The 288,358-nt window shown below is 43.8% G+C and overlaps 1 protein-coding gene across 1 annotated transcript; it reads left to right on the forward strand.

Moving 5' to 3' along the window:
- Positions 1–68,814: 68,814 nt before the first annotated feature.
- CCDC85A (coiled-coil domain containing 85A) lies at positions 68,815–205,130 on the forward strand. The gene is made up of 5 exons (XM_056853282.1): positions 68,815–69,063; positions 78,129–79,053; positions 172,609–172,685; positions 195,542–195,664; positions 204,926–205,130. The coding sequence occupies exons 1-5, from the start codon at positions 68,815–68,817 to the stop codon at positions 205,013–205,015; spliced, it is 1,464 nt and encodes a 487-aa protein (XP_056709260.1). The 3' UTR covers positions 205,016–205,130.
- The last annotated feature ends 83,228 nt before the right edge of the window (positions 205,131–288,358 follow it).

Here is a 288,358-nt window from a genome sequence, read left to right on the forward strand (position 1 = left end):
TGTTTTATCCCTAAGCATGGACTATTCACAGCAGCTGTGATCCTGAGCCTTCATTACAAATTCAGATAAACAAATGGCTTAACCACAGAATAGTGGATCCCCCAGCTCTTGTCTTGCCCCTCTGCCCCTACCCAAGTAAAAAGCTGATGTAAACTTAGGTAGTCTAAATCCAGTTCCCAACATTGTGTCACATTCTAGCATGACCATGAACCACATGAAGCTATGCTGATATAGCGGTGGGAGTATGCAGATAGGAATGATAGACACTGAGATAACTAGGAGCAAGGAACAGGTTTGGCATGTATCCAAATGGAATCTCCAACTGAATCCCTTAAAGTTTTCCCCCCCTCATGTAAGTGAGTGGCTGCCATTCACTGCTAGGGAAAAAATTAAAGCGCCACACTTGGAGACATGACATTGATGAAGTCAAGGCAAGACTTGATCTGTCAATGGTGGGGACCTTACAGAGGGTACACTGTGTTTCAGTGCATAGACTGCAGAGCTGTCCTGTACTCTCCAGAGGGTCCTTGCAGTTTACAAGCCTGCCCTTCACCTGTCATGACAAACACTTCGAGTCAGGTGAGGAACGGGGAAAGTAAAACTCCTTAAGTCACAGGATACTGCATGAAACAACATCAGTGTCCATTTAGATAATGGACCATTGCACTATTGCTAATTAGAAAAAAATGTGTGAAAATCAGGCAAGATACAGACATAGAAATGAGAAATTGAGAGGTTGGTGATCAGACAGTGATATAGATGGAAGCCCGAGAAGAGATGAAACTAGGAATCTCAAGTCTGAGACCAGCAAGTCACGTGAAACGTTCTGGACTAGAAATAGGCAATGATTTTCTAAGAGAGTTGAAAGTGGTACAATAGCATCATTGTTATGTACACGCAGTCTTTTGTCTCATTCTTGTTTATAGTCTAACAGGCTTTGCAGGTGTTTAAGTATTAACCCTCCCCACCCTGAACAAAACTGCTTGTTCAGAGAGCCCAGAAGAATGATCTTCAAATCCCATCTTCAGCCTTAATAATTCACTAATTGCCCAAGACACCTCATTTCTCCCTGTGAACTCATCTCAGATAGGAGAAGACTGCCAAGGACAGGCTAGGACTCTGGTCTTGTAGCAAGAAGGTGCAACAAGCAGAAGGTAAACTTTAATATTTATAACACATGCTGGCCAGTCCAGAGACTTCATGCTGCTTGCCAGTCATATGGACTGATGTTGAATAGTGCTATTTTCCCTGACACGCAGAGTCATAGTATGCTAAAGAGAAATGGTACTTTAAGTATGGCAGTGTAGACTGCCATCAAGTTGCAGCTGGCTTTTGGCAACCTCCCAAGGGTTTTCAAGGCAAGAGACGTGCAGTGGTTGCCTGCCTCTGGGTCTCCCATCCATATACTAACCAGGGCCAACCCCACTCTAAGATCTGACAAGATAGGGCCAGCCTGTGCCATAGTAAGGGCTAATTTGTTGGTCTTGTACGTACTATTTGCTCCAATAGACTAGCACAGCTATCCCTCTGGAATACGTAGACCATAACATACATTTAGGGGAGGGGCCGTGGCTCAGTGGTAGAGCTTCTGCTTGGCATGCAGAAGGTCCCGGGTTCAATCCCCGGCATCTCCAGTTAAAGGGACTATACAAATAGGTGATGTGAAAGACCTCTGCCTGAGACCCTGGAGAGCCGCTGCCAGTATGAGTAGACAATACTGACTTTGATGGACCATGGGTCTGATTCAGTATAAGGCAGCTTCATGTGATCATGTGATTTAAGGAGTTCAAAAGACAAAATATACCCCCACTAACCTTATACAGAGCATAGCTAAATATATCCAGGTCTACAATACAGCATGGATATGAAGTTGCTTTAAAAAAGCCTATCCTTGTACACAGATATTTCTAAATATTCTGATTAAATCTCTTCTGAATAAATGCAGACAGAAGGCTGGTCCGGTGATCCATTTTGGATGAGCCTTATTTATGAGAATTAGATCAGCAAGAAAAAGAACAGCTAGTTGCTCCATTGTATAAATCAATGACAACGTTCCACGTGTACTGAACCTTTAAACAGGAACTATCCTTGTAAACATTAATAACAGAAATCTTTATTAATTTATATATTTTATGATACTGCTAATTTCTGCTGGGTACAGACTGGCATCACAGCTTTCAAAGGATGGAGCTGCAGCATGTATTCCTGAGATTATTTTATTCCAAGGGTGGTTTTTAACAGAATGCAACTGCAGGGGCTGGGATCTAAAGAGGGGGTCTGACTTGGTGGGCAAGGAGCATGAGAGGAAAGTTAACTAGCCCCCTCCAGCTCTGCTGGATTTTGTCTTTAAATTGCGGGGGGTGGGGCTGCCCTCACAACTGCATTCTGCAAAAAAAAAATGTTGCTTGGAAAAATCTGGCGCTCCCTCAGAGACTCTAAATGGATCATATGTGGGGCAGTTCTGGAACATTTCAAAGAACCCTGGAAACATGCATGCGCTGATAATAACGAATTCCATAGTTTACTAAACTAAGCAATGAAGGCAGATAATTAGGCTAACATGCCTCACGTGGGCTATATCACACCCCCGGCTGCACGTTTTAAGGGTGCTTTATCATACAAACTTTGAAACAATAAACTGGCAAAGACAGATGAGCGTCAGCTTGTGAAGAGCTGAGACATCCTCTGTTTAGAGGATCAGATACAAGGAAAGAGATAGTCATTTGTGTTCTGTCCTAAAGATATTTCCACCTCCTGGGTCTCTCATTACACAGTGCACCCCAAATGGTTGTGGTGTACCTGTATGGACAAGTTCAGATGTGGACTGATACATTTTTTGTTTCATATGGCATTAGTGTGCATGTTGGTGGATACTGCTGTAGCCATCAAAATGTCACAAGGCGCTGCTTTCTTGTATCATGAAAAACCACGTGGTGAAATTCCTTTTTCTATGCAACTGTTAAAGATACAAGATTCCTCTCTGGGTTTTTTCCCATGTGACCAGACAAGGCTAGGAACCTTTAATGTGATGCTAAGAGCATGTTAATCCCTACCACCTCTGGTAGCAACTCTGGGGTAATTTTCTATCTGGGAAAGAGTATGGGAAGATTCATCTTTCTCCTTCAGTACTGGTGACCTGATCCAAATCATATTCTCCCCTCTCCCGCACTAGTTCCATGCCTGCTTCTTAATATTAATGACCATGTTTGGAGATCTGATTACCAGTCTCCCACATACTCTGTAGTGTGGCACCAAGTCACCCTTAAACACTGTGTGTAGGAGGGGTGGAGGTGGGGGGGAGAAGGAAGGAGAAGATCAGGAGTCAGATATGTCAGTGAGGACAGAATATCTCCTCAGAGATGCAATCAGCTCTCTCTATTTCCTCTTTCCAAACTGGCTCCCAGGAAACTGGTTGGCTCTTACGTTTTGCAAAGAAGTGTACACCTTGGGACAGAATATTACCAGGAAGGATGAGTGAGCATGAGGGCCAAATTGTCTGTGATGGGAGTATCCTTTTATTCATGTGTGCACCTGTTCAGGTGTGGGGCTGAGTCAGACAATGGAACATGCAGGTTTGGGGAGCCAAACCCTGACCCATCCTCAGCCTGACTACATGGTGCTCCATTACAATAAAGCATTTTTCCAGCCTAGGAGAAAAACACTTCAGACAAGTGTGCAGTAAGGTAAAACAGGGGAGGGAGCAGGTTTTCCTCCCCTTACCACATATTCCATATCCTGTCAAAGACACATGTTGATCCCTGACTTTCTAGGGGAAAGATTGGCATGTAAATAAATACAGGGGCTGTGTTCTTTGGCCCTCAGATCATTTTAACATTCTGCCTTGGTCACCAGAGTGCTGAAGGCCAACCCTGCTTTGAAGATAAAAGTTTCTAAGTAGTCACTGGCAGCCTATCAACAGGATGTGTATATAGCAGATGGTTTAACGGAGAGACAAGGCCAAAAAGCTGATAATTCTGTCCTGCGCGTGGCCCTTTGCCCACCACCTTTCGTGATGGGGAAAATGGCAGGGAGGTTACTCGATAATTTACATGCAACACTCTATATATCCCATTATATAAGTGATACATTATTCTTCCATCCAGAGCAAGCGAAATTGATTGTATACTACATCTTCCATTTGCTGCCTTTATCAGTATTTATAACTTCTGCTGAGTCCAGGGATCTGTTGAACTGAGCAGCCCGTCTGTCAGGGTGCTGAATTGTGGTTTTCTGATATGTAAAAACTACTTCAGCAGCTATCATTTGACCTTTACCTGACCTGCACTCTTTGGCCAACCCCATGGTTGTAAATATGAATTAGGAGCTGTAACCACAGCACAGTCATAGACAATCCATTGGGTCTCTGGGTGGCTCACCATCTGAATGATCGTGTGTATTACGAATAAAAGTGCTTGAGGGGAGGATTCAGCTGGTGTTTGATTGCAGTGTTTGAAAATCAGTGCCCGTATCTGTCAGGGACTTCAGGTCTTGAGTCAGGAATAGGGTTGCCAGGCAGGTGGTGGGCAGGAGGGCAGGCATAGTGGGAGGAAGGGCAGCGGTGACTCCAGTGGTTCCAGTTCCCCTCCATCTCTCCCCATGCAGTGCTGGCTCTGGCTCCCTCCTTCTCCCTGCTTGTGGTGGGAGCGGCTAATGTGGTGGGAGTGCCTGCTCCCTTCTCTCTTCACTCATGAGGAAGTGGCTCCAGTGCCTCCCTCCTCCCACTCTGCAGAAGAATATCCCCTCTGTCTGAACTTAGCCCCTTTCTTTGGGTTTTTCTATCTGCATGAGCGCCAACTTCAGATAGGGGATATACTTTTACAGTCTTGAGGGACCATCCCATCCACCCCCACTTACCCAATGAGCCCAGGTGCAGCTCCCTGTCTCCCCTTCTCCCCACCCAATGTGGCTCCAGGCCTCTGCAGCCGCCTCTGGGCCTGGCCATAGTAGCGTCCGGAGCAGCTCCCAGATTCTGCCACTGGGCCTGGAGGAGATCCCAAACTCTGCTGTGGCTTGGCCCAAAGTGGCTCCTGTACTCCTCTAGGACATAGGAGGTATGTTCAGGGGTAATTGTCTGTGCATATGCAAACCAGCCCTCTTTATTTGGGGGGAGGGATTTAAATCCCTCAATGCATTTTTTTAAAGGTTCTAAATGTTTCTGCGAACCTGGGAGGTCCCCCAACTTTGCAGAAATATCAGTTTTATGTTAATGTTGTTAATGTTGCCCTGATCCAAGGATTTAAGTATCTGCAGATTAGGCCACAAAATGAGTCAGCACCGCCAACAAAATGGGACATTCAATAATCAATATATTAGGATTTTAGAAGTCTGGAACCCCCAGAAACAACTGAAGCAGAGCATAAGTATTAACATGACACATTCATCGGTACAAAAATTACATAATGGGATTCTACTTACAGTAAACTATACACAGCAGTAAAGGCCACAATCCCTAATCATTCATCCACATAAGCTGGTGAATCATTTTGTACAGTGCAACCCTATTACATGTGCAGAAAAGCCCTCCTGAATCATTCACGTCAGGAGAGAGGGAACTTTCCTGACCTCCTCAGGCAGGCCATTCCCTAAGGCAAGAGCCACAACTGAGAAAGCACGCATACGGGGCCGTTGTTTGCAGGTTGCCACCCGCACAAACTCCTGCAGACATGAGCAAAGTTGTGGTGGAGCACAGGGGGAGAGGCAGCCTCATAAATAAGTGGGGCCAAGGCCATAAAGAGCTTTGTATGCAATAGCTAATACCTTAAACTGAGCCCGGTAACAAATAATTAAATGCAAAAAAGCAATGGAAAGATGATAGGGTTGCCAGGTCCTTCTTTGTCACTGGTGTGAGGTTTTAGGGGCAGAGCCTGAGAAGGGCGGGGTTTGGAGAGAGGAGGGACTTCAATGCCATAGAGTCCAATTGCCAAAGCGGCCATTTTTTCCAGGTGAACTAATCTCTATCGGCTGGAGATCAGTTGTAATAGCAGGAGATCTCCAGCTAGTACCTGGTGGTTGGCAACTCTAAAAGATGATCACCTGTGAAATTTTTGCTTGCCAGGAGCTGTATCAGAAAAAAGAGTCTGTGTCCCCTTTGGACAGATCTTGCTTCTTCTGTCCTTGAAGCTTCTGTCCTTAAAGCTGCTCATGCTGGGCGGGGTGGGGGGAACCTTGAGCTTTGGGAGTTCCATGATATGATTCACACACAGTGAAAAACTGCAGTTTGTCGTCAGTGTGAGCAAGCCTGTGGGATTCTCAGTCTAGTATGTTTAATATTGTTTTGGAGGGAAGAGAACACATCTTAGTTTGTGATTCAGATATAATGACAAACGATGGTTTACTGTGGATGCAGAAGTGTTTCATTATCGAGCTGCATGTGTGGGGATGAGGAAGTGGGTTAGGGTGCTTGTAAACTCGAAGTTTCCCTGGGTTTATTCATATAGCAACAAATCATGGTCTGCAATTATATATGAAGCCTATGACTACCGGATTAACAATATAAATAAGCATGAAAAGAATTCAATCGAAAAATTCCAAAACTTAGTTTCCCCCCCTCCCCGTATTTAATTGCACTTCAACCTTTTCCAGCTAGGATTCACCCGATTGATTTTTTTTCTTTGTAGATTAGGTAAAGAGATGATTGCATATTGAAAAAGTGCACCGCAGCTGATTTACCTTGCATATAGATTGCCACGCTCTTTATCCCTTCCACCACACTTATTGCTATTTGCTCTTCTTAAAAGAAAGGAAGACTGAACGTAAAAAAAGAAAGAAAAGAAAAGCTGAAGGTCATCCATACAGTTGTCCCAATCGCAATCTGTGCGACTTTAACCCTGTGGAGGAAAGTAATTACCCTTTGGCTTCTGGTGACCTCAACTAACCTTTGTTGAAGGACCAGGGAAAATAAAAGGCTGACCAATTGCCTGCCCTTTGCTGCCCCACAGTTAACCCTCTCCCCGAGTGAAACCCCCTACAACAATAGAATGTAGAAATGTTGCCATGGAAATATCGTTCAAAAAAGAAACAAAAATCCATTACAATTAATAGTGGTTTATTGGGTGACGCCTGTACAACCGTTTAATCCATAAAAGTTGCTTTATCTTTCATATCAGGAGAGGGAAGGGGGGAGGAGAAAAATATCGGAGGGAGGGAGGGAAAGGAAAAGGGGCCCTCTTCAAAAAAAATGATTGGACTATTGTGTTGACAGAGCGGGAATGGTTTGCCTCAGATAAACAGCCTAGGAGCACTTTGCCGGCCTCTAACAAAGCAGACAACTACAGACTACCTGCAACTGCAGGAAACCTAAGTGATCACTATTAACTGCTTTTTATGATTTAGGAAAGAAAAGTGGATTGAAATGGTTAGTTTTGACAAACACTCTTTTCCTCCTCACACACCTAACTCTGCATTTAAGTGGATAAGTGAATCCTAAGCCAGCGGGAGGGGAAAGGGAGAACATGGAACTTTACCAGGGCCCAGAGTAGGGTTGCCAACCTCCAGGTGGTAGCTAGAGATTTCCTGCTATTACAACTGATCTCCAGCCGATAGAGATCGGTTCACCTGGAGAAAATGGACGCTTTGGCAATTGGACTCTATGGCATTGGAGTCCCTCCCCTCCCTAAACCCCGCCCTCCTCAGGTTCCGTCCCAAAAATCTCCCGCTGGTGGTGAAGAGGGACCTGGCAACCCTAGCTCAGACTCTAGACAATGGAGATCAGTCCCCCTGGAGGAAATGGCAGCTGAGGAGGACAGACCCTATGCATCATATCCCCGCTTAACTGCCTCTTCTCCTCAAACTTTGTCTTCAGGCACATTCCCAAATCTTCAGTCATTTCCCAAACCAAAGTTGGCAAACTTGTCCAATAGCATATTCTTTAATGAGCGCAACTTCTGAGTAATAAAAATACCCTTAGCTACTCCTCAATTCCCAGCATGGTACCAAGTTTTGTTCCCTCCTAGAAGCAGAACATGGACTAGGAAGAGCACCAGAAATGAAACTGTAAGCAAAGCTACACAGAGAAAAATCCTCTGAGATAAATGCTTAAAAACAAACAAAAAAATCCTGCAGCCGGTCTTTTTGCAGTCTTTTCCTGGGTCTACTAGGGGATGCACAATTTACTCTGTGGTAGCCAGCAAACTAGTGATAGCTCACAAGATAACTTTTTGGAGATTCCTAACCTACAGCCACCAAGGCTGAACAAAGATATGAATCAGGTATTAGTAAACTAATTGTATTTATTTATATTAATCCTTTGAAATGCAAATTATGATAATGTTTCTGACGTCCCCATTAAACAACCAAAAAACCTAGGCATGCCAGGAGCAGAACACATCTCTCCTTCTCTAGCAGGCAGCAGAAACAAGAGATTTATCACATACATGAGCAGCCAAGACATGGTTGGTGGAATATGTTTGGTTAAGGTGGTCACTAGTTGAGCAGGCCTTGCCTAGGCCCAAGACTAAATGCTATTTGGTATAAAGGAATCTAATGGTGGATCACACCAATTAAGGTTGCCAGCCTCTGGGTGGGGCCTGGAGATCTCCATAAATTACAACTGATCTCCATGCTACAGTGATGAGGTTCTCTGGAGAAAATGGTTGCTTTAGGGGGTGGATTTTATGGCATTATACCCACTGAGGTCTCTCCCCTCCCCAAGCCCCACTATCCCCAGGCTGTACCCCGAAATCTCCAGGAATTTCCCAATCTGGAGTTGGCAACTCTACATAACTTACCTGCATTGGTAGTGTGGTCCAAGATGATTTCATTTACCGTGGGGCAGCCTTGTTTTCATGCTTGGTTTCGGGATTGGACTGTGGGTCTCAGGTTTCTTGTTTTTATCTGCTACATATATATCCATGGGCCAAGTAAATAGATGTTTGCTTGGAGCTTGAAACTGAAGACTATTTTTCAAGGTGCTAGATTTTCGTTTTTCCATTTTATATCCATGGGCCAAGTAAATAGACGTATGCTTGGAGCTTGAAACTGAAGACTATTTTTTCAAGGTGCTAGATTTTTGTTTTTCGAATATCTGCATATTTGAAGAAGAAACAATAGAAAGGACAAATAAATATTATTTGTCTAATTTATTGATAAACAGGGTTGCTAACTCTTGAAATGAAAAAAAAATGCAAAAGGACGGGCCTTGGAAGTGGAGTTCTACGGTGTGAGGGATTCAGAATGGGTAAGGGAGGCAGGTGGAGGTCAGTAGTTTGTTGGTGAGTCCAAGAAAAAAGCCAGGCATTTCTAGATGGGTCAGGGAGTGGAGGCCAGCAGTTTTTGGCAGGCAGGAGGTGAGGGTGGAGCCCAGCAACTTTTAGTGAATCCTGGTGCAGAGCCCAGCACAAAATCTATCCATTCACCTATGGGGTATATTTTGACTCAGTGAGTTGTAGTGGCTAGGGACCAAATCCTCACTGTGCCAGGAAGCTCACTGGGTGACCTTGGGCCGAGGGCTCTTTTTTCCAGCCTAATCTACGAGATGGGGTCATTGTGAAGATAAAATGGGAGAGGCGAGAACCATGTATGCTACTCTGAGCTCCTCTGAGGAAAAAAAAAGAGTGAGAAATTGTAATTTTGGAAGAAAAAAACAGGTGAGAAAACAACAGCCTTGCCTCTTGCTTTTTCTGTCTCCTGGTCCCATAAGAAAAATCTGTCCAGAACATTTCCCCCCTGGTTGGTGTGCAACTGTAATGGTACAGTGGGCATTTTATTCTGCTCTCTGTTGCAGATAAATAATGTGAAGGAACCTGGACTTTGCCACAGTCCTCTGTATATATTTTGTACAGTTTACTATTTGATTAACAGTGTTTATCTGCACTACACTGGGGTATATGGTTATTTTGCCATATGGTTAAAAAATGTGGTGTGAGAGTACATTTAATGGAGGAAAAAAAACGATTAGCAGTGAAGTTTTCGCATTTGTAACAATAACATCAATTTAGCCACCGCAGGAATATTAACACAAGCTAGACTGGAGTCCAGTAGCACCTTATAGACCAACAAGATTTTTGGGGTATGAGCTTTTGAGAGCCAAAACTTCCTTTTTCAGATACCCTTGACTCTTAAAAGCTCATACCCCGAAAATGTTGCTGGTCTCTGAGGAGCTACTGGACTAGATCTAGCTCCTCTACTGCAGACCAACACAACTACCCTCTGATACTAATAACAAGTAACCGATTAATACCTTTGTGAGTGTGGAGCAATATGTATAGCAATTTTATTATTTAATTTTCTTCTTCTTCTCAAAGTGTCACCCGGGGAATACATGTCAAGAAGTGTAACACAAAGTATGTACACTAGAAGTGATTTGTAATATCTATATATCTAATTCCCAACTGTGCCCCTATCTGCGGATACTTAAATCTGCAGATAGGAGACACACTTATCCTAAATAGATGTTTCTTCAAACTTGGGATACTCCCCAAGTTTGCAGAAAAATTTGAAAACTAAAAAACAGACAAACTGAGGGTTTTGGGATACTCCCCAAGCTTGCAGAAAAATTTGAAAACTAAAAAACAGACAAACTGAGGGTTTAAATCCCCCCCGAATAAAAAAATGTTCTCTGTGCATGTGTAGAGAATATATTTACCTTTCACAGCTGCCTCCAACCCCCAGCCTGTCACATACGGGATGCACAGCTGCAGTGCTTGGGCAGCGGGCTCCAGGAGCTGCTCCGGGCCTCTCTGCAGCAGCACCCGGGAGCTACTCTGAGCTGATCCATGGTGGCAGCAGAGCCCGGGAGCTGCTCTGGGCCATCTGTGGTGATGGCAGAGCCCCGGAGCCACTGGCAGGCCCATCTGCACCAGTGGAACCCTGCTGCAACCAGGCTGGAAGGTGAGCAGGTGGGGAGGGGGAAATGGGATCCCCCCGTGAGTTTCGCAAGCCCCCACTTGTAACCGTCCTAATTTAGAAGTTCATAAAAGTAGCTGTACTCCTAGAGGTCTTCTCTGTTATGCTTCCCCCTTTAATAGAGACTGTTATTATCACTACTATTTGGTATAGTTGAAATGCGATGATATATAAATGCTTTGCATTATATGTAGCAGGCGTGTTGCTGTATACAGTAGGATTGCCAAGCCCAGTCTGGCAACCAGTGGGAGATGAGGGGGGGCATAGGGGGCAGCCAACAGTGATGGTTTCCCCCGGAAGTGATGCCAGTCCTCTCTACAAATCACCAAAAACTCTATGGCTTTACCTACATTTTTTAAAAGAAGTGTGAGGTTTTCCCCAGAAGTGACTTAACACTATAAACCTGATGACCTTTACTTTTGTTTCTTTCTTGCCACATCTTGGAGCAGTGGTGAGGGGGAAAAAGTGGTGAGGGGGAAACAAGAGGCAGGGGCAGGGGATCTCCACCTCCATCAGACAATCGGCAACCCTAAGTATCACGAAAACGAGTTTTTCACTCAGTCTCACCCAGTTCCCCTCCTCACACTTAAGCCTCCATCACACATGGCTTTTGTCCATGCGGGTCCTACAATCCCTAGAAAAGTCTGTTTTACCAGTCAAAGGGCACCCCTCCTTTCCTTTTCATTAGCAGAAAAGCTGATTGGATCCAATCCACTGTTACATGAAGGAAGGTGTGAAGCTGAAAGCACCTGGTATTTAACAAAGGTCAGTGTGACCGGAAAAGACAGTGTCTGCACTGGGCCCTCTTCTCACAAGAAAGCAGCAGCTTTTTGCTGTGTTTGCAAAATTCCAGTTGGGGGAAATGAGAGAAAAACTACCCTGACAAGGTGGGCTGGCGTACTAAGGACAGCAGCAGCCCAGTGATGAGTATCCAGTACAGAAACAGTTTCCAAACATATATTGCTGCTTGCCTGATCAGGCCGTCATTCTTAGTTCAATAGCTTGCAGCCAAAAGGTGGTAAGACGTAGTGGCTAAAAGTGAGGAAGTTTGTGGTTCATATAAACATATAAAGTTGTCTTATACCAAGTCAGGCAAGTGATCTGCCTAAGTCCATATTTGTCTGCTCTGACTGACAGCTGCTCTCCGGGGTCTCCTGCGGGGAAGGATCTTTGCCTTTAACTGGAGATGCTGAGCACTGAACCTGGGACCTTCTGCGGGTGTTCTAGCACTGAGCCACAGCTCTTCTGGTCAAATGCCACTTCCAATATCAACTAAGCTCATTAGGCTATTGCTCCTGACGAGTACATAATTAACTTTTAGGATTTTATTCTAAAATACAGCATATTAATTTCATGATGTGGGAATTCTCCAGTTCAAATCCCACTTCAGCCAAGGTGGCTGTAAGCAAGCCACTGTTCTCCATCCTCAGCACCCCCACCCCCCAGTTATGAGTTTTATTAACAGCTCTGGTACAAGAATAAGAATACGGGTGCAATTTAATATGGGCTATTACTGTGGAGAAATCTTTGGAGCACTTGAAATGTGATATATAAACAGTAAGCGTTATGTATCCCAAACATATTGCTTTATGTAATATCACCCAAACATGTAATTGTATGAAAGAGGGCAAGAGGGCAAAAGCATTGCCTACAAAGCGTAGACTTTATAGCTTAAAGTTTTAAAGATGCACAGACATTCTTCAATAGACTATGGGTATGGACATTGCATAGAGTATAGTCATGACTGTTGAGAAGTTTTATGGGCGTACGTTTTTAGAAGACGACGGACAAAATGATTCTACACGTGGACTTGAGCAAGACTGTGATAGACTTGATGTGTAGCGATGCAGCTATGATTAATGGAGCTCCTTATGTTAATTTGTTTTCCAATGATGGAAAGTAAATGGAATACATTATGACCCAAAAGAAAGTGAACCAGGAAGTGTGAACATACGAGCAAACGGGAATAATCCGATCCAGCAATGATACTCAACTCTTTGGCCTGTCCAGCAGGAAACAATACGGCTCAAAAGGCATTTTCCTCTTTAAATCATATTTCATGTTTGGGCAGCATTTTCAGATAGTTAACGAGTCTGTTCCCATTTGGATACGGAAATAGCTAATTATTGATATCGTTCATATAGTGTAATAGAATTTCATAGCTGAAATCCACCATTTTATTACTGTTTCGAGGTGTCGGTTTTTGTCACAGTCTCAAATGAGATGTACAATACAAACGAGACTCAGTTGTGCTCCATCTCTGGCCTTTCCCATTGTTCTGTGGTATCTTTCTCAACAGTCCCAATTGATTGTAGCAGTGTTTAAGGAATGATAGACACTACCTGCTTCTTAATATTATAGCAACGTTTGAGAGAGTAGAAAAAGGTATTTCTGGGAATACTTGTCTGCAAATGCATGAATGTCACCCTGGGCTTCACTCTGTGGCAAAAGATATGAAAAGATTTCCTGAATATTCAAATTTCAAGGCTGTTTATACGAATGAGGCACTACTGAAAAATAGGGTTGTGTTAACTAAATTATGAGTAATGACAGAACAAGAAATTTTGGCATATCAAATGCACTTATACATTGCCATCTTATGAAGTGAGTCACTGCCCCAGTTCAAAGTCTTGGGCACTGATGGTAAGTAGACTTCCTTGGAAGTAAGTTCTGTTGCAGGACTTACTCCCAAGCAAATGTGCTCTCCCAGTTAGTAGCAAACAGAAAAACAGAATAACTAGATGACTACATCTTAACTAATCTTTCCCTCTGTTCCCCCACCCCAACTGACCATAACACCCCCTTGCTTCAAAGTTACGATAGTCATTAAATAATATTTCAAGATTGTTGCCTTCCCTGGTAATCCAGTTCATAAAACTATCTTTCTAGCAGGAAACACCTCTTAGCATGCAATAGTTTTTGCTCCTAAGCCCCTTTCCTGCTTTTTCATGTAATGTTGAAATGATACATTTTAAAAAAAATCAGTTGATAATTTGAGCTTCTTTAATCTTAGTCATGCAGAACCTGCCGGGTAGGGCAGACATTACGGTGGACATACCTGGGAGGCCAAAAGGACTCTGGAGCGCATCGCTGTCTTCTTTTCTGAACTGTACCTATAGTCTGAGACATATCGTCATCCGGTGTCCAGGCAAGAAAAGCTGATCCCAGCTACATTCCACACGTTGCTGATCTTTTGCCTGCGTCCCGCAGTGCTCGAGAAAAGGGGTTATTGCTGCAGGAAAAAAAAACACAAGCTGGCCATATAGTAGGAATAATCACTGCAGTCCGGTTCACCCCCACCTCTCTCTCTCTCTGCTCTCTCTCTTCTCTCTCTGTACAAGGCCCCAGATGATTCTGACTGCATCCTTCCATCCATAAATCATTCCCCTTATTCTATTGGTTACATGCTACATGGCAAGTATTGATTTTTTCCGTTGCCTCATCACTGGAGAACCCATGGTTTTTGTGAGCTTGTGTGTGTGTGTATATATATATGTGTGTGTGTGTGTGTGCGTGTATGTATATGTGTGTGTATAAATAAGAACACACACATAAATCTATATTTATTATTACACACACACACATATATTGTGTGAAAGAGCATTCATGCATCTGTGCAATGTGCATACATGCACAAATCCAGCACATGTATGGGTATATTATTAAAATCTTCTCAGTTAAAAACAAGACAATGTAAAAGTGCAATCTATGTCTCACACATTTCTGAATGGCGAAGTGCAAAGAAATGACTGAGTTCACAGACAAGCGCTGCGTGATCACACAGTTTCCAAAATACAAAGCGGAAAGAAGTGGCACGGACCGATTCAGATGGCATGGCAAGCATGGAAAACTGAAGTCTGGGATCCTTCTGATGGGAACAGCAAAGGAGGGATTCTGTGGTAGAGCTTTTGCTTTGGGTGGAACTAGAAGTGAGGTTGCCAGTGAAAATGGCAGACTTGTGGCTAGATTTCTCTGTCTCTTATAACATTTCAAGCCACTCACCACATACGGAGAAGTTATCTTTTTGTGAGTTCCTCGGTCCGGGCAGCCATTGACAATGAAGTTTACTTTGGGCAGAAAAACCCATTGTTTGGACATCCAGTAAGTTTCATTAGATATTACAGGGGATGAGGAGAAGTAAACACGGGGATTCCATTTTTACAGCACTCTTTAACTTCTAGTGCTGCTTCTGTCTAAAATCTTGGACTTTTCCAACTGAATGATCTGAGCTAGCAAAGGAAGACCTCTGCCTGTGATTTTGGCTACCTGATGCCAGTTAAAATAGTATGGGGCTAGATGGGCAAGTGATTTGGCTTAGCATAAGGCTTCTTCATATTGATTTCACTGAACTGAAATATAGCAATTTCAGATGATACCTGAAATACTTCTGATTTCCTTATTTGTCAAAACATTGAAATCAGCTCTCAGAGAAATCACACATTATTGTAGAGAGACAGGGCAGCAAACAAGAAGTAAATAATCAGTTAAGGGGGGGGGGAAACTCGGGGGAGGGAGGGGTAGAGCTTTCACCAGCTGCCTAAATCTCAACAAGATTGCCTCCAGGCAAACAAGCTATGGGAAGGACATTCCAGAGCTGAGGCACCACCACTGAGAAGGCCCTGTCTCTGATAGCCATCTACCTAGCTACTGAAGCTGGGGCCACACAGGATATGGCTCTGTAGACAATCTTAACTGAAGGGCAGACTCATATATGAGCAACCAATCCTTCCACTACCCTGGTTGCAGGCTATTTAAGCTTTTCAAAGAAATAACTGGCACTTTTAGTGGTGCCTGGAAGTGAAAGTGACAGATCAGCGTTGTTCACAATGGCAACACATAGCACTAGTGTGACTAAAGCACAAAGAGAAAAAATGGTTTCCACCTAGAAAAGCACCCAAATACTGTAGTGATTAAGTGCTTAGTGATTGCCTGTAGTGATTAAGGAAGGTGAAAAGGGCCAATTCTGCACATGCTCACTATTTTCTTAGTAGTGAAATTAGGCTGGGGTGATAGAAACCTGCCCAAAGCACAACCAGGATAGGGGCAGAAAACTAACAGTATGGCCCCTGTGATATATTAGCAGTTACCAGTAATCAATAATGTAACTAGAACGAAAACAAATGTTTTCTGCCTCCAGTTCTCTTTAAATTCATCTTTGATTTTTAAGGTTGAATATTCTTCAGATATTCTTTTGACATCTTACGTGTAATAGTACTTTAGCATTTGACTATTTTTGAAAGAAGACATGAAATGGTATAGTATCCAACAGCTGTTTTTGACATTTTTCATATTGATGCCTGCCAAATTAGTCAAGAGGCGACAACAGCATAAGGAACACAAATTTTGAAGTTAAATGTTGCATTTAAAATGTGCATTTGAATGTGAAATTCCTTACTCAGAATTTGTGGCATCCTAAGCCAAGATACATCCTTCTAATAACATTGACTTCGATGGACCTAGAAGAGTGCAACTATGCACCGGACAGCACTTTCAATGACTGAAAACAGCTGTCTCTTTGCCATCAGCATCTGGTATGCAGAGGTATACTGCTTCTGTGCATGAAGGTTCCATTTAGCTGTCATGGCTGATAGCTGCAGTTAGACCTATTTAGCATGAAATTGTCTGATCTTTTCTTGAAGTAGTTTAACCTAGTGGCCTCCTCCACATTTTATGAATGCTGTTGATGAGTGATGAAATCACTGAGGAGCATGCTGAGTGCATACCCATAATAGCAGTATCTGATGCTGTGAATCCTTTTGAAAAATGGAGTGTTAGACCTATTGCTAGGTATGTGCCACACTTCTAAGAGATTTTGATTTAGTGTTGTTATGGGGAGGAGAATTTCTTTTTCAGAAATTCACTTTTTAAACTATAGCCATTGGTTCCTCTTATTATTTTTTCCCCTTTTAACAGAAGGATTTCTCTATAATTTCTCTTGTAGAAATTAATTTCTCTTGTAGAGAAATTAAAGCATGCATTTGTAATTTCAGCCCTTGGCAGTTATGTTTCACATCACAAGACGGTGCTCTATTAGGAGGATAGGAAGATTTGGGAAGACGTTTCCTGCCTCTGAGCATCTACAGAGTGAAATTTTGGACGCTTGCAGACCTTCCCTTCCTGCCCCTTGTCTCTTCAAATTTGTTCTTGATCAAAACAGAATTGATTAGAAACTACCTCCAAATTCAAATTAAAAAAGAAATAGATTGTTGAATTTCAGGGAGAAACTGCGTAAAGAGGAATTAAGAGAATTGATCTTAATAACACTGTTTTATTCCATTTTGCCCTATTGTCATAGATTGTCCTATTTTAGCCAACATACAAATCTGTCCAGCCACTTTCTCTTAGCTTAACCTTAGGATTGTTGTTGTGAAGATAAAATGGCAAACAATGCTGTAAGCTGCTTTGGGTCCCAATTTGGGAGAAAAGTGGGGTATAAACATCTACGGTAACAATAAAAAGTTGGATGTTTTCAGTGGATTTTCCTCATATTCTGTTCTTTGCACATTAGTACAAAACCAGAAGAACAAGCGCCTAAAAATAAGGTATAATATTTCAGGAGGAAGGTTATACATTAAGAATGTAACTTTTAAAAAATAACCTTGCTTTAAATTTATTTTCCACTCTCATCTATTTCAATATGGAAAACATTTCTGGCTGTGACTCCTCTCCCACATCAATTGGGATAAATTTATCAGGAATTGTACCTTCCTCCAAGGAATCCTCCCTGCCAAATTTCAGACAGATAGGAGAAAGCATTCCTGCCTTTTGTAGCAAATTAAAATTCTTGCTTGCAGAGCAAACACCAGGAAGAGTTCAGCAACCCAAATAAGTTGGTAGAGTGGCAAAGTGAGCCCAAACAATATAGAAGTAATAAATAAAATACCATTGGGCACCCCCATTTAGAAGAAACATTCTGTATGCTGGGTACACGGAGATTGGGTGAAGGTATAGAACCATCACCAAAGCCTTCTGCTAAGAGTTTTCGCTTCTCTAAACAGACAGCCAGGCACCAGAGTAGCAAACAGCTCTAGAACTTTCCCAATCTGTCATTTTTTGTTCAATTTGGAATAGTTATAATAATTATACTAATAAACAGGGCATATTTAATTAATGTTTTGATAATTTGGCTTCTGAATGTACATTCCGAACATGAACCTCTCTTCCTCCTTGACATGAACTGAGACATTTATACTGACTCACTAACATTGTTCTGCTCCAAACTATCAGAGGTTTGAGATGGGCTGTGAATGGATGCAGTAAGGTTGCAAAAATTGGATGCGTTAAGCCAGCATGATCAAATCACCCACAAATATGAGATGTGCTTCAAACTTCCATCTTTGAGAGAGGTGGGCACCTGAGGACAGTGTGTCTTGAAACCTCAGGAACTAAGAACTTGTCATCTCTTATGTTTTCTGATCTCCAAAGTTGGGCTGCGAGAAAGGAAATCAGACAAATGACAGAGCCAGGCCTCAAAGATGAAAAGCATTGTCTAAAATATCAATGGAATGGATCCTAGGGAAGTACAATGATTGAGAAAAACAAAGCATTGCTCCACTGATGTCTGGCAATGAGATGAAACTCAGAGGATAAGAGTACAGATTGTCAGCAAGAAGAAGAGTAGGTTTTTATATGCAGACTTTCTCTACCACTTAAGGAAGAATCAAACTGGCTTACAATCACCTTCCCTTCCCCTCTCTACAACAGACACCCTGTGAGGTAGGTGGGGCTCAGAGAGCTCTAAGAGAACTGTGATTAGCCCAAGGTCACCCAGCTAGCTTCTTGTGTAGGAGTGGGGAAACCAACCTGGTTCACCAGATTAGAGTCATGTGGAGGAGTGGGGAATCAAACCCAGTTCTCCAGATTAGAGTTCACTGCTCTTAACCACTACACCATGCTGGCTCTCTGTAAATGGGACTTGTTTGGTTCTTGATCTCCTGACCTAGTCAATTCATGCATTGTGTGTGTGTGTGTGTGTGTGTGTGTGTGTGTGTGTGGCGGGGGGGGGGGAGATGTCCAAGATGACTTTGCACGTCCTCTGGTAATGTTCCATGCCTCAGTAGGGTGGCTTGCCTCTCATACTGAGAACAGTTGTTCTGAACACCTAAAGGTCAGAACCCATTCAATCAAGTCATGAAATGGTGCAGTCAGGGGTGCTGATAACCATCAAGGGCCCCCAGGCAAAGCTTCCCTCTAGGCCCCCCCTCACACCATCAGCCTAGATGTCATTCTAAAACAAATCACATGACTTGCTCATTTCCCTAGCCCCTCCCCGGATGACCATGTCCTTTGGTATTTTGCTCCCCCCCGTCTCCCCATCTCTGTGGTCCTGTGTGCAATAACTCAACAGCTGAATCCACACATCATTGAGTATTGCACATCATTGAGCCACAACATCAGCTTCATGCCTGAGCAGAGATTTGCATCAAAGCCTTCTTTGTCCAAGAAGCCCAATATTATAGCAACCATAGCAAAAATGGCTGAGCAGTCACTTATAGATAGGATCCTGTAGATTGGCAATTTTATTTGGCTCTTGTTGTGGCTTAAGTAATTTACCAAATCTTAAGTAATTTACGGAGTAAAAATTTGGGCCCATCAAAGTTGGTTGAATAGTGTCAGGTTGCTAACAGATTCCAAATTAAGATAATTTCAGATAAATGTAAAAATAGTTGCAATAGGTTGAGTTAGTTTTTGTTCTTTTACTCATGTGACTACTCTAAATTGTTTTGTAATCATTTATCAGCAATGCAAATTGCTAAAATATAGTTACTGTCCCCCTTGCCGGTTAGGATTCGCTTCTCAAGCTCTGCTTTCTGAGCCTCTGATAGTAGATATAAGGTGGACGGTGACCCAAGACAGGGCTTTTTCAGTGGTGGCACCTTGCCCTTGGAATAGCCTCTTAAGGCTTATCTAGCTCCTAAGTCATTGTCCTTTACATGCCAGGCCAAAACATTTATTTTAACCCAGGCTTTTAAACTTGAGGGGTTCCATCTCTTTTTATGGTCTGTTTCTGTCCTCAGAAGTGTTTTATGAATGGCATTATCGGCTTGTGAATGTTGTTTTATGTTGTTTTTGTGACCCTGACTTGTTTTTACAGCTTACTATTCATAACTCTCATGCTGATGTTTGTACAGCTTTACTGTGTTTTTGATTTTTGAGTTGTGTCAAGCGCTGTAGACGTTTTCTGAATAAATAAAATAATAACGTTAGTGGACACTTTTTCTCAGGAAAAAAAACCTAGTTTCTGAGACATGGAGCTGTCCTGTACTTTAGCATTACCTTTATCTTCTGTGTGTAGCATCTCCCATATATAAATGTGCTTGTCTGCATGCAATGCTATGCTTGAGTTCATTTGCTGTCTCTGTCTGGCTTGACGGTTTTTGATCATTCACAAGGACTCAATTTGTGCAGCAAAATGCTCCTCCAGGCCAAAGGTGAGAGCAGGATCCAGAGTTCTAAATATATGTTTTCTCTCTCTCTCTGTGTGTGTGTGTGTGTGTGCAGGGGGGGGGGGGTGGCTGAAGGATAGAGAGTTCATAGCTGTGGCAGTGTGACCTCTGAAAAACTCTCAAGGTCTAAAAGAGCTTAGTAAGCAGCTATCTCCAAAGGCATCAGAGACATCTCTAAGTTCTGATTTTTCCCTGGGCTTGAACAGTAGAGCAGGAACAAACCTCTCCATGGAGATGAGTGATTCTGCCTGCTTCATCATACTCCCCAGGTTGATTCCACTTCCTTTCTATTCTGGTGCCTTCCACAGATGAACTTCTCTGTTTATGAAGAATCCTTGATCTGCAATGAGTGGTTGAAGCTTTTCATGCCATGGAGGTAAATAACGTCATCTGGCATTTGCTGCAGATTAAACTGGTATTCCTGACCTGGATGGCCCAGGCTAGCCTGATCTCGTCAGATCTCAAAAGCTAAGCAGGGTCAGCCCTGGTTAGTATTTGGATGGGAGACCACCAAGGAATACCAGGGTTGCTGTGCAGAGGAAGGCACTGGCAAACCACCTCTGTTAGTCTCTTGCCATGAAAACCCCAAAAGGGGTCGCCATAAGTCAGCTGCGACTTGACAGCACTTTACACACACACAAACTGGTATTAAAGGGATGGCTAAAGGGACCAGATTAAAAGTTGGCAACCCTCGTTGTTTTAGATGCTACGTTGGATGTTGCTTAGAGTGTTCCTGGATGAGTTAGAAATGCAGCTCAAGCAAACCAAGCAGCCTACAATCCATGGGTGGGGAACCCTCATGTGGTTGTGGAACCCCACCTCCTGGGCCATGATCCTGTATAGAGCTGCCATTTTTAGAAGGACCCACTGCATGTGTAAAGAGCTGGGGCTCCGTGCCTCCTGCCTGTCATTGAACACATTGAGAGAAGCAGCAGGATGGCAAGGCAAGGTTACTCAGCAATTGCTTTCCTTTTTTCAACCCAGGCAGGCTCAGAGTCTCTGGCTGGTCTTCTTCCTGTCATATGACTAAGAAGTCATGTGACTTTTGGCCAGGTGTTTCCCGCTCTGTGAATCCCATACTGCCATATGGAGTTCTAGCTGGGTCCCAGGTCCAGAAAGATTGAAGCCACTGATCTGGAGACCCAGTGATCTAGACATCTGGGTCATTTGCATAGCAAACTGCTTCAGAGCACAGACTGCCAGTTTGGAGCATAGGAGCTTCAGAGTGATTCTCACACCTGTGTTTACTTACATTTAATAATTTAGATATTTATATCCTGCTTTTCTCCCCAGAGCTCCCCAAAGCAGCTCACAATATTGTTCTCCCCTTCTCCATTTTGTCCTCACAACAACAACCCTGTGAAGTAGGTTAGGCTGAGAGAGAATGAGTGACTGGCCCAAGGTCACCCAGTTAGCTTCTGGTGCAAAGTAGGGATTCAAACTTGGGTCACCCAGAACCTAATCTGACCACTACCCCCATCATGCAAAGCAGCAACAGCAGGGCAGAATTACAGGGGAGAAGCAGGAGGCTGGCGGGGTGCATGGACATTTCTCTCTCATTGTCATGTCACCTCTGCAGCTCTTCCTCCTCAACATCTTCCCATCTGGACTGGAAAAGTTCTCCCCAAAACCTGGCTGCCAGGAGGGGAGGGTTGCAGGGGAGAAACATTGAGTGGGGGAAGGCTTGAGCACATACCTTGCCCCTCCTCACGGCTGCCTCAGCTGCAAATGTGGAATTGGTCGGCTGCTTCGTATGTAGTCCTGCCAGAGGGTAGCAAAGATCTCACAAAGTTGTTTTTTACTGCCTCTTAAAATTCTTTCTGAGTACGGGAAAAGAATATCCTAGAGCCGTGCTACTGGAGTCGATACTTGCACTGAGATTGAGGAGGCTATTTTACCTGAATTTATCACTTAGCAACCAAGATTTCTACCTCTGAAGGATAGCGAGTCTCTGGGTTACCAAGGAACGGTGACAATGGCTAAACAGCTGCCCCTCTAATCTACATAGCCTTTAACCCCAGGCAGCCGAAGGATGGGCCCGTGACAGTCAACAAACAATAGAAACACACCCTAATATTTTATTTAAGAGCTCGGGCAAGCTGCAGCTGCAGAGATGATCCAACCAGCTGGATTGAACTGTTTTGACTCAAGCCTCTTTGCTTTCAAGAACTGGTCCTTAGTATGGCTGGAGACAACTGTGATAAATCACTGCAGAGTTCCTGATATTTTCCCCCCAGTCTTCCTCCCAGCTTTGCATGGCCTGATTAAATGCAACCCATCGGAAGACGGTGCAGCACATGGCTGCATTTTAAAACTGGGATGCAAAGCATCTCTCTGCGAGAGAGCAGATGACTTGCATAAAAAAGCAATGAAGGCTGGTGTGGAAGACGTGGAATTTGCCCTCTTGATTTCTAGAACATTGGAGCCCTTTCTCTCTGATTTCAATCTCTCTGTTTCAGAGAAATGATTGAAATGGCAAAGTGGCCAGGAGGAGTCAGGAATTAGCCCTAGCGATAAAAAAGGATGAAAAGCGCAGGAAATGGGGAAAGAGGCACTATAATACCATAGGATGCATGAGGCTGTGGCCGGGCAATGCCTTATGCACAGCATAGGGTTGTCAACCACCAAGTACTAGCTGGAGATCTCCTGTTACTGCAACTGATCTCCAGCCGATAGAGATCAGTTCACCTGGAGAAAAGGGCCACTTTGGACATTGGGCTCTGTGGCATTGAAGTCCCTCCCCTCCCCAAGCCCCACCCTCCTCAGACTCTGCCCAAAAAACTTCCTGCCAGTGGTGAAGAGGCACCTGGCAACCCTAGGACAGCAGCAGCAGAAGCCTTCATTGGAAGCAGAGATGGTGCAAAGCAACATAACCTGGAAGGTCAGGAACAAGTGTCACCTAGTGGTGTTGACAAAAGGGACTGGAAATTTATGCAGAGAGATAAGCCCCGGCCTTTGTGGAGAGGACATGCTATGCATGATCCTTTTGGTACCCATGATCACAATCCGGTGGGAAATGTGCATGTTTTCCAGCCCTGCTTTGATCTACCTGAAACTTGGATTTTTAAGGGTATGAATTTGTACTCACCAAAGCTGCAAAAAATCCATGTTTGCTCTTTTCACACAACATGGCAATAGAGTGTACCAAAAGGATCATGCATATGAAATTCTCCCAGTATGTGCAAATAGTGATGCATGAAAGAAGCTATAGAAGAAGTGAAATCTATGCACAAAGCCCCCCACCCCCCCATTCCAAAACTTGTTTAGCAGTGAGCCAAACCTCGAGCCTGTCCTTGGAGACTTTCAAGAAGATCGAAGAGCAGCTGTACTGGATCAGACCGTTGGTTGACAAACATTGAACAAGCCTCAGCATGAGGGGGCTGTAGGCAGTCTATTTTGTTCTTTCCCATGTTATCCATACCCCATTAATGACCTCCGGCCATCCGTGAGAAAGGCTGACAAGACTAATGGAGATGGGGGTCAAATAAAGCTGAAAGGGGGGTCTGTACTGTTACTGGTTAAAGAACCTTGAGCTGTGGTCAGAAATGCCTTCCCATCCCTCCACTTGCTGCACCCCCAAACTCTCAAAACACCCTCAATATTATCTCTACTTGCAAAGCGTCTCCTCGTAGCTGAGGCGAGTATGCAGATACTGTGAAGTTTGGCATGTGAGGGTGTCTGGGTGCCTGCCACCGACTTTCCACCCGAAGAGGAGGGAAATAAGGGGATGCATTGATAAAAGCCAGTATTACAGCAGCATTAACATTTTTGCTCTTGCACCCATATGTTTCATGGTGTGATACGAATGTGTAACAGACCCACCCCACCCCAAGTCCATCCGTATAATCAATTGAGTCATGAAAGGAAAAAAAGAAACTTATTTTGTTTGTGAAATAGAAGGTGTCATGATAATGGGCTATCAGTTTGGGCCAGCCCCATGACCTGTAGGCCCCACAGGGCTGTTCAGCACCCCAAAACAAAGATTTCCCCTGCTATCTCATACACAATCTATACTGAACCCAAAGAAACACCATACATTTTTGCCCCATCCTCTTCCTCACCTTTATATCCCACATTTGTTACAAGGAGCAGTGGGCACTATATTTTTTTTGGGTAAATTTTGAGTTTGGGGTTTTTTTGGGTAAATTTTGGGTTTGGGTTTTTGTGAGCCACGGCGCTGGGTATCAAAGCAAAGCAACCTGGGTAACAGCCTTTTCTAGTGCTTACATGTGATGGCCATGTTAGGCCAGCCCTTCATGGAAACATAGGCACCTCTCATTTAACTTGTGATGTGGTGTAGTGGTTAAGAGCAGCAGACTCTAATCTGGTGAACCGGATTGGTTTTCCCACTCCTACACGTGAAGTCAGCTGTGTGATCTTGGGCTAGTCAAAGTTCTTTCTGAACTCTCTCAGCCCCACCTCTTTCACAAGGGGTGCTTTCACACATGCTGAATAATGCATTTTCAACCCACCTTCAATCCACTTTGCAGCTGGATTTTACTGTGTGAAATGGCAAAATCCGCTTGCAAACAACAGTTAAAGTGCATTGCAAGTGGATTGAAAGTGCATTATTCAGTATGTGTGAAAGTGCCCAAGGTGTCTGCTGTGGGGATAGGAAGGGAAGGAGATTGTAAGCCGGTTTGAGTCTCCTTAAAAAGGTAGAGAAAAATGGCATATAAAAACCAACTCTTCTACTTATTTTCACATACATAGGCCTTACAGCAATCCTGTAAGGTTGTTCAGAATTATGATCCCAGTAGTGCACATTGAGGATTGCGACATACTGGTTTGCTTGAGGTTGCCAAATGAATTCACTACCAAGTTTCAATTTGAACCAAAGAATTCTTGGCTCAGATCTTACACACTCAGCCCTTGATGCTACACCTGCTGTCACCACACCGGGAGAACTATTGAGCAAAGCTGAACTCAGTCATTCGAGGAGAATGTAAATTTTGGCAGAAATCGTGGCAGTTAGGACCTCGGCAACCTGACAGCTGGTGTTCAGGCAGCAAAGTTTTGCTGCAAATGGGTGTAGACCCCCCCCCATTTTGTTTGAAAAAGCTTTCAAGGATTCAGCTGCCATTCAGGCAATGACATTTATTTGAGTCTCAAGGTAATAACTGCAGAAGCACCTTATATAGATTCTCTCAAGATGACCTTATATTCTCCAGGTCCTATGTTTATTATTGCTAGAATTCTCAAAGCTGCTCTGGTACCCTGTGGAGAAGGGAAGCAATAAATAAATGAATAAACAAAAGCATTCAGCCAAGTGGAGACTCTGCTTTTAATCTTCCTGTCTTCTTTGCCCTACCTTATCGAGAAAACAGAATATTTTGCAAGAATTTGGCAGTATTTTTATTGTACCCAATACACTCACACAATGACACAGCCCTAGTTTCTCTACTTGAATTATGAAACCGTAATTCAAAAGTGAGATATTTATTACAGCTGATATTCAATCTGTAAATAGATGGACATATATTTATGGCCTATCGCTCCATGTATGGGAAACCTTTCTACAACTCTTTTTTTTAAAGAGGATAAAGGCCTCAGTTATATTTATTTAGACATTTTTACCCAACTTTTCTCCCCAACTGGGACCCCAAAACAGCTTATGACATCACTCTCCCCTTCTCCAGTTTATTCTTACAATAACGACAACTCTGTGAAGAAGGTGAGGCTGCATGAGAGAGTACCTGGCCAGGACTGTTCAGTTTGCTTCCATAGTACAGTGGGGATTCGAACCTGGGTTTCTCAGATCCTAGTCTGACACTCTAACCACTTCCCCATGCCAGTTCTCTACATAGGGTTGTCAACTCTGGGTTAGGAAATTCCTGGAGATTTGGGGGAGGGGGAATGGAGCATTGGAGGGTGGGGTTTGGGTAGGGAAGTGACCTCAGTGGGATATAATGCTATAAAGTCTATCCCTTGAAGCTGACAATTACTCCAGGGGAACTGATTTGTGTAGTCTGGAGATATTTGTAATACGAGGAGATCTGCAGGCCCACCTAGAGATTGGCAACCATTCTACAACATCCATAAATGGCATGGTGTAGTGGTTGAGAGCAGTGGACTCTAATCTGGTGAACTGGGTCTGATTCCCCACTCCTCCACATGAAGCCTGCTGGGTGACCTTGGGCCTGTCACAGCTCTCTCAGAACTCTCTCAGCCTAGGGTTGCCAGTTCCCCCTGGCCATCGGTGGTGGTGGTGAGGCTCTTACCAGGCTTAAAATGAGCCCTAGGCCTCGACATCTCCTGCATGATGATGTCACTTGTGGAAGTGACATCATCGCATTAATGACAATGAGGTAAACACTCTGGTATTTGGGCAAAAACTCTATGGTAGGAGCTCTTTTTATCAGAGAGTTTTGCCCAAATACCATAGCGTCTCTCCCTGTCATCGCCTGTTGATGATGTCACTTCTGGAAGTAAGCTCAGCTTGCCACACTGTATGTAAAGATACCTAGAGAACGTGGAGGGAAGGGGCCTTGGCTCTTCTGGCACCTGGAGTGGGGCGGGGACAGATAGAGGTGAGCAAGGTGGTGGCAGCCTCAGGTAGCAACCCCTTTTTAGCTGCCACTGTTCAGGACCTACTTTGGTTTCAAGTCTTGATCCCCTCTGGTTTCTATGCTGACAGTTTCTCTTGCTGAAACTGCCATTTCATTTGCTCTGGAAAATGTTCTCAGTGAGATTTGAGTGATATCATAAAAAATGGCCACTTCAGATCATGGTGAACATGCCAAGAGGAACCCAAGGATCGACTATGAAGAGAAATTGCCTTGGCTATGTGTTGCTAATCCGGTAAAAGAACCTTGTGTATGCATTTCCTTGCATACATATTCCCCCTGTACACTTCTATGGATACCCCATAATATCTATAATAAGGCTATTATACTCCACACAGTAGAAAAGAGCAAGAGTCCAGTAGCACCTTAAAGCCCAACAAAATTTCTGGCAGGGTATGAGCTTTTGTGAGTCACAGTTCACTTCTTCAGATACCTTCAGAAAGCTCACGAAAGCCCTGCCAGAAATTGTGTTAGGTCATTTATGCATGGGTGCTTGGAATCACATTTGCCTCCTGTCTGACTCAGTTGTTCCTTGGAGTTCTTCATGAGTTTTCTGTCTATTAGCAATGACCTCACTTCCAGCCCTTGCAATGTACGGGTCTTCCCATTCCTCTGTTAACCCGACTCTTCTCTCTCCCCTGAGCTCAGCCTGGGTGAAATCCCCATGCATAAGGCAAAGCATGGAACACAGAAGCTTGGTTTCTGTCACTGAAAGCATGCAGCCAATTACAAAGCAGCGTGTAAAAAGGCGAGGATTCAAATGCTTCCTGCTTCTTCGGAGCTCTTTCTGAGCAAAAGAAAAGCTTTTTAAAATCAAGCCTTGGATTTCTCCCCTCCCTTTCTTTCAGATTGCTCGGTTTTTTGTTTTTTGTTCTTAAAATGCTTTTTTATGCTGTAATTGGGTTGGGGGGGAATTTTCTCCCACAGTGATCATTGTGAAGTAAGCCAATTAAAAGCAGCATTTAAAGGGGCGGGACTTAATTTGAACTTGGAGACTGCTGGTGCAGGGATTCCCAACTGGAAAGTGTGGGTCCAGCAAGCAACAAACCTCAGGTAAAACTCCCATGCATGAATTGCCTTAGTCTTTAAGGTGCTACTGGACTCTTGCTCTTTTCTACTACTATAGACAGATGAACACAGCTACCCATTGTGATCACACTCCCTAGTGTACAAGAAAGATTTCTCTGATTTTTTTCCACATTACCCCCAAATGAAATACAGACAGAAACAATCCCCTCATATTAAGTTTTCTGGCATTGTTAATTAAACTGTTGTGACTTTGTGAGTATAGCTATGTATATTTGCATGCAGAGTAACTGCTTTTTTCAGGCTGTGTGGCCACTGACAACCTGGATCGTATTTTCATCTTTGATATTTTAACTCCTCCATTACTTAGCTTTTTGGAGGTAATTAATGTCTATGCGTCACCCTGGCTAAATGAGACAGCCTTTGATAAGAGGCTTGATTTCCGCATCCTATTCAAATCTCATTCTCTGTACTTAATAACATTTATCTCCAGCTCTCTTCTTTATGAAACGATAAATATCTTCTCATAAAATCATGCTCAGTTTACAATGACAAATTCATGATTCACAAAGCAAGAAATAAGTAAATGGAGAGAACTGCATATATTACAGAGGAGCCACTGTATTTTTTTAAAAAGAGAAACTTATCTGAACATGGGCAAAAAAACACCCTGTCACGTTTTTGGTAACCGGAGACGAGGTGACCAATTAACTCAACAAACTTTAGTGGTTGAATATACAAATGCATTTTAAACTGATTGCCCTAAATTCATAAATTCGCATAGGATAAGTTGATTTAAATTGTTAATATTTGTTTCCAACCAAATTTCAGCAGCAGCCGTGGAGTCAGCAGTAAGGAAAAAAACTACTGAAAGCAGCACAGTAACCTCACCATCTGCTCCCCAGCTTTGGGTTTTGTTCCTGGAGTTCAACTTGAAATGAATTACTGGAAAATAAAGGACTAAGTCGCTGAAATTAGTGAGAACCCCTGCCGTCTTAATCCATAGGAACAGGGCAATGCTTTCTGGGCTTCCCAACTTTGATTAGTTGTAGTGTAATTAAAGAAATTACTGAGGAAGTCTTCTGCTTCAACCTGATTAACCCAGCCTGAATCCATACCTACCATCTCTTCAGAATCCAGTCCCATAACATTGCCAGGATCAGTTTGCGTTGATTAATAAAGGAGACAAACTGAGAATGTGAGGAGGGTTGGTAAGCGCAGGTGTGATTCATGACCAACAGCCGGTATTCTGTCTTTCGCTCTGCCAGGGAGTGTGCTGGGCCTAATCATTTATAACAATGTCTGCTTTTTAATTAAACACAGCAAATGGGATTTACGTAAACCAAAGACCACCTTTCAGGAAATAAATGAAACGGGGGGTAATGGGAAGATGATTGGGGAAGGCAATGGCAAACCACCCCACAAACAAAGTCTGCCTAGAAAACGTCGGGATGTGAAGGCACCCCATGGGTCAGGAATGACCCGGTGCTTGCACAGGGGGACCTTTACCTTTTTTAAAGAGAATGGAAGCTCAACAATGCTTGCTATTTATATAATGCTTTTGGGAAATATACTGAAAGCCTTTCCAATGAGTTATTTATTGGTCAGAAGTGAAACCTTCGTCCACAGATCTTTGGGTGTGTTTGGTTTCGTCCTCATAGCAACCCTGTGAAGTGGGGTAGGCTGAGAGATAGTGACAAATGGGCTAAGGTTATACGCAGTAAACGTTATGCTTCTGTAAGTACAGGGGTAGTTTTAGACTCTGGACTTAATGATCTTATTGCCCCCCTATATACTTCAAATGGACATTCAACAAGTTTGTCTCAGCCAATCTCACCACCTCAACTGACAAACATACATTATACAACCTGATATGGTGTGTATTTACTCAGACTTAAGCCCCACTGCACTCAATGCGCGTTGTAGCTACAGCTTGCATTTGGGGCCCTCCCTGTTGAGCCTATGATAGGGGGCTCTAGACTTCTGCCCAAAATCCAGTCCCAATGACACCACCGAGTAGGGATACAGCCTCCAGGCAGGACCTGGGGATCCCCCAGAATTACAGCTCAGATAATGGAGATCAGTTCCCCTGCACAAAATGGATTCTTTGAAGGGTAGACTCTATGGCATTGTACCTCACTGAGGTCACTGTCCTCCCCAGGCTCCATCCCCAGATCACTAGGTTATTTCCCAACCTGGATCTGGCAACCCTATCCCCCCATCCCTCACCAGTGGCCAGGAGGGGACCTTGCAACCCTATCACTGAGTAAGGGTTGAAACACAATCCCATGTGCCACATTGGTGCTCACTAACCTTTGCAGCAACCTTGTAAGGTGGGCCAGTATTATTTCCCTCATTTTTACAGATGAAAGGGATAGGAACTACAATTTACCAATGGCCACTAAGTGAAGTCATGCAGTGGCTGCAGGGGTTAATTGATTAGTGGCTCCCTTTGGAGCATGGAAGCAAAGTTTCTTCACAAACAATTAATTTTTTTCTTTGTCCCCTGATACAGGGTTAATTCAAAATGTGTTGAGGTCTACATACCGAAATACCTGTATTTTTCTAAAGTGAAATTAGAACCAGGGATGTCTGAATAGACAGCTCATTCAGTTACGGGTACAGCTCAACCAAAATGGAACTTAATCTTGAGTAGAGAGCAGAGCGGTCAGCTGCAGTACTGCAGTTAAAAGCTCTGCTCACGACCTGAGTTCGATCCCGAACTAGGCTAGTTTCAGGTACACATGAACACATGAAGCTGCCTTATACTGAATCAGACCCTTGGTCCATCAAAGTCAGTATTGTCTACTCAGACCGGCAGCGGCTCTCCAGGGTCTCAGGCAGAGGTTTTTCACATCACCTACTTAGAACATAAGAACATAAGAAAGGCCCTGCTGGATGAGACCAAGGCCCATCAAGTCCATCAGTCTGTTCACACAGTGGCCAACCAGGTGCCTCTAGGAAGCCGCAAACAAGACGAGTGCAGCAGCACCATCCTGCCTGTGTTCCACCGCACCCAAAATAATAGGCATGCTCCTCTGATACTAGAGAGAATAGGTATGCAGCATGACCAGTATCCATTCTAACTAATAACCATGAATACCCCTCTCCTCCATGAATATGTCCACTGCCCTCTTAAAGCCCTCCAAACTGGCAGCCATCACCACATCCTGGGGCAGGGAGTTCCACAATTTAACTATGCGTTGTGTGAAAAAATATTTCCTTTTATCTGTTTTGAATCTCTCGCTCTCCAGCTTTAGCAGATGACCCCGTGTTCTAGTATTATGGAAGAGGGAGAAAAACATCTCCCTGTCCACTCTCTCCAAACCATGCATAATTTTATAGACCTCTATCATGTCTCCCCTTAGCCGCCTACTTGCCTAGTCCCTTTAACTGGAGATGCCGGGGATTGAACCTGGGATCTTCTGCATGCCAAGCGGATGCTCAACCACTGAGCCATGCCCCCTCCCCTAAAGTAGCCTTGAGGTAGCTGGTTCAAAGTTGACTCAGTCTCTCCCATCCTTCTGAGGTTAGTAAAACGAGTACCCAGCTTGCTGAGGGTAAAGTGTAAACAACTGGGGAAGGCAATGGCAAACCACTCCGTAAACATAGTTTGCCTAGTAAATGTTGTGATATGATGTCACCCCATGGGTCAGTAATGACCTGATGCTTGCACAGTGGACTACCTTTACCTTTAGAGAGCAATGAGAGGTGGGTGAATCCTTTGCAATCATTGAAGGGAGCAAGGAAAGAACTGTCAGGAATTAGTACAAATAGAAATTAGTGGGGTGTGGAAAAAAAAGTACATTTGCCGCAAGGTTATATATTTATTTTATTTAGAAAAAAATTATTCTGCCTCTCCAGGAACCTGCCCAAAATGGCTTACAAAAAAAAATATAACAAAAAAATCTAATTAAAGATATTAATTAAAACCCACCATTGGCTGAATCATATCAAAGACTTCCTGATTATGGAAAAAATATCAGAAAAAGTATAGGAAAACCCCAACCACAAGTCACTCTTCTTAGAAACATGGCTTCCAATCCTAGAAAAAATGGATGATGTTGGCTTTTCCCGATTTTAAATGCCTGTTTTAACTACTCAATACGTTCCAATGGGTAAAGGTTTAATCTATTATTCTTAAATCATTACCTCTTGATCCAATTCATCATAATGTGTGATGTTAAATAGTTACGAATTGTATTTGTTTGTATGTGCAAGTTAAAAAAATAAAAAATTATAAATTAAAAACAACAACAACCCACTATTACAAATCCAGCCCACTGGCAGCTTAAAATAACAATTTCCAACTAAAATACAGGCAAAAGACTAAAAGCTTCCGTGAACAGATGTGTTTTAGCATGGCGCCTGAAAGAAAGCAACACAGGCACCAAGTGAGCCTCAAGGGGAAGGGCATTTCATAAACAAGGCACCATCATTGAAAACCCCCGTCTCTAGTTGCCACCAGCCTCAACACGGAAAGCAGGGGCACAGAAAGCAAGACTTGTGAGGCTGAACTGAGCTGGCAGGCTGGACAATATGGGAGAAGGTGGTCCTTCAAGTACTCTGCCCCCAAGCCATTTAGAGCATTAAAGGTAACAACCAGCACTTTGAATTTTGCCTGAAAACAAATGAGAAGTTGATGCAGATCTTTCAGCACTGGAATAGTTTCAGCACTGAGTAGACAATACTGACTTTGATGGACCAAGGGTCTGATTCAGTATAAGGCAGCTTCATGTGGAATGATAGGATCCCTTTGTAGTAGCAATCTTTATCCTCCTGTATGTGATGTCCCTTCATGTATCTGTCAAGCCCGGTCATGACTCCTCTCAGTCCTCTCCAAGCTAAACATACCCAGTTGCTTTCTTCATAGGACCTGTTTTCCACATCTCCAACCATCTCTCTTGCCTGATGGCTTCACATCCCTGTCATCTGTATTCAGCAGAATGTCTTCAGAGAGTCCCATAAAAAGGTATGCACATAGGCTGTGTGTGTATATGACTGGAATCCTGATTTGGAGTTGCTAGTCACATGAAAAACCGATATACCTATTGTATGGTTGTAAGATTCTCTATAGACATTTGTCGAATGTGTGAACATCTGAGGGCAGGATCTGTAAGTATCTGTAGGATTGGTAAAAGTAGTGGTGACTGTCAGTGAGAAAATGCCAGAGCAGGAACAGATTATTCTGCTCTAGTCTCCTTCTTCATATGAATGCATAGACATAGAAATCTGCCTTATACTGAATCCAACCATTAGTCCATCAATATATTGTCTTCTCAGACTGGCAGAAGCTCTCCACGGTCTCAGATAGAGGTCTTTCACATCACCTCCCATCTGTTCCTTTTTAATTGAAATGCTGGGGAATGAACATGGTAATTTCTGAATGCTAAGAAGATGCTCTACCACTGAACCATGGCCCATCCCCAGAATGAGCTTTCTGACTGAGCAGAAATTTGAACCTAGGCATCTCCAAGGTCGTTGCTCCAGTCATTCTTTCACCACACTGACACTACTTAAAAACTCAATGCAACAATGAATGAACACACAAGGACACACATAATAATATGCTGGCTGTGTATGTTTATTTTTGTACGTTTATAATCAAATTAAAATATTAAAAAAGAACACACATGAAGCAGCTTTTTACTGAATCAGGCCATCAGGCCATCAAGGTCAGTATGGTCTATTCAGACTGGCAGAGGCTGTCTGGGGTCTCAGGCAAAGGCCTTTCACATATTTTTAACTGGACATGCCAGGGATTGAACCTGGATCCTTCTGCATCCAAAGTAGAGGCTCTTCCACTGAGCCACAGCCCCTCCCCAATGGAAATTTAACATTGCAAATCTGCCATACAAACCATTTCAAGGCTTTACTTTTTTTTTTTACAAGTCACATCTGACTCGGTGGGGTTTTCAAGGCAAGAGACATTCAGAGGTGGTTTGCCATTGCCTACCTCTGCATCACAGCCCTGGTATTCCTTGGAGGTCTCCTATCCAAATACCTGTTAGGTCGACCCTGTTTAGCTTCTGAGATCTGATGAGATCATCAGGCTAGCCTGGGCTATCCAGGTCAGGGCGGTTTTATTTTAGCAAATATATAAAGTGAATTGTTTCAGTATTGACTCTTGGCTTTCTGTGTTGACCACATAAGAAACAGAAAACAATTAGTGGTTGCTGGTTAATTGCACTGAGACCTGATAATGCTCCTTGATGCAAAAATTATTTCTAAAAGAGATTTTACATCCATATGGAGGAACAAAACAATAACTCCTTAGTATAACAGCTAATGCTACAGTGCCAAAGTTTGGTAAAGGGATATTAAACCCTCTGGTTGGAGATTAAGATGATCTCTAAGTATCAGAGATTAGGATGAAAGAATTGTGGAGGCTGACGATCCCACATCTGTCCCCTGCAGAATTTCTAAGTCTTCTTCCAAAGCACTGGAGGGTGGCCTCAGTCAGAGGAAGAATATATGATCTGGTCTGACACATGATGATGGTACTTGAGATATAATTCAGTGAGTAAATAAAATCATAGAGTTCTAGAGCTGAAAGGTATCAGGAAGCAATTCGGTCTGCAATATATGTCTGGTCTACCAACCCACACAATCTCATTAGGGCCAGATTTTTGTAATCCTCCTGAAGCTCTGTGATAAAGATGGAATATAAATGAATTAAGTAAATACATTAATCCAGAAAAGATGAAAATTGGCCATGAGATGTAGAAACTCTGGATGGTGGGCTGAAAGTGCATGCCTAGGGCTACCATATTGTGTGTAAAGCAGCCTTGAGAGAGGATTTTCAACACCAACCAGTAGGGTTGCCACCTCTGGATTGGGAAATACCTGCAGATTTTGGGGGTGGAGCCTGAGGAAGGAAGGGTTTGGGGAGGGAAGGGACTTCAGTGGGGTATAATGTCATAGAGTTCACCTTCTGTAGCAGCCATTTTTTACAGGTGAACTGATCACTGTCACTTGGAGATCAGTTGTAATAGTGGGAGATCTCCAGCCACTAGCTGGAGGTCAACAACCCTACCAACCAGTGAGGTAGGACTATTCCTTTCTTCAGTGACCAAGAAACCCATCTGTTCTGATCTGAGTAAAGTAACCTCAGATTATACATCTTTTGACTCCATAAAAAGACTTCATTGTTATTATTTTCCATGGAAGATGGGAAAAGAAGTATACAAATATCTTAAAAAGAAATACGTAGTGGTGGTTGTTACTATCATTATGCCATCAGTGTACAAGATGCTTTACAAATACCTAGGGTTATCAACTTACAGAGATCACTTCCACTGGAGAAAATGGCAGCTTCAAAGGACATACTCTATAGCATCAGATCCCTGCTGAGTTTCCTCCCCTGGCACCACCCTCAAATCTCCAGAAATGTTCCAAGCTGGAGTTGGTAACCCTACAAATAGCACAAAGATAAAGAAAAGGTATCTGTCCCAATGGCGCTTATAATTTAAATTTGGATAGTAGTGAGAAGAAGGGGGAGACAGACAAGGAAGGGGGAGAGAGAGGGAAAGGCAAAAACAACAAGGGAAGACCAGGAACAAATGTACTTAAATTTAATTTCAGTCAGGGACAAGGAATTAAGCAAAGGCTTCACAGAATAAGTAGTCTTTGAGGGTGAGTTGGAAGGAAGTGAAAGAGAAGTGACACCATGTAAGCGTTGTAAGGAAGAGTTCCAGCTATAAGGGGCCTCAAGCCTAATGAACTCCAGTTCCTCTCAGCTCAGCGTCCTTCAAGCTTGATGAAATACCCAGGTCAAAGGCCAAGAGAGGTCAAAGGGCAATGGAAATGAAACGTATGCATAGAAACTATCAGCTCTCCCCCTGGGTGTCACAAAGACAAATGGCATTAAAAAAAAAAAACTCCCCCCCTCCAAATGAAGCCACATTATTTTTTTGAGATCTGCTGGCCTGCTGCTTCTTAATGAGCTGAAGGCCTCATTGCCTCTAAGCCCGATAGTTTGAAACTAGCCCTGATCATCAGTGCAAGAGGGTGCGAAAATAGATTGACTTCCAAAGTGAGTGGACATGAGGAAATGGAGGAGGCTCTTTTTATGTATTAATACCACTAGGGACTGCCCTGATGGAACAGGGGATTTCTGGTAGAAAAGCTTAGTGAAAAGGGATACCGCAGAATGGAAATGGGAATTACCAGGAAGAGGCTGAAAAGTAACCAAAAACAGGAATGGTGATCCGCTGTTTGGGCTAGTCTGTCAATTGGTGTGCCAAATAATTGCTTTTGTGCTCAGTTCTTTAGTTTGCACACGGGACTCTTTCTGGCGTGGAATTCAAAACTCTTTTGAAGCAATGGGTCTAAAGTTGTCTGGGGGGGGGGGAGGTTGCGCCTGTACACCAAATTCTTGTTGTCGCAGAAAGGGAACTCACAAACTACAGGAAAGTCCACAAATGGGGCAAACTGGGGTGCATCTCTGAGTTAGGTATCAGGTGTCCATTCTCCAGCAACTCAGTTGGACAAGCCAAAGATCCTAAACTCACCCCTAGGAATAGGGGCATGTAAGCTTTGGAAGTAAAGATTAGCTAGCAACTACCCTTTGGGTTCTTTGTCTAGTATTCTGCCTTAAGTCTACCTGCTTGTAGATTGTGCTCAATTATCTAGAATACATGCATAGTTGATAAAACCCCGATCTCTGGCGGTTTGGGACTGTACCGAGAACTCAGTCACTCACAAGCTGGTTCAGTTACATGCTTGCCAGGGAACCAGTGCTGAACTGGACAGCTCCAATGTAGAGAAAGGGAGGGAGGGGAAAGGGTGAACCTTCCTCAGTCTAACCGGCCGCACACACATTTGCAACAAAAGGTTAGCAGGCTGATCAGAGGGAGCCTGGGGAAGGGGCAGTCCTGACAGGCAGTGGCCAGGTCCAAAAGATCCCTCTGGTGGTGGCAGACCTACCTAAGGGGAAAGGAGAAAGGTTTTAAAAAACAGACCTTGCACCTCGCAGCCTTGATGCACAGAGCTGAGAGCCCAAGATGGATGGGGAGGGGTGGGGGGAGTTAGCTGCTGAGAAAGTCAGGGGCCAGAGTCTGTCACGGTGAACACCCTTTGTGTCTTTCTATTGTTATTTCCTGTGACCACTGCAGAAGATTGCCACACCCATTTCATGCTGTGAGTCAACAGACAGTTGCCATCCGTTTACCTCCATGCTTTGAGGCTTGCCTAGTGCTTCCCATACGGGCTCTAAGATGCCAGGCCAACACAGGTCTTTTTACCCAGGTTTTTAATGAAGGGGTTTTCTCTTTTTAGCTGTTTTGTGGTCAGCTTCTGATCTGAGGCCTGCTTTATGGATATTTTTAGAGTTCTCATTGTTTATTTATTTGCTGTTTTTAATGGCTTGCTTTGTTTTTTTATAGTGATAATTTTTGATGCCCTGTGATTTTATAGTATTGCTTTTTACTCGTCAGCTGCCTCAAGCAGGACTTTGGAAAGGTGGCATATTAATCCCCTAAACAAACAAACAAACAAACAAACAAACAAACAAACAGTCGCCTAGGTGCCTGCTTCATGAAATGAAGGGTTGTTTATGCTCTATACCAATCTGTTTCATAGGAGGGAAGGGGGTAGAGAGGAAGTGAGCTGTGCATGAATTCATTTCCAAAAGAAGGAAAAGAGGGCCAGCATTCTGACTGAACCGAAACACATTTGATCGGAAGTGGCTGCACATTAGCGGCATGTAAAGTTGTGGAAGGGAGCCATCTGCTGGCCCTGTGCAGCTGTTGATGTGGAGAAGGCTTGTCCTTAAAAGTGACCTTTTTACAAGGGAAGGCTGGCCATTTCACTTATTGGGAAATTGCCCAGTGGGCGGCTGCCTCGGGGGGGGGGGGCTGCTGGTGGCCAGGGGAAGCACAGCCAAGCCCCAGCAACTGTTTGCCTCAGACCCCTCATCAGCAGTGGCTGTTGGCACCAGCTCTACATATGTCTTCTTCTATAATGCTTCCAGTTTGGGGGATGATGCAATGAGTGAGCAAATGCTCATTTTCAGCCCTACTGAGGTGTCAGTCATTTATTAATACGGCACGTGGCCAGCCACATACAAAAGAATAAAATCGTCAACAGTTGGCTAAAATCCCATTGATATTAAAAGCAGAAATCCCTACTGAGGTGAGTGGCCCCGGGGGCCACTTAGCTTGACTTGTGCCAGGGCTGTTTCCACTTCCCTGTCTGCTCCTGGCCATTACGTTGGAGCAGTAGAAAGCCAACAAGTGTGAGAACCACATGCATTAACTCAAAGTACAAGCTATCCTGGACTCCTGAGGGGTGACAACTCCTCTGCCTAGCCGAACCACAGCACTTTGCACATATATGTGCTGATGTGCACAAAGCACTATTTAGAAGCTCTGTGTCAGAAGAGCAGAAAAACAATCGGAACGATGCTGTAAAATCACAAAAGTCAAAATGTAGCTCAAACCCTACCATTATTTTAGTAACTATTGGGGATTATATATGGCTATACCTGAAAGAACAGATAACAATGGCCCCAATTCAACAGGAAGCAATGTGCATGGGAGATGAAGTAAACTGGTGGATGGTCAGGCATGAGTATTTGTTATGGCAGCCGTCAAGTGACCAACAGTAAACATACATGTGTGAATTCATTCTCAGAACTGAAACTCCATCCTAACGGCGAAGCTATTCTTAAGAAGCCACACAATAGAAGTGACATAAGAAGGGGAAAGCAATTGAAATGATGCAGAGAAATGTTTGCTGTCTCCTTCATTGTCTAGAGGTCCCTCGTTGAGCACTTGTTCTCATCTCAAGCAGTCTATCAAAGGGCAAAGGGAAAAAAGTCCTTACAAGATGTTCATGTGGGGTTGTTGACATCTGCTCATAGTGGAGGACAAGGAAAAGCTGGGACATAAAGTCCCAACCCATAAATATGCAGAAGAAAATCCATTGTACTTTGCATAATTCTTCTAAAACAGGTGGGCCCAGCAGAAGGAGGGCAATATGCAACTCCCAGCAGGCTCAGCATGTGTAAATAAAACAAATACTCAATTGGAAAAAAAAAGGTGAAGGCTCAGAAATGGTGAGCAAGAAGTTTTGTCCTAGCCTATAATAAAAGAGATATACAGTGCAATCCTATGTAAAGTTATCCTCTTCTAAACCAATTGATTTTAATGGACTATGGACATAACTCTGCCCAGGGCTGCACTGATAGGTATCCCTGTACCAACAAACAGATGCTTGACTGCAGTCATTTTCATGTGCACTCAGCTGGAATTGCCAACACAGGAACTGTGGCCCTGTGATCCGAAGTGCAGAACACATGGTTTGCATGCGGATAGCCCCAGTGAACCTGACCCCTGGCATCTCCCACTGAAAGGACAGAAGGACTGAGAATGACCTCTGCTTGAGGCCTTGGAAAGAACAATACTAGATAGGGGGTCCAACCACCTGGCTCAGTGTAAGACAGCTTTATGTGATTATATAGCGATCCCTCAGTATACATTGATGAAAATGAATGCAGATCACTGGGATCTGTGCTGTTTTAACCAAATGGAAGCATGACCCTAATAAAAGCTGGGTCACTAGGTACTCTGAAAGAGTACTCTGAACACAAGTCATTAATACTCTGTAGGGAGGTGTCATATCACAAATTTTAGGTGTGATCTCTAGACAAATAGCTCATCCTATGGTCAAAGTGTTGTTGAACTGAACCAGATGTGTTTGTGACAAATTTATATATTCTAAAGATAAGAGTGCTGTCAAGGAGGTGATATCATGGTCCTAGGAATCCAGTGACCAGAGGCAGCAGTTTGTAGGACTGCAGCAATATATGGTGAAAAAAGAGGCAACTGGACTGCGGGGCAGGATTGCTACTGTAGTTTCTATCAAAGTTCCAGAATGGGGTTGTTCCTTGCTGGCTTTTTCCCCATTTGAAGGGATATCAGTGCAACGCTTGAAGGAGAATTGGATAGGTGGGAATTGGGAGTTTAGGGAAAAAACAATGGAGGCAGGAAACTGGGGTAAACAGCTCTGGGCAGGAACAAGACAGCTCAGCTCAAAGGCAAGGGGAACTTGACATATTCCCACACAAAAGTAGAAGAAGAGTTGGTTTTTATATGCTGACTTTCTCTACCACTTAAGGAAGAATCAAACCGGCTTACAATCACCTTCTCTTCCCCTCACCACAACAGATACCTTGTGAAGTAGGTGGGGCTGAGAGAGTTCAGAGACAACTGTGACTAGCCCAAGGTCACCCAGCTAGCTTCCTGTGTAGGAGTGGGGAAACCAACCTGGTTCACCAGATTAGCGTCTGCTGCTCACGTGGAGGAGTGGGATTCAAACCCTGTTCTCCAGATCAGAGTCCACCGCTCCAAACCACTGCTCTTAACCACTACACCACACTGGCTCCTTGATCCAATGAGGAAAGCATGGCTCACTTCAGGAGAGTAAGGAAGATATAAGCACGCTATCTGGAACTGGGGCACTGCAAACGACTGAAGGTACTTTTTGTCATTCCTAATGAAGCTTCCTTGGTTGGAGGAGCAGCTGGTGACAATACCCATGAAAAACCAGGGTGGATGGTATGTTTCATCACAATTCAAGATGGGACTGCAAATCAAGTTACTTACTGACCTTTCTTCATTTGCATCTTCTGACCTTGCTGACTATTGAATTTGACAATGAGCAAAAGCCCATGGAGGACTGCTTCTCTAATCTAACATTCATATTCTTTTTTTGAGAAGACTATTCAGAAGTATTGGGGGAGACCGATGGATGTGAATTATTTGGTCTGGCCTTGTTATGATGCAGCAATATGCAAAACTAGGAATATTTCCAGATCTCTGAGAGGTTGGTCTGTGAAGCACAATAAAAAAGTGACCCTGGAAAGATCATGACGTGGAATATGAACATTGCTCAGGATTCTGCCAATTATAATTTCCTGGACTGGTGTGCTTTCAAAACTTGATTTCAGATTAAAACCAGAAAATAACTGCTTAGCCTCTGAGAGCAATCAGCTTTGGGAAATTCTGGGTAGGTTTGATGATACTAGGCTGGCAACTTTGTCTATCACAGCCTATTGTTGAGGCTATGTATTTGGAGAACTCATCACTGATATTTCAACAGTGAGCAATTTAATATATCTGTGCAAATGACCAACCATTTTGTTCAGAAAAGGCCTGATTCATACATGTAGGACAATAAGATGGGAACACAGTATTTCATGCTTTGTTTATGTTGTAAGCCATCTTGAGCAGGACTTTGGAGAGGGGGCATATAAATTTCCTGAATAAACAAATGAGTAACATGTTGAGATGATAAAATTTTATTTATTTACTTCATTTATACCCTGCCTTTCTCTCAAAAGGTGACCCAAAGTAGCTTACATAGCTCCCCAAAGGATTTCACCACTACATATAGCAGGTGGAGGCTCACATTTTGGACTCTCCGCTTTGGAATGGCTCCCTTCTGTCAAAAGCTCCTTGCAAATAAAAATATCAGTCATAGGTCTGAACCTTTCTCCCTGCTATTCCCTATTTTTCTATTTGCATAGAAGTTTTTTTTAGTGCAAAGGAACATTCAGAGCTGAAATCCACTGGCCATATGTGAACCTGGCCTTCGTGATATATTTCTCTGCCCCATTATGTCCCTGTCCAAGACTTTTTCCTGCTCTAAATCTCAGCTGCTCAATGACCCCTCACTATTGAAACAAGTCTGCCCCTTCTTCCTTGGTCTTGTTATCAAGCCTACTTTGTAACGTCAGGGTTCATTTCAGAAGCAGTCTTCTTTGGAGCAACATTTCTTCTATGCATAGATCTGTCCCAGGTGCTGCACCTCTCGATACTGACTAGAACACTACCAGACTTGTCATTTGGATACCTCCTTCCATGTTATCATTGTTGTTTATTTAGGGCATTTCTTATCCCCAAAGGAGACCCAAAGTAGCTTATCAAAAGATATCGATACTGTTTCAACAGTCTGGGTCAAGCTGGCTAATCCTGATTTGCGTATTTTGTATATAGTTGGTTACCTCTCTGGTTGAGTGCTTTGGAGGGTCAGAACAAAAAGAAATCCATGAATGGATCTTCCCAGCACCTTTCAAGCTCAATTGCTTCTGTGCAGGGTGTCAATTCAGATCAGGGCCACACAGGGAGCAGAAAGCTGATTTAACCCATTTCCCCCCTGCACAATTTTGTGAATCAAAACTAGGCCCCCCATATGGTTCAGTTCTTTAAAGAAAAAGGGTCTCACATGGCTGTAATTTTCCTTTAAAAGACTAATGGAGATCTGTGATCTCCATAAGGTTTAGTGCTATTGGGGCTCCCATCCCAACTGGCAAATGACATAATTGACCTAGGAAAAAAAGGACTATCAGGAGAGACTGAAATTCGATGTAAATTTTAATTGCAGCAAAATGATAGGAAGGAGCTTAAGCAAAAGCTGTAGGTAGAAAAAGAGGCTAGCTGAGTCACCAATTCTAATCATATGCTGAGTTCATGCCCTGATTTTTAAGCTCCTTCTCTCTGTTAATTAGTTAATTCCCATAAAGAGCTTTGAGGATAGAATGCTAAGTCCTCATGGCACTATCATTATCCACTGGGTTTAATTAGTCCTCTTTTACTGTAATTGGATTAGGAAGATGTGATCTGGGAGATAGCAGGGGTGGACCAAATTCTTTCCTCCAAAGTGCAATGAAATGAGCAAGCTCAGCATCCATGCCCAACAGAAGGAGGAGTCAGTGCACAGATAGTTTACAGAATCATCTAGGGACAGAGTCAACTCTGCTTGCAATGAATTCTGCTTGCAATAATAAATATGGGTAACACCCCCCTCACTTTTTCATGCAAATGAAAGGATTGGATATGTCTTATGCTGAGACAGACTATTGGTCCATTTAATTCCAGAGGGGTAGACATGTGCTGCCCTGACCTGGATGGCCCAGGCTAGCCTGATCTTGACAGATCTCAGAAGCTAAGCAGGGTCAGCCCTGGTTAATATTTGGATGGGAGACCACCAAGGAATACCAGGGTTGCTGTGCAGAGGAAGGCATTGGCAAACCACCTCTGTTAGTCTCTTGCCATGAAAACCCCAAAAGGGGTCGCCATAAGTCGGCTGCGACTTGACGGCACTTTACACACACACAGACATGTGCTAGCGTATAGTAGCAAAATAAAACAGAAGTCCAGTGGCACCTTAAACACTGACAACATTTATCTCAGCAAGAGCTTTCCTGCATCTAGTTCGCTCTGTACTATCTACCCCAACTAGCAGCTTTCCAAGATTCCAAGTGGAGATCTTTCCAAGAACTTATACTGAGCATTGTTTAACTGGCGTGATCCAAATCTGACGTAGGAATCTTCTATATGCAAAGCAGTTTCTGTCTAAAAGAGCTGTAGAGGTTTGGAACTACAGTTTTTGAGAGCCATGAACATTATCCTAGAATCGTAGAGAGGAAGGTATCTGAAGATCATATAACATCTCTCTTATCTTCATAGGTTCTCAGAGGTGGCCAGATTTACTGACCTGAGGGACCTTCAACATAAATACTGAGGTTGATTATTCTGTCCTGGCTTAGGACATCATGGGCCTTTTCAACAACTGGCTCCACATTTATTATAAGTCAGGTCCAGGATTTTTTGTGCAGGTCTGGAATCAGATAATCCAGTTCTTACTAGTGTCAAAGTCCACTGGCATAATCAGATTACTATTTTCTGAGGGCACAAATCCCAGCCTTCTTCTGTCTTAATTGGGGTAGTGGGTCAGTTAGGTTGGTTTAGTCCCCAACAGGTTTCCAGAATTCTTGGGGGGAGGAGCTCAGTAAACTAAACAGCTGCTCTACTGATGGCCACCCAGTGTGTGGAACAAAAGGCCAATATTTATGAACACATGAAGCTGCCTTATACTGAATCAGACCCTTGGTCCATCAAAGTCAGTATTGTCTGCTCAGACTGGCAGTGGCTCTCCAGGGTCTCAGGCCGAGGTCTTTCACATCACCTACCTGCCTTGTTCCTTTAGCTGGAGATGCTGGGGATTGAACCCAGGGCCTTCTGCATGCCAAGCAGATGCTGTACCACTGAGCCACAACCCCTCCCCAGTCATTGACTCATTTACTCCCTAGTGTGCTCTCCTGTCATGTCATCAACACAGGAAGAGAGAGGAATGACAGGGGGCCCCTGCAAACCTCACGGAGGGGGGGAGTCCTATTCCCCTCCCATTGCTGAGCTGGCATGAGTCCAGGCTCAACCACTCACCTTGTAGCCTGGTGGCAGCAGTGTCTAACAGCTGCTCCAAACCCAGAGTGGCTCCCGACACCTGACACTTTTGCAGCTGATACTCAAGCAGCTCTTGGCATCTGCTGCTGAGGCTGGGTTCACAGTGGCTCCCAGCATGCACTTTCACAGAGCGGCTCCTGGTGTGTGTGGCTGATGCAGCTTGACTCCAGGACTCCTCTGCAGCTCCCTACAACCACCACAGAAGCAAAATAAGTGTGTTGTCTGTGCATGCAGACGATTTTAATTAATTTTTTATTTTTTATTTTTATTTGGTGGAAATTTAAACATTTCAGATTTTTCCACAAACTTGGGGAGTCTCCGAAGTTTGCGGAAAGGTCTGTTTAGCATCTATGTGGCCCTGATCTGTGGATTTAGATATCTGCCATTGGGACTCTCTTCTGCAAGCGATACACTGAAGTCTGGGTTTATATGCCATTCTTAAGTACTTCTCAGGCTGTCTTTTATCAGCCTTAAGTAAGCAGGTATTGAGGAATTTTAATTTCCAAATAGTATGTATTTATTTATAGTCTGCTTTCCCAGTACATTTGTTGAAAAGTACTGCACAGAATTAAAAGTCTGAATTGGGAATAACCTGTTTTTATTAAAAAGCTGGAACCTTGGGACGAGGTGGGAGAGAAATGGAAATAAACATGAGGTGCATAGAATACAAGGGATTCAAAAAATCCCAGGCTTCATGGGACTGCAATTCAAGCAGGCATACAAATGTTCTTAGTGAATAAATAATTAATATTCCCCCTAGATTGATGTGAGCTTAATTAGCATGTGGCAGATGAACCCTACATCATCTTTTCGGTACATGGAATGTATGAAGTAATAATAAAAGTGAACGTCCTTATGAGCATAAGTACATTTTTTCCCTCCAGAGTATCCATAAACTATTACCATACTTCTGGTATTAGGAAATTATGCTGCCAAGTTAGCTCTGTGGCTTCTATTTTTATGTTATTTTTAGTTTATTCAATTTCTACCCCACCCTTTCCCAACCCAAGTTGGGCTCAGGGCAGCTTCCAACAATTACAGACAGTACAATATATATTAAAACATCATTTAAAATGCAAAGTTACCACGCGTGTGTGTGTTAAGAGCTGCCAAGTTGCTTCCGACTCATGGTGACCCTATGAATCAATGTCCTCCAAAACGTCCTATCTTTAACAGCCTTGCTCAGGTCTTGCAAATTGAGTGCTGTGGCTTCCTTTATAGAGTCAATCCATCTCTTGTTGGGTCTTCCTCTTTTCCTACTGCCTTCAACTTTTTCTAGCATGATTGTCTTTTCCAGTGACTCTTGTCTTCTCACACATACAGTACACATGCAGTGCAGATTAAAAAATGACCGTCTGATTTATACCTACTGCTACAATAAATGTTCCATCCTAAAGGTGAGGAAGCCCATCATGGTTATAGGCAGGGGGCCACAGATTAATGAAGGAGGAACGAGGGAGGAGGAAAGGGGAAAGGAGGCCAGTTGCTCTATGGAACCATCACTGCCTCAACCATATGCCTGGCAGAACATCTCCATCTTGCAGGCCCTGTGGAACTGAGTTACGCCCTGCAGGGCTTGAGTCTCACCATACAGAGAGCTCCACCCGGCTGGGGCCAGAGCCGAAAAATCCCTGACCCTGGTTGAGGACAGCTGGATAGTCAGGCGTGAGTCAGGCATGAGTCTCATAATCTCTCTGCAGAAATGAACAACTGAGAAACAAACACAACCTGTATATACTGCTCTTTTGCTGGGTGGACGAGTAATGTGCTATTGGCCACCCCACAAACTGCAGAGTAACAAATAGAGCCTCCACGGGGGCCAAAGCCTGAGTCACTGTAGCAGATATCAGTTCTGACAGCTGTCATGGCCACCCACAGTGAGACACTTTCAAACCCACTTTCAGTGGCCCCACCTGCTCACTTAGCTTTTTCTTGTAAATAGAGGGGGGGGAATGGAAGTGACAATACCAACTTTCTTATTTTTCTGTGAAGGAGGATCAATGGTAGGACTGAGAGCAGCATGGAGAGGGCGCTCTCAGGGGGTGGCTGTGGCAGAAACGATAGCTGCTATAATCACACGGAGGCTTCTGTCTACATGGAAATTCTAATCCAGGCTTCTGTGCAAACTGGATCTAAGATTCAAGGCATGTAGTAGCTTTATAGGATAAATATGATAAAGGATTCCTTTGCCATGAACTGGTATGGGTTAAATGTTCCATTTTCCATTGACATTAAGGGCATGCTTCTACTTAATTTCCTAAACCTCTGAGGAATGACCCCTAACCATCTTGGGTTGCAGATAACTTGAAGGTCGAAACCCTGCAATTGCAATGTCAGCCTAGAAAACCAGGCTTCTGGATGGGATCCACTTTTTATTTTCCATAGTGCTGCTGTGGCAAGAATCCCCAATCTGGAGGTCGTGCTTTGTGTGCATTATTTATGATTGTCTGCTACAAATGCAGCAAATATCGCTCCCCCTTAGAGCTTATTTTCTTTGCTCTCAGATGTTTTCTTGAGTGGAACAATTGTTTGTACTGTATGGGCTTCATTTCTCTCTCCTCCAACAGCTAGCCATTGGCGATCTTGTTCAAGATGTGAACAGGACAGAACACAATTGCAAAGGTTGACAAGTCCTACTTTCCTATTATTAGAGAAGGACAAGAGGAGCATTTGCAAATTGCCCAAGAAGTGTGAGACAGATGTAGCCAGGGCAGTTTGTGAGAATTTGTCATCAGGATTTTACATAACTCTATAGAAATATCATGTATAGCTTTGGCTGTCCCATGTTGAAGAGGATATCCTGGAGCAGGAACAAGTACAGAAGAGGGCAAAAATTGATAAAAGGGGTCATAGCACAGGAGTGATACATGTGGATATGTGTCATCAACTTATTCTTATAAGTAAGGACACAAACCTTCTCTGTGCAAGAATAAAGCAGCAATGCACAGAGAGATCTCCATGTTGGGATAAAGCAAGAGGCCTTCTTGGTTTACCTCTCACCATCCCAATCCAGCCTTCCTTTCCACTCTGTCCATTTCCTTTGAGCTCCATAATTTGAGTCACTTGGCTAGGTAGAGGGAGTGGGGATTGAATGGGGGTGGGACAGGTGGGTACAACTCTCAGACTATCTGGAAATGCTTCCTGTGTGGCAGTCCATGTGCACATACCAAGTAGGAGGAAAGGAGAAGCAGTGCTCCATTGAGTTGTGCCCATGAACATGGAAGAACTGTACCCAATCGTTTTTACTAATTTATGGGGCTGTTTTGGCATTTGAGGGGGGCTGTTTTGCTGCCATGCCACTTGCATGACTCCCCCAGGACTGGCTGCTTGCTACTGTTCAACAGCAGCTGCCCCACAAAAGCCAGTGTGGTGTAGTGGTTAGAGTTTCAGACCAGGATCTGGGAGACCCAGGTATGAATCCCCACACTTTTGTGGAAGCTCACTGGGTGACTTTGGTCCAGTCATTACGCACTCTCAGCCTAACCTACCTCACAGAGTGGTTGTGAGGATAAAATGGAGGAGAGGAGAATGATGTAAGCTGCTTTGGGCCCCATTATGGGAAACAGTGAAGTTTAAATGAAGTAAATAAATAATAAATATAGCTGAAGATGGGAGGTAGATAAAAGGTAGGTTGCTGGGTGGGTGTGAAGAAGAGAAAGAAGCAAGGAAAGGTGAGGATTTGGCAGTTGCTAGGAGGAGTTAAAGACAAAAAATGCAGGGAAGGAATAAAGGGGAAAGTGAACTGACCCCCTCAAGTCCTTCTAGGTTCCCCCCAGTGCAAATGCGCCCTGCTCAGCTGGCACTGCACAACTGGGCCAAAGTTTTCCTGGGAGAGGCTACCAGGGGTAGGGAAGGAGGGAAAAGTGAAGATGGGGGCAGATAAAGGTAGACTGGCTGGTGGGTGGAAAGGAGAGAAGGAAGAAGGAAAAGGGGACAGGCTATGGAGGCTTTCAAGAAAGGGAAAGAGGACCTACTGGGGAAAGAAAAAATAAGATGCCCCCTGCAAGTCCTTGCGGGTCCCCCACTTGTGCTCTTCTAGTTGCTGCTGTTGTTTTGATTCTCAGTTCCTTTCAGCTGTTTTCCTGCAAGCTGTTGTTTTGATGCTGCTTGAACTGCAGCTTTTCAGTTTATAAATGAATAGGGAGTGTGCTAGGGATTTTAATTGTTTTCATATTATTTCTAACCATTCTATTGTAAACCAGTCTTTGACTGAGAGCGTGTCAACCCAGAACAATTTAAATGAATAAATAAATCCATACCCCCCCATGCATTCACTCTTCATGCCCTGTTGTCTGGTCAGGGGGGTTGTTTCCTTGACTGAGTGTGCCAGCTGCGCTGGAATTCCCACACTTACAAACAAACAAACAAACAAACAAACAGCATTTAAACCAGTTGTAAATCTCAAAATAAAGCATGTTATTTTTATGGACCTTGTGTGTGAATCCACAGTGGATTGCCTAGACTCCAACCATGAGGGTAACTGGGATAGTATGGGAGGTTTCAGTGGCGAGTGGCACAGAGCTGCTTGGCACTTTCTCATGTGGCATGATGAGGACGTTATTGTACCAATCATCCTGCCAAATGCTTGCATTTTCTCTGCATTTGTTTGCATTTTTTAATTGCATTGCTTTTCTCCCAAGCTGAGACTCAAAGCAGCTTAGAACATCAGTCTCCCCTCCTCCGTTTTCTCACTACAAAAACCCTGCAAAGTTGGCTGGGCTGAGGGAGAGTGACTGGCCCAAGGTCAGCCAGTGAGCTTCTGTGGTAGAAGTGAGGATTTGAATCCAGGTCTCCCAGGATCCTAGTCTGCCTCTCCATTATGCCACGCCGGCTCTCAAGTGCTGTCTGTGCAGCTGCAGCTATGCTGCCCATGTAAAAAGAATAGCCTTGGTCATTCTTTAAGATCATTTGCAGACTTGAAACCCCTTACCTGCAGTTATTGAGCCTGTCAGTTTTATGCTATTTATGTCTTTGATCTTTTGGGACCCATCCAGGAACGTTAGCTCTGTGCTCAGTTTTTCAGGAAGCCACAGATCTCACCCCTCCCCCTTTACCTTAATCCCTGCGAGGCCGTATTTTTCACTCTCAACAATGCCCTTGTTATTTAAGACAGCACGCTTGCTTTCCTCAGTCATTTAACATTGCTAAAGCTCCCCGTGAATCCTCTGATCTCCAGCATGGGTTCCTTTTAAATGCCATCCACATGTCCCTTATTATCTCGGCAGCAGCTGGAAGGACCAGCAGCCACCACAGTCCCTGCGGCTTCCTGATTGTCTCCCATATTGACAGCGACGGGCAGGGGGAGCCGGACTTATTTCTACAAGCAGGGGCCTGCTGAAGTCTTCCTCTTTTGGGTAATTGGGAAGCCTGTAACCCTTTTACAGTAGAGATGCTGATGAAATTCACCTCCGTCAATTTTTCTCCCGGGATTTTTGGAGTTCCTAATGAGCTGGATTGGTTTCAGGACTGAGAGGGATGCACTGGCAATGGAAACCCTACGGGCCCTTTCCATTTCCATATGTTCTATAGAGCTCCGGCCATGTGCTCTTTGTTCCTTCACAATCTCTCTCTGTCTCTCACATGCATGCGCGCATGCACACATTCCTCCAAGGAGCTCTGGCCAGCACACATGACTCTCCCCTTCCCCCTTTTATCCTCACAACAACCCTGTAAGGTGGGTTAGGCTGAATGAGAGTGACTGGCCCAAAGTCACCCAGGAAGCTTCCGTAGCAGAGTGAAGATTTGAATCCAGGTTTCCCAAGTTCTAGTCTGACACGCCAACCACTGGAATCAGACTGGTTTCTGCTTTAATGACATGCATGTATTCATGAATAAAACACTGCTCAATAGCAATGCAGAGAATCTTTGCTGTGTGATTTGGCCTTGATGGGACGGTGTATATAATTATAACAAGATTCTCTGTGTGAATGTGTGTCAGTAAATCCATGCTGAAAAACAATCTCGACACAATCATGCGTCAAGGACCTCTCCCTTTTTTTGCAGTGTTTTTACCATCAAAACTGCACATGTTGCAACCCTCCTAGCTGGAACAGTATTGAAGATGAGCAGAAGACAGGGCGGACTAGCCTTGGCTGGAACAGAAGAGGGGATGGATATGCTTACTGTGACGCACAGGCTTCTCCTGCTTCCATCAGATGTCTCATATATCCTTGGCTCCATGGGCGAAATTGAAACGTTGGACCATTTGATGCTCTGCTGTCCTTGCTGGTCTCAAGATAGAGATGCTGTTATTGCTCCAATCCTCACCAGCCTGAATCTCCCTCTACATGCCTGGGTGTTGCCTTTTTTTCTTGGCGACTCAATTAATGGTGCAGCCACATCGAATGTTGCCCGCTTTTTGGCCAGAGTGGCTGCTCTTAAGAAGAAATATCTCTCAACGCCTACCTCTGGCAATTTTTAGTCAGTTCCCTCTGCCCCCAGTTTATTTTAGTTAGGAATTTTACTTATTGGGCTGATGCCTAATTTTTAGCATTGTTAACTTAAGATTGTATTATATTATGTATTATGCTTCCCATCCTCCCTCGTCTTCCCCTCCCTTCCTTTCTTCCCCCCTTGGTCCAAGACTGCGGTCATAGACCTAATAATAAATTATTATATTAATATCCTTGGCTGCTGTCCCTGTATCAGATTCACCTGGTTTTATTAAAAAGTAGGAGGCAAAGCATGGAACGAAGAGCCAATTTGTTCTTCTATTTAAGTTGTTGCTCTGGGGCTGGCTGTAAGTGGGAGTAGAACGGTTGTTCTCTTCAAGGCTGGTTGATGCCAACTGTTACCAGAATCCCTTTTCAAACGTGGGGCACTGGGGACTGAACTCAGGATTTCTCCCCGGTTCTACCGCTGAGCTGTAGCTTACCTCCAAAGCTCATCCACCCCCCTCTTCTGCTGATTGACAGGGAGCGCAAGCCCATAGAATCTGAGAGCCCCTGTGGCTCTCAGAGATTCTCTAGAGAGCAAGTCTTGTCTGTGTCATTTCCTGGCTAGAGCTTCCTGTTCCGAATGGAGCACTTAGCTTAGCTTGCATCTTGCGTCTGCACGACTTCCCGTGGAGCAAATCAATTGCTCAGTCTGAATTGGAAGAGAACTTCTCTCCCTCTTGCCTGCGCGCCTCTCGAATACCCTCCAAAGTGGGTGATTTGAGGGACCTGTTGCCAAGGGATCCTCCCAGGAGGCTGAACTCAAAACTGACAATAGCTTTGGCTGCCTCAAAGCTGCCTGTTAAGTGGTGCCCTTCAGGTGAACTTCTCCCCCCGCCAGTCATCTGCTTATTGCAGTTTGGGAGATGAAGATAAACAAGGACATTAGCATTTCTGGTTGGCATTTATAGGAAGGCAGAGTTTACTTGCACAAACTCTCTGAGGAAATATGACTTGGCGTCAGCTGAGGAGAGGTACAGCTTGATGGCTCTTAGCTGAGTGGGAATGTAGGCCATTTTATTTCAGCCATCTATCTAGTGAAAGTGTTCGCAAACACCTTTACAAGCATCATCCCTGCCATTTTCATTTCCTTTTGGGTAATTTGTTTATGTATATATGCCATAAAGCATGATGGCACCACAAAGGGGAAAAATCACTGCTTTTTGGCAGGTGGCAGCAGTTAAGTACTGGATTTATTTATTAAATTCATTTGTACCCCATCTTTCTCCCTGATGGGGACTGAAAGTGGCTTACAGCATTCTCTTCTCCTCCCATTTTATCTTCACAACAACCCTGCAAGGTATGTTCAGTTGAGGCAGCGTGAATGAGTGGCCAAAGGTCACCCAGTGAGCTTCCACGGCATGAGTGGAGATTCGAACCTGGTTCTCTCGGATACTAGTTCAACACTCTTGACCGCTACACCACACTTGTGGAGACTCAGCACCTCAATGAACCACTGTGGAGTGGTGGTTAGTGTCTGACCACGACTGGGGGGAACCTCGATCTTATTTCCACTCAATCATAAGCTACTGGATGACCTCAGGGCAGACTAAACTACCTCACAAGCTTGCTGTGAGAATAAAATAAAGATGGGAAAGGACCCTGAATACTGCCCTGAGGTCCTTGAAAGAGAATAATGGATGGGTTACGGCACCGCTAGCAGTCAAATGTGTTTGCTGATGCATTTTTCTGTTCTCCCCAGGGAAAAATATCTGTAAAAAAAAAAAAGGGGGGGGGGAGAAGGCCTTTTCAACAAACCCCAGAAAAGAGGGAGATGGAGCTTTCCTGGATCCAGCCCATAATGAAGTGCAGGGGCTGCAGAGCCATGAAACTCTTGAGGGTTGCCATTCAAAAAGAATGCTATAATTATCCCATTTAGTTTAACATGCTTTCATGCCTTCAGGTATGCCTTGAGTAGGGAGATAACCTGTTTCTGAGAGCTGCCTTCTACTTTGTATTTTAAAACTGATTACGCTAATTAGGGAGTTGTTTTTCTTTGTTAATCTAAAGCATGAAAAGAGATTACCATCTATTGATGTTTCCATTTGGCCCATGATGGCAAAGAAATGAGATGGGAGAGTAGAGCTCAGATCTGTTGGAAATGGAGTAGGTATTTGAGTCTTTGCATGAGTCCAGAGCTGTAACTGTCCACATTATCTTTGTGGCACCCAGAAAGTAAACAACAGGAGCGGCAGTTCAGGCTGTGGGGCTGGTTGCCAAGCAGTGGATCTGCCACACAGGGGAAGCATTACAGCTACTTTGGTGATGATGGACAATGCTGTCAAGTCATAGCTGACTTATGACGATTCCGCTGGGCGTTCAAGGCAAGAGACGTTTGGAAGTGGTTTGCCACCACCTGCCTCCGCATATGCTGAGAGAGTTCTGAGAGAACATAAGAAGAGTGTGCTGGATCAGACCAGGGGTCCTTGTAGTCCAGCATCCTGTTTCATAAAGTGGCCAAAAGACTGCACTGGAGGACCAAACAGGCAGGGCACAGATGCTGAGGCCCTCCCCTACTGTTGCTGCCCCACACAGGTATTCAGGGGTTTGCTGCCTCTGTATATGGGGGTTTCTTTCATTCACCTGGCCTTGTAGCCACTGATGGACCTCGCCTCATCCATGAATCTATTTGTGTGTGTGTTAAGTGCCGTCAAGTCACTCCTGACTCATGGCGACCCTATGAATGAAAGTCCTCCAAAATGTCCTGTCTTTGACAGCCTTGCTCAGATCTTGCAAATTGAAGGTTGTGGCTTCCTTTATTGAATCAATCCATCTCTTGTTGGGTCTTCCTCTTTTCCTGCTGCCCTCAACTTTTCCTAGCATGACTGTCTTTTCCAGTGACTCTTGTCGTCTCATGATGTGTCCAAAATACGATAGCCTCAGTTTAGTCATTTTAGCTTCTAGGGTCAGTTCAGGCTTGATTTGCTCTATAACCCACTGATTTGTTTTTTTGGCAGTCCATGGAATCCATGGACACTTTCCTCCAACACCAAATTTCAAAGGAATCTATTTTCTTCCTATCAGCTTTCTTCACTGTCCAGCTTTCACACCCATACATAGTAATAGGGAATACGATGGCATGAATTAATCTAGTCTTGGTGGCCAGTGACACATCCTTACACTTCAAAATCTTTTCTAGCTCCTTCATGGCTGCCCTTCCCAGTCTCAATCTCCTTCTGATTTCTTGGCTGAAGTCCCCCTTTTGGTTGATGGTGGAGCCAAGGAATAGAAAGTCTTGAACAATTTCAATTGTTCAAGGAATAGAAAGTCTTGAACAATTTCAATGAATCTATTTAACCACCTTTAAAGCTATCTATACTTGTGGCTATCACTACCAGAAGCAGAGCCTTCTCTGTTGGGTCACCATGCATTTGGACCTACCTCCATGCATCTCTTCATACGGTGCTGAGCATGTTGAGTTTTAAGCACCAGATGAAGACATCTTATCTTTGCTGATGGCCACCTTTTGTGCTCTCTGCCCTTGTGATATATCAGGGTTGCCATATTCAAATCCCCCAAATCCAGGTAATCAGTTCTGTATGTTATGCAAAGTACTTGCTAATTATGCAGATCGTGCACATGCCTTGTTGTGTTCTCTGTCAGTTGCTTTCCATATCCAATTAAGTCCACACAAATTATTTTCCCTAGGAAAGATAATGGAAAACATCTCATTAAGTGAGTCTTTGCTAATGCCAGGTTCTGCCCAGTCTGCCTTCTGAAAGAACAGCAAAGCTGAGAGAAAGCAAGATGGAGCAAAACACTTTAATTGGCCTCAGATTTTGTTGCTCCAGCAGTACCTGGCCAAAACTGTTCAATTCATGTTTAAATAGAGGTTCCAGTGTAGGAGGTCCATTTGTTTTTCTCCCAAGTTTTGAACCCTTTACAGTTAAATACTGAACACGTAGGCCTTTTTATACATGGCTGTTTCCCTCGCCATCACCCCTCCGATGACTTCGGATCTTTGCTTTGATTATGCATGCTATTTCCGACAGCGATTTCAGAGACATATTTTATTTTGAATTTGACAATGCAGGCAAAACACGGGGAAATGCAAGGGGAGAGTGAGGCAACCTCTGACTGCTGGAATCAAAACAAAGACTGAAGTCATCAGAAGGGTGACCACAAGGGAAACAGCCATGCATAAAAGGCCACAAACACTCTCCTATCCTATAGTGTTTAGTCTTAGTTGGTGCAAATGGAAAGTCCTCATACTCAGCTGCACTAAGATTTGGGTTGCTGCTCGGTATACCACACATTTACCTCCTATTGATTTCAGTGGAGTTTTAGTGGTTTCTATGAAACCAATGACATGTGAATTGGATTGCAACTACCCACTTGGATGCAACTGAGTATTTCCATAGATGGAAGGAGTTCCACTTGTGGACCATGACTATATTGCTCCCCCCTTCCATGGCAGCCCCAAGTGCCCCCTGAAACTTTGCTTCTGGGGAAAAGGAGGCTCTCAGGAGCAGCATTTTGGGGAGCATTTTGAGCTGCAGTGGGAGAGGGGAAGCAAGAAAAATTACACTGTGTAGGTGGAGGAAATGCTCCACTGGTCCAAATGATCCAAGCCTCAACGGCTCATCTAATTTACTCTGAAGTAAATCCTAGCCATTTAAATGGGACTAACTTCCAAGTACTTCCAAGTAAATGGGACTAACTTGCATAGTATTGCAGCCTTAAATATCTCAAATATCTCCCAACTACATGCAGTAAACACTGAGTCTCACAGTTTCTCTGCACAAAATGTTAAGAAAACTGACCACAAATGGAAGGTTTTCATACACATTTTTTTAAAAAATACTCCAGTCCATTAACTGAACCCAAGAAGAGCAGCCACAGATTCCTTGCCAACAGCAGGCCCTGCTGCTCTGCCTAAGCCACTGTAAGTGTAAACACAACAAATTCATATTTGCAGATATGTGTGTCATACAGGTGCACTTGTCAATTGATCCCTGATAGGTTGTAACTTATTTTTAAGTGCACACCTAATCACAACTGCCACCAAATAGGCTAAAACACATCCATAACTTGGTGACCTGTTAAAAACCATGTACCATCCTCTTTGATTCAAATAATGGTTTCTTTAGTGAGCAAGGAAGTAGAAAATACAAGCATTTATAGTGAAAATCAATGCATTCATTTCAGGAATCATGTTATCACAGTCAATGAGAACAAGGAGAGGTTACATCAGAGTTAATGAATACAATGTATGCCTTCAACAATATGTAACAATATGCATGCATATTAGGGGTGCCAACTCCAGGTTTGGTGATTTGTGGGGTGGAGTCTATGAAGGGTGGGGTTTGGGATGGAGAAGGACCTCAGCAGTGTGTAATGCCACTGAGTCTACCATCCAAAGCAGCCATGTCCTCCAGGAGGTTGGTAACCCTAGTGAATACATAGGTAAGGGAGGAAGAATTGCTGGAACAGGGATGACCGGTGTGGGAATGGGGGTGCCAGAAGTACTCATGGGTCCCTCTGTTTTCAGTTGTAAAACAGATAGTAAGAGAATTGTTGATGAGATGCAATAAGAACCCCTTTAAGTCTGAGCAAGCATTTTTAAACCTTTTTAAGCAGGATGACTAACTGAGATCTTGATAGACATAAAAAGAAAGGTGTAGTCATTACTTGTAGCCCAATAAAACTTTTATGCTCCCCTGTTTAATACAGCCTGGCAAAAAAAGAGAATAAAAGAGATGTTTGCTTATTCACAAAAATAATTCATGCAGAAGTCATGAGATTTTTTTTAGAATTGTTCCCCCTCCATCCGCAAACTCCTGTTTCTTTTACTGGAATATATATATTTTATATTATATATTTACTGGAATATATATATATTACTGGAATATATATATATATATAGGTTTCCCAGATGGCACAGGGGACTGCAATTCAAAGAGCATGAGCCCAGTTTTCCATTGGAGAGCCACAGGAGGAGCCTGGATACCACCTTAGGATTTTCAGTTGGCTCTTCTTTATTTTATATATCTGTCTAGTATAATTTTTTTCTCCCATCCTTTCTCTAAGGAGCTCATAGTGGAATATACAGCTCTCCATTCCTTGATTTATTCTTGCAACAATTCTGTGAAGTAGGTTAGGCTGACAGAGAGAGTGACAGACAGGCCCAGGGTCACCAGTAGGCTTCATGGCAGAATGGGAATTTCAACTCAGAAGCAGAAAAAGAGTTGGTTTTTATATGCCGACTTTCTACCTCTTAAGGGAGACTCAAACAGGCTTACAATCACCTTCCCTTCCCCTCCCCACAACAGACACCCTGTGAGGTAGGTGAGGCTGAGAGAATGTGACTTGCCCAAGGTCACCCAGCTGGCTTCGTGTGTAGGAGCGGGGAAACAAATCCAGTTCACCAGATTAGCCTCCACCGCTCATGAGGAGTAGTGGAGAATCAAACCCGGTTCTCCCGATCAGAGTCCACCCCTCCAAACCACTGTTCTTAACCACTACACCATGCTGGCTCAGGTCTCCAAGAGTTATGTTTGACACTCTAGCTACTATAACACACATTTAGAGTCCATGAAGGACTCAATGGTGTAGCTTAGCTCTCAATTTGAAACATACCAGCAGACAGGTGACAGAAATTTGACCATATTCATTCATTTATTCATTTACATCACTTATATCCTGCCTTCCCCCCCAATGGGGACCCCAGGCTACTTACATCATTCTCCTTTCCTTCATTTTATCCTCACAACAACCCTTTGAGGTAGGCTGGGAGTGTGTGACTAGCTTGAGGTCACCCAGCAAGCTTCCGTGGTGGAGTGGAGATTCAAACCTGGGTGTTTCTAGATTCTAGTGCAACACGCTTGACCACCACATCACACTGGCTCTTTTGTTTGGAAATGGGCCTGATGGAAACTCTTATTTCTCCCCAAGGCCCAGAAATAATTTCTTACCCATTGTGGTTGAATGTGGGATCACATTTTGCATGTGAACAAACTCAAAACGTGGTAGAGGAGGATGGTGTGATTTTTACCCATTGTGAATGTGGCCGTTATAGCCTCCTAACAGCTTCAGTCCTTCTGCTTCTGCAGGCAGGCTATCTAAAGACACATCAAATTCCTTGAGCTCAATGACATTACACTTCATTCATAAACCAGCTTCCGCTTGCTCACCAAGGGTATTTGCTTTCTGAGACATCCTAAGCCTCCAGTAGCCCTGCAATCAGCCTCAGAGCAGAGTCGCGTCGCGAGAGAGATTAGAGGCTGCAGGCTCTTCTGTGAGTCTCTGAATGTGGGGCTCCGTGGCTATATGCTCTTAGCTGTCTTCCTTATACCTGCTCAGAATCTAGTCCGAATGTATCAAAACCCTCTTCTTGGCAACCAAAACTGATCAAATGCTAGGGTCTTTTATATAGCAACTGGAGAAATGCACAGCCATATGACAGGAAGGATGTCCCTGGATGGATGGCATGATAATGGCCTGTATGGAGATCCATTTTAGACAGTTACTTGAAAAAAAAGGCAACACACAAACAAATTGCATTGGTCCAGGCCCGGGGGCAAACTACATGTGATGTCAGGAGATCTGCGGCCAGATTCCTCAATGCATAATTTAGCTCCAAAAAGCAGCCGTGGGTGGTGCTGGTATGGCAATTTGGATTGAGGCTGCTGCCCTGGGGAAAAGCCAGGACTGTCCGATGCCATTTCCCTAGTGTGGTGTTGTGGTTAAGACCAGAACTCTAATCTGGAGAATCAGGTTTGATTCCCCACTCCTCCACATGAGCGGCAGACTCTAATCTGGTGAACCGGGTTGGTTTCCCCACTCCTACACATGAAGCCAGCTGGGTGACCTTGGGCTAGTCACAGTTCTCTTAGAAATCTCTAAGCCTCACCTATATCACAAGGTGTCTGTTGTGGGGAGAGGAAGGGAAGGAGATTGTAAGCTGGTTTGATTCTCCTTAAAAAGGTGGAGAATATCATCATATAAAAACCAGCTCTTCTTCAAAAATGCATCCAAAGGCAGCATTAAGCCCTGATAGAGGAAAAAAGACAAGCCCAGCTTGGATATCTGTCTCCCCCTGCATTGGGTCTAACAACACTGGGGGGCACTTTCAGTCATGGTATAATAGAGAGGGTTAAGCCTGCTCTTATTCACTGTGACCCTAACCCCCCACCTGGATTTTGCCATTAAATTATATGACTGTTGTGGGAGCTGATGGGAAATTCCCAACACCATGGGTAATTTGTCACTGAACTGGTATGCCTGTGTCTAGGCTAGATCACTTCCAACTGCTGGTGGGTGAGGCACATAACTGAATCCTCCTCTGTGCAAAAATAAAATAAAATCCTGTAGACAGAAAATTAGCATGGCAGCCTTTTGGCTTGGCTAGAACTCTTCTCCCTGACAGGTGACTTTCTCTGTCCATGGTATTGCTTTCCACAGAGGAGGAATTTTTGAATAGAGTTGACATTTACAAATGAACATGCATTCAAGTTCTAACCTGTGGTGGCCAAACATTTTTAGCAAGCGTGCCAGGAGTCAAAAGAACTGGGCAATGCCACTTTAGTATATAATATACCATGCATGTAACACAAAGGAATGGTGCCCTGAGTTGTTTTTCTTTAGTCGACTTGGACAAGGAGCAGGCAACAAAGCAACACAAAAGAGGCAGACCGAAGGATAAGCCTTACTCTTGGCAGCAAAGTCCTGCTACTTTTGCTGCAGCTTGGTCACCAGTGGGATTTGGGATGCTTCTGAAATCTTCCTCACTCACATGCCCCCCAGATTTTGTAGTTCCAAAACCTTGCATTTCTGAATTTTGAGCAAGGCCTTAGTGGTTTGCTGCTGAGTGGTTAATGGCTTCGTATTTTTCTGCCTTCTCAATATTGCAAATGCACAGGTATGCACTAATAAAATCCTGAAAAAATGTTGATACGAACATACAAATGTGTAGCATTTTACTCATGCAAAGGAGCACATGCATGTGAGACCCAGGCCCAAAATAAGAATAAGGGCACTTTCACACATACTGAATAATGCACTTTCAATCCACTTTCAATGTACTTTAATGATCATTTGCAAGTGGATTTTGCAGTTTCACACAGTAAAATCCAGCTGCAAAGTACATTGAAAGTGGATTGAAAGTGCATTATTCGGCATGTATGAAAGGTCCCTAAGAGTTGAAAGTTTGAACATAGCTGCAATTGCTTAGCTGCAACAAGCTATGTCTAGCGTTCATGGCTCTGGCAGGGAAGGATAAGGGAACATTTGGAGTTTCACAAACACCACTGAAAATCCCAACAAGCTCCAGTCAACCTTGCAGAAAGTGACCTGGAGTTACTTGGTGACACAGAGTTTGCCAAAACACACCTCTTGTTAGAAGGTGGCCCGCCTCTAAGGATGGACATGCAACCACAATGAGTTTTTAGTTATTTAACCAAATAAGCTTTACACATGTCCAAGGACTTATGGTCAAGTGTGCCAATTAGGAGGCTGGACACAGTAAATTTCCATATGTGTACAACGGAAAGAGGATGTGCGATACCTTATATTGTGAGCGTTTTAGAGCAACAGGGTGCTTGGCTTCTGGATGCTTGGGCAAGCACCTCATGGAGGGAGGACAAGGGGGGCTCAGGGCAGGGGGAGTTCAGGCAGCCCTCCAGGGCAGAGGTCTACTGGAAATTTCCCTAGTAACTTTACTGACCTGTCTCCCCCTAGAAAGGAGGAATGGAATTCAGCATAAAGAGAACTTCCAGAATGATAAATAAACAACGAAAGTCTGCACATCCCTAGCATGGTAGTAGGCAGGATGGCTTATCGTGCCATATATGTTTGGATACCTGCTGGTTGGCCTCATGTCCTCTTGCTGGTTGTGAACCAAGAGCCAATCATTTGGTGAGCTGTTCCGATACATTTAAGAAAATTTTGATGTTCCTGTTTGCACGCTTTTCACAGTTAGATGGCTATTACACAGTAACCGCCCCTACCACTTACGTGTCACTTCTGCCTCCAATTTTAAAAGTCACATAGTAAAAAGATAGGGGGGGGGGGGAAATCAGTTTGAGACTTTGTGTTGAGACTTACTACTTAGGTATCTCAGCGTGCCTACAGTGTTCGCTCATGAACCCAGTTAACCTTAAATCAGTTCTTACAATCACATCTTAATTAGATGCGACTGACTGTGGATGCAAAATGTAGGCCAGGAAGCCTATCTGATGTCCTTCATTTAAAGGATGCCTCAAGCTGTGCAAGTGCGAGGAAGGGACAAACTGCAAGTGATTCCATGTTTCATACCAGTCATTCCATTTAATGACCCTGGGTGATGCTGCTCTTTCTAAATGAGAATTAACTCTTGGACTAGTAAAAAACAGCCCGAAGCTGCAATAATCAAGTGGCTACCATGGAGGCACAAAGTTGATTGGCATGCTGCTTTGCTCAAGATGAACTTCACCAGGGCACGCTGAGGCAATGCCGTCATGAGCTTGCCTGGTGAGTATTTTTTACTGTGAAGCTCTTAGCCTGGAGAGCTCTATGCAGAAATGTGATGAGGAATGATAGCTTGAAAAAGGGAAATAAATTACTGATGATTCTCTGTGTTTTAAATAGCTCTTTAGAAAGATACAGAGCAAATAAGGCAGTAAACAGCAGCAGCTATTAAATTGTTAGAAAGAGCATTAACAGGGCCAGGAAAGGAAGAATTTACTGGCAAGGAAATGTTTACAGCTTTTTTTTTTTACTGGCAGTCAGTAAATTTGCAGGCAGTTGGCAGCTCTATATATGATGGTGTTGTGAGGATGAGGAAAGGGTCAGACCCAGAAGTAGTCATATTTTTTTAAAAAAATTGCAGGTCAAATGGCTCCACTGGATAAAATACTCAAATTTGATTATTATTATTCTTTTTTTGCCTGTCTCAGTCTTTTGATTGCTTTAGGTATGTTCATTTTTGCCTTGATTTGCATTGGATGAGGTGTGACTTTGCAAATCTCAGTTGATTATACTGTCAGCAAAGCAGATAATAAGGTAAGTAGTATGTGCAATTTACAGTATGCCACAGATCTGGAGATTTAAATTAAAAATTGTCAAATCACAATCTGCAAAGTCCCAAATCAAGCAGAGCAAAATTACAAACTTGAAATTCTCCTCTTTTCAAAGGACTGATTTCAGAAAGTAGTGAGAATAGTTGAAATCTAAAATACCGTGACTTGCTCAAGTGTTACAATTACAAAATAGTTTCCTGTAGCTTTTGATATGTCTTAATATAGACCTGCACAACTGGTGCTCATCTAAACTGAACACAACCTACTAGCAGAAGTACCACCTGCTAGAGAACCAGCATGGAGTAATTGTTAAGCGTTTCAGATGAGGTTCTGGGAGGCCCAGGTTCAATTCAAGTAGTTTGGAATTTCCTGCATTGTGCAGGGGGTTGGACTAGATGACCCTGGTGGTCCCTTCCAACTCTATGAATTCTAAATCCCTGCTTTGCCATGGAAGATTGCTGGGAGACCTCATACACTCTCAGTCTAATCTACCTCACATGGCGGCTCTTGTGAGGACAAAATGGAAGAAGAGAGAATAGTATTGTAATTACTTTAGGTCCCTGTTGGGGAGGAAAGCAGAGAATCAATAAATAAATAAATAAATAAATATGGGCTCCCAAAATATATCCTCTGGGTCTCTCTTAAGATCCAGCACAAACAACTTTTAAAACAAATCACATGATTTACCTTGGTCCAATGGCCCCAGAATTAGGGGATTCCCGCTCTTGGCAACCCTGCCCAAAAGCCAGGTATTGTGGCCTAACAGGTGCTTGACAACGTCATTCTCTTGCCCTTTTCCCCTGAAGTCCAAACAGGTGGCAGAACCTGGAGACTGGTGGCACTCCTGGTGGGCTGCCATATTTGACACCTGATAAGGTGTGGATGCCTTGGTGGGTCACTGTTGGCTTCCCTTAGTCCGTGAGCAGTGGTATGCCAATAATGCACTGCTGTTTCTGAATTTACATATGTAAACAGCATGATCGCATGACAACCTAATCTCAGCTGCCTGAGATTGTCTGACTCCTGGGGGTGGCGCCACAGCTCTCAGCTGTAAAGCAGAGCTCATTAGAGGGCTGATCCTGTAAGAGGCACACAGGATCCTTGTGGGGCTTGAAACTGGTGCTTTGGACAGGGCTATTAATGGGAGTTGAGCTTGGGAGTTCAGCAAGGGAGGCCAAGGTTTAGCCCCCTAGTTTCCCAAGAAGGGACACACAAGAAGAAGAGTTGGTTTTTATATGCCAGTTTTCTCTACCACTAAAGGGAGACTCAAACCGGCTTACAATCACCTTTCCTACCTCTCCCCACAACAGACACCCTGTGAGGTGGGTGAGGCTGAGAGAGCATGACTTGCCCAAGGTCACCCAGCTGGCTTCGTGTGTAGGAGTGGGGAAACAAATCCAGTACACCAGATTAGCCTCCGCCACTCATGTGGAGGAGTGAGGAATCAAACCTGGTTTTCCAGATGACTCCACTGCTCCAAACCACCGCTCTTAACCACTACACCACGCTGGCTCTCTACAAGTGCAGATAAGCAGCCTATTTCAGTCTAAAATACTTTAAAACAACTGATCAGTTATGAAGGCAGGAAGCCAGCAGGGGAGTGGGAGCTATCCAGGGTGGCGAGTGCCACATGTATGATTATGTACCCACTGGTTGGAAATCATAGGTGTGTGCTTGATGCATGGAGCTCTTGGCTCTCAGGGAGCAGGTTTGTTCCCTTGTGACTAGGGATGTCGGCCTGGAGAAGCTGAGGCAGAGAGAGAGGTCTGGGGATGAGATCTTCAGGGACTTACCAGAACAGTCCCACTCCTGTGCTGACAACCATTCTGCTGTTGTGGAGAGTGACAGTCTCAAGGTTGGAAGGCATCAGTCCGAGGAGGAGGGATGTGATCCCTTAGAAGGGACATCTTCCTTGAGTGATGGACCAATATCCTCTCGTACTGAGGGTACCCCTCTGGGGTTGGGGGGAGGTGGGCTTTTGGCAGTGGGTGACTCGATTATTAGGAATATAGAGAGTGGGGTCTATGACAGGCGTTTTGACCACATGGTGACTTGCCTGCCTGGTGCAAAGGTTGTGGACATCACACACTGTCTAGATAGGTTGATTATGAAGGTGTTTTTTTTTAAATAGCTGGACCCAAGGACTGAGAAATGCAGGAAGTACACGGAGAAATGAAATTATGTAAGAACTTCAAATGTAATGAAGAAAAATATGGACATAACTCAGAAGGGGGGTTGCCAACTCCAGGTTGGAAAATTTCTGGAGATTTGGGGGTGGATCCTGGGAAGGACAGAGTTTGGGGAGGGGAGTGACCTCAACAGTGTATAAAATGTATAGCCATACTCACAGCAGGGTATAAAATGCCATAAAGTCCACCCTCCAAAGCAGCCATTTTCTCCAGGGGAACTGATTTCTGTAGTCTGGAGATCAGCTGTAATTCTGGGAGATCTCCAGGTCCCGCCTGAAGTTTAGCAACCCTGTTCAGAAGAGCAGTAACAGCTGCCATTGAAATAGGGGAGGACACTGGTCTTGCCCTGTTGCTGAGGGGGGAAGCTGCATGCTCTCTTTCTATACATGTCTGTCTTTATCAAGAATAAGTGTGGGAGTTCATGAAACAGCAACAGCCGATGCAATAATGAAACTCTCATTCCTCTGAGAGAAATATTCTGCTCTAGCTGAAGCTGGAGACAGACAATTATTTTTAACAGCGCTGAAGGATGACTGATGGTATAGAATAATGCAGATTCAGTGCAGTCTAAGACCACTGATTGCAATGGGCAATCTGACTGGGGCAATTCTGCAGAGGATTGTACTGTGAGAGAGGCACTGCTTTCCCCATGGTACACAAACATCTTTCCTTTGGTCCAGTATGGATCAAACAGGCTTGGTAGGTTTTTCATACAATTCAAATCTGACCAGGCTGTTTACCACAGGCAAAAGAGAGATGAAGCAACATACTCCAAGTATCCATCTTTTCATGCTGCCTTCATTTATCTGCAAAAGCTATTCTCTTTCTCCAGCCTCAGAGACCCTCTGGTCAGTGATGACCTTACTGAAGAAGGCAGTTCTCCTTAAGGAGAAAAAAAAGTTGATGAAGTTCTGGATAGAAAGGCTGTGTGAAAAGGAAGGAAGAGACATACTGAAAAAGACAGCAGGAATTTCAGCAAGCGCAAATTTTCCCTCTCCCTGCCTGACAAACTGATCTGCAAAATTTCCTGCACAAATGTAGATACATGGGAGTTGGATGTAGCAGTTTCCTGTTATTTTTTTTTGGGGGGGGGATGAAACAAATCCAGAGGGGTCTACAAATGTGACGGAGTGCCTGATAAAGGGGCAAAGAGCTCAGGAAAAGCCATGTGCCATGTAATGAAGAACAGCAACAACAGCTTGGTGTAGTGGTTAAGAGTGGAGGTTTGGAGTGGTGGACTCTAATCGGGTTGGCTTCCCCACACCTCCACATGAAGCCAGTTGGGTGACCTTGGGCTAGTCACCTCTCTCTTAGCCCCACCTACTTCACAGGGTGTCTGTTGTGGGGAGGGGAAGGGAAGGTAATTGTAGGATGGTTTGATTCTTCCTTAAGTGGTAGAGAAAGTCGACATATAGAAACCAACTATTCTTCTTCAATTTATAAAGAGCCTAAATAAGGCAGGCATTGTAGAAAAGGCCTCTTTCTTACTGAAAGGATTTGCCATTCCTGGACAAAAAGATACAAGTACTCATCTGGTTTCTTACCTGGGAAGAAAATAGTTTGGGTTTTTAAAGCTGAAAAATGATTTTAAAAAAAGGTTAAGAAGCTCTCCCTCCCTGTCATCATCCCTTTAAACCGACAATTATTGAGGCTTATATTCTTTAAAAAGAAACCCTGGGAGACTGTTGTTGTGTATGTATTTAGTAGGGTAGTAAGCAAGGGGAGACTTAGGAGCTTGAGTTCCTCATGAAGGATCCTAAACCCTACTCGCCCTATTGGCTAAGCAAACGGATCCTATTGGCCCTAAGCCAGCATGTCCCATTGGTCACCGAGAGGGTATTCCCCCCCTATCACGGATCGGGGGGGCACGGGGAGTGGCCGCAGGCGGCCAGGGGGGCATATAAGCAGGGCACGTTCAGTGTGTAAGTTAGTTCTGTGCTGAAATCAAATAAAGCTGTGTTGTTGAACTCCGTCTCTGATCTTGTGAATCCTTCCCACGCGGACTTAACAACCGTGACAGGAGCCTTGGTGTAATGGCTAGTTTGGACCTCAATAACACTTTATTGTCCTTTGCATCTAGTCACCCTACTTAGTTGTACAGGGTAGAAGGAATGACTGCCAGGTAAGTTCTGTTCACTTCCTGAGTTCGATCCCAACGGAAATCGGTTTCAGGTAGCCGGCTCAAGGTTGACTCAGCCTTCCACCCTTCCGAGGTACGTAAAATAAGCACCCAGCTTGTGGTGTAGTGCCTGTGATCATTATTATTATTTAAATGTATGCTTTTGTGTTCAGTTTGCATAATTGCTCTTATGGAAAAGCTAGGCCTAAAGTATAGGAGCTGGTTTGGAATACTGTGTATTCATACGCGCACACATGGAAGCTTTGGGAAGTTGGCATCCGGGAGCCATGAACCAACAAATCATGGGCTCTGTGTCTGGCACCGCCTCGCACCAGCAGAGAGCTCTGGGTTACGTTCATCTTCAGGAATGTGGTCTCTGCTTATCAAGCTCACAAGATCAGGCACTGACTAAGTGACGCCTTCAGCCAATATCTATAGGTTGTGCTGGTTGGAGTGGGGTGGACACTTAATGTGCATTGGTGCTTTTGTGTATCAATCTGCTTGTCAGCAGATTGGGGCTGCCCCATGCGAAGGCATGAATGATACTGACTTTCCTTTGTCTCTCTGGTGAGTACCCTGCATCTTAATTGTGGGCTATTTCACCCCAGCTCTGTTGTTTAGCTAAATAAAGAACTGATTGTAACCTCCTCCTAATTGTCTTTATTGGATTCTGTGAGACAATTAGGCATTTCAGTGGGGGGTAAAGTGTAGACGACTGGGGCAAACCACCCTGTAAACATAGTCGGGACTACCTTGACCTTGAAGCTTCCGAAGGTTAGAAATTATTATTATTAACAATAAGTCCACAGTCTAAGCCAGGGGTGGGGAACGTCAGGCCCGGGGGCCGTATAAGGCCCGCGAAATCATTGGGTCTGGCCCTTCATGGGTCCTGGTAGATTCCTAGCTCAGAAGGATGCTGCCCTGCCTGAATCTCTTGGGGTAAAGTGTAGACGACTGGGGCAAACCACCCTGTAAACATAGTTGGGACTACCTTGACCTTGAAGCTCCCGAAGGTTAGAAATTATTATTAACAATAAGTCCACAGTCTAAGCCAGGGGTGGGGAACGTCAGGCCCGGGGGCCGTATAAGGCCCGCGAAATCATTGGGGCTGGCCCTTCATGGGTCCTGGTAGATTCCTAGCTCAGAAGGATGCTGCCCTGCCTGAATCTCTTGGGCCCAGCTGGGGACAGCAGAGCTCAAAAGCCAGTCGCTCTATGTGGCAGACACTCGGGGCCGTCTCCGGTTGTGCCTCTTGGCTAAATGTTTGACCAAATATAGCAGGCTAATTTTTAAGCTGATAATGTTGTATGGCCCCCGAATAATGTTATAAATATCCAAATGGCCCTTGGCAGAAAAAGGGTTCCCCATCCCTGGTCTAAGCGCTGGGCAAAACGGTGCAAGTTAATTCAATCAGCGTCTCTGGCCACTGGGATGTTCACTGCAGAATTAAGCCCTCGCAAATCGGCGGTGGAAAAAGGAACGAGCGAGCCCTTTCAAGCCGTGGCTGAGGATGCGGGCCGCGTCCGGGAGGTGGCGCCTGCGAGCCGCCCGGGACCACCGCCCGGCTCCCTCCCTTTGGGCTCGCACGTGGCCGCCGCCGCCGCCTCCTGGGGGAAAAGCCGCCCGCCGCCTCGGGCTGGGCTCACTCGGCTTTGCCAAGGGGGCAGCGCCGCCGGAGCCCCGATGCGCGCCTTTTGCAGCTGGCGGGAGCAGCAGTCGCAACCGGGAACCCTTTGCACGGGCTGAAGGGGGCGAGGCGAGGCGCCCAGCCCAGGAGCCAGCGGCGGACCGCGGGCAGGAGCCTCTCCCGGGACGGCGGGAGGATGGCAGCGAGGGATGAGCCCAGTTAAGCAAAGGCGTGGAGCAGAAGGAGCGCACGGCCGGCGCTGAGGATCGGGGGGGGGGGGAGAGAGAGAGGCTTGCAGCAGCCCCGTCCGGCTGCCCGCCGCGCTGGATCTGCCGCTGCAAGAGCCCAGCCCGCTTCGGTCGAAGCCGGGCGCGCGGAGAGGGTCCGAGGCGGGGCTGGGCGGAGGGGGGCGCTGACCTCTCTTCCCCCCCCCCCCGGTCTGCTCTGCGGCTCAGCCCCGCTGCTTCCTCCGCTAGGGGACTGCGACTGTGGGGGGCGAGGGGATCTCCCCCGCCCCCCCCGGAGGAGCGGCGGGTTGGGAACTCCGCGCTGAACGCGGCCCCCCCGCTCCAACCAACTCCGCCGCTTATTATCATTGCTGTTCTGATCTTTAAAGCCGTTCGGCCGGGCGCGGCTTCCCCCCCCCCTCAGGCGCGCGTCTGGGTCGCCTCCCCACCCGTGGGTTGGGCGGCCTCCGCTCCACCCGTGGCGAGGAAGGCGCGAAGAGACGTCCGGCCGCCTGGAGGGTTCCTCGCGGCGCAAGCAAGCCTCCCGGGCTGCGGACTGTGAGCCGGGCGGCCTGGGGGGCAAGGCGGCGCTGCCCCCCTTCTGTCCCTGGAGGTCCTGCCCCGCAAATCCACGCTGGAGAAAACGGCAGCGGCGGCTTGACGGCTCCCCGCCTTCTCCCCGGCTCTCCCCTGCTGCCTCACGTAGCCCCCCCCCGCCCAATAATGTCTCTCTCCCCTAAGGGAATGGCTTACTCCTAAGCGAGCTGCAGCACAGAAACTTTTGTTTTGAAAAACTCTTTAACCTTTTTATTTAATTTTTTTTTTTTAAGTCCGCTCCTCCTGCCCTGCAAAAGTCAACTTGCGAGACTCTGCGGGGTCGCTCCGGTTCCTCGGGGAGCTCCGTGGAGACGGAGGAGCCGAGCGGGGGAGGTGGTGTGACTTGAGGGGAAGGAAGGAAGGGAGGAAGGGGTGCTGGACCCGGATTGGGGTTCGGGCCTCAAGCTCGCCCAGATCCATCCTTGGCCGCTGGACCGGGCCGAGGGCAGCCTCTCGCCTCTTGGAGACCTCGAGGGGTGACTTCCGCCGCCAGCATGTCTAAAGTGGCGCCGGCGGCCGGGGCTGGAGCGGCGGCCGGGGCGGCAAGTGGCGGGGCGGCGCCGGCCGAAGACCTCTCCAAGGTGCCGGACGAGGAGCTGCTGAAGTGGACCAAAGAGGAGCTCGTCCGCGGCTTGCGCAAGGCCGAGGCGGAGAAGATGAGCGCCATGCTGGACCACAGCAACCTCATCCGCGAGGTCAACCGGCGCCTGCAGCTGCACCTGGGCGAGATCCGGGGGCTGAAGGTAAACCCCAGGGCGCCCCCTAGGAGCCAGGGGTGGCACAGGGGGGAAGGGTTGGCATCCGACCCGAGGTCCTGCTCGCTGGCTAACGAGCCTGGTCGAGGGAATCTTGGTGCGGCGGAGTGGACAATCCAGGAGGGGTGCCTCCTTCGGGCTAACTAACAGGTAGCTCATTCCCAGTGGGTCGCCGTGTTAGTCTGCCTGCAGTAGTAGAAAAGAGCAAGAGTCCAGGAGCACCTTACAGACTAACAACAATATTTTCTGGCAGGGTAGGAGCTTTCGTGAGCCGCAGAAGTGAGCTGTGGCTCACGAAACCTCATACCCTGCCAGAAAATATTTTTGTTAGTGTTTAAGGTGCTCCTGGACTCTTGCTCTTTTCTACTATAACAGGTCGCTCAGTCCACCTCCCCCCTCCGGAGGGTGATTTCCCCAGTGGAAGCTGGATTTAAACCAAGGGCACCAGAGCTCAGCCCCCGTTCACTGTTGTGGGACGTTTGCTGCAGAACTTCCCAGGTTGTGCCCTATTGGCAGTATTGCACTCTGCCTCTGCCGTCTTTACTGGCACCCCCGAAATCTGCCAGCTGAGTTGCTTGTCTCATGGTAGTGTCATTTTTGCTTAATTGCTGTGAAGCTGGACTGGGCCTTCCCTCTTCCTCCCCTGCACCCCCAGCTTCAGAATGTGCGCAGTAATAGAAATCCTTGGAGGATGTGCATTATTACTAGGCGCTGCTTCAAGTATTACTTCATCCCGTTGTGGCATTCCAGGAAATGCACAAGTGCTGAAAAATCTGTGAATGTTGAACATTGTAACATGGGCAAGTGGGAATTTCTGAAACATGCATTTCACTGCTTGTGCATGGAGATAATACCTCCTGGAAAACTGCAGCCCTTTCTGGGTTTCCTGTGCAATCTGATATGGTGAAATACACACGTTTGCACAGTGTAATGCAATGAACTGAAAATGTACGTACAAAAGCATCTCCAATTAAAGGGTCTTGAGTAGCAGGGCTTGGAAGGAGTGCCTTGGCATGATCAGGAGCAGCCCTGGAATGAACACACTCCAGGGAAGTTCTGCAAACGGGGATTCCAGTCCTGTTCTGCAGCGGTTATCCCTTTGGGGAGGGAGCGCGGTTCAGTGGCGGAGCACCTGCTTGGAATGCAGAAGGTTCAGTGTCTGGTTAAAAGGACCTGGTGATGTGAAAGATTCTGCCTAAGAGCCATTGACAGTCAAGGGTGGACAGTGGAGATCTTGACAGACCAGTAGTCTGTGTAAGGCATATTTATGTATGTTCTCCTGAGAACTTGGAGAACAGCTGCTGGCCAGAGTAGACGGTACTGGGTTGGCTGAAATGTAATCTGTTTTACAGTCAAGCTTCTACTTTATCTTAGTCCTCATCCCAAACTAAAATTAAGCCCAAGTGATCGTCTTGTTTTTCCCCTTGTGCCTTCCCCACCGATCCAATTTCAGTTGTAAGCCCCTCGGGGCAGCGACCTGCCTTTAAACACAGTATGTTATTCTGCAGCTACACAGTGGGCATTATGAATGAATGTTGACAAGCAGACCACAGGTGAGAAAGTAGGTTAAAAAAGGCCTGGAAGTGGAGATTGCAGGTTTCCTTCTGGTGAGAGGCAAAATCAGACTTTTGGGTCTTCCCTACTCCCATGGTCATGAGTTGGAGGCATCCTACTAGGACTCCTTAGATTGCATTGAATGTGTATTATGTGAAGCATCTGCTCCCTTTCCTGCAAGTAATCGCCTGTTCATTGGTTAAAAGCCAGCATGGTGTAGAGGTTAAAGTGTCGTAGGCTCTGGGAGACCCAGATTTGAAGTCCCACTCTGCTGAGGAAGCTTGTTGGGTGTCCTAGGGCCAGTCACACACACTCAGCTATTCTACCTCACAGGTTGTTGTGAGGAGAAAATGGAGGAGAATAATGTAAGCCTCTTTAGTTCCTCATTTTGGAGAAAGTTGAGATATAAGTAAATAAATGTGAGCGATAGGACTTTGTGAGCACAGTGGCCGGCACTAAGTCTTTTGCTGTTCCACTTCCCAGGATTGGGGCCACAGCATTGAGTCTTACTCTTACATCACTGTTTTTTTGTATTATTCCACAGTGTGCTGTTGGAATGTGTAGTATGCACCGATTTTGTGGGAGGCATTGACTGGGAATAGGAGGCTGGACTTTTCCATCTTCTCACGGAGCTTTCCTGCAAAATCCCTGTGGATTTTACAGTGCTGCACAATCCTTTTTTTTTTTTTTTAAAGAAACCCATGAATCGAGGAAAGATGCGCTGTCAGAATGGGTTATGGAAAATTGAGAAAGAACAGGTGGGGACAACCAAGCATCAATGGGAGGGCTTTGCAAGAATAAAGAGTGGCGTTAAGACTTAGAGGCAAAACAGACTGTCCTGACAACTCTGAAATGTTCTTATTTAATAAGCATAATACCCCCTTTCTCTTCAGCGTGGTGTAGTGATTGAGAGCGGTGGGCTCTAATCTGGAGAACTGGGTTTGATTCCCCACTCCTACACATGAGCATCAGGTTCTAATTTGGTGAAGCTGGTTGGTTCCCCATTTCTCCACATGAAGCCTGCTGGGTGAGAGCTCTCTCTGAACTCTCTCAGCCCCACCTACGTCACAAGGTGTCTGCTGTGGGGAGAGGAGAGGAAGGTGATTGATTGTAAGTCAGTTTGAGTCTACTTAAAGATAGCTTTTCATGATCCACACAGTCAAAAGGTTTGCTGTAATCTATGAAACACAAGCTTATTTTCTTCTGAAATTCTCTCGTATGCTCCATTAACCAGTGTATATTTGCAATATGATCTCTAGTGCCTCTTCCTTTTCTGAAACCAGCTTGAACATCAGGCATTTCTCGTTCCATATATGGTAACAGCCTTTGCTGTAAGATTTTGAGCATCACTTTACTTGCATGAGAAATTAATGCGAAATTAATCCGATAGTTGCTGCAATCTTTGATGTTTCCTTTCTAGGGAATTGGAATGTAAATGGATCGTTTCCAGTCTGTGGGCCATTGTTTTGTTTTCCATATCTGTTGGCATATTTTTGTCAAGATTTTGATGGACTCCGTTTCTGTGGCTTGGAATAGCTCTATTGATATTCCGTCTGCTCCTGGTGATTTGTTTCTCCCAATTGCTCTCAATTCAGCTTTCACTTCACTTTCTAAAACTGCAGGTTCTTCTTCAAAAGATTCTTCTTGGAAAGAATCTTTTATCCTTTCATCTCTTCTGTATAGTTCTTCAGTGTATTGTTCCCATCTTTTCTTTATTTTGTCCTGTTCAGTTAATGTATTTCCATGCTGATCTTTCAGCATGCCTAACCATGCTTTAAATTTCCCTTTGATTTCTTGGATCTTGTGGAACAGATCTCTTGTTCTTCCTTTTTTGTTGTTCTCTTCTATTTCTTTACACTGGTTATTATAATAGGTCTCTTTGACTCTACGTGCAAGTCACTGGAACGTTGCACTTAGACTTTTTATTCTATTTCTGTCATCTACTTTTGCTATCTCTGGCAATTTTAAGAATTTCTTCAGACATCCATCGAGGTTTTTCTTTTCTTTTGGCTACAGGAATAGTCTTTGCACATTCTTCCTTGATAATATCTCTAGTTTCCTCCCATAGTTCTTCAGGTTTACAGTCACTTGAACTCAGTAATGCAAATCTGTTCCTTACATGGTTTTTAAACTCTTCCGGAATATTGGTTAGATTGTATTTTGGTGCTATGAATGTTTTGGTGTTTTTCTTAAGCTTTATCTTGATTTTTGATATTAACAATTCATGATCTGTACCACAGTCAGCTCCTGGTCTTGTTTTGGCCGAGAGAATAGAGCTTCTCCATCTTCTGCTTCCAATTATATAATCTATTTGATTTCTATACTGGCCGTCTGGTGATGTCCATGTATACAATCGTCTATTTGGTTGCCTGAAACATGTGTTTGCAATGAACAGATTGTTGTCTTCACAGAATTCTACGAGGCGTTCTCCTGCTTCATTCCGTGCTCCTAGCCCAAATCTGCCAGCAACATTTGATTCTGCTTTGTTTCCTACTTTTGCATTCCAATCACCTATGATTATCAGCATATCTTGTTTAGGTGTGTGATCAATTTCTTCCTGAACACTGGCATAAAAACTTTCAATTTCTTCCTCATCAGCATCTGTAGTTGGGGCATAAACTTGAATGATGCTTATGTTGATAGGCTTTCCCTGAAGTCTGATTGATATTATTCAGTCAGACTTTGTATTGTAGCTCCTGACTGCCTTTGCTATGCCTCACCATTAAAGCAACTCCGTTTCTTCTCTTTTTGTCATTCCCTGAATAAAACACTTTGTAATTTTCTGATTGAAAATGTCCTAATCCAGTCCACTCTAATTCACTTACTCCCAGGACTGAAATGTCAATACGTTCCATTTCTTGTTTAACAATGTCAAGCTTACCCTGATTCATGCTTCTCACATTCCATGTTCCAATTATATACGTTGAACAACTTCTGACTTTCCTTTTGCATCTATTCATGTCAACCACTGAACATCCTTTCGGCTTTAGTCCAATCGCATCATTAAGAACAGCGCTACTCGTACTTGCCCTCTGCTCTACCCAAGTAGCAGATTGAGTGCCATCCGACCTGGGGGTCCCATCTTCCAGCACTATATCTTTTTTCATTTTGGATTGTCTCATCATAGGGTTTTCAAGGTAAAGGTTGGTCAGAAGTGGTTTACCATTGCCTTCTTCTGCGCAGTACTAACCAGGGTTAGCTGTAGTGGCACTGCCGTTGTCTATGAAAGATCCTCCGCAAGTGTCACCTTCCACTACTGCTGCTGCCCAGTAGCTAACCTTCAGGGATTCCTCTGCCCCCATCCCCATTGGAACTGCCTGTTCTCTTCTGTGGATGTGGCCATTGATCCCTTAAGGGGGTGGATGCATCTTCGTATGGTGTCTCAGCTGTGACCATTCCGTCTTGAGTGACTCTGCTAGGAGTTTAGTCTCTTGATAGAGTCTAGACCCCTTATGGTATTGCTCTCAGCTTCCCTGACACACACAAACCCCCTCACCACGTTAAGGTGTGCATCCAGAAGGGCAACTTTGTACATACATTGAATAATTCTCATGTTACATTCAGTTCATGTAGAACTGGTTGGCCACTGTGTGAGCAGACTGCTGGACTTGATGGGCCTTGGTCTGATCCAGCAGGGCTTTTCTTATGTAAAGCATGCCTTTACTATGCATGCCTTTTCCGCCTGTCAGCCGTCACCTCGTTTTCCCTGTGCATTTTGCCCATGTTTTCCAGATGCTGTTTTAGCCAGAATCTTGAAAACACAGGCAAAACAACTGTGGAGAGCTGACGGGCGGGAAAGGCATGCATAATCAAAAAGAAGCCCCGAAGCAGTCAGTGGGGTGACTGTGGAGAAATGTCCCTGCATAAAAGGCCAGACCTCGCTGCATCAGGTGCGTCTGGCCTCTGATATCCAAATGTCCTTCCAATATGCATCTGATGAAGGGAGCGCTGGTGCCTGAAAACTTTATGCGGGAATAAACTGTCTTTAGTCTTTAAGGCATCGCTGAATTTCTTTTTCTTTTCCTTTTAAAAAATGTGGTTCTCATTGGCACATTTCTTGCCAGACGATGCCTTTGTGACAGTCAGACAGGTTTGTGCTGCTTGCGCAGTTCTGTGCAGCTTCTATTTATGTTCGAGGTGGTGGGCTGTATGTGGCAAAAATGTTCTTCTGATTGCGCTGCGAATGGTTTGCAGATTGCAGAGTTGATTGGGCTGCGAATTGCAACCTCTCTGTCTCTCTTTCTCTTCTCTCTGTATATGCCCTTGTGCTGTGCTCTGATGTCACCTGTAGAAAGAGAGAAAGGGGGAGAATAAAGGGTTAAAAATCCACCATCCAGTCTTTCAGGGTGCTGATATTTAGTGACAGTCCTGGCCAGCTATTGATCTGCTTGGAGGAGGAAGGATATAAAACTCTGAAATGATGCACTCAATTGACCTAGTGATAGGGAGACAACAAAGGCTCCAGCAACCTGCTTTTGTAGGGCTCTCTGATTTGTTCCTCTGAATTTTTCTTTTATAACCCGAAGTAGGGCAGGTGGAGAAAGGTAATTTTTAAAATTATTTTTCCTCCTGTCACTTTTTTCCAGTTCAAATTTACCTCATCAGGCTTCTTTTTAACCTGTGGAGGGTAGGTATGGGAAACCTATGGGGGCGCCAGATATTCTCCCTCCCCAGCAGGATAGGGAGGGTGATTTTTTGAGCAGAAAAAGGACCTGAGAGGGAAGGGTTAAGCAGACCCTGTGCATTGCTTTTCTCCATTCCAACGCCCGGCCTGTCTGTCTGGGTTAAAAAATGATGATGCTATCGAAGAAGGTATCATAGACCACCATGTAACCATGTGTCATTTGAGTCAGATCTTTGGGGACACTGTTGTAGAGACAGATAGGGACCACGGCTATCAGGACGGGTTCTTCTTCATTTTGTAGGTTACTCCCAGTTTCCTTTTACACTGGAGGTTGACAGGGTTTGGCCCTCTTTGGAAGAAGAAAGGAGGAGTTTGGCCCAAGCTTTTCCTCCTGGCTCTCTATATCTACCTGAATTCTGGACAAGAAAGAGGCAGATAGCAAAAGATTTATTTAACCCCCTAGCGGGAAGGGTAAGACTAAATCTCTTCCTTGATCTACTTTGCGAGGGAGAGATAAAAAAGCTTCATAAGGTTTTTTCCCCCCTTCCTAAGGCCAAACTGTTGAGTTAACCTCATGCTTGTCGCCTCGCCTGTGATTATTTCTCCTAGTTTCAGCAAAAAAGGATTCTCTCTAGGCTTTTCAGAACCCTTGATTGGGCAAAGTTTGTTCCGGCAGATGTATTTCTGCAATCCAGGCCATTCTGCCACAGCTTGCTAGGAGCCACAAATCAGGACTAGCCTATTTTGTCTTTTGAATTAATTTAATGCATTACAGCCTCCCCGGGGGTGCCTTTCTGCAAGCAAATTTACTTGCATCTGGGTGTGCAGTTCTGGCCACTATATCTCAAAAAGGACATTGCAAAGCTGGAAATAGGACAGAAGAGATCAACCAAGATGATTAGGGGGTTGGAGTACTTTGCCTATGAGGGAAGGCTGAAGAGTCTGGGACTTTACAGTTTGGAAAAGAGATGACTAAGGGACATGATAGAGGTTTATAAAAGTATGCATGGGGTGGAGAGAATTGACAAAGGGAACCTTTTCACCCGCTCCCAAAATACTAGAACTTGAGGGCATCCAATGTTGATGGGCAGTAGGTTCAGGACAGCCAAGTGATTAAAACGTAGAATTTGCTGCCAGAGGTTCTAGTGATGACCGCAGGCATAGACTGTTTTAAAAGGGGATTAGATAGATTCATTAAATATAGGTGTAACAGTGGCTATTAGCCCTGGTGTCTAAAGGGAACCTCCACGTTCAGAAGCAGTCAACCTCTGAATCCCAGTGCCAGGAGGCAGCATCAAGGGAAGGCCTCTGCCTCTATGCTCTGTTCTTGGACCTCCGGAGGAACTGCTTGGCCATTGTGTGAGACAGGATGCTGGATTAGATGGACCACTGGTCTGATCCAGCAGGCTTCTTACGTTCTTGTGCTTCTTCAAATGGATAAATTGATGGGGGAAGTGTTTTTGGTGTTCAGACCTGGTAGACTTGGTAAAGGTCTGTACTGTATCCTAGGCTATGGTCCACTGATATTTGTCCTAGAATTTAATGGACAGTCTTGAACAAGGTCTGTGTATTTTGGCCGGCTGGCCTTGATAGCCAGGTGCCTTGCCTCTCCCCTGACAGAAGAAGAAGAGTTGGTTTTCATATGCAGACTTTTCTCTGCCTTTTTAAAGGAGAATCAAACTGGCTTACAATCACCTTCCCTTTCCCTCCCCACAGCAGACATCTTGTGAGGTAGGTGGGGCTGAGAGAGTTCCCAGAGAACTGTGGCTAGCCCAAGGTCACCTAGTTGGCTTCATATGTAGGAGTGGGGAAACCAACCCGGTTCACCAGATTAGAGTCCACCACTCCTAACCACTACACCATGCTGGGGAAGAATAATGTTTTATCTCTGGTATCAGAGCCTCTGAGGAACTCAAAGTACGGTGTGTCTGTGGGGTCATGCTCCCTCCCACCTCTTAATGTGACTAGCTCCACCCACATTCTGTTTATTGCTGTGACATTAAATATGCAATCCTTAGCAGAGTTGCACCCTTCTAAGACTGGTGACTTCAGTGTAAACTGGTGTAACTCTGTTTAGGATTGCACTGCAGGAACATAAGAACATAAGAAAAGCCCTGCTGGATCAGACCAAGGCCAAGTCCAGCAGTCCGTTCACACAGTGGCCAACCAGGTGCCTCTTGGAAGCCCATAAACAAAACGACTGCAGCAGCGCTGTCCTGCCTGTGCTCCACAGCACTTAAGATAATAGGCATGCTCCTCTGATCCGAGAGAGAATAGGTATGCATCATGACTAGTATCCATTTTAACTAGTAGCCATGGATAGCCCTCTCCTCCATGAACATGTCCACTCCCCTTTTAAAGCCTTCCAAGTTGGCAGCCATCACCACATTTTGGGGCAGGGAGTTCCACAATTTAACTATGCGTTGTGTGAAAAAATACTTCCTTTTATCTGTTTTGAATGTCTCACCCTCCAGCTTCAGCAGATGACCCTGCGTTCTAGTATTATGAGAGAGGGAGAAAAAATTATCTCTGTCCACTCTCTCCAAACCATGACTAGTGTGGCGGAAACTTGTTTTTATGTATGTTATGTAAACATAAGTATGGCCATAAAATAATTTCAGTAATGTATGCCAGTGCTCATACTTCGTATCCTGAATCCCTGGCAGTCCAGAATTGGCCTGGTTCTTGTGCAGTATTGCTGGTCCTAAATTAAATTGGTAATTCCATGGCAGGAGAGAATGGCAGATGACAGGTTTGCAGGCCCTGCTCTCTCTGCTGCCATATTGTGTTGCTTGTACCGAAGAACATTTATTAGACCACCGTCTTCCTGTAGTAATGTATTCGTTGTTCCTCTCTCTGCCTGTCTCTTTCGAAGGACATCAATCAGAAACTGCAGGAAGACAACCAGGAGCTGCGAGACCTTTGCTGTTTCTTGGATGACGACCGGCAGAAAGGCAAAAAGGTTTCCCGAGAGTGGCAGAGGCTCGGCCGCTACAGCGCTGGCGTCATGCACAAAGAGGTTGCCTTGTATTTGCAGAAACTGAAGGAGCTGGAAGTGAGGCAAGAAGAAGTTGTGAAGGAGAACCTGGAGTTGAAGGAGCTTTGTGTCCTGCTGGACGAAGAGAAGGGGGGTGTCGTGGGGTGCCGGAACTCAATTGATAGCCAGGCCAGTCTCTGCCAGCTCAGTGCCACCAATACGTACATAAGGGATGTCGGGGATGGAAGCAGCACCTCCAGCACCGGAAGCACAGACAGTCCTGATCATCATAAGCACCATCCGAGCTCAAGTCCTGAGCACCTCCAAAAAACGAGGAGTGAAGGGAGCCCCGAGCATCAGAAGCACAGGAGCGCTAGTCCGGACCACCTCCATAAACCCCGGGGTTCCGGAAGCCCTGATCCCCAGAAGCATCTGAAAGGACCGAGCCCTGAGCATCACAAAACAATTGGCAAAGTCACCCCTGAACAGCAAAAGCACAGCTGTAGCAGTCCAGAAACCCTGCCCAAGCACATGGTGAGTGGTAGCCCCGAACATTTTCAGAAACATAGGCCCGGGAGCAGTCCAGAGCACCAGAAGCACAGCAGCAGCAGCCCGGAGCACCTTCAGAAGCACACTCTGAGCGGAAGCATGGAACATCTCCCCAAAGTGAGGGGCACCAGCCCTGAGCACCTCAAACAGCATTATGGGGGAAGCCCAGAGCATCACAAGCACTTGAGCGGAGGCAGCAGAGAAGGCACTTTAAGGAGGCAAGTCGCCGACGACCTGTCCCCCCATCACCGGAGCCTCTACAACGGGATGAATGGTGGGTCCTTCTGTAGGTTATCTTTGATAACGATGATGGTCTTAAAGGTAGTTGGCAATGCACTGTCTTGTTCGTGATGGCCACATTTGTGATGATGAAAAAATGCTGCTTTTACAAAGTGAAGCAGAAGTCATTGCTGTGGCCACAGTTGTCCCCATTTGATACTTTAGGGGGGTGATAAGCATAGATGAATTGGATGGGTATGCTGTGAACATGGACTGGCGTAACAGGCTGCATGATGGTTGTGTCTCATGAGGTTTATGTGTAAGTGTAGTGGAAACGAGGTATGGAAAGGGGGTATCCCTTGAGGATGAAGTTAACTTATGGTGTAGGCAAGAAAGATGCCAGGGACGGGTGAATGAAGGTCTCTCGCTCAATTCAGAGTAAAGCTTGCAGGGGTGGGATCTGTGCAGCCAGGGTTGATCTGCTGCTGCTGCTGCTGCTGTCTTCAGGCTGAAGATTGCCTTGCAAGCTGCTCTTGGTTATTTGATAGATGCATAGTGGAAAAAAAAACCCACCCTATACTGAAGGGAGAATGCACACTTACTGAATTTTTCCCTACTGGGTACAGTTATCAAAGGTGTTGGAAATTTCAGGGGCCTTTCTAAGGCCCAGACTATACAGTACATTTTGCCGTGGGTTGGGAAAGGATGGGGTATACCTGAAGCACCCTCCAAAGCCAGACAGCAGGTGTAAGAACTTGCTTTCTGAGTGCTGCAGGGCCTGATTTTGGATTTGGACGATGGCATGTGGCGAAGGAGAGGGAATTGGCTTCAGTTCCCCCCCAATTTTCCCAGTCTCTTATGGAGATTGAAACGGGACCTTTCAAGTCAAAAACCCTGACCTGACTTATGGCAAAATGTATCATGTAGCTTGATCCTAATAATTTTTGGTGTCTTTTCTTAACTGACATGTTTAGCCTTTTTCTAACTGTCAGTTCTCCTCTAGTAAAATAAGGATAGGTCAGAAAAATTGGCAGGATAGATTCTCCATATGCAGGTTCTGTGATTCTTAGCAGCCATCAGTGGCTCCAGTGTGGAGGGGATTTCCTTAAGGAGGAACATCCAGTCAGGCTTGGCGGACTCATAAGCAACTTCCATTGCTTCTGTGGTGTATACTGAGTCATAAGAGTGATAGCTTACTAATGTTTTCCTGGCATCCTTAGAAAAGGAATCCCTGACTTCTAGCTTCTGGGATACAGTGTGACACGCTAGGCAGACATTTTAACAATTGTTCCTCGAATGTGTCATCAAGGAAGAAAGTACCATCAAGTCGCAGCTGACTTATGGTGACCCCGGCAAGTGAGAAGCAGAGCTGATTTGCTGCCTCTTTCTCTTCAGAGTCTTCTTTGGTGGTCTCCTTCCAAGCGTTGACCTTGCTTAGTTTCCTAGATCTGATGAGAGCCATCTATATTACACTGCCTTCTCTCCCTTATTTATTCCTTGCCAGCAGCTTAAAAAGGATATTGTAGACTGTAGCACAATGCAAGGGATTTAAGTCTGAATCTATTTTCCAAGACAGAAGCTGGTCTTAATGCATGGCTGATTGATTCTTTACCACAATGGTCATTCAGTGATTTATCAATCTTTGAGTACAGCTTAAAAAATAAAATAAAAAAGGATCTTCATGTTGAGTTTGTTTCTGTTGTGTAAGTAAGGACTTGATGCTAGGAGCCCAGCTGGTAGGAAAATCCTATGTAGGATTGGGACCTGCCCTAATCTACACATGCAGCAAAAGGAGGTAACAGAATAGGCTTTACTACTTCAGACTGCAAATACCTTTTTTGAATTCTCTTACAGATAAGGAAAAAAAATCCCTGCAAAAATAAAGTCTAACTCAACCATCACCTTGTTGTGTTACTTTTCTGCTTGCATGGAAGTTTTTCTTTTAAATGTGGGAGAGTGTTGGAAAAATAGCAATCTTCTCCTGTTGCCAGGATAAAGATCTTGGGAACTTCCCTGATTTTCAAGAATTGCAGGGTGGGTGGGTTACTTTGGGTAGTTCTGGAGTTTAAGCTTGTGACCCAGGAAAGGCATTATTTTTCCAACTGCAGTGTGTCCAGGCAAAAGAGGGTGACAAAACTAAATTGCAGAGTATAGTTGCTTGCGTGCAAGCCCTGGAGATTATGGGTGAACATCTTGATAATCTCTGATTCAAGAAGAATTGAATAGCTTCTTGAGAACTCTGTATTGACTTTTTAAAATTATTGTGGCTCTAAAAGCTTGTAAATTGCCTGCATTTAATTGTACTGCTTTACAATTCAGTAATCTGCAGTTTGAAAGACCAGCGGAAGTAGCGTGTTCTCACACTCCAGTTTGAAAAATTGTATAAGCTTGTGCCAGGAGTGGTTCATCAGTATTTGAGGCATGATTGCTTAAAATTGTGTCAAAATCAGGACATTGGTGTAATTTACCAAAGCTGATAAGAAAAAATCTTTGTTTCTCAGACTTTATGAAACCGTTTGGGAGTGGTTTCCAGACATACCACGATATCACTGGTAGAAGATATGTGCATGAGCCCTGTTTGTTTCTGGGCTGTTTGCTTCTGGGCTCTTTTGACTCACGCTTGCTCTTTCTCGCATGAAGAATCGTGGTTAAACAATCACAATATGAACACATGAAGCTGCCTTACACTGCATCCTTTGGTCCATCAAAGTCAATATTGTTTATTCAGACTGGCAGTGGCTCTCCAGGGTCTCAGGTAGTTAATTTTCACTCTACTAACTGGGATCCAGGTTTTAAGATCCCCATAATGGGCGGGGAGAGAAATAAATCTGGTTAGCCTGCAAGGGTAACCAGAGTTAGTGCTTAACTGCAATTCTTAGTTGGAGGGGTGGGGGATGCCCACCAGCCGGCTTGGTTCATGCTGATTTCTCCTTAAATGTGGTTGCAGATGGTGTCTGACTGTATCCTAGACCTTCAGTCGTTTCCAGGACAGCAGCAGTGAGGCTTCTGCATGGCAGGGTTCCCTTGCAGTTTCCATGTCCCAGGTCCCTGGCAGCAGCCACCCATCATGGTTTCTTCAGGGTTTTTTAAAATTGATTTAACATATTCATTTGCCAATGTACTAACACTCTGCCTATCAGGTTCAATGAATTCCCAGCTTTCATTAAAGAAATGTAAATCTCTAGAGACCTTTTTTGCAGAGAGATGCCTTCCTCTTACATCTCCACAATGAAAGGAACTAGATCATAGAATCATAGAGTTGGAAGGGACCACCAGGGCCATCAAGTCCAACCCCCTGCACAATGCAGGAAATTCACAACTACCTCCCCACTCCACACGCCCAGTGACCAGAAGATGGCCAAGATGCCCTCCCTCTTATCATCCACCTAAGGTCACAGAATCAGCATTGCTGACAGATGGCCATCTAACCTTATCACGACTGGCCGCCCTCTCCAGAGCCCCAGCCGCATTGTAACGTAACCGAGTCAGGTCAAATAACTCAAACCACCTTTTAAATGAAAAGGTTTATTAAGAAATTAAAAGAAAAATAATTAAAATGCGAGTACAGTAATCTTAAAGGCACACTGGCAAAGAAAATAACAAAGTCTTGCTGGTTATACTTACAACTCTGCTACATAGCTGAAGTTCCTTGCTCTTAAGCCAAGCTGGTTCAGGCCTTAGTTTCTTGCATTGCGGCATTGCTGTATGTGAGCAGAGTAACATGCTAAAGCAGTTCAGGTGATGATAATAGTCGATAATGGTTATTAAATTTAGCATGGCTAAATTTATGGCAATCTAGACCTTAGTCAGATGACTCCTAACTTCTAATCAGAAACAGTGGTTCAAAGAAACCTCTAGATGGTTCAGGCTGGTTCAAACTGGATTGGGTCCTAGGAATGAAGAGTGAAATTATAGATGAAAACTATCTCCCAATTAGGCTGGTATGCTGGCTGGTTCGGCCTTGCATGGTCTTATCTGCTTGGTAACAGGCTGCAGGTGCATCTTGTTTTTCATGGTCTCTGCTAGGCCTCTACAATTATAACAACAGTTTTCTAAGCATTCAAAATGGAGAATAGTGATGCTAAGCAAAAGCTAACACTGAATAGCTTTTCCTGTCTTCACAAACCTCTTCTTAAAAACCTCCAGGGAAGGAGAGCTTACCACCTCCCGAGGAAGCCTGTTCCACTGAGGAACCGCTCTAACTGTTAGAAAATTCTTCCTAATGTCTAGACGGGAACTCTTTTGATTTAATTTCAACCCGTTGGTTCTGGTCCAACCTTCTGGGGCAACAAGATACTTTTCTTGTTAATTTTTCTAAAGATACTCTTTAGAAAAATGGAAGCTGGGATTTCAGTGAATCTGATATGGGAAAAGGCTGCTGTGTGGGCGGGAATGGGAAGATGTGAACTTTCCCACCTGCAGAGTAGGCATCCAGGCTTTGCTGCGATCTTTCCCAAAACTTTGCAGCAAACCAGATTTGGGAAGCATTTGAGAAAAGCCATGGATATTCCATGAGGTGCACAAATGCACCATGATGTGGGGAAGGAGGAAACAAAGCTGTTTCCCAACAGCATCATACCTGGGGCAAATAACCCATGCTGAAATGGCCTTTGGTTCTTTCTTTCACCTGAGTACCTCATTGTTTATACCTGCCCAACTACCCTTTTGCTGTTTCTAGATCTGCTAGTTTTTGATTGCCAAAGCGCTGGATCTCTGTGTCTGGGTGGCACGTGAAAATCAAGGAATGAAGTCTGCAGGGTATAGCGATGATGATGATAATAATAAAAGGTCTATGTTAGGGTGGCTCTGACTGTTACAGGCCCAAATTACTTTGAAAGACATGAAAAAATGCGTTGTGCCATCAAATTATGTTTTAACTTCCCTTGAGTTTGAAAAGCAGTTGGAGTTTGTGTGTGTGTGTGTGTGTGTGAAAATTGCTTTGTGGCAGCACCTCTGTCACAGAATAATAATACAAATCAGTCTGAAGCTACCTATGTCAGTACATTAATTTTGCACTGCATGAAGAAGTACTTTCTTTTTCCTAACTTGAACCACCTGCCTTTTAGCTTCATTGGGTGACCCTGAATTCTGCTGTTTGGATGAAAGAGAAAAAGTTATCTCCACTTTCTCCTCTATCATGTTCTCCCTTATGTAATGTTCATATGTGGAGGGGGGATGAGTAGGTGGTGCTATCCTTTCTACTTGTACTCCAAGATATAATTGTGTAATAATTCATACATGCTTGCACATCACTTGGTATCCTGTCATTAGATGACTAGCTCTAAATGTGAAAATCCTTGTGTTTGAGTCAATGCTTGGTGCTGCATTAAGTGATGTGCAAACTCACTGTGGGGATGGGGAGACTTTCTTGCTGCTCCTTGTCTTTCTCCAACCACGGCTACTGACACCTTTTGCAAAGCTAAAGCTGCTGCTGGAAAAGTACACAGAGCCCAGGTCGATAGGAACCCGGACAGTCCCTGCCTGTTCTTCAGTGTATGAGAAATAGTTCCAAAGAAGAGAAGGAAGGATGTAAAATGAGGATTCTCACACTCATTTTGTAGCTTTCTGCATAAAAATTGGAGCACTTATGCTTAGGAGTTCCATGCCACTTTTTGTGCAAATGAACTGTGGAACGAGCATGACCGGTACATCAGTAGGCCTCAGATGTCTATGCCAGAGTAGTGTCAAGGGTGGAACTAGACAAACTCCCCAAGCATATGGTTGTGGCTAGAAATGGCAGTTTGGTGTCAGTTCCATTTCCTCTGCCTCATAACATATAGTGATGGAATTACATGATGCAGCATCTTAGGGCATTTCCCTACCCCTGCTCCTTCTCACTGGTAGCCACTTGGTGGTGGCATAGAGAAACCAGAGCATTTCATGGGGGTGGGCAGGAGACCCATTTGCCTTGGGCTTCACATTCCTGGAGGGCCTCAAATTTAGACTTCTGACGTTGTCTCTGAATGAGGTTATACGTACAGTTGCGGAGATATACCGACAGGTTTGACAGAAGGTATTCATCAGACAACTTTAAACTTGTGGTATACTTTAAATGTTTATACAATTTTTGTAACCTTATTTTGACATTTCTTCATTTTTTAGTATACTGGGAGCCTTAAAACAATGGAAGAGGCCATGGGAAAAACACTGTTGGGATCATTTCTGTTACTGCATGTTATGAGGGAGAATCGGTGGGGCTGGATTTTGGGTAATGTCTAATTCTGTACTTAGTGTTGCTGATACATACGGAGTCCCATAAAATCGTGATGTTGTTTACTCCGCTCTGGAATGATTCATGAGACCGAGGAATAGTGCCTTAGTGCTAATTAGCTTGCACAAAGGTATAGGTTTTGTGTGGTCTTTGAAATAGCATTATTGCAAATATCTTCTTTTTTTTTTTATAAGCCTTTTGTTTTACGGGGAACTCTGCTTCATTTCCTCCCTTTTCTTTTTTGTGTCTGAGGAAAATATCAGTGGCTGTTGGCTCTTCTTCTTACTCCCTGTTTAGGTTATTAATGAGCCGAAGCAAAACTGCTGACTAATATTCTCTGGCACACACTGCTGGAGGGTGATGGATCAGGAAAGGAAGAAGTGCTTTAGAGAACCAGCGTTTGTTTCAAGTAGGGGGAAAATATATGTACATGTGGGTGAAATGGAAAAATAGCTACTATTGTCAACAGTGGCGGCTCAGAGGATGCTCTCTGAGGAAAAAATATGTGCTAATAAATAGGTTCAGGGGATTTTGGAGAATTGCAGGATGCCATTGGAGCACGGGATGTGTCCTTCTCCCCACTGGGCACTAGTCCATATGCTTCCTTTGGTCCTGATTGGCTGCCTTTTCCCTGCTCTGCACTCCTGCTGTTACCAAAGAACCAAAGGATTGCTTTGCTGGATCTGATCAAAGGCCAGCATTCTGCTTTCCTTTGTAGAGAGGTAGATGCTCTCACAGGCTAAGGTGTTAACCATGAAGATGTTGACCATTCTCTATCTCTATAGGATGGGACCTCAGGTTACCCAGGCAAATGTGTTTGCAGGTTAATGGGAATGCAGTGGAGGGAGGCATTTGCCAGGGAAGAATAAGTAGGCAGTCTCTCCTTCCCTCTCTCCCTCCCTCCATCTCACTGAGACGTTTGCCAGCCTTTTAGTTCATTGTCTTATTTCCTGTATTGATCATTGTAACATTACTCTTGCTGGCCTTCCTGCTTCGACTTTTACGCCTCCCCACTCTGCTGCTTGTTTGGTATTTTCTGCTTATCTGATCTTATCGCTCCTTTGTGCCCCTCTCTTCACTGGATCCCTATCTCTTCTCCACTTCAAGCTTCTGGTACTTAACCTCCAGTGTCTCCATAGCCTGGCTCCTCCTTACTGTCTTCACCAGGGACAAGTCTTCTAGTTACCAGTAACTGTAAGATTACCTTTTCTGTTCCTTGCCTGTGCCCTATGCTGTGCCTAACCCTGCAATGCCCTTTCACCTCTGACACTCTCCATCAGGTAACTTCTTCCCTCTCCATTAGGCACGATTGCCTCTGAACATGGAGATTGGCCTTGTTACCATATCTGGGAGTTGTTGGTAGACCTATGCATTTGTTTGGCCCTTTTAAAATTCTTCCTAAGCTAAAGTGGCCTTTACCTCTTCTTGTGGTTGTGTATTCCAATTTCACCTGTAATACCGAAAATGTTACTTATATTTCTGTTGAGTCATCATAAATATCTACTTTATTTACACTCTTATTAGAATGTTTTCTGCCTTTCAGTCTTTTAGACGGAGTGGCGTCATTCCAGGAAAAAAATGCTAAGGTTAAAAACATTAAAAATGATAAAACAAGGCACAATGGCAACTCATAAGGTTGACAGACCTAAACCACACAGACCATATGCCTTTTGGCCTACAGGCCTTCATCAGTGGTCAAATAAAAATTCTCATAATGCACACACAAATAATATACAAGTGTGTGACCATATATAGATAACTTTATACAAGTGTATAGGATGCATAATAAATTTCAAATTAGAAATCCCTCTAGGTAGAATATCTGTAAGTTGTTCTACCCTAGGCTGTATTGGTCTCTCATACAGAGTGTGCATGCAAGTATCAACCTCGTAAAGCAGGTTTACGAGGTTGATACTTAGGCATCTTTGCTCAGAAATAAATCCCTCTATGTTCAGTCCCAAAGTAGTGTGCTCTTCTGAGTAATATTTCTCTAAAATCTAAAAATTTAAAATTGCTCTTTGTGTGTCTTGCCTTTGCTGGAAGAACAGCACGTGGCAGGAGCGATAGGTTAGCTTTTACATGAGTCGGTTTGGCTGGTGCCTCTCTCAAGGACCATGAGGCAAAATCTCATCTGGCAAGAAGCAGGAACTTAAGATATGATTAAGTTCCAGATGAGACATTGCTAGACTTGAATGAGTTTGAATGGAAGTGCTGGGGAAGAGTGAGAAGTTATATTATTTGATGGGTAGTAGGCAGGTAAAGAGAGACTGCTTGAATCAGGTTTCTTAATGAAATAAAAGCACCTTCTCAAAAATTCAAGTAGAGGCTGGTCTTGGATTGTTGTATCAGACAGAAATCCCCGACTTCATAACAGATGTGTGAGCTATCAGATTGGGTTAGAATGTGGTTGTCCATTGTTGCTCCAGAAGTCAACCATGAACTTGGGGTCCTACCCCAGTCCAACACTAACATCTTCAGTCAAGACTCCACAGACTGGGACATGGCAGTTATGGTAGGCTATCTGTGCCAAAGGCAGTATTTACTTAGGGATCACAAAGGACATGGGGTTGGATCGGTGGCAGAGCATCTGCTTGGCATGCAGAAGGTCCCAGGTTCAATCCCCGGCATCTCAAGTTAAAGGGACTAGGCAAGTAGGTGATGTGAAAGACCTCTGCCTCAGACCCTGGAGAGCCGCTGCCAGTCTGAGTAGACAATACTGACTTTGATGGACCAAGGGTCTGATTCAGTATAAGGCAGCTTCATGTGTTCATGTGGAGATGTTAACGGCTATGAATCTTCCATGCCTCCCCCAGCAGTCCCTTCCAACCCGGTCTTCCCTGCCTCCTCTGACATCAAAGCTCCACTGATGGGAGGAGGGAATAACTTCTCTCCATTCCCCCTCCTCCTTGCAGCTCATGAACTTTCATAACTATTACAAGGTCCAGTTTTCCCAGGTATGAAAGGGACTACTTGGGGAAAGGGAAAGATGGGGAAGACCCTCAATTGGTGTATGTGAGAGGATTAGTGGATCCAACCCGTTAGGTGAAGTTCCTTTTCTTGGGAGGCACTCATTCCTAGATCACAGAGAGCAGAGTAGAAGTGTGGGAAAACCGATCTTGTCATATGTTGCAGAATTAACAGTAGCCCAGTATGGAGTGCAGCATTTCTGCATTCATCCTTCATATAATAAGTTTTATATTCAGTTAAACGTTTTATGATTGGTCTTGAGATTATGCCAGCAGACAAGGCAAAGCCTTCAACTGAGCAAAGCCATTTGAAAATAGACAGCTTATCTTTTCTTTAAAACTATGAAGCTGTTTGCCAGATACCGAAGACACTGAGAACATGAATAAAGTGTTTTCCATTATGGTTAGTAATGTGTCACATGGTGCTTAGAAATCTGGAAAGCAAGCTTTCCAAGGACCCTAAGAATTCGCAGAGACTGCATAACAGGCCACACCCGGTGCTTGACCACACCAAGCTACACAAATAAGAACTGTTTTTGCAGTTGGCAAAGAGCTGCCTCTTCAATCTCTTTAGATAGTCGCATTAATCACCCTCATCACCCAAGTGCCATATCCTGTGTAACAGTCTAATTGTCTTGAATACCCGAATGGACAGATTTTTGCATAGGCAGTGCTTAGCACCACGTTCATAACCATACCTTAGATTAGGCCTGTACAACTTGCTCAGAACATCATGCTCAGAAGCATTTTGGATTGTTTCCTACACACGTGGAACTCTTTAATCGTGACCAGACACTGAAGCCTTGGTTCAGCCTGATTCTACATGCGTAAATCCCTCTGAGTCTGATGGATCTTACTCCCAAGGGCGCATGTTTAGGATAGCCTTGTCATTAGGTCCATATAATTGTTTTTGTTTTTATTCTGCCCTTCCTACAAGACGTTCAGAGTAGCTTGCGTGATTCTTCTTGAATTCCCATTGGGAAAGAGACTACAGCCCCTTTTGTATCAATTTCCAAGCCTCCTCCCAATATATATGCATATGCTGTCAAGTTGCAACTGACTTATGATGATACCAGCAAAGGGTGTTCAAGGCAAGTGAGAAGCAGAGGTGGTTTGCCATTGCCTTCCTCTGCAGAGTCTTCCTTGGTGGTCTCCTTTCCAAGTACTGGCCCTGCTTAGCTTCTGAGATCTGACAAGATTGGGCTATGCCAGGCTGCCTTTCATCCCTACTAGTCTTCATGGCAGAATGGGAATTTGAACTCAGGTCTCCAAGGGTCTCATTCAACACTAGCTACTACAACACATGTTTAGAGTCTATGAAGGACTTGACCATGTAGCTCAGCTCTCCCAACCAAGTACAGTCCCTGCTTAGCTTTTGAGACCTGATGAGATCAGGCCATGCCATTCCACATCCTCTACTCCCAATAGCCCCGTTTAAAAAATACCACAAATGGTCTCTTCTGTCTGCAGTGACACTGGAGTGACCTTGGGGTATCATTTGCCTTGCCAGGGGCTCTGTGTGTACTGATAGGGTACACTTTTAAGTTTTCCCAGCAGAGCAAATATTACCCCAAGGGCTATTGCTGATCAAGAAAACACTGGGGGTGGGGGCAGTGGAAGCTGCAACTCCTTCTTGTGCACTACTTTCCCTGTGTGAATGAAGCCTTCATGCACTTGGGAGTAGAATTCCCAACACAGAGCTCCTGGTGCATGTCTTGATTGGGTGGATCGAGGGAGGAGCAGCAGAAAAAGTAACATGTAGATAATTTAGTCTACATAGCTGATTGCATTTATGCCTTCCTTCCACCATGTAAATCAAGGGAGATTACAGAGGATTCCCAAGAGGTACAATACATGGACCATTCAGACCTGCCAGTGCTTAGCTTTTGCAAGGAAGCTGCATCCTTCTGTCCCCAAACTATCCACTGGGAACTACACACTGTTTCTTATTTCTCCCGCTCTGTGTCTTTGCCCATTTTAGTCTGTTTTTTCCCCCCTTTAAATAGCTATTTTATTTTGCTCTAACTCCCCGAACGGCTGGACTTTACAGTTTTACAGCCAGAAAAATTTGCCTGTGCATTATGGCCCTACCATTGCCATCTGCTTCCTGGCATTCAAACCTGCTGGTTAACCTTGTTCTATCCAGTTCAGAAAGCACCAAATAAATCATGAAAGTATTGCAAACAAATAGGGAGTGTGACATTTTAATGCTTAAGGTAGCAGCGATCAAATTGGGAGTGTGTCCTATGCATTTTTCTGTAATACTGGTAATAAATAGTAAGATCCCCAGAGGCTCCTGGCCCTGAACAAATGTATTCCTCCAAAATGTAAAAAACGCCAGTGGACCCAGAATAATTTCATCCATATTTACTTCTTTGGCACTGTCCCCACTGTCAAGAGATCTGGTATAGCAGCATATAGACCTGGGATACAACAATTTGGACTTCTCCTTGCTTAAAGTTTTAACATCATGCCTCTTGTAATAGGGTAGGTTGAAAGACTGTGGGCCAGTCCTAGCCATTGATTCTGTTCAGGTGACACATGTGTAAGGAGGCATGCATCATGAGGTTTTTAAGCATACAGCTGTGTGTGAATAGGTCCTATATTTATGGTTCTTTCCTCTCATGAAAGGATAGCCTTGGAGTGGTTATAGGACTGGCTGATATTTTCACACATCAATTAATAATTGTTCACATCCACATCTCACCCACATGACTCAAGGGCTTCATGGCATTTCACACTCCAGTGCAAATTAAGAGATTCACCCTCTCCTGGCAAGTTCTGTGGAAATTGGAGGCAGGATAGATCCATTACTTCTAGCCAGACTTTGGCAATACTCGGAAGCACTGAGATCTACTGCTTGTGAGGGCCAAAACAAATTTCACTGTTTTGTAGTTTTGCTCTGAAATAGCTATTAAAACATTAATCCCCATGTGGGTCTTCTGAGACAGAGAACATCTTCTGTTCGTAAACAAACATTCAAAGTTTTTTTTGGTAAAACACGTACTTCTAGGCTTGCAATTTGCCTGTCTGTGGCAGTTAAACTCCCACCTTTGAGAAACTGAGGAATGGGAGAAAAAATGGCCACAGTGGCACTGTAGCAATTGGCCATAGAGGATTTAACCTAGAGATTAGAGGAAATTCCTAGAGAGTCACCTGGAAGTAATTTTGCATCCTCCCCAAACTCCACCCTCCCTGAGAACCACCCTCAATTTATTTTGGTATTTGCCAAGGCAGTGCTGGTAACCATATGTACTTTACCCTGAGTGTCTCCAAAATAACAATGTCAGCAGGCCTGGAGAAGAATGTCCTGACCCTTTAACAGAGGCTTAACTGGATGTTATTTACCAGCTTGTGTTACCTTCAAGCCATGAAAAGCATTGCTTTCCCATTTCCACATATTAAGCCTCTACTAAAGGGATGCTTTTTCCTTCAAGTTGTTGGCAACCCTACTCCAAAATCAGGTGTCAAGTGAGAGACTGACCCCTCACCCAAAGCCTTTGGTGATAAGGATTGACTACCAAGGCTGGCCAAAAATTGTGGGATCGTTGTGGGGAGGTAAACCCTTTTCTTGAAATCATCAGCCACACTATTGGGATGACAGCATCTAATTTCTATGCTTTCAGTCTTTCTACTGAAATTGCACCCAGGGAAAAAAATTGAGCAGATGAAACTATAGCAGACAATCACTTGAACAGATTTAGAAATGCACCTCTAATTAAACTTCTTCACAGGCAGGCTTTCTGATACAAAGCCACCTACTTTTCTCCAGACTAACATTGCAATTGTGGTTTCTTTGAATGCCTTATTTCTGTTTGCCAACAGCCTTCAAACTTCTGATGCTTGACCTCTAGGGAATAGTTTCTATTAGTGCTGGATTGTTTGACGCCTTACAGATGTATCAGCTTGTTTAATGCACATCATCTGTAAATTAAAGATTTTACAACAGGTGAGAATCTAGAGGAGGAGATGGCCATACCTGCTTTAGTGCAGTAGCATCCCTTTGTCCCTAATTTTTCTGAATGGGAGATAGCGTGGGGTGGGGGAGGATAGCCTTTTGCAGTGCCAGTTTCCTTGCGAGGACAGAGCTAGAGAGGCAGATGCTGTGTTTGCAATAGCGTTAACAAATATATATGTCGAATACAGGGAGAAGGTACACGGAGTTTCTAAAATGGCATGAGACCCTCACCCCCAATCATCAGTGGCTCCTTCCCCCATCTACTTCTAGCAAAATAAAACCTCCTTCTGGCTGACATCCAGACAACTTTGTTTTTCCTTTCCACAGAGGCCAAACAGTGTTCTGAACCTCTGCCCTACAAGTAACTGGTGAAGCTGCTCTGCAAAGTCATCTTGGAGCTGTTTCTCACATTACAGCAGTGGTGACTGCATGTTTTCTGGTCTACATATTCAGAAGTTTCCCACTTGGAGGGAATTATTGAGGTAGCAGAACTTCCTTCACTTGCAGTCTGAAGCTGTGTGGTCCATTCTGGTACCTCGGCACAGCCAACTCATTACCACCTTATTCTGTAACATGAGTAGACCAGACTTTAGTTCCCATTCTGGTTTGGAATTGGGCGGAAGGGAGCAGAAGCTCACAGGGATTGGGAATGGGGTGCTTTTACCCTGCCTTGTGCTGACGAGGAGGAGGAAGAGGCCACTCCCCATAGTGCCTCATATTTGTCGTGGAAGGTGCTGACCGACATCTAATTTTGTGGTAAGAATCTGAGGCTTGTTTTCACAGGAGCGCGGCTGCTTTTGCCTACTAAGGAAGAGCAACCAAGGAAGGCAGAGTTATTTCTATATAAAAAATTCAGTTCTGTGGTGGCTGGCCATGTTGGGGATGGGCAATATGTGCATTGGTAGTGGCTCCTACTCAGCATAAGACAAAGCAGAAGCAAAAACTTTTGTGGAGTAGAACCTACTCAATCAGATACCCCAGTTGGCATGGGAATAGAGGAAAAATATAGTTTGGTTAAAAAAGGCAATTAAATGTAGGAAGTACAGCCTGTGACATTTCTATGTAAAACTGAAATTAATTCAAGATAAGCACGGTGGCCATTTACAACAGCAGTAATTGGTGATAAAACAATAAAGACCGTGTTATAACCAATTACTGATCTTTTTGTAAATGGCCACTCTGCTTATCTTGCAAGCGTTTGAGCTTTGCATAATGTCACAGGTTGTATGTCTTGCATTTTGTTGCCCTTTTAGCTCATTGTTTACATGCATCTGACAGAATGGGCTCTAGTCCTTGAAAATGAATGCCACAATAAATCTGTTGGTATTTAAGGTGCACCAAGATGGTTTTTGCTGCAGCAGACAAATTCAGCTGTTTATCTAGAACACAGTAGACTTACTCCCACTTCTCTCCAAGGGCTTAGATTTGGAGATATCAGTATTGGCTAAACCCATTGGAAATACCAACTTCTTGAATTCTTCCCAGATCTTTGTGAGAAGAATGTTTGTTGTCATCACTTTCATAAGTATATCTTTCAACTATGTCCTGTGTTATGCCTGTGAATATACTGCCAACAGTGAAGGGATTTGCCTAGCCTGTGCTGTGAAGGTTCTTCTGGGAAGATATATTTGACAAACGTCCCAAATTTGATTGATGTTTCATCACAAACCTACCTTGTGAATGTCCTGTATCTGATCCCGCTGGGCTATCCTTAAGAAAGCATCTCCCAGGTGAGTTGCAGACTTTCATGTGCCTGAATAGCCCAGACTAGCCTAAGGCTGTCAGCGCATGGAAGCTAAGCAGAGTCAGCCATGATCAGTATTTGGCTGGGAGACTACTAAGGAAGACCAGTGTTGCCACGCAGAGGAGGGGAATGGCATATCACCTCGGCTCATCTCTTGCCTTGAAAACCTGACGAGGGGTCACCATAAGTCAGTTGAGACTTGATGGCACTTGATTATTGTTGTTATTAATACATACATGCAAACAATTCAACTTCCAGTTGTAATATATGGCAGGTAACCAGAAGTAGCATGTTTTTTGCACTCAAAGTTCCATTTATGTGGATAGAGGCTCCCTGTTTTACATAAGTACATAAGAAGAAACCTGCTGGATCAGACCAGTGGTTAACGTAGTCCAGCATCCTGTGACCAACCTGTTGCCCTGGAGGGCCAGTGGCATAGAGGCCAAGGCCTTCTAACAACTTCCAGTGGTTGCATAATAGGTAGTACATGACTTCTTTCCCCATTGCAGATGCCCAATGATGGGGAATCTTCTGTTGATTACTGCCTGTGAGAAAGCTAATAAAGGCATAGTGCCTTGGTCCATTAAGTAGGTGGCAACCCTGAACTGTGAATATTTTTCTTTCCAGGACCATGGCTGTTTTTACTTAAGGTTTTGTCCAGTTTGGTCTTATGTAATGAAACCATTTAAAATAGCCTTCTCTCTTCCTGCTTGGTAAAGTTAATGAAGTATAAAGCATGAGGTTGGCAGGGCTTTCTTGGAAATATAGCAGCGATTAGAAAGTCTGACTGAGCGACGCTCATTTTAATGAATAACTACATTAGTATAATTCTTCGTAACTGCTGCTTGCTTAACCTCTTCATTCCTTTAGGATTCATAAGGCACATTAATCAAAAGGATTCCTTCCATCTTTCCTTGGTGCACAGGCTATCCATTATTTTTTCAGACTGCTTTCCTGAAATGGAAATGTTTCAAAGCTGGGTTTTCTCAAAAGATGTGTGCTTATGTTGCCAACTTACATTATCAGCTCCTGCTCTTGTGCATTTATCAGCAACATGTTTCTTAAAATCAGCTCTGTGGGATTTTTTCCTGATATAATGAATGGTGAAAATGCCATATCTGTTTAGTTTTTTTCATATTAGCTGCTGCTTTTTAAAAGGACAGGGATAGGCCAGTAAAATTTGGCAAAATTCGTTACAATCACCTTGAGTGGTATCTCTTCAACACAAGGTTTTGCCGATTGAGGCTGGCCCATAAGTCGGCTACCTGTTAGCCCATATTTGGTGTGGGGTAATGGCTACAAGTCAGGAAGTCAGTGTTGGAGGCTTTAAGCTACAGGGTCTTAGGCGAAAATATTCTCTGAGCCTCCTGTCTGCAATATGTGAGTAATAATACTAATCTACCCTACAAGGCTGTTGTAACGTTTACAGAAGTCGATATATGTAGTGATGTTTTTGAATGTCAGGTTGGATGAATGGGTTCATAATGCAAACTCCCCAAACATAAAAAAAAGCTTCATTCCATTTTGAGTCAGAGTCCGGACCCCTAAAAATCTGGGCCCTACTCAAACTGGGGCTCATCCCCACAACTGGGCAGCCCTTTTCCTTCCCTTTCAGAGCAACACAACATACCTTTGGGAAAGGAGAAGGAGTAACCCTCAGTGGGAGGGGGCTTGTTAGGCAAATGATATAGGTCTATTATTGTTTAATGCCATTGATTATGGGATTTGTAGGAATTTTTTTACCAGTTGAAGGCAGAGAAAACTGCAACTTCCACTTCACTTGGCAAGAAATAACGAGTGGGGAAGATGGGATTTGTAACTACTAGAAGAATTTGCCCAACAGAGCCATTTCCTCTGTTCTTCTTCCCAATGGTGTTTTCTTTTTTTTTTTTTTTGCTTCAGGGAGTGGAGATTGCAGGGGAGTTGATTTTTTTTTTTTGTTGGCTGTTTTTGAGTGCCCTTACTGAGTGTTCACAAAACCCCTTGAGTTTTTTGATTGCTCAGTGGATATGCTTGGGAGGGGAATATTTCTTTCAAGGTAAACCGGGGTAAGATGGGTTTTGCCCATCACTGTAGAGCTTTGAAACTTTAAAACGCCATATAAATGCTAAGTGTTGTTATGAAGCACTCATAGTAAGTAAATTGTTTTGTGGAAACATGTATGTGGAGTGTAGCTATTTTTATTTGTTGATCTCACACTGAAAATGGAAATTACTGCACATGATAATAGAGCTTCTAAGGACCATTAGGCATTCAGTGACCCGGTTTCAAACTTTATCATTAAAACTTAAAATAAAATAATGTTACTAGATACTCATAGTTATATGATAATAAATACCTAGATGCTGTCACTGCTTTGTTCACTTGCTAATGCACCGAATGGCTGGGTTGCCCATAATTTGCTTACAACAAGGTTAGGCAACAGCTTAATATGATCCACTGCAGAAAAGGAAAGTTGAAAGTAAGAAAGAAGAGAGTGGAGAAATATAGAGCAGGGTTTTAGAGAGCATGAAGTGTTAGTATTGGGTACTGGGACTGGGCTGTACTGCTTCAGCCTACAAGAAAGGTTGAATGCTCCTCTAAACAAAAGCATAGAAAACTAGATGCCAGGAAGGAGTCTAATCTAGCTTTCTCCTAAGCATGCTTTCCATGTGCACGGAATTATGCACATCCAGGGAATTGTGATACAACTGTACATGCAGCTGTATCAAGACTGTTCTTTTCGCTTTTAATCTTTTTGTACATGGAAATTGTTAGCATGGAGATGAACAGAAGGTATTGAAAATTAAATGAAAAGAGAGCCAGCGTGGTGTAGTGGTTAAGAGCGGCAGACTCTAATCTGTAGAATTGGGTTTGATTCTCTGCTCCTCCACATGAGTAACGGCCTCTAATCTGGAGAATCAGGTGTGATTCCCCACTCCTTCACATGAATCTTGCTGGGTGACCTTGGGTTAGTAACAGTTCTCTCAGAACTCTCTCAGCCTCACCTACCTCACAAAGTGTCTGTTGTGGGAGTGGGGAGGAAAGGTGGTGGTAAGCTGCTTTGGGTACTCCTTAAATGTAAAAGTCCCCTGTGCAAGCACCGGGTCACTCCTGACCCATAGGGTGACGTCATTACTAGGCAGACTTTGTTTATGGGGTGGTTTGCCAGTGCCTTCCCAGTCATCTTCCCTTTACCCCCAGCAAGCTGGGTACTCATTTTACCAACCTCGGAAGGATGGAAGGCTGAGTCAACCTTGAGCCGGCTGCCTGAAACCAACTTCCGTTGGGATCGAACTCAGGTCGTGAGCAGAGCTTGGACTGCAGTACTGCAGTTTACCACTCTGCACCACGGGGCTCCTAGGATACTCCTTAAGTACTCCTTAAGGTAGGGAAAAACAGGATATAAAAACCAACTCTTCTTCTATCTTACAGCACAATGATGATTTGTATCCTGTTCTGTTTATTTACTTTTTTGGTGAAAGTTACGTCAGTGGAAAGAGAGGCACATGACTGGCTGCTTGTCTACCTAAAGTGACTTGGAAATTGGAATCACTGCCTGTCATGGATGGCTATTGAATGGGTTACCTATACAGATTGTGGAACTAAATGGTCAGTAAAGTACATATGCCGTGAAAGTACTGGCAATGTTTTTCCCATTCCTGCTGGAAGAACATGCCGTACAGATGGTTATTTTGCTATTAGATGTACCTAGAGATTTCAAAGCATAGATCTCTTTAGTGATTGGTAATAAAACTATGTGTGCCTGGATTTCATTGCCGGATTGATTTTACTTATTGGTTTTAGAGCTAGGAAGCTTTGTTTTAATTAAAGCTCAAGCGGAATTTAGTTTTTCCTGTGCCACATCCAAGTATGATCTCCTCTTTATTATGACAACAGAGAGGCGTTTATGTTCAATTAGGAGACTTGAAATAAACATTGTCCAGGTGGTGTCATTTGAATGGTTACTCGGAAGTCTCTACTGAGAGCACATCAGATTGAAATGCCAGCTTTTCTGTAGGCGGTCTAGAGAGAGACCAATATCATTGGGCAGATCTTTGCTCACGTTTCTGGCGTTTACACAATCTTATAGTGTTGACTGTGGCTTACACCTCAGGCAATGTGCGTGTGATATATATCTAGGTTGATGGGCACTTTCTTCCAAGGGAAAATTGTCTCTCTGTGTATTTGTGTGTGTTGGGTGTTACCAGTATGATCTGGTTCTTTTTCTAGAGTTATTTTGAACCATCTGTACTTTGGCATCTTACTGGGATATACTGTATTAACTCCCACTTCTTCCAGAGAGCCATGATCAGGATTGGGAAGGCTGGCCTGCAATAGTGTGATTTGAAGATGAATGTTCTGACATTATTGGTGGGAGGGTGTAAGGCAGGGAGGATTCAGAAGGCTGTGAGCATTTCAGAGTCCTTGAGCCTGCAGAGTACCAGTATGGTCAGCAGTGGTCACCTTGCTGATTTACTTTTTTTTTGGTTTTTTTTGGGAGGGGGGAGCTGTCCTTTTAGGTTATGTGAACTGCTTGAATGTTGTATTATACCAGTGGTTCTCAACCTTTTTCGAGTCGCGACCCCCTTTTACAATTGCCAAGTAACCTGTGACCCTCGTCACATTTGCATAAATTTGCATAAATGACATTTTCAATAGGATAAAGAAAACACATTTGTTTTTTTGGCAGTCCAGGATATCCATATATATAATTACTTTAAATTTTAAAGTTTAAAACAAACAAGCAAACGGTACTACCACCTGTTGTGCAGCGGCTGTGACTGTGTGGCACTGCAACCTTTCCTGGCACGGAGGAAAGAGTGCCTCTGAGCATGCACTGCATTCCTTGTCCTCCCCTCTCTCCACAAAAACTCTTCCAAGCAGGCCGGGGCTCTCACGAGGAAACCCCCTCTCTTGTGACTGGGACACTGCTTATGCATAGAACTACAGTTATCCCTCAAAGCGGAGCTCCGTTTAATCACCTCACGAGAGCGAAGGGCCAGGAAAGAGCCGAGGGCCACTTATCCTGCTCGGACTTTTCATGCCTTTTTCTCCCCTCCGCCAGTCACCGCTCCTTCTGCGCCTCACCGAACCTGCGCTCTCGAGGGGGAAATCCTGAACTGCGCATGCACCTTGACTCTCTCCCCCTTGGCCTTGCCAGAGCGGAACTGATGACTCAGGGCAGAAAAGCGAAGCCACACTACAGACATGTGCACTTGGATTCCAGGCCAAAAGTAAAAACAACGTGGCTGTAGCAGCCTCAACGGGGACCGCCCTCTTCTCCTCTGAGACCTGAACTGGCCGAGCCAGGGGAGCTTCCTCGGCCTCCCACACATCCTGCCGCATCATCCGCCCAGCGCAGGTGCGACCACGCCCAGGGCTGGCCCGTCCGCCTCTCAGCTGGGTAGCGGGGCTACAGCTGGTGTGCGGCAGCATGCCGCTGCATCTCTGCAGCCCGGCTCCTTCTGGCTGTCGGTCGGCCAGTTCCTCACCTCTCTGCTTGGGGTCTTCCTTGCCCTCGTGGACGGATCAGGGTTACAGGGCGTCTGTTTTAGTTCTGGACAGCCCAGGATGGGGACTGTCCCAGGACAGTGGTGGCGACCCCCCAGAAAACACTTCGCGACCCCCTTGGGGGTCCCGACCCCCAGGTTGAGAACCACTGTATTATACAAAGGTTGGCATATGGTCAGCAAAGCAAACAAAGAAACTCTTTCAGCTAACCTGTTGAATATTGTCAAGAATTTGAAGCACTGAGGTATTTGAACAGTAATAAACAGGTACGCTCATTATTCAAATGCCTTCTTCTAGAAGGCTCCAGAGTTCACTGTTTCCTAGAAGCTTTGTGGAGCATATGATATGCTTCTCAGGTAACTAGTGTGTGTGTGTATCGTCTTCTTCAAACCATTGTTACCAATTCCTGTTCAGAAAAGTCCATGCTTATAGCATCTAGCAGAAGGAAAAGCTTGGCCATGTGATTTCCCTGGGAAGAGCAAGTTTTCTGGGGTGAGACAGAGCTGCAGGGCAGGTGATGGTGGTGCCTGCTCTTAAATGAAGGGTCAATGTGTTTGTGAGATCTTGTCTGCTGCAAGGCTGTAGTACATGGAGCCCACATATAGTCAGCCACTTACACAAGGGCATGGCTAGCTTAATGGAATGTTCAGCAGTATTTGAGTTCAGCCAAATAGCATGTAGTCAGTTAACAATAAGTCTCCCATCAATTGACCATTCTACCAACTCTCTCTTATTGTACATAAGTCCTTAAAAACCGTATGCAACATGAAAGCATAGCATTCCAATGCAGTTTTTTTTCCTAACCAGATCGCCTGCCACCAGGATCAAAGGCGCTGCAGTCTTAACTAAAGGGAGGAAGATAACTGAATCGGTGCCTCCATCAGGTACAGGTTCTTGGTATCTCTTATTCTGTTCTTTAGTTGGGGGACTTCAACGAGCAGCTGTGTGTCCTGCAGTCAGAAATTCTTACCACTTTGCTGCTTTTTGCAGGAACAGGTGTGTGCTTTGGAGAATTAGGTGGGAAAAGAAAGTTGGGTGTGAATTTTGGGTGTCAGCCCTTTCACAGCTGCCACCAAGATGTTTTACATTTTAGAAACAATTTGGAAACAAAAGTTCCTGATTGCGGGCTAGTTCACAGTGCTTGAGAAAGATGGTGGAATTTTGAAACTGATTGCTCCTTAGGACATGTTGTGGCAAGATGTATGATTTGCTGTTTGTTTATGGATTTTGTTGGTCATTTTTGTCTTTGTTGTTCCAAGAGATGTTACAAGGACAGCCTCCACACTTCAAAATGGACATTTCTGCACAAAGGATTCAATGCCATCATGCCTTGGCGCCAAAATGGTATGGTAGATAGATGGATCTGGACCAGGGAGACATAATTTCAAAATCCCCATGAAGCCCATTGGATGACTTTGTCTAAGAAAGAAACCAAGCCTTTGTTACCTTTATAACTGCAACATTTTAGTTTTCAGATTTCAAGATAAATGTCTTTGTAACTGAATGTACTGATAACTGCAGCCAGAAAATGAAATTGGCTGGAGACTATCCAATGTAAAAACTATTATGGATTCTTTAACTGTGTTTATGTTAATGGACAGGTTACCTTGGGGTAACTCTCTTTACTCACTTTAACCTCTAACCTGTCATATTCAAGGGGTAAATCAGAGGCTGAAGGAGAGCTGACAACCCTTGACATAATCAGGGCCTCTTAACTTGCCTCTTTTTCAATTGAAGGATCACAGAAATAGTAGCCCGTTTGTGGACTCCACAGAACTGACTGCAGTACTGAATTCTTGGGAGACACTTGATGCAGACATCAGATTGGCTTCCAGCAAATCATGTTTTGCAAGTTGGAAGCCAGCCTTGTGAATACATACTTCCTCCCTTGCCCTTCTCCCCTCTCCCCTCTGTAAGGCAATTTGTCTTTCCTTCCTAGTGGTAACCATGGTTTTGCATCTCATGTACATCAGTGCAAACCCAAGTTCCCTCATGACAAACCCACTTCAAACCATGGCATTGGATCTAACCATCTTATCCACTGGTGACAAGAGAAGTGTTTGACCACCAACCAGGTATGCTGAGAATCTCTGGATAAAAGCCATGGGGACGATGACTGTAGCATGGATAGATATTACGTGAGATTGAGTGAAACAGCAGACTACACCCAATCCATGATGTCAGTCTTTGGTTTACAGCGGGTCAGTGTACCAAGTAAAAGGGTTTGTACTAACCTTGGTTAGCATCAGTATACCAAGTAACACAAAACTGTAGTTAATTTTATGAAGAGAAAAGAAGAGAGGAAAACAATCCAGAAAGGGAAGGAGGGAGGGGGATGGAGCACATGTTGGCTTTTGATTTGTAAACCATCAATTGCCATATGTGAAATAACCTGAGATTCCTTGCTTGTTTGGGGGCTTCCTAGAGGCACCTGGTTGGCCACTGTGTGAACAGACTGCTGGACTTGATGGGCCTTGGTCTGATCCAGCAGGGCTTTTCTTATGTTCTTATGCTTGCATACGATTCTTTTTTTCCAAGGTTGCCATAGATCCAATCTAACAGAGCTCCTGCTATATTCTTATATTTGAACAAAACCACTTATTAATATCGTGTGATGTGAATTTTTAGGCCTAGCCCATGTTTTTGGCAAAGATGTGTGGCTGGGTAATTTTTTTATATTTTCTTATTTCCATTACAGCTTCCAAAGATATGCATGAATGTATATGTAACGTGAGACTACTGTGGACTTCCATGTTGCCTTTTTACATGGTCCATCAGTTTCCCCCTTGTTTTACATTCAACTTTATTTCTGCCCCATCAGACAAAAACACAATTCTGAAATGTACAGAGGTGATTCTTAATGCAGGCTGTGCCAATGGAAGCTCATCCTTAAAAACACAGCAACAACTTAGCGATTTTGTATGAATTCCAAGTCATTCATACAAAGCAGGAAGATTTATTTAATCTTCCTAATGTTGCGTGCTCAATGCTACCCATTGCTTAGAATTCTCCAGAGCAACTGTGGTTCTTATGACTGGAGACAAAATAACTGCAGAGAGTTGAAGGTTGTGTGATAGGTTCTGCATTATTCATGGTGTATATATATTTATTTGTTTCAGAGGGTAGCGTGTTGGTCAGCAGTAGAAGAGCAAGATTTAAGTTCAGTAGAGCCCTAGAGAACAACAAGATTTTGGGGGGTATGACCTTTCAATAGTCAAAGCTCCCTTCATCAGATACATTTATTTGTTTTATCCCACTGTTGTATCTGGTCAAATAGCAGGCTGAGGGTGCAGGTCTTTGTAATGCCCCCTTCAGTTCTTGGGGAAAAGTATAATGTATCCTATTGGCTGGCTATGGGTATATTCTAGCCCTGTGAATTAGTAAAAATCCTGCCGGCATTTTGAGTTGTTGCCACTGGCTTGGTTAATTTCATGTTGTTCGAGCACTTTGTACTGCCAGTAGTGATGTCTTTTAACCCTGTGCTCAGCTGTGTTACAATGTTGGTTCATTCTTTTGTCCGTTTCCTGCAATGCAGATCTCTGGTGTTTGTCTGCTGGTGTTTCCATAGTTCATGCCACAATGAATGCTTCAGAAGGGATGCAGATGCAAAGAAGGCTGATTGAGGTGCAGATAGATGATATTTGGCATTTTCCTAAGGGCTATTTTGCATACCCAAACAAAAACAGACTCAGGTTTGCCACCAAAACTGCAATCAGTAGGAAGCTGCAGTCAGTGTTAACATGCATGATGCGTGTGTGTTTCCAGACTTTTCTATGTAATGTTAATGTTTTACATCTTTAGATTTAAAATTGTAACGAAAGAAGAGGTCTTTCACAGTGTACGAGGGCAGGAGTCTGGGGAGTTCCTGAGAGTGTTCTTTCCCTTGTCTAAATCCAGGTATGCTCCACCTCTCATTAATTCTTTAGCATCCTGAAAAGACTAGACATTATGAAATTGGTTAAAATTTCATCCATTTTTAATTGATTTAAGCCAACAATTGTAATGTATAGAAAACTGAAGAAAGTGTTTAATATATACTGTGCACATGTATGCAAGTAATTTTGGAAACTCCAAAGGCTTTCAGAATAAAGATGTGTGTCAACCATGCCCCGGTTGCATTTTTACTGTATTTAAGCCTTTTTAATTACATGCACATCTGGCAGAGGGAAATCCCCACTAAATAATAGTCATCAGACTTAATCGCATTAATAGATTCTCTGGAAATGGGCAAGGTACGTAATGCTGCCCCTCTGACACCATTGTGCGCTCTGTGACCTGAAATTCACTTCTGAATACATAAGCTTATATCCTACAAACTATTTGCCCAAGCATAATTGTCAGCAGGGCTTTATCTCTGGTCCAGTAGCTCAGTTTCAGTGTGCGAGCTTCCATAGCATTCATGTAGCTTTATTGTGTCTCTGGTGCAGTTTGGCCTTTAGATGGAAATACAAACCAAAAGGCTTCATGGGAAATGTGGGGATTTTACGAAAGGTTATTGGGGGATGGAGTTAGTGGGGAGAATGGAAGTACTCTTTTAACAGCCTTTGGCAGCTGTATAGTTGGAAGAGTGAGAATAGGAATATGGTGAAATCCCCACTCCATCTGGGAATCAGGTGGATCAGAAGTCTTTCACATCACTTACCACCTGATCATTTCAACAAAGATACCGAGGATTGAACCTGGGATCCTCTGTATGCCAAGCAGATGCTGTGCCACAGTCATGTCCCCACTGAATAATTAGATTAGCAAAGATGGAAATTACTTTTAAAGGCACACTGGGTACCAATTCAGTCTGTGTCAAACAGATTGATAGTACTTGGAAGGCATGCCCTCCAATCCTGTTGGAAACATCTGGGTTTAAAACTGCACCATTTTGCCTGTATCCAGCCACATCTCACGCTTGGTTCCTGCCTGATGTTGGAGTTATTGTAGAAGTGGGATTACAAAGACATTAAGATTGGAATCATAAATTCATTTACTTGGAAGTAAGTTCTATTAAAACCAGTGTGATATATTTCCAAGTTAACTGAGTTTGAGGTCTGGATAAAAGATGCCTCATTTTTGTAATATCAAAGGAAGGTAATGCATTTGTAACAAGATAAGGAAAAAATGCAGTTGGAAGGGGAAGCATGAAGTATTTTTTTGAAGTGATTATATACTGGAATTGTATGTGCCAAAGAGTTATTTTTAATATCCTGTTGTTAGTGACCTATTTTTTATGGTCTAGTGAAGCAACTCTTCCACTTAACTGTTCATAAATACATCTGTGCAAAATGAGCACAATAGGAATAATTCAGTTTATATCCGACATCTCTTCTGTGGAACTTAAGACAGCATATATTGGATTCCCAGAAGGTCTCCCAACCGGGCAGTCACAGTATCTCTTCACCAGCTTTGCTATGTTGTGGGCCTTCAGTTTGTAGAATATGTAAAGTGCCATCATATCACAACCAACTTATTGCACCCTCATAGGGTTTTCAATGTGAGACAGAGGTTCTTGCCGTTGCCTGCCTATGCATAGCAACTTTCTTGGTGGTCTCCCATCCAGGTACCAACTAGGACTGGCCCTGCTTAGCTTCTGAGATCTGACGAGATCAGGCTAGCCTGGATCATTCAGGACAGGGCAAGGTTGTAGTACGTCACTATAAGCAGTGTGGATGGGGCTACAGAAAACTCAGGGCATGCAACCCTGTAATGTCATGATGTCATAGTATGTGGGTGGGCCTTGACACTAAAGTGGGTGGAGCCAGGAGGGACTAGCTTCTAAAGAACTTCACAATCTTGGGTTAAAATCTTGGGTTGGGATGTAGGGTTGTAGCCAGCGGACAATATTTATTTGTGTGGTTAATTTAGGGTTAGATGAGGACTGTTTCAAAATGTCTCCATTGTTATATCAGCTATTTGAATTAATACCTGACTGGGATGAATATGTAAAGTCTACATGAAGTAGGGAAGCAGGATGGATGCCTGCCTCGTACATTGTATGTTCCTGCCTTCTTCTATGCCTGTTGTATTTGGACTGAGACTATAAACAAGAGTTGGGCCTGACACTCCATGAGAAAAAGGTACTGATGGATCTGTCCTGCATTCCCTTCCTCCAGCAGTGCTTTCCAAACCCAGGGAAGTTGATTCCTGGAGTTGTGGGACACAGGAGGGCTAATAGGCATGTAGATTGGGAGATGCAGTGGGGAAGGGAACAAAATCCCTCTCTTCTCCCTCATCTGAGCAGAGCTTCACTGAGAGGAAAGGAAGATTGGAGCTGTTCTTTCCCCTCCTCACCGCGGCCTCCATGTGGACTTTGCAGCCCTGGGAATGAACTTTCCTTGGGTTGGGAAGGACTGCTGGATGAAGAAGAATGCAGGAAAGCTCCATGATCCTTGTCCCTGCAGGGGATATAAAGTCCAACTCATGAGGATATGAACGCTGATCATTTCCTAGGTTTTATGAAGTCTAGTGACACTGTGGTTCAGATCCAAAGTATGGATGTCCAGTAAGCTCAGTAATGGGATAGGTTCATGGGGTGCAGCTGTGTTTCCACTCCAGTGTCACACAGAGACTTTTTAAAATTATAATTTTATACAAGAGAAAATAATACATAAGGGTGAACATTATCCAAAAATTTCCTATTTCAGTATCCAATAAATAGTATCCAATTCTTTACAAATCTATTATTTTGATTGCTCTTTCCTCCCCTTTTATAAGTTAGCTCTATATTCCAGACTCATCTATACCATGCCATCATCAAGGGTGAGGTTACACTCTTCTTCTTCTACTTAAAGCTGTGACCAGTCCTATATCATCTTCTCTCCCACAATTTTTGAAATAGCTTAATGGTGCCATTTTTGGGTCTCTTCATATTACATAACCTGTCATTTCTCTGATCACAGTTCAGACCTGGTCCCCAAAGGCAATTACTACTGGACATTCCCAGAAAATAGGTACATTATATTTGCTTTTGAAGTCTGACACTGCCAGCATTTTGCTGTGACTAATCCATAAATATTTTTAACCTTAAAAGTCATTAAATGCCAGGGAAATTGTATATACACAGGCTATATAGTCTTTAAGTCTTGTCTGAGCCCAATTTATAGGTCTTTTCTGTGGCATACATCTATGTTTTAATTGCCCAACATGACAGTCTGTTTAAAGACTGCTTTAGACTGCACTTTACATATTGTTTCTGCAGTGGATTGTGGATTTTACAAAATCTTTGGAAATCTCGATTGTGTGACATGGCTTTTGGGAAATACTTTAGTTAGATTTTACCTTGCAGACTTTGTGCCTTGCATATTAAACATGGAAACATAAGGCAGGCTGTCACTGTCTTGGACAAGATGTCTTTGCTAGCCAAGGTTCTGCAAGCAGATCCCTTATTTCCTCCTTTAAAAAGCAGTTTCTGATGAAGTGAGCTGAAGTGACAACATTAACTGGAACATACAAAACAAGTGTCATTCAAAACAGAAACTTGCAAAGGTACAAGCTCTAAACAATGTGCCCTGTTAATACAAAATGGTTAAATAATAACCCTCTACATGAAATTGAAAGATCTCCAAATAAACTTACTAGTCAGCAGTGGAATTGCTTTGCATCCTAACACAACTACCAGTTCCCAAGGACTCCTTTATGTTAAGAGAAAAAAGTGTAATGAAGAAGAAGAGTTGGGTTGTGTAACGAAGAAGAAAATACCTGATTTTCTGTACCTTTTAAAGGGCTTACAATTGCCTTCCCTTCCTCTCCCCATATCAGACACCTTGAGAGGTAGGTGGGGCTGAGAGAGTTCGGAGCGAACTCTAATTAGCCCAAGGTCCTCCAGCAGGCTGCATGTGGAAGAGTGGGGAAATCAACCCAGTTCATCAGATTAGAGTCCACCACTCATGTAGAGGAGTGGGGAATCAAACCCGGTTCTCCAGATTAGAGTCCACCACTCTTAACCAATACACCACTCTGACTCTTAACCACTATACCATACTGGTAGAGAATACAAAATAACCCAAATGAAAAATATTTTTGGACAACAGTGGCTTGTGCTCACACAGGGAATACCCCCACCTCTACCACTGTACACTGCTGAAGAGGAAGGTGGTGCCCTTTCTGCCAGGTAATGGGGGTCAGTGATAGAGCTGAGGGACCACAGCTGCAGGAATGTGGAGGTCTGTAGCTTTTGAGTGGGTAGTGGAACCCAGTGTGAGTGCAGGGTGATATCATCATTTGCTGATGCCCATTCATAAATTGGGCGCCTGCATGGCGCTGCAGTGTTTGTTCCTGGCAGCTCCACCATCACCCTCTCCCTTCAGCAGTGCACAGTGGTGGACACTGAGACATTCCCTGTGCCCCACCCCCCAAAACGCTGCTGTGATTTAGTAAACTACTAGGGGGAAAGCAGGTACATCAGCAAGCTTCTGGACAATATAAAACAGTCAAGAAACTGCAGGAGCATCCTGGATATCTCAAAATCTTGCGATCCTACCATCACCATACTTTTGGTTGGATATTGAAGACACCTTATCACAATTTTGGGTGTCCAATTCAATTAGAATTCCCAAGAAGCCTAAGACTGAGGGGTTGCCAACAGGAACAGTCCAAGTGCCTGTTATACAGATCTGCACCACTTGTGACCTCCAAGCTACGTGCCTGATTTTGCTGTCTTCCTGGGACTGCAAGGGGAATTTTTAATCAGCTGGCAAGCAGAAATCGTGGCATGGGGAGTGTATCTAATTTGATGGGCCACAGGTTGTACAGGCCCAGGCCATCAGGTGCCAGGGCAGAGGCGGGGTGGGTGGGGGAGATACCTGGCTCAGTTTGCATGGTACAGGGCTATCCAGAGGCCTCTTGCAGCCCTTAGAACAGGGTTGAAGCCAGCATAGGCCAGAAGAAGCTGTGGGGAGGGGCTGTGGCTCAGTGGTAGAGCATCTGCTTGGCATGCAGAAGGTCGTCAGTTCTCAGGCATCTCCAGTTAAAGGGACTAGGCAAGTAGGTGATGGGAAAGACTTCTGCCTGTGACCCTGGAGAGCCGCTGCCGGTCTGAGTAGACAATACTGACTTTGATGACCAAGGGTCTGATTCAGTATAAGGTAGCTTCATGTGAGTACAACCCAGTTTCCTCTGCTTCTTGCAAACCAGGATTGTTGCTGTTCCCCTTCCTTCACCTGGGGATGCCATTCTCCAGGTGAGATGAGGTTCCCCTGGAATTACAGCTCATCTCCAGACTAGAGATCAGTTCCCCTGGAGAAAATAGATGCTTTGGAGGGTGAACTATATGGCATCATACCCCACTGAGGTTCCTGTCCTCCCCAGGATCCATCTTCAAATCTCCAGGGGTTTCCTGACCTGGATCTAGCAACCCTACCTACCTATCCCCTGCCGGTGGCCGGTGTGACCAGGCAACCTTTCATTCACCTCTTTACTGGTAGTAACTGGTAGATCACTGACTCTATCCCCTTTGCTGTTGCTTGTTGCAAATGAGAGTAGTACCATTTGGGACCACATGAGCCCCTGAGTAGCTACAGCAGCATCTTACCACAAGATATTCTTTCTAAGGAAATGCTAATATTAACTTCCTCAAGTCCCACCATTCTCTTGTGATTTCATAGCTTACAGGCTTTCAAAGAAGCAGAAATGTTTTTTAATCCATGTTGTTTGACCCCTGTGTATGGAAATACCAGAGAGACAATTAAAGTTGCACCCTGTGATTTCATTCTTCGAAGCAGGCTTGAAGCAGCTGCTCTAGATCTGGAGGGTTGTCTGATTTTAAATAGCTCAAGTGATAGTCTTTCTGCTTGAGAAGGCAGCGAGCATCCAGGTGGAAGCATCAGGGAGAGACAGTCCTAAATAAGACACTGGGCAGGGAGAGACTGACTGAGCATACACAAACAGCTTCAGAAGTCATGAGTTTCAAGATAGTAGTTAAATCTGTGAGCTGGAGAAAAATGAAGCGGTTAAAGTGTGATGTGCTGATGGGGGAGAGACCCTGGCACACAACGTTCCCTTGCAGGTCCCTTGTCACAATACAAAAGCTGGGAAAGAACTGAGGAATTCACAGGTTAACTGGAGCTTCGGACATACATAAGTGAGCCTAGCTAATACAGACAGCAGATGTGATAGTAAAACTGTTCCTGGACTGTACTACTGCAGGAGAAAGGGCGGGGGAATAGCATGATTTAAAGGTCTTATGTATTTAAATAAATCTTGGTGTAGAGAAAACTAGAGAACATGCCGAAATGCTTGTTTTGTCTGTATAAGGAATCTTGTTTTCATTCAACCATCTGATTCTACTTACTAGCAATCTGAAATGGTACAGTCTGGTTTGATGGGGATTAAACAGGGGGTATCGTTCCAAGTTACAGATGAGCGAAGCAAGCCATCTGAGTTCCAAATAATAGTAATCCTCACCCCAGACTTTGGAGGCATATTGCCTTGTGTCCCCCCACCTAGTCACAGCTGACTTATTGTGACCCTGTAGGGTTTTCAAGGGGAGAGACATTCAGAGGTGGTTTGCCATTATCTGCCTCTGCATCACAACCCTGGTATTCCTTGGCAGTCTCCCATCCAAGTACTATCCAGGGCCAGCCCTGTTTATCTTCCAAGATCTGACAAGATCTGACAAGGGCTAGTCTGGGCTACCCAGGTCAGGGCAGATTGCCTGGTAAGCTTACTACAATTTCTAGCAAAACTAGACCTTTGTCTCAGGTAGTTCCCAAAACATCCAAAACGGGCAGGGCTTGAGGATTCTTTCCAGCTTTACATATAGTGTTGCAATTTCTGACCTGGTCAACTGACAGGTTCTGCACACACAGTAAATATTGTTACAAACAATTAAACTAATCTATGTATTAGTTATTCATGCCATGGGCACAGAACCCTTTCCTTTTAAAAAGAAAAAGGCTAGTGCGAATAACTGTGCTGTAGTATCCTCATGTATAATAAGGCAAGTGCAAGTGAGACACTTCAAATGCATGACTTTCCCCCCTTGGTTTTATTCTTGAATATAACCAACAGCCAATTTTTAAGCCTTGCTGAGAGAGAAATATCTACCCTGGTCTCCGCTTGGTTGCATTGAAAAGTATTGTATTACAGACAATGTGAGTCCTGTCTGTGGCATTTGGATCACACACATGCTGTTGGTTGGCCTTGCAGACATCACGAGGTGAACATGGCATGTACTCTGAAAACTGTAAATGGATCCATCGATGAGCTATGGCCAGAAGAATCCTGGAAATCGTTGTTTCAATGGACAAGAACACTGATAACTGTCCAGAAGCAGCAACTTTTGAGAACTGGTTGCAGATGAATGTTTCATAGGCATGTGTGAACCAGGTCTGCATCTGGATCCTGTAAACAAATACAGAGCCATGTGAGGTGCTCTTGCTGTTCTTGCGAGCTATGAAGTTCTAGTGCTACTGGAAGTTCCCAAGAGGCCTTCAGAAGAGGCATGAGCTGAGTGAATCTATTAATACCCGGCTCGCTTTAGAATAAATCCTTCTCAGGATATGTGTAAGTGATCTGCTTCCTTTGGAAATTATTGATTCTTGCGGCGCTACAAAAGAGCATGTGGGCTAAGCAGCATCTGCATCCCGAAGCCCAGCTATTCTTAGTGCAAGAAACGCAGTCTGCTAAAGCAGCAGCTAGAAGAGTTGCATGACTGATCAAGTATGTTTCTGCTGTTAAAAAAGAAAGAGGGAAATAAATAAATGAGATTCGGTGTGTTGGGAACATGGCATTTAGGGATGCTTCATTGTGCACTATGATTGTTTGCAAGGTGGTATGGTAAAAATCACTAAAGACTTCCATAGAAACTAGAGGCCCTCAGCCTCCATCTGGCTGCTTATTTCAAACCAGTATGTGAACATCAGCCTTCTTCACCTCTACAGCTTATGCAGTGCTCACCTTTCTTCTTTCAGTTCCTTCTCCCTCTGGAACTCTTTCCCCTTTATTCTTTTGGAACTCCCCACCTGGTGGTCCTCCTTCCCTTAACTGGCTGTTTTCTTACGCCCTGGCATACTCTTTTGCTTCCCCTTCCCCTCTTTGCTCAGACTCTTTTACAGAAGGGGGGTGTTCCCCATTTCAAAACACCCTCCCCTCTGAATTTTTGGAAAGTAACCTTCTATGGTTTAAGCTAAGTGTACCCTGAAAGCTGGGTTAGGATCAGATTAGCTAATCTTGATTTACAAACATTGTTTTAGCTATATAGATGTGACATGGCCTGTACTGGCCTCTAGGCAGGGTGAGAAAATGTGCGCTTAGTTTTTCTGTGGGCATTACTGCAAGTGTCTTAGCCAGTCATTGCCAGAAGCTTCATCGCCACTACAAAATCTCTGTGTGTTTTCACAAGTCTGATTGAGGAGCAGTGTAGCCAGTTTGGAATCATAGAATCATTGAGTTGGAAGGAGCCATAGAGGCCATCTAGTCCAACTCCCTGTTTAATGCAGAATCAGCCTAAAGTATCCCTGACAAGTGTTCTTCCAACTGCTGCTTGAAGACTGCCTGTGAGGAAACCTCACCCCATCCCTAGGTAGCCAATTCCACTGTGGAACAACTCTTACTGTAACAAAATTTCCCCTAATATCCAGCCAGTACCTTTCTGCCCATAATTATACCCATTATGTGAGTCCTATCCTCTGCTGCCAACAGGAACAGCTCCTTGCCATCTCTGAGTCCTTCAGATACATAACAAGAGCAATCATGTCCCCTCTCAACCTCCTCGTCTTCAGATTCCGTCAAGGCTGAGGCATGAATCCTCCTGCCTGAACCTCAGTATTCTCAATTTTTGCTTAGGGGCTCTTGTATGAGGGCAGCCAAGGGAGATTTCAACCTGCCCAACCTGGAAGGCAGGACTACCTTTTCCACACACTTGGCTGCTCTTGATGCATGTGGAAGCCTCTGGTACGCAAATGTCTTAGGGCAGGAAAAAACCTGTCTACTCTCCAGCTATCCAGCATACTTTTTTAATTGAGAATTTCCAACCTTGCTGCCTTCCTGAAACAGTTGGCACTAAAATTCTTGTCCACCTTGTACATATAAAACTCTGCCTGGTTCAGCTCTCCTGAATGCCGTAGTTGGGAGATCAGAAAGGCTTGTTTGCAGTATCAGGCAGAACAAAATAGCCCATGGGATGGTTCTTTGCACATGGCCAGCAGTTGTATGGCCACCTCAGCACAAGATGCTGGCAGGTGCATGCTGTGACTGCTTCCCCGCCCCCCCAGACAAGCCTTGTTTAACATCTAAGTTCCAAGGCAGCTGTTCTCCTTGAAACTCGAGAGACTTCACCTGATCTCTGCTTGGAAGGCCAAGGAAGTGCTAAGAAGTAAAACTTTGCCCTTTCCTGATCTGAAAATTGACCTTAGCTGCATGTATCGAGCGAAGTATGTTAAAATTCGTTTAGCATAAGAGCAAATTAAGTAGGTTTGCAACCTCTTGACCTTATTAGTGAGAGCATTAATGTCGTTGGGGGATGTTCCTTATTGGAGCAAAGTAATTGAGAACAAGCTGTTCCCACTGGCAGGCTGGGTGATTAAAGAAATATATTAATTTTTAGAGCCTTCACTATGGATGGAGGATACTCTCCAGTTTCTGAAACTTTTTTAAACAGAAGCCTATTGAACTGTTATTAATAATTAACCACTCATTCATCATGCATGATGATTCTGATTATTTTGCTTTGCTTAACGGTGGGGTTGACCTTTCTCGTCCTTTGTGCACAACTGGATTGTGTTTTTTTTTAATGTCAAAAAGTCTTTGTCATCAGTTACTTACAGACATTTCTTGTACACTTCTAATTGTATTGGTTTCTATTGCAAAATACCAAAGGTGACTTTCTTTAAAAATTAGCTTTATCAATGTCTCTAGCGAGTGTAGCCAGTATGTTTTCTTCAAGTATCTGCTGCTTTAAAAGGTCAGTGCATGTATTTACTTCTGCACTCAGATATACCTAATTTTGAAGAAGAAATTTCAGGTCTCTTGCACATTAATCAATGTGCTGTGAAGTACAGGCTGAAATCGAAAAAGGCTGTTGGCTTGAAGATCTTGCTCTTTGATAAAAGCAGCTTTGTAGAGGTTTCCTCTTTCTTGTTGCAGGAGAGGAAGCCCAGCAATGCTCCAGGTCTGAGCTTCAAACCTGAGTTTCTTTCCAGGTCTTGAACTATGATATTTTTAAGAAACTCTGGGATTCCTATTTATTTAAATATTTCCTATTACTTTTCTAATGCTGCTCTTTCTCCAGGAGCTCAGGGTGGTGTATACAGGCCTCCCTTCCTTATTTAGTCCTAAGGTCGATAAACTTCCAGGTGGTGCCTGGAGATCACCTGGGAATACAGCTGATCTCCAGACTGCAGGGATTATTTTTCCTGGAGGAAATGGAGGGTGAACTCTATGGCATTATACCCTGCTGAGATCTCTCCCCTTCCCAAACCCTGACCTACCCATGCTCTACCCCCAATCACCAGGAATTTCCCATCCTAGAGTTGGCCAATCCTATTAAGCCCTCACAATACTGTAAGCTTGGTGAGGCTGAAAGAGAGTGAACCCAAGTTGAGCATCAGAGAATGGTCTGATCAGTATACAGTGTTACTGTTTAATACTTACTATTATTCTATTATCATTAATATTTTTCTATTAACTTCTGTCATGATATGGCCTTTAATTTTTTTCTTTTCTATTGTATTCTTTTTATATTCTGTTTTTATATATTTATAAAAAATAAAACCTTTTCAAAAACAAATTATACAAAACTATAAGATTTGCTGATATAATTGGGGATGGACAAAATCACTCCTGGTGCACGTACAAACTAAAATGCAGAAGAATTCACTACTAAAGTTTCTATATTTCCAGTTACGTGACTGCACAATGTTAAGGATCAGTGTTTGAGAAGCACAGTGACAAACTTTGAAGAACTAAGGGTGGATCCAGACTAAAATTTCTGCTAATGAAAGGCTCTTTTGTCTGCAGAGTTCAACCCCCCTGTAGCCTTTGGATCTCCTTGAAATGCTGCTCCTGGGGGGAAAGGAGAATGCTACGAGGGACAAACTGGGGGTCTGCAGTAGGAAGGGATAATAGTTGGAAATTACATCCCCCCTTCTGTTAGTGGAAAATTTAGCCTGGATCCAGACCCTAGTCTTTAAGCACGAAGATGAACAAGGTATTAAGCACTGTCATTTTTGGTTGGAGACCCGGACTCATTGTCAGATCTAAATTTAAGTTTAGATGGGAAAGGATGTTAGATATAATGGTTACTGTATGTCCTTATTGGGGCAGGGTGCCTCCACTAGCTCTGTGATGATGCCAGCTGTGGCCCTTCTTGCGGCTTGCATTCCTTGTTGCTGTTACGTTTTGTGTGTGTGTGTGTGTGTAGGAGTGGGATCCCCCCCTCAGTCAGGCAGGTGGAGGTGGCAGAATTGCAGATGGATAGGGAAGGGAGGAGCGGGAGATACCGTCACAGGCAGGTGGGCAAGAAGAACTCCTGCTGCTCCCCCCGTACCAGGCAGGTTGGCGGGTGGGTAGCCAGTAGGGTTGCCAGCTTCCAGGTACTAGCTGCAGATCTCCTGCTATTACAACTGATCTCCAGCCGATAATGATCAGTTCACTTGGAGAAAATAGCTGCTTTGGCAATTGGACTCCAAGGCATTGAAGTCCCTCCCCTCTCCAAACCCCGACCTCTTCAGGCTCCACCCCAAAACCTCCCCCCAGTGATGAAGAGGGACGTGGCAACCCTAGTAGCCCGGCAAGTAGGGTTGCCAGGTCCCTCTTTGCCACTAGTGTGTGTGTGTGGGGGAGGTAGTTGTAAATTTCCTGCATTGTGCAGGGTGTTGGACTAGATGACCCTGGTGCCCCCTTCCAACTCTATGATTCTATGATGCTATGAGTCCTCCACTTGTACAATATATACAAAAACTTATATTTACCATATTGGATCCCCAGCAGATTAACTGAAATATATGGAAGTACAGTGAATAAATACTGTACATTTTCTACACATGTAGTGGCTTGGATCCTATGGAATTTTTTTCATAAAGCAAGTGGAGATGCTTTGATCTTATCCCCTCTATGCTGTTCCCGGAACTCCTGTCCCTCAGGTGGATAGTTTAACAATATTGATAAGCTTTCAATATTGATAAGTTATCAATATTAACAATATTGATAACTTTGCAAACTTTAATAGTGGATAAAAACAATAAAAATCCATAAATCCAACCAAGAAACAAAAAATCCTACTAAAATCTCCCCTCCCCCCATGTAGGCAGAAATTTTAGGCAGGACCCAATCCCATCTGAACCAAGCTGATATGAGAATGAAATGTTTTGAAACATTTCCAGACAGGACTGGATGTGCTTCGCCCACTGTCCCCTCTAGCAAACCAGCTTTACTTGTAGAAAAGCAAAAATATATTCTGGGTGCCCTCTTGTAACCTTACAGTTGAAATTGGAAGTCCTGAGTTCGCAAAATGGTGTTGAGAGAGAACCTTTGGCATCATTCCAGCCATTTTGGGACCCAGTGGTGCTCTGGAAGAATATGTTTGAGTGGACAATCCAGATGGCTGGCGTGGCATTGTACTCTCGGCATTGTATAGCTGCTTAAAAGCTTAGGAGAGTGCAGCTGAGCATAATCGGAGTGAGCCATCATGCTGAAGGCAACAACGCACATTTTGCTTTTGCCCATATTATCTTTGCAGATACATATTAGTTATAGTTCGTTTTGCAGTGCAGGAAAGTGACATCGACAGTTGTTGGGCAGAGAACCCAACGTAAAATGTAATTGAAGAAAAATGAGAAGCTGTTTGGTGACACAGTCACAATGTCAGAGGAAAAGAAAGTTTAATAGCATTTGCTGTTAATAGGAATCAGTAGGGTTGCCAACCTCCAGGTACTAGCTGGAGATCTCTTGCTATTACAACTGATTTCCAGCCGATAGAGGTCAGTTTACCTGGAGAAAATGGCTGCTTTGGCAACTGGGTTCTATGGCATTGAAGTCCCTCCCCAAACCCCACCCTCTTCAGTCTGTGCCCCCAAAACCTCCCGCCCATGGTGAAGAAAAGGCCGAAGTTTAAGAAACAGTGCAGTGTCTCTTTATTTGACCCCTTCCAGCTTACCTTCGCAAGGAAGTGAAATTTTATCTGAAAAGATGCACATGTGCAGCGGTTCCATCCAGTGTCTAAATGAGGCTTTCAGGTGGCACATTCAGGAACGAATCATGGAGAAGCAAGAGATGGATGCTTCACACATCATAGTTTTCGTACACAGTTAATTCTTATCAGGATAACCATCACATCACATTTGAATGTTGCCTTTTGTCAACAGAGCTCATTGAGTCGTACGTAAGATTCCTTTCTTTCCATTTTATCCTTGCAGCAGCCCTGTGAGGTAGGCTAGGCTGAGCACGAGCAGCTGCCACAAAATCACTGAACTTTATGACTGAGCAAAAATGCAGGTCCCAACAATCTAGCTACAACACCATGCCAACTCTCAGTAAGCTGGCGATGCATACAGTGGCCTCCTGATCAGTGTATTCATAGTGTAAACATGTCATTTCCCTGCATTCTAATTATTTCATTGTAGAAATAGTTCAGTGTGCCCCAGGATTATTCCTGACAAGTTTTGTACAATTGTCAAATGCCAAAGGTATTTCTCTGCTTTTCATCTAAGTAATCACAGATCAGGCAAAGCCTGAAAACCCCCAAAGCCTAGGCTTTAGGGAGCTGTGAAGTCCCGGAGCTTAACCCACATGCACAGCTTCCAAAAGATGGCTGTTTCTGCCCCACTTCTGTTTTACAAGTTTTGACCCCTCTGGTAGTACAACTGCATAAATATTTGCTGGTGGTTTCTCCCCTTTCTGCACCCAGCAATGTTATTCCAGTCCTTGTATGAATGAATTATGCTGCAACCCAAATTCTGCAGCTATGGAGAATACCACAGTCCTTCTCTATTGGAAGAGGACTAATTTTGTTGAGGGAGGGGGGTCCCTGATGGGAAGTATTTGCTTCAGCTGTACCAAACTCCAGTGAGTTCTGGTCCTGAGTAGAAGTCTTTGAGGTTGCTCTAGGCCTTACGAACAGGAAAGCTCTGTTCACTTTGATATGAAATTACTTCCTCTTGTGTGGAGACCATTCTGCTTTGCATTCCAGAATCCCAGTCAGTATTTTTGTGGACCAGAATCACTTTAATTTGTGGTCCCACATATTGTTTGGAGCAGAACTCTGCAGCTCTGCCTGTATCTGCTGGTAACTAGAATCAAACATGCAAACTGGATATGTTTTTGTAAATGTGTGCAGTTTACTCCAGTCACCTAATGCATTATCTTAAATTTGTGTTTTGATTGTGTACATTCTAAATTCTACATCTCTTTGCATGGGCTGTATATATAAGTAGTTTCAGAGCACAGGTTTTCCAGCCTTCAAAGGGTCATTAAAAAGCTAGTGGAGAAATTCCAGGTTGTTTAGTGTCAGTGTAATGTAATATATTTGTTTGGAGTTGCTGTTTGTGCATGTATTCTGGAAATATCCACCCACGTTAGCAGATTTGCATGAAGAAAATCCAACACCAACAGCAAAATATGAAAATAATGAATGTCCCTCATTACACAGTGTATTAGAATGTTGCAGCCCCTAAACAAATTTAGGGCTGTTTCAGCTAACGTCTGAAAAGCAATTTTCTTCAGTTCAGGAAACAGGCTTCTTGTCCATTACATTAAAAGGATGTTTATCTGTAAATTATGAAGAAACTGACTAAATAATCTTTGCAAGGCAATCACTTGTTGAGCTTTCTTAAATAATATGCATTATAGGATGGAAGAAAAAGTGGGAGAAAAGGTTCAAAGCAACTTGATTCACCATTAATCTCTCAACCTGTTGAAATAGTAAGTAAAAAAATAGCACCATCTCAAGATATAATGCATGGGATATTGCTCAGAAATGTGCACTAATGAAGGAAATAGGATTTCCATTTTTTAAATTATAATAGTCTCAAATACAAATCAGTGCTATAGCAGTCTTCAAAATAGGTCCAGCTCAGGTTAATTTTCTTTTTCTTTTTTGGCCTAGAATAGCACTGGAATCCCTGGGGTACAAAGTTTGACAGGTAGCAGGAGTAAGAAAGCTTAGTGTGTTTTGGCTCTCACTTAACAATTTTTTGCCTGTTCACTGATATATCTTGTTCAGAACTTGGATCCAGAGTGTGGATCAAAAAATCTGCACAGTGGGACCAGGTACAGAATCAGATCACCCCCTACAATGTTGTAAAAAGTCCAAGGTCTGCAGAAAAATCTGAAATCTAAAAAAAAAGTACATGGGGGGTTTAAGCCCCCCAAAAGTAAAAATAATGCCTGCAACTTTTAAGAAAATAATGCTGGCCAAGATCTTGAGAAACTGTTGTGCAATCTCAGTGGTCATTTGAAGGGTTACTAAGCAACCCAAAACCCAAATTGTGGGTCCATGTTACTCTATTACAAATAAATCAGTTAAATTACACTTTCGTTTTGGTTTATATTTTATTATACATGTTCTTCTGGGATTTATACATTCTAGATAATTAGGATAAATATCCAGTCTGTCATGATTAAAATGTCTTTTTCCTTCTAATGCTATAAATGTCTTAGTGCTTTAAAATATGTATCTATTATTTGTCAATATTTGACCGGTTGGTTGACCAAACATTTTTTGGTCCTACCTTGCTTGGAACAGAGGACTCAGAAGGAGAATGTAATATTCTTCCAGAGATTTTTGTATCATCCTGCTTTCCTTCTGACTTTCTCTGCTGTTTGGTGGGTTGGTGTCACCTGTTTCTAAGAAAGTAAAAGGTAAAGGGATAGTAATTTTGGGGGTAGGTTATTAAAGCTAGCCATTGCAGCAAGCAAACAGCTGCTGTTGAGGCAGATCAACAGATTATCCCTTGGCTTAGTTCCCACCCAAATAATTGCACTTAGCGTAGAATAGGTATTATGAGAAACACATGGATGTCATTGACAATGATAAACTTGGGTTGAGTTTTACTCTCTCCCTTGTCACTTGTAGTAAAACTTACCGTATATACTCGGGTATAAGCCGACCCGAGTATAAGCCGAGGTGCCTAATTTCACCCCCAAAATGGGGAAAAATTAGGCGCCCACGTATAAGCCGAGGGGGAAATGCACCCCCTCCCCCCCGCAGGCTTACCTGACCGGGCTCCAGGCTCGCAGGCAGGCGGTGGCAGCGGCGGCGGCCCCCTCCCTGCGCGCAGGAGGCCCCGCAGGGTCAGCTGGTAAGCGGGAGCACCGGCCCGGGTGAGGTGGGGGGGGGAAAGAAACCGCCGCCGCCCAGCAGAAGGTGGGGTGGGGTGGGGTGAAGAAACTGCCGCCGCTCAAGCGATCGCGCAAAAGGCGCGATCGGGTGGGGTGGGGTGGGGGGGAAGAAGCCGCCGCATAGAAGGCGCGATCGGGTGGGGTGGGGGGAGAAGGTGGGACAGCCCGCCCATCAGCTGGCTGGCGGGAGCGTGCTGGGAGAGGGCCCGGCAGGCAAATTACCGTATTGACCCGAGTATAAACCGAGGTGAGTTTTTTAAGCCAAAAATCATGGCTAAAAAACTCGGCTTATACTCGAGTATATACGGTAATCATTTCTTGATGTTGGCACATTGTTCTTGTCCCAACTCCTGTTCTACACCATTGTTTCCGGTAGTAAAGTCAGTGTACGGATGCTAAACTTGCTTTTTTCCTTCCAAAATCAAAGTTGGGAATCAAGTATTTTATGCCAGTTGTCAAATTTAGCCAAATTGCCCCAAAATCTTGATGTATGTGGATGCTAGGCAAGCTAGTAGTCCTGTCTGTGAGGATTTATGCAATAATGCTTTCCATATACCAATATTAAAAGGTAAAGGTCCCCTGTGCAAGCACCAGGTCATTCCTGACCCATGGGGTGGCATCAGATCCCGACGTTTCCAAGGCAGACTTTGTTTGTGGGGTGGTTTGCCAGTGCCTTCCCCAGTCATCTTCCCTTTACTCCCAGCAAACTGGGTACTCATTTGACCGACCTCGGAAGGATGGAAGGCTGAGTCAACCTTGAGCCGGCTACCTGAAACGGACTTCCGTCAGGATCGAACTCAGGTCGTGAGCAGAGCTTTTGACTGCAGTAGTGCAGCTTAACGCTCTGCGCCACGGGGCTCCTATATACCAATATTAGCCCTTCTAATTTGGAATGAACAAAATGAAGCCACAGTAAGACTGAGCTGCAGATTATTTATTATAGTGGTCTTCAACTTTTCTAAGCATGGGATCCATTGTTCACCTCTAGGCGGCGGCAGGAACCCACCAGCCTGCAAGTATGTGACATGACAAAATCACATGACAGGAAGGGGAGGAGTCTTAGTCTCTGAACCTGCTTGTGAAAAAAGAATCAGTCTATGCTACTGAATGACCTCGCCTTGTTGCCCTGTTGCTCTTTTCAACATGTGTGGAAAGAGAGGCAGAGGGCATAGCACCCTTGGTCACTGCCTAAAACGCAACACAAATAGTGGCTCTATAGATGGGACCCCCCCCCCACACACACCAAGAGTCCTAACTCAGGGGTTGAAGACCACTGGTCTATTACATCACAGACCCCTTGTTGTTCAGACTGTTGAAGAAAACTAATCTGGAAGATTTGCAAGGAGTCAGAGAGTGCCGCATGATACTCTCTGGCCTGCTGCTGATAAAAGCTCCCTTGCTGGCACAGCCTGTTGGTCTCTCTTGTAGCCAGAGGATGATGCACAGGCAAAGCCCTTTCCTGACTTCCTTCTCATCGTAGTTTCATCTGCTGCTGCCAACTTGAGGTGCAAACCTAATCTCAGTGTGCATTGTGCTGGTGCATGTCAAGGAGAATTAGTTGACCCTAAATCTATAGGCTGAGTTAGTTAACGAATGACATGTCAGTTAAATTGCCAGGATGAGGCATAAAATGGACTAAAATGGCATCAAACCCACACATTTCCGTGCCCTCCATCGGAGACATTCCTTTGCTCTCTGTATTTTGAAACCCAGAAAACCTCATTCTGCTGTTAGAGTCACTTTCTCATCTTTCCTCTTCAGTGTCTCCATTTTTTTTAAAAATTACTTGGTTCATCAAAATGCTGTCTGTTTTGTTCAGTGGCAATTGGTAGAAAAAGTGATAGAATGGAAAGGAACATTCCTCCAAATGCTGTGTAGACGGTATCCTGGGGAGAAATAGAAGTCTAGTGAAGCTGGCTTGCTTTTCTGATGGAGTGGTATTTTGGGAGAATAAAAGAGGCCTTTCCTAAGTACTGGGCTTCTTTATTGTATCTCTAAATGGTACACTGAAGTTACTCATAAAAATGCAAACTGGTTTGTTTCACCTTGAGGATCCTTTACTGTGGAGGCTGCCCTGGAGTAGCCTTAAATTTATAATGTAAAAGATGAGCTTCAGTTTAATTACATTCAGACAAGCAGTGTAACCTCTGACAATTTTGACTGGATGAAAGGATGAAAAACTCTAATGCCATTGGGTGCATGAATGCTAAGAAGCTTCTGTTGGTTTTACATTGTCTTTACCATTGTCATCGTCCCCAGTCTTGATAATCTTTGTTTTTGTATTGCAGTACAGTTGTTATTCAATTCACTTTAAGAGTGCTTTGCAGGTTTCATCTTCATAGCACCCTTAAAGGTAAACCACCCTATTCCATTTTATAGATGGAAAACTAAGGCCAGTTGTGGATCACCTGGAAAACCCTGTTTTATGGTTGGGGGGCAACCTTCGGTAATGTTGGTATGCCGTAGATTCTGTAAGTCTGGGCTTGCTACTAGTAAGTGCTGGGGGTACAATAATGGTCAGTAGGGCACCTTTCTCTGTCCTCTATTGTAAGCTCTTGTGGAAATGAGTTTAGAAGAGCCTTTAAAAAAGTCATATGGTTGAAATAGGAGAAGGATTTTATTCCATGATGTCATTAACATGGAAGTTCTGTTATACTTTGCAGTGTCCATGGTGCTTTACATTTCTTATCTGCATCTTGTCAAACAGGTGAGAAATATCTCTGTGCTATCAGTACAATAAACATTTAACTCTAAAGCCAGTATTCCAGAAACTACTTAGGAGAGACCAAGGGCTTCTGTGGAGGATTTGGGGTGGGGGTATTTAGTAGTAACTTCTTTTCCCAGGCATTCACATCTATACCACAAATGGCCTTTGAAGGTAAAAACAGACATAATGTTTTAAATGCTGGTGGAGGTTCTTGGAAAATGCCTTTGCAGCTCGGAAAATGCACAGATATAATTTGTCTTAGGGTGAACTCTTAAACTACTAGTCCTACCACTTTCTAAAGTGCTGGAGGAAGACTGGAAGTGGTGAGGACCTATTGTTTAGCACTAGTGCTATCACATTGCCTGCTTAGTACCCAGTGTAATTTTACAAGTGGTCTTAAAACATTTATGATTTTTTTAAAAGGTTGACAGCTCATTGGAATGGTCAAGTCAGAGTTAAAGTCCTGTTAAACTCAATGGGGTTTATGTCAAAGTATGCCTGCCCTAATCTGGATAGCCAAGCCTTGTCCAACCTCATCAGATCTCAGAAGCTAAGCAGGGTCAGCCCTGGCTAGCGCTTGGATAGGTGACCACCAGGGAAGTCCAGGGTTGCTACACAGAGGCAGGAAATGGCAAACCAGCTCTGAATGTCACTTGCTTTGAAAACCCTATGGGGTTGCCACAAGTCAGCTGCAATGACAGCTGTGAGGCTCCTTCCCCCTCAGGGCTCCCTGACAGCCCCTCCACTATGTCAGAGTCACAACTCCGACGTGCCTCACTGGCTTCAGAATGGGTGGGAGTCACTAGTAGAGTACTGCTCCTTTCGCTGGCTGCAAGGTTTCCCGTCCTGAGGGACCTCTCAGCCTGCTTCCTCCTTGGCCTCGGTTCAGGTTAAGTTTTAAAGAAAGGTTGCTCCACCCCCCCTTGTTCCCTCCGGCCCTAGCCCACCCCCATCCCTTGGCCCCGTCGTTGTGCCCGTCCGCCATTTGGGGCTTGCCTGAGTCCCATCCAGGGCCTTGCAGTTGAGTCTTAGACATTGGTGGCCGGGGTTGAAAGGGGCATGTGTCCTCAGCTGTGGGTCACTGGTGCAGCACATCTGATGGGCCCTTTGGAGACAGCGAGACGCCTGCTCAGCATCTGGAGAGGTGGAGGTAGCAGGCTGCCTCTGGGATGTTGGGTGGTTGCTCTTACCCGTGGGTAATAGCGCCCCCAAAAGAGCGAGGCGTCAAAACAATGTTGGCCATGACGAGGAGCACCAGTGAGTGGGGCAGAGCTGGGCAAGTCCGGGATGCCCAGGGCCTTGGGCGTCTCCAGACAACAGTGGACAAAAACCAAATCTGTTAAGGATTACTCCCTGAGAGGTGATCCTGCATGCAGCTTCCATGTATGTCTGTAGGCAAGCACTGCAGGCATAGAACTCTCTGTGGTTACTGGTAAGAATGTTACATCTGAGGCTTCCCCTTAGTTTCAAAAATGGCCCTGCAGAGAACGCAGAAGTCCGCTGTTTATGAGTTGGCCTGGTGTGGTGCTTGAGCTCAAGGCTGGAAATCCCTAGTTGCAGTCTCAGTTTATGGTTTCATTGGGGCTTGCTCAAGGGATCTCCTCAAGGATCTGTGCCCACAGTTTACCCTAAGGTGAACTCTGTATTCGATTGGGATTCTGTTTAAGGTTGACAGTAGGAACACAGCTGTTAATGCAGGTTTGCAGCGGTAGGATTTTTCAGTCTGTTGTTTAGGTGAAATAGTTACTGTGATTTGTTCTCCCTGCTTCCTGCTCAAAGAAGATGGCCTTACGTGAATCTGAGGGTGGTTTTGAATTATTTTAAGTTTGGAGGGTTTTTGTTTTTTTTAAAAGCCTGCAGCTTTGCAGAGGCTGCAATCAGTTGAATAAAAGATTCAACTAAATTTACCATGATAAAGGGTTACTTAGTGCATGAAATAGATGAATGGGCTCGTACCAGCAGTGTGTATAGTTCGAAGATACATCACCTAGTGGGGATGGGGAGTAGAACTATTTATTTATTTATTAACATTATTTATATCCTGTTCGGCAGCCTCGAGCTTTTCAGGTAGCTTTGGAAAACTAAAATGCAGGCAGAATTTGTAGTGCATCGGTTAACTTGGGCATGACTAACTGATAGCCCTTAGGGCAGAGGCGTTCCTTAGAGACTTTGCCTCTGGTCCTTGGAGACATTACCCAGTTTTAATACAGATGTGACAGGAAAGGGCCTTTCCTCATGGAATGGGTGGCTTAGTTGGCTTTATGTCTTTTTACTATTCTGGTTTTAATTAACTTTCGTTTTAATTAATGCTGGTTGTATGAGATTATTAAGAGGGGAACAAGGAGCTGCTTGATGGCTGATGGTCGTAATTTGATTTCTGCTTGAACTGGTTGTAACAGAAGGGTGAGATGGGATATATAAATGTTTTTAATGGAAAAAAAAATCAGCGTTAGTCTCCAACCTTTAGAACTGCCTCACTTGGGAGGCTCATTAGAACTCATATTTTTTGGCTTGACAGTGCACAGTAAAGACATTTCTGTTATGTAAAAGCCTTGGGAAAACTGGAGAATTACACTGCTGGCTGCTATTCTCTGTCACTATTCCTTATTCATCTGCTTTTGCTTTTAGGTTTATGTTTTACTTTTATCATGCTTTTTATGATTTATTGTTTTAATGTTTGCTTTGTAAAAGTTGCTAGATTTCTTCAGTATCTTGCAATGCCACCTAAGAGTTGGCAACCCTAAATAGGTTTCTGAGTAGGTTGCTTAAAGGTAAAGGTCCCCTGTGCAAGCACCGGGTTATTCCTGACCCATGGGGTGATGTCACATCCCGACGTTTCCAAGGCAGACTTTGTTTGCAGGGTGGTTTGCCAGGGCCTTCCCCAAACATCTTCCCTTTACCCCCAGCAAACTGGGTACTCATTTTACCGACCTCAGAAGGATGGAAGGCTGAGTCAACCTTGAGCGGGAGATTGCATGCAAGGTTAGACCTTAATACCATGCCCTGAAGAGCCTGCTTTCCACCTGTCTTATAAAATTTTGTAACATCTATTCTGATGAAGAGTTCTGGCGAGTCCGAAAGCTTGCGCAATGTTTCATGTCAGTTTGGATGGTCCTAATAAAAGGTATTACACCGATTTTGTCCTTTTCCAGTAGCACCTTAAAGACCAACCAACAGCAAAGTAGTCTTTCACTGCCCATTTATTTATGTTGCCCATAAATAAAAAACAAATCTGGTTTGGTTGAAATCTCTGATATTCCTTTTCTCCCTCCAGTCTTCCTACTTTTGCTCCGTCAAGCTGGATTTATCTGATTGATCAGTCTTTGGACTTTCATGCTTTACATCTGCCTTCCTTGTTTGATGAACAGCTGTATGTGTGTACACAAGAGACAGATTTTCTTAAAAAGCCTTAGGCAGTCTGGCCTTTATCCTTGACAAAGTTGAGAAAAATCTGATGCACATTGGCAGTGCTGGATATTCTGACGCATGCTAAAGGACAAGCCATGGAATTGCAAATGTTATTTTGGGTGACTGACTTCTCCTTATTTGAGGGCACACCACAGAAGTCTTAGACACATGGTACAACTTTAGGTGTACTTTTTTCCCCACATGTACATTTAACAGCATGAAGAGAGAATGCAGTAAATATAGGTTTTAAATTATATGTATATCTGTTGGGACCAGGGTGGGGGCAAAGGTACATCATATCACCCTTTCATCCCAGCACAGAGGGATGACAGATTGTTGCTGCAACCCTGTTTATTGCAGCTTGGGTCTACAGTATCAAGGGTTATGCCCCCAGTGTACCTGCTGGGAAGAAGTGGTGCCCCATCTGGTCTGCAGCCACAGTTGGCATGGGTGGGCCTCTCCACCTTGTGCCACATGCAGTGTTCCCTGCCTGCTCTGCTGTCAGGGGGCTGACTTCATGTCTTGGCTGGGTCTGGCACCCAAATCTTCAGCCCTCCTCCAAGGTTTCCAGATGAGCAGGCCATGGGCTCAGTGGGGCAAGCACCCCAGGTGGCTCCTCACAATAGCATACAAATTCTGCTCCTTTTCGAGTAAACACTCATGATTAGTTCAGCTATAATGGCAACCCATGCTCTAGTGCTATAACGGGAAACCACAATGAATGTTTTCCTCTTCCCTTTGTGATCTAGCTTCTAGGCAGTGCAAACCACATCTACTGACAAACTATAGTTTGAACTTACCCTCCAAAGTTTGAAAATGATTTGAAATGTTGGCTGGGAGAGGGGGAAGTGCAAACACTAGTTTATTCATTTACTTCATTTTTACTGTGCTGTTCTCCCCAGTGGGAACCCAAATCAGTTTACAGTGTCCTTCCTGTGAGGTAGGTTAAGCTGCGACTGGCCCAAGGTCCCCTAGCAAGCTCCCATGGCAGAGTGGGGATTTGAACCGGCTGCTACCAGATCCTAGTCTAACACTCTGACCATTATACAATATGATCTAAAGTTCTTGTAGGGGGGAGACTGTTGGGCAGATGTGGTGGATAGGAGAGCTCTGTTTTCTTTGTTTGTGTCTACATTTTGCTCTAAAAACCACTATGGGGTTGGAAAGTACAAATTAAACAAACAGGCTTGCTTCTTTCACATCTTGTTTGTCCCTGTAATGAAGAAACAAAAACATTTTAAAAGCAGCTGTCATTCAGAAAGTTAACAAAGCTGTAGGTTTTCTTTTCAGGCCCTGATTTGGCACAGTGGAAGCTGAGACGATCATGGTTTATTTATGTATTTATTCAAAATATCTATATCCTGCCTTATTTCCTTAGATACAGTGCAGCTAAAATGCAACAGGTTGCAAAGGCATTAAGAGCCGATGCCATTTTAGAGATAAATTTAGCCATTTAAAAATGCTGAGGGCCTAATCTTGTCCCACATGAAGTTCTGATGGGTAAACCAGAGGACTGTGGACTGTACTCTAGGATAGATAGGTGGGCAGAGAACTGGTTGGAGAACTGCACCCCAAGAGTAGTTGTCAGTGGCATTTCATCTGAATGGAGGGAGGTGTCCAGTGGGGTGCCACAGGGCTCAGTTCTGAGTGCAGTTCAACAAGGACAAGTGCAGAGTTCAACGTCTGGGTAACAAAAATGAGAAACATGCATGGGAGATACACTTCTGGGTAACATTGTGTGAACAAGATCTAGGGGTACGGGTGGACTGTAAGCTGAATACGAGCAGTCAGTGTGATGCACCTGCAAGAAAGGCTAATGTAGTCTTGGGGTGTATCACCAGGGGCATAACAGCTAAATCGCCAGATGTGTACACCACATTGGTCAGGCTGCAACTAGAGTTCTGTGTGCAGTTCTGGAGGCCTCACTTCAAAAAGGATGTGGACAGAATGGAACGGGTGCAGAGGAGAGTGACAAGGATGGTCGGGAATTGAGACCAAGCCCTTCGAAGAAAGGTTGAGGGACTTGGGAATGTTCCATCTGGAGAAGAGGCGGCTGGGGACGATGACGACATGATTGCTCTCAAGTATTTGACAGGCTGTCACTTACAGGAGGGCAGGGAGCTGTTCCTGTTGGCAGCAGAGGATAGGACTTGCAATAATGGGTATATGTTACTGGTAAAAATGTACTGGCTGGACATTAGGAAACATTTTTTTTACAGTAAGAGTTGTTCAACAGTGGAATCAACTACCTAGGGAGGTGATGACCTCCCCGTCTCTGGCAGTCTTCAGGCAGCGGCTGGAGGAACACATGTCAGGGATGCTCTACTCTGATCCTGTATTGAGCAGGCAGTTGGACTAGATGACCTGTATGGCCCCTTCCAACTCAGTAATTCTATGATCAGGTCTGCCATGCAGTGGGGACAGGGGATCTTGTTCATGGACTGGATCAGAATCAGGCCCTCATGACCTTTTTAAATGGCTGAATTTGATTCTAAAATGGCATTGGTGGCCATGGGTAGGACCCATGGCTGCCTAATATCTAGTATGGCTCACAAATTTAAAAAACAAACACACACAGTCAAATCTGCCAGAACTGTTCACTGTCCACTAAAAGCACTCTGAAGCAGAATTGTTTTGCAGACCTTCCTAACCATAGTCAATGAAGGTGCCCTCTGTAGTCAGTCCATTCCAGCGGACTGGACCTACTCTAGAGAAAACCCATTACCTAGTTGTTGCCATATGGACAAACCTAAAAGGAGGGCACCACGATTAGAAGCAGAACAGAGCTGCTGTGTGGGAGCAGACCTTGAGATGCGCTTCAGTAAATATGCTATTTCAGTTCTGGGGTACAGCATAGCTGGTGCATTTGCAGTGGGAACCGACCCACTGACAGTAAAGCAGCAATAGTGCTCAGCCTCTCCACCCCAATGAAGCCATATAAACCCTGCTGTACAATTCTTGGAGAAACCTCTGAATGGAAATAGGATTCAGGAGAAAGCATGAAGCAAACCCACAACGCTGCTTGGACAGTGGCCCTTACCCCATAATGAGCAGGTTTCAGGGGACCAGAATGGCAAGAAAGGAGGGGTGCATTTGTCTGCTCCACAGGGCAGCACTCCAAAGACAGAGGACAGGTATTTTAGAAATAGTATTGCGAGTGAAGTGGGTACTTTAATGCAAAGGGTGACCATTGAGCCAGACTTCTGCCCCCCCTTCCATTCCTCGCCGTGTGATGGAGACAACATTAGCTGCCCAGATTTGCTGAAGTGACACTATCGGCCTTCCTGAGTTTACTTTTGTACTTCTGGAAAATGCTGGGGCTTCCACATTCCGGGAACTTCCATTTTCTGCTGTTCGATTGACACATCACAGCTTTAGCCCTTGAGCTACAGTTTTGATTACAAGTAAAATCTGCAAACTCTTAAGTTTATTTTAAAGCTTGATCTTGTTGTTTGGAATCAAGATTAACAAATTCCAGTGCCTCTCTGGCTGCCTGGCTTCTGTTGGATGCATGGCCTTCTTCAGCCTTGTCTGATCACTTCTGGGGTGGGTTATTTGGTGGATGGGGGCACGCTTGCACATTGGACTTTACTCAAAAGCAATTCCCCTTTCACATCCATGCTGCTTTTCCAAACCAGAGCCAACTTGGATAATTCCTACAACAGCTTGTGCCCTATCTCAGTGTCACAACTGGGCAGTGCCCTTTATTTTCAGGGTACCAGGGATATCATGCCCATCAGAGCAGCAGGGAGTGAAAATTTGCACATGGTTGTGTGGTGTGTTGGTGACTTCCTTGTCTCCCAAATACTCTTGAAGAAGCATGGAGCCAGTATGGAGTAGTGCTTAATCGGCCTGGGAAGGCTCATGTTCAAATCCCTACTCAGCCATGAAGCTAACTGGGTGATCTTGGGGCACTCCCCTCTTTCAGGTTAACCCTTCATTTCATTCATTCATTCATTCATTAACCTTTAATAGGCATAGTTCAGAAGACATCTCATACAGATTCTCACGATCAAAATCAAATCACACCAACCCAAGATAAACAGCCCAGGGCCCCTGTCGGGCTCAGAAATATACAAAATATATAAAATACAAATAAATATAGAATATTTAAAATATACCACATTATAGAAATTAAGCAAAGGTTAAAATGATCTGCCTATCCAACCGGACAGTAACACAATAAACAATAATAGTCATTAACATTGACCATTCACTAGATAAAGCCGCAATCATAACTGCAACTTAAAATATTAGACAGGCTTCATGAATCCACATCTCAATAACGTTACCAGAAATTTAGCAACCGAAGCAGTTGTTTCAGGCTTAGCATCAGACAGTAGAACAATTAACATTCAGCTTTTATTATTGACTATTTCGGTATCAAGCAGATCTAATAGACTGTCATTACGAGGGCCCTCACCCAGGCGTCATTCCAGTATAATATGCATAAGCGAATCTGGAGATCCTGAACCCCAGGGGCAGAGTCTCTCCTGATACGGAATGTGACTGAATCTACCTAGTAAGACCTTCGATGGAAAGGTGTTCATACGAGCTAAGAAAAATGCTCTTCTTTGATCTGGATCAACTAGATTACAAAAATAATGAGCCATAGAGCTTAGCTGGCCAGAAATGTCAAAAAAGGCAGGTGAACATATAAACGCCTTAGTAGGAAAAAGGATTTGCCGCTCAAGGTCCAGAAGCCTTTGCTTGATTACACGAAAAGCGGATCTTTCATCAGAAAGCAATAAAGAATCAAAATCAATTCCAATGCAGGCCAGCTTCTGAAGAATAGCTTGGGACCATAGGCTAACCCATTTTACAGGATTGAAGTGAGGGTAAGAGGGAAAAGGGGAGAACCATGTGTGCCACCCTGAGCTTGCTAGAGGAAGGGTCGGATAGAAATGTGATCGATTTTTGCCTGCTATGTTGCTTAAGGGATGCCTGAAAGCTTACCCATACACTTTGGCTTTAGGTTTTGCTTTACCTTTGCTGCAGGGGCCCCTTAAGGAGAGAAGGCTGAGGCTAAGTCCTTCGTTCCAAAGTGGGTACCATCCATTTCTTTGCTGTAGCCACATTTCTTGCCTCTGAAATGACAGGCAACCCAATCAGAGTGGGGACTGATTTGCCTCTGGAACCCCTACATACACAACACACAACACCTCAGGTAATGCCAGCCTCTGTTTTGTATCCCAACATTTGCCCAAGGAATAGGGGTGCTACAAATGAACTTGTTCGACAGTCAAACTTACTGTGTTTGACTGCGATGATCAGCTGTGAGGCGATCACCTGCTCTGTTCAGTTTGGCACCGAATGACTCGAATGCCTGCCAAACAGGGTTTGCATTGGGCATTTTCAAAACTATGCATGACAAGATTACGTTATTTGCGGGTGATTTAACTGCCAGTTTGAACCATTTCCTTCTGGTTGAGGCAGTGGTGCAGAAAAAGGGGAGGAGAGCAGTACTCAACCAAAGTTTGTGAGAGCACATATGTGTGAAAAGTCAGCTGTGCCATACTGCGCTGTTAGGAAGGAATATGCTGAAGGAACCTGCTGACCACCATGAATGGGTTGATGAACAAACCGTCAATCAAAAAACTCAGCTTCCAGTTCACTACTGGCCTACATTGCTTGTATAGGGTATTCCTGATCCTATCACCTATAGGCACAAAAAGCTTCAGCGGGTCTGGGTGTCATGTGGCTAATGGAGGTGATTGTGGGACCTGAATGGGCTGGGCAGTCTGTGTTGCTTGCTTCTAAGTCTTTGCACTGGGGTGATCCAGGAGTGGTGAAAAGCAAATGCATTTCTCAAGAACACTGTGGGGTGTGTATCTGCAGTGCCAAAATGGGCAGGCTTTGCTTATACGCTAAGCTCCAACAGGGCACACGTGGCATGTTCAAAGGGAAGAGACTCGTTGCATTGAAAGATGTGCCGAGCAATCTGTGCTATTTCCTCTGGCAGCTGCAAGGATTAAAACTCAGTAATAACACTCAAGATGGTTGTTAATCAGGGCTGAAGTGGGCAACTGCTTTGAGTGCCATAAAGTCTGGAAGCAAAAGGCCAATTGGGGACTGAGTGGCTGTTTAGCCCAGTGTCTTCCCAGATGTCGGTACATTCCGAAGACTTGGAGGCTGTGTTAAGATGGATGGCAGTGTGATGGAAAAGGTGGTTATAAAAAGGATTTGTTCCAAGAGAGAAGAAGACCTTTAAACTGACATGGCTTCATGGTGTGTATGTGTGTGTGTGTGTAGAGAAAGCCTTTCTCTGCCTTGAAAAGCTGCCTTGAGTCCCAGTCTATTCATGGCAGGAGGTGATAGACTTCTGAGGTGATAGAATGCACTTCAGACTGCAGTGTGTGTGTGTCGTCACATTCTTAATGCTTCTTTGTATAAGAACTTGCAAATAAAAAATCAGCACATGGTTCTAGTGTATCCTTTTGCATGCTGTGCTACTTTTCCATGGACTGAGAGGGAATTATTAATGTAGGGAAACTTGGAAATCCCTCATCTGCAGTCTGAAATGGTACAGTCTGTTTCCTCCTTCTGGTTACTGGTTGCCACCTCATTCTTCATGTATAGACCAGGCCTTACTGGAAGGCAAGATACAGGCCTGACCAGAGTAAGCTGGCAATACTCAAATGGTCCACATCATGGCTATATTTTACAAAATGGTGTGGCATGAGTAAGTTATGACACAACAGAGGTCTATACATTTGTGAATGTTATGGAGAAGGGAGAGGTAATCCCCCGCCCCCTGCTCATAATTCTTCAGTTTGGAAGTAACCATGAAGTTTAAGGAGTGATTCCTTCACACAGCGCATCATTAAGATGGAATTCATTATGGTATGATGTGGTGATATTTCCAGGAGCATTAAAAAATACCAGATTGGACAAATCCGTCCGTACATTTTACAATGGCTGGTGCTAATTGTTCAAATGGGAACGCCCCTATTCAGAAGAAGTGTGCCACCTAGGAACTGGTTGCTGTGATGTGGTGTGTTGTCATGGTTGGTGTGTTGGACCAAGACCTGGAAGGCTGGCTTGAGGTCCCAGCTCTGCCATGGAAGCTCTCTGGGTGACCTTGGGGCCAGGCACACTCTCTCAGCCTAACCTACCTCATATGATTGTGAGGGTAAAATGAAGAGGTGATAATCATGTATACAGTTCTGAGCTTCTTTGAAGAACGGCGGGATAAAACTGTACTAGACAGCTAAACTGCAGGAGCCAGCCAGAAGCATTTTTTCTTTGGAAGGGAAATGCAGGGCCAGATGGACCTCTGGTCTGATCCAGCATGGCTATTTTTATGCGTCCCATCTTCTAACAGGGTGGAGGCTGCTGCTGTAAGCATGCAAGAACTGCTTTCCTGGCTCAGGCAAAGGTCTGTCTAACCTGACATTTTGCTTCCAACAGTCAGATGCCACTGAGAAGCCCCAAACAGGCCACAAATACAGTGGCTATATCCTGGTTGTGCCCAGCTCCTTGTGTCTGGAGGTAAACAGTCTTTTCCATGGATTCTATTGTACAGGTTTTCCATGTAAAGATGTGAAGGCCAAGAAAAAAGCTTCAGGGACACATCCCCCAATTTCCCTCCTTTTCTTCCAAAAACAATTATTTTCTGAAGGGAAGGAGCACTGTAAAAAAATCCTCTGAATTCCTTCCCCACCAAATCAGTAAAATGCTTTTAAAGACAATGTTTGTTCCACTGAAAAATTTGAGGGGCACTGAAAAAATCCCTCCTAAGAAATATATTTGTTCTTTTTTTTTGCTGTCAAGTCACAGCTGACTTATGGCAACCCTGTAGGGCTTTAGAGGCAAGAGATGTTTGGAGGTGGTTTGCCACTGCCTGCCTCTGCATCACAACCCTGGTATTCCTTGGAGGTCTCCCATTCAAATACTAGCCAGGGTCGGGGCTGAGTGTGTGTGACTGGCCCAAGGTCACCCAGCAAACTTTCATGGTGAGATTGGAGATTCGAACCTGGGTTTTGCCAGATCCTAGTCAACACCTTAACCGCTACACCTCACTGGCTCTCCTTTGTTTCTTATGGAACGAGTGAAATGTGCTGCGATTGCATAAAAGTGTGTTTGCAGCGCTTGATTAAAAACATTTGCAGTTTGCTTGTAGAAAACTAACAGTGCAGTCTTAAGGAGAGTTACTCCAGTCTAAGCCCATTAATTTCAGTAGGCTTAGACTGGGGTAACTCTCCATAGGATTGCACTGTAATAAATATGCCAATTAATACCATTTCATATTCTGCCTAAATTATAAATAATGTGTTTTATATCGATAAAGCAGCAGAAAAGATTTAGGTTAGGAAAGTAAGCATTGCATATACACATATTTCAATCTTCACAAAATTTTCACCCCCCACCCCCGGTAAAATAAAAACCCAGAAGAAAATGTTTTTCTTATGGCTTCAGAATATATGGAAATTTTACATCTATACATTCATGTTATTGTAAACTCACCTCGAAACTTTGTAGTGGCATGGAGAAAATTGTGGGAATGGAAGGGCTGCATTAGATCTTACCTCCCTCCCTCCCAGCTGGGTCTTTTCCTGTGTTGATGTAGGGGTTTCGACAGATCCCCTTTGAATCTGAGCGTAAGGCAAAACAAAACGTCCACCTATATTATCTAAGCGGGGGATTTCAGAGCAGGGTGATTATTCATCATCTGCCAGGAGAGTAATAAACTCTGAGAACAGGTTGTGATAATTGCTGTTCCCAGAGAGATAAGATTGAAATAGACAATAGTGGCCAGTCCTGTTAGTTGAAAATGTACATGTCTACATATGTAAGCCTTTTGGGATACGTGAAAGCTCATTGGGTGACTTTGAGTTTAGTCACTCTATTTCAGCCTGACATACCTCACGGGATTGTTATTGTGAGGATAAAATGGAGAAGGGGAGAATAATCTTGTAAGCCACTTTGGGTGCCCACTTAAGAGGAAAGCGGAGCATAAAATATTGGAATAAATAAATAATGAATAAATTGTGCAAGAAAGTCTGCAGATAGAAGAGAAAGGGGAAGGGTACTTCTGCCTGATACCCCCTCCTCACTGACCCCCTCCTGTACCACATGGCCTTTTATCTTTGGAGATCCTCCAGCCCAAATCAACTCTCATACAGCTTCTGTTAGCATTTTAAAATGCTGTTAGGATCTGATCTTGGACGTCCTGATGCCTCTTCTACCTGGTTACATAAGTGCCATCAAGTTGCAACCGATTTATGGCGACCCTTGCAAGGGGGTTTCAGGGCAAGGGAGAAGCAGAGGTGGCTTTCTTCTGCAGCGTCTTCCTTGGTGTTTTCCCATACAAGTACCAACCCCGCTTAGCTTTCGAGATGTGACAAGATCAAGCTGAACCATGCCACCTTCCCTCCTGTGTCTCTTCTAGCTTGACCCATAGTCTAAGTGTCTTGATTTCAGAATACCAAACGCTGTTAACCGAAGTGGCAGGCACAGGCCCACTTTCTCTTTTTGACACTGACAAATTATACAAGTCTAACCTGTTGGTGAATTCGCTACGGTGTGTGATGGAGGAAGCAATTTTTGTTCCTTTCGCTAAAACTTGCTTGAGCGTAAGCTGCAGTTTTCACTGTGTATTTCTGAATTTTGTTGGGTATTTCGGAACCGACCGCTTGTCTTCAGGCAGCCTTATGTATGCATTTTTAATTAGAATACAAAATAAATCTCTGTGCCTGGTCAGATCTTTGCAGTGAATGCCATACAGTGGATCTTTTTTATCCTTTGCTGGGTAAAAAGGATTACTAAATTAAAGGGCTGTGTGTTCCATAAAGACTTCTTGGATGCTTGGTATCATCACCTCTTTGTTCAGCTTCATGCAGAAACAATGTTTTAGCCCCCCCCCACCCAACCACCACTTCTAGCTTCCAGTGTATTAACTCTGTATCAGCTGTGGAAGTGTGAAATAAAATTCCTTCACACGTTCATTTCATTTCTTGGGAATTGGTAGCCAAAAGCTTTGTTGAGGCCAAAGGGCTAGTGGCTGTTAGGGTGCTTTCACACGTGCCGAATAATGCACTTTCCATCCACTTTTGGTGCACTTAGCAGCTGGATTTTGCAGTGTGAAACAGCAAAAGTGCATTGCAAGTGGACTGAAAGGTCGTTATTCAGCATGTGTGAAAGTGCCACTTACGTTTGACAAGGACCTATGCATTGTAAAGATGAGAGGTCAGTAAGGTTCGAATGGGAAGAAACTATGTTTTTGAGCCTGCCCATTGAGTTCTTTCATTCAAACGTTAGCCCATCAACTCTGCTCAAAGGGGAATTTAGGGTGAACTTACTTCTGCTGAGGTTGAACCGTGTGTGGAAATCAGGGGGATGGGTAATCAGCATATCTACATTACGTTTGTGTACACTATCTTCTTTTCATGTGCTCATCTCTTCTGAATTATGGATTAGATCCTACTACTTGGTTCAGCTAGGTGCGGCAGGGCCTCCCTCTGGCACAGAAGGCTTCCTCTAGCAGAGAAAGCTGTTCCTCTAGAAGCCTCCACTCTTAGCTGAGCAGAGTGGTAGGATCCAACTCTATCATGTTATATGGGATTTAGATGTTCTCATCCATTCAGTTGCTTGTGGTGGGTTTTGATATGGCAATGGGATTATAATTCCAGGGTGTTTGGGCCTTCACAGACGATGGTGCAAATGTGAACAGATGGTATCTGGTGGCCCAATTACATTTTCTATGGCAACGCACAGTTCCTAAAAGGCCGCAGCTTTGCCTGAAGAATTCCATCTGTGGATTTTGCTCATCTTTTAAAGTCTTTCCCTATGCTAAGGGATGGAAAGGCAGGTGAAATATTGTATCTGGGGAGAGTGTAATTGAACATAATGAAGGTGGCTTGTCTTGAATCAGACAGTATATTGGTCCATCTAGCTTCTTCAAACATTGGTCATCCATCTTGGCCCAGGTATTAGGAGCCTTGGGGAGTTACAGAAAAGGCTCTTGGTTAAGGTGTGCCAGAATTCCCGTGGAAAATAGGCGACTTTCTTCTGCACTTGCCCAAGATTGCACATTGCCTGATCATGATTCTCAGGAATGATATCAAAGATAGATTCTCTCTGAACTCCTGGCTTTGCAAGGCTTGATGATCCAGAGGGGCTCTAAAACATGGGTTCCGGCATGGGATGCTCTTGAGGCAACGAGGTGAGGTACAGTATGCCACTACAGGCAGATTGCACCCCAGTGCAGAGGATCATATCCCAGAGTTTACAGAAACATCTGTTCACAAAATTTTACTGTTTTTTGTTTTGTTTTAAACCACATGTTGTAACTGCTAGACTTTGCAAGAAAAGTCCTTAATAAGCTCATAGAAGAAAGTTGCTGGTGGAGTGGATTCTAGGTCACAAGTAAACTTCAGTTCTGAAAAGTTAAATTTAGAACCTCATTAAAATATTGTCCTTGTGGAGAAGACACAGTTAAAGCATCTGCAAACTGTTCTGTGGGAGAACTGGTAGATTTTTGTTGACACGGCTAAGGGCAGAGTCAAGGATTACAACTGAAGCCTGGAGAAACCGATGGGGAAAATTCCCACTGAACTCAAAGGGATTTGCTGGCCTCAGATTCTCTTTTCGCCTTAGCATTTCTTAATTTGCATACCAGTGAGGTCATGGATTAGGATTGGCTGCTGAAAGAGAGCTCTGAAGCTGACCCAAGGAGGCCGGGAAGTAGTTGGTGTATATGTTTGATAGCAAGTTTTGGTAATGCTAGAAGTATGTGAGAATTGATGTGGTATAGTGGCTAGGCCACTGGACTTTGACTGGAGAGAGCCAGTCAGAAATCCCAGCTCAGCTGTAAAGTTAACTGGGGGACCTTGAGCTGGTTACTGCCTCTTTGTATGACATACTTCACAGGATTAAGGACAGGTGTTTTGCTTGTCTACAATAAAGTTGGTGTCATAATAGTAATATTTATTATTGACATAAAGCGCCTAAAGCCTCTAGTCACGCTATGACGAAAAAAATTGACAACATCTTGCTTGCAGGCTTATAATGGAATAAAGATAAGTGATGTGAAGTGATGGAATCTGCATAAACATTCCAACTTCTCAGAGGAAATGTCAGTTATATGGTGTTGACAGACTATAATATATCGGCTGTCAGGGAGACGGAAATCGGTTTGATGTTAGACAAGCCTAGGGAAAAAGAGGATCTGTTTGCAAGAAGTGTTTTTTGGGGGAGCAGGATGGCGTACCACTGCTCTGTGCAGGTCCTGAATGACAGAACATACTGGGGCAGGTACCTCTGCTTCTTGAAATAATTGCATTTCCATTTAATTTAGTATGAAACTAAGACATCTCTTTGCTTTGACATTGCCAAAGGCAAAGAAGACTATTATTTTTTTCTAAATTATCATTAGTTTTTCATTTTCAACAAATGGGATTTTTTTTTGCAATAATTAGTATGCACTGACCGTGTTACATATAATTACTAATGTTGCTTTACTCAGGGGATCTATTAGTATACAGTCTTGATCTGTGGGGACATGCTCCAAATGATCTAAAATGAATTTCTTGCCCTCACCCAGGGGTTTGTAACCTATGGCTTCAAAGCCAAATATGGCTCAGTATGGAACATCATCAGTAGTTTGTTTTTAGACTCTAGAATCTAGATTATGACATGGGGCTAGCCCTGCTCAGAAGGGGCGGCAGCGGGGGGCTAATGTTTCAGGGGGAAGAGTGCAGCTTGACAGGTGAGGTTTTATTCCATACCACAAGCCAAGGTTTGTCATTGCAGTTGCTACTGATGAACCTTCCTGAAATAGGTGAAAGTTTTATGCTAGAGGCCTTGTGATGTTTTCATTCCCTGAAGCTATTTTATTCTGCAGATTCTGTTGCTGGCTGCTGATTTTATGGCTAACGGTGGCTTTTGATCTCTGCTCCTTTTGGAGGTTTTATTTCTGCTGGTGCTATGATTGCTTTTATTCTGCTGATGGCTGCTCTTTTTATAATTTTATAATGTTTTCATGTCATGTTATGAGCCATCTTTTGTGCCATTTGTATTACAGAATTGGCCAAATTGTATTTTGGGGGGTGGGGGAGGAAACAAATCTCAATAAATAAATCAATACATAATTTTTTTCCTTAAAGAATATGCAACAAAAGAATACTGTGGAGGGAGAGTTTTCTCTATTCCACTCTAAGGAGCTGATCCTTGATGTTGAAACTGCAGAGATTCTTCTCAGATCCCAATCCATGTGTATACATTTCTTTGCATGGTCACCTGCAGAAGAGAAGGATGGGTGTGTGTGCATGGGAGGGTTTGAGTGTTATTTAAGTATAAGGCTTTCATTCAGACTATCAAGAGCAATGTTGTTGCCTAAAGGTTGGTTCATTATCTGACTGCAAAGTTAGTAGTGGGCAACCGCTTTGCAGTGGAGGTCTGTGTTATCCCAGTCTTGAGAGTCAAAATAACAAGAACAGGTTCAGTGCCAGTTTCTACCTAGAAATGGATTTCCTGTAATACGGGGAAATGGTTGTGTGAATTGGCACTTGGTAGTGCAAGAGCATCAGGAATGGGACCCACAAGCCAGAATCGACATGAAGGTAACCACCAAAAGGATAAGATCAAAAATCAGATCCAGGCAAGGTGAAAAACAGAACTGGGTCCCTGACAGAGAAGAGGCAGGATTGGGTCCATAGAAATCAAGGCGGACATGCAGGAGACAAATAAACAAGAGTCTAGGGTATCTAGCAGGGCAAGGTGGGGTTCAAGGACCAGAAATTATGGAGGTGTGTACTAAGTACAGAATAGATCCAAGACAGAACTGTTTATCATTGTGCCAATAGCCTGTGCCAGCTTCATCTTCAGGAACTGCTGGGAAGGCAGAGGTCACTTTAGGATAGGGACATTGCATTACAGCTGAACTATGTAATAAGAGCAGTCATTGGTACAGGTTTTGCCTGTCATTTGCAGATTGGGATAGGGTACAAGTTTTCATGGTTTCCTCTATAAAAGCACTCTGCACAGCTAAAACTGGGATATCAGGGAAGATATGCTCAAGCTTTTCTTCCTAACGTATTGATTTTGTTTGTGCAAGAAATTATTGTTATATGAAGTACGATCCAAACATGCATTCTCTTATCTATAGTCTGAAATGGTTCATTCTGAAATGTGACTGTTCTGATCAGTAGTTCCATTGTTGGTCTCTTGTATGCCTCATTCTTGATGCAGCAGATAATGATGGAAACTGAGTCCAAACACAGAGGGGATGCATTTGCATTTTTATTTTTGCCACTTTTATAAATAAATATATCCCCCCCTTTTTCTCCCTGGTTGGGACTCAAAGTGGCTTAGAACGTTGTTCTCCCCCTCCTCCATTCTCGCACAACAACAACCCTGTAAGGTAGATCAGGCTAAGAGTATCTGAGAGGTTTAAGGTCATCCAGCGAGCTTCTTCGAAAGAAGAGAGGATTTGAACCTGGGTCTCTCAGGATCCTAGTCCAGCACTCCATCCACTATGCCATGCTGGGATGTGGTCTGTTTGATTAAATCATGGAGACATTTTAGTGATTCTCTATAAGAGATTTGTTTAATTTTTCTGACATTCATCTGTTAAATTAAAAAATAATTTCTGCCAGGCTTTAAGATAACAGCTTAATGTATCTTATGTTATTGGTTAATCTATTGATTATTTAACATCTTGATTAATTCTAAGTCATTCATTTATTCAACCTAGTTTAATTTGATCTGTTGAAGAGTACAGTCTCCTGCCACTGATTAGTTTTTTGTTCCTTACTCATGCGAAATTGAGAACTGGTGGCAACAGGAAGGTTAGGTTTAAAACTCGAAACTTGGTACAGAACGCACAGTTCTCAGAAGGGAAGGGAGGTCGACAGTAGCATCCATTCATGTCATCAGTATTTCAACTTTATTGCTATAAAGAATCGTAGTCTCTCAGCAGCTTTAAAGGAAAGAGCCTGTCAGGGTAAAAAGTTCCTTCCAAAATGATTGTGAAAATGCTTAAGCAATTAACATTTGTTGGCTGTAAAATTGTCTCTGTTAAAACTGATATATGATTATTGACAGAGTTGAAGTCCGTTGATGCTGAAGGGGGGGAAATGGTGAGATATCAAGGCTCAAGGTATTAATTGATTGATGGGTCAGTTGAGTGATTTAATTACAAAATTAAAGTGTGCACTTTGAATTGGTTTCAGAGATTTTCCTTGGAGCCAAATAGATAGAGAGATGGCACTGAACTCCCTTCTCTGCCATGGACCCATTGAGTGGCCTTGGGCAAATCACATTGATTCATTTCCCTGTATGTAAAGTTAGAATACTAGTGAATTGTTTTGAGAGCAAAAATAATGATGACTGTAAAGTACTTTTCAAGATAAAAATTCTGTATTTTAGATACTGTTTCTGGGTTCTGTCTCATTTTTATGCTCTGTCTCTGATCAGAAAAGCTTGTGACTAGAGATCCTTCTACGATTCCCGTGATCCACATTTCTCCCAAGATTTTGAACTTTTGAACTACTTGCCTTTGTTTCCAAAGATGGGCTGATGTATTAGGGATTGTCCATTGTTCTGCCCTTTTATTCTGAAGTTTTGTACAGAATATTGCACTCACATGCAGCTTTCAGCTCATTCCATTCATTTATGGCTCTCCCTACATTAATGATGACCTTGTATTTTTTTATAACACCATTCCAAAAGGAAGTCTTAATGTGAGCATGCCTGTGATTGCACTAAAATTCTTTTTGCATGGTAATTTGCTGATACATATGTTGTTGTTTTTAAATGAGGGAATTAAAAAATAGGATTTTTTCCACCTGCAGTGTTGGGTGTCATGTGATTTCTCTGAATTGTGGCTTGTCAGGCATTGCGGGCTACAGTCTCTCTTAGAACATAAAAACATAAGAAAAGCCATGCTTGGATCAGACCAAGGCCCATCAAGTCCAGCAGTCTTTTCACACAGTGGCCAACTAGGTGCCCCTAGGAAGCCCACAAACAAGACGACTGTAGCAGCATCCTGCCTGTGTTCCACAGCACCTAATATAATAGACATGCTCCTCTGATACTGTAGAAAATAAGTATGCATCATGACTACTGTTCATTGTGTCTAGTAGCCATGGATAGCCCTATTTTCCATGAACACGTCCACTCACCTCTTAAAGCCTTCCAAGCTGGCAGCCATCATCACATCCTAGGTCAGGGAGTTCCACAATGCTTTTGGCGAATGATGAACGAGAGTATTGTTGAAGCTGGGAAATGGGGTTAGGGGACCATAGAGAAACAATACTATTCATTTTATTACTCTTATAAAGAATAAATGGCAAGATATTTTTACAACACTTAACAACCAGCAATAGATCATTGAATCAATGCATCATGAATTGCTTGTGAGTCTTTGCTTTTGTTGGCATTGTGAATCCTTTGTTTCCTTCTGTGTTTTGCTTTCCATTCTTAGTCTTGCAGTGCAATTTTGATTCCTCTCTCTGCAAGTAATCAGATTTTAAAGCAGGCCTGGCTTTACAGAGCTTTGAACTAGTTATAAAGATTTGAACAATCTGGCATTTCAAGCAAGCATCACCCTTTTTATAGGCTGTGAACAAAAGACTACAACAAATGCTACAGAAGATGTATTGTGAAGGGGATCTTAACAGTTGAAAAAACATGACATTCAGCAAAGTGCAGCTTTTGTGTAAAAAGCACTGATAATTTCCTCTTGGAATAATGAAGTTAATGTGAAAGTTTACAAGGGTTTTTATTCAGTGTGGGCAAACTGCTCATTTGTTTTTTACAAGGGGAGAAAAAGTCTGCATATTTTACATGGTAGGGATGACCAGTCCAATCTCATCAGTTCAGACTGGCAACAACTTTCCAGGATCTCAGGCAGATAAAATTCTTCCTTATCACCTGGTCGTTGATCATTTTGCTGGAGTTGTCAGGGATTGAACCAGGATGCCTGGTTTTTTTTTTTGCCATCAAGTCACAGCTGATTTATAGTGATCTCATAAGGTTTTCAAGGCAAGAGACTAACAGAGGTGGTTTGCCATTGCCTGCCTCTGCAGCACGACCAAGGTAGTCTCTTTGGAGGTCTCCCAATTATATACTAGCCATGGCCAACCGTGCTTAGCTTCCAAGATCTGACAAGATTGGGCTAGCCTAGGCTGTCGAGGTCTATTACACATTTTTCCCCTGGTGCATCTTTAGGTTGAATCACAGACATGTTCAGGAAACGTCCTGTGCATGGGGCCCCAATTTGGATTGGAATCTTGGTGTGTGGAAAGAAGGAGGGTAGACCTCTCCCCTACACCATTTCGTTGCTCCATTGCGAAACCGACATCTCAATACATTTGCAGCCCCGAACAACTTTGATTTCAGGTTAAGAAAATGGTGCAATGGATAAATCTAAGATCCTTCTCCCTATGTGCCATGGGCCTGATGTGAATCTGGATCCTGTGCATCCAGGAAGCATGGAGCTCTATTATCTGGACCAGGGACATACCTGTAAAAAACCTAACATGGAGTTAGGCCCATAGACAACTAAGGCATTGAGAGAGATGTTCATGGTGGCCACCTCAGAAATGTAGGGTTTTGTTTCCCCAGAGATGCACCAGAATTCAAGCAAGAAATCTTTAAAAAGTAAGGCTTATAAAAATGTGGGCGGAGCAAAGTTGATTCATCTCCTGAAGGGCTGTGGCTCAGTGGCAGAGCATATGCAGAAGGCCCCAGATTCAGTGCTTGGCAGGGCTAGTAAAAGGTTCTCAGGTAGTAGTTACTGTGGAGGCTTTTTTTTTTTTGCCTGTGACCCTGGAATGCTGCTGGCCACCTGAGTGAAGTAGACCCTGAGCTAAGTAGACCAACCATTTGATTCAGTATAAGGAAATTTAAATTAGACATATGGATCTAATTTAAATGATTGCTGTTCACTTTGAGCTTTCAAAATGGGATATGCTAGAAATCTCAATCAATCATAATCAATCAATATAGGGCATGGATTTGCAGATGAAGTCTAAACTAGCCTCGTCATCTTCGGTCCCAGCAAGAAGAGCTGGACAGCCGTCTTCCTGCTGGCCTAGTGTCAAAGCAGATGGAAATGCACTGGCACCCAGTATGATCCCAGCCTGGCTGATGTATCACCCAAAGGGGAAGACAAAGGCCTTCTTCTCTGTACCCCTTTGTGAAGTGAACCAACCCACTAATCTCTAATACTGTTCTTTTTCTATGGCTTCAAAATTTCCGGAAAGTTTACATCACTACTCACATCTCAAATTTGACTGAAAGGTGTGGGTGAGAGCGGTCATACAATACAAGATTTTTTTCCTGAGTCCCTCCCCCAACAATTTTCAGAATTTTGAGAGATCTCCAAGATTTTGAAGTGTTAGTGCTACTTGGGGAGGGGAAGCCCTTCTCCGATAGTCTTCCGCTTGGCCTAAACTAGGGTTTCAACTACCGGGAGCTTGGGGAGTGGGGACATGGGTGGGGGCTCCATTATCATGTGCACCATGATGTTACTCTCAGAAAAAAGTGCAAATGATATCACATTGCTCTAGGAATCACCAAAAACTGTGTGGTAAAACCATTGCTTCAGTCAATTTCTAGAGTTGCATGATGTCACTTCTGGGTTTTTGCCTGAAGTGACTTCACAGTGTATCCAGTGCCATTGTTTTTTCTTCTTCTGCCACACAGCGGTCAACGAGAGTTGCCAGCAGAAAGCCACCTGCAACAAGCAAGAAACATGGCAACCCTAGCTTAAACCCTTGCAAGGCGGTTGCACGGAGGACTGTTAGAAAATGCTTACAGCAGTGGTGCAACCTTATCTTTAAAGCCTGGATAATCTAACCTTGATTGATGCTTATGCTGTCAGATAATGTCCATTTCCTCTTGGATACTTGAGAGATGGAATTCGCAACAGCTCCTGCTCGAGAGTTCTGAGGTGGGAGGAACTGGAACTCAGTTACCCAGGCTCTATGCCTGAACATTTGTACTTAAATATGAGGCCTCTGCTGCTATTAGTCTTCTTGCTGCTGAACAATCCTTCCTTTGCTCAAGATGAGTATTGGAAAGGAAGTGCTTGGTTACCTGGCAGTCTGGCTGTTAGCACAGAGTGCCGGCGTAGGGGGAATCCCATTGTGAATTAGCTACAGATGTTGGCACAGCTCATAATGGGCCCCCAATAGTCCCAGAACTTTGAAGTTTGCAATTACAACCCCCTTCCCCTTACAAATGTCAGTGCTATCACTAGACCTGAACAATGACCGATTTTGTTTTGGGGGATCAGACTTCCTGTTCCTCAGATACATTTTCATAGATTAGTAAACCCTTAATTTCCATTACCCATGGGTCTCCTAATTAGGAATATTAAAGAAATAAATTTTCTGTACAAGTTTTCTATTGGTTGAAGGAATCATACAACTTTACTTACAAAAGAATAATACAGTTAAGCAGCTGAAACAACCAGTAATCAAAAGAATAAAATCCTGAGTAAACAAGGAAGTAGCAGCAAGACTCTAGGAAACCACTTTCACCGGTTGGTAGAAAGGGAGCAGAGAAGTGGATCTTCCTTATATGGAAGAAGTGCAGATTCTTATCTATTTGAATGGAGATGGAGAATAATGCTGATGGTCACTCTTGCATTTGCTTTGTGCTCATTTTGAAGCAGAGTAGTTGGAGATTTCTTCTTCTTGAGTATTACATAAATGTTCCTGTTTTGACTCAATCCCCTTTGAACAAGACTCTGGAGATGTGGCATGTAAATTCCGCAAATAAATAAATTTCTGAAAATCAGGTGAGTTTTAAACCTGTGCTTCACAAAACTGTGAGGTGCCTCTGAAACCTGTTAGGAGTTTTTCAGTGAGATGAAGTTTTCCTGAAGAACAGTTTATTGGCCACTGATGGCCCAGGCTAGCCTGATCTCCTCAGATCTCAGAAGCTAAGCAGGGTCGGTCCTGGTTAGTATTTGGATGGGAGACCACCAAGAAATACCAGGGTTGCTGTGCAGAGGAAGGCACTGGCAAACCACCTCTGTTAGTCTCTTGCCTTGAAAAACCCCCCAAAAGGGGTCGCCATAAGTCGGCTGCGACTTGACGGCACTTTACACACACAACTATCATTCCCCTGAAATGCACAGCCTCAAAGGAAGTGTTGGATGTACACATGGAGCAATACTGAGGCCCAACAAACAGGGTGCTCATCTTCTCTGAACAGTGTGGGTACTTATAACACTCCTAGAATCCTTTACAGAATGCAGGGCATAGGTGGTAGGCATGAAGGGGTTTTTTTGCCAGACAGTTCAAGGTGAAAAAGCTTCCCTAAAGCCAGAAAGTTTGGAAATCACTGCTTTAAGTAAAAACGGTAGTTTGCTTTGGAACAGTGCTTGGAAATAATTGACATCTAAACTTATAATTAATAATTGGCAACACTGAACAGAAGCCATTTGTTCCAGACTCTGCCAGAAATCTAGACATTGAAGAATAATTAGAGAATTTTGGCTCTTGCAGGCTGCTAATTAGGTTGCATCTATGCTGTGTCAGATCTTTCTTTTTTAAAATGCCTTGACCTGTTTGACTGCTAAGAGAACACAATGAGTCAGGGTAAATCTTATACCTTAGAACAAAGAGTAAATAAATGGTTGGAAGGGTAAAGAAGGAAAGGAAAACAGATTTTTTTATACTGTTCTGAATATACAGTAAGGATAATACGTGACGTATAAAGATGGGAGGCATCTCCCTGGATCTTGAAGGATAAATTATATCTTTTTGTCATTGGTTAGTTGGCATGACTGCATTTGAACATGGATCCTGATTTGAGGTATTTGAGTGTTCCAAGTGCTCCACAGCCTAAACAAAGTTCTAATGTTGTGTTGTAATATTGCTGGTCTGTTCCTAGATGCTGCTATAGAGTTGTTAACTTCAGCATTCAGAAATAATTTGTTTTGTTTTGTATAGAAAGCAGTGTAATAGTGTTACAATGGCATCTAACAGTAGTTTGAAGGATTACATCATAACATGGTTCCTTGGTTTCCTATCTCCATGCAAAAGAAGTCTAGTTGAAACTAAATACTTTAGAGAGTGAATATTTGGTGACAAAAGACCAAGCAGATAACCTGTAATCCTCACCTGAAGAATCTTGCAAGACCACTGAATCCAGTAGGGAAGTCATTTCTGACATGGTGCCTGGCAGTGCATTTCCTTTGGAGTTCTGACACAGGGTGGGGGGCTCAACTACAAAATGGCTGCCTTAAGAAGCAGAGTCATTCCCAAAATTTCATGGTGTGAGGTCATGCATAACTCTTCAACATTATGCCTTTTAAAATGAACAGATTGTTCTAAAATATTTTCTTGCATACACACAGGGTTATTTTCAGTCATACAGTGAAAATCCTTGTGCTGTGGTGCTAAATGCTGCCAAAGCAACTTTTTAAAAATCTGCACAAGCCAATCAGGTCTCCAGTGGCCATTCAGAAGTCCTGCTGGGCAAAAGCCACATCTGGTCCTTCCAACTTTATAAAACACTTGGTGGGCACCGGGAAAGGTGCTGGCAGGTGCCATGGCACCCACAGGTACCACACTGGGGACCCCTGCTCTACTTCATTGGCTTAGAAGATGCTTCAGAAGAACCTAGGTAGGAGATATCAACTTTATGTCTGCAAGGAGCACCCATTTGGATGCAGCTGCTTCCATCATAGGAGACTGCTTGGCTTGGAACCTTCCAACATTTCGTGATTGGACCCAGCATCGGTAGCAGTCAGTTGTTGTGGTACTTGCTGCTTGATCTCAAAATTCAAAAAATTGCTCACAGGTTCAACAGTGTGGGGTGTCCCTTCTGTAGGGTCTTAAGGGTGAATAGCTAGGATAGCCAGGTGGTGCCTTTGGGAAGCAGGGGCAGGGCTTGTTCTAGCTGAAAAAATGGAGCAATTTTCCCTAGTGAAAAAGGATAGGCAACATAAGCCTAAGCTACAAAGATATGTAATGCGACATTTATTATCCTTCCATGGAAAAGTGTACTTGCAAAAATGTGTGGTGCAGAGTGGTAAACTGCAGTACTGCAGTCAGAGCTCTGCTCACAACCCAAGTTTGATTCTGACGGAAGTCGGTTTCAGGTAGCTGGCTCAAGGTTGACTCAGCCTTCCATCCTTCCGAGGTTGGTAAAATGAGTACCCAGCTTGCCGGCGGTAAGTGTAGACGACTGGGGAAGGCAATGGCAAACCACCCCGTAAGCATAGTCTGCCTAATAAACATTAGGATGTTACATGGGTCAGTAATGACCCAGTGCTTGCACAGGGGACTACCTTTACCTTTTCAAAATGCAATTGGATACAAACCAATCGAAATTAAACACTCAAGTCTCACTTTAAGTCTCACTGATAATTCCACTGAATTTGATGGGACTTAGAGATGCCTAATTTTGGCTGGATCATGCCCACTGTTTTTAATATCACACACACATATATAAATGATTATTGTATCATTTGTACCATAACTCACCTTGAGATGGGAAAGATTGTTCTCTGAAATAGCCTGACGCTGTCACGCTTACCTTATCTGGCTTCTTGCTCTCTGCTGATTCTCCCTGTCCTCTGTTCCAAGGCAGGTACCGGGAACTCTGTGCGGTAATCAGTGTTTCTACTTTCTCCACTATTAGACCAGTGTCGGTTCTCTTTATGGAGGCATATGTCTCCATTGGGGGCTATCCAGCCACATTAAATTAATTTTTACATCATGTCAGGAAACACCGTTCAAAATGAAATTAACCAACCAAAGAATCCATCAATAAACACCTTGGATGAGTGCCATATTTTGAGAAGAGTTTGGAAACCTCCAGAGCTGCTACAGGCCCTTCTGTTAAAGCAGAACCTGTAAAATCTTTTCTTGAAAAATACAGCCGACCCCCCCCCCTCCAACTTTTTACAGCTTGCTCTGCTTCCAGGCAGTTATCTTATTGAGAAATGGGAAATCGGACCTCAGCGGGTGCCAAACCATGCCGATCTCTGACACGGCCCTGCAGGCTGCCTGGGTCATTAGATTCCAAAAGGATAGCTCTGTTACTCTGTTAGCAGAAAACAGTAACAAATAGTCCTGGTAACAAATTAATCATAGCATCAGTGTTCGTAGGGTTCAGCCCATTTAGTCAGTATTTATCTTATGAACCTTGGTGGCCTCATTCATACATTACTGATACAATATAGAGACAGACCATGTAAGGTAGAGTTGTTTGCAAGCTACTGTGCCATAGCAATGATGTATGAATTCAGTGATAATGGCAATAAAAACTTCCTAGTATGGGATAACTGTAAAATGTTTCACATTGCAACAACAAAAATCCCAACTTTAATTTTATTTATTTTTATTTGGCTTTTACCCTGCACCTGGCCAGGCCAGGAAAGTACACTTTCATGGGGTTCCGAACTTGCTGAAACTGACCGAGAAGGAGACCTTGGGGTGGCAGTGGATAGTTTACTGAAAATGTCAACCCAGTGTCCCGGAGCAGTGAAAAGGCAAATTCTGTGCTGGGGTTTATTAGGAATCAGCCAATATTATGCCCTTCTATAGATGTATGGGACAGCCTCATTTGGAATATTGTTTGCAGTTCTGATCACCGTAAAAGGACATTGCAGAGCTGGAAGAAGTACAGAAGAGGGCAACCAAAATGATTAAGGGGTTGAAGGACCTTTCCTATGAGGAAAGGCTGAAGTGCCCGGGACTGTTTAGTGTAGAAAAGAGATGCCTGAGGGTGGAATGTCATGATAGAGGTTTATAAAAATTATTCACAGGGTAGAGAGAGTTGACAAAGAGAATTTCCTCTCCCAAAATACTAGAACTTAAGAGCATCCAATAAAGTTGATGGACGGGCAATAGGAACAGGGCAGACAAAAAGAAATACTTCTTTACTCAACAAGTGATTAAAATGTGTAATTCGCTGCCAGAGGATGTAGTGATGGCCACAGGTGAAAAGGTAAAGGTCCCTGTGCAAGCACCGGGTCATTCCTGACCCATGGGGTGATGTCACACCCCAACATTTCCAAGGCAGACTTTGCTTGTGGGGTGGTTTGCCAGTGCCTTCCCCAGTCATCTTCCCTTTACCCCCAGCAAGCTGGGTACTCATTTTACCGACCTTGAGCCGGCTACCTGAAACCACCTTCCGTTGGGATCGAACTCAGGTTGTGAGCAGAGCTTTTGACTGCAGTACTGCAGCTTACCACTCTGCGCCACGGGGCTCCTAGGCCACAGGTATATGCAGCTTTAAAAGGGGACTAGACAGATTCATGGAGGAGAGGTCTATCAGTGGCTACTTGCTATGGTTACTAAGAACACATGAAGCTGCCTTATACTGAATCAGACCCTTGGTCCATCAAAGTCAGTATTGTCTACTCAGACTGGCAGCAGCTCTCCAAAGTCTCAGGCAGAGGTCTTTCCCATCACCTACTTGCCTAGTCCTTTTAACTGGAGATGCCAAGGATTGAACCTGGGACCTTCTGCATGCCAAGCAGAGAACCTTCACATTCAGAGGCATGCCAAGAACCTTCACATTCAGAGGCAGTAAACCTCAGTGCCAGGAGGCAAAGTTGAGGAGGGGCTTGGTCTCTATGCCCTGTTGTTGGACCTCCAAAGTAACTGGTTGGCCACTGTGTGAGACAGGGTGCGAGACTAGATGGACTGCTGATCTGATCCAGTGGGCTCTTCTTATGTTCATACAGTACAGGAACGCAAAATACTTTGTAAGACAATAGCATAGAAAAGAATGCAAAAATAATTACAATGAATCTGTAAAACTGAGGCTGTATGTTCATTTCAGCAGTTTGTAAAAGCAGTATTTCAGATAAAGATTTTTTTTGCGGGGGGTAAAGGGATCTGATTTTAAAGTAAAGATGCAAAGTGGTTGTTCATTGAAATGGCCATTAAATGTATAGTATTGCAAAAAGTGCTTGAAGAATTAACGTCAAAGTTCTGAAGTATAATAATAAATCCAAAATGTCTATCTGCATTTTTAAAAGGATTTTTTATAATCATTTGCTTTGATATATAGAAAGGATCAGGCTGTCAGTTGTTATGATTGTACTGCAAGTATATATAAATAAAATGCTGCTTTGGAAGGAGGAGAGAGGATTATAGGCAATTCTTTGCCAGTCAAAATGTAATGTGTTTTCTTGAATGATAAAGACAAGATGGCTTAAATTCTAAATATAAAATGCTGCTGCCACTTGTTTATTTTTTCCTACAGTTTTCTAACTATACCTACATTCCTTTGCCAAGAGCTGATTTTTTTTCACTTGTAGTTTTAAACTGAGGTCAAGTTTCCTGATCTTCAACCTTAGAAATCAAAGGCAGCTGATTCTTCAATTCTGTCCCAGCCAATCCATTTAGGGATAACAGATAACACCTCTGAGAGGCCTGAGGTATGTCCCAGAAATTGGAGCAGTTTCAGAGGGGTAGCCATGTTGGTCTGCAGTAGAACAGCTAGATTTGAGTCCATTAGCACCTTAGAGACCAAGAAGGTTTTCGGAGTATAAGCTTTCTAGAGTCAAAGCTCTCTGAAAAAGGGAGCTTTGACTCTTGAAAACTCTTGAAAATCGTGTTGGTCTCTAAGGGCTAATGTACTCAAATCTGGAAATTGGACTAAGACCCAAATATCCACTGATAGTGGCAATCCCACACCTTAAACACTGGGTCTGGGCTACCCCACTGACATTTAAAGTGAGGAGGATGGAGGTGCAATTTAAATAACCCAAGGCTGAGAGGATGCTGAACTCTTTCCATGTCTGCCACTCTTACCCAGTCCATCCCTCCTGGGGATGTATTTGAAATAATAATATTCCCCCTTTTATATGATACTTTCAAGGCACCTAACAACATTGACATCATACTATACTTTCCAGATGTCTAATAACAAAGTAATAAAATAGAGTTATGGGGAGCTGTGAACCAGGTGGATTTTCTCTGTGCACCTCCAGCAGCTTCCTGTGGTCTCCAGAAGATGTATTGGAGTTCAGGAGGTCCACATGGACCAAACACCATGCAGCAAGGAGATGGATGGGGGAGGTTGGAAAAAAGATGGACAGTCAGGCAAAATTTCTGCTCCTTGTTCCATGAGTGGGGGAAATTTGCACAGAAAGCTCTTTGCTGGAGGAACGGGGGGAGTGGTGCAATTTCTCCTGATTCCTCCTCTGCAGCATTTGTCACAGGTGTGGCATCATGCTTTCAGGGATCACATGGGAATGCTGTGGGTAGGTACCTAAATTTGTAGGATCCACCAATATGTAACAATACATTCACATAATAAACCAGGATGGGCTGCAGGAAAAACTCAGTAGTTTAAAGCAACTGAGTTTACTTGAACCTCTAATGTGGCACTTAAATGGTAATATGGTGGGGAACAAGTGAACTTCCCACAACCAGGGTGCTTTCCCTGCAGTAGCCCCCTGCCTCAAATATGGAGACAGGGACACTCAGGGGCCTTGGAGGATGATCTCAGAGAATGAGAGAATTCATATGGGAGCAGGTAGTCTTTTTCTCTCAGTGGGGCTCTGATACCAGAGGTGATCCTCTGTTGACTGCACAGTTTTGAAATGGACCAGTCAACCAAGAGGCCAATTGCTGAGTACCAAAAGGGAACAATGGCATGACCTAACTGGAATCCTAAGGTCCGGAAGTCGTTTCCCTTTCAGCAAGCAGCATACATATTGATTACGTAAGTTGTTGGCTCCAAACAGTTGAGCAGTGGTATTGTGTGCTGATACTGTCATCCAGCAGATTGACCAATAGTAGGGGTGAAGTAGGCGAAATATCTATCTGTCATTCTGTCTATGCTATGTTGATGGCAGGGTGGGGTGTCATTAAATTGAACAAACAAGTCAATCTGAACTTCACCAAAGCCTATCTCAATAATCCTGAAAATTAGGGTACACTAAAGAATTATTGGGAAATACATTAATGAGATAATTGACAGCTGCTATGAGTGTTCAAAGTAGAATACGCCCACAGAGGAGATGCTTTTGCTCAGTGGCAGAGCACCTGACTGTCCTGCAAAAGGTGTCAGATTCTATCTTCAGTTAAAGACTCTCAGGTAGTAGGTGTTGGAGAGACTTTTTTTGTCCCTGGGACCTTGGAGAGCTGCTGCCTGTCCAAGTAGACAGTACTGAACTATGTGGGCCAGTGGTCTGATGCATGACAGCTTCAGATGGAAGCTGAACTCAGTACCTCAGTTCTCATGATTTGCCACTCTGGCAAAGCATTCTGCTATTATCTCTGCAGTAGATGTAGCTTGATCATCCAGTGGCTTCCTGTGTGATAGTTCCTGGAAGGTAACTGTGTTGGTCTGTGGTAGAAGAGATAGATTCAAGGCCAGTAGCCCCTTAGAGACTTAGAATCTTCTTGGTCTCCAAAGAACTGCTGGACCGCTTCCTGTGCAGAAAGACAAGAGAATTCTATACTTTAGAGACAGCTTCCTGTGGTGCCTCTGCATAAGTCACTTGTCTCCATTCAGGCTAAAGGCATGTCCAGAATAGTAGCTCATTTGGAGACCAAAGAGATGGGATCAAAACACAACACTTTTGGAGTATAAGAATGACGTGCCTCCCATTTTTATTTGGAGCTGTGTGTGTGTGAGAGAGAGAGAGAGAGAGAGAGAGAGATTCTGGAAACATTGGTCTAGCCTTTCCTTGGTATCTCATCGTTTATGACTAGAAGTCTAGTCTTTGACAAACTAGGAAGCAGCTTTTCAGCATCAGTTCTGCTTCATCATCCTTCTCTTGTTGTTATTATTATAGAGTCTTGTTGAGTTTTGTTTATGCTATAGGAAGGGGGGAAAAAAGAACTGTAATTTTCTTCAGACGTTGGTGTCATTCCAGGGAGGAAAGTGTATGCATCTCGGCTGAGATTCAGTGCTCAGTAATTGCTTCTATTAGAGAGGGATTGAGAAAGGAGGTACTTTAAAGTTGCTTCTTATCTTTCTGTGCTGCATCCTTGTTCACAATGGAAGGCTGCCTTATGCTCGTCTCTCAGTACGAAACTAAACCCTTCCTCCTATTGTCATTTACTATTTTAATAGCACTTGTAATGTCTGATTAATCAAAGAGAGCTGCAAATGGCAATCTAGCATCTCCCTAAATTGCTGTTGTGATTAAAAATCCTAATATACGAAGGCTGTATATCCATGTCAATTTAGAAAGTTATTGTACTCTGAGACTTGCATTGTGGTATATGTTTCTTCTTTTCTTTGTTAATTAGCTCATTAAAATACTTCTGTCTTGCCTGTCAAATGAAACAGTTCACAGGGCAGCTAACAAATATTAAATAATAATTAGATCCAATAATCTAAAATATAAAAAAAATGTCAGTAAAATACAGCATAAATAATTGAAGAAATAGCTGAAGGACTGTCTCACGCTATATGTCCCTAAGCACAAGCTGCCATCTTCTGGTTGCTACCATACCTTCTGGTTGCTGACATCTTCAAGAGCCCGTGCCTCTGATATCATGGTTTCAACCTTTTAAAACAGGCTCCCTGTGAGGGAATAGGGTTATTCATGGCTTCTAGTCACAATGAATACTAGTTATGATGCATGCCTATTCTCTATAGTATCAGAGGAGCATGTCTATTATATTAGGTGCTGTGGAACACAGGCAGGATAATGCTGCTGCAGTCGTCTTGCTGCAGGCTTCCTAGAGGCACCTGGTTGGCCACTGTGTGAACAGACTGCTGGACTTGATGGGCCTTCGTCTGATCCAGCATGGCTTTTCTTATGTTCTTATGTTCTTAACAGGTGGGATCTTTAAAGATAATGTGATTGAAATTCTATCAGTTTTTGTCCTGTTCTTCCTCCAATGTGTTCAGAGCTCCAGACATTGTTCTCCTCTCCTATATTTTACCCTTAACCGCAACTTTGTGGAATAGGTTGGCCTGAGAGAGGAGGACTGGCCCAAGATTACTCAGTAGGCTGAATCTTCAAATACATGAAGGGCTGTCATATAGAGGATGGTGCTGAGTTGTTTTCTGTTGCCCCAGAAAGTTGGACCAGAACCAGCGGGTTGAAATTAAATCAAAAGAGTTTCTGTCTAGTCATTAGGAACAATTTTCTAACAGAGTGGTTCCTCAGTGGAACAGGCCTCCTTGGGAGGTGGTAAGCTGTCCTTCTCTGGAGGTTTTTAAGCAGAGGCTAGATGGCCATCTGTCAGCAATGCTGATTCTATGACCTTAGGCAGATGATGAGAGGGAGGGCATCTTGTCCATCTTCTGGCCATGGAGTAGGGGGCACTGGGTGTGTGTGTGTGGGGGGGAGGTAGTTGTGAATTTCCTACATTGTGCAGGAGGTTGGACTAGATGACCCTGGTGGTCAGTTCCAACTCTGTGATTCTATGATTCTATGCAGGTTTGAACCCGAGTCCCCACATTCCCAGTTCCAAACCCTAACCACTCTGTGACACCATAGACATAGCATGTTGTATCATACCAGCTTTGCCTGTTGCTGTACAATGAATAAGAAGGTGTTGGGCAAAGAACTAGATGGCTGCAGCTGTCCAAAGGCAATTGGAAGTGGCAATGGGTGCAGTCCTAAGAATGCTTTCCTTGGACTGTGTCCCACCAAATAAAATGGGACTTGCTTTTAAGTAGATCTGCTTAGGATGGCTCCCAATGGTACTTTTCTTTGCTTGCTGCCTCACCAGTCATCCAAGAAAGTGGATGTCTCCTTTTTCATTTATTATCTTGACAATAGAGCAAGTGTGGTAAAGAGGAGTGGACTCTAATCTGGAGAACTGAGTTCTATTCCCCACTTCTCCACATGAAGCATGCTGGGTGACCTTGGGCTAGTGACAGTTCTCTCAGAACTCTCTCAACCCCCGCGGAGGCAGGCAATGGCAAACCACCTCCAAATGTCTCTTGTCTTGAAAATCCTATGGGGTCACCATAAGTCAGCTGTGACTTCACAGCACTTTCCACCACCACATCTCGACAATATGCCTGTTACAAACTAAAGAAGATAGTGCTACATCTTAACATTATTTTTATGTTTGGGGATTGTTGATTCCTGCTTTGCAGTCCAATCCTTAATGTGTCTGGGGAAGTACCTTATCACACCCTCCTAGCTGTGCTCCTAATTCAGGAAGTAAACACAATTGCCTCATGATATTGCAATATTCGGGGCCTGCCTAAGACAGTGAGAAATTAATTAGCTCAACGTCCTTTCCCAACTAAGGAGACCAGGCTAGTGAATGGTACAAAAAGTTTGCCCCCCTCCAGGACTGAGAAGGTGATCGTTCTCTTCCTCTGTGGCATCAAATTTTTGCTTGTAGTATTGCCCATGGCGGAAAGTGAAGCTTGTTGCCTAGCAACTGCCATATGCTTTGGGCCTGTCTTTTCTCCTCCCATGGATGAGGCCCCAAGGCAACCACCAAATAGTATAGTCCAGATGGTTGATCAAATTAAAATCTTATTAAAGACCCATATTTAAAATCTGAAAATCTGTAATTAGATAATTAGTTGATTGTGCATACTGATGGATCTATAAATGCTTTCAGCTTTGCTTGTCTTTCAGCAAATTACCACAGAAAACTGGCACTGAGATAAAGCTGGTTAAAGCAAGGTCGTGTTTCAGACTCCCCTGCCCCCCGAAATTCTTGAAGAAGAATTGTTGTACTGGTCTTTCATTTCTGCACACAATCGTAATGATACTTTCTTGGGAGTAATCTCTATTGAATAACATGGGACTTATTTCTGAGTAGATCTGCTTAGGATCCCTTCCTTAAATGTGGATTCAATGTCAAAAGGCTTCCTTTTCCCATATCCATCCAACCAGAATACTCTTTAATATCAATTTCTTAATGGGTTCCAGACTAGGAGTGGTGCTTGTGAATTTTGGAAACAGGGTTTGGAATGTGAATGCCTTCCCCCCGCCCCCCAGTTCAGAAATCCATGGCCAGTGACCAGCTGGAGCCAAATCCTTTGTGAAGCTTGGACTTGGTTCATGGTGAAGTCACCCCTGCTGCCACCAGCCAGCACCTTTCTTCTGGTTCCTTCTCTTCTCAAGGAAATGGTTCCTTCTCTTCTCAAGGAAATGTGCAACCTCTGCAAAGGGGTGGAGGTTGATGAACACAGGTAAGGTTTGTAGGCCTCAACCCTAAGATCTTGGTCCTCATGTGCATATTTATGGACATCATTGCCTGCTGGGGTAAATGGGATTTCATTCAGTTGAGAGGTGTAGGAAACAATTCCCACGCACCCTTTCTGCCACTAGTTTTTCCACTGGCTTTGTAAAGCAGATTTCCTGAGGCAGAGATGGCTGGAGACACACTCACCTAGGCTTAGTTTTCTTAGGCTTACAAAGAAAAAACCCAAGTTTTTTTGTGAAGATTTTCTGAGATCATTCACACCACCTACATACTGATCCTTTAAACTGGATGATGGGGATTAAACCTGGGAACTCATTATGAGAAGGCCAGGGAATTCACCCATCCTAATTGACAATCCAGGAGCCCCGTGGCACAGAGTGGTAAGCTGCAGTACTGCAGTCCAAGCTCTGCTCATGACCTGAGTTCGATCCCAACGGAAGTCGGTTTCAGGTAGCCGGCTCAAGGTTGACTCAGCCTTCCATCCTTCCGAGGTCGGTAAAATGAGGACCCAGCTTGCTGGGGGTAAAGGGAAGATGACTGGGGAAGGCACTGGCAAACCACCCTGTAAACAAAGTCTGCCTAGCAAACGTCGGGATGTGACATCACCCCATGGGTCAGGAATGACCCGGTGCTTTCACAGGGGACCTTTACCTTACTTAATTGACAATCCAGTGCAACATACTTTGAATACTTGAATCTGGCTTATAATGAGTCACTCCATTGGTCTAACAAGGTCAGTATTGTCTAACACCAGCAGTAGCTCTCCAGAATCTCAAGTAGAGGTAATTCACATCACCTGTTTACTGATCCTTTAAATGGGAGGTGATGGGAATTGAAACTGGGACCTTCTGCATGCAAAGCAGATGCTCTACCACTGAGTCGCACCCCCTCCCCAACTCTGTGAGGGCTAAACTACACGTGTTTTTGGGTGAGTTGGGTTGGGGTTCCCCAGACCCGACATTCTTTCCCTGCTGTCTCACAGCAGCTGCAGGAAAAGACAGTCCCCAGGAACCTGATTCAGCTCAGAGCTGAATTGTTAAGGGAGGAGAGTCTGCTGCCTTCCCTTCCACAGCATTTTCCACAAATTGAAATAGCCCCAGCAGGCAACTATTTCCATAACTTTGGAACATCATGTACTTGGAATATTCTATCTGCAGCTCCAAAGGTATGCAAGTAACCCTCTGCAGGGGCTGTTTCGGCTTGGGAAAACACTGTAGAAGGGAAGGCAGGTGCCTCTGTTCCCCTTATACTACTGTTCAGAGTTGAATCATGCTCCTGGAGGCTTTAAAAATGCCGTTCCCCACAGCTGCTCTGTGACTGCAGAGAAAGTTTGGTGGGTCCAGGGAACCCAACTCGGCAAAAACCATAACATGCTGTTTAGTCCTGACTCTTGCATTTTGTTAGCTGTTGGTCATACAAATAAGCTTCCTTCTCCTATAATAACAAGACCGTAGCTGCTGGTTTGTATCCCCCACCCCCCTGGTAGAGTATGTGTGCCTTGTGTTTATTTTTAATTCCACTGAATTTGTAAACAGCCAGACTGAAAAATTTGGGGGAAAGGGGTGAATGTCACAAAGATGCTTCTTTCGGACTTCATGCAATAGTAAGTTTTCTTCAGAGACCTGAAGGCAGCATGATAGAGCCCTTGTGATATAAGGGCTTTTTTTAGCATCTTGGTATGTGGCCAGGCAGCTATACTATTGAAAAGGAGTTCCTAAAGGGGTTTCTGGAGCCTCCTCTCTAACATCTCTCTCAAGTGAGAACTGAAGTTAAGCATCTAATGAGTTTCTTGAGAAGGGGAATATCTGCTGCTGTTTTGTAGCCAACATCACTGGGGACACAGGTCAGACCCTGTCAGATTGTGGTAGGCAAGGTGGAAAAAAGCTGTCATGGGCAACGAGACTTCTGAGTCTCCTTGCTTTGCAGATCTGTGAGAAAGCCTGACTTGGGAGGTTTTATCAGTTTTACTGCGTGCCCTGCTCAGGCCTACTGCTGTGATGAAAGGATTTCAAAATAAAATATCATTAGGTGTGTCATTTACTGCTACATTATAGCAAGATCGTCCTGGTTTAGATTATCAGACATATTCATTCACAGCTCTATAACACCTGTCATGATAGCTAAATGGAACTTCCATATTCAAAAGCAGTAGCCCTCAGAACTTCAAATGTTGGAATACAAAGAATTGGGACAAAATTGTTGCCTCCATGCTCGCCTTGAGGCCAGTGTTGGAAATGGGATGCAAAACTAGATGGTCCAAATCAGTTGGGGTCTTGTTAAACCTTAAGAACTTTCCTTTTTGATCTGACTGGTTTCACAAATGCTAGTCGATACTGCAGTTTTCTGATATGGGCACATTACGGTGTTTTCTTCGTGCTACCTTAAGTACTGAATCCACAGTAACAGGCACTAACATCTGCAGAAATCTTTTGTCAGACAAACATATTTTGAGAGCCAGTGTGGGGTAGTGGTTAAGAGTGTGGGACTAGTATCTGGGAGACCCAAGTTTGAATCCCTGCTTGTGTCATGGAAGCTCATTGGGTGACCTTGGGCCAGTCATATTCTCTCAGCCTAATCTACCTCACAGGGTTGTTGAGAGGATAAGATGGAGGAGAGGAGAAAGATGCAAGCTGCTTTGGGTCCCTTTGAGGGAGAAAGGTGGGGTGTACATTAATTCAATAAAAATAAGATATATGACCAGCGATATACCAGCATTGGTCTTGAAGGTGCTCCTGTACTCGAATCTCGCTCTGGTGCAATCTATGGTTTGGATCAGCTCACTGATGCACGCTGATTCACAACAATGAAATGGCCTATCCATGCCAGTGGCCCAAATCCCTTTGCTTAAAAAAGGAGGTGCAATGTTAGCTTGGATAGCTTGTACTGTGCTTATTATGAGGCATTTGAAAAGTTACAGATATTCTTGCAATACACTTAAAAAAAACTGAATGTTGGACATTTCTGAGTTTTTTGCCCAACCCCAATCTGAATAGTAGCCTTAGAACTCAGACCAATTGAGGAGGGGTGTCCTGGTTTTCCTCTGTCTGGATACTGACCAGGCTGCTGTGCGTTTAGTTTTTGACATTGTAACCAGCATTGTGTGCCCTCGAGGCTTTCTCAGGTCTGATAAGTAAAGAGAACTATGTTGGCAAAAGAGGATTCCCTAATCAGTGAATTTTTAAAAAAGAAAAGGGAAAAAACCCCGCTGGAACAAAGAGTCGGTTTGTTCTGCAACAAACCAGCAGACTTGTGGCTTTAACAAAGGAGGTGTGAGAGGTATTTTCACAGCACATTGTCGTCATTTTAAAGGGATTCCGCTCCAAACAAAAGCAGCAAGGTTAAAAAATAGAGAGAAGTGGACCTAGCAAGGGCGCCAGTGAGAATAGCATGATATCTGCCAGCCCTTGAATTGAAGCAATCTGTGAATGAGAGGTATGAATGCAGAAGTAGGTCTCTGCCTTAGCAACAAATATGCAGTTGTCATGAAGAAGTTCACAGAAGATCTTTTCTTTCATCTGATGTGTTTCGCATTGGCCTCTCTAGGTTGTTTTGCAGCTACATCCTTTTTTTTTCATGTATAGATTGGCAAAGCCCACAAGGGGCTTCAAAACCCCATTTCTTCCAGTGATTTATCTGTGTGACAGTTATTTAAGTCAAGAGCAGAACTAACATGTTTTTTCTTTATTGTTGTTGTTCAGAGTTTATGAAAGTTTTGAAATGGTACAGTTCTTTTGGCAATGTAGGTCTTCACAAGTTTTTAACATATCCCACTTTTCATTTGCCCTGAGCTGGATGGCCCAGGCTAGCCTGATCTTGTCAGATCTCAGAAGATAAACAGGGTCAGTCCTGGTTGTGCTATGCAGAGAAAGTCAATGGCAACCCACCTCTGTTAATCTTTTGCCTTGAAAACCCCATTAGGGGTTGCCATAAGTCAGCTGCAACTTGACAGCACTTTACACACACACACACACACTTTTTATTTAAATTTGTGCCTACCTTCCCTTCCAAGGGCCCCAAAGAAACAAGTGGGGACTTGCAAAAAACTTACGCAGAGGGGGCATTCCGTTCCTCCTGCCTTTGCTCCCTCCCCTTTCCCACACCCCTTCTCTGTCACTCTCCCCATTCACCAGGCTTCTCCAGCAGTGGCAGGTTGGCAGGTGGGGGCAGAGACAACTCCAGTGCCCCCTCCACCTGCTTGCAGCATTGCCAGCTTGGCAGAGAGGCAGTATCAACTCCCATGTGCCTCAAGCCTGCCTGCAGCACTGCAAGATTGGCGGGTGGATGGGAGGAGCAAGGACTCCTGCACCACTCACCCACCTGCAATGTTGTCAGCTTGGTTGCTCACCCATCCTCCCCACCTCATTTGCAGACAGACTCGCCAGCCAGCCCCACCACCAGCTGAAGTGCTGCTGCTGCCTGCCTGCTACAGTAGCTCCCCCTCAATGTATCACTAGGCAGCAGCTCCTGGGCTGCAAGAGGTATGTGTGCAAGTTTCCCTCTTCCAAAGCGCTGCCTTGCTGTGTCCTGAGACTTGGGAGTTGACCCTCCTGAATCAATCACATCAAAAGTCATATGTCTGTTAATTCCAGTTTTTCTCACTCTTTTTTCCTCTCAGGAAACTCTTTTTCCACACTGATTTGTCTGCTAGGGATTTTGTGTGCATTGCAAATTATTCTTGGGGAGGGGTGGGTGGGGAAGCTCAGTTTATGCTGATCACTGGCATAGCATGAGGGGCTTCATCCCAGTGGTGATGGAAAGTGCCATCAAGTCACAGCTGATTTATGGTGACCCCATAGGGTTTTCAAGACAAGAGACTTTAGGAGGTGGTTTGCCATTGCCTGCCTCTTCATGGGTTGAGAGAGTTCTGAGAGAACTGTGACTGGCCCACGGTCACCCAGCAGGCTTCATGTGGAGGAGTGGGGAGTCGAACCCGGTTCTCCAGATTAGAGTCCGCTGCTCTTAATCTACACCATTCTAGCTCTCAGCTTCATCCTAGCCTTGCTCAAATTGAGAATATTCCCTGTAACCTTAATAATGGACAAGGGGCTTTTAGAAAAGTTTGGCAAATGCTACTGACCTCATCATAGAGCTTGTATAAAGCTTCTGAGGAACACTCAGTTTAGAATCTAGTGGTTTAGACAATGTGTGACCATGTCTGTAATAAAACATTGATTGGCTTGAATGCAACAGGGGGAAGGGCTGCGGCTTAGTGGTGGAACATCTGCTTTGCATACAGAAAGTCTGAGTTTCAATCCCTGGGTTCTTCAATTAAAAGGATCATTAGTAGGTGATGGGAATGATTTCTACCAGAAGACCCCAGAGGGAGGCTGCCCGTCAGAGTTGACAGTGCTGACCTTGATAGACCAATGATCCAATTCAGTATAAGGCAGTTCAAATTCTAGACTTGTTTTTTTTTTAAAGACTCTCAGATTGAACTGCAACAAAGAGGTAGAATTGGTTCTTGTAGGTTATCCGGGCTGTGTGACCGTGGTCTTGGTATTTTCTTTCCTGACGTTTTGCCAGCAGCTGTGGCAGGCATCTTCAGTGGAATAACTTCCATGTCTCTGTCCTCTAAAGAGGTAGAATTTTCAATTAAGACCAGTAATTACTAAAAAAAACCCCCTCATTTCTTTTGTAGGAATTCGAGATTAAAAATACATAATTACAGGGAGATGTATAATTACCTACAGTGTCTGGAAAGCATACCTATCCCAAGGAGGAGTAAACTGCACCTGTTGCCTGGGTATAAGAACATAAGAAAAGCCATGCTGGATGAGACATGGCGGGGGGGGGGTCATGGCTCAGTGGTAGAGCCTCTGCTTGGCATGCAGAAGGTACCAGGTTCAATCCCCAGCATCTCCAGTTAAAGGGACTAGGCAGGTAGGTGATGTGGAAGACCCCTGCCTGAGACCCTGGAGAGCCGCTGCCAGTCTGAGTAGACAATACTGACTTTGATGGACCAAGGGTCTGATTCAGTATAAGGCAGCTTCATGTGTTCATGTGAGACCAAGGTCCATCAAGTCCAGCAGTCTGTTCACACAGTGGCCAACCAGGTGCCTCTAGGAAGCCCACAAATATGATGACTGCAACGGCATTATCCTGCCTGTGTTTCAAAGCACCTAATATAATAAGCATGCTCCTCTGATCCTGGAGAGAATAGGTATGCATCATGACCAGTATCCATTTTGACTAGTAGCCATGAATAGCCCTCTCCTCCATGAACATGTCCACTCCCCTCTTAAAGCCTTCTAAGTTGGCAGCCATCACCACATCCTGAGGCAGGGGCTCCACAATTTAACTATGCGTTGTGTGAAGAAATATTTCCTTTTATCTGTTTTGAATCTGTCACCCTCCAGCTTCAGCAAGTGACCCTGTGTTCTAGCATTATGAGAGAGGGAGAAAAGCTTCTCCCTGTCCACTCTCTCCATACCATGCATAATTTTATAGACCTCTATCGTGTCTCCCCTTAACCATTCTCTTTCCAAGCTAAACAGCCCTAAGCGTTTTAACCACTCGTCATAGGGCAGTTGCTCTAGTCCCCTGATCATTTTGGTTGCTCTTTTCTGCATCTTCTCAAGTTCTGCAATATCATCTTTTAGGTGTGGTGACCAGAACTGTACAAGGTATTCCAAGTGAGGTCTCACCACAGATTTATACAAGGGCAGTATGAGAGCAGCAGTTTTATTCTCTATTCCTTGTCTAATTATGGAATTTGCCTTTTTCTCAGCAGCCGCACACTGGGTTGACATCTTCATCTAGCTGTCCACTACCACCCCAAGATCCCTTTCTTGATCTGTCGCTGCCAGCCCAGATCCCATTAGCGTATATGTGCTTGGGATTTTTTGCCCCAATATGCATCACTTTATGCTTCCTCACATGGAATCTCATTTGCCATTTTATTGCCCATTCCTCCAGTTTGAAGAGATCCTTTTGGAGCTCTTCACAGTCCATTTTTGTTTTAACCACCCTAAATAATTTGGTGTCATCTGCAAACTTGGCCACCTTGCTGTTCACCCCCATCTCTAGGTCATTGATGAACAGGTTAAAAATCACTGGTCCTAACACAGATCCCTGAGGGACCCCACTGCTCACATCCCTCCATTGTGAGAACTGACCACTGATTCCTACTCTTTGCTAAAAATAACTATTTTGACTCAAATCGTGATAATCAGGATGGAGAGGTGGAGGGTATTTCCAAATGTAATTTGGATAGCCAAGGATAAAGCTTATGAGTGCCAATGCTTCTCATTTAGCAGTATTCAGAGCCACATACTTGGCACTGTGCTCCAATGAATTAACCATGTGCAAAAAATGTACATTTTGTTCCAGGAAGAAATAAGGAAATCAAATAGCCCCAGACCTGTAATTATAGACAAGATAAAGAGGTAGGTTATGTCATGGCAAATGTTAAAGCAATGTATGTACATATCAGAAATCCAATTGTAGGAGAAGGCGGACTAATTCATCATGGGCAAACAGTATTGAAAATGCATCATCTGTTGCAAATTTGCATATTTCCATTCACACAGAAGCACCCACCTTACCTAAGATGAATAAAATTTGCCTGAACATGGAAGATACACCACATTTTAGGTTCTCTGAATTCTCTGGTGTGATAGCAGATCCATTCATGACAGATTTTGGAGGTGATGATAAATTGATGGTGGTAACTAAAACTTAACTAAAAGGATAACAAGAACAGTGTTGGCTCCCAAGTACTTACTCCCTTGAATGTACACCCAATTAGGTATGTAAGTATGCAAAACTTCATTAGCTTCCATTTATCTCTCATTTCCTTTGCTTCCCTCTTCTCTCTGTATGACTTGGGATGGAAGCTCCTGGGATCATGACATAGCCTTTTAATTAAATGTGCATTATTAGGATGCATCTGGATCAGAAGGGCCTGTCTGTTGCAGGGACATGTGGAGGCCTGGAATGTGTAACTGTGTCCCAATGGGATAGTAGGCAGATTTTTGCACCATAAACTGTCATTAACTGTCACTGTCAAAATGAGTATCAGAAAGCAACCTTCTTGGGTGAGCAGAAAACCCACCCCTGGCAACAGTGATATCATAGGCCACTTCCTCATTTCACATGGGTGAAGCCTGACAGAACAATCCAAATGAGTAAGAGGTATTCTGAAAAATTATTTAATTGTTTGCATCTCAGTTTCCTCCCTGGTGGGGAGCCAAAGTGGCTCATAGTACAAAACAGAAAATATAATAAAATAAACTGGGGAAGGGAGGCTTCTGAGGTCAGAGTAGGTCTTCCTCTCTCTCCTGACAGATCTTCCTTTCAGCTTAAGGCTGTGACCTTCAGTCTAAGAGCTGAAGGAGAAGAATCCTTTGGCTCTTGTCCTTTGGCTCACCTAATGGCTTGTCACTCTAGGTATGCAGATCTTATATACCTGTGAAACAGGAGGTAAACTATATTTTATAGTCAGAAGAAGAAGAGTTGGTTTTTATATGCCGACTTTCTCTACCACTTAAGGGAGACTCAAAATGGCTTACAATCACCTTCCCTTCCCCTCCCCACAACAGACACCCTGTGAGGTAGGTGGGGCTGAGAGAGCTCTAACAGCTGTAACTTGCCAAGGTCACCCAGCTGGCTTCGTGTGTAGGAGTCAGCCAGCAGGCTCTTCCCTATTTCCTCTCTGGCCTGAAAATGCCATGTTGTGGGACTGTGATTAAACAAGAAGCAAGATTCATTTTATATGGCAGCAATGTATAATAAAGCTCTGATGGCCCTTTCTCCTTGCAAAATGCCTTGGGGAGGGGGTGCTTTGTGCTTGAGAAGAAGCAGAGGAAAAAGAGTGCTTAGTGCTTGCTGTTTCAGGCCCCTCTGCCTGAAACTTCCTCCCTCTACTGACAGTGAGTTGGCCAAATTCAGTGAGCAAGCTTCATTGTTGAATAGGGACTTGAACCCAAGTTTCTTGTATTCCTATCAAACCACACTGGTTCTCTTATAAACAGTGTTGTTAAGGCAAATAAGGATTTGTAGTCTGCTGATGAAGCCACTGCAATTTATGCTTACAGGAAGACAAAAGCAAAAAGCTGCCAGTGACCATAAAATATTTCATGAGCAGACATTTAAATGTATGAGAGCTCTTGGGGCTCTGATGTTTATATGAGCTTCAAAAGATGCTGAATGTAGGACAAGGTGGTACTGTGAGTTGACGGCTTGTTCTTTAATTCCTACCAAAATGTCTTGAAATCCTCTTTATGACTTGAGCAAAAATGAGATGGTTGATGTAATCCTTGTCCTTGTTTAACCTCATGATGATGGATAGTTTTGCGCCCTGAGTAGAAATAGTTTATTGCCCGACATTGTTAAAATAGTATCTTTTGGGTTATGAAATACTTCATCCCTTCCTTTCTTTATGCATTGTTATGTACTGCTCAGTCCCAAGGACTTGGGGCAAGTAAATGAAATTTAATATGAAATATATGTTGCCATGGCTCAGGAGTATAAGATATATATTGCAGGTCTCCTGTTCAGTTTCTCTGTCTTTGGCTGCCGAGCAAGGAGAGAGCTCTGCTGGAGAGCCTCTTCTAGTCAGAGGGAAACAGGCTTTGGTTAAAAAGACCATTTGCCCATTTTGTGAAATGAGGTTGCTGCTCAGCTTGATGCCAGTCTTTATTTCTTGCATCAGTAGATGACCTTCAGAAGATGAGCCTCAGCTGCCCAGAAGGAACGTGAGAGTGTCACACCATCATGGCTTGCCATGAGTATCCTCTTGTCCCCAGAACTCAGACTGAAAAGGGGAGGGAATAATCTCTCACAAGAGGTTGGTATTACTGGAGACAGAAACACTGTGAGAGACTTGTGCCACTGCTCCTTCTGCAAAAGCACTGTGGAGAATGAAGCAAGATTCAGCCTTTCCTTGCAGTCTTCTGGGTCATGACGTGGATTTGCTGGAAAGGCAGGGCTTTTTTCTTAGGTGTTGGCCTTCAGAGAAAGAATACTATTATAGTTATTTAGTTAATCTATTTGTGTACTGATCTGGTTACTTTATATCTAAATAGGGTATCACAGATTATCTTTCCTAGGAGAAAAGACTTTTGGAGCATCTCCCTTTAGAAAAAGGAAGGGAAGGGGCTGTGGCTCAGTGGTAGAGTGAAGTAATGGTGTTGCCTGATGGCGATTTTTAAATATTTTTCTCCTTTTCCTCCTGCTGCCCACTGGAGTGCTGGTAGGAAGTGGGAGCTGGACAAATGGTAAGCATGGCCTTCCCCTTTCCCCCAAAGATTGGTGGTGGAAAGTGTCGTCAAGTCACAGCCAACTTATGGTGACCCCGTAGGGTTTTCAAGGCAAGAGAAGAATGGTTTGCCATTGCCTGGCTCTGTATAGCAACCCTGGACTTCCTTGGTGGTCTCCCATCCAAGTACTAACCAGGGCTGAGCCTGCTTAGCTTCTGAGAGCTGACGAGATGGGGCTAGCCTGAGCCATCCATGTCAGCACCAAAGATTAGCAGGGATCTAATTCTACAGCCTCTGGGCAGTGGTGCAGAAGTTTCAGCTCCTTCTTAGATTGTTGTGATCACTCTTCTTAGCAGGACCTTGAGCAGGGCCTCCCCTGAAGAACAAGTAGATTAGGAGTCTGTATGGAGAGAAGATGCTTTCAAAGAAATGTAGGCTGCAGACTTCTTAGAGTTTTAAAGGTTAAAGCCACCATTATAAAATGAGCCTCAAGCTATTTAGAATCTTAAAACCTTAAATTGAGCTTGGAAGCTCATCTTAACTTGTGTCCAGAATGTCACCACAAGCATAAAATCAGCACCTCAATTTGAGCTTGGAAGCTGATGTAGTTGCAGCAACACTGTGTATATCTCCACTTCTGCACCTTGGCAAGGAGATGGATTCCCACATTCTACACAAAGTTCAGCTTCTTAGCTGTATTGTATAGACTGGTCCTAAGTGAGTATGATGATATCAGGCCTGGATCTGTCATGCTTGTGTTCCAGTTCCCACTCAGCAATGGACTTGGTAGGTAGGCTTGAGTGAGTCATAATCTCTCAGAGGTCATTTCCTTTCTGCAAGATGGGCATAACATTAGCCTTGAGCATAAGGCTGTTATCAGGCTGACTGAGACAAAGGTTATAAAGTTGTTTGTAGAATGGGAAGAGCTCTGAATAAGTTTAGCCTTAGAGTTCTGTTGGAAGGCAATCAGAATCATGCTGTTTTGTCTTTCTGCCATTGTTGCTGATACACCCCTTTCAGCAGAGAACACGTTTTATAAACATGCTCAGCTGGAGGGAGTTGCAATTAAATATTTGGGACAGAAAAGGTCAGGTCTCCAGGTCTTGGAATAAGGAACAGTAAAACCCTAGGATGCAGCCAACTCTTGTAGTTTTCCTGAGCTGTCTTCCCTTTCCAGTCTTCTACTTCCTTTTTCTAGCCCAATTAAAAAAAAAAAACTTCCAGAGTTCTTTTCTCTTTTGCTTTCCGACTAGCTTTGCATTAGGTCATCAGTCTGACCCGTAAGAGTATTGCATTGTCAGCAGCGCAGGACAAGAGCATTATTGCCACTGAACTTTGACTCAGGTAAAATTAGAACCAAACTGGGAGAGTTTTGCTCTAGCAAAATATCCACAGGAATTTCAAGTTAAATTAGAAGAATTTGGATAAGAATATTGTCGAAGGCTTTCACAGTCAGAGTTCATTGATTCTTGTGGGTTATCCGGGCTGTGTAACCGTGGTCTTGGTATTTTCTTTCCTGACGTTTCGCCTGCCACAGATGCTGGTGAAACGTCAGGAAAGAAAATACCAAGACCATGGTTACACAGCCCGGATAACCCACAAGAACCAATTTGGATAAGCTTTGCAAAATTCCATGGGTAGGAAAGGTATGGTTTCAGCAAAAATAAATAAATCTATAAGAATGTTGAGAGAAGTTAAAAGAATTTTTCTAAGATAAACAGATTTCCGTAGGTGGTTGTGGCGGCGGCATTTGACTACTTATACATAATTGGGGGTTTATTACCATAAATTATGATAATGGACACTAATGTAGATAGCATTAAGGGCTATCTAAGGACATTCATGGAGAAGAGATCCATCAATGGCTATTAGCCATACTGCTTAAATAGAGCATCCATCTTCAGAGACATTTCATTTCTGAATATCAGTTGCTGAGGGCAGCTTTAGGGAAGATCTGTGGTCTCCATGCCTTGATTTTGGGCTTCTCAGAAGCATTTGGTTGGTCATTGTGTGAAAAAGCATGCTGGACCAGTTGGGCCTGATCCAGCAGAGTTCTCCTTACATTCTTATAGGAACTGAATGTAAGATGGTAGCTATTGTCAGTTTTCCCCTTTGGGGAACGCTTTGGTTCACCCCAGGAGAACTAGTGGCAACTGTAAAGTAGAAACTGTAAAGGATTGATCTACTTAATTGTCTGGCCTAAAGATATCAGAAGAACAGCATGTGTCATTCCCACTATTAAAGCCATCCAAAAAGGGGTGTTACTTTAGCAGAACTTCACAGGTTGTGTATGCTAATTTCCGAAGCATCACAGGTTCACCCATCACTTGCTATGACAATTCTTGCATAGCAGAATGCACAGTACCTTGGATCACCTCTTTCCCTGTTGTCCCACAGCCCTATTTTTAGTTCAGTACCACGCTGTATTTTAATCATTTCTGACAAACCGCTGTAGATTGCCTTCTTATGTATTGCAGTTCACACGCACTCCCATTGTGTGTGCATATTGAAATCACCAGTGAGCTTCAGAATGGGAAGGAGGGAAATCTCATCTAGTGCCATTCATTTTTATTTTATAGGCTGCCTGGCAGGTGAGGTGATCTGGATATAATTGAGCAGCCAGCTCAGCAGCAAAATTAAGACCTACTAAGGTCTGTTGAGCTCATGGCTTGGCTATCCACAGACCTGCTCTTTGAACCCAACAATTGCCCTCCTGGTTTAAGGTCCCAAGTATTCTATTGCAAGCCCAACTGGGAATGATGGTTCAAGACTGAAATGTAAATAGCACAGGGAAATAAGTCATGTACAATTCTAGCATGTTCAATTCATGTTCAATTCTAGCATTCTTTAAGAACACCAAATCATGGGGAGGGGTGGGGTATGAAATATTTATGTATGTCATACAAGATATTCTTCAATGGCTACGACTTCAAGTTCCACCCTCCAGGAGCCTCAGCCAATCATTTTCAAACAGTGGCTTGGAATGTTGCACAAAAAGGAGGGGATGAGTTTGGCAGTTTAACTGCCGGCCAACCGACAGAGTTGAGGATTGTTGGTTTCTGGCGGGAGAAGAGTTAGGAGGTCTGCTGCTTATGTAGGTAGTCCATTAGGTACTTCGGGTATTTTGAACAGTGGTAGGGTTTGGCTGCTCTTTTTTTCAAAACAGTTGAAAGCCTTTCTGATCTATGTTATAAGTCTGAATCAGTCAAACAGGAAACCTGCTTTGTAACTGGTGTGGTTTCTCAGGTCCTGGAACTCCAGTAACTCTGATAGGGATGGAGAAAATGAAAACAAACAACCAAGCCACATGTACTACTGAAATAAACCTGTTTCTTAGTTGTTTCCCTCGAGCCTATAAAGGGTAAAGGTAGTCCCCAGGGCAAGCACCGGGTCATTACCGGGTCACATCATGACGTTTACTAGGCGGTCTATGTTTACAGGGTGGTTTGCCATTGCCTTCCCCAGTACGCTACACTTTATCCCCAACAACCTGGGCACTCATTTTACTGACCTTGGAAGGATGGAAGGCTGAGTCAACCTTGAGCCGGCTACTTGAAACCGACTTCCGTCGGGATCGAACTCAGGTCGTGATAGGGCAGGTGAAGGCACCCTGAGTCCAGGCATTGACCTCACCTGTCCCAAATGCCTTAATGATAAAAATTTCTTGATATGGAGATGGGGTGTCACCACAAATGGCTGCTGTTCAGCTTGCTGCTCAAGCCTTGGACGGGATGGGTGTAAATGGCAGCAGTGGGAGTCTGATATTTTCTTCTTTCCCCTCTGTTGGAGTGGATGGGTTCTGGGTTGTCAGGACCTCCAAAAGCATGGGGCCTGGGCCAAGTTGGTGGAACTGATAGTAACTTTCCTTTGTCAGGCTGTAGTCGCCTTCCCATCAGTTGTATGAGAGGAGTGAGTAGGCAGGATTGATGCCTTGTTGCCTCCTCAACCCCTGCTGACTGAGCTCCTTTCCAGGTCCTTGTTTCGACTTTGTTTTGAATCAGAATATATAGTGTCTGCCTAATATACAGAATGCTTCACAATACTTTCATCATAAAATATAAAGGGAGCAAATCTGTGTCTGTATGTCACCTTTTTTGTATGTCACTGTCGTATATTAAATAGAGAGCTGCAGCTAACATACTTTGCCTGATGAGTGGATCTCTGTTACATGTGTTCACAAATGCTTCTGCCACATTCACACTCTTACTTTGTCAGGTGTGCACTTAAAACATCTCAGATGTGCACTTAAAAAGGCCTTGATCCACCCATTTAACAATTCTGTATAAAAATAATTTTCCCATTTAAGACAAAGGAAGCAATGATGATGGTTTTATCTAGATTAGGTTTTCAGCCCAGTCATGGCCCTGGAACCTGTTTTCCAAGTTAAGCTCAGATTTGGAATTGAGACATGCAATTATTTTAACTGAAAAAAAAATACATGCACTTCTGAGCATATGTAGAATTCCTTCCCTTGCCACCAAGTAAGCGGATCCTACCACTCTGATATTTAGAACTGGAGATTGACTTCTGAGATCGTGGATCCCAGGCAGGCATGATCCCTACTACATATTTGTTTAGGAATTGACAACTGGGCCTAAGCCTCTCAGTAAGCTGAGATAGACTGCATAAGTGCTTCCAAAGTTCAAATCCAGAAGAGAGGATCATATCATGTAAATGAACGACATGAAGACATGTTTGCCTGCTAGGGCATACTTAAATCCCTAGCCACTTCAACTTCAGTTTTCTTCATATAGATGCCAAAGGATGAAGAAAAAAACAGAGCCTGTGCAGAATGACAGTCAGTGGCATCTCTCAGTTTTTAGTGGAATATTGGAGTGTGTCACCCTAAAGGTTTCGGGGGCATTCTTAGCCAGTGAGCAATGGGGCAGCTGCCCCACAGCCCGCACATGGGGGCCACAACTGCCCACGGCCCTGCTTCTTCAAGGATGGGAGAAAAGAAGAGCATGGTTTTGCCACCACTTGCACATGCCCCATCTAGAGTTTAGACAGCTGGTTTTCAGTGGCTGCACTGACTCCTGCCCACCTCATACAGAGCAAGGATCATCCCTTTCTTGGCTTCATGGGGGGCAGCAGGGAGGAGGAAGCAGTGATTCAGGGCCACATCCTGGACTTTTCCCAAGGACTTCGGAATCACTGAGACTACCCCTGCAAGGACTTTTCTAATGTAAAGAAATTGTATCTGAATGTTGCATTCTTCTTGGCTGTGCAGTTATCTACATACATAGAACAAAGGCAGTTTGTGGGGTATAATTGTGTATATCCCAGATGAAAGTTTCAAATTAAGCCACACAGGTTCACTAATTTAGATTCTCTACAAAAAATTGTAGTTCTCACACCAGGGCTTAACGTCTTGGATGGTTTCTAGTTACAGCCAACCACCTGGCCCTTTAAACAACTGGAGAGCAACAAAACAGAAGATTTTAAATCTATATCATAGACTTAGCAGCTACTGCTGTCAGTACGCCCAGTCAGAAACTGCCTTCTGGAGGTTCTGGCCTCGGGTGTGCCCAAGCAGTTGTGTGTGTGTGTGTGTGTGTAATACGAGTTCTTTTCTTTTGTCTTTTTTAATTTTAGAACCAACCTTGTCCTATGTTAGGCAGCTGGAAGCAAGAGTAAGACAGCTGGAGGAGGAAAATCGCATGCTGCCCCAGGTGGGTGACTTCTGTTGTGAGGTACACTAGCTTGTAGCTCAGGCCCATAGCTAGATCTCTGGTGCAGGCCAGTTCCTGAAATTGGCTTCACTCTGTTGAATATAAAATCCTTGCAACCGGTAGTTGAGTGTGAGTAAAATGTGAGTGCCTTTTTTTGAAATGGGTAAGAAATTGGACTATTGTCACAGTTTGTGGGGAATGGGGCATCAGCATCCCAAGTGATAACAGGTTTGGCACCCCAGAAATCAGGAAGGAGTAGGTCATCAGCAGAAGGCAAGGGGCATAGTCCAGGCAGGTAAAAAAAGTCAGGATCCAGAGGCATCAGTGAGGCAAGGATGAGGCAGGGTAGCATGTCTGGCAGAGTATTCTCACTAGGAGACAATTGCTCAGAGGGAGTGAGGAGCTTATAGTTGGGATGACCCTGCACATAAGACTTCTCTGAAGATATTCTATTATGGTTTAATACAACTTTTTATTTATTGAAAGCATCTTGCATTGTAACAGTAGAATTGCTGTGTTGGACATTCCAAAAATTACACAAAGGTCTCCAAACATCTACAAAGGAGCTTGTACAACCCCCCCCCCCACCCATCACTAAAGTGCATCTGGAATATAATTTACTCATTGATTCTAGATTCCACTAGGAAAATGCCCACCAAGTGCGTAGGACTAGCAGTGCTGGCTGTTGCTCACTGTGTATGCCCACATTCGTTCATGATATCTGCAGAATTGTCTCTCCCAGTATATTCCTCTGTGGCAGCTCTACCGGTCAAGCCCTGCTTAAAGTATCAGTAGGTAGGCAGATTGAGTCATCATCATCAGCCTGGACCAGAGCTTTCTCTGCTGTGGCCCCTGTATTGTGGAATGGACTTTCTGAATATGTCACAAAGGCCTTCTTGTATTGCTAGAATTCTTATGCCACTGCTATGTGTGGTTATTCAGAAGAGCCTTTCCAGATTAGTAGTTGTTGATTATTAAGTTTGATATTTTATGAACCCTGATAGTCTAAACTAGTTTTGCTGTTGTATTGTTTTACTCATTTTGGTTTATTGGTATCTATTTTAATGGACGACGTAAGCTACCTTGAGTCCTATGAAGAGACAGGCAGGTTAAAAATGCCTCAAATACATATGAAAAAAGAGTAACTGTCACAGGAGAAAGTTCTCATGTTTCCTCCCAAAGTGTATCACCTTCCTCTCCATCTGAGTTTTCTGGCGATAAAGACAGTACTTCCCTTATCCATATTGACGAAGGACCTCAGATGGATGGCAGAGATAGAGTCATTACTGTGTATATTCCTTACTTTTGCAGAAATGGTGCCATGCAGACCCATGAATGTGTTATTGACAACAAAATGCAGCATCTCAAGGGTGCCTTGCACCTAGGGTGCTGTTATGAGCTGAGATAATGGAACTTGTAGTTTTCTGAGCAGCTCATGTCCATTCCAAAGATTCAGGTGCTCTGGAGAATCACTCCTCTTAGTACCAGAGACACTCCTGATGCACTGTCACACATCCCAACGAGAAGGGGAAGAATGAAGGTTTTACAGAAAGGCTTTCAACTGCCTCCCTCTGATATGTTTTGGAGAAGTGAAGGAGATAAGGCAGGGCTTAGGGGTTCTTAGGATGGGATGTAGGGAAACTGTTCCGGTCCAGTTGCGCTACAAATTATGATATTTGAGAAGCATGGCTGGATCTGAACAATGCGTACTCTCCTCTTATGTATTTAGTTAGATTATTTATAGTTCATCTTCCTTACTGGGACTCAAGGCGAATTACACAGACTAAGTTAATACAATCAACAGGATGGGGCATCCAGTGAACAATGAATAAATACTAACCTTACTTGTTAAATAACACAAAAATTACATAATAGGATCCCGCTTATGGCAATAGGCAGTACGAGCTATACACAATACTATGGTTCACAGTCTCTAACCCTTTACCAAAGCATCTTTTCGAACCCAGTGCAGGCTGCTGTACTCCTTGAAATACTGCTTCTGTGGGTTGATATGGCTTTAGGAATGGCATGAGAGTAGTGAGGGGGGGGTCTGCAGTGTGAGCTGGGGGAATTGAGAGACATCTTATGCAAGTTAATGTAGGATTAAATCTGTTGAATTTTTCCCCTCATGTTTTCAGGAGCAACTTGTATTGGCTGAACCTATTCTGAATTGAGCAGAGGAAGTTCACTTATTGTTCATTGTAATCATTAGATATTTTATTATTTAAACATTTATACCCTGCCTTTCCTTTTGGTTCAAAGTGGCTAATATCTCTCTCCTGATGGAAACATCTCTGTCTTGGAATCAGCAATGTATAAACTAGGTCTTAGACACTCTTCTCCTTTAAACCAGTACTTCCTCAGAACTTTATCCCATGCCAACAGCTGTGTAAAGTCTTCTGCCCACCTGACTGCCTCAGATATTATGATGAGTGATCATGGAAGTGTTTTGGGTAATGTAAGTGTGTGTGTGTTGCACTGGGCTTGTTTTTACATAAAACTGAGAGTGTTCAGGAAAGCAGAACTAAATGCAATTTAAAGCTCAGTGCTACTAAAGCCTCCCCGTCCAGCAATCAAATATACTCATCTTCTTGTGTTTTAATTTCTCTTTAATGAGGCTTGACAAACACTTGAGCGGGGGTTAAGATTAAATTCTCTCTCATGCTTTAGCTCCCTTTCCCCCTTAGAATTGATACTTTGCTATCAAAACCTCACTGTGCTGGAGAAAGAAAATGTGATAAAGAAAGTTATAAATAGCCACCTTCATAGATTCAGCAGTCTTTTTTCATACCCCATATTCAGTAAGAGGCTTTTCCCTCCACTTAACACAGTGTTGTTTGTATCTAAAGGTTACACAAATGCTGCTTGGGCACCTGTTATGAACTCATGTATATATGGCAGTTCTAGGATGGATCCAACCAACTCTTCTGGTGAAAGAGGAAGGAGTGCTCCCCTTTGACCATGAAGAAAAGACTCTGCTGGGAAGCTTAGGACCAGCAAGGATAAAAGCTATACATGACATGGCCTGCAGTAAGGAAGCGAATTGAGTGAGGCTGGGTAGGAAAACAGGCTGGATGCAACCCTTTGTCTGCACTACAGAGCAACACTTGTGAACATGCACAGCTGCACTCTATCAAGGTAGACAGGTCATCCATCTAACTCAGTATTTTCTACTCTGGCTGGCAGCAGCTCCCTAGGCTCTCAGATGGAGAAGGGACTTTTCTATAATTTGCTACCTGAGTTCCTTTTCACTGGAGATGCCAGGGACTGAACCAGGGATCTTCTTTGTGCAAAGCAGCAGGTGCTCTATCACAGCACCACAGCTTTTCCATACAAATGCTCCTTCCACTACATAGGGGTGTGGTCCCCCCAGGATGTGATTCCTACCTGAGTAGGGCACTGCTTCTTCCTAGGAGTTCTTCTGAAGTGAAGTGAACACATGAAGCCGATTTATACTGCGGCAATGGATTTTTATTTATTTATATATAGTAATATTTTTATAATCCACCTATACTGGGGTTGTATACGAACCCACACCCATAGTTGACAAACACTTAACTACAGCAACAAAAAACAATAAGAAAGAAGAGATGTACTGCTTTCCCAAAAGGTGATACCATCTTTATAGATTAACTATCAAATACCCATGTGAAAAGAAAGACCTTACATTGCTTACAATATGCAGACAGCGCAAGAGCCTTCTGTACTCCCCTGAGGAGGGCCTTTAACTCTACAGCCACCACTGAACAAGACTGCACTTGCACTGTGACAAATCGAACAGCTTGAAGGGATGACCTGGGAGGATCCAAGGAGGCAAATATACTCCCATGGGAGAGATGGTTCTTCAAGCAAACTGGTGCCAGATTGTGTAGTGCTTTAAAAGTCAAAACCAGTACCTAGAATTAGACCCAGAAGAATATGGGCAGTCAGTGTAGCTGTTCCAATGGGGGGGGGTAATATGCTGCTCTCTGCAAGCTCTAACCAATAGCTAGACTACCCTACATTAACATCTATTCTAGCTTCCAGATAGCCCTCAGGTGCAGCCCCATATGCAATAAGTTGAAATCATCTCGTCTCAAGATGAGATATTCCCCATGAGATCCTCTTAACATGAAATGTCAGGGATTAACAGTGCAATCTTGAAGGGGGCGCGTGAAAGAGGTTTGGATATGGCGTGACCCCTGCCCCAGCATAAGTGCCACTTACGCCAGCTGAATGTGCATTTACACAGCCGCAGGGCCACTTATGCTAGCTCCGAGGTGCTGCGTGGCAGCACCATGCATGGGCACTACTGCAGCCTCAGCGGCAGTGTATATCCAACACTGGATGTTTCTGGGGGCTGTTTTCGCCCTGGGAATGCCCCCTTTTGCTGGTGTTGAGTTACACCAGCAAAAATGGTGGTGTCGCCCTGTGAAACTGCTTGGGGGATTTTCCCTATTGGTTTGCTCACCGCAGCGGAGCAAATCAATCAGAAGATTGCCTGGCTGCACGGTCCCTGGGCAAGCCTCTACTACCCCCTCTTAGGATTGCTCTGCCCACCTGGGATCTTCTTGATACAAAGTACATTGTACTTCTGAGCCATAGCCCCTTGCCATCATGTATCCCAAATAATGTGTGTGCTTGTACAACTGATGCTTGAAATGGAAGGCTCCCCACAATTGGGTGTGTACAAATGTATGCATTGCATCATATTACATTATACATGCAATATTATGCATGCAGTGAGGAGACACACATGCAGTCAGGCATGCGTATATAGTTTTGTCACAGTGCGTGAACTAGTCCAGATATATTGTGAGGCTGAAGGCACGCTGTAGCTTACATTGGCCGAGTTGTAACTAATGATTGCTTATGTTTCCAGTTGGTAGAAGACTTGATAGAATCCAAGCTCCTTTTCTCTGGCCATAGATGGAAGATTTGGAGCAAGAAAACAGGCCCTTCCCCAGAGCCACAGCAGACTACCAGATCATTCTTCCAGAGATCATATCTGAGTTAATGGGCTGGCCGCATTAGGGCTTGTGCATTATCAGCGCTTATCCAAGTGCTAAGCTATGTGAGCCTGTTGCATCTCAAGACATAGAAACGATATAACCTTTCTTCAGAGGGGCTAGAAGTATACTGGGCAGGAACTGCCATGCAAATGGCACCATATTGAAAATGTCTGGTGTAATAGACTGTGGTTTCTTTGGAACATTCATTCCTTTGTCCAGTTTCCCATTTTTCATTTTGATGGGGCATCATCATCACAAGATGATTTTTTTTTTTTACATCAGTTCAACATCTGTGCTTCTGTAACTGCATCAAAAATTCTTAGTAGCCTCATTTAAGAAGGCACAGCTCGGAAGTTAATCTGTACTGTATTGTGCTTGTGGAAGTGAAGCCTCTGTCGTGATTGTGTGAACTAATGTGATGCCATAGCGCAGAATGTTCATGAACATGCCATCTTTCCAGAATGTTTGCAGTTACATTTCTGCGAGGGAAGGAAAAGTTACTGATACTGGTTGGAAATAAAATATCACACTTAAACTAGGGTCAGGAGTAGTTTTGTGGGGCTTGGTGAAGAGGAATGGGACTCTAGAAGCAAAAGGAAGAGTGCAGAGTAGCAACAGGAACCAAGAAGATGGTAGGGAGATGAATGTCACATTTTGAATAGACCAGCCAGTTCCTTGGCTACAGGCTATTAGTCTTATTGGAATTTTCAGCTGACTTTTTTTCTTTAAAAATGCCTATTTGTGATTCTACAGTTGCATATTAGCAATTATTTCCATAGTATGCGAAGTTTGGATTTATTTTTTAGAATTTATTTTCCTAAAATGATTTTTTTCATCAGGATTTCCACATAGCTTGCTGTGCAAACTGCTTCCTTTCATCACTGTCAGTGTTTGGCTAGAGCAAAGGTGGACTGCTTTTTTCCTGCTATTCTTTCTCCTCACCAAGCTGAGCACTGGGAGGAAGAAAGCAATCCATTAGACGGAAGCTATTCAAGGAACCCTGTTCCCAGGAATGTTTTCCTAAGCAGGAAGCTTCCAGGGTTTAGGAATAGAAAGCGGGTTCTTTCTGGGCTTTGGGGAACAAAGGATGCAAGCTGAGTGAGGGGGGACTTTAGTTGGTGAAAGCCATGCTTTTGAGTAAACAGTATGAACTCTTTTGACTGTCAATTATTTACATATATATTTTTAGGATTGACTTCAAGATAGATATATAGGTGACATTTGATTGTTGGATCAGATCATTGATCTGTCTAGCCAGCATCCTGCCTGCCAACAATGGCCATCCTCAGGAAAGTTCTCAAGTATGGCATCACTGTATTAAATGGCAAAATGGCTGACCTTGGGCTTTTCTGCAGTCTTATATTCGTTGCTTGTGTGCCCGTACTGCGTTGCATTTTTTCCTTTCTGCATATGTTTTGCTCCCTCTAGTGATCTCTTTGGTTTTTCATCACTGTAACTCAGGTTTATTTATGAGCGCTTCAAATGTGCTTGTAAATAAGATGGAGATATAGCGATGAAATATTGAAGCAACCACTAGAGGGAGCAAAACATGAGCAGAAAAGAAAACTGATGCAATATGGGTACACAAGCGAGGAAATAACATGTGTGGAAAAACCCCATCTAGATGTTGAAAGCAGCCAAACTGGGCCACCCACAAAGATGTAGGGGTTTTTACATACTTGTTGGAATTCCTGGGTATGCAGAAAATTTGTCTTTTCAAAGTAACTGCTGTATTGGGGGGGGGCTCAAAATGTCTCTGATGAGGACTGAAAATACTTCAGAAAGAATGGAATGCTGAGAGCCGCTCGGAGTTAGTAAAAGGGGAAGTGTGTGCATTTGGGAGGAGAAATCTGCAGCTTGTTGATTGCTTATCCCCAACTTCTGCTCAACGGAAGCAGATTGTCTCTGAAAATGGAGGGGGTTCTTGTTGCTTTTTGGCACTGATGACAGAATTAAGCTCATAACTTCTCAAATTTCTTTGATCTAGTGGACATCCCAATACCCTGTGTGAGTGAGTTCCATAGATGACTTGAGCGTTATGCTTCTTGTACTCACTTCTTATCACTTTTGGAGTATGTCCCTTATTTTCTTTGTACTGTGAGAGCACTGTGTTGACTGAGCACTACTAGCACTTAATGAGGAGCTAAGTATGCATATCTGGACTAATTATTGTATTTTTAATTGTATTTGAAGCAGTAGAACTTAGGAGACTGTAGGTTCATGCAAGAAGAATGGAAGCAGAAGATACTTATTGTTTCCTGATCCATTTGAGAAGGATGTTATCATTATTCTAAGATGGACTCTGTAAATCTGGTTCTATTTTTAGATGCCCCCCTTGGGGTGGGAGGGTTGAGACAAAACCTGTTAGAAATAGCCATTTTTCTTTTTCTTTTTAAAAATCTAGTGATGTAATTGGCCCTAAAGTCTCACCATCTAATAGAACAATAAGCTAGTAAAACGAATATTGCCAGGACAACAGTATCTGAAAGAAACAGAAGGATTCTGCCTTTGTTACCAGAGGAGTACAAGCAAATGCACAGGAGCTGGAGGAATTGAATTCTCAACTTCCATGGCAACGCAGCAGAAGTCGGACAAAGCAGAGGTAGTGGCAGAATATGCCCATGTAGAGGTTAGCCAATGAATCAGAAGGGGAAAAAGAATATCTTTGGGGAGAATATTTTCAGCAGTTGTGTTGAAGGCAGCAGAAATATATTTCATAATTACTTCTGAATAGGGCAAGTTATAGCAATTCTTACTCAAGTCTCTTTCTTTTTATTGGTTTAGGAATAGAAAGCGGGTTCTTTCTGGGATTTGGGGAACAAAGGATGCAAGCTGAGTGAGGGGGGACTTTAGTTGGTGAAAGCCATGCTTTTGAGCAACACAGAACTTCTTCAGGTACAACAGGAAGGTAGCTTGTTCCATATCAAAGGTCTCTCTTCAGCTGGTAGCTATGATGGCCAGATGGAACTGCCATGTTCAGAGGCAGTGTACCTTTGATTGACACTTGCCGGGGAACAAACAGGGGAGTGCTATTTCTGCCCTCCCTTTCTTTGAGGTACCCAGAAGTATCAGGGTGGGCACTGTGAGAAGCAGGATGCTACACTGAATGGATCTTTGGTTTGGTCCAGAGGGGCTCTTCTTTTTTTCCTCAGCTCTACCTAAAACCAGTACAGTGCAGTGAATAAAATAACTGATTTGCTGGATCAGACAAAAGTGCATAATCCAGCGTTGTTTCCAGCATCCAGATTCCTCTGGAAAACTCATGACTAGGACATGAAGGTTGGAACAATTTGGGTAACCACTAAAACGAAACCTCCTACAGAATGTGTTCTCTCTGTGTGAGAAAAACTTCGTATGATAAAGCACTCATTCTGAATGTACAACAACAAAAAGTCTGAGGACTTCCTCATTCTTCTAGTGGAAACACTGGAAAGTGTGGGGGAACACTGAAAAAACACCTCTTATATTGTAGACATGCATAACCTGTTCAATAACATTTTTGTTAATGTATAAATACTTTTGGCAACAATATGCTAGGGTATGTTAAATAATAATACATTATTAAAGAGTTCAGTATTTTCATTGTTATAAAGGTTTGCTTAATATCCACACATGCTGGCAGTCCTACCTACTGTGATTCTATGAGTGTCTTTGTCCAAATATGCTTTCTTTTGTGAGCTACAGAATTGTTTCTTAGCTTCAACTTCTATTGTTTTCCTTTATCTCAGATTGTAAAAATTAATGATACATGAGCTGTGATAGTATAGGGTGCAGTAGTTTGCAACCACATTTTGAGTGTACTTGCCATTTTTCTTATGGAACATGAAGATATTTATATTTTTAAATTCCATAAATATGCCAAATATTACAATTTTATATGCTAACTACATTATAAATTATGTATTTTGTATTGTTTTAAATCAGTAAAATAAGTTTAGGTTTCATTGGAAAGTAAGTGTTGCATGTATTTCAATTCCATCCCCCACCCCCTATTTTTTTCTGTATTTTTCTGAGGAAAAATCCTTTTTTCCCCCTGTGGCTTCAAAATTTCCAGAAGTTTTACATCTCTAGTTCTGAAATTGAGGAACTTTTCTAACAAAGACCTCATCTCCCTTTCTCCTTCTTTTTTTGTTGAGGGCCATTTCTTAAATTTGCAGGTCTGCTTTCCCATGGCTCCATTCCACATCCCTCCAATAACATTGTGACTTGGACAGATGATGGATATCATCTGCACCCCAGGATGAGGCGATGCTGGCATGTCTGACCCTCCCAAGAGACTTTCTGGGTCCAAACACTGCCAGAGCTTGATGGAAAAGAGGCACAGTGTGTATAACATAAAAATTCCATGTGTTTGATACATCTGCTAGGGTAAGAAACCTTCAAGTAAATTGTGCTGTATGTAATTAAGAACTAAACATTTTTAACACAGTTGTATCTTCCTGTCTGTGGTATCAGATCCTTCACTTTGTGATGGATGACTCATTGATTGTGCCTCATTCCAGCAAGCTCTACCTCCTCACTTGGTTTGTTGAGAGACTTGCTGATTCTTTTGCTTCTCTTGCCCTTTCCTATTATTTTTCTCTTTGTTTAGCTTTGCTTTCATTTCATGTTTTGGGGACGGTGGGTGTTTTTAACAATCTGTTTTGCCTTTGTTGTATGGCTGCTTAGCTGCCCTTTTCCACTCTTGGAAAATGAAGGTACAAGTTAGCATTGCTGTCTCTGAGACACACATTATTTTATGTTTCAACACCCCAGCACTTTCCATTTCTCACTTTCCTTCCATTAGTTTATCACCTCCAATTTCACCCTCTGTTTCCCTTTGACTTCAGCCTCTCAGTGTACTTCCCCCTTTCCTGGATTGTTCAGTGTTCTTACACACCAAGCTAGGCTGTTGACTAGAAGCAACTTCATACCAACCTATCAAGTTGTATTTCTGTATAACAATCTAACAATGTGAATAATATGTGCAACTTCCTGAAGTATAAATGGAAGGGGGATTATCCAAGATGGACTTCTTTGGTGGGAGTATCTTAGGACCATAGCCCATATTTTTTGGGGTAGGGTTGTTAGTAAACCATGGGGGAATTCCTGGAGGTTTGGCATCAGGGACTGAGGAGGTCAGAGTTTGGGAAGGAGAGGGAACTCAGTGGGTATGCGATACCCTTTGAACAGGTTCCAGAGGATTTACAGAGTCCATCCTTGGAAGTTCTCATGTTCCCCAGGGGGAAACTGTTGTTTGGAGATTAGTTATAATTCCAGGAGGACTTCAGGCCACACCATGAGGTTGGTGACCCTATGTGTGGGAGGGAGATGGGAAGTAAGCATCCAGAGTCCATGCAAATAAGCAGTCTAAAGTGTTTAAAATCTCTGTTTATTTATTTAGTAGATATATAGCTTATTTTGTACTATTAAGTAAAGATTACAATAAAGCAGCAATAGAAATTAAAAAGCATAAAACCAGGAACTGATAATAAAAATCAGTTGACCCTCTTTTAGATTTGGGGTGTGTGTGTGTATTTTGTCCCTGTGAGGGAGCTGTAGGAGTGGTCTGAGAGGAGAGATCTCTGAGGAGTCATTTTTTTCTGGAGAAAGGGAATCCACCTGAGGAGATGGTGTGTCCTGTGCAGAGAGAACAGCATCGTTTAAAGAGAAGCCTAAATAGAGCTGCAGCCTCTGGAGCAGAAGCACCTCAGAGAGCCAGCCAAGCTGCAGCAAAGCCTGAGTGTGAGATTTACAGAGGGCCTCAGTAAAAGACTCTTATCACCTCTGTGATTCCAACTTTTAAGTTGTGTTGCCTAATTTTGAGTTCCGTGTATGTGTGTCCTGTTTTAATTTCCCATCCCTCCTTGTTGAATAAACACTTTGTTTTTTAAGTTATACTTATGAAGGGTAAAAGGTGATTATAGGGTCGGGGGTTGTTCTGCTGAGTGGTGCTCTCCCCTTGGTTAAGAGCAGTGAAAATCACTGGATTGGAGGCTCTGCTGATTCAGCTTTTTTCACACACACCGTTCCAATAACAAACCCAGGTCCTATAATTTCTTCCCTCAGCTAGGATTGCTGGGAGAAACTGGGATTACATATAGTTCTTATCACTTCAACGAAGGACCTTAGAGTATTTCGGAGGCCAAGTCTCCTGCAGCTGTGACCCTAGACTGGCTCACTGACCAAGCCTTGACCAAGCATTGTGTGTTGCCTTCCTTTCATAGATAGGGTTGCCAACTTCCAGGTGGTGGCAGGTGATCTCCTGCTATTACAGTTGATCTCCAGCCGATAGAGATCAGTTCATCTGGAGAAAATGGCTGCTTTGGCAATTGGACTCTATGGCATTAAACTCCCTTCCTTCCCCAAACCCCACCCTCCTCAGTCTCCGCCCCCCCAAACCTCCCACCGGTGGTGAAGAGGGACCTGGCAACCCTATTCATAGAACTAGCAGATTAGGATTAGGAAGAAGACTAAAGATTACTTTTTTAAAAAAATCTCCAGTACATTGCCAATGAGAAGGCCAATCTAGAATGCCAATACAATAGTCTGTTTTTTTTCTCAAGGAGTCACCATGCTCCCATTGTTTTAATCATGTGTACAAGTTCAAGATGGATAATGGTGGATTAGCCATCACACTGTGCTTTGTTGCAAGAGCAGTTGGATCTTTGGAGTACTTTTTTGTTTTACAGAGAACCAGGGACTCGCAACTACATCACTTAATGCCAGAGCACCACTTAGAAGCTGATTGAATAGTTGTTCTTGCAATATGGCTGCTTGCCGGGACAGCTTGGGTGATGGCCAACCTATTCAGGCACATCACTTGTATACAAGAAAGATTGTGTAGGCTGTCTGTAATCCTATATGTTGTGTGCCAGATGGTCTAAGGATTTATGCCTGGGGAAGGCAGCAAGAAACCGAGTGTGGAAGAAGAAAGCAAGTTAAAGTAGGGCTGGCACGCTGATCAATTGACCCATCAGATATTGTCAATTAACCCCCTATTATTCGACAGTGGTTAAATAGTCCTAGAAACCAAGAATGCTGCTGTGTAGGAGGCAGCTTACTTTTCTTGCATTTCATTCTGATGTGATGTGTTAGGAAGGACGGGATCAAGAACTGTTTGTCCCCTAGCTCTGCAGCAACCAAGGACAACCTCAGTGGCATGGCAAGGCTTCTCTCACTGGCTGCTCACTATAACCACCAGCATCTCCAGACACTACCAGTTGACCTGCTGCCTAGCAATCATAACTTCCTTTAATAACTGACTTGTGATTTATTTAATAGCTGCTGTTACTTATTTGGCTTTATTTCATTTTTAAATTTTTTTGAAATTAGAGGCTAACTCTTGTGTTACAGGATGAAAACTGAAGTGAAGAACTGCTGTGTGAGTTGTTCATATTTATAGAAACGTCTCCTAATACTATTTAGTTATAAGAATATGTTAACATTTTTTTAAATTAAATTTTATTGTTTCACAGTAATTGTTAAGTAGTTTTATAATAAGCATTGGGGTCAAATTTGTTGATGGCTAAAATATCTTTTTTGCTTTTCTATGGGGCATACTCTCAGAAAAGTGGGAGGATTGCAACATAAGTCCTCAGTGTACTAATGGTTTTTTCCCATATACCAATCCAGAATGAGATGCTGCTACTAGATGATAATTTATGTATATCCCATGTTTGTGATTTATTGGCCCACAGCGAGACTTTCCATGGCTGGGTCAGAATGAAAAAGGCTGCAGTTCTCTCTCACAGCAGGTTTTCATACTGACACAGTGATGAATATAACTTTTTGTGAGTTTCATTACAAAGATAATTTAGACTTGACATTGCTTCACTGCTTGCTCTGCTGACTTAATCAGATATGTGATTTCACTGCTGAACAATGAAATTCCTCTGAAACCCCCTCTCTCAATACACTATCATAGTTATTTAATGGATAAACTTTTTCCATTTGGGAGCAGAAGTGTGTGCAATCCACAGGTGAAAACTAGTTGCTTGCCTGCCCTCAAACAGCAGATTTCTATGCCTAGTTTCATAAATGTGCTTTTATTCTCCTTTCAAATAATGTACCTGGATGTTTTAGCAAGTTTATTTTAAATACCCATATTTACCTGAAGGGAAGATGACCCTCATCGTAAGACGATTGCCCTTAAATACCACCACAGCCATTTTTTTTGTAACTGTATATAACTATAACTTCATTTTCTTGAAGGCACATGTGGAGAAAAACCGACTTTCTTCTAAGCTGATCCCACCATAATATTATCGTAACTAAAGGGAATTCCTAGTACAGTTCTACGAATACTTTCTTTGGAGTAAGCCCTATTCAGTAAACTTGAGTAGGATTCTGATAAGGCCTGATTGAAAATGATACTGACTGTATTAATAGATTGCCGGGTATGTGTGTGTGTGAGAGAGAAACTGTTCACTCTACTTTGATTGTGGTGAGTGTACAAGAAGCACATGATCCAGCTAGGAGGGGCTTGTCCTTATGTGATGTGAGTAATCTGCCTGCTATTGTCTGACTCCTGGGGGTGGAGCTGCAGCTCACTGATGTAAAGTAGAGCTCATTAGAAGGCTGAGTCTGTAAGAGGCACTTGGGATCCCTGTGGGCATTGCTACCAGTGCTTTGAATGGGGTTTTTAACAGGGGAGTTGAGCTTGGGAGTTCAGTGAGGGAGGTCAAGCGGAGCAGGAGATAGCCTCTCTAGTCCAAGTTTCCTGAAAAAGGACATACAAGCTCCACATCAGCAAGGAGGGTGGTGTGCCTCCCTCCTTTCTGCTATGGAAATTCAGGTAAGCACCATATTTCTCTCTAAAATACCTTTAAATGACTAAACCAGTTATGAAGGTAGAAAGCCAGCAGGGAGCAGGGGCCTGTGCCGGCGGCCAGAGGCCAGTGGGAGGCTGCAGTGGTGTCCGGGCACAGCGCTGCCGCGGCAGCGGCCGGGGAAGGTGCACGCTGGCGCTGGGGCCACTCACGCCAGCGTGCACCTTCTGGTCCCCGGCAGTGTGGGCCCTTGCGCCAGTGGAGGCCTTTGTCAGCCTCCCAAGGCCTTTGGGTCAGGCCGCCGGCAGATTTCAGGAATGGGCTGTTTATATAGGAATGATGTAATGTTTAAGCATTTAGTGCTTTCCCAAACTTTAGCAATAATTGTTTGGACAGCTGTAAAAAACAAAACCTAAGGTCATACTTCTATGAATAGGTGGTAAGTGGTCAGTTAGTAAACTTACTTCTAAGTAAATATGCCTAGGATTGTTCTTGTATAGTCAATGGGCTAATAAGAGCGTAACTCTTAGATCTGCAGTGTAAGAAATCTATAGTGTTGTATAGTGGCTCTGTTCAGTTTCAAATCAATAAATTATATGGCTATAGCAACCAATTAGTATGCACTTCAACTGAGAAAGTATCTAACTAATAAATGGAAATAATTCACAGTGGGTAGCCGTGTTAGTCTGTCTGCAGTAGTAGAAAAGGGGAAGAGTCCAGTAGCACCTTAAAGACTAACAAAAATATTTTCTGGTAGGGGATGAGCTTTCATGAGCCACAGCTCACTTCTTCAGATAATAAATGGAACATTATGTTTAAAGTCAATGATTGAAATCACTCTTTTTTCTTGGTGAAAAATCTCCTTGTTTTAAATCAATCCACCCTGATTTAATATGGCTTAAATAGCTGTTGCTATTCTTAGGTCATATCAAGGTCAGGATTGCCTATTTTGGCAGCAGGTCTCTAAGTTCTCAGGTAGAAATCTTTCACATCACCTTCTCCTTGACCCCTTTAACTGGAGATACCAGGGATAGAACCTGGGGCCTTCTGCATGCAAAGCAGATGCTCTGCCACTGAGCCATGGTCCCTGACCGAATGCCATTAAGGTTAAAGTTAGGTACTCTGCATAGTAACAATCAAAAGAAAGACTCTTGTCCCAACACATTTGCAATCTGAAATTTGACACAATTACAAGGTCAGCTGTGCTGTACCACAAATAATTAAAGAATCCTGCCAACAAATTATTATTATTGCATTATTATTATTGTTTTGCTCTGGTTGACCCAGCATGGGGGGCACAAATGCATTTTTTGTCTTTTTCTGTGCTTTGTTATCAAGCCTTCAGACATGTATTCTGTTTTGGCTAAACTAAAGGTTACGTTAGCTGAGGGGGAGGTGATAGAGAGGGGGACAAGGTTTGGCATCAAAGAGTGGTTGTGAAGGGATGCCAAGCTGTCCAGTGGTAAACAATATGCCTCCTTGGCTGGCCATTCAGTGTTGAGATTAGGGATTTGGGTAGCAGAAGCCTCCCCCACCCCCATGGGCTGCCTGCTGTACATCCTCTTCTGCCAAATAAGCAATTGCTCCAGGACCCTGCGGCTGAGCTGAGCGTGTCTTTTGGGAAGCTTCCTACAGAGGGTGAAGTGCTTGTCCTGGAGATATGGATGTACTCCTCTGTCTGTTTGGTTCTTGGCTGTTCTTGCATGTCACTGGGAAACTGCTCGAGGAGACGGCAGCTGGCCAGACTTCTTTCTGACAAAGGCTGGATGACAAACGGAGTGCATCCTCCCAGACAGTGTACTAGGCATATACACTGGTTTTTCCACTCATGCCAACGTTTTTCTCAAAAAAAATTTTTTTGCTTTTTTTTTTTGAAGAGCCATGCTTCAGGCATTTAAAGGCAAAACAAGGTTTTTAATCTTAAAAGAAAATATACCACAATTTCCAGACCTCAGAGAGCTGCTAATGGGCTGCAAGTTGAGCAAATAGCTAAACGCTCCTGACAGCTTGAAGCATATTTCTCTAGTGGAGGGTTCCTGTTGTATCTCGGCATGAATCACTGTTGCAGCTCAGCCTCCTTCTAGTTGGCCACAGCTGGAAGCAGGTATTTCTGCTTCATCACTGCATGGGGTGTGATTGGATAATTTAGTCTCTCCCTATATAAAAGGACAGCAAAAACAGTACCCACCTTCAGAGGAGGCTGTCTGTTGTGACACTGCCTGAGCTGTTGCCCTGCTTTTGCCTCCTTGCCTTCAGGAGGCATGTTCAGGTGTGCTCATAAAAAAAATGGGCCTTGAGGGCAGATATTTCTTAGTTGTTTACACACTCATGGGGGGTTGCGCGGTGGCCGGGAGTGGTGCAGCCTCGCCGCTGCCAAAGAGGCTTCCCGGCCACCACGGAGAAAAAAACCCTATTTTAAAAAAATTAAAAAAGAAAAAAAGGGAAAAAAAGCCCCATTGCCTTCAGCAGGGCTGCTCCACTCAAAAAGGGCTGAAAGGGGTGAGGAAGCTACCAAAAGGCAGCTCCATCCCTGGGAATGCCCCACCCATCCCGGCATATGCTGCCTCTTCTGGGATTTAGTTCCCAGAGTGGCACTGCTGGTGGGGGATGCCTCACCTAGGTGCTGGCATAAGTGCCCTCCGCACTGGCATAAGTGCCCCTTATTATGGGATAAGTGGGCGCTTGCGCTGACGCGTGGTCCTGCCGGCTCCTAAGGAGATTCACCCCTCCATCAGTAATGTACCCTAAATCATGCAAAAAGTGTATTTCAACTATCACATGCCTGGGAAACTCTATTTTGGCCTATGACCTTTTGAGAATCTGTAAAAGGACAGAACACATACAGTACAATTAAATAGAGAGGTTGCGTTTTTAAGGATCACATTTAGTTAGGGAAAGGGTCTGACTTTCTAAACTTCTACGAAGACCATATTTTCATCAGGAAAAATTTCTGCTTCCAATTTCCTGTTCATTACAAAGGGCTTCAGATTGTTTGCTGGTGACAGGCATTAGATGTGTTTATTAATACAATGGGGAATTGCTTCATAATATTATTGATTTAGCCTTTCTCTGCTGTCAACTTTGTGTCAAAAGAGGTAGAAGAGAGATGGTTATATATTCCTCTACCCCATTAGTCAGATCTTATATAACATTCTTAAATAAATAACAGTAATTTTGGGTGACATCAATATTGGCCCTGCATGTCATCTGATCTCTTCTGCTCTCTGTTCCCCCACCTTCTGAGGTGAGTTGGGTGGCTGCTTAGGACAGGGCCTTTTCTGTGGTGATGCCCTGATGTTGGCAATTCCTTCTGAACCTGTCTAATTTCTGGCGCTTTTGGAAGTCATTAATTCATTGGGTTGCCATAAGTTGGAAACCACTTGATGACACTTAACAAACACTCACAAAACCTTTTGGCCAGGCCTTTGGTTGATTCCCCCTCCCCCAACAGCAATCCTTCCCCACCCCATGAATCTTCATACCATTTTATCTGGTATTGTGAGTATTGGTTTTTTTATTATTTTAAATTGTAGTTTGTGTATATGGCTATTGATGGTTTTACTGCTGGCTGTTTTGTTACTAGCAGCCTGAACAGCCCAGAGTAGGCCAAGCTTGTAAGAACTTGTATGTGAGGCAGAGTTGGCCATGGTTAGTATTGGATGTAAGCCCACCAAGGAAGACCAGGCTCTGCTCATCTCTTGCCTTGAAAATCCCATGAGGGGTTGCCATGTGTTTGTTGCAATTCAGCTGCTAATAATGATGATGATTTTGTTGTTGTTGTTGTTGTTGTGCTGATTTCATTATGTTGATTAGTTTTAGTTATTATTTTTTTAACAAGCTGGAAGCCACTTTAGGACTCTGTAATATTGACAGTGTGGGCCAGAAATATTTCAATATATAAATATGAATCCCATTGAAGGCAGCATTTTCTTTCAATCAGTGCTAGGTACTTTAGGACAGTGCTGTTCAAACTATATTCCAAAGAACTTACGAGGTCCTGGAAATATCACCATTCCCAGCATTCTCAATCTCAGTCACATTGCGCTCTGGTACATTCTAGAGTGCAAGTTCAGTTTACACCAGGTGCTAGCGAGGGTTAAGGGGTCTAGCTAGCAGGATAAATGGTCAGATAGTGTGCCTTCGGTCATGCTCCAGAACTCTGTGTAAGACTGGGAGGTTTCATACTAGTTGCCAAAAGTATTCGCCAGCAGACAAGGCACTGCGAACATTGTTCCCTCCAGGTAGAAAGTTAGAAATCCATTGCTTTAGGACATATTGTTAAAAATAGTAATAATAATTTTAATAGGCACTATTATTAGTGTAGCCTAAGGGCATTAAGCATACAAAAGAGTTGCTGAGGCAGTAGAGCCTACATTTGAAAGTAAAAGCCTTTATATCATACTTTTCTAAAAAGCTGCTGTTGGCTACAGACTGAATGAGGACTTCCAGGCACCTGGGCTGGCCTGAGAAGATGGAGAGGTCTAAGGATACAAAATGTGTGGGACCCAAGTTGCTCTGTAGGCCTGGAGATTGAGACAATCCACCTGTTGCATTTTTATTGATTGATTGATTGATTGATTCCTGATTCAGTGGGTCATGCATACCTGACACCTGTTTATGTCTCTCAGCTGGACTGCAGTAAACATTCGGGATGTATAAGACAAGCAGATCCATGGCAAGGAAGGGGAAATTGAGCTCTCACTAGTCCTCCAAACTAAATTTCCATGGTGTCACATCAGAGAATAATGAGGACCATTTGTTGGCTCTGAGTTGGGCAATCTGGAGATTTGAGAATGGAGCCTGGAAGGGGTTTTGTGGATACTCCTAGTTTACCTTGAGATTCTCACATTTTACATAGGGTGGGATTCTTGGGTTTTACATAGTTTCAGATTGCTGGTTTTACATCAGTTGGGTTTAGCAGTTGCTTGCAACAGCCTTCCTATGGGGAGATTCTCTGGTTTTACATTTTTCATGTTTTCCCCCTCCATAGGAAACAGTGGAGGATGACTGGGGGCACCTTGTTCAGGGGCCCATAGAAATGGATCTCTTGGTCCAATTGGCTTGACATTTGGGGGTTATTTAAAGGAGAGGCACCACCAGCTGCCCTGTAAGTTTGGTGCCAGTACCTTTAAAAACACCCCCCAGCCCCCCAGAAGGATCACCCAAGTTACCTCAAAGAAAAGGATCCAGTTTGTATGGCTCTCCCCTGAATTTTTCTGCACATGGTTGGGATGAGATTGTGTGTTCCTCCCCCCCCCCCAAGTGCCTGCCTTACCAGGTAGTCATGTATGAGTGTAATATTTTACTTGGGTTGTTGTGCACAAAATCAAACATATATAAACCTAAAAATGAAGATCAATATCTCTGAAGAAATCTAGGATCTGGGGGAGTACTGTATACCCATGGAATGTGCACCCAGCCAAATACTTTTTTCAAAAATAATTAAACGTTTTGACATTTCTTATGGCTGGGCTGGTGTCTCAACAAGAGCCATAGCCTAGCTTCTTTACAATCAGAGGTGCTAAACAATGATTAGCCCCGGTTCACAACACCCAGACCCAACCTAAACATCATATGAAAGCAACTCAAATGACCTGCCTAGTTCATGGCCCTGTGTGTGTGTGTGTGGGGGGGGGGGGGGGACACAGGGCCTCTTGAATTGTGTACCCTGCCACCCCCTTCAGCTTGGTAAAAAAAAAAGAAAAAAAAAGGTAAAGGTCCCCTGTGCAAGCTCCGGGTTATTATTGATCCATGAGGTGACGTCACATCCCGACATTTACTAGGCAGACTTTGTTTTCGGGGTAGTTTGCCAGTGACTTCCCCAATCATCTTCCCTTTACCCCCAGCAAGCTGGGTACTCCTTTTACCAACCTCGGAAGGATGGAAGGCTGAGTCAACCTTGAGCCGGCTACCTGAAACCAACTTTTGTCAGGATCGAACTCGGGTCATGAGCAGAGCTTGGACTGCAGTGCTGCAGCTTACCACTTTGCACCACGGGGCTCTCGGCTTGGTAGCCATATTTATAATAAGCATATCCTATGTTTATTATAATGAGCCCCATGGCATAGAGTGGTAAGCTGCAGTACTGCAATCCAAGCTCTGCTCATGACCTGAGTTCGATCTTGATGGGAGTCAGTTTCAGGTAGCCGGCTCATGGTTGACTCAGCCTTCCATTCTTCCGAGGTCAGTAAAATGAGTACCCAGCTTGCTGGGGGTAAAGGGAAGATGACTGGGGAAGGCAGTGGCAAACCACCCCATAAACAAAGTCTGCCTAGTAAACATCGGGATGTGATGTCACCCCATGGGTCAGGAATGACCAGGTGCTTGCACAGGGGAGCTTTACCTTTTACCTTTATGCTTATTATAAAGGTACACAGGCAGGATTCTACTCAGCTGTTCAAATAAACTGCTTCTTGTGTTCTGGGATGATTACAAGCCCTTGACACTTATTTTGTGTATATTTGTAGTTGCAATCCTAACAACACTTGCTTGGGAGTAAGCCCCATTGAAAAAAGTAGGGATTACTTCCAAGTAGACTTAGCATTGCCTCCTTTCTTTTTATTTTTGAAATTATTGAAATGAAACTTCATTTTATTTGTATTGTTTTGCTAAATAACAGATTACAAATGTTTATATCTTTACTATTTTGTATTGATTTATAAGGACCCTCCCTCCACAAAAGTTCTGGCTATGGGCTTGTGCAGTCTGCCTTATTGTAATTAACATCTGTATACACAGAGACTCCGGCAATCCAGATGGAAATTGTTTTTCAGTTCTGCTGATTGTTTAAAGCCATCCTTTTAAAAAATGAGAGTTGACTTACAAACAATGGTTTCTTTCCATTTCTAACATTATTTAAACCAAGGAGGACAAAAGCTGACTTATTTTGGGGGGGGAAAGCAAGTCTGGCTGAAAAGGTCACTGGCATCTCCCCAGAATCTGATGTGGCTGTCGGTGTCTGGACTGATTCTGTGAAGCTGCGGCAAGAGTATTTTTAGCTTTTTGCCAAAGCAGGCAGCTGGATTAGGTTGCCCCAGCAACTGCTGCATCACCTTGAACTCCCTCAAACACTGCAGGAAACATCTTGAGCTTTATTTCCAGAGAGGCTCTCCAGAAACTGTTAAAAAAATGAGGCAGTTGGGAGGTAGAAACTTTCAAAATTACATGATGGGCTAGGTGCATTCATGAGGAATTTATACATTGTGCACTTTTTACGTTAAAGGAGGGGGTTCCCAAAGTGAAATAAGCCTGTCAGAATAGTTTGGTTGGGAGGTGTCTGAATATTTTACCAACCAGTGGTTCCTTACCTTTTTAGTATGGTGACCCAAAAGTCCAAATTTACTTGTCATAGCAACCCACTTAAAAGAAAACAGACGATGCACAACTCAATAAAATTTCAAAAGTCTGGGAACCACTTTCGTAGGCTTCACTAATCACTTTTGGGTCAAGATCTACAGCTTAGGAAATGTTGGTATAGACTATTGGCCAGCAGCTTGTTTTCCTGCAGGGCAAGTATGAGGAGCAAATGAGAGGTCATGGCCTAAGTTTCCAGCCTCCCTCTGTCCCCTAATTTGGCCTGCCAGTGCAGTCTGTTGTCACTTCTCCACTTCTCCATGCTCTTTGTACCTTTGGTGTGCACCTGAAGGGCCCAGGTGGCCCCGCTTATGGGCCTATTGACTTCCAGTTGCATACTTCTAATGTAGGCCAGTCTTGTGTTGGGCAGCATCCTTGATATATTAACCCAGATCCCAGGATGCTTCTCATACTAACCCACTAGCACATATGAAGCCACTCATCTCAGATTAAGACACAGACTGTGGAATATAATTTTTATAGCAGAAAGGAGTAGTGTGGGTAGTGCCTCTTACACAATCCAATTATAACTGCAAACAGAAGCTTTGGTTTCTTGTAGTAAATTGATATATGACGCGGATTACCTCACCGCTCTGAATTTGTTACTACCGTCAGCTCTGTGGCTGTCATGAAAATGGCACAGAGGGGAATGCATTAATCCCCAGCCTCCTTTGAGCCAAATCAGGGCCCCCCGCTCTTCTGTGATTTACTAATAAAAAATTATCCAGAGATCCATTCCCAGCATCTTGTCTAATGAAACCCTAAGGCTACTTCTCGATGAAATAGTAAACCTGTGTAGTTGTTCTTCATATTGCTCCCATAAGAGTCCCAGCATTTAGACAACTAGCGTGCCCAAAAGCAAGGATCTAGATTAACTTTCTCTCTGGCATTTTCTGACTTTTCTGTGTGTTTTTGTATGGAGGCCCATTTATCAAGTGAGCCTCCACCTGTGGTCTGAAGGTAGAATCCAGACAGCTCCATGAGAAGTAGGCCTAAGAACCCTGCAGTGTTTGCTGTATGGAGGCTCTTCGTTAGGTGCATTGAGTGGTTTGTGTGAGTGTTCTAGACCATACTGCTAGCTTGCATTGGGATATCTTTTGTAAGGCTGTCTTGGCTCCTCTCATTATCATTGCAGTCTGTTTACAAATGTTGAAACTACTTTCCATGTTAGATTAGCATGTCCTTTTGGCATTCTTGAGAATACAACCCTGGACCCAATCCAGAGAACTGAAGTCCCATTGAAATAATTGAAACTGCTTAGTTGCTACAAAACATAAATCCCGTTGAATTCTGTGGGACAGTTTTCTAGACTGAGGCCCCGGCTTTTTGATTTCTCAGGTTGAAACCTTTAATTTATCATCATCCCATTAAGACTCAGAACATTTTAGGAGCTTCTGGGTGGAGACAGTTCACTGGAGGGCCTGTAGCTCAGTATGCTTTGTCCTGGTTTGATTCACAGTATCTCCCAATTAAAAAAAAATCTTAGGAAGTAAAACTCGGAAAAACATCTGAAGGAAGCTTGGATAAACCAGTTTAGATTGTTGTCAACAAGATGGACTAATGGTCTGAACCAGTACAAAGCAGTTTGATACGTTTCTCCAGAAGAAAATAATACATGGGCACAAGATGCAGGAATGAATGGTATACTCATAATGGAACTGAATTTGAAGTGGAGTGGGAGGATGTTGATGGTGGGGAATTGTTCTGCTTGATTAGAATGGCATTCGTTTCACTATTAAATAGTGTTTGATTTTCTACTAAGGGTCCCGTTAGGATGCCATCAGGGGCAGATGGGAATTTCTGCTCTTCAAGGCCTCCAGCTAGCTTCAGTGACCAGGCCTCCTCACCTTCTCAGCAGCCTGAAGTGATGGTTAATGCCCTCAAGGTAACATGCCTTGCTGTGTGGCCACATATGTGCCAGATCTCCCATTTGTGTTCTGTGACCATCCGTGATCCATTGCACCTGAAACATCAACGTATTTGAGGGAAAGCAAAAAGACCCACTACCAATGCTATTGTCATCTCGCACATGTTTTTCCACGTGTGTCAGCTACCATATGTCACCCACGTTGACTTGCCAGTAAGTGCAGTGTGCCTATGCTAGGTACAAAAAGCTGCACTTGCATAAATTCCCTCTTCTACACAACTGTGAGATGCAGAAGAGCCTTGTCTGTCTCTATATCTGGCAACTGAATAGGCAGCTTCTTCATTCACACAACTATGGTTAGATTGATGGAATATGGGAGAGTGTGATCATTAGAAAACAGCAACATAGGAAGTTACCCTTCCATTTGGTCTGGCATTCATATTAGTTTCCAGCATTAACAGTGGCCAGCCAAATACCTCCAGGAAGCTCACAAACAGGGCATGAGCACTTTCCCTGTTATCAGTCCCCAGTATCTGTCTATATTGCTTCTGAATATTGAGTTTCTGTGTAGCTACTCATAGACCTATCCACTACAAAAGATATTCATCCATTTTAAGAACATCAATGTTACAGGCCATGATCATGTCTTGTTACAATTAACAAACTCCATAAATTTAAACTGTATGAAGAAGCACTTCTTTTTGTCTCCCCTGAAACTGCTGCTAATCTGTTTCATTGGGGGCCTCCTAATCCTACTGGAAATCCTATTGTATTTTTATCCTGCCTTCTTCTTCAAGGAGCTCAGGAAAGTGTACATGGTTCTCCCTATCACAGCAACCTTGTGAGTGAGATCCGGCTGAGAGAGGGGCTAGCCCAAGGTCACCCAGTGAGAGTCGTAGCAGAGTAAGCCCCAGCCCAGGTCTGACTTTCTAACCACTGCACCATGAGGGTCCTTTTGGAATGAAAGAAGGGAATGAAATTTTCTCTTGCCATGCTGTTCATAATTTTTTATATCACTACCTTGGCTTGGATCCAGATATTTCTACAGGCACAAGGACTTCCAGCCAGAGAGTGTGATTTCCTTTCCTCCCCAGTCACATGGCAACCAGAAATGCCCCCCATCCTATGCCTGGGGGTACCCTTTCTTCCCTGAACAGGATTGAGGGGGGTCATTTTGGAAGGCCTTGCACCCTTGGAAACATTAATCTGGATAATGGCACCCCCTTGTCTCTGCATTTTTTTCTTGTTGGGAAGGTGCTTGAAGTCCTTTGTCATTTTAGTTGTCTTTTTCTGCAGTGACAATACTTAGAGCCTTTCAGAGATTCAGTTATACATTGAACAAAACAAAAGTGACCATTGTGGTCTTGCAAAATGACCCTTTGTCCACCACAAAGAGCACCTATAGGACTCCATGAATGTGTGGGGCAGCTTTTCTCCTCTTCCATGAAATGTAATGGATTGCTTTTCCAGAGGGGTGGGTTTGGAGGAAATTGTCCTGGGGAGTGCATGGGTCACAACATATCTAATTACATTTTCCAGTGAAAAAGACAAGGGACATTTCTGGGGGAGAAGACATTCTCCAATATATTCTGTAAATGTTTTAAATCTTTAAATCATAGCCTGATAAAATATTTAATGCTATAATAAAAAAAAGGATGTGTTCTGCACACATCCGCTGTGTCCTGGGTTCCCAACCTTTCGTTTTCCAAGATTCTTGCACCTCACATACAAATGCCACACTGCAACCTTCCGTATTACTATGTATGGGTGTGAAAGCTGGACAGTGAAGAAAGCTGATAGGAAGAAAATAGATTCCTTTGAAATGTGGTGTTGGAGGAGAGTGTTACGGATTCCGTGGCCTGCCAAAAAAACAAATCAGTGGGTTATAGATTAAATCAAGCCTGAACTGACCCTAGAAGCTAAAATGGCTAAACTGAGGCTATCAAAATTTTGGGCACGTCATGAGATGACAAGAGTCACTGGAAAAGACAGTTATGCTAGGAAAAGTTGAGGGCAGCAGGAAAAGAGATGGATTGGCTCAACAAGAGATGGATTGGCTCAATAAAGGAAGCCACAGCCTTCAATTTTCAAGATCTGAGCAAGGCTGTCAAAGATAGGACATTTTGGAGGACTTTCATTCATAGGGTCACCATGAGTCGGAAGCGACCTGACGGCACTTAACACACACATATATGCCACCCCCTCCCCACCATCCAAGCTGCTATTATTTCTTTTAGGAAGAGGGACGGTACAATGCCAGGAACCTGTCTTTTTCCCTACCAAAGCTAATAGTAGTTCTGAAGAGGTATTTCAACTGGAGAAGTGCCTAGAATGCAGGAGAAGAGTCACTCCTTCCCTGAACATCAATCCAAAACTACCCTTGCACAGTTGCTTTTCAAGTTAAATCACACATGAGGAAATTGGGTCACAAACTCCCCAGCAAAAAAAACAATGAAGTACTTCGCGTTAGTGTCCCTTGATATAACACTGGAAAGTTGGACTATAATCCTGAGTTGCAGTGAGGAGGTTGAATGAGGAGATTGCAGTGAGAAGATTGATGTTACGGATTCCGTGGACTGCCAAAAAAACAAATCAGTGGGTTATAGAGCAAATCAAGCCTGAACTGACCCTAGAAGCTAAAATGACTAAATTGAGGCTATCGTATTTTGGTCACGTCATGAGACGACAAGAGTCACTGGAAAAGACAGATATGCTAGGAAAAGTTGAGGGCAGCAGGAAAAGAGAAAGACCCAACAAGAGATGGATTGACTCAATAAAGGAAGCCACAGCCTTTAATTTGCAAGATCTGAGCAAATCTGTCAAAGATAGGACATTTTGGAGGACTTTCATTCATAGGGTCACCATGAGTCGGAAGCGACTTGACGGCACTTAACACACACATACACACAAATGCAGGTAGTGGTGGTGGATTTGTATGTAGGGATCTCAGTGTTTTGCAAATCAGCCCATTTATTTATTTCGTCCTACACATTGCATTTTTGCAAAATAAGCCTGATAATACTCATAAAACGTCAATGAGCTCACCTGCACACACTTACCTAGGTTAATCATTTGTGTAATATCAGCAGTGTAAAAGGAAATGGTAGTGTGGGCTGGGCAGAGAGGATGCCCCCTGCCCAGCTTATGCCCACTCAGTACCTGACTGTCAGACCATACTGATGGCAGTAATGAGCTGGGCAAAGGGCGTGCCATGCCCCCGTCCAGCCCGGGTTTCTGGGGCTCCATATTCCAGTTTTGGCCAGGGCTCCGGAATCACTGAGATAACTTCTATGTGTAGCTCCACAGACTAGTCTTAATTGCACTCTGGGCTGTAATTCATGCATTTGCTAGCCTGGCACTATTGCTTCCCTGGTGGTGAAATAGATATGGTGTTCCAGATCAGTGCCCATTGGTGAAGGTCTTGTGTTTCTTCCACTTAGAAGGCAGAAAGAAAATGTTTCACACCACCCTTAAATGTACCTTCATTGTAAACATTCTAAATGGGGAATAAAATACAAAATTACTCTGACTCCAAAGGCAGCAGCAATACCCCCTTCTGTTCACTGGGAATGTACAACATGTGCAGCTGACCAGAGTGCGGCAACAATCACATTCTCGTAAAGTCAGTAAATCCACACTACAGGAGAATTAAAGGGTAATTGGTTTCATTTCCATATTAAAATACATTCACAGCATATTGTCAGCATTTTTAAAAATTCATAACGTTTCTCTGAATATGATTTTAGGCTTTGAAGAGAGAATACAAAATGAAGTGCATGAAAAATTTGCATTGCCCATTTCCCTGACGATAGCATTTTTTCTGTTTCACTAAGGTCACAGTCTTTATCTACATTTTCCTGACCGGGGAGCATTGAGGAGGGGGAAAACAAAAATGTACATTTTAGTATTAACATAAAACTTGTTTTGCATCTGCAACCAAGAAGACTAATAGGCCCTTGTAAGTTCAGAATATGCAGGCTTAGATGCAAAAGAGTTAGAACATAAGGCGAACATATGGTTGTCTGAAGCATGAAACAATCCTAGATCCAGTTTATACACAGTTTATATATTCTTTGAGTTAATGTCTTTGCTTTTGTGGATTGAATTCCTCTGCCCCTCCACAACACAGATACAACTAGGATGTAATGGAGATTTCCATGTACAGAAGGGGTTTCTGTCCACAGAGTGCAACTTCCCGGCCCTCCTGTAGCCAGAATTCCTCCAAAATGCAACTGCTGGGGTAAAGGGGACTCCCAGGAACCACAGGGTAGGCCGGGGGTGGTGATGGTGGATTGAGATCTGCAGCAGGAGGGGCAAATCAGCAAAAACCATCCCCACCTTTCATCTACACAAACCCTCTGTGGGATCCAAATCAATATATAGAGTGAAATACACACTACATGGTTATCCCCAGTCTATGCAAGTCCCACCTCTGTTTAAAGAAGAATTAAAACCATGAAAAAACAAATCTTTAAAACAGAATTTCCCCAACCAGTTTAATCCAACTCATCAAAAGCTACCTCAGGATTTCAGTGGAACTGCCAGCCATTGTCTGTATATCACAGCAGCTAGGGATCCTTAGTTCTGAGAGTGTCCTTGGGGAAAATAGCCTGATATTATGTTTCTCTCAGTAACCAACAATATCTCTCTGCAAGCATGGCATCTCCTTAGCATCTGAACATAGGAATAGCCTTGCTTGACCAGACCAAAAGTTCAGCATTCAGTTTCCAGCAGGTGCTAGCCAGATGCCTCCAGAAAGCTTACAAGCTAGGCATGAAAGAAACTGCTCTGCATTGTTGTTTGTCTCCAGCATCATATATTTGGAGATATAATGCCTCTGGATGTGGAGGTTCTATTAACTATCATGGCCAAAAGTGATTTTGAGCCCTACCCTTGATGAATATGACGATTTGCCTATTAGATTGTAGCTGGAGAAATCTGATCATAATACATGTTCTGGCAGACAAACCTGGTATCTCCATAGTTCAGTGGAAGTCATACAGTGATAGGCAAACACAGTGCTGAATTTAAATAGTCAGGTTCAGTCTTAGTAGCTATGGGGCCCCAGGCAAAAGTCCGGGATAGGGCTCCAGGCAAAAGTCCGGGATAGGGCCCCAGAATCACTGCCACCCCTCCACTGTCTCCCCCACCAGGACCAATTAAGGGGTGGCCTTCACCCCATGTAAGGTAGGTGGGAGGTGCATCACCCCAAGCCTGCTGCCCAAACCCCAGATAGGGAAGTTATGAGTGGCAAAGGGAGTCTGCTCTATTTCTTCTCCCTCCTTCCTCAGGGGGCAGGGATGTGGGTGGTCAGAGCACTTTCCAGTATGGGGGCTGGGGCAGATGCCCCGATGCCAACTGGCTAAGACCACTCCTGTACCAAGCATTGCTTTAAAAGCTTCTCAAGCATTCATGTGTAATTGTTCCTGTGCAAATAGCTACTGGATGTGTGAAGGGAAAAATATAATTTACCCATAGAAATGGCAGATGCCTTTCAGTCTGTGCACTCAGATTTTGTGCGGTGTGTCCCTTCCCGCCGGCTAGAGGACATCACTTCTCATGGAAATCAAGGCAATTGAAAGTGTCAACTCTCACTTTCTTGCCAGATCAGCATTATATACTTGGGTAAATATTTTCTATTGCTCACTGAGCAGAAAACTGGTTGTTGGGAGATGTGCTTGAATAATGAACAGTTTTCTAGAAGTCACTCGTCTCGGTGTCAGTACCCCTAGCAACACAACATAAGGATGCTGTTTGCTGTTTTGACAAATGGGTACAGTGAAGACGTGTTCTACAAAAGAGCAGATAAGAGGAAGAAAAAATAGCCTTAAACTTCAGTAAATGTGCCTGTTGCATGAAAAGGATATTTAGCTGAGTAGAACAGGCCAAATACAGATACGGTTGGGGTTTCAGTATATCAGGAGACTCCTTAGGTATGCACAAAAGGATAGGGCTTTTGAAATTGAAGAAGAAGAAGAAGAAAACTAAAACGACCTGATAAGGACTGAGTATGCTGTATAAGGCTCAGAATGTTAGTGACAGTTGAGAGTCAGTGTAGTTGGGCCTGGATTGGTGGGATTGCAAAGGCTGCGAGAGACAGCAGGCTGGAAAGTTGCTTTTGGTCCATGGGCTTTGCCAGCTGTCTGCAAGGGTAGCAGACACACAAGGAGGAAGGCAGCCGAGGTTGCTGAAATACCACTACTCCCGTGCCACTCAGCTACAAAGTAGCCTTTGTTTCCCCACTCCTCACATCCCTACAGTGTCCCATCTATTCCAGCTCCCTTCTAGCAGCTCTTTTAAGGCATTCCTCAGGTCTGTGCAGACAGCCAGCCTATGAGGTCCCTGCCATCTGGGACGCCTTTGTGCCCTGGCCATCTGACAATATGTTCCCCACCCCAACTACCCCACACACAGCGCTATAGCTATGAGGTTTCTCCTTTCTGGTTCCTGCCCATTTCTCTAGTGATACTTTGCATAAGGGCTTCTAACTTTTGCTGTCCTGCTGCTGTGCTGGAAGAGTGGCTGGGCAGTGGGTTGCTCTCGCCACACTCAGTCAAAGGAGGTGGGGAAAGGGAAACAGACGGGAGCGGAAATTGGCCTTCTCAAGCCCTTAATAGCTTATAGTATCTTGGAGTGGAAGATTGTGGTAGGGAGAATTTGTCAGTTATTTGCACCCCCTTTGATTCCTTGCAGGCCCCCAAATGGCTATACTTTTACCAATGGCAATAAATGTAATGACCGTTATTACTTACCGCTTGTACAAGAGTCAGTGTAGAAATTGCTGTAGCCAGTACACCCACCACAAATAACTGTTTGCATGAGGACTCTACCAGCATGAGTATGTAATATCAGAAGTGTGCTCTTGTGCAAGAACACTAACATTTTCCTGTTAACAAAATCTTGTGAGACTTGGTTCTTTCAACAGCACATTGCTGGTTAGCCAGATGCAGTAACATCTCCATCAACTTCTAGAGATCTTTTCAGTTTGGAAAATGGAAGAATATGTGCTTTCTTTGTATGTCTATATGCACAGGCAACCTGCTTTCACTACCAAAGGATAGACGCATCTAGACAGAATGGCTTACTGGTGCACAGAATGGTTTTAAGGAGTTTCCTCATACTGTCAGGCCAATGGACCTTATTGGGCAGCATCTTTCCATAGTCTCATACCAAGGTCTCCTTTAACCAGCCTCCCCAAAAAAAGAGGCTGTGGCTCAATAGTACAACATGTTCCTCATATGCAAAAAGTGGTAGGTTCATTCCTTTTCACCTCCAGTTAAAAGGATCTCACATAGCAAGTTTTGGGGAATTCCTTTCTTCTAAAGGGAGCATGGCCCAGTGGCAGAACTCCTGCTTTGCATTCAGAATTCAGATTCAATCCCTGGCATTTCGAGGTAGAGGATCTTAGGTAACAGGTTTTGGGAGGAGCCTTTCATTGCTTTAGACCCTGGAGAACCACTGCCAGTCAGATTAGAAATCCAATGGTTGGATTCTGCTTCGAGAAGATAAAGTGGCTGATCAATGAGATTCTCTGAACTGGAGGTTCATTTATATGGAGTCCAGCACTTCTGGCATGGTCATGTTCCATAAAGTTTGCTTGTCCCTCGGGCTTTTACTACTTCACGCGATAGTGGACAAACAGCTGAGGTGGCCACTAGTGCTGGAAGTAGATTGTATCATTTCCCTGAAATTGTGCTTTAATGCTTACTGTCAAATGTGGGTGCACTGCATGTTGCTACTTGCTTTCATCATAGATGGTGACTGTTAAGATGAAACTGTCCCAGTGGGTTTTCTTTTAGTAAGGAGGCTTGGTGTTCGGATGCTCTGGAACATCATAGACAGCATAACCTCCTGGAAATTATGTCTAATATGTTCTGATCCAGGAAGTGGTCAGCAATGATCTTGTCATGGGTCTGTAACATTTCAGAGCATTATGATTGTCCTTCATAACGATAACGATCACTTTCTACTACATGCTGGAAACAAGAATCAAACACAACATGTCCTTGCCAGGATTGCTTATGGCCTACTAGATATGGTTGTTATTGAATAAGTCACTCCCAATGCATTTCAGTTGTCATCATCAGAAGAATTGATTCAGCAGTTAGCTAGACACACAAATTGCATCTCCTTGTAAGAAAACACGTGTTGTTGATCTAAGCCTTCCAAGCAGACTCCAGACATGTTTCCAAACATGGTCACAGTCATGTTTGGAGATACATGTCTTCCCCAGCTGTTTTATTGGAAATAAATAAATTATGTGCCTAGCTAACTACTGAATAAAACCCCTGATGAAGACCACCAAAACAAGTCAGGAATTATTTAGTAAATAATAACTGTAATTTATTGGCTTCATCCCTTGTGTCTTTGCTGTTACAGCTGTGCCCCCTTCTTTAGTTTGTTTGGTTGAAGAGAGAAAATACCAACACAAACAAACAAAAAGAATGGAAGAGGAAAACAAAACCTTAGATACATACAAGATATGTGGGTAGCATAACCATTCATCAGGTGACAGTAGGCCCCATTCATTCTGATGGCGAAGTCATCAGAGCAATTAGCTGCCATGCTAAAATAACTGCCTTTGCTATTTGAGCCATCCTCTTGGAGCTGGTTTGTTAGTGTGTTTGTGTACTAAATTTCTATCCTGCCTTCTTACCATCACAGAACTGAAGCCGATATATATGGGGCTCTTGGGAGGTCTTCCAATGAGACACTGATTTGACCCAAAGCTGCTTAGCTTCAGAAAGGTTGCTGTGGTATGTGGTGTCCGACCATACCTTACAGCCTAAAGTCGCCAAAAGGATGTTGCTATTTACTGCATTGCCTTGACAAGTTCCCCCGACAAATGTAGCACCTACTGTGTGAGGAGGCAACATCATGTTGCACTTATATATATCCGTCCCACCCCCAGATTAATGGCAATTGCAGGTGGGGACAGGACTACTCAAAATACAGTGGTATTGTGTCATTTTGTAAGAGTTTGCAAATGTTGTGAGATGTGGGTGGGAGAAAGGGTGGGAGTGTCACTTTTAGGAATCATCTCCATGGCAGTTTTAACCTGTGAGTTTTTAGCTCTTATGTGTAGTGCATTGATCTCAATGAACTTGGAAGGGTGCAGCTCTGTTTAGGATTCCCCTGTAAATCATCCCTGTCTCCATGTAGAATGTTTGCTTAATATGCACAGTGTAAACCCTCTGGAAAGCGTACCCTTGTGTACTTAGTTATAACTTTCTAGAAAAGATAGCTGATACACATACCCTGGTTTTTTTTTTTTTGCAGGTTGTGTGGAGGAAACTTGGAGATGCTGCAGGCTCGTGTCCTGGAATTAGACAACACATGTCTGGAAATCAGTATAAAGGGCCAATGTAAATGGATACCAGAACAAGGAAGAGTTTCAACTGCTGGTGGATTATATCTGCTCACTGGAACTTCTTCACTAACAATGTGACCATTCCATGCCCTCTCTAGATTGGTTCTGGAAACTGGTTCAGCTTTTTTCCACAAAGACTTTGCTATAAAGTGTCCTAACCTCCTGCTGTTCAATATATATCAAATACAACCCTGCTTCCTTTAATCCTGCCAGGAGCATTTCAGTGTAGATGCTGAAGAGAATACAACTGATCCCTTTAAAGCTGCTCAAAATCTAACCTGGAAAACCAGAAGGAGAACCCACAGTGGAATGCTTATTTTATGATCGCTGCAGTGGACTTCTAGTAAGATTTTCCCAGGAGCTTTTCGCTAGGTTGGAGATATGCCAGTGGACTGTGCCTTTGGTCTTCACAGTTTGGGGAGAATCTGTTACCCCTGGTAGTCCTACACTTGAGCATGAGAAATGTTAGTTAATGGTGCATAGGCAAATGGCAGCAGAAACAATTCCTTTTCCAGTTTGTAGAATATTTGCATTCTGAGGTGCTAAAAGACCTTCAAGTCTCCTAACCAGCCACTAATGTAGCAAACAAAACTAAAGCAGTAAAATACAGAGCCCACCCCTCTCCAGCAAAAGGGAAAAATCCTTTTAATTCATTTCAATGAATGCCTTCCAAAGAGAAGGAAAACTCCCTTCAGCAAATGCATTGCTTACCGCCCAATCCTAAAGTGACCTCGATGATGAAGCACGGAAGGGCATGTGCTGATTGACAGTCAAAACCTTTTTTCTGCTGAAGACAGGATAGACCATGCTGATGTCAAGAGCCAGGCTAACAGTCGTTCAGAGGCTGGTTGTACCATAACTGCAGTGGGATCCATTGCCAATCTTAGCTGGGGTTTAGGCATGACCTTTGGGTAGCACAGGTTGAAATTGATGGGGCATTCTAAAGTAAGGTGAGGGCTATGAAAGGGAAGACCGTCTGGGTTGGGGGAAACAGGTCAAGGGAGTAAGTTCTCTGGCAGTGGCATTTATGGTATGACCCATTAAAAAGGTTACAAATGGACTTTCATGCATTCAGCAGAAGGCAGGTGGAGCCATTCAGATGTTGGGGATGTACTGAAAAGCAACAGAGACAGTGTGGGTGGGTCAAGACTCCTTACTTGGGGAGTTTCCATACAGGGATGTGAAAATGTGTCTCCCTCTATGGCAGCAGCAGCAGCAAGTGATGTGGGACTGGGCAGGAACAACATCCAGGCACACTGCTTCTGCAACTGCCTTTCCCCTTTTTCTCTGCCATGTCTGCAAAAGCACAGAGATGATCGATATCATGTCTCCCTCCCCATGCAGCCCAGCAACCCCCTTTTCCCCTTTCTCAGCTGAGCCGCATTGTAAAGCTATAGCACAGCTTAGCTGGGAAAAGAAAAGCGCCCATTAAAGGACCAAAAGGGGTGTGGGGGGAATGCAGAGATTAGTGCCACTGTTTTGAAGGCAGAGTGTAGCTCTGTCTTCTCCCCATAGTGACTGCAGGTGAAGCATCCACATAGAGACGCTCTAGCTGCAACTGTTCTCCCTTCTCCTATTCCCACCTTTGAACCTGATCAAAGAAAGCTTTAATCTGATCTAAAGGGGAAGCCCCTGGGAGACCCATGAGTTATGCTCAGAATGAGCACAAGGCCATGTGGACTATCTCTCTTAAATCAGGGGCTTCCTGCTTTCCATGTGGGGGAGAACCTTGGTAGACTTTTCAGGTTGGTCAGCTAATAAAGTCCACTGCTTCCAGATCTCACTAACTCTAGTTTGTCCAAGTGATGAATGGAACCACTTCCCCATATCTACTCCAGAAATAATCAGGAGTGTGTAGACTGGGTTGTTTAATCCTGGCACACATTGATGACAATCACTTCTGCTTTCAAGAACCTGGAGACTGTACTGGGACCTTCTATCCATGTCTCCTGCCAGGGGGGAAAGGAGGACTCCATCTGTGGCCTGAAGGAGCTTGTTGTGTGTTCTGGGCAGGTAAACATCAGGACAGTGATAGTTCCCGTGAAATGTGCATGTTCGGCAACATCTAGGACTTCTCTAAAACCTGAGGGTCCTATAAGTCATATGGGAAGATGGCAATAGGGAGGGCTTAATTTGTGAACGACAGGACACAAAATTCACCAAGGCTCTGGATATACTGGATCACACATGATGTGGCCCCTTAGGCAACTGTGCCTCAGGTGAGTTTCAGCTGCTGTGTTGCCCAGCTGCTTTGAATAAATCACATGCATGAGAGTATCTAGCATCCTGGCACAACCTTCAGACCACCACTAGAGCCTTCTGAACTATATTGGGTACATTGCGCAAAGTGAGAGAAAAATGAAAGTCCCATTCAAAACCTGAAGACTGCAGTATGGTTTTGGCTTCCAGACCTGGCAGCCTCAAAGAAGCCTGATCTGGATCTACATTGTACCAAATCCTGGATTATCTTGATTCACGAAATGCAGACAACCAAGATCTGGTATCTGTATCCCCCCTTCATTCATACTTTCAGAATACACCACCGTCACACAAATTAGCTGATCTCACAAAGAGAGCTTTGACTCATGAAAGCTTATACCATAGAAAATGTTGGTTGTTAAGGTGCTACTGGACTCAAATTTTGTACATCTTTACCACCTAGTTCTACGATAGCAAACATGATCCAGTTGTAGCTCTTCAATTTGTTCCTGTGTAGATAGTTCAATAAATGTTTGGGATGGTGCCTTGACTTACCCAACCATGCCAACTCCCTGGGCTCCCATTTTTGTGTCATGTAGAAACACATCAACACAACCCAAATGGGCAGCGGCAGCTATTCCTGGTTTGATGGCACTGACCCCTGTTGTTGTGCTGTTGCAGAGCACTAGGCTGGATCATGATATCAGCGCACTGTAAATGAGTCGTGGTGATGCACGAGTCAATGCACCTCTGCCTAAATGAATATTTGCTAGTGTAGGGGGCTTTAGGATTGGGCTGCTATGGATACTAAATATTTGATACTGCCAACCAAAACCCCAGCATACGTCCTTTCCAAGTATCAAGGTGTAATTTCTTCCATTTACTTTTCCACATGATGCTTTACTGTCTCAAGAGTCTATAAGAGCCTAACAAGACAGCACTGCATTTATGAAAAAGCTTTCCTTGCCGACAGTTGCATCCTTTCCAAGGAAACTTTGAATATTCTTGAAAGCATGACCTTCATTCATCCTAAGCTTAAAACTGTAATTGGGTTTTTGGACCTGGATGAGCTTACTTTGACATTATCCCCCCCAAAAAAACATATACCATTAGATCATGTGTATTGAGATGCTCTGATAGCTGTTTGTGTATATATCAAAATGCAGCACCAGTTTCTTGTATGAATGTGCAACAGGCTTGTGAGTAAATGCTGTTGCTTTGACTTTTTAACCATAGCAGACTATTAAAAAAATAGGAATGCAACAATTCCCAGGTTTTGGGTTTTTTCTCGATTAATAAGATTTGTTTCCAAGCTGATATTCTCCTGGGGTTTCGTTTCTTTTCTTTTGGTGGGCTTTGTTACATGTTGTGTTATTGTTCCGTGGGTCGTGGAATGTAGCGGCACTGTAGCAGTACAACCTTTTTAGCCTATGATAGCACGGTGTAAAATTGGCCAACCATTTTGCAGGGTGGGGGTGACTTTCTTTGATTATTTTTATGCCACTCTAATCAAGATCACTGCTTTCATGACTCATCTAAATTGTTGTATTCCTATAACTATGAGAGGAACAGAATGTGAAAAGAGAAACCCTCAAAGAATTTGTATCTGCAGGCGAAGGCCAGGATCCAAAGAACTGTGTTAGATGTGCCCAGTGGGGTTTTAATCTCTTTTTCATTGAACAGTAGACACCAGTGTTGTATCACCCCCTGGTCTTATAAAGAGCCTGTTACGTGGCTAAACAGGCTTCTGCCCACAAAACAATCCCAGCCTTCTCTCCACCCCCCACCCGCAACACACTGTTTGCAACTAGTTTAACAGTTCTTTGGATCCATGCCAAGCTCTGCAGGGGCTAATTTGAGAGATACTGGTCTTTTGACATGAAACCTATGTAAATTTTGATACTGTATTAAAACTATTTTTTTACAATTCACCATATAATGCGGGGGGGGGGGGGTACCAAGCATATGTGTTCATCTTAGCAATGGTAATAAATTATTTAATCTCATGATATTTTGCTTGTTTTATGGTGCCTGATATCAGAGCTCACTCCCAAGGCAAGTAATGACCATTTCTCTGCTCCTGCCTGGTCACAGCTGATGCCAAGCTGTCAGACCCTGACCTGGTGTCCTGTTTCTGATCTGATCAGATACAGCCCAGGCCTATACTTGGCATGACAGAAGCTAGACCAAGACTAGGAGCCTGGAGATCCAAGTAGTTACTATTAATTGCAAATAGCAGGAACTGGCATAAACATGTTGCAACTTCCAAGCAAGATGCTTACAATCTTCCTGGGTGCATTAGTGGGATCCTGGTAAGAACTTACAGTGCAATCATATGCAAAATTACAGCAGTCTAAGCCCACTGAAATCAGTACTCTCCATAAAATTGTACTGTTTGTATATCACCACTTCCTCCCTATGAAGGAAATGACAGGAATGCTTTGAACAGTTAGGCAAGCACAGTGTCTTCTGGTGTGGGCCTCAGCTTGGACTCATTGCTGTTACTGTTCTTGAGGTCATAAGAGTAACCATGGAGTATCCACAGATGGATGGGTCAAGTGAGGTTAGACTTGGTCTCCCAATTATGCCATTTCCCTTGATGGGCCTTTCTCCAAGATTTCTGGTCTTCCCTGTGAGGATTCTGTCTCCTACTGGTACCCAGGTGTGTTTTGGTCTGAAGGAAAGGGGGTCTTGCTTCTCTAAGAATATGAGCGAGCGAGCGAGCGAGAAAGAGATCTGCAAAATGGAATATTCTGTTGAATACAGAGTTCAATTTAACAAGGATGGTAATCTTTAGCGTTTTTAGACTAGGGCCTACCTGTAACATGCTACCCATTTTTAATTTCCCCCCTATACCTGTAAATTTTCACTACATTTTTCACACAGCTGTGGTGCCATTGGTATGCCATTAATGGCTTTTTAGATCTGGCACAACCCAGTTTGGGGTCTTAACCCCCAGAAGAAAACCAGTGATCTAGGAAGTAGGCCCAAAGAGCAAGCTGCTACCTAATTGCTAATTAGGAATGGGAAGCTCTGCACCTGCAGGCCATTGAAAGTACACAGAATTTGAGAGGAGAGTAAATATGGAAGAGTACTGGCCTCTTTTACCATCTGCTCTGACTGCTGTGACCCCAACTCAGAGAGAAAGGAGCTATTATATCCCTAGTCCTGATCAGAGGGTTCACATGACTCTGGGAATGAGCCAATGAAGTACCTCACTGCTGAGAGGGATTCCCCCATCAAATGGAGCACCAGATTTCAAACAGCCCAAGCCCTCTGAAGGGCCACCTTACTACTAGTTCAGTATCCATTGGTTGCTTCATGTCCTTCACTTGATAATTCCAAGAGCAAATAGAATGCTGAACGAGTGCTAGACTCTTGAGTCCTGAGCCTCCCTTCTTTATGGGATCACTGAGAAGGAGAAGCTTGATTCAATGAATGAAGTTTCCAAGGGCCTTGTCCTGTGGGCCACCTTAGAGTTGCCTAATTTGCACCTTTAGAGATAGGGCTCTAAACGGTATTCATGACAAGAAGAGCTAGTCCTCTTTTGAACATATTTTTCAACATTTCTCGCAATGAGATGTCAACATACGATATCGTACTGATATCCCGGCTAGCACTGGCTCCACTTCTTCCCCATCCCACCCAGCAGCCACTGGGGCAGGCTGCAGAAATGCTGTGTAAGCTCAATAAGGATTCTCAGGCTCAGCCCCTCCCAACCGCTGAGAATTGCATAAATAAAATGGAAATGTTACCATGGGAACAAGACTGACTCAATTTCCCAAAGAAATGGGCCAAAGCTATAAATATAATAACAGATTTCTTCATTAATACAACACCTAATGAAAAGCTATGATGGAACCCAAGGGAAAAGCACAAAGAAGAAACTCGCAAAATTAATGAGGCCTTGGAAAGCTCTTGAATGTGAACTCCCACCCACACTGTACACAATCAAATACATTTTAAAAAGAAAGGAATACATTTTCAACCGATACAAACCCACACGAAGCACATTTGGCATCAGTGAAGGTTAGTGCTTCAGGTTTTCCTCTTCCACCTTTTGCTCTGATCCTCAAATTGCTTCCTAAGATTGGCATTCCCCCCCACCCTAAGATCTGTCCATTTGGTGAGTTGAAAACTGCTAGGTTTTAAACCCCAAATCAATTGTGTTCAGAAGAGAACGGAATAAATGTTTTCCTAGTGTCATGAAGACAAAAAAAAAATTTCAAGTGTGTCCACACTGAACTTGTTAAAGCTCAAAAACTGATTCTGATGTAGGAGGAAACTGGTTTCCCATTGGCCCCTTTGTTATTTCCAACAGTACCCACGCATGAACACACGAAGCTGTCATATACTGAATCAGGCCATTGGTCCATCAAGGTCAGTATTGTCTACTCAAACTAACAGCAGCTCTCCATGGTCTCAAGGCAGAGTTCCTTCACATGCCCCACAGAATGGGCGCAGCTGGGAATCTGCACCATTGTGCACATGTGGCTTTGAATATTCAAAGTTGAGGAGTCAGAACCTTTGGTAACATGTAGGTAAGGTGGTGATATACAATGTTAGGCTAATATTCCTGGATATGTAAGAATCTAGTCATGGTGGTTAGGAAGAGGAGAGCCCCAAAGAAGGGTTGCAGGAGGGTTTCCTGTGCCTCCCATTGCCCAAGTCACATCTAGAACTCTTTCAAAACCTGTAGTATATGAGGGATTTGGGCACCTATGCCTCATTCTGCATCTCCTTGCCACCACTTCTCTTCAACCTCTACCTCACTGCTTTCTCCCATAAATCACTTTCTTATATATATATATATAGCATGGTCAACTTTGAGTTACAGGGAAAAAATATTCATGATAGAGGAAAGGTACTGAAGACCACTCAGCAAAGTTATGAGAACAAATCTGTTCAGACCCTTTGGGTGAATGATGACCCAACCAGATGGATTCTTGTGTTTGGGCTGCGTAGCTTGCTGCAGTGATCTAAAAACATGGATGGCAAGGCCACCATTTTTTGTCTTTGTATTTTATGCGGAACAGGTAAGCTCCTCTGGTTTCCCAACAATCTGCACTGGTGTCTTGGAATGAATTATTCTGAATCTCCTCTTGATTTCTGCCCCCCTAAAAATCCATTGATTTCTCCTCTCTTTCTCTCTCTCCTCCCTCCCTTCATCTCCTCCTTAAGATTCTCTTCCAGAGTAAAGTTCAATTTGAATTTAATTCAAATCCCAGATGAACTTTTTGGATGTCCCACCATTTTATAGGAAATTGACCTGGTTGTTCCAAATTAGCTGATGAACTAGATGGCGGGTAGCTCACCATCTCTACCCATTATTTATTGATGTGGACAATAGGGCTGTTGAAAAAAAAATTCGGTAAAATTCGGATTCGGCAAAATTTGGCCCGTTTTTATTCAGGAAATGCCGAAGTCCGAACTCCCCTGCTTCGGGTCCGTGCAATTCGGCATGAGATCCGGAGTTCGGGGGAAAATTCGGCCGAATAAAGCCATTAAAACACAATCACGCCTTTCTGCGGCTTGGGGGGGAATTTTTTGGGGTAGAGGTCCCAAACTTTCAGCGTAGCTTGAGGGGACCCTTCTTGCAAGAACCCCCACGTTTTGTGAAGATTGGGTCAGGGGGGGGGCTGAGATATGGGCCCCAGAAGGGGTCCCCCCTCCTTAATGTGCATCTCTGACAATGGGGGTTTGCAATTAGCAGAGCTTGCCGCCTACTTCCTAAGCTCCCAGCCCCGACAAACAGCTGAGCTGGGGGAGCAAGGGCGGGGCAGGTGCGAAGAAGTTTGCAAACCATGCAAAGCAACACGTTTGCAACCATGCAAAGCAACACGTGACGCCTGGGAGTTTGCAAACCATGGAAAGGGACAGAGGCATGCTAGCTATGCATAAGGAGCAGGAGGGGATGGAATTACCCTTTTGCATTGGACTCGGGACCAGGAAAATGCATTCTTTAAGTCACAATTTGAAAACCAGTGTTGAGCAAGCATCAAAATAGACCTAACCATCTTATGAATGAGGGATACCTGAGGACACACAACTGAAGCCCCCCCCTCAAACCAGGGAGAGAGAGACTCCAGGGGGCACACACCTCCAGGCAGAAGGGGCGAAAGCCCCCTTTGGCTTCTCCCCCACCCACAGAAACTGCTCCCTCCCCCCACACACACAGACTCTGCTTTCCCCCCCCACACACACACACAGGAGAAAAATTATAGAGAAAAGCCCCAAAATGGGTCTTACTGTGGATGTCTTCTGTTCCATCTTCTTTGCACCAGCCCCCCTTGCTCCCCGCAGCTCAGCTGTTTGTCGGGGCAGGGAGCTTTGGCCGTGGGAGGCAAGCTCTGTTAATTGCAAACCCCCATTGTCAGAGATGCACATTAAGGTTGGGGGGGACCCCTTCCCGGCCCCATATTTCTCTCCCCCCGATACAATCTTTACAAAACTTGGGGGTTCTTGCAAGAAGGGTCCTCCGAAGCTATGCTGAAAGTTTGGGGGCTCTACCCTCAAAAATGCACCCCCTGCAGCCACTGAATGGTGCAAATGTGGCTATAAATGGAATAAAAATGCATATTAAGGGGGGGACCCCTTCCGGGGCCCATATTTCGCCCCCCTGATCCAATCTTTACAAAACCTGGGGGTTCTTGCAAGAAGGGTCCTCTGAAGCTATGCTGAAAGTTTGGGGGCTCTACCCCCAAAAATGCGCCCCCTGCAGCCACGGAATGGCTTGAATGTGCACACGCACCCCCCCCAAGGGGGACTCTCTCACACACAAACACATACTCTCTCTTTCTCTCCCCAGGCAGCGTAGCAGCTGGGCTCATGCACTCAATCGCGACTGATTGGCCAGAAGAAGACCCAGCTTGGCCACCGATTGGCCGCGGGAGAATGCTGCTTACTAACTAACGGCTATGCTGCTGCGCCGAACCCCAAATTTGCCGAATTTATTTGCTGAACACCCCGAACTCGCTGAATTCGGCTCCCTGTTTTCCTGCCTTTTTTGAATTCGGTTCCATCCGAACTAAAAACCGCCGAATCAGGGGAAATTCGGCTGTTTTTCAGTTCGGGACGAACCGAATCGACAGCCCTAGTGGGCAATAGACATGGAGAACAATGATGGCCATCCTTAAACATCCTTAATGTTTCCATGGATATCAGTTCAGCAATGCTTTGGCCAAATTGCTGGATCATATGTCCACGTTAGAGGGTACATGATCCAACAATTTTGCTGAAGCTTAGTAGATATAAGTCTGGTCCTGAATGGAAGACACCCCCCCAACACCTATGTCACTTCGTACTCCATAATGAAAGAATCGTGGGATGTAAATAATTTCTGATCTTGTCACCCGGAGGGGCTCCTTGATGATGGTCCTGAGATTGCTGTCCTTCCCACATCAGTATACAGGCATACCTCAGAGATATTGTGGGTTTGGTTCCAGACTATTGCAATAAAGCGAATAACACAAATTTTTTTGGTTTCCAGTGCAAACAAAAGTTATATTTACACTATACTATAATCTATTAAGTGTGCAATAGCATTATGTCTAAATTATGTACGTACCTTAATTAAAAATACTTTATTGCTAAAAAATGCTAACCATCATCTGGGCTCTTGTAGGCTATCTGGCCTGTGTGACTGTGGTCTTGGTATTTTCTTTCCAGACGTTTCGCCAGCAGCTGTGGCAGGCATCTTCAGAGGAGTAACACTGAAGGACAGTGTCTCCTCTGAAAATGCCTGCCACAGCTGCTGGCGAAATGTCAGGAAAGAAAATACCAAGACCATGGTCACACAGCCCGGATAGCCTACAAGAACCGATGAACTCTGATCGTGAAAGCCTTTGACAATACATCATCTGGGCCTTCAGCGAATCATACTCTTTTTGTTGATGGAGGGTCTTGCCTCGATACTGATGGCTGCTGACTGTAAAAAACACGATATCCATGAAGCCCAATAAAGCGGGGCACAATAAAACAGGGTATGCTTTTAGTTACCCACATTGGTCTTCATGCATAAGGAGTCCCCTACATGTTTACAGCAAGGTATGGATCCTGGAGGATCTTTCAAGTCTCCTGCATTTACAGCGTATAAAGCTCATGTTTGGTGAGAATAACTCTTCTAGGAAAGGAAAAAAAGAAAGGGGTGCTTAACCAGGCTGAGTGACTTTATTGACCTTCCTGAGATTCAGAATATAAAATTGAAGCAGCAGGTGAGATTAAACAGTTCAGTGTTAGAAATATTAGGGCAGTGGCAATCCTATAAAAATAAAATAAAAAGTCAATTTTGTGCAATCCTAGTGTTTAATTTCATAACTTTAAATTAAATCCCAATTAGAGTTACCTTTACCTGGAATTGTATCATTCCCATGTGGCTAGTCCAAAGGAACAAACAACCCAAGTACAGAAGACAGATGTGGAGTTTCCCAGACATGGGGCCAAAAGATAAGAAAGGATAAGCAGGGAAGGATTATCAGGATAGGACTTAACCATTTGAATATCTTATGGGTAAAAGTGGATAACTCTGAAGCTGACCAGCTTGAGGGTGGTGGTGCTCGGATCTGGGTGCAGATAGAAGGATGTCTACAGAAAAATTTGGGGAGAGATGGGGCAAAATCATCTGCATGTCTTGAAGATGGAAGTCCAGTGATCTCAAGTCAGTGGTGGAAGAAGGCTCAGAAGCAAAAATAAAGAAACCAACTAGGAAAATGGTGGGATGCAGAGATCCCCTCTTCTATCCATTCAATATTTCTGTGGTCCTAGGAAAGTGTAAACATGTCAGGAGATGAACCTTCCTGCCTGGCCAAGTGGTTGCTTCAAAGATTCTTGAGATGCCTTTAATGTAGAGGAATAGTGTTTGTCCAACTAGATTAGTATCCTGGCAGCATCAGGTGGCTGCTCCCCCTGGAATTATGGTTTATCGCTGGTTTCTATCTGTCTTTAAAGAGCCCCTGGAGTTCTATTTTATTTTGTGGAAACAGCCTCACATGGTTAACCCCTCTGGAATGATGATTTATCAATGTCTGTTAGCTACTTACTGGATAACCAAATGATGACTCCATGTTCTGAGGCAGCATCCCTCTAAACATTAGGGTCTGAGACAAACAACAAGGGAGGGCTCTTTCCTCTGTGCTCTGCTTGTGGGCCTCCTAGCTAGGTGCTGTTGAAGGCAGTATGATTCAGTGGGGTTCTAGTAGGATTGCCAAACGCCTGGAATTCTGCTAGAATTATAACGGAGATCAGTTCCCCTGAAGAAAATGAATGCTTTGGGAGGGCATTACATCTCTACTGAGATGCCATCTTTGAGATGGCATTACATCTCTACTGAGCTCCCTCTCTCTCCTCCCCAAATCCCACCCTCCCCAGGCATTAACCCCAATCTCCAAGAATTTCCCAGCCTGGAGGTAGCAACCCTAGGTTCTAGTGATGCTGTCATATCAACCAGGCATGGGAAGTAGGGTTGCCAATCTCCAGGTGGGGTCTGGCGATCTCCTGGAACTACAACCAATCTCCAGACTACATAGATCAGTTCCCCCAGAGCAAATGGCCATTTTGGAGGGTACAGTCTATGCCATTATAATCTGCTAATGTCCCTCCCCTCCCCAAACACTTATTCTCCATAGGGTCCTCCCCAAAATCTGCAGGAATTTTTTCAACCCAGGGTTGGCAACCCTAGCAAGAGGTGTATGTCACCCTTGTTACTTCTTGACTGGGTTACAGACTCCAGAAGCAAAGACAGAAACTCAAAGCAGCAATGCATTTGGGGGTGCCCGGTGCCCGGTATGCTCCCAAGAGTGTGACCTATTCTTCCTTATGGCTGGTATATGAAATGCTGGGTTTTGTGATTTCATTTCTGCCTTGAGGAACAGCAGTTCAGGCATCTGCTATGGCCTGCCTTGAGAAACATCCCTGTCCTTAGTCCCTCTGGGAGTATTAGCTCAGTAGTCCACAGTAGTCACTTCTCCATATAACCTCTCCAGAAGCATTGCTTGCAGCATCAAAGAGCACAGATGCAAGGAAGGTCACATGGAAAACATCCATCACAAATGCCATTATTACTGAATAAATGCCAGGCAAACAGACAAACAAATTCTGTAATGATTCACTAGCAATGCTTCAATGTTAGCAATACTTCAGTGATTTCCCACTCCTGTTCTTTTGGGGAGAAGTGTCCCAAATAAGCAGCAGGTTAACAGTAAGAGGTTTCATATATGCAGAAATTCTGAGAGAGCAAAGAGCATCTTGTGACCATGAATTCCAAAAAATGAATTTCACTGCTGCAACAGAATGTGGTATTGGCCCAGAATATAGTTCCTTAAAAATGTCAGCTTTAAATTTCATTTTTTTAAAGAAGCATGTTTCTAGTTTTTATGGCTATGGCAATAAGCTTGAAGATATGTGGGCAATGTCTACTGAAATCCCGCATTTAATAACAAAACCATTCAGCAATCAATCAATAGTAAAGGGAAACTGCAGTCTGAAGCTGCTGATCTGAAATCCTTATGCAGATCTGACACTGTCAGACTTGACCTCAATAGGGACTGGAAACAGCCCACTACAGAAAGTAATTATCCCTTTTTAGTGGTTTATGTTTATTACTATTTTGCCAATGCACCACCAGTTGGGAATAGGGTTGCCAACCTCCAGGTACTATCTGTAGATCTGCTTTTACAACTAATCTCCAGCCAATAGAGATCATTTCACCTGGAGAAAATGGCTGCCAATTAGACTCTATGGCATAGAAGTCCCTCCCCTCCCCAAACCCCGCCCTCCTCAGGCTCTGCCCCAAAAACCTCCCACTAGTTGTGAAGAGGGACCTGGCAATCCTAGTTGGGAATGAGCTACACACACTCTGGATTTTCTGCACTTTTGATTGGGTCTCATTTTCATTTGTCCTCATTTGTGAACATACCAGTCTTTTGGACTGATGGGCCTTCTTTTCAATAACTTTCACCTTTCCTACCCAGCTTCTCTTTATGTGGTGGAAAGTGCCGTCAAGTTGTAGCCAACCTATGGTAACTGTGTAGGGCAGGGATGGGGAACCTCAGGCCCGGGGGCCGTATGCGGCCCCTGAGGACATTTTTTGTGGCCCTCGGGAGCTCCGGGGCCCCGCCGCAGAGGCGCAGCACAGGGCGGCCCTCCCTGAGGGTATTCCTGGGGCCACGGCTTGCAGGGGCGCTGCGGCACCCTTTGGACCTCCTCTCGCCGACCGACGGCTGTTGGTCGGTGAGAGGAGGGGGAGGGATGCTTTCCCCAAGGCTGCCCCCTATAGCTGCAGCATGCAGGAACGCCGGGGCACACTGTAAGCCCCTCTTGCTGCCTGTTGGCTGTTGAGCAGCGGGGGGCGGGGGGAAGAGGCCCGCGGCTCCCGGCGGCAGAGCATGCACGCAGGAGCCGATCGGGCTTCGGGGGGGCCTTTTGTGGACTCTGGGGGGCAGAGGGCATGGAGCCAGGTCGTGTGGTGCCGGCGGGTGTGTGTGTGTGTGGGGGGGAAGGCTTTTCTCTCTCCCTCTCTTTCTGTCTCTTTCTTTGTCTGTCTCCCTCCATCCTTTTCTTTCTCCCCCTCTTTCCCCCTCTCTCCCTTTTCCTCTTTCTCTGTTTTCCTTCCTTCCTCCCTTGCCGATCGACCGCGGGCTGCGCCCCCCTGGCGTCTTGTTTGCTTGGGCCAACTGCTGGCTGCCCTCCCGCCTGGGAGGGGGGGAGGACCGGGGGAGTGGGGGCACCCTCCAAGCCTTCTCTGCATGGCCTCCCCTGGGGTTGCCAACCCCCAGGTGGTGGCCAGAGACCTGGCAACCCTAGCCTCTCTCCCCCCACCAGGAGATCTACACCTGGAATGGCCCCCGAATGATGTTATAAATGTGCAAATGGCCCTTGGCTGGAAAAAGGTTCCCCACCCCTGCTGTAGGGTTTTCAAGGCAAGAGTCCGAGGTGGTTTTCCCTGTGCCTTCCTCTGCATAGCAACCCTGGTATTCCTTGGTGGTCTCCCATCCAAGTACTAACCAGGGCCGACCCTGATTAGATTCTGGGCTAGCCTGGGCCATCTCTTTATACCCATGTATATATTTCTGCCAACTGAGTGTAACACTTCTTGAATTTGAAAAATGTAAAAAGCACATTACATTTGTGAGTCTCTTAAGGCAGGGATCGCTAACTTTGTTGAGTTTGTGGGTATTTTTGCAATTTCAAGAAGGGATAATGGGCACGACCACAAAGTAGGGGCAGAGCCAGTCACAAAATGGCTGCTTTAGGGGCAGAACTGGATGTTCCCTTTGGGGCAGAGGTGCTATTTGGTTTCAGCCTTCAAAGACAGGGAGGCTCGGTGATACGTTGCCAGGCCCAGAGATGTAAGAAAATGTATTTTTTATACGAGGTCAATTCAGAGGTGTACCAGTCAGATATAAATTGTGGGTTCGCATCAACTCCAGGGTGCCTGATTGACTGCATAAGGACTGCATCATGCATGGAGAAAAGACTTCAACCCAATGCCATTTTTTGAACCTGAAATGGTCCCAGGGGTGTTATTTGACCCATTTGGGAAATGCATGTGTATCCCAGGGAAGACATGACTTTCTCCAATGGAAAGAATAGTGCATTCTCTGGCTAATTTCAAGTAAGAAAATGATGTGGGGGAGGTCTGATGCCCCTTCTATGGACCATGGTCCCAGACCAAAGAACCCAAAACTCATATCTGCTACACAGGGTGGGAATCCTGGACTCAACCTGTGTACTGCATAATGTATGAATCAACCATCTGTCAGCTGACATGGAGTAACCTGAAGCTCCTTGTATTTTCCCCCCTGTTCTGCTGCAGACCATTTAGATTTTATTGCCAAGATTCAAGAAGCAAATGGGAACCAGGAATACAAAGCACGCTTAAAGGCACTGGGCCCATATACCTGCACGATTACCTCTTCTGGTATGTTTTGCTGCAACAGCTCATCTGAGCATAGCCTTCTGAAGGTGTCACTCTGGCAATAGGTAAAAATCAGCAAGCGCCCATTAACGTGCATCTTCAGTGGAGGCTCCTGCATTATGGAACGGTCTACCTGAGGCTGTTAGGATGGCCCCCATGCTTCTATCATTTCACAAAATGTGCTCAACAGAATTGTCCAGGAGGACATTCTCGTAGAAGGAGCACAGCTGCGGTGTACTAGATCAGCTGAGGAGGCGACTTTTATTAGGGATAAAGTTTTTCCTACACTGATTTTGTCTTGTTGCCTGAAACAGAGACCTTTTCATGCATTGTTCTGGGTTTCTGTTTGTTAGTTTTCTTTTCCCTCTGTTGTACAATCCCAGTTCGACTGCATTATTTCACTAGAAGTCTTTGCTGTTAGAGTCATATGTTATCATATCTATTAATCTGCTCGCTGATTGCCTGATGTTATCATATTTTGTAATCCGCTTACTGATGGACTGAAAGGTTTTTTATCATATTTGTAATCTGCTTTGAGTCCCAGTAAGAAAGGCCGATCTAAATGAAAATAATCATAATCATAATGATGATAATGATGAAGAAGACAGATGCAATGGCTCGCACTGGGAATTACTGCTTTAAGGCTTGTTATTTTGCCTGCAGCCGACCAGCCTCTTGAAACTGGCCAAAGCTTTAGATGTGGAAGATGAAACAAACAAATCCTTGTTTCTTCAGAACATCCTATTATTTGCACATAATGGGAGCCCTTCAAGTCTGTATCTTCCTCCTCCTCATTTAAGAGCCCCTGTTCTGTTTCTTAGTGCAGTGATGCTGCAAATATTACATGTAACTGATGCATGAAACAAATCAAAACAAAACAAGGGGGGAAAAAAACCACCCAGCCTTTAATTTAATTTTATGGCCCAGAAATGGCTTATTACCGTAAATTAGGTTTCTGGAAACATGTTCATCTTAACTGTCTTGCTAAAACATTTAAAAGGAAACATTTACGTAAAAGAAAGAAAGAAAGATGAATAATTCATCTAATTCTCCACAGATCACATTAATTAATTTGAAAAGAAAGCAAAACATTCAGAGTGTTGTGACTTTGGGGCTGATTCCATGATGAGCCATGGCTGAGAGGATGTTCAGCCGGGAGAAGGAATGTAGATTAAAAAAAGCATATGTTGACAGATTGCAAGCATTCAAAAGGATATAAGGAAGGAAAGGGGTAGCATATAGGTATGTAGTAATTTTATGAGGTTTCTGAGCTGCCATCTTAGCCTTACAGCCAGTGATACCATCCCCTGTTGAACTGAGGGGATTTGTAAAGTGATCCAATCTGAGAAGCATAATTCTGTTTCGATTTAGGCCCAGACTAATTCAAATTTGGGCACTCCTCACAATGAGTACAATTTCAGCCCCTCCCCAGTAACTAGATAACCCTCCTTGTCAGTTCTCCCTTTTCATATTTGAAGGATAGCCTCTCCCTGCACAGACAAACTCACCAACTTTGATCTTCACCGAGATTCTTCCTCCCCTTAGAGCCAAAATAGATGTGAGGGCATCTCCAAGTCCAACCCATAGACACTGCCACCATTTAAAGGCCTAATGAGGTAGGGTTGCCAGGTCCCTCTTCACCACCAGTGGGAGGTTTTAGGGGCAGAGCTTGAGGATGGCGGGGTTTGGGGAGGGGAGGGGCTTCAATGCCATTGAGTCCAATTGCCAAAGCGGACATTTTCTCCAGGTGAACTGATATCTGTTGGCTGGAGATCAGATGTAATAGCAGGAGATCTCCAGCTACTACCTGGAGGTTGGCAACCCTACTAATGAGGTGATTTAAGAATGCAGTGAGGGGCCAATCCTGATTGCCCACCCCCCACACCTTTTCAAGTGCTGAAATGGCTGCACACACCCCAAGACTGTTTGGGCACTTGTGTGTGTGTGTTGGGGGGAGAGGGTCTCTTCTGCTGTGCTGTGCACCCAACGTGTGTGTGTTAAGTGCCATCAAGTTGCTTCTGACTTATGGCAATTAATGACCTCCAAAACGTCCTATTGTTAACAGGCTTGATCAGGTCTTGCACACAAAGGGCTTCCTTGATTGAGTCAATCCATCTCATATTGGTGGTTCTTCTTTTCCTGCTGCCTTCAACTTGCCCTAGCATCATTGTCTTTTATCTGTGTTTCATCCAGAAGGCCCAAGGTCCAATATTCAGTTAAAAGGATCAGATAGTAGGTGATGTGAAAGATGTTGACTTGAAACCAGTGAAAACTGCTGCTGGTCATAGTAGACAATACTGACCTTGACTGACCAATGGTCTGACTTGGTATAAGGCAGTTTCATGTGCTCTTGTATGCAGTCAACAGCCTTTTCAGTGGTGACACATAGCCTGATAGAAGAGGTGCCCTGAGATGATCTGAAGTGACAGGCATACTCCTCATGAAAGAGCCGGTCCTTCAAATAAACTGACCCTAGAAGGTATATGTAGAAGCATGGTAGCCAATGTAGTTGTTCCAAGATAGCAGTAATATGCTGCCCTCAGCATGCTCCAAGTAAGAGGTGAGAGAGGGAAGGAGAGAGGAAGCATCGTGGCTGAGCCGGGATGTGAATTCCAGTCTCCACAGAATCTCCACACTGGCACCACACTGGCCTGGCTCTTTCTCCCCCTCCTTTTGATGTCTTCCAGGCTGTTTGGCAACTTAAGGAGTGAGATCGGGGAGTGGAGGAAGGGAATGACAAGGACATTCTGATAACATTCTTTTCTTCTTTCCCTTGCCTTGTCTCTGCTGACATAAGCATGTGTCTCATCATGTTCAATTAAAAATTACATCTCAGCCCTTCAGCATTGCCTCCTGAACGATTTATAGATATATATTAATGAAGTTGTTCAGCTGAGATTGGAACTCCATCTTAGAAGGCCACAATTGATGGAAACTCACAGAAGAAGGATATGTTTCTAGCAGCCCAGAAGCAAATGGCTGAAACACGTGAGTGGACGCGGTTGAATAACTCCTCACCCATTGAAACCCTGTTTACCTTCTGGCCAAATGCAGTTAAATTAATATCCAAGGAAGCATTTTTGAAGCTGGAAATTGACAATAATTAGTTTTTCATTTTCTGATACGTCTTTATACATTTCTCACTCTTCATTTATATAACCTGGTGACCAAGCTGAAGATCTAGGATCACTTTTCATTTTAGGGTGGTATTGTTTTAACAACATTTGTTTTATAGCAAGGAGCTAGGATTGGTGTTGTTAATTTTTATTAATTGATATTACTAATCTTAGCATAATTATAATAATAAATTTTACTTTTCATTTTTATATAATGTGATGTAACTGAGCTCGAACAAATTCAGATGCTTGTTTTGAAAATGAAGTATTGGGTATTAAAACGAAGCAGGAAAAACGGGTAATTTTTTTTTTAAAAAGGAATGCAATAGTATTTGGGCAAATAGATATTCAGTTTTAAGTGGCTTAGATTCTGAGGTTGCAAGTGAATGTCATAAAGAAAACAGTAATGTTAAAATTTGTGATTACATGACACTTGTGGAACAAATAGATCTAACAGCCAAGGCAATACTACTTTTAAAATTAAATCATATAGATAGCAAATTACAAGACGTATATAAATTTGCTTATAGTTTACAGGGGTAACTTCTGGCAAGCACGTCATAAGAATGTGGCAATTACCTTGCATCAATTTCAAGTCACTATAACTGTATCCTCATTTCACAAAAGAGTGATTGCATAACTTTCTTCGAAATGGCACCCCGAGTCACTTTTAACCCTGCTAGGAAATAAGTACACAATTTGAGGAAGTTTGCATTTTCAGAAACAAAATAGCGTGAGAGTAATGATTTGTAAATCCATAACTCCCCCTCCCCCTCAGAATAACAGTACCAGGGGCTGTACTTTTTTTTTTTAATGATCATACGACCACCCAATATGTCATTCTACCTTTAGGTGCTTTTCTTCTAAATGCAAATGTGTGGAAGATATCTGGGGTGATGTAATCAGGAGGCTCTATTCAAGTCTGCCTTAACCAGCCTCATTATTCCTCTGGAAAAATCCAATCCATTCCATCAGTTCGCACGGGGGGAAAACACACCGCTAGGTAAAAATAGTCTTGTTCAACAATGAGCCATTTCACCCTCCTTTGCAGGTGCATCTGACTTTAAGTGGGAAGCAGTCTTGTTCCACCGACAGCTCTAAAATAAAGGAGAAAGTGGTTCCGTTGCCAATTATTTACCGGAGATCAAAGGTGAGCCCTTATCTTGAGTTTACCGCAGAAATCACAATAGTCCTAGAAACGTTGAGCCACGCTGAATGTTCTTGGGAGCCGTCTTGATTCCTCATTATTAGTTAGCCCCATCTTGCAAATGAATTGTTATTGCAGCCAGGAAATGTTAGAATAATTGTTCTTCTGGAGTTGCTTGCAATGGGGAAAAAAAACTTGTTCCGAAGGCGGAACAAGATGCTTAAATAGGATATAAAGCTTTTCACTCTTGTTCTTAAGAGAAATCCATGGAGAATAGATCTATTGATGGTTATTGGTAAGTAGAGCCAAATGCAACCTCCATGTTCTGAGGCCCTGTATCTCTGAAGGCAAGATGCCAGGGGAAAAAAAAGAGAATGCTTATGCTGTCCTGCTCACTTTGTAAGTTTCCCAGTATGTGTGGTGGTGGGAAGCACGTTTTCTCATATGTATCCATTCAGTGAGATGGGGCATAAATAATCTCTTGGTGGTCGCATCTTATATTAAGTGGGTTTTCTCCAGTGCTGGCCCTAAGACATTGGAATCAACATGCTGTAGTTTGTCAAAGCTAGGAGTCTGATGCTTTTGGGTGAGATGCAAAGTCCAACCTGTTTATTCCTTTATTAAGCATCAGGAATGGATGTTTTTTTGGGGGTGGGTTGGTTGCTGACTCTGGGTTTTGTTTTTAGGTCTCCATCGCTGATTATGTTAATTGCTTTTATTGTGGTATTTTTGTCTATATCCCTCATTTTGAGAGATTTAGTCAGAAATTGCCTATATCATACATTTTATTCAGATACTATCCCACTTTTCTCCTCAATGGGGACCCAAAGCAGCTTACCACACCATTTCCCCCTCCTCCATTGTATCCTCACAACAGCAACCCCATGAGGTAATTTAGGCTAAGGGAGAGGGACTGCCTGAGGTTATCCAGTGAATTTCCATGGCAGAAAGGGGATTTGAACTTGGGTCATCGTAGGGGTCCAACTATATGTGTCACAAGTCAAGTCAAGGGTCCCCTGACTCAATTCACATCACATGTACACTGGGGGAACTCACATTAATATCTGATCCATCATTCAGTGTGGCTTGGAGCACTGCAAGGGTATGCAAGAAGGGCTTCTGCCTTTACCCCCATGACTTATTCCCTAGTGGAAATGGCCATGGGGGAACTCTGTGCCCCTTTCTAGTGCTCCATGTGTTCTCAGTTACATGATACCAGGATGCATGGAGCTTGAGGAAGGGGCAAACAGGGCCTCTACCCGTAGCCATTTCCATTGGGGGAAATGACACAGGAGTGAAGGCAGAAGCCGCTTCCCCGTGCAATACTCCAAGCTGCACTGAGTGAGTGAGCAGTTTTTAAGGTGAGTCCCCTGATGAATTATGTCTCTGTGAGTCAGGTCAGCGGACCCCTGATTGACTAGCGTCACATGTCACACACAGTTAGGTCTGTATGTAGTAATAATAATAATGTAATAAAACATCCATATGTCAATACTAGGGAGACTGCTTAAAAAGCTAGCCATTCTGGGTTTACAAAGGTCCTCCAGATTCCCCAAAGAACTGACCCCAATCTCTTATGAATGAAACCAACATGTTTATTTACATTAACACAACTTTGGCCTAAAAGCCCTAATTCTAACCATTCTCACAGCCTTCCCACAAAACGTATCCCTAGTTTTCCCTCCTAGAATCAACCATGCTTGTCCTCTAAACATTGAGTCTATATTGCCTGTATAACCCATTTGGGTACTCAACTCCAAGCATCCAAACACCACACCAGTTACTCCACTCAAGAGCTGAGAAAAGAGCCTCAAAGAGTTAGAGCAAGAGAGAACACAGAGAGGGCAATAGCTATCTCTCCCTTGAGGGTCTGAACAGTGATCCAAACTAGAAGGTTTTGGGAGGGGGGGCAGGGCATGGGGAAATCATCACTTGATGTGGTGACATCACTTCTGGGTGAAGACCCTGAAGCGACACCATCACATCGAGCAATACTATAGGAATTCCCCAAATCTCTACGCCATATGGAATGGCAGTGGGGACAGGACTGCAGGAGCAGGAGATTGCCTACCATAGCGGGCAACTTGGCTGCCTGGAGCTGCCATTTCCTCCAGATTTCTGTATTCTGCAAATCAGTTGTAATTCTGGGAGAATTCCGAGCTCCACCTTGAGGACAGTAATCTCTTAACCAGAGTCTCTCAGTAGTTGATGAAGAATCTGACCGCCAGAAACTAGGCAGTGTTCCTCAAGGCAGCCTATACTAGTCTAGCTAGTACGATGGGATTAGGTGGGGCCTACTCCCCCTACCCTAAACAGCCTGAGATCTGCTGATCTGGAGACATGAAGAGAGGAGTTGGTTTTGACCTCAAGATGGCAGAGGAAAGAGGGAGAAGGAGAAAGACAAACCAAAATTGGTGGAAACATTCTATGATGTATAAATATACGCCAAATTAACATTTTGCTTATTAACGTTCACTTGGAATCTGAGCACCCACATAGGAGTGTGATATCTAGAGAAGGCACTGAGCTGCCTGTTCTTCGGCCTTACATCGAAACAATTCTCAAGAATGACACTGTACAGCTGTGCTTCTGCTCCCTTCCCTATCTCAGCATAGGCATCAGAGGCTACCAACTGTAGCTACTTAAGCAGAATAAAGAACATCAAATGGAAGCTCAAGGGACTGAGAGACAGAGTCACATGTCCCTTCTTCTCATACAACTATCAGTTCAAAAGGGCTGATGCCTGGAAGGGTTTTTGCCTGAGTGGTGCGGAGTGCATTGGTGGTATGGAGTCTCACACTTGGCAGCTGTGTATTTAGAAACCTCTAGTGGTTTATGGGGAAACCTCTAACAGTTTTATAGGTTTACAGCTTTAACAAAGAGAATGAAAAAAAAAAGATTTACTGCATCTCTGTGTTTCCTGTATTAGAGCTGGTTTAAAGGATGTGATGATCATGGGAGGGGTGCAGGTCTGTACTAAATGAAATTTTGAGCTCTGCATCTTTGGGATCTGGCATGGTCAGAAATACACAAAGGAATCTAAAGAATGTGGCCATGTGGTGGGGTGCTTGAACAGCCATTTAGTTATATTTTAGGATTGCCAACTCCTGGTTAATAAATTCCTGGCGATTTGGAGGTGGAAGCTGGAGAGGGCATGGTTTGGGAAGGGGAAGGCCCTCAGCACAGTATAATTCAATAGAATCCACCCTCCAAAGCAGCCATTTTCTCCACTGTTGTCTGGAGATCAGTTGTCATTCTGGGAGATCTCCAGTCTTCACCTGGAGGTTGGCAAGCCTATCATATCTGCAATAGCCTGCCCTCACTAATGACAAGTATTATCAGGAATTTAAGGTATTATCAGGAATGTTTTATCAGGAATGTGGTTTGTAAAATTTGGAATTGGGATAGGGGGGAAACTATATTACATTGGAGCGGTGGGTAAGGTGATAAATACAGTCATTAGAATGTTATACCAGAACCAGGGAGATTCAATCCCTGTTTCAGACTTAAAGCTCACTGGATGACTCTTGGCGCTTTCACACAGTCTGAGTAATGCACTTTCAATCCACTTTCAAGACACTTTAACCATAGTTTGCAAGTGGATTTTGTTGTTTCACACAGTAAAATCCAGCTGCAAAGTTCATTGGAAGTGGATTGAAAGTGCATTATTTGGCATGTGTGAAAGTGTCCTCTCTCTCAGCCTTATCTATCTCATAGGGTTGTTGTGAGGTTAACATGGGGGAGGGAAGAACCTTGTAAGTTGCCCTGATTTTTTGGGAGCAAGCATGGGATAAAAATGCTCCACCCACCCACCGACCCATCCATATGGTATCTTTTAAAAAACCAGTTTTTGTAGCAAATTGATGGGCGCTTGTTCATCACAGATGGGGACCATATGAATGATAAATATTGTGTATTTTACAGCTGAAGCCTTGTTTGTAACCAAGATGAATGGGTGCTGAGAAGAATCATATAGAATCATATAGAAGAGGGAATTTTTACAACAGCGGCTTCTCTCAGCACCACAGAACAAGCTGCACGATCCAGTCTCTGCCTTCCACATGTTAGAAGCACAGGAGTCCTGACCTCCACTGAGTCTGATCCTCCTAGCCACATAACCAGTGTGAGCATTCTGCTAAGGGCCTTCCGCAAAAAACATAATTTGAAAAGAGAACTCTTTTGATAAGCTATAATAAATCAGGCATTGCTGGTCTTGCCGAGGAAGAATTAGCAGCAAGCCTGTAGCCTCCGTGCAAGGTCAAGGGAGAATATTGACTGCCTATCATTTTAAAGAGATGTATTCTAAATCATATTTAGTGAATCGGAGTCCTAAGACATTTTCACTCATTACAGAAACAAGCAAAACAGCCAACGCCATAAATCAGAGCAATTGCAAAATGGAAACATAATTAGTCTAATTATCCCAAGCAGTCCATTATAGATGGGGGGGGGGAATGTTACTCTGACTGCCGAATAGTTTGCCCAGGAGCGCATAAATATGTTTTCTAAATGGTTTCTGTATATAAACCGTACATTAGCTACATTCACTGTTTATTACATATTTCCCCCCTCAGATATGTTTTGACAGGGAGAAAAAATAACAATAGATTTGCATTAGAAGTTGTGCCACACAGATGCGCTAAGCATTAAAGCAATACTTGAACACAATCCCACTGGGAAATCATGATGGCTTTCTAGTGATATGAAAGTTTCAGAGTTCTTTTTTTATTCTTTTCGAGTGTGCATTTATCTCATTTTCGTTGGATCAGATTAAAGCTGGAAAAATTGCTTCCAGCCTGTGCCAAGCTGGTAATGTGTACCCAGCACAATGTGCATGAATCAGATTCCATCAGATATTGGAAGATGCCAGGAAAAGGAATGCTTTCTAAAATGTTCTGCAAACTTGGTACTATTTAGTACTATCTAGTAAAGGTAGGTAAAGGTCCCCTGTGCAAGCACCAGGTCATTCCTGACCCATGGGGTGACGTCACATCCCGACGTTTACTAGGCAGACTTTGTTTACAGGGTGGTTTGCCAGTGCCTTCCCCAGACATCTTCCCTTTACCTCCAGCAAGCTGGGTACTCTGGTATCTCATATCTAGCACCAAGTACTATGTACTAGCAGTAGAAGCTTGTGGCAGCCTGGAGTGGCTAAGAACCCATGGGGACCAAATGGTAAAAGCTGTTAGCTTTATGTGATGGACTGTGCTTCTTTCTAAACCCATTGACTTCAATTGACATAGAAAAGCATAACTCTGCTTCTGATTGCACTGTGGGTTCATGTGGGTATCTAATCTCCAGGGGCATCATCAAGTGACTTTCTCAGATGGTCAGCTGACTTTACAAAAGGAACCCCACATGACATGGCCGTAGAGTCTGCTGAACGACTGGAGCAGCATGCAGATAGGTTTTGTGTGTAAGACATAAGAGAGGGAAATTTTGCCCCAAGGTCTGTCTCCTGCCAGGGAGGACATTCTTCCCTGGATGTTGATATTCACTTAGGTTAGGAGGAAGATGCCAGTGTGGAAGACCGGTTCTTGTTCAGAAGCCATTTGTTGCATAGCTGCCAATATGGAGGTGCCACTTGGATGCAAGGACCTTTCCTGGACAATGAACAGAGCAGGCACTGGGAAAAAATGGCTAGTTAGGTTGTTCCTCCAGATTTCTTGCTAAGGACCAGTTCTCATGACCAGACAAGCATCTGATAGCCCCAGGGAAATGTATTGACGTTGGTTCCTAGCATGTGCCAAGTTGAACATGTATCCCACTTCCAAGGGCAGGTTTCAGCTGTCAACACCTGCTCGGAAGCACTAGCAAAATAATGCTTCCCAATGTTTGCTCAAGTTGTTCAACCTTGCTTGGTCAAGCTCTCAAATCTGTGGGGCCCCAATAGTTAATAAGGTTTCCCTCAGTACGTGTGCCCTATTGGGAGGATGTGCAGATCACTCATTCCTCAGTACTGGCTACCTGCAGAATTTTAAGCAACTTAGATGTAGTGGGTGGTCAAACAACCCTGCAGGCACTCATGGGGAATGAGGGACTTACTCTGCTCGCCCAAGTGTGAAGCCGCTAGTCACAATGAGGAGTTCATCTCTCCATCTTTACCCCATTCATTTCATCTCACAAATCGGTCTTACTCTCTGCTACCAACAGGCCACTACAAGAACTGCAGTCTGATGACCTACAGTCAGGCCCTCCATAATCCCCGCCTTAATTCAACCATCCTGGAGATGGGGGAAAATTAAATCTCACATGTTAGAGATATCCTCAGCTAGGCAGGCTCTCCCCGCTTCTCTCCTATACTTTGATAAGCATAAGCCAAAGCATGAGGCTTTGTCCATAGTTGCACAGAACAAATAACTTCAAAAGCAGAAAGAAGAAAAGGCAATTTTATTTTTAAGTATATAAGCAATCAATGGATACCAGAAATGAAAGCATACAGTTGAACAGCAAAAAACTAAACGTATTTGAGCATGGGAGAACGAAATACGTATAAACACAGAGTTCCAACCCCGATCTCTCCTCCCCACCCTCACCCGTGTTGGAACCACACTAAATTTACCATTTGTGGAAAAGAACTTTCCTGTCTCTCATCTCCCTCAGCAAAGCAGCCCACTCATTTCTATGAAATACTTAGAGTTGCCAGGTCCCTCTTCATCACTGGTGGGAGGTTTTTGGGGCAGAGCCTTAAGAGGGCGGGGTTTGGGGAGGGAAGGAACTTGAATGCCATAGAGTCCAATTGCCAAAGCGGCCATTTTTTCCAGGTGAACGGATCTCTATCAGCTGGTGATCAGTTGTAATAGCAGGAGATCTCCAGCTAGTACCTGGAGGTTGGCAACCCTAGACATACTGCTCCTTGGTGGGACAGGGAGACTCAGGAACTCCCAGGGACTCCCAGGAGACTCCCAGGAACAGCATGAGGGGGCCTGAAGTGAAAGAGGGTAGGAAAGAGGTGGGAATTGCTGGCTTTGTTTGGATCCTACATCTACATTGCACAGTGGAAGAAAAGTGCTCGACACCTTCTGGGGCTCACATGGGGTAATGGCGAAGCTTCGATAGGCCTGACAAGTGTGTCACTGGATCCGAGTGCGCACCCTGCGACATGTCCTGGATCCTCTGCAGCCTTCCATTGGTAGTAGACAAGTGGCTATGGAAATGGTTCCCTTAGGGGAGAAAGTTTGAAAACTCCTGCATTATATAATACAAATGGAACACCCGTTTAGGAGAAACAAATAAGTATTGAAACATTATCCACATAGGGCTCCGTGCTCATAAATTGCCTCAACTAACAAGAATGTATGCCTGCCTTGACAAGTAATTAGATGGTAAATATGCTCGATGAAGACAGTACGTGCAATGTGGGTAAATATAAGGCCTGTTATTTGCATTTAGAGCTGACATTCCTGGTGAGTAATAGCTGGCAATGGTGATTATTGCTCTTATTTCAGATTCAAACAGGGAGGAAACCTGACTCTCCTCCAGGTCTACAAATTACACCTGCATTGCTCAGCTCATTCCCTTGTGTTGATCAGGACCTGCATACAAAATGCAAAGGAAAAAGCTCCAGTCATTCCGTTTGGGCAGGTTCAGCCGAGGTCACCTGTTTGACTGGGGAAACTTTTTTCCAACTCCCGTTGAGGAACTAAATCAGGCCGGCGACGCTTGCCACCAAGCACGGCAGGATGCAGCCCTCCAGGTGTGCGTTGTGGCCTGCTAGGTGACTTAAAATGCCCCGGTCTCTAGTAGGGTTACCGACCTCAAGGTGTAGTCTGGAGTTCCCCGTAAATTACAACTGATCTCCAGACTACAGAGATTCCCCTGGAGGAAATGGCAGCTTTGGAGGGTGGACTCTGAGGACTGAGAGGTCCTTCTCGGTTGTGGCACCAAAACTCTGAAATTCTGTCTCCAGGGTAGGGTTGCCAGCGGTCCCTCTTCGCCTCCGGCGGGAGGTTTTTGGGGCAGAGCCTGAGGAGGGCAGGGTTTGGGGAGGGGAGGGACTTCAGTGCCATAGAGTCCTATTGCCAAAGTGGCCATTTTCTCCAGGTGAACTGATCTCTATCAGCTGGAGATCAGTAGTAATATCAGGAGATCTCCTGCTACTAGCTGGAGGTTAAACCAAAATTCACACAGAAAACAAATATTCCAAGCAATTTCAATATAATTCTAATATTACCATCATAATGCAAAAGTCATATCCAAGCACAGGTCATAAATTGCAAAGTCACATGTATTGTTCACCAGTAGGTGCATACAAACAGGTAAGTGTATAATCCTGGTTTTAAATATAGGTAAGTAAACACAACACCATGTATATAATAATTCTAACAATATTTTTTCTTCTTCTTTAGCAACAATATATTCATCAGAAGTCAGACAGGTAAGGAAGATGACCATTTCGTTCTTCATCAGTTCCTCAACCTATCATCAATAAAAATTCATACAATAATATGTTCTCCTCTTTCTGACTATTTCTATATAAATATATAAGAAAATAAAATGTCACTACCTTAACCTTTTCACTTGGTAAGTATCCCTCCTTCCTGCCCTATGTTTTAATTGTTGTTATGTTTTTGTATGAGCATTTTGGCTTTAAATGTTTTAATTTTTTTTGTTCTAATGCTTTTTAAGATGTGTTTTTATTGTGTATGTTTTTAATCTCTTTGCTGTCTTGGCAACCCTGGTGAGGGCACAGAGGTAGAGTGTGAATTTTGTAAATAAATAAAATAAATAAAATAACGTTCTTGCTGATTTCCCTCCTCTCCCCCAAAGTCTGCATGAAGGTGTAGGGGTATAAATAATACACACAAAAAAATCTGCAGTAACTAAAATGCAACAAATGAATTAAAGAAGGTTAAAGCATACCAAATAAGATATCTGCACAAATTCCAGTCATCAGTAGGCTGAAAACAGATGCCTTATTGAGACCTTAGCATGCATGGGGAGCGGACTCCAAGATTTGGATAGTCTAGGTAGGGTTGCCAGGTCCCTCATTGCCACTGGCGGGAGGTTTTTGGGGCAGAGCCTGTGGAGGGCAGGGTTTGGGGAGGGAAGGGACTTCAGTGCCACAGAGTCCAATTGCCAAAGTGGCCATTTTCTTCAGGCGAACTGAACTCTATCGGCTGGAGATCAGTTTTAAAAGCAGGAGATCTCCAGCTAGTACCTGGAGGTTGGCAACCTTAAGTTTAGGTCTGAACAAACAAATTTTCAGGAGTCCAGCATTGGTGAAACATCTGCAGGAATAGTGAGAGCAGTGTGGGAAAAAAACTTTTGTAAAGATCAGGGGAACTTCACATCTCTAAGTGGTGGCCCAATTTTACCTGATGTGAGATTTGCAGAGCAGACTTTTCAAAAGAAGTTAAAAAGAATGTAAGACCATTAAGACCACTGAGTAGGTAAGCCAATTTCCCAAAGGGGAAGCGTGCCTGAGTGCAAGAATCTCTGGTTAACTCACTGCAGTTTGCTTCACTGTTTCTCATTCACATCATTATGGTACCAAGCATCTTGGTCTCTGCTTCCCCCCCCAAGGGCTCCCACATTACAAATACAGCTTTTGTCTTTGCCTTTAAATCTCCTGTGGCCCCTTTTCTACTGAAAGGGGCCTATATATATATACACACACACATATAAACATATACAGAGCACACACACAAGTCATAGCTGTATCTCTTGTGTCATATCAAAGGACAACACTCTAGCACACACACAATGCTTCCTCTATGCCCAGTCCCCAGTAGGGTAGGCCGTAGATTGAAACTGTTTTAGTAAACATACAGCACATGTGCTTTGCAGAGCTGCATCTGAAGCCCTAACAGAAATACCTGTTATTACTTTAATGCTGGCTGCCTGCTGATGGATGAAAGTCCCTTTGGAGTAACAGGGCACCGCAGCTAAGTGTTCAGCATTTCTAAACATTGGGTATGCATTCTAAATAAGGAGAAATGCTTATAGTGTTCTTTCTGTTTCTAGTTTTTTTCTTTAAAAAGCCAGCTAGAAATCTGAAGCCACATCACAACAGGACTTTTACCACTCATACTGGGAGTTTGAGTGTAAAAGGCCTATTGCGATGTGGTACGTCCGGGTGTAAACCAGAAGTGATGTGATTGTGCCGGCGCAGCTGCATGCACATGCAACCCCCACTTTCAAGCCGGGCAATCAAAGTGACCTGGCAACCCAACTTACTGGACCAGTGTTGCAATTCACAGGAGAATGAAATGCATGATCCTTCCCCATGTATATGTAGGGTTGCCAACCTCCAGGTACTAGCTGGAGATCTCCGATAAAGATCAGTTCACCTGGAGAAAATGGCAGCTTTGGCAACTGGACTCTGGCATTGAAGTCCCCCCCTTCCCCAAACCCCACCCTCCTCAGGCTCTGCCTCAAAAAACCCCTACTGGTGGCGAAGAGGGACCTGACAACTAGGGTTGCCAAGTGCCCAGTGGTGGCTGTTTCGCCAATCCACCGGGCTGCCCGCCAACCAGGGCCGGTGGGCAATGTGTGCACGTGCGCCCGCACAACACGCCTACGTCACTTCAGGCAGGGTTTACCTGGAAGCGACACAGATGCTCTAGCAACCTCTGCAGAAACCTATGGAAACCATAGAGTTTTGGCAGAGATTGATAAAGCGTCCACGTCGCTTCCAAGTAAACCTGGAAGTGACGTAGGCACATCGCATGGGATGCACACGTGGGACGCTCCAGGCATGCACACGGGATGCACCCTGCAGCAATGCTGCTGAAAAGCTTCCCCTGATGGAGCTACGGGACCTCGTAAGCCTACTGACAACCCTATGTATATGTGAGGCAGGCACTCATATCTATACAAGGGGCAGAGATACTCAAAGGATCACCTCCCCCCATACTGTCTATCCTACAAATAAAGATTTTCCTCCCAAGCCGTGTTCTCTTGGTTCTGTCTGCACAGGGTGGGAACCAGGGACAGGGCTTTTTCAGTGATGGCATCTTGCCTTTGGAATGCCTTCCCTCTGGCAGGCCTACTTTACTGCTCTTTAGGCAACAGAACAAAACATCTCTATTTACACAGGCTTTTAACAGAAGTACTCAGTTTTTAAAAGCTGTTTGTATGGTCTGCTCCTAGCCTGTTTTGTGGATATAATTTGAGGCTGACTAGTGGTGTTTTTTATCTTGACCTGTATAGCCCCAGGCTAGCCTGATCTCTTCAGATGTTAAGCACGGTCGGCCCTGGTTAATATTTGGATGGGAGACCATCAAGGAATACCAGGGCTGCCACGCAGAGCCCGGAAATGGCAAACCACCTCTAAATATCCCTTGCCTTGAAAATCCTGCAAGGCCACCATAAGTCAGCTGTTACTTGATGGCCAAAAACAGAGGTGTTTTAGAAGAAGAAGAAGAGTTGGTTTTTATATGCCAGTTTTCTTTACTTTTTAAGGAGAATCAAACTGACTTACAATCTCCTTCCCTTCCTCTCCCCACAACAGTCATCTTGTGAGGTAGGTGAGGCTGAGAGAGTTTGAAGAGAACTGTGACTAGTCCAAGGTCACCCAGTTGGCTTCATGTGTAGGAGTGGGGAGACCAACCCATTTCACCAGATTCGAGTCCGCCGCTCATGTGGAGGAGTGGGGAATCAAACCTGGTTCTCCAGATTAGAATCCACCACTCTCAGCCACTATACCACACTGGCTTTCTTTTATTGATTTGCTTTAGAATTGAAAGTTTTCTGGGTTTTTAAAAATGATTGGATTGCTTATGATCTGTGCTTGTTATTACTTTGCAAGCCTCCTCAAGCAGATCTCTGGAGAGGAGGGATATCCATTTTCTCAACAAATTCATAGATATGTGTGGGGACTCATTCATCCCCCTGCCCCCTTTTGAAGGGAAGAAACTGCTAATAAGTCCCCTCTCTCTCCCAGCCTCGGGGCATCTTTCCCTACAGATAAATGCTGACTTTAGAAGAGATGTGGTAGAATTCTAGTTCTGTTCTGCAAGTCCCTAACTGTGGGTATACTTTTTTTTTTGTATCCCGACATTTCCCTCATAATGATGCTTTCTTCCTCTCCCTTTCCTACCGCCCTCCCTCACCTGGATGGCTTCCTCCATCTCCTCATGCAGTGATGCTGATTACAGGGGGTAAGATTCAGTTTGCAGAAATGTGCCCAAGCAAGCAGAATCCTCCCTTCTGACCTTCAGCTTCCCTTTCTCTTCTGCTGTGACTTGCAGTTTAGTTTTCAAGGTAGAAAACAGCTCTCCCCATGTGTGAAATATAACAGACCTCTGCCAATGCAAAAAAAGAGCAAGAAAATCGGAGGGGGGAAACTGATCTTTTTCTCCTTCCTCCTTCGCAGCTGTGAGGTAAAGTTAAAACTCGGTGGGTTCGCTGGAGGAACTTTGTGCTTTGTGATGCAAACTAAGCAGGAGGGGACAGCCAAGCAAGGCCAAAGCTCTTCTCAGGCAAAAACCTTTATGATGTAGAGCGGCGATTTTCAGACTTTCTCCATCAGGTCTTTCCACATGAGCTCTTCTGAGGCTAGAGGGAGAAGGAGCAGCAGACATCACTCCAGTTAGACATCCCTTACAGTTAGGTTCAGGCCAGAGTCCTCCTTCTCCCAGTTACCAACTGCCATCAGGTCAGAGGGAGAAGAGACAGCCTCTGAGCACCCCTCCACTGGATCCAGCAGTAGCAGAGAGCACCCCCTTCCCACTACCAACTGCTGTTCTTAAGAGGGAGAAGCAACAGCCACCAGGCATCCTTCCATTATTCCTGCATCCTCCCTAAAATTAGACTTTAACTGATATTTAGTTAGGTTTTTCATTCCTGTTAGCCACCTTGGGAGCCAATTTGAGGGGTCAAAAATGTTTGTGTGGGGGATCACAATAAATAAATCCACCATAAAAGCATTATGATCTGAGGCATGCATTGTTTATGGGGGGGGGGGCACTGGGTAGGCTGGCTGTTGGACCTCAGAGGTTTGATACAGACTGAATTGTCCACTAATAGAAGAGGGAGGGTAATCCCCACCAATTCCTTCTTCCTACTTCAGACCCTCCGATTTTGCCTCTCATGCTGTTCCTGAGGGTCCTCTGCCCCCCAGGAGCACCATTTTGGGGAGATCAATGGGCTGGTGTGTTGGGGGGAGGCAGGAACCTTTGGTTCCTACAACAGAAGTGCCTTACATGTGTGGAAAAGTTAGGGAGGGGCCATGGCTCAATGGTAGCACCTCTGCTTGACATGAAGAAGGTCCCAGGTTCAATCCCCAGCATCTCCAGTTAAAGGATCTGGTAGCAGATTATGTGAAAGACCTCCACCTGAGAACCTGGAGAGCTGCTGCCCATCAGAGTAGACAATATTGATTTTGATAGACCAATGGTCTTATTCAGTATATGGCAACATCATGTGCAATTTGGACTCAAGTCCAGGTTTGCTGATGAGTGACCTAAAAGATATCTCACATTATCTTCTGGTGATATCTGAATGACAAAACTGATAACAGTAGAGAAGCTGTCTTCCAGGAAAGCTTATCTAACATTTTTTTTAAAAAATTGAAGACTCCTCCCCCTTTTGCCAGGAACCCCAGGGTTCCACGGAACACAGCTTGAAAACCACTGGCATAGCAGAAAGTGTCTTCAGTCATGTTGGGAGGTGGATGAACCAATCTGCATTGCTGTTTGTGTAGCATTTATTTATCTTTAAGTTTCTCCTGTGAGGCAATCAATCTGGCTTACAGCCAGTAACTAAAACATAGGAAGAGTAATGTAAAATATCCTTAAAAACATGTTAACATCTAACCACCACTCAATGACAGTATGATTTGTTAAAATGAATATATAAAAAGAACCAGCATCTAAATAAGTTAATTGAGCTCAGTGCCTGTAGAATGTTTGATTTAAAAAAAAGGTATGGTCTTAAAGGGGCCTGGCAGATGATCCTTAGGAGGAAATTCCAAAATTCAGAAAGAACAGAGAGTGGAACCTGAGACAGCATTTCATTTCCGGCATAATGCCAAATTGGGAGGTGTCTTGGAGCCGGCTACTTACTGCAGCCCCCCAACCCTGGCCATTCTTGGCATGCAATAACCACCCCATGATCCTAATACTATGATGACCTTAGCATACAATTAAACACACGGAGACAGTAGCTGGAATGGAAATGGCCACAACTTTATTGGTTACCGCATCAGGCATTGGCTTTGCATAGGGGCTGGATATAAGGCATCGGCCCAACCCGCCTGCCGGCTGATGCATCCTACTCCCAGTTCACCTGCTGGGAGTAGCCTGAGATGGCAGTATGTGGGACTCGCTTGGACGGCAGCCTGCTGTGTGGGTTCCCTGCCCCTTGGCGGGAGGCCACCACCAGGACAGCCCCCGACTGGGCATGTCCCTGTTCCAGGCCTCCCCCAAAACCCCTTATTAGGGTCCCCAGAATGTAGGGAAACCATTAGGGAAACCATAGTCTGTTGTTGGGCAGAGTAGGCCCCCTCTATACCGAAAGAAAAGGGTAGAATAAGGAAACAGAGGCAAAATGGAGGAGAAAGTAGAGCAGGGTTGTAAAGGACAGAAGAATAAAACATGATGTGTTGCCTTGTGTTGTCTCCTTGCCTTCATCAAGCTACAAGAATATTTCACTGTGAAATAGGGTTTCCATGCTGTGACCAACAATTGGCAGGAGCTTGGAGGGCGGGGCCTGGGGTGCCAGCAATACATACACCATTATCTCACTTCTGGAGAAAACCAAAAAGTAATATAATGTCTCTCTAGGAATCACTGGAAACTCTATGGTAAAGGAACTTCTGGCAATTCCTAGAGCTAAATAACATCACTTCTGGGTTTTCCCCATACCACACATAGGGTTGCCAACTTCTAGGTACTAGCTGGAGATCTCCCACTATTACAACTGATCTCTAGCCGACAGAGATCAGTTCACCTGGAGAAAATGGCTGCTTTGGCAATTGGACTCTATGGCATTGAAGCCTCTCCCCCCTTCAAACCCTGCCCTCCACAGGTTCTGCCCCAAAAACCATCACTTGGAGCAGCAATGGGCAACAAGGGGTAGTGGGGGCAGGCCTCCTGCCATAGTGAGAGGACTGTTAAGCCTACTGAGAGCGGAAGATAAATGCAGGAGAAGGCACTCCTTAAAATATCGCTGGCACAGGCCAAATAGGGCTTTAAAGGTGAACATCAGGTAGCCATTGAAGGTCAGTTATGTATCAGTGCTCCTTGCAGCCCCACAAATGCTGGTTTATGGCACTCTGCACCAGTTGAAGTTTCTGAACTGCTTTCCAGGGCGTTTATAAGTGGGTTGCCAACATCCTGATGAAAAAAATGTCTTGCCCCTTCAACAGAGGCTTAACAGAGAAAAAGGATAGTTGAAGCTTTGCATGGTACAGAGGTTATTTACATCACCTAGTAAAAACATCCCATTAAGCCTCTGTTAAAGGATAGAGCTAGATTCATGTCCTTAGCACCTTAGAGGTGTTAAAGGCAAAGGGATTTTTCCCTCCAGGTTGTTGGCACTCCTAAGTCAAGAGACTTCTAGAGCTTAGCCGCCAGAAAGGGACTGATGGAATACACTGAGAGATAGAATCATAGAATCATAGAGTTGGAAAAGACCACCAGGGTCAAGTATTACAACACCACCAGGAAGGGACCACCAGGCTCCAACTATTACAACACGCTGGCTCTTAAACCTGCTTCCTGACCACAGCAGCAACCCAAAGGTCATTTCCCAGGCTCAGATTATTTTGCTGCCGAAGTCTATTGGGCACCAGCTCTGTCCCTGACGACTGACAGCATAGGAAATTCCACTCACCATTTTAACCTCTCATTTTTGTGCCACCATGTAATTGTCAACAAAATAACTTGCCTCCCATTCCTCGGGAATTGACCAAAAGACACCACTTAGCATTTTTATGACATATCTTTGTTCCTTCAGGTTTCCTGCCATGTTACTAGTTGGAAAATTTTCTCCCCTGCCTCTTTGCTTGCTGAAAACCCTGCAGGTTTTATTTGCTTCAACAATTTGAGATCTCTGTTAACTGAAGGGTTCGGAAGCTTGTAAAATCGTGTTTTGATCGGGGACCAGATGAGCTCTCTGTTCGGCTTATCCTACGGTTGTGATCTGTTTATTCTGTGTATCATTTCCAGCCTGTCAGAGAAATGCCATTTATACTGCTGACAATCGCAGCAAAAAATGTCGAGCCATATGATACACTTGCTGCCAGCTGCACTGGGAAACTCACCATATTCCAACTGCTACTAGCCAGAATTTTTTTTTAAAAGAAAAGAAACATTATAACACAGCAGGGAAAGCCTGTGATCCCTGATATCCCAAGGAATGGCAGAAAAACATTAATGTGTAAACTGTTCTCTCAAAAGGGATTTCTTATCAAAGAAGGCTGTTTGAGGCCCTGACAAGAAGTGGGGGATCACAATAAATAAATCCACCATAAAAGCATGATGATCTGAGGCATGCATTGTTTATGGGGAGGGGAGCACTGGGTAGTCTGGCTGTTGGACCTCAGAGGTTTGATCCAGACTGAATTGTCCACTAATAGAAGAGGGAGGGTAATCCCCACCAATTCCTTCTTCCTACTTCAGGTTCAAGAAGAGGTGTCTTGATAACAAAATGGCCATGAGGTCTTTTCCCAATAAAGGTGGGCTAATGGGGCATATAGACTAAAGGGCATTTCTGAACTTCAGGTAACACATGCGTGAGCTTTCTTTCTTTCTTTCTTTCTTTCTTTCTTTCTTTCTTTCTTTCTTTCTTTCTTTCTTTCTTTCTTTCTTTCTTTCTTTCTTTCTTTCTTTCTTTCGTCAAACAGCCTGTGTGGTTAGTGGTTAGAGTGCTAGGATCTGGAAGACTCAGGTTCAAATCTCCACTCAACTATGGAAGCTCACTGGGGGACCTTTGGTCAATCTTACTCTGCCAGCCTAACCTACCTCACAGAGTAGTTGTAAGGAAAATGAAGGCAGGGAGGAGGATGCTGTCAGCCTCTTTGCATCCCCATTGGAGAAAAGAAGCAGGTTCAAATTTGTTTTCAGTCTGACTGGGTTGGTTTCTACATGTAGATAATCCACAGTCAAATAACCCAACAGGCTCCCTCACACTATTCCTGATATCTGCCCCCAAAGACCACAGCAGAGGGGAAAATACCCTCTGATTTTGCCTTAAAAAATGCCAGTGGAGGAACAAAGAGGAATGAAAGTACCACCTCAAGCAGCAAAAGCTTGAGAACCAACAGGTACACTGTCACTTTTCCTGGCTTACAGAAAAGATCTGTACCCAGCAAGGTTGTTAAGGGGGAGTGGGGAATCAGAAGCTGACTCCCAGCTAATCAGCTGGTAAATGTGTTCTTCTGATATCCCATCCTGTAAGCTTTGCTGCCTCACAGGATTGCTGAGATGTGGCTGGTAGGTGTGATCCAAAACCCAGCTGATTTTGCTTCACTTCTCTCCACCTCAAGCTGTCAGCTTCGGCTGCAGAGAAAATTATTCATTTATTTACATTATTTCTCGTCCACCTTTCTGACAGGATTTCAAGGCGGATTACACATAGTGAGTCAGTACAACAAAATGGGACAGCCAGTGAACAATGCATTAGGGTTGCAGAAGTCAGGAACCAACCAGAAAGCCTAGCACAAGTATTAACATGACACATTAAGCCATGCAAAAATTACATAATAGGATCCCAATTACAGTTAATTATTCACAGCAGTTTAGACCACAGCCCCTAATCATGTATCCAAGTAAATTGGTAGACCTTGTTGTACAGTGCAAACCTATTACCTGTGCAAAAAGTCTATCCTGAATAAAGGAGGAGCAGGGAATCAAACCTGGTTCTCCGGATTAGAGTTCACCGCTCTTACCCACTATGCCATGCTGGCTCTAAGGAGGGAGCCACAACGGAGAAAGCACGTGTACAGCAGTTGTTCATTTTACCCATGTGCAGGTTAGCACCTGCAGAGAAACAAGCTCTTTACCTTCTCCCTTTTGCAAAAAAGAGATTAAATTCACTGCATCTGGCCCCAGCCATCCTGGAGACGGGGGAGTATGAAACAAGCTCTCCTTTTTGCAATGCAGGGATTAAAAGCATTGCTTCTGTCCCTGCACAGCTTTAACGGGAGGGAAGAGCACCCTTTTCCAACTTTTGTGTAGCTATTTTGAGAGGACAGGGTGGCTGAGAACCCAACTCCCTGCTTATTCCCCCATTACCTATGAGTTGGCTTCTGACCAACACTCAGCTGCAAATGTAGCGTTTGGCAGCTGTTTGAGTTGCTTGATGCAATCCAAAGATTCCTGATCAGCGCACAGTCTGATCATGAGTGTCAGACAAAATAAGTCTGTCTGCTGAACAGGTCTGCTGAGAAATCTACCCCATGCTTACTCATCTCTACCTCAAACACAATGTGCGGGCTCAAACCCCACAATGATCTACACTAATCACTTGCACAGTACACAGGTGTGTGAAACAGGCCCAGCACGCAGTACAGACCCCTGTACAGAATTATAGGGCTGTCAAAAAAAAAAAAATTCGGTACAGTTCGGATTCGGCCGAATTTGGCCCTTGTGGGTTCGGTACGTGCCGAAGTCCGAACTCCCCCACTTCGGATCCGTTCAATTCGGCGGGAATTCAAAGTTCGAGAAAAAAATTCGGCCGAATAAAGCCATTAAAAACACAACCGCGCCTTTCCGCGGCTCTGGGGGGGGGCATTTTTGGGCTTAGAGGTCCCAAACTTTCAGCAGAGCTTCAAAGGACGTATATTGAAAGACTCCCCAAGTTTTGTAAAGATTGGGTCAGGGGGGGCTGAGATATGGGCCCTGAAAGGGGTCCCCCCCACCCTTAATGTGGATCTCTCCGCAGAGCTTGCCGCCCACGCACAAAGCTCCTGGCCCGACAAACAGCTGATGAGAGCAAGGGCGGGGCAGGTGCTAAGAACTTTGCAAAGCAACACAACTGCAGAGCAACCCCTTTGCAAATATGCAAAGGGCGGGGCAGGTGTGAAGAATTTTGCAAAACAATACAACTGCAAAGCAACACAAGCACGCAATGCAAAACCTTTGCAACAGTGCATAGCAACACCTGACACCTGGGAGTTTGCATACCATGGAAAGGGACAGAGGCAGCTAGCTATGCATAATGAGCAGGAGGGAGTGGAATGTCTCCTTTTGCATTGGACTTGGGACCAGGCAGATGCATTCTTTAAGTCACCATTTGAAAACCAGTTTTGAGCAAGCATCAATAACCTAACTGATCTTATGAATGAGGAAAAACCTGAAGAATAAAAATGAAGCCCCCCCTCAAACCAGGGAGAGAGAGACTGGAGGGGGAACACACACCCCAGGCAGAACCGGCAAAAGCCCCCTTTGGCTTCCCCCACCCACCCACAGAAACTGCTCCCTCCCCACACACACACACAGACTCTGCTTTCCCCCCCCCCACACACACAGAAAAGAAAAAATATAGATTAAAGCCCCCAAAGGGGTCTTACTGTGGCTGTCTTCTGTTCCAGCAGGAGGGGCTGGGAGGCTGGGTAATCCAATATGATTCCATTTGTATCCAATATAAGATCCATATGTATGCATCTCTCGAGGGTGATCCATTCATCCCAATAGAAGAAAGGGGAAAGCCCATATCTCGGGGGGGGGGGGCCCTGACCCAATGTTTACAAAACTTGGGTGGTCTCTTAAAAAGCCTTGACTGAAGCTCCGCCGAAAGTCTGGGATCGGCACACCCAAAAATGCGCCCCCTGCAGCCATGGAAAGAGAAAAGGGGGGGAGCCAATATTTCAGCCCCCACTGAACCCATCTTTACAAAACTTGGGTGGTCTATTAAGAGGGATTCTCTGAAGCTATGACAAAAGTTTGGGGGCTGAACCCCCCAAAAAAGCGCCCCCTGCAGCCACGAAAATGGAAAAGGGGGGAGAGGAAAAAGGGGTGGAGCCCATATCTCGGGGGGCCCTGACCCAATGTTTACAAAACTTGGGGGGTATCTTAAGAAGCCTAGTCTGATGCTCCGCTGAAAGTTTGGGGTCGGCACACCCAAAAATGCGCCCTCTGCAGCCATGGAAAGAAAAAAGGGGGGAGCCCATATCTCGGGACCCCCTGACCCAATGTTTACAAAACTTGGGTGGTCTCTTAAAAAAACCTGTCTGAATATCCCCTGAAAGTTTGGGGTCGGTACCCCAAAAAATGCGCCCCCTGCAGCCACGGAAAGGAGCGAATGTGCACAAGCACCCCCTCACACACACATGAGGATTTCCCTCTCTCTCTCTCTTTCCCCGGCCGGCCGCACATCAGCTGATTCCTCCAGCACTCAATCCTGACTGATTGGCCAGAAGAAGACCCAGCTTGGCCACCGATTGGCCGGGGGAGGAGAATGCTGCTTACTGACCGTTATGCTGCTTACTGACGGCCGAATTGGCCGAATTTATTCGCCGAACTCCCGAACTCGCTGAATTCGGCCCCCCCCCGGTTGCCCGCCAGTTTTGAGTTCGGATCCGTCCGAACTAAAAACCGCCGAATCAAGGGAAATTCGGCTGATTTTCAGTTCAGGCCGAACCGAATTGACAGCCCTACAGAATTACCTCTGTGGAGAATGGATATACACTTGGGGGTGGGGAGACGGATTGTACATAGAGAAACATAGAAACATAGATTTGGAAAGGACCTCCAGGGTCATCTGGTCCAACCCCCCCACTGCACAATGTAGGAAATTCCCAACTACCTCCCCCCCAACACCCCCAGTGACACCCTACTCCATGCCCAGAAGATGGCAACAAAACTTCCAGGATCCCTGGCCAATCTGGCCATGTTGGCACACCCTTCACATTCATTCAACAAAATGTCTCTGCAGAACAGATGTGTTGTTGGAAGAATCCTGCTTCCCCTGACTAAACACTTTATCAACACACAAGAAGTGCCCACAAAGGGCTCCAATCTCAAGCAATCGGGTGATCTGCAGCCATGTGTGACTTGGTCCTTAGGGGAACCTCCTTAGGAGGTGTTCCTAATTAAAAAGAGCCCCTCCTGATCCTGGTTCAGTTCACTCCAACATTGATGGAGTCCCCATAAACGTTTTATGGAAATGCGTGGATACAGCCGTTCAAAATTATCCTAATTTTTGGCATTCACTTTAATAAGGGGATTAGGCTATATTTATTGCCCATTTGTGTTGTTTTTATCCTGCTGTATCCCTGTCAACCCTGACCTGGATGGCCCAGGCTAGCCTGATCTCGTCAGATCTCAGAAGCTAAGCAGGGTCAGCCCTGGTTAGTATTTGAATAGGAGACCACCAAGGAATACCAGGGTTGCTGTGCAGAGGAAGGCACTGGCAAATGAAAACCCCAAAAAGGGGTCGCCATAAGTCGGCTGCGACTTGAAGGCACTTTACACACACACATCCCTGTCAAGGCTTCAGCTGTCTGGGGATGTTTGTCAAAACTCAGAATGTCTGGCTCTGCAATAAGAACAAAATGCTCAAGGGCCCAGCCTGCTTGGGGAGTGACCAGTTATATATAAACAGCTCTCCCAATCGATACTTAATGGTTTATTGAATCGAATCAAACAGCAGTAGCCAAATGTATATTTTAAGAAGACAATGACCTTGGGTTTCATCTCCTGGATGTTATCTGCTTTGTCAGTGTCTCTCAGATGAGATCGATGACTGACGCTGTCCTTTGAGGAGTGTTGTTTTTTAGAAAGGTGATATTGTAAAACATGACAGGACCCCTACTAACAGATGATTCCGCATTTCTGATGCTGTGGCTGAGTAGGGGGACTGGAGGGAGGGACTATTGATGCCTCTAAATGAATGGGGGAGAATATTGGACAATAAATCTGTTATCACCTATGGACTGTGGCTCACAAGTTATAGCATTTTATGTTTTTTAAAAGATTAATAAACTGCTTTCCCCAATGTTCACAGTGGCTAATGAAGACAATCAAAAGATCATTACAGAACCATTTAAAATGTCTTTACCAAAAAACGACAGTAATTGAAAATACAAAAATGGCAGTACCAAAACTCTTTATAAAGCTCCCAGGTTTAAAGCAGTCCACAAACCATAATTATCCCACCCATTTAGCTAAACGCTGGCTTGAAGGGAAAGGTTTGTGCAAAGATGACGAGGGAGCCAGCCTTTTTAGCATCGTCACAGAGCTGTGTGAAAACTCCCCAATTATTTCAGAGAATATTTCCAGCTAACTGAAAAGCAGTGCTGCATATTGAGGGAGACTTACCCACAGAAAAGCAGAAATGGGATTCTTTTAAAGGGCAGGATTTTCTGAATTGCTATTTCATACAGTATTTCGGATCCTACCTGAGTGCAACACGCTTTCTGGCAGTCTATTTTTAGCAGTCCAGGGCTATTGCTCATCCTTGTTCCCAGCTTAAATAGCTGACTGACTTGCAACATTGTATCTCGTGCTGGGGTATTGCTAATCAGCATTTCCAGTTCAAGTACCTTACCAGCTTGCTATTTCATGGATTCTCAAGCTATTCCTCCTTTGCTTTGGGGCTAAGGGCCAAAATATATGCTACATGTGGCACAGGTTGGATCAACGGGTGTAGGCTGTATCCTACGTGGAACATGTTGACTATTTTGTATTACTAACTGCTATACTGGCTGTATCCTAAGTGGAACGTGGTGACGATCCTGTATTAGTAACTGCAGTCAAAAATTATTTGTATCAAGTCTTCTTCTTTTTTAATAAATATTTTTATTAGTTTTCAGTATTAAATAAGGATACAGGGAAAAAGAAAAGGGAAAGGGAAAACCATTGGTTAAACAATATTTAACATTAAAAAAATGTATCAAGTCTTCTTGACGTTTGGGGACTGAGGAAGAATTGAACTGAAGAAATTTGAAACGGCCGTATCCCCGAGTCATCTCTTAAAGCATCATCACTTGGGCTTTATTATCTTCAATACTAATACATCTGTCACTATTGGACTTTGTAGACACAATGTGATTTATTTTTGTTATGTTGTTGCTTATTACTTGTAGCTTTTCCAAATAGAACTTTTTTGCACTTTGTAATTATATTGTTGTGTCGCTCCTGTGATAATTACCTGGAGGTTAGCAACCCTAATGGTGTGAATTAGCTTAGTCTTGGTCTGCGATACATCCTTACACTTAAGAATCTTTTCTAGCTCCTTCATGGTTGTCCTTCCCAGTCTCAAGCTCCTTCTGATTTCTTAGTTGCAGCCTCCCTTCGGGTTGATGATCTCCCTTTTGGTTGATGACACAATACATTAGTTGTAGTTTATAAGTGTTTAATTGTACATATTGGTTGAGTGTTCACTATAAAATATATATCTTTGGACAAACAGGTAATGATCCTTTACCTTATGGGCACAGTGTCCACCTGTGGAGTGATCCAGCAGAGTCTGTTTCTTCCATCCCTTCCTTAGCATACAGTGGCAACTTCCACCAGTGCACTAGGGCAATCTGGAGAATTGGTGGCCTAGCTCTCCCCCCCGCCATGCTGGTAACTTGACCAAGACAATTGATGGGGGTATGGGAAGTATGTACAGGTGTCCCATTCTCTAACTGCCCAGACATACTGTACTTCTCCTCATAGTCTGTAGAGAATCTTCTGAGCTTCATGGGGATTTCTCTGTACAAATGCTAAGTGCCTGCATTGAAAAGTATTACACCTAGAAGCATTTAAGCATATAAACAACTATTTAAAAAGTCTTACAGGAATGGAAGGTAATTTCACATACAATCACAATCAACTCCCAAAGCTATCCCCTCGGTGTATGTAATGTAAATAATAACCAAGTACAATAGCCATTAACTTTCAGTTATGGCGAATACACTGGGGCTTGGATCCAAGAGTTTTCTTCTGCTTACAGAAGGAGGATCATCCTGGGATCTGTAGATTCCTCCATGTGTCCTGCATGCCCTGCAGCATATCCCGCTCAGTTCCTGAAGGTCCCTCAAGAAGGGCTGAAACTGGAAGGTATGTTGAAGCTTTGTTGGAAAAGGGGCAGCAGGAAAGCTCTGATGAGCAAATAGAGTTCCCCCGTGCTGCTTTGGATATCACCAGGTGGCATAAAAGCAGTTCCTCTTAGTAGCTGCAAACTCTAGCCAATGATGTTGAAAATAGCTCTTCATGCCTGTTGCCAACAAACAAACAAACAAACAAACACGTAACTCTCTTACCCTGCTGTTTACCCCAAGCACAATGAGTAACCCTCATGAGCGGAGATTTGACCTAGGTTCATCCAGCCCCAAACTCCCATATTTAAGAATTCCCTCTCTCTACATATATTTTAGTTGTAATTGTTATTCCTGCTCTTGAACAATGCTGGGGACCATGTTCAGCCTGTTACCATGGCAACTTGTACACGCAAGGAACAGGCAGAGGCTAAATGAATAGGAGCAACAACCTTCATTTGTTTGAGGTTTTGTATGAACCCTGGTCTGTGAAAAAGTCCACAAAATTTCCAGAATATCCACATTTTGTCACTAAGACACTTAAACGTGAGCTGTACATTTATCACTATATTGATGGATACAGACTGAAAAACGGAAGCAAATAGTTGGCTAATCTACAATAAGGAAATGTAAGGCACATCCAAAATGGGGATGGCCGCTAGTGCCTCCGCTACAATCATTTCCTCTGCTAAGACCCAAAATTTAAGGCAAGCCAGAGCTTTAATTGCTACAGGAGCCCACAAATATGGCTCCAGATGGCGAGAAGCCTCCGAGTGACCATAGCAGCTATCAGTTCCAATGGGTCTTACAGCCAACAGTGAAGAGCTTTCTTTCATCTCTGGTTCGGATCAACGGCTGCTCGCTTGTTCACCCTCCCTGTAGCGGTGCCTGGCTCCTTCCTGGATTCAGAGCAGCTGCAAAGAGCAAGGAAACTGCATATTGTCATGGCTTCCCTGTTCCTCTCAGCTGTGCACAATCCCCCGCTCAAAAAGGGACAAGCGCTGCCAGAGCAAGTAAGTGGCACTGAGGGAGAGTGGAAGGGAGGTTTTCTAGAGCCGCTGTTTATTGCTAACAGAACCACAGCCCCCTAAAGGCTTTTTTTTTTTTTTTTACCATAAAGAGAGTCCCTTTCGTGCTTTGGAATCAGGGTGCCAAGTTTACATGGCCTCAGAATTATGTAGCTGAAGGGTTTTGTAGTTGTAACGCAACAGTGAATTGCTGAAAAATAATGTTTTTCTCCTTTTAAAGCATAACAATGTGCACTTTCTCAGAGCTGTCCGACTAAGCTGTTTAATGTTGAACAATTTTTTATTATTATTTGCCCTCAAAGATGATCAGCTTCCAGAAAGGGTGGGTGGGGGGTGAGATTTTTATCTATATTGCCACAGGAGGCATCTGTCATGGCAATCAAACTAATCTTCCTTTTTTTCAGTTTGATGCAGAACAGTGGAGCAAAGGAACGAATGGGATTGCAGAAATAAACGTGTAATGGAGTATTTCCAGCATAACTTTTATTAGCAATTTCTTAATGTTCCTGATAAGAGAAGTCTCAGCAGGCATTGCTCGTAATAGCCACTGTGATTAATACAAATGACAAAAGACATTGGTGCAGATAATAAACTGGGAAGCTAATGAGCTGGATGCCTAAAATATGCTCTGCATAATGAAGATGGTATTGTTATTTGACATTTGTTTGTTCTGAATTCCCATGCGACCATTTCCATTTTGCATTCATTCGCATGATCTCCGCTGGGCTCGGTGAATTACTCCACTGTTTGTGATTTTGGGACTGAAGGTTAAGTCCTAACGGAGGTCAATCGGACTATTTGGAATGAAGAGTTGATGTCTTGTGGAGTAAAATATATGAGTATTTGTTAAGCACCATTCTCAAGAGGGCCTGCTGAGAAGTTATTCTGACTCTTGTTAATTGCTAGTAGATTATCCCAATAACATTTGACTCCTGTTGCCATTGTAAGGGAATCATACAGCATTGTTACTTAACTTTGTAACTATTGATATACTCTACAAAGAATACAGATGTAATACCATGTAATACTAATTGTATTTAAAATAAGGGGTGAAGGAATATCCCCTTAGAAATGTTATACTCTTTTGCTTCCCTTGAAATTCCGTTTTCTCCAAATCTGCTTCAGTGTTTTTGCTTTAGATGCCTTACAGTAGCACCCTTGGAATGTGCAGGACCCAGTGGCGGTCAATGAAGTGGGATAGAAGGCAGTAAGACATTGCAGGGCAGTGGTTAGTAGGGTTGTCAGGTCCCTCTTTGCCACCGGCAGGAGGTTTTTGGGGTGGAGCCTGAAGAGGGTGGGGTTTGGGGAGGGGAGGGACTTCATTGCCATACAGTCCAATTGCCAAAGCGGCCATTTTCTCCAGGTGAACTGATATCTATCAGCTGGAGATCAGTTGTAATAGCAGGAGATTACCAGCTAGTACCTGGAGGTTGGCAATTTCCTTACTCTCACATGAGCAGAAATGAGTGCTTGTGAGACCTGTTTCCTCACAGTATCCAAAGTTTCATTGAACCCATTCAGGTTTGCTTGGATAAGCATAGAATTATGGCTGAGGATGTGTATACAGGGGTGCATCTGCACTGCTATCTGTGCAAATGAGTGCTGAACTGAAATGTGAGGAAGGCTAAGATTGCTTTTAGTGATTTTCCAGAGATCATGGTCAGGCTGAGACACTTTTCAATTCTAAGAGGAATCCATAATTGTCTAGCATTGCTAGGGTTGCCAGGTCCCTCTTTGCCACTGGTGGGAGGTTTTTGGGGTGGAGCCTAAGGAGGGCAGAGTTTGGGGAGGGGAGGCACTTCAATGCCATAGAGTCCAATTGCCAAAGCAGACATTTTCTCCAGGCGAACTGATCTCTATCGACTGGAGATCAGTTGTATTAGCAGGAGATTACCAGCTAGTACCTGGAGGTTGGCAAACCTAGTGGTTAGAGTGTATGACTTGGAAGACACAGGTTTGAATTCCCCTTCAACAGGAGTTACCTTGTGCCAGTGAGTTACTTTCTCAGCCTTTTATCACAGGGTTGTTGTGAGGATAAAATGGAGGCTTTTTAGAAGGCTTTTAAAGACCAGCCTCTGTTGCTGAGTTTTTCAGCTGATTTGATAACATTAATTCTTCTGGAATATTATTCTTTTTTACACACACGTGTGCATGTACACATTCCCACACACACTGACTTTTGGTCACTGGTGCTAACTGGGGGGCGGGCGGGGAGAGAGTTGCTGTACACTTTAGTATAGGCTTGCCAACTTTCAGGTCATAGCTGGAGATCTCCTGCTATTACAACTGATCTCCAGCCAATTGAGATCAGCTTACCTGGAGAAAATGGGCACTTTGGCCTTTGGACTCTATGGCATTGAAGTGCCTTCCCTCCCCAAACCATGCCCTCCTCAGGCTCTGCCCCAAAAACCTCCTGCCGGTGGCAGAGAGGGACCTGGCAACCCTACTTTAGTGTCTTATTATATTTTATTGCAATATTGCTGCTTTTAAAGTTGTTCATTGTTATGTATGTTAATGATATTGCCGGTCACCTGTCACTTCCTGTTCACTCATGGCCCAAACTGGGCCCTCAGCATAATGATTAGGATGGCAAGGAAGTCTGCCTGCTTTAGGTTATTCACGTCACGGCCTGAAACTTTCTAATCCCCTTTTAACAATAGGGTTGCCAGCCGCCAAGCTGGGGCTGGAACTTCCTCAAAATTACTACTGTTCTCCACACCGTAGAGATAAGTTCTCCTGGAGGAAATGGGAGCTGCAGAAGGGAGACTCTAGGGCAGTTGTTCCCAACCTTTTTTTGACCAGGGACCACTAGGACTTTTTTGTTCGGCGCAGGGACCCCAAGGTTCAAAATAAAAATTCCGAGAATTTGAAAATAAACTTTAATCATAACTGTTAGTTAAACATTAAACTTATAATAATATCTGAATATATATTTTATAATAGAGAACTTTTAATTGAAAATTAATTTATTATGGGTTTATAACTTTGTTTTGCGGACCTTAATTTACCCCTGGTTGGGTCCCAGACACTATACCAGGCACCCTTTTCCAAACCAGAGTTGGCAATCCTAATCCCTATTCCACCCTTGTTTCTTAAGAATATTGGTGTCTCCTTTTGTCTGGTCACCACTGTATATGTGATAAACAAACATAGAGGCATAGATAAAATACACCCACTCATGTGCTGCATATGGTGGCCTTCCATTTTGGGACAGGGTGTTTTTCCTTCCTACTCTATGGATTCTTTTAATGTCCTTCCCCTTTCAGAATTCTCACTTTGGGAATGAAATGTGGGGGAGGTGGTAGGGAGACAATAAACATGTCGAGGCTCTGTGGAAAAATTGCATGATACATTTGAAATATGAAGAAAATCAACTTCTATTGTAAGAAAAAACACCATTCCTCTCCAAGTCCTTGCACTCCAGAAGTGCTGAAGAAGAAATGACCTTGTGTTTCCCTGGAGATAAGGAAAGACCAGAGCAGTGAATGGAGGATCAGAATTTCACCGTGAGGGCTGAAAGGGGATCAAAGGAGCACTGAGGGTTGACAGATTATCCCAGGTGTCATATGCATGTTATAAATACAAGTGGAGGGAGGAAAAGGGAAGCTGCTGAAATGGAATCTGCTTTGACTAGGATTTTAAACATCTGACAAAATCAAAACGTAAAGTGAAACCAGGATTTTTGTCCCTCACTAAGCACATTTGGTATGGACATATACACACGAGTCAAAACTTTTTGGTTTGGGGCCTTTCAGAGTTTTTTTTCCATACAGAACTTTGGCCAGAGCTACACAGATAGCAGAAGAAGGTTGTAGAATACTAAGGAAATACAATAAACGATACCATTTCATATTGCAGGTAGATAATATCTGTTTTAATGCTCCCTCATAGGGTTGCAATTTGCTCTCCATTGGTGGGGGAATCCCCACTGGCTCTCCCCTATCCCCTGCTGGCACTTGATGGGGCAACAGGGAAAAATGGGAGGGGGAGTGAAACGGCATCTCCAATGTTGTAACGATTCATCCAGCTGCATAACCAGAAGTGATGTCACTGTGTTGCTGGATGCTCTACTATTCATCCAAAACTATATGGTAAAAAAACCCATAGAGTTTCCAGTGAATCCTAGAATATCCTGTGATGCAGTGATGTCACTTTTAGTTACACAGTCAGAAGTGATGTCACAGTGTTGTGGGATACTACTAGGGGAAGTCTTGCCCTGGCCAGTCCTTGGCTGGCAACCCTATTCCCTCATGTCATAAATACCCCGCAGACAAAAAAACTCACATTAGAGAGCAGGGCTGGCATCTCCTGGGGATATTTGGGCGGTGCCTGGAGAGGGTAGAGTTGGGAAGTGGAGGGAGCTCACAGAGGTATGATGCCATAGAGTACATTCTCAGAAGCTGCCATTTTCTCCAGAGGAACTCATCTCTGTAGTCATCAGTTATAATTCTTGGAAAACTCCAGGACCCACCTTGAGGTTTGTAACTCTGTCACAAAGAAAGGTTCTAGCAATGTCCTCTCTCTACTTTATTGATTTTTCCACTTGCAAGGAACTATTTATTGCAAGGAAGCATTAAAAATTGTGATCCCTCTACCTGAATTGATGCAGTCCATTCTGTTACCTCAGAACTTTGCCATTTGAACACGACCTGCCTTGGACTGAGGCAGATCATGAGTCCGTCAAAGTCAGTATTGTCTACTTTGACTGGCAGCAGCTCTCTACGGTCTAAAAGAAGAGGTCTTGTAGACCTTGGAGGTGTCACCTACTACCTGCTCCTTTTAACTGAAGATACTGAAATGGGATCTTCTGCATGGAAAACAGATGCTCTGCCATTGAGCTGTGGCCTCTCCCATAGCTTTAGAAGAGCAACAGCTAGACTGCTTACTGGTAAGGACAGAATATCTCACCAGTAGTTAAAGAGCTTCACTGATGACCACTTTGCCTTCAAACACAATTCAGATGCTGGTTCTCATTTTTAAAGCCCTAAGCTGACTGGGACTGGGATGTCTGTCCGATTACTAAGAACCTGTCCGATTACTAAGATGTTCTTCAGAAACCCTGTTCTGTGTGTCCCCTCCCACTTCCAGAGGGGAGTTTGATGACTACAAGAGACAAGGCATTCTCTGTGATTATGTCTAGTTTCTATGGGACTCTTTGCTAGCACCCATTTGTTTGGATCCTACACTGCTGACCTCAAGCTCCAGGGGAAATTATCTATTCCTTTGGCTATGACTTATTGATATGGTTGCTTGTGCATGTTTTAATTGTTTATCGATCTATTTTATTGTATCTGTTAAGCAGCTTGTTTTGCTTGCTTTAGTTGCTCATTTTATGATTGTAAAGCAACTCAAGAACCATGTAGATTAGTACACAGGATGGGAATTTTTAAATATTGATAAATAAACAATAGTAATGGCAAAAGCAGCAGTGTGTGATATGGTTACTGTTGACACGGATCATTCTGTACATATTTAGTATGGTCAGTGAACATGAGTTGTGTAACGCAAGACAACTGCATTCATATATTGGGCCATTCCATACATGCAGACTATAACTGGCTCAACATGGCAGCATAGATATCAAGCTGTATTGCACATGCCCATTGGCCATATTGCATGTCTGAAAGATGACATAATAAAGCACTATGAAGCATTGCAGGTCTTTGAAATGAGATCCCTCATCCCTCATTCCCAGTACTGAGGCCAACTGATGAAATTATATGCATACCACATGATTACCCCTTAATTGCCTCAGCTACAGTCTGCCCCTTGTTTCACAGTGATACAAACATCTTCTTTTTCATTGGTTCATACTCTGACCAAGTAGCCAGACACTTGACTTAGAGCTGGCCTGCTAAAGTAAAGTATTGGAGCCTTAACATAACAAAACACATCTTAGCCAGTCAATTATTCTTTGAGTGTACCTCACTCCTTAGTCCTTGAGATGACTGAAGCAGCACTCTAGTTCCTGCTTGGAAGCTTTGTGTATATGGCAGAATCATTATGCCTCAAAACTGGTAAAGCTGCATGTGTGGTCCATACTGCTGAAGAATGTTGTAAAATATACACCTTTCCTTTCCCCACCTTTGCAAGACATTACTTACCATTGAAAACTACTCTGAGTTCCATACCTGGAGAAACACGAAAGTCAAGTTTTGATTAGCTGCTGACTCTATGTGCAGTGATTATATTTCTGAGCAATTAATAATATTTGTCTGCACACTTGGAACTGAGAAAAGATTGCAAGAGGTCTCATATAGAATCAAGGCCTATACTATTTTCTGTATAGCTATTTCAGAAGTAAACTCCCTGCAGTTCAGTGGAAAATCCTTTGGTGCTGAAGTTTGCAGAGATACCGCTTAATCCTATCTATTGATCTAGTACATTTTACCTCCCCTTTCCACAAAGAGCTCAGAACAGCGTGCGTGCTTCTGCTTTCCTAATTTTATCCTCACAACAACCCTGTGAGGTAGGTTAGGCTGAGAGAGTGATAGACCCAAAGTCACCCAGTGAGTTTAATATCGGAAAACCTAGTCCAGTACACTAACCACAACATTACACTGGTTCTCAGTGAATGTTTGCTCAGAAGCTAATATTGAGTTCATTAATACCCGTCTCAGGTAAATACATTTGGGATTGTAATCTTAGGGTTTTAAAATTAGCAGTGTAGTCTTTAATTCAGTCCTCTGTTCTAAGAAAACAGGGCAGATATCGTTTCCGCTGTAAAATGCTTTTAGAATAAGTATGAGCATGAATGCCTGGTGCAGTGGAATATGATGGTTTGCAAATAGCTTGTGATGAGGTAATGCTTTATTGGTTCTGGAGCTGCAACAGATAGATTGCCCCATCATCTGGAAAGAAACAGGTAAAGCAGCAGAGCTGGTGCTAAATGATGATCAATGATATGCACACATTTCATTTCTGCACTCGCAGTTTTTGACAAGAAACCCTACAGGGGCTGTAAAGACAAGGCACCGCTTTCATGGGGATCATTGTGACAAGCTTGTTTATTTGGCTCTGGATGCCCCCATCTATCTTCCGTCTTTTTTTGGGGGGGGGGATGGGATTCTGAAGAATACCTTTGGCATAATCAAAGAGTCTGGCCCAATTCATGCACTGTTCTTGTTCTATGGCAGTGTCCAATGCTTCATCAAGCACATGGGTTCAAGTACCTGAGACAGCGGCCTCCATGCCTATGTCACCTCATGGGAGCTACCAGGACCCATGTGAGAAGTGACCGTGAAATCTGTCTCTCCCACAATTATTACTGCTCTGGTGTAGGACCAATCCACCTAATAGCAACCTATGAATCAGGCTTAATTCAGAATGCGAAAACCAAAATTGAATTACAAGAGTGTCCCTGATTATATAGAAAATACCGAAGGAGAGCTCATCCCAAAGCCAGTGAGCCAACAATGTGAACAGAGCAATTGCTGTGTCCAGGAACACCAGTCAGGGACAACATTGTATGGTGTGAAGATGGGTTCTGGTTGGATGAGGCCTCTCAAGCATATATCTCCTCAGTCACTCTCTTCTCTTACTGCTCTCTCTATCACACTCAGCAGCCTTGGGAAACAGACACTTAAAAATAACACAGGGAAACAGAAATATCACATTGCTGGCATAATCCAAAATTCAGAACTGGCCTAGTCTGTTGAAAAGTTGGAAGAGATTTTGCTTGGGTTAGTTGCTCTTCCATAGCTCTGAATACTTTCTAAATACACACTGCAGTCGTTCCTTTGTTTTTATGTTAAAAGGGTTCAATTCGTTCTTCATCAAAGAATGTTGATCTGCAGTAGGGTTGTCAACCTCCAGGTACTAGCTGGAGATCTCCTGCTATTACAACTGATCTCCAGCCAATAGAGATCAGTTCACCTGGAGAAAATGGCCACTTTGGCAATTGGACTCTATGGCATTGAAGTCCCTCCCCTCCCCAAACCTCCCTTTCCTCAGGCTTCACCCCCAAAAACCTCCCACCAGTGGTGAAGAGGGACCTGGCAACCCTAATCTGCAGGCTCAGTTGTATGGCACAACTCCTTGAGCTGAGCCTGGCAGCTAACTGGTGGCCTTTCTTCAATATTTCCCCAGTGGCCAACTCCTGCCACTAATTAGGCAGCAGAGCTTTGGACCAACATCAGCTTATAAACAACAGCAACTATTCTTGTGAAACAGTGATCCCAGCACAGAGAGAGAGGGATGGCATGTGGCTGAATAAACCATAGTAATTATTCTTGTGGGTCAGAGATTCCAGCACAGAGAAAGGGGGCTGGCTATACTATTAATATGAGATGGCAAAGTTGCCCACCCTTGACTAATCAGCAGTGGGAGAAAAACATGGGAGCACATCACCAATGTCACTTCGGCACCCCTATTGTGGCACCCCCAAAATGTTCTAGTAACTGACCCAAATATCTATAGTATTTACCCCTGTGACACTCTAGGAACTGAGCTAATCTTTATTGGGGGGGGGGTTAAAGCATCACTGGGCAGGGACTTTCGGTAGAGCGCTGGCCCAAGCACCCAAGAGCTGGCCCAAGCATCCAAGAAACATTCAAATTTGGGTGCAATAAGGCACTCCGCCCCAGTCCTAAATAGCGGATGGGGATGCAGGATTACCCCTGCAAGCCGTGAAGAGCGATTTTGACTCCCATATTCTCTGAGAGAGTTTTCAAGCCTCTCGGAGGTGTGGATACTGTCCCACCAGCAACTGAGGGGATTTCCATCACCATGAATGTCTCTTTGGCTCTAAGCTTCGACCTCCTCTATCTATCAACAAATAATATTTTTGGAATGAAACATCATCTTCCGAAGTCTGAGTAATTTACAAGAACTCTCATGTTTTTACCTTGAATCTGAAGTTTTGAAAACCGGGAAAATCACCAGGAAAATCACCTTGAATCTGAAGTTTTGAAAACCGGGAAAATCCGCGTTTCTCTGCCCAAAATATAAGTGACTTTGTAATTAAAAAAGATACTAAATTGGCAGGAGCCTTATCTACTTGATCTGTATTTAGACACAACAAATGGGACTTTTGAAAGACATTGCAATTACCAATCAGACCCTGAGACGTCAAAAGGGGTGGGAGTAAACAAGAAAAATACCTTTGGGTCTTTCCAGCTTGAGAAGGTCATCCATCCACGTTTGCACTGGAATGATCTATCTCGGAGCACTGGAAGACAGCAAGGAAACATACTCGCTGCTTTCCAAAGTATCCAATAACTAAGATCCAGCACCACCAAGATCGGAGAGGACAGACTAAATCGAAGGACAGGAAGTGCGTTTCCCTCGTGTAACTGCAAAATAACTCCTACAACCCAGGATCATAGAGAGGAGACGACGGAAGGTCCATGAACCAACAACATCCTGTCTACTTCCTACTCCACTGCCGAGCTAGAGCGTCACTAAAACTTGATGGTTTATTGAAACTTTAAGTCTTTTTATTACATCGGGAAAAATTTAAACTGATTAAAGTTGGCGAATATACAAAGTAAATAGAACTGAGCCCTGCCACTCCACTCAAAAGACAAACATTAAGGATATAAGTTTTGACTTTGTTAAAGACTGGTTTTTTAAGCATCACTTCTCTTGTAACATCAAAATTTTTGGAACCTTTTTTAGAAATAAATATGGATGAAATTGAAAAATATATATACAGGGAATGCTAGCAAAACAACAGGATCAGATAAGTAAACAGCAAGAAAAAATGTCACACCAATTGACTCAATTAACTGGCATGCTAACCAACCTCACTCAATCTATTAATCAAAAACTGGACATTCTGACAAGTGACATGAAAAACATAAAATCACAAGTGACTACAATGAAAATGGATATGGGACAAATGGATGTATCAATTAAAAAGACAGATGAAGAACAGAGAGAAATAAAGAAAAAACTGGATAGTCAAGATCAACAAATTAAAGCTATGCATTCCCAAGAAGAGATTATTAAAGACCAACTTGCTATGATGGAGATGAAAGTAAGAGAATCTAACATTTGCCTTCGCAATTTGCCGGAAGAACTAGGTGACACCAGAGAATCAATTATAAAATCATTGGCTGATTTAACTCATATAAGTGAACAAGATTTGAACTATGCAATAAATAGAATATACAGAATCCCTTAACTATCCAGACTGGAAAAATCGAAGACTAGAGATGTTAAGACCTCCTTCTATGACAATAGGATGAAAGACATCATTATGCAAATCTTTTGTGACAATCCTTTGTCAGTGAAATCCATTGATAATACTCAAGGATATCCCTAAATATTTGATGATGAAGAGAAACAGTTCACCGAGATACTGAAGAGGAATGGAATAAGATTCTCCTGGATATTTCCACAGGGACTTATTCTTACCTACAAAGGGGTCAGAATTACCATCATTTCACTGGAAGATATTGAAATTTTTTTGAAATGTTATGAACAAGATTTAGTCAGCCCTATTCTAGAGCAGAAGCAAGAACAAGAAGAAGGGAAAGAAGCTCCATCTTTGAAACCTGGACAAAAAGGAACAGATATAAAAAACTCTAGAAGTGGTGGAAAAACTAAAATTCATGGCAAGAACAAATCCAAAAGACATCATACAACCTATGGGTGAAAGAGAGACTCGGAGAGCTTACTATGGAATTAAATAGCAACCAGGAAATTTTAGTTATTATTGATCTAATCCTTTTACTTCAATGATAATCTTTGAAAATAACTTTTCTACTATTATTTTAAGCTAAAAGATAATATGTAATTGTTATATCTATTATAGTGGTAGAAAACAGAATTGAAACTACAGTTTGAAATATCCTAGTAGGATTAGAATTTTAAATACAAAAGAGTGTACAAATTTATAGCAAGACGGAGGAAGATGAAGGGGAAGTCTTTTTATTACATTATATTTTATTAACGATGAAAGAGCTTTTTGACAATATTGTTAAATTTCTCCTTATGGTACCTATTCATAAAATTTATATGTTGTTGAAAGGTTTTTCCTTACAGTATAATATTTTGAAAAATATTTTATATATATATATATAAAAAAAGCATCACTGGGCAGGGAAGTGACACCAAAGCATCAGCAACACTTCCCCCTCCCAGGCTTGGCCTTCAAACAGTTCCATCTTGTGGTTGCTCCACCACCCTGAGTCAGAATTACAAAGGTGCCCACAGGCTCAAAAAGGTTGGGGACCCCTGTCTTAGACTGGAGATCACAGTTCAGATTCTAAACTCTAAACTCCATTGGCCCAGCACTGGTAGCAACTCATTTCAAGTGCCAAAGTAGACATTTTTAATGTGCCCAGACCAGGTTTCTCTGATCTGACTTTCTTTCACTGCAGCAAGATGGCTGCAGTGAACTAATTTTTAAAGCACCATAAGAGCCCAATTTGGATGAAGACCACAGTGTAAGGGCTGGGGTTTCAGCCTCTCCCCATGCAATTTTCCTATCTGGATATGGCCTTGAGGGGCATTATTTGCCTCATTTTGGAGCTGCAAGTGTGCTGGAGCCAAATCGTTTAAAAACATAACATCTAGTTTCAGCCTAAGTCTCGTTGATGTCCATTTGTGTACTCCACATGGCAACAAAACTTTTTTGCACTATTCACACTGTAGCCATCTAGGTTTTTTTTTTTTTTTTTTTAAATCTTAGTGGTTCCAAGGGGTAGAGTTTAGGATTTCAACCACACACTATTCTGCTTACTGTGACGGACGACAAAGAACTTACAAAGCAGTTCTATACATATTTATCAACTTAAAGTACACCAAATTGATCCCATTCTCTCATCACTTATCTCATGACAAGCCACATACTATAAGTACCAAAGTCAAAAGGAAATAGAATTGAAAAAAAGCAAAGACCTGAGCACATGGTCTTTGAAGCTCCAGAAGTGTAGAATTATGGCTGTTTCAAAACATATCACATTTCATATACACATTGTATTTCTGCAAACGAAAAGTACCCAAGCTATATATTACTATGTATAATACACATAACTATTGTGTAACAGAAGTACTAAGTATTTATACTGCATATGAAGAAGAAGTTATTTTTTATATGCCAATTTTCTCTACCACGTAAGAAAGAATCAAACTGGCTTACAATCTCCGTCCCTTCCCCTCCCTACAACAGACACCCTGTGAGGTAGGTGGGGCTGAGAGAGCTCTAAAAAAGCTGGGACTAGCCCAAGGTCACCCAGCTGGCTTCACGTGTAGGAGTGGGGAAACCAACCTGGTTCACCAGATTAGCATCCGCCGCTCATGTGGAGGAGTGGGGACTCAAACCCGTTTCTCCAGAATAGAGTCCACTGCTCCAAACCACCGCTCTTAACCACTATACCATGCTGGCTCTATGCAAGTATGCAGTGTTAAGCATTTATTTATGCAGAGGAATGACACAAACAGATTCTTTAGAGAGCCAGCATGGTGTAGTGGTTAGAGTAATCCACAAGGATGCAGGTTCAAATCCCCACTCTGCCATGGAAGCTTGCTGGGTGATCTTGGGCCAGTCACCCTTAGCCTAATATAACTCATAGGGTTATTGTTGTCTGTATAAAATGGAGGAGGGGAGAACAATATAGTAAGTTACTTTAGGGCCCATGGGAGAGAAAAATGGGGTATAAATATTAAAAAACCCGGATTCATCATCCTGAAACCAATGCTGCCCTCTGGTTTTTTATTCATACTTAATGATGCATATAAGAATCCCACCCACTTTTATCTGCACTTTTATTGAAAATGTGCATTGTGGAGTGGAGTACATCCATTCGTTTAGGCCTCGTGACGTGAGTATAAACAGAACTGTTAAATTGTTTCAAAGGGCAATTGGTCCATGTTTGATGTTGGTTATACTTAATGAGAAAAGGGATCAGAAGAGGATTTGAGAGGGCGGAGAAACATGAGCTTGGAGAACAGAAGGTATTGAGATCCACTGAGTATCTATCTGTGTATCCTGTGTATCAATACATATTTCAAGGTGGCTGTTAGCTACCACAGCACCACGTTTAATGTTGTGCTGAAGTATGGCTCTTCTTGCCACAGTATAGATCCTGATCTATAAAAACCACCTTGACTTGTCACTTCTGCCTTCTACCTAGTGTTTGTCTGGCATCATCCTTCTCTTGCATGAGTTGGTAGCCAGATGGCTTTTCATTTGTCACCTTCTGTTTCCCCTATTCCAGATATTCTTATGTGAAAAACAATGACTTTGGCTATGGTGCCAGTCACATTGCATCCGGAGCTGACAAGGCAGTAGGCCTTTTCCATGAATCTTTGATTGGGCACAACGGTGCTCGGTGTCACTTGAAGGCGACTTGTCAAGCTGACAGCTTCAGCATGCCGTCCTCTTGCCCCTTCAACAGCAGTGGCTGACTCGTACCTGTCTGATGTACCGATGCTCGCAAGCATCTAGTGATGGATGAACGCAGGCTGCCAAATTGGCTGAACTCTTGGCCCTGGCTCAGGTAGTTCTGACCCAAAGAGGTTAGAATGGTGCACTGTTTTGCTCAGATGAGACAAGGTAGGAAAAAATCATCTGCTGACGGCTAGAAGTTTGACTGTTTTTCTTTGACTGTCTTCACATATGTCTGTGTACTCCGGAGTTGCTATCACAATTGCTGTGGTCTGTTAAGAACATCTCACTGACAGTGTCCATCTCTGTGTAATAATGTTCCAAGTAACTAATGGTGACTTACAGTGTAATCCTAAGTAGAGTTACCCCCCTGTAAGGTCCAAACTTAGGGTTGCTAGCTCTGGGTTGGAAAATACCTGAAGATATTGGGGCAGAGGCTTAGGAGGGTGGGGCTTGGGGAGGGGAGGGACTTCAAGGCCATAGAGTCCAATTGCCAAAGGCCCTTTTCTCCAGGTGAACTGATCTCTGTAAGTTGGAGATCAGTTGTAATTGCAGGAGATTTCCAGCTAGTGCCTGGAGGCTGGCAACCCTATCCAAACTGCACATTACAAATAACATAACTTTGCCATGGGGACTTGCATCCATACTGCAGCCTCAAGTTCCTGGGGACAGCTCCATTTAGAAATGCTTCAGGGGCCCAACTGGGATTAGTCTGAGAGAATGTGACAGGCCCAGGAACTGGCGAGCTTCCATGACAGAGTGGGGGTTCCTTCAAATCTGATTGTCCCAGAACCTACTCCAAGACCCTAACCACTACAACATGCTGGTTGTCAGCTGTGATTGAATGAATGAATGAAGTAATGAAGGGCCATCACATTTCCATACATACAGATTCCTTAACTATAACCCAAAAGTACTCTTTTTGTTATTATTTTGTTTTGTTCCTTCGTGCACTTATTTTGATTGCAAATACTATGTCAATAAAGCTAACAGCCAACCTTTGACCCCCTGCCACACACTTAATTAAGAAAATTGTTTTATTTGGGTGATTTATACCCTGCCCTCAAAAACAGCTCTCAGGATAATTCACACTATGTAAAATATCAATAGAACACTGAAGAAAATGCTACTGTTCTGAGGTGAGGCAAGGATAAGGCCACGGTTTCTATAAAACCTCCTGGGTTATTGGGTATGGGCAGTGCTTGGCAGTTCTTCTTAATACTTCTTTGAAAAATAAATAACTTTGATTCATAATTAATTCAGATTTTAATCTGAAGGCCAAATGAATTATGAATAGGTCCTACTGGGCTGATGTTAATGGCTGAAGGCTCTTGGCATCTTGGGAAATGCAATTTCCATATGATCCAGACTGGAAAACCGGTCCTGCAGGCATCTCATTCTACCACAGGGATGGGAAATTAAACCAGCTGGTCTGGGTTCCAAATGTGTCCTCCAAGAACTAGTTGGTTTAGTTTAGTAGGGGAAGAGTAGGTGTACAAAGGGTAGCAGTAGAGAGCGAATCTGTTTGCTGGTGAGCTGGATAAGATTTTCTGGGCCCTTATCAGAAGCATCCCTAAAGGCTGCACAGAGGTTCAGGGGTGGCATTGGGGTTGATGTGCGATTCTCCTTCTCCTTCCCACATGGGGAAGAAGAGAGAGACAGGCTGATGACAGGGCTGATGGTAAACCACAAAGTAGCGAATCAGTACCTGAAAAGCAAATTGCTCCAACGGAGGAGTCAGGCAAGGGTAGGCAGCTTTACGAGGCCAGGTGGAACCTCTTTAGACCCTTCAATTGCATGGTCCTTGCTGAACTGCTGGCTGCAATTCTATCCTGTTGTGATCCTGAGAGGAAACAGGTGAGTTCTGCTTCTGGCATGCCAGGTCTGATACTCCTGAAACTTTATGGAAGGATTTGCAGTGGCTAAAGATGGCCCCCATGCTAACTTCTCTCCAGGACTTGTCTTCTTCTACTCTCCCAAGCATAGCAGGGTTTCCTCCAGGACTGGCTCTGTCTGCTATCCCTGTCACGCTCTGCACTACCATCATTTTGCAAGAGGGATGTTGTATAACAGCTTTGCATGTCCTTGCTGTGCTATATCTAGTGATGCTTGTTGTCACTACAAGAGCATTATGGGTTAGTGACATTGCTGCCTATAAATCTGTGCCAGAGCACGACCCCTTTCAGCGCATGTGATTTCCTAGCACAGCAGCCCACAGGATCTGACTGTAAGGAGGGCTAATATAATTAATATAACAAGAACGTTCCATAATTATAGGATTGATTTTAATTTTCCAGCTAATTGATGTAGTCTGTTGAATGTATTTCTTTGGTGGATTGCTTCATTGACCTAATGCAATCATGTTAAACAGAAACCCCCTGTAATTATGTTAGGAAGGCTCTTTAAGAGCCTTTCTTTGAGTTGACTGTAAAATAGAATTGTTACTTGAAGAATCTTAGCTGGACAATTCTGTTAAAAAAAAAAGCCTCTTGTAACTCTAGCTTTGGAAGCAATTAAGCCAACATGATAATTATCCAAGAATCATTAACATTTCCATTGGTGGATTTCTAGAGTGCTCCTATTGTCTACCCTTTTAGTAGGTGCCTCAGTGAGCGGGAATATTGAGAAAGTGAAAAAAGCAGTGGGTAGAAAGCAGGACTATGCCAAAGTAGATACTCCCAACTTTACTCCCCTTGCTTGCAGACCACAAAGACTTCCCCTTTCTATACAACTTCAAATTGGCCCTGTAAATAGGAGGAAAGTGACTGCCCATCTTCCTGGTATCAGCATAGAATCTAGTGATGGTCCTGATCCTAGCAACTTTGCTTCAGATTGGTACCGTTTTTACTCCTTTAGAATGAAGGCCTCTCTCTGATAGGGCTTCATGATGTCCTCACAAAACCAAACATGATTGGCTGCAAGGTCTTATTACAAAGCCAAATCAGCATGAGGGTAATGCTTCCTGCCTTGTTATGGCAGAAACATAAATGGCAACAACAGGGTAGGACAGGGGAGAATAGAGATGCCAACTTGGGTCAGGGAATTCCTGGAGATCTGAGGGTGGAGCCTGGGGAAGACAAGGTTTAAGGAGAGGAAGGGACTTATGGGATATAATGCCACAGAGTCCATCCTCCAGAGCAGCCATTTCCTCCAGGGAAAATGACTTCTGCAGTCTGGGGATCAGCAGTAATTCTGTGAGATCTCTGGGCCTCATGTGGAAGTTGGCAACCCTAGAGAATACACTTGCTCCTGCAGACAGAACTCTGAAGAAGCAGTAAGAAAGGTCGAATGAGGTGAGTGAAAGTCTTTTGTGAACATTTTCACCCAAAGTCCCCCTTCCAGGTTGAAAATACTATGTTTTAGAATGTTTCACTTAGGCCTGGTAGAAAAGAGTTTTCCTTGAAGAGCTTCCCAAGTAACTGACACTAATGAGGAGGAGGCTGAAGTTGGTTACTTATTCCCAGTTCGTTCCCTATTCCCAGTTCCTTATTCACATTTCCTAGTTCCTGAATGTTTTTGAGGACAATTCAAAAGCTCTGCACCCCACAATACGGACTGGACCACCACATATCATACACCCCCACATTCAAGGGACTGTGCCCTTCGGGATGGCGCATACTGGGTCCTGGTCCAAAGTCCGGTTCTTGTACCGGTGGCTCCCAAGTGGGGTGCTCCCACCAACAATACACATACAGACACTGAACCCCAAAATAATCTTTGGACCACCTCAAATGACACATTCCCACACTCCAGAGACTGTCCCCTCCAAGGAGACATATAGCGGTGCCTGGGTCCAATCCATATTTTGGGGTGCAGAGCTCCAGTTCCTTATTCAAAACCTCTTTGCAATACAGGTTTCGGGGGGGGGGACACCCAAAAAGAAGCCAATGGTGCCAGAACCGGTGTTTGGACTGGGCACCGCTGTTTGTCTTCTTGGAGGGGACAGTCTCTGGAGTGTGGGGATGTGTCATTTGGGGTGGTCCAAAGATTATTTTGGGGTGCAGTGTCTGTATGTGTATTGTTGGTGGGGGCACCCCACTTGGGAGCCACTGGCACAAGAACTGGACTTTGGACCAGGACCCAGTATGCGCCATCTCGAAGGGCACAGTCCTCTGAATGTGGGGGTGTATGATATGTGGTGGTCCAATCCATATTGTGGGGTGCAGAGCTTTTGAATTGTCCTCAAAAACATTCAGGAACTAGGAAATATGAATAAGGAACTGAGAATAGGGAACGAATTGGGAATAAGTAACCAACTTCAGCCTCCTCTAATGAGGTTACTACACATCCTTGTTATAGTAACTTCTTCCTTATAAACTGGTAGCTCTAGTGCAGAGATATTCTACTTTCTCACGTGCTCAGCATTTTTTCTGTTAAAAAACCTGGCTACATCACTGCATTTCTTCTTTGCACACCCTTTCCCTCTTTCAGGAAAAGTAGCTAGATTAAGCTCCTTGTGGAACACAAAACTAGTCTGAGGGCATTTGGGCAGGCCACAAGAACAGCAGGTTTTGCCTTTGCGCGCTCTTTGAGAAATTTATCTATTCTTAATTAACATTACATCTAACCCTCATGACTCCTTTGAAATGGAAATCAGATGAAACTTTTCAGGCTACTGTGACCAAGCACACATACAAAATACCCCGAGAGAAAAGCTGCTGTGGCCAGGAGAGCACATTGCTGCCTTGAGTTTATTTCATTTCCCCTTTTCTTGACATTGCTGATGGCAATACAAAAAGTCCTGTGTGAGAAAGAGACAGAGTAAACAGTAGCAGTGGCTGTTTTGAAGCATGCACAAGTCAGGGGTTGTGTTTTTGAATGTTCCCTGTGTTTTTTTAAAAAAAATCTGCTTGGTAGGGATGCCAACTTCCAGGTGGTGCCTGGTAGGGTTGCCAACTTCCAGGTGGTGGCAGGAGATCTCCCCCTATTACAGCTGATCTCCGGGCGACAGAGATCAGTTCACATGGAGATAATGGCTGCTTTGGCCATTGGATTGTATGGCATTGAAGTCCCTCCCCTCCCCAAACCCTCCCCTCCTCAGGCTCCGCCCCAAAAACCTTTCCCCATTGGCAAAGAGGGACCTGGCAACCCTACGCTTACACATGGCCAAGTCCTTTATCTTTCCACTTCAAGATTGCCTTTCATTTGCTACAGCGACGTGTTAAAAAGTCAGAAAGAAGTTGGAAATACCTGGAGCCTTATGGATGCTTTTGAAAGGAATTATGGCAACTGTCAACATCATTCTTTTACAGAAAGGTTTCTTTGCATTGCCTGTCATGATAACTGGATCACGGTCTTTTTTCTCTCACAAAGTTATGTCCTGAAGGCTCCACTTAAACTCCATTAGGAATTATGCAAATCCTAAATTCTTTTGAGGTCATGTGAAGAGTTGAAAGCCAAATCATTAAATCAAACAGAAAAGCAAGACACTATCCTTCACCTGAATGGCTGAGCCTTTCATTTGCAAATACAGCCAGAAGGCATGGGCCACAGTATCTGCATTGCCAAGACACAACAAATGCTTATTTAAAATATGTCAGAGACAAAGAGCACAAGAAGGCAAGTATGACCCCCATCCATCTGTAATCACTGGCAACTTGTTACATGAATCTGTGATGAAATGCCATGTGTGAATGTGTGTACATGTGCGCCATCAAGTCACAGCTGACTTATGGTGACCCTGTAGGGTTTTCAAGGCAAGAGATGTTCAGACATAGTTTGCTGTTGCCTGCCTCCGCATGGACAGAGAGTTCTGAGAGAACTGTGACTGGCCCAAGGTCACCCAGCAGGCTTCATGTGGAGGAGCGGGGAATCGAACCTAGTTCTCCAGACTAGAGTCTGCCGCTCTTAACCACTACACCACGCTGGCTTCAAAATGCTCTGCTTCCCAGGATTTATTCCAGAGTTCACAGACCAAAGGGACAAAAATTGGGTTGGCACTGTGTACAGGCTCCAAGTGTATAACATACATTTAGCTGGCTGTCAAGGGGAAAAAGAGAAGGGAAAAGAGAGGGTGACTCACTTACCATGCACAGAGCACTTCAGTGCTATAGAAATGTAAATGACCCAAGCCAGGAGAAGGACAATAAGTAGGGTTGCCAGCTTCGGGTGGGGAAACAACTGCAGATTTTGGGGGTGGAGCCTAAAGAGGGCGGGGTTTGGAGAGGGGAGAGTCATACATTCCAATTGCCAAAGCAGCCATTTTTCACTAGGTGAACTGATCTCTGCCGCCTGGGGATCAGTAATAATAGCAGGTGATCTCCAGCCACCACCTGGGGGTTAGCAACCCTGACAATAAGCAATGAGTGTCCCATATAAAATCACCATCACATCCAAGCAATAGAGCTTCAGGAGAACAAGGGATGGAGTGGACACAACTGCAAGCAGAAAAAGGGAGAGAGAATAAAACCCCTGAGCACAAGGAAGAAGGGCAGCTTCCCCCTTACAGCAAGGCATCCTATTCCCTGCTCCATCTTAACTCCAAGAAGTAACCATGAGCACATGATATTAAGTCAACAAGGGGTGACCTCTAGATACTGAAACCAAAGTAATGGACGATTACTATTTGTTTGCAAGTTCAAGAATTAAACAGCCTATCCTTTTTTAATCATTTTTTTAAAATCAGCTGTGTACAATTAAGCCTGTTATTCCCCTCACTGGCGAGTGTGAATGGGGAGGAAGACGAAACATGGAGCAGAGCCTTTAATGGCAAAGTGGAAGAGGGTGCTGTGGTGAAGCCCTCAGGTGGGACATGCCCTAATAACTGGCTCGATGGTGGCAGCAATATCTAGAGAAAGAACAAAGGAGTGCTGAAGGAGGGGGGCTTGCTGGGCAGGAGACCTGGGGCTGGCTGCATAATTTCCTTACTCCCACATGGGCAGAAATGAGTGTTTGTGAGACTTGTTTCCCCACAGTATCCAAAGTTTCATTGAGCCCATTCAGATTTGCTTGGATAATCATAGAATTATGGCTGAGGATGTGTACACAGGGGTGCATCTGCATTGCTATCTGTGCGTCTGCACTGCTATCTGTGCAAATGAGTGCTGAGCTGAAATGTGAGGAAGGCTAAGATTACTTTTAGTGATTTTCCAGAGATCATGGTCAGGCTGAGACACTTTTCAATTCTAAGAGGAATCCATAATTGTCTAGCATTGCTAGGGTTGCCAGGTCCCTCTTTGCCACTGGTGGGAGGTTTTTGGGGTGGAGCCTAAGGAGGGCAGAGTTTGGGGAGGGGAGGGACTTCAATGCCATAGAGTCCAATGGCCAAAGCAGACATTTTCTCTAGGCGAACTGATCTCTACCGGCTGGAAATCAGTTGTATTAGCAGGAGATCTCCAGCTAGTACCTGGATGTTGGCAACCCTAAGCATTGCCCATGTGATATAGGAAGCCCTACCCTAAATCAAATGGATTTCATTTTTGTTGATGACTGTCAACATTTTGTTCCAGTAGTGATCCCTAATTGGCAGGGATCACTCAAGGAATTAAATGTGAAAATAAAGCAGCAGAATGGATGGTAAATAGTGCCAACAGTTGCTAAATGCCACAAAAATATAGCTTTAAGGCTTTTTATGGGATGTGGGGAGGTCCCCTTTCATTCACTACCTTTGAGGTGAATGCTTAATCCAGAGAACATTAAGCTGAACATGAACATGGATCTTTCTTGTGGAACGAGGGTGACTGAGCATGCTCATGAAGCAGTACAAAGCTGACGGATATACTGAAGTAAAGGAGTACCAAGTCACTGAAAAAGAATTTAGCATCCTATGCAGAGGGACATTGGTTTGGTTTTTTGTTGTTGTCTTTGTTCAAGAGAGGCCACTCTATTTACACTGTCTTGAGTATTATTTCCCTAATTGGTGCCATGTTCAAATGATCACCATTGAAAGAAACCGGAAACTATTTCATTAGGATGCAAACAGTTTTTCTTAGTAGTTTTCATTTGTCATGGCATTTGTAAAGCTTGGAATCACAACACATTGTGACTGGGGCATAGATTCGAGCTAGGATTCAGGCAGGAATCAGAATACAGAATGAAGTTTGCATGCTGCTTTCAAGGGTATTTCAATAAACCAATCACTCTGATCACATATGACACTCGAGGCCTGGGGGCCCAATAAAGTTCTGCATTTGGTAAACATTTCAGATTCAAAGAGGAGGCTGAGGATGGAAAATCACGTCAAATCCACTTCAGATCAGAGTGGCTCTGTCTGCCTTCTCTATTTAATTTTTTCATTGATTTTATGGTCTGTTGTTTCTACACCAGTTTCAGGGTGTAAGGTGATGTTTTGCTTTCCCTACTTCCCTATGTTATAGAAGTCACAAGGTACTGTGAATTATCAATGATAGTGAGCTGTCACCTATGGGAAAAACCTGGTAGTGACGTAATGTGCCAGAAACTCTATGGTAAACCCATAGAGTTTCCAGTGATTCCTAGAGTGGGCTGCTGTCACGTCCAGGTTTTTCCTGAAAGTGGCATCCCTCTTTTGCTTATGTCTATTTGTTTTTCATTACTTTTCTCCTGCCAGCTGCAGCAGTGATGGCAGGAAACAGCAGCTGGTGCCGAGGGACTCCCTGACCCCAGCAAGAACATAGGAACCCTAGTTTGGACATCTCCCCCCTTCCGGTATTTGTAAGGTTGCTAACCTCCAGGTACTCAGTCAATATAGAAAAAGCAAAAAACTTGAGCTGTGAAAGTCTATGGCAAAAAAAGAATGTTGATCTGCAGTAGGGTTGCCAACCTCCAGGTACTAGCTGGAGATCTCCTGCTATTACAACTGATCTTCAGCCAATAGAGATCGGTTCACCTGGAGAAAATGTCTGCTTTGGCATTGGACTGTATGGCAATGAAGTTCCTCCCCTCCCCAAACCCCGCCTTCCTCAGGCTCCACCCCAAAAATCTCCAGGTTTTTTACACCCTGGAGCTGGCAAACCTATTTGGTTGTTCCTTCTAGGCCATCTCTTAATGGCATCTAATAGTCATAGTCCTTTAACTGGAGATAGCAGAAATTGAACCTTTGGCAGACAAAGCACATTCTGTCATGAGAAGATGCAGTCTCTCCTCATAAGCTGACTGTGGAGAAATTTATGATGTGTTTTTATTGTTCATTTCATTGATCTAGGGAGATTTGCGGACCATATGCATTGAAAAGTAACTTAGAAATTTTAACAACAACAATAACAGTTGCATCTCTGCTGGACTCTTCTACCAATTCCTACCAAATGATAATTCTAACAGTTCAATCCTGAACATGGTTATACCCTTCTAAGCCCAGTGACTTCAACACACTTAGAAGGGTGTAACTCTGCTTTTAGATGGGCCTCTAATTCTTTTCTGATAGTCATTTCTTGTAACAAATTCAGTGTTGTCACAATTATATGCTTTCTCCCCTCACCATTTGTGTTTTGACCTGGCTCCTTGGGATCAGAAGAATCCATAAAGCATGTGCTATTTAAATATAGAAGAACCCTCCTCAAAGCAATTTCCTATAATTTGGATGTGCATGACACCTCTGTAAAATGAGAGCAATATTACAGAGCAAAGCTTAAGGCTTTTTCTGTAGTGCCTCGCAAACAACTTTGGCACCGTGATGGAACTGTCTGCAATTTCATGAGAAAAACGGGGCCGAGGAAAGCTTACTGGTATGAGGAAGGGTGATGCAACTGCCACTTTCAAACAATTCTCATGGCTACCTCAAATAATTACATGGCAGCATTTTCTCAGTGGCAGCGGAATCCCAGGGGCATTGCATTATATTAATGCTGCTTGCAAGCACTGCAAGTATCCAGCACAAAATGAGTAACTTATATAAATGCTGGAGAATTGCTCCTCCCAAGATATCTTCCATAAAATCTGCTTGCTCACAAGACCAAGCCAACAGCTTGAGGATCTGCACTTACTCAACCTGTATGTAGCAAAATGTTTTTGTGATTTGCTCTATATGTGCTCTAGATGGGGCTGCTGGTTCAGTTCCCAGTGTCCCTGTCTCTGATCCCTCCCATACTCTTCGCCAATACTTAATTAAAGTGCTCTTGGCATTCTTATACAATGTAGCTGCTTTTTCTGACGTCTTTTTTTAGAGCAGAAGCTGGCTACCCAAGGTTGGGTAAAATAGAATATATATATTTATATACTTAATGGAAAAATAATTTGTTAGAAGCGCTATGTCAAGATTAAAATTATTCAAAAACTTTAAACTAGCACAATGGCATTTCCTAAGGTTGATATCTATAACCACATGCCTATTTGGCCTTCATCAGTGGTCAGTTGAAACCCATGTAAAACCTGCACACATTTACAGAAATATATACATATACAAACAATTTAAATCGAACCAGGCATGTATATAGGTTGTATACTATATTACCAATTACTCAAGCATCTGGTAAGATTGACTCTAGTTGTAATACTGGTTTACATATGTCACCCATATACGATGTGTGCAGTTATCAACCTGGTGAAGCAATGTGTCTTTTTTATATATATTTTTTTTATCAACCATCACTTCCAATGAAACATTCTCAGTGGGCATGATTGAATATGAGCTGGGAATTAAGGAGCCAGAGTGAATCTTTCCACCCATTTCCCATCATATACTGTCTTATCATGTTCTGTATAAAGAAATAAGTACAACAAACAATACCATTTGGAAGAAAAGGGAAGAAAGGAGGTATTCCTTTGAATATAGGAGCTTGTTCCAGAGATTTTTTATGGGGGGGTTGTGTTTGGTACCCCCTCAGTAGGGTTGCTAACCTCCAGGTAGGGCCTGGAGACCTTCTGGTATTACAACGGATCTCCAGACTACAGAGATCAGTTCTTCTGGAAAAAATGGATGCTTTGGGGAGTGGACTCTATGACATTACTCCACAGAACTTTCTCTCATCCCCAATCTCCACCCTCTCCAGACTCCATTCTCCCAAATCTCCAGGTATTTCTCATCCTGTAGTTGGCAGACCTACCTTCCAGAGGCCGAGCATGAGGAACCAATGCCACAAAGAAGCACACAGGGGAATGAGTACGTGAGCAACAAGTTCTTGCAGTTTTATTGGGGCACCTGATGTCCACCCAGACATGTAAGCCACACTTTCAAATTGTGAAGCTTTCCTGGATATGTGGTTCCCCAGTTCTGGAAGGCTTCCCTAATCCCAAAGAGAGATCTCTGGACACAGATAATGGGTCATATTTCCTTTGCTGCCTTGGCAGTCTTGCAAATGGTGGAGTATGGAAAGACATCGGGTAAGGTCAAATGCATACTGCTGCCTGTTCTGAATGCTACCAGCACACTGGATATGGGACAATGGCAAAATCCATCAACATCCATAAGTAGAAATATTGAGGGGGAAAATCCTAATTGGAATATATATATTTGAACAGGGCAAGCAAATCCATGGTGATGCACCAAATGTCCCAGATGATCTTCTGCCAGGCTTCCTGCCTTTTGTTTTGCAGATTTGTCCATGTGCCCAAATTATCGATATCCTGGGCTTCAGCCTCTTGACCTACAAAAACCAGGAGCCTCACTTACTTTCTGCACCCCCACTTCTTACTCCCCCACCCCCCAAGCAGTGCAAGCAGGCAAGCTTATAATGTCACTAATTTCTCTAGCTCAGACCAACAAAGTAGATGTGCACTGCAGATGTCTCTGACTTCCCGCTCAGAGATATAACTTCTGGAGACATGGGAGAGCGGACTACAACTCAGAACAACCATTCTAGTGCACATCTGTGTACTCGGAACAGCCTTTTAAAAAGGCATCTCTGAAATATCCTTACCAGGATCAGGGACTGTCCCTGATAAAGAGTTGGAGACACAGTCTGGAACTTTCAATTGTTTCGTTCAAGAATATTTTTTTTAATACAAGTCAGGAGGCAGTGGAGGCCCCAGGGTCACTACCACTGCACTGTACAAGTGCTCAGCTACCAGGTGGTTTGCAGCAACCAGCGCAGGCCAGTGATGTCATCACTAGCCCTAGCACCCATGCTGAATCCCAATAGCAATTCACAGCACTTCACTAAGGGCGTTGGATTCCCCTCCCAATTCAGCAGTGGCTTCAATAGCAGTGGCTTCCAGAAGACCCACAGAAAGAGCCCACATGTTGCTTTCTTGTCAAAGCTAAAACAGTTGTTCAGGGATAAGGTTGCCAACTCTGATTTGGGGACTTCCTGGAGATTTTGGGGGAGGAGGCTGGGAAGGGCAGTGTTTGGGGACGGGAGGGACCTCAGCGGGGTATAACGCCATACAGTTAGGATTGCCAGCTCTGGGTGGGGAAATACCTAGAGATTTTGGGAGTAGAGCCTGGGGAGGGAGGGGCCTCAGCAGGGTATAATGCCATAGAGTTCACCCTCCAAAGCAGCCATTTTCTCCAGGGGAACTGATCTCTATAGTCTGGAGTTCAGATGAAATTATGAGGGATCTCCAGGCCCCTCCTGGAGGTTGGCAACCTTATTCAGGGACTTGACAAAACAATGTACAGGTATGTGTATGTACAGTCTCTATTCTTTTGTGTATTGAGCACAGTTGCCAGTGTTTATCTATATTATCTATATCTATATTGCCTATACGTTTGCGAGCACACACACACACACACACACACACCACCTTTTCCCTTGCAGCTCAAGGTGACTTACAATTCCATATCTTAAAAACATACAAAATAAGTAAAGCACCATTACTCCTCTCTCTAAGAAAATGCCTATGTCTTAAATGCCATTTTAAAACGGCTTCATTAACAAATCAGCCTTTCAGGACTTCCTAAAAACTTCTAAAGATGGTGCAGTAGATGCCACTCTCAGCCCTGACCCTGGCTAGTATTTGGATGGGAGATCTCTAAATAATACCAGGGCCGTGATGTGGAGGCAGGCAATAGCAAACCACCTCCAAATGTCTCTTGCCTTGAAAACCCTACAGGATTGCCATAAGTCGTGACTTATATGACTTGACAGCAAAAAAAAAAAAAAAAAAGTGCTAATATTTCTGTGCCCTAACCGGGATGGCCTAGGCTAGTCAAATCTTATCAGATCTGGGAGGCTAAGTTGGGCTGGCCCAGGTTACTACTTGGATGAGAGACCACCAAGATAGTCCAAGGTTGTAGCTCTCCAGAGGCAGGCAATGGCAAAGCACTTCTGTTAGTCTCTTGCCTTGAAAACTCTATGGAATTGCTCTAAATTGGCTGTGACTTGATGGCAGTTTCCACCACCAACAACAACCATTTTTCTGTATTTGCCTTAAAGTAAGACTACCCTGAATGCGGATGTCCCCACAAAAAGTTTATACACAAAATGTTTATTACCATAAATTTCTGTAACTTGAATATGAATTTAAGATAACCCCCTTATTTTTCTTGATAGCACCCCTGAGGGGAAAAACATACACCATAGTCTTCCTTTCAGGTAAACGGAGTAGTTTAGAATGTATACATGTATCTTTGTTTTATTTCCCCCCAACCTGACAATTTATATTTAAGTGCTTTCTCCGTTACTAATATATATTGTCCAAGAGGATAAGCACAAAAATATTGCTTGCCCTCACTCGCTGGCGTTTAGTTTATTAACACTGGGTTTAATTAAGTCTAGTGGCATGGCAGTTTTTCTTTTGCAATAGTGAAGTTAAAAAAAAGACACAGAAACTATGGCAATAATTGTTTTTAATCTCCTAAGGGAAAGTTGGAGAGATGTATTATGCTCTCCAATGGTGTACACTTGGAAAAATATCTTCTGAGAAATATCATCTGGTACAAGTTTGAAAAATAGATTGCATGGCCTACTTTTCTTTTTTTCCAAAGGCCAAGGGTGTGGAGCAGCACATTAATGAGCACACAGCTAACGTTCAGTGTGTGAGGAGCATTTTTACTAACCACCTTCTAGGTTTTCTGACAAATTTGGTCTCATTGCTACTATTGTAGTTCAGGAGAGCGGCTATGGTGCAGCGGTGAAGCACATAAGAACAGCCCTGCTGGACCAAACCAGTAGTCGATTTAGCCCAGCGAATTCCACAATTTAACTGCTTGTTGAGTAAAGAAGTGTTTCCTTTTGTCAGTCTCCTATACCGATTGACCATCAACTTCATTAGGTTCTAGAATTATGGGAGAGGGAGAAATATTCCCTTTTTCCCACTTCCTCCTCCTTATGCATAATTTTATAAACCTCTATCATGTCTCCCCTTAGTCTTCTTTCTAAGCTCGAAAGTCCCAGACTCTCCAGCCTTTCTCATAGGAAAGCTGTTCCGCCCCCTTGATCATCTTAGTTATCCTCCTCTGTACTTTTTCCAACTCTGCAATATCCTTTTTGAGATATGTCTGTCATAAGCTTGAACAAGTCCAAGTAGATAATATCTACTGAATCTCCCTTATCCACAAGCTTATTAACCCCAAAAGATAATTCACAGTGGGTAGCCATGTTAGTCTGTTTGCAGTAGTCAAAAAGCTCAAAGTGAGACATGATAGAGGTGAGCTGTGGCTCACGAAAGCTCATACCCTACCAGAAAATATTTTTGTTAGTCTTTAAGGTGCTACTGGACTCTTGCCCTTTTTGACTAACCCCAAAAGGTTAGTGAGGCAGGACTTCCCTTTGCTACTTGCATGTGGAAGATCCCCATTTAAAATACCTCAGGGATCAGGTGTCTGGAAACAGCAGGCCTACAAGTAAGTGTTAGCAGTCCTGAGCTATCTGGACCATTGATCTTACTTGGTATAAGAGATCTTAATATGTTCATACTAAATCATCTCAATTGGATCAGATTAACACAGCCCTCTCCATGAGTAGCTCCAACCCAATAATCTTACACTTATTCCAGCAATGTGCAGTGAGGAGTCATTGTGATTGGAGCCTGATGAAGTCTCTGCAGGATATCACTGGTAATCATTGTCAGGATTCTGATGGTAACCTGCACAGTGTGAGTGAGGGAAGGTGAGCTGAAACCTCCTTTCATCTCCTTCTTTCCAATGGCCTTTATTGCTGCCACCAGGTTAGGGTTGCCAGCTCTGGGTTGGGAAATACCTGGAGATTTTGGGGGTGGAGCCTGAGGAGGGACGGTTTGGGGAAGGGAGGGACTTCAGTGGGGTATAATGCCATAGAATCTTCCTTCCAAAGCAGCCATTTTCTCCAGGTGAACTGATCTCTGTCACCTGGAGATCAGTTGTAATCCTGGGAGATCTCCAGCTACCACCTGGAGGTTGGTAACTCTACACCAGGTGGAAGTGTCTCCCCCCCCCCCAGTTATCTACATCCAACAGCATTTCTTTATCACTTTTCTTGTAGGACTCAGCCAACACACAGTGATCTGACAGAGTGGGATGGCTTTCAATATGCTGTGGGAAACAAAACTAACATCATCATTTTTTATTAAATATTTTTATAAGCATACATAACATACTTTTAAAAGTTGTTAAGCAGCATATACTTCATTACTCCATGACTAATTAAACTGTGGAATTCACTGCCAGTGGATGCAGTGATGGACATGAGCACAATTGACTTAAAAGGGGAATAGACAGACTCATATAGATGCCATGTCCTCTGATGTCTACTAGCCATGATAACCAAAGGGAACCTCCATATGCAGAGGAAGCAAACCTCTGGACAGCATCAGGGAAAGGACTTGGATTCTGTGTCCTGTTTGTTTGGTCCTCTAGGGCAACTGGTTGCTGAACTAGATGCACTACTGGCCTGATCAAGCAGGGCTGTTATGTTGTTGTTAGGGTTGACAGCCATTGGATGGCAACTGACGGGAAAAGGAGGGGGAATGGCTTTGCACTATTGGTACGATGACCCTTCCCTTCATCCCCCTCCCCCCGAATAGCGGTGGGGAGAGCAGGTGGACTGTGGGAAGTCTCCTGTTCTTTCATATTAAACATCAAGAACCAAATGCAAAATGGTGGAAACTATTCTGTTCATTCACAATCACTGGGGCACCCAACAATCATCAGATGTCTATCAGAATTTTATCCTTCTTCCTTGCAGGCTAGTCTTTTTCATTGGACGTTTCAAGTTAACTGGTGATTCTGAAAAACTCTTCCCCCCCCCCCAGTTTGCTGGCTATTTAGCTATTCATGCATTGATTTTCTTGTCTGCTTGCTATTTTTGAGTGTTTGGATTATTGGTTTTGTGTTTTATGTGTATAGCAGTTTAATCTTTCATTGTAATGTGAGCTGCTTTCTTGTTTTGTTTTTTAATAAAGTGTAACATGTTTTAAACCAAATGTCTTAGGAGAAAATCTTGGCTCATGCCACTGGCAGTCCTTTGACTTGCTCAGCATACACTTTGGGTGAGGCTTACTATGGAATTGCCATCAAAATTCTGCCTGAAACAAACCCAACAATTATATTGGGTTGGATGTAGCAACCCAGCAGCAGAAGGTGCTGCTGGGTGTGGATCTTTGCTGCATTCCTGTCCTCCCAGACGTTCCTTCTCATCCTGGGAAAGTTTATTTCTGGGAGTGTGGAAAGTGTGTGGACTAATAACCATGTGAGGTTGGGGGGCAGGTCCATGAAGGAGGGGAAAGGAGCTGACTTCCATCGGCATTGCTGTGCTTGTGAATCAAGGAGGAGGTAACAGTTGTGCCCCATCTCCCTCCTTCCCTGACCTGTTTGGCTCTTAGATCACATGGGCCCCACAACACCAGGAATCATCAACCAGGGTTGGCAGGAACTCCTGGAAGAAAGAGAACATGGCAAAGATCTGCACTCCTTGTTTCAGTGATGTTTGGTGCCCTGTTGCTTGGCTGGCTGCTGCTTCCTCTCATCCCTATTTCCTTTCTCATCTTTGCACATGGTTGTTGAATCTGATTTGTGAAGACCCATGTTCCTTTGTTTATGAGCATTCATGATGTCATGACATAACCCTGTGATGAGATACCGCAGAGTGAGTAAGTGATCCAGAGGACTGTGAGATGAAGGGAAATGGAATTGGGAAGAAGAGCACCAAAACAATGTGAACATGTTTCCAATAAATGCTGAGAAAACAGTGTTTTCAGATGCTTGCAGAATAGAGGTAAGTACTTTCGGCTCATCCCTGCATAACACTAAAGGAGCTGATCGGAAGAGAATGGAAGGAGAAAGAAATTATTTCATGTTAATTTCCTGCAGATACAGTAAGTTAGTTGAAGGGGAATGCTCACAATCTACTTGAAAGCAGGATTTCAAGTGCAAATATTACCAAAAGCTGTTAAAGAGGTAGATGAAAGCAAATCAGGCCATTTCTGTTCTCACATTCCCCCTAGCCAAGAGGGTATTCATGCAGTTTGGGGCTATTAAAGGCAAAAGATAAGAGAGAGGTGTCCTACAGGGACCCGGTTGCCTTCTCAAGGCGAAGAAGAAAGGGTAATTATGGTGAGAAGGTAAATTGCTTATTCATTCAAATGAGGAAATAATTTATTCACTCAGATGAGGACATGAATAAAGGAAAGCCAAAGAAGGGCTCTTTGACAAGAGGCTGACTGATTCTAGGAGAGTATTATAGTCTGCTTAGTGGAACCAAAAAAATAAATGGAACCCACTCAAAACCAAAGAATCGCAACACACACCTGGAAAATTTTGATCAGCAAAATTCTTCTGATTTTCCTCAATGTTTCACTTAAATTCACCCAGATGTTTCACTTAAATTAGTCCTTCTATATTCATTTTGTTAAACATGCATATACAGTTGCAAACAAATCTATAGAATCAATAACAAAATGTGGTGGGCATAAACGACTGACAAAAATTGATAACTGCATAGAAGTGAAGTAGGAAAAATTTGCTCATCCCTCAAACTTTGGTGGCATATCAGAAATATGTGACTTTTCTGGGAAATGTTCCCGGTCTTTAAATTCTGGCAGTTCTTACAGACATCTTGCCCCTGCAGAACCTGACAAATTGGCCTAGACTTTCCCTTTAGGCCAAATTCAATGGCAATTTAATACAAAAAATAAAAGCCAAAATGAACAATTACATAGGGCACTTCCCCATTTTAACACATTGGTTTCTCAACTATTGTAATTGTGGCTAGAGGTGGACACTTAGGGCATTTCATGTGACTGCTAAGTTGCGGAGCTGAAATCTGCAGCAGATTCAAGAGAATGCAAAGCTCAGTCAGGTGTCCTCTGACATATCACCTATAAGTGAAATGCAGATAGAGTGATGGAGGTACCAGGCTTCACAAACCTCAGCTTCTTCCCCTTGTGCCCATCTTGCTTGTAACCTACATGCCAGGCTGATATTTTAGATCAAAGACTAGTTACTAGAAAGAGATTTTTAATGAACATTGGGAAACCTGCATTGGAGCTTCTCAACAGGTCAGATGGCAACTTAAAATTTGTTTTATAAAGTTTGTGCATGCTTTCCAGTTGTGCAACTTTCTGTGCTGTAGAAAAGCAGCACCATGCAATGAGATGGCAGCTCCATTGAGTCTAGGGTATTTATAGGCATTTACGCAAGTTCCCTGGCCCCACTGGCTGTTCTTTCCCTTCAGATAGCCAGCCAGGGGATTCCCAATAGGGATTGGCCCCTCACTGGCTATTCAAAAAGTTTAAAGCTTTCCTCTCTTTGAGCAGCTTCCATGTGAGCTGACCCATAGGCTATTTAAAGGGATAAAAAACTGTCCTCTATTTGGAGTAGACTGTGAGAGAGCAGATTCAAATCTGCCCATATGCAAGATACTAAAAAAGGGTTTTTCCTACATGCGGGCCTGACCCAAATTGGGCCCATGCACAAGGGGCTCCATGGGGGGAAAGCTTTTATCTTTTTCAGAGTGCAATCCTAAACAGGGCTACTCAGGATCCTATTGAAGCCCACTCAATGGCTCTATTCTACTCAAGCCTACTCCAGAAAAGTGTTCTTAGAAGTGCATTGTTATTACCCTGTGTATGCAAAGCTGATTCAGATTGGGCCTGTACACAGGTAGGGTTGCCAGGTCCCTCTTCACCACTGGCAGGAGGTTTTTGGGGCAGAGCCTGAGGAGGATGGGGTTTTGGGAGGGGAGGGACTTCAGTGCCATAGAGGCCAATTTCTCCAGGTGAACTGATATCTATCAGTGGGAGATCAGTTGTAATAGCAAGAGATCTCCAGCTAGTACTCACAGGATTTTTATAGGGAGAAAAAAAGCTTTACTCCATCTTCAGAGGCAGGGTATCTTTGAATATAGTAGCCGCAGGACAACAACTGAGGAAAGCTTTGGCCTCCATTCCCTGCCTGTAGATTTTCCAGGAGCATCTGTTTGGCCATGGGGGGGGGGGAAAGGAAACTGGGCTTTATGTTCCCATAAGGGGGGGAGATCCTTTCATATGCAGAACTAGCATATCAGGGGAAAACTCCTTTCCCTTGAAATCTAGTTTTCTGTGTGCAGGGAATTATTTTTGGTATGTTTTTTATTTTGTTTTACTTATATCCTGCCCTTTAAGCAGGTCAGGCTCAGGGCAGCTTCCAACACAATGCGCACAATATAATATATAACATAAGTTTAAAACATGCAAAATAAAATTATAAATTACCATTTTAGCTAAAAAGATGGCACTCTAAAATTACAACCTACTATATACACCAATCATTCCCAATAGTGAGTTGGTATTATAGTAACCATAAGAGATGGCAAACAGTAACTCAAGAATTCAAGGTTTAGACGAGAATTCTATCATACGAACCCACATTCACAGCCTGAAGCAGTATAGCTCAGATTCAGGTTTACCGCTTCAGTGAGAACTAAGCCTGAGTTGCTGTCTAGTCTCTGTCTTGTTACACATGTGTTTGCTACTCATCATGAGCGGCTATTGATCCAAAGAAAGCAGGGGGAATCCCACGCCTTGCCCTTGTGAGTTGTGCTTGGCCCTCCTCGGCTGTGTCATAGCTGAGTGAGCATTTTGCCAGTTCTCCGTGGATTGTCTGAGAGCTTTGCTGTCAGAGTCCATATCCGTCACAGAACTCCCCAGGCACTAATAACTCCTCACCTGGTTTTCTGGATGTTGCTTAAGGAGCAATATTTGCCACAGTTGCATTCTTTGCTCATTGTGATGACCTTCTGCTCTGAACTGTGGATTGAAATGATAGGAAAATGTTAGCCAAGTGATACTGAATTTCCCCTTGGATTACTCCGTCTGTACCATAAGGAGCCAGTGTAGCTTTATACTTTGCATGTATCTGAGACACTAGGGGCAGATAGGGACATTAAAATGGCCTGGGAGTGAGCCAAGCTGCGCAATCCCTCTGGTGCTGGAAGTCTCAACAAAGGGAGTCTTGGCTCAAGACTAGGGTTGCAGTGATGATGAAGCCGGGTATAGCCTCATCTGTCGCCCTTCTTGTGCTGCTTGGTTTGATCAGCCAGTGTTGCTGGGGCTCAGCTTGGCTTCCTCCAGGCAGCCAACAGTTTTTCCAGGGCATCAGTCCATTGGGAGCTTTCCTGGTAAGTCAAAGAACAAATCTGCCCTTGTGGAATACTCTCTGTGGTGGCAGCACAGGACGTCATAGGGGTCCAGAACAAAGTTGGGTGAAGCATCTCTTACTCATACAATTGCCGAGGCATTACATAGAGTTGCCAACCTCCAAGTGGAGCCTGGAGTTTTCCTGGAATTACAACTGATCTCCAGATGACAGAGATCAGTTCCTAGGGTTGCCAGGTCCCTTTTCGCTACCAGCGGGAGGTTTTTGGGGGCAGAGCCTGAGTAGGGCAGGGTTTGGAGAGGAGAGGGACTTCAATGCCATTGTCATGAGTCAGCCTGCAGAGAGTCAGCCTACAGAGACCTCCTCTGATGAAGAGGAGGTAGAGGCCAGAATAGAGGATCAGCCAAAGTCAGGAGACGACTCACCATGTCTGCAGCCTGCCAACTCAAGGACTCCAGTTGGACCTGACACCTTGCAACATGCAGTGTCTCCAGAGGCCTTGCCAGGGCCACTGGAGCAGAGAAGAAAACAGGTCCATCTGGCAATGCAGCAGAGACGGCAGAGTGCTAGGCTGAAGGCTTTACAGAGGAACCTCCCCAGTAGCAGTGATGAGGAAGAGCAGGGCTGAAGCACCACCTGTGAACTCAGCCTCATCAGAATCAGCTGGCTGCTACAGCAGCAGGGGAAGGGATTTAAGCCATCAGTTAGGCTTGGCTGTTGTGCAAGCAACTTGTCACCAACCTCCTTGAGTACCTGCCTTGTTTCCCTGCTATCCAGTGGATTCCTGGTATCCTGACTTCTTGGACTGGCTCTGACTAACGCTTTGGACTTCCCTTGCCTGTATTGATATCTCGGACTCTGCCTTCACTGTGAATGACCTTGGACTGTTCTCCAGACTACGCTTACAGCCCTCGCTCCTCGCCTGTACCACGACAGCCATAGAGTCCAATTGCCAAAGCGGACATTTTCTCCAGGTGAACTGATCTCTATCAGCTGGAGATCAGTTGTAATCTTGAGGAAGCTGATCAGAAGTTCCTCAGTAAGAATATCAGTAACCACAAGCTTGGGGTGGTGGAATGGTATGATACCATCACATCTCATAAGCTAAGAGGGTCGGTACTTCGATGGGGGACCACTATGGAAGCCTCTGCAGAGGAAGGCCAAGGCAAACCACCTCTGCTTCTCACTTGCTTTGAAAACCCCTTGCTGGGGTTGCAATAAGTCAGTTGTGACTTGATGGCATGTACATATATAATGACAAGCCCCCCCCCCAAGCAACTTGCTTACTGCTACCAATTTTCTTTTTCAATGTGCAGCCTCAGTCAAGTGTTGGGTTCTGTTGCTCTCTTGATTCACGCAGAGTGAGGTCCAACAGATCTGTTAAATGCTCTCAATGTGCACTTCTGCACAAGTCCTTTGAGTCTCTGCAAATGCACTGGATTTTCCCGTCAGAAGAACTGTTCCAGGAAGGCTGAAAACCGTTGAGCTACTGCAAGTTCCAAGGAAGACTGGTCTCCCAGGGATTCATTTCATGCTATAATGGGCATCAGAAGATAGGGGAGAGCCTTTGGAACTAATTTAGAAGGGATGGTTTAGTTATTAGGACTAAACCTGCTGATCTCTACTTTCTCCAGAGGGGGCAGCAGGAAAAGCAGCTAAGTGGAGCAGTACAGCGGGATATGAAGGTCTCATTAAGGTTTTCTAACTTGGGACCTTGGCTAGCTGTTTAAATTCCTCACCCAGACACCATGGAAAAGCCTGGAGAGAGACTGTTTTTACCACTCTGTTAAACTCATTTTCCCATTTAATATCTTCTGAATGATGCATTTGTTCAGCCCCAGGGAGACCTGAATGAAAAATCTGGTAACTGATGTTACTGAACTTGGGGAATTGTTGATTTATGAACTTGAGTTCTAACTTATTAGTTTTGCTTGAATTTTTCCCCTCAGTGAAGCAAACAAACATAAGACATTTTCACCTGTCTTCTTATTCAGTTTGCCATTTAAAAACAGTCATGAGTTTTCATTGGCTGAAAGAAGTAAAGCCCCTGCTTTAATTTGCTTCTTTGGTGTTCTCTGTTTGTAACGCTATCGTCAATATTCAACTAGGGCTGTTGAAAAAAAAAAATTCGGTCCGGTTCAGATTCAGCCAAGCCCGGCCCGACTTGGGTCCGGTTCGGCCAAATTCCGAACCCCCCGTTCGAGAATGCTGAATTCGGTGGGAAATTCGGCATTCCCGAACAAATTTGGTTTAAAGACCCCCCCCGCCCGGTTTCCCGGGACTCCCAGGAAGCCGGGCGGCGGTGGTGGGGGGTTTAAACTGCTCCTCTGTCTGGGTCTCGACACTTAGCTGTTGGGCGGGGGACCAGCGGAGCACCGCGGCAACGGCAGTTTACCCCCCCGCCCGGTTTCCCGGGACTCCCAGGAAACCGGGTGGGGGGGTCCTTTAAACTGAATTTTTTCGGGAATGCCGAATTTCCCAGGCAGTGCAGAGCAGTTTAAACCCCCCCCCGCCGGGTTTCCCGGGACTCCCGGGAAGGGGGGGTAAACTGCTCCGCTGCCTGGGTCCCGACTCTCAGCTGTTGGGCGCAACAGTTTACAGTTTGGGCGCAAGCAGTTTAACCCCCCCCACCCCCCTTCCCGGGAGTCCCGGGAAAGCAGGCGGTGGGGATTTAAACTGCTCCATGCTGCCTGGGCAGGCAGCGTGGAGCAGTTTAAAGACCCCCCTGCCCGGTTTCCTGGGAGTCCCAGGAAACCAGGCGGGGCGGTCTTTAAAGGCAGGAAAAGGCAGGTTCGGTGAATTCTGTACCTGCCAAATTTATCCGGCGATTGTTGGAACTCGCCGAATTCAGCGCATCCTTTCCCCGCTTTTTTTGAGTTCGGTTCCATCCGAACTGAAAACCCCCGAATCGGGGGAAATTCGGCTGTTTGTTCGGTTCGGACGAACCAAATTGACAACCCTACATTCAACACTGTGGTATCAAAATTTGGTGTCCGTGTCCAGGACACAGTTGTATGTTTCAAGTCTAAATATCAACTCATCCTCCACCATCATTTTTAAAGTGCCCAAGAAAGAGAAATGCATACTCCAATGTGGTATTACTTTAGAGAACTGAGGGTATGGTGGAAAGATGCAAAATATATTGCAAAGTAGTAATAATAATAATAATTATTATTATTTATACCCCACCCTCCCCCTGTGAACCCGGGGAAGCAAAGTCTCCAGACATTTTTCATTGACTAGTTATTAATTTACATGTGATCTTCAAGCCATATATGACCTAGTGACCTTCTTCTGCCCACAATGGGCCCAATAAAGTTGTATTCCAAATCATGGCAATCCTTCCAGCAACGACCATAGACACATACCTTGCAACAGTGTTCATGCAAAAGATACTCTCCAATTATACACACTGCACACCAAGCCATGTAAACCTACTCCCGGAGAATGTTCTCTAGAGGGAAAATAATTCAAGCTACAGTAGACTAATATTTCTATAGTGTCATTAATAAGATTTTGTGGGTTCAGAGAACTCTTCACTGGCAAGACTGTCCTTTGTAGAACTGGATTGTATTTGGGACGCTGAGCAGCTGCATACTACATGGTGGGCATGTGTGAACAATGTAACTCCAGAGAAGCATTTTTTGTCAGCAGAGTTCCCTATAGAAATTAGTTACTCTGAAGAAAATGGATGTTTTGGAGGGTGGAATCTATGGCACTGTAGCCTACTAAGGTCCTTGTCCTCCCCATGGTCTACCCCAAATCTCCAGGAATTCCTCAACCCAGAGTTGACAACCCTACCCCCACCGGTGGACAGGGGGGACCTGGCAACCCTACCCAAGGTCACTCAGGTAGCTTCCTAGTTCAGCAGGCATCTGAACCTGGGTTTCTCTTGCCTTACCTTGACACCCTAACCATCATACCACAACATCCTTTTATGGGTAACCAGAAAAAAACCCACATGAAAAAAGCCCACAAGAAAATTGCTCACAAAAAAACCCCACGGTCATAAATGCACAAGAAAAAAGTCCACATGGAAAAAAGCCCACACAGAAAAAAGCCCACACGGAAATAAGGCCATACAGAGAAAATCCCACACAGAAAAATACTCACATTTGAATACTTAATATTATTTATTTGTTTTGTTTTTTAAAAATTACAGCCATAACATAATTTTTACAACCCATAACATAAATTTCACAACTATTAACATTTCACTGTTTTTATATCTCTGGCAGCTGTTGAAAACAAACCCGGAATGAATGGGGACCCCCTGGATTAAATGAGGGACCAACATTCAATAATAAATCGAGTAAATAATAATTCAGATATAAATCTTTACTGCAAATTAGCCAATCTCCTTAAGTAAGTAAGTTTATCTTCCACCTGCTCATACTGCTGCACAGAAGTGGCAACCATGTCATGTAGTACCTCGTATCTTCTCTTTTTCACCTCTGGGCGACCTGCTTGTGCATTAGCCAATGTTAATTTGTGGCAAGCCAGGTCCCTATAAAAACAGTGAAATAGCTTCATTTTCATGTCAAATGAAAGAACTGGCAGGGATATTAAAACAGTGAAATGGCTTTAATTTCATGTCAAATAATCATTGTAAAGGAATAAAGTATATAGTTAAATAACAAATAAGAGACTTTTACAGAAGTGTGAATAAAATTAATGTGAAATGTAAGAATAAAAAATGAATAATTATCAGGTATTATCATACCAGTACAAATAGTGGTTTTCATGATTTGGAAATAATAAAATGCAGTTCTTTTTGATCTAGTTATTTTTTATTAAGTAATTGTTAATGTTAATAGTTGTGAAATTTATGTTATGGGTTGTAAAAATTAAATTATGGCTGTAATTTTTTAAAAACAAAACAAATAAATAATATTAAGTATTCAAATGTGAGTATTTTTCTGTGTGGGCTTTTCCCCATGTGGGCTTTTTTCCGTGTGGGGTTTTTTCTGTGTGGGTTTTTTCCATGTGGGCTTTTTTCTGTGTGGGCTTTTTTCCATGTGGGGTTTTTTCTGTGTGGGCTTTTTTCCATGTGGGCTTTTTTCTTGTGTGCATTTATGACCGTGGGTTTTTTCCTGTGGGCAATTTTCTTGTGGGCTTTTTTCATAGAACCCCTTTTATGAACAGAGGTGCCCTTTGGATCAAACCCATAGACACTTGTACACATGACCATAATAGCTCTTATTCATCCAGACTTTGACTTAAGGATGTTTTTCAATGGAAGGGAAAAAAAATCTTAGATCTCTTCTGGCATGGCTCATGTTATAACAACTATTTTCCTTGAAGAGTAAACTCATCATCATTTGGGATGTAGTAAATCCAGCTGT

This window comes from Euleptes europaea, chromosome 7 (assembly GCF_029931775.1).
Source record: "Euleptes europaea isolate rEulEur1 chromosome 7, rEulEur1.hap1, whole genome shotgun sequence".
NCBI lineage: Eukaryota > Metazoa > Chordata > Lepidosauria > Squamata > Sphaerodactylidae > Euleptes > Euleptes europaea.

Excerpts from the sequence above, each read along its gene's own strand:
- CCDC85A (XM_056853282.1), top strand. The coding sequence starts at position 68,815 with ATGTCTAAAGTGGCGCCGGCGGCCGGGGCTGGAGCGGCGGCCGGGGCG. Across the intron at positions 172,686-195,541 it reads AAAATCGCATGCTGCCCCAG|GGTCCCGTTAGGATGCCATC; the intron begins GTGGGTGACTTC and ends TTTTCTACTAAG. Across the intron at positions 195,665-204,925 it reads TGATGGTTAATGCCCTCAAG|GTTGTGTGGAGGAAACTTGG; the intron begins GTAACATGCCTT and ends TTTTTTTTGCAG.